At 43.6% G+C, this 248,583-nt stretch overlaps 3 protein-coding genes and 2 long non-coding RNA genes across 22 annotated transcripts; 4 read left to right on the top strand and 1 right to left on the bottom strand.

The window, feature by feature from the left end:
- Positions 1-24,088: 24,088 nt before the first annotated feature.
- Positions 24,089-151,633, top strand: TACC2 (transforming acidic coiled-coil containing protein 2). Of its 8 annotated transcripts, none has more exons than XM_062635267.1 (22): positions 24,089-24,166; positions 36,422-36,591; positions 46,185-51,752; positions 70,280-70,405; positions 77,292-77,423; positions 109,514-109,668; positions 115,655-116,975; positions 120,382-120,417; positions 121,887-121,947; positions 122,994-123,201; positions 127,045-127,106; positions 127,934-128,046; positions 128,832-129,003; positions 130,387-130,527; positions 131,396-131,476; positions 136,621-136,764; positions 137,648-137,724; positions 141,648-141,691; positions 147,717-147,877; positions 148,751-148,857; positions 150,173-150,293; positions 151,072-151,633. In XM_062635267.1, exons 1-22 carry the CDS (start codon positions 24,134-24,136, stop codon positions 151,135-151,137), a joined length of 9,099 nt encoding a protein of 3,032 aa, XP_062491251.1. In that variant the 5' UTR covers positions 24,089-24,133; the 3' UTR covers positions 151,138-151,633. The 8 variants fall into 8 exon arrangements, with proteins under 8 accessions (XP_062491251.1, XP_062491250.1, XP_062491254.1 ...); XM_062635266.1 differs by having other exon boundaries at positions 127,931-128,046; XM_062635270.1 differs by lacking the exon at positions 120,382-120,417 and having other exon boundaries at positions 121,899-121,947; positions 127,931-128,046.
- A 121-nt stretch (positions 151,634-151,754) lies between these two features.
- LOC134172269 (urokinase plasminogen activator surface receptor-like) lies at positions 151,755-155,486 on the top strand. The gene is made up of 3 exons (XM_062635300.1): positions 151,755-152,289; positions 153,080-153,196; positions 153,895-155,486. Exons 1-3 carry the CDS (start codon positions 152,235-152,237, stop codon positions 154,098-154,100), a joined length of 378 nt encoding a protein of 125 aa, XP_062491284.1. The 5' UTR covers positions 151,755-152,234; the 3' UTR covers positions 154,101-155,486.
- A 21,813-nt stretch (positions 155,487-177,299) lies between these two features.
- On the top strand, positions 177,300-182,320 carry LOC134172194 (uncharacterized). The gene is made up of 4 exons (XR_009967864.1): positions 177,300-177,435; positions 178,553-178,674; positions 179,492-179,583; positions 181,995-182,320. It is a non-coding gene; the product is annotated as an uncharacterized LOC134172194 (long non-coding RNA).
- A 13,849-nt stretch (positions 182,321-196,169) lies between these two features.
- LOC134172193 (uncharacterized) lies at positions 196,170-198,604 on the bottom strand. Its single transcript, XR_009967863.1, has 2 exons — positions 198,015-198,604; positions 196,170-196,910 (listed from the first exon to the last, which is right to left on the bottom strand). It is a non-coding gene; the product is annotated as an uncharacterized LOC134172193 (long non-coding RNA).
- Positions 198,605-200,480: 1,876 nt separating this feature from the next.
- PLEKHA1 (pleckstrin homology domain containing A1) lies at positions 200,481-240,045 on the top strand. 11 transcript variants are annotated; one of them, XM_062635260.1, is made up of 13 exons: positions 200,481-200,611; positions 217,202-217,362; positions 220,580-220,636; positions 222,096-222,141; positions 224,066-224,163; positions 226,720-226,851; positions 228,357-228,500; positions 229,573-229,641; positions 231,987-232,051; positions 232,891-232,954; positions 234,134-234,223; positions 235,370-235,410; positions 237,521-240,045. In XM_062635260.1, the coding sequence occupies exons 2-13, from the start codon at positions 217,222-217,224 to the stop codon at positions 237,744-237,746; spliced, it is 1,173 nt and encodes a 390-aa protein (XP_062491244.1). In that variant the 5' UTR covers positions 200,481-200,611; positions 217,202-217,221; the 3' UTR covers positions 237,747-240,045. The 11 variants fall into 11 exon arrangements, with proteins under 11 accessions (XP_062491244.1, XP_062491243.1, XP_062491236.1 ...); XM_062635259.1 differs by having other exon boundaries at positions 235,370-235,440; XM_062635252.1 differs by having other exon boundaries at positions 235,336-235,410.
- Positions 240,046-248,583: the final 8,538 nt, after the last annotated feature.

Here is a 248,583-nt window from a genome sequence, read left to right as displayed (position 1 = left end):
GGAAATTGTCTGGTATAGCAGCCAGAGAGACAAAAAGAAGCGGCTTCATCATCGTTTGGACCATCTAAGGCCAGTTTTGTACTGGTTCTAAAGCAAATTCTCTTACACAGGATTCACAGTTGCAAGACTCCTGCATCTTCCAGCTGACTCTCATTGTTAATGTATATTGACCTAACAAGTTAGACAAAGAAGGCATTCTAGGTATAGTGAACACTAGCATTTAGATTTTCAAACCTGGGAATCTTTCACGTTATTGATACAGGATGAAATGCATTTCATATTACAGAAAAGGCATTGGAATGAATATTCTGTAATTTCAACTGAAAAGCAAAGTCATTTTATTAAGAGGGCAACAAAACAACAAAAACTTACTGTTAGTTGCACTGATGAATCCCAGACGTTTTAAAAGAACACATACAGGAGCAGGGATTTCTATCCCACTGAACTCCCAAAACACAATCTTCTTTTCTTCGTAGTGCATGTCAGTCATCCCCTAAATTTCTTATAGATTAATAACTTAGTTGAGCATTAACCCAGAGGTGTGTTGGGTTCCCATGAGAATTTAACACACTTGTGAAACTTGAGGCAAAACCTGAAGCACGATTTACTGTGGCTCGATGCCATTAATGGGAAACTCTTTGCAAGTTCGCAAATGCTCTGATCCATGCAATGATACTGCCCATCAAAATGAATTCCTTGTGTGAATCCATTTACTCCAACAAAGCTATCCTAAAGGAGGATGTCGACCAAATACGTTGTTTCAAAGGCAATGGCTGACACTTAATATGATCAATATAACTTTTTATTATAATAGAAGATTAGAATAACACTATAGTACATGAAAAGCTGATTTCTAGGTACTTTCCTGATGACTTTAAAATTGCACCTTTTCAATCAGGAATTTATTTGCAGCTTTCTCAGCTTAATTTTCAAGTTTGTTCAAGGATTCAAAAGAATCCTACAAAATATAAATACACAGCATTAGCACTTCATTATGTGATTAATACTACTGTGTTGTTTTAATTACTGTGGTGTTTTATTAAAGTGTTTTCATCAGGTGTTCTAAAACATCTTCATAGGTCAAACTGATTCATTGTACAGTCATGGTTCTACGTTGTTTTCCCCAAACCAGTGCTTCTGCTGGACTACAGAGTGCAGCTATGCATAAACTGTCTTTCAGAATATGCTTAAAATACTTAATTTTTCAGTCCAAAGTTATTGAATTGGACTCTTGAACAATTTTCTATTCTCATACTCTGTGTGACTAATAGGGTGCTGTTGAATTTGCATTGCAAATTCATTATGAGTAATATGCTTTTGGACCCTAACACAGAAAGTCTTAAGAGAGGATCCAAACAAGACTGGGGCCCATTGTACAAACACGTGGTAAGGAATATTCCCTATTCCAAAGACTTTGGAATACAGTACAAAATGCAAAGTGGTGGAAGGTTCAATATGAGGTGAAAGGCTCAATACCTTGCTGAGGAAACCCTATTGTGTCCGGTCTCATGCAGACACTAATCTTGCATTTCTGAAGATGATTCTTGCTTTCTTGAAGTCTGTGTTTGACCTTTCCCAGTACTTAGACAAGAAAGGCCTTTCACTCATTAGGTACAAGAGCAAAATATCCCACAGATGCCTCTTTGTCTCAAATATACAATACACTAACAAAGTGTTCTTAGAGAGGCAAGCCACATTAACCAATAATTAAACACTAAAAAGCACAAGAGTGCAACAAATACCATGCAGCCTATAAATTCACTTTTAACAAGAATGTTGTGCACTATAAAAGGATTTTAACAGTTTCTGTCACATTTCTACTGTAGCTTGTATTGATATGTAAAATAAGACCACTCCACATAGATGAGTGGTGGTTAATCTGAATTCAGTTTTCAGTTTCACCACAAAGAACCTTTCACTGAAGCTGTGCATATCACTTGGAAGTGGGAGGAATGATAGGAAAAGCCTGCTGCTGCTCTTCACGTTGACCAGTCACACTGCACACCTTGCGGCTACGTGTGGGACAGATGGTGGAGGCTGTAAGAATTCCTAATTTCTGTTCTGTCTTCTTCTGTGTTCCAGAGGACAGACTGGCAGTATCAAACAGCATAACCAAGTATCATGTCATCTTGGGTCAGCTGAAGAAACTGAGTCTGGGAGGATAGAGTATAAAGCTATAACTGCATCTTTTTACAGGAGAACAGAGTTTCAGGAGTGGTGGTGTCAGTCAGCACAGCCCTTGGGTACTGTCTCACAACTGAAGGGTGATGCAGAGCCATTGTGCCAGCACAGATGATTCTGCATGTACATTCTGCAGGCCTGCCTTAGATCTACACAGATGTCTGGGCTCTTGACTCCTGTTGATTTTAGTAGGAAGAAGTACCTGCATTGTGCAGTAACTAGATCCTGTGCTTCTAGCTCTTGCTGCAACAGTTGTCCATGAGCTGTCTTATCAAGTGAATGATTTTTGACCTGTGCTGTAGCAGTGTTGTAGGCAGCAGCATCCTGATACAGGCAGAAAAAGCATGGAAGAGCAGAAGAGTGAGGGCTAAAACCAGTGTATCAGGCTACATAGGACGGGTTACCAGTCTCAGCTATAGGAAGGGCATATTGTGCATTATCTAAGAGGATTCAAAGCAGCATTCCCTTCCCATTCACAGTCATATGGCATCCCCCTGGCAATTATTTTCTTAGGAAAACAGGAGCAGTAGCTGATTTTCAAACATAGCTTAACAGCTGGAAACCAGAAGTGGCATAATGAAGCCAGCAGATTCTGCTTCCTATTCCACTGCCTCTGTTTTAAGCGTTACATTATTTATCTGAAAACTAATTTACAGCACATGCAATATCACCTCTCACGTCTCAGACCTTACCTGCCATAATAAAGCTGTTGTCTTCTGTAAACTCGCAACACCCAGAAACACATAGAAGCAGCTTCAGAGGAAGGGGAATTATAAGGGGATAGTATTAAGTAACTACCTTACCTGCCCTTAATGTGTGTGGACTTTCTCCTGCCTGTGAGTCCAGAAGTCAGGATGCAAATACAGGTCTAACAAATGGGAGTATATGGGAGTTACAATTTCTTAATATCATCTGACTATGCTTAATATGAGCTAAACATTTTGCAGTATTGCCAGACATTCCCCTGTAGCTTTTACTTTGAGTTCTGCTTGTCCAGATGATTAATCTCTAGTTTCCTGGATATTACTGTGCATATTTGCCAATTGGTCTTGTGAATGGTGAAAACAGGAACTTAAGAAGATGGTCTGTGTCCAGCTGATCGTGAGCTTTCAGATTGTTTTTACCCACCAAGACTATTTTTTTCATTCAGTTCTCATACATGCATCTATGCAAAATCATATTGAAATGAGAAGACTCACATAGAGGAATCTGAAGAGAAATATTTCAGATGTGTTAGCAGAGATTCACTGTGTGCAGATTTCACCATTCCCTCTTCTGCCTCCTCTCAAGAGTGCAGAAATGCACACTAAGTTTCTGGCATTTAGCAGAGGATCTCCAATTGAATTATAATTCTTAATGCTGCATACTTTCTATATACTTCGATATACAACAGCTCCTGTAGATACCGTATTTCAGCAACAGGCAACTCTATCGTCAGCAAATCCAAAACAAGAATGGGGTTTCTTTACAATGCTGAGAAGTGAATGTTGAGAAGTGGTGTTCACTGTACATCTCAGATGCCAATCTGATGTACATCTCATCTAGAGCCAATAAACCATGGATCTACCACCATTGATTCAGTATCAAATCTAATAATTTGTCCAGTTCTGAAATATTGGTCTTCTGATGTAAAGATCACTGATCTGTTAGCAGGTGTTCCTTGGCATTAGTGGAGAAAGGCACATTTTTAAATGGGACAGTTCAGTTACTGCCCAAGTGTGTTGCTTATGATTTTAAAGCGTAACCCTTCTGAATTTCCCTTGAATACACCAAAATAAATGCTACTATTCAGGATGAAGAGATAACTCATGTCCAAGAACGTGGCAACACAGGACCTGTTGCCCAGTGATGGCTGCTCCAGACATAAAGACAGCCCTCGTAATCTGAAATGGGGCTGAGACTAATGGGAAACATCAGAAACAAAACCTCTGAGATTCTTGCTGTTCAGCTGCCAGCTCTGCAGCAAACACAGATGAGGGCAATTTCTTCTAATGAGCATGGCTGTCTTAAACAAAAATGGTTTAGCAATGTAGAAGTTCGTACACTCAGTTCTTGCAGAAGCTTTTATTTCATCTTTACAGATAACCCTGTGGGAGATAAAAATCTGGCACCAGATACTCTTTCAGCAGAGTGGATTGGGTTACAGCCCATCAGATCCTGGTATATATTGTGCCTGTTTAAAACAGTCTTTTCAGAGGTATGTGAAAGAATAATTATTAATAGAACTCTGAAAAAAAATCCTGGGGCCCAATCTTGTGGGATGCCACAGAAAAAAAAAAGCCCTGGCAAGGTCAGACCCTCACTGGTACCAGGAACTCCTTAATGACTTGGAAGGTTTCATTTAGTGGACGTTTGACACAAGGTGGCTACAACAACATGTGGAAGTCATAGCTGGCGGAGACTGAAACGCTCAAAACCATCTATTTTGCCCCTAGAATCAAACAGCAGTTTAGTTTAGGAAAATAATGCAAGAAGAAGGAGGAAATATATACATACATCAGTGATGCCTCGGAGCAGAGAATAGCCAGACCACTGTTGCCTTGGTGGTCCATCTCTAATGGAGCAACAAAGGAATTAAAAGCAAATGCAGCGTGATGCCAGATTTTTTGCAGAAGGAAAAGCCAAGTTGTGCCCGTATTTTGCATAACTGAATGGCACTTCTTTAGATGTTGAAATATTAATGTGCCAATAACTTCTGTATTTCCAGAAAATTCAGAGGGATTCACTTTTCCTTATATCAATCTCTAGAAGTTATCCTCTCTTAGACGTTGCCAACACCATGCAAACAACTGACTTAAACCTAAGCACTTCTGTGACAGGCTTAATCCCACCACAGCAATCATTTCGTCACATCTTGTGCTGATGGGAATATGTATTTGTTACATGTGTTTAAAGGCCTGTAACTCACAACCTATTGGGAAAGAAATAATGTTTTCCTCTCTGAAATAATATATTCCAAGGGAGGATTTTCCAAAAGTACCATGTAACTGAAAACATGCTCTGCTTGAAAGTAAATTATGAGTGGTGTGGCTTTTCCTATTCCAGTGACATGTGCTTTAGGGGTTTGTAGTTAAGACAACTCTGTACTGAAGTGGCCTCATGGGTTTTGTCCCTTAAAGGCTCACAGATGTAATGCTCTAACTTCAACCACAACACTCAAATGAGTGGGCTAAAAGTTCCATCTTGTCCATCCAAAGAAGAACCAAGCTGCTTTCCCTCTTTTCTGAACATGGGGGCAAGAGAAGATTGAACAGAGGCAAAGGGATGAAGAATGGAATGGAGTCAGGAGATCTTTTTCCTTCTCTCCCTCCTGCCAGGTAATATACTAGCGTTCCCAGACTTTGGGTGCTTGTTCTGAACTCCAGGAAAGCATTCCTCATGAAAATTCCCAGGCACAGCTACAGGTTGGGCAGAGAAGAGATTCAGAGCAGCCCTCTGGAGAAGGACTTGGGGGTGTTGGTCGATGAGAAAATGAACATGAGCCAGCTTCAGTGTGTGCTTGCAGCCCAGAAAGCAACCGTATCCTGGGCTGCATCAAAAGGAGCGTGACCAGCAGGTTGAAGGAGGTGATCCTGCCCCTCTACTCTGCTCTTGTGAGACCTCACCTGGAGCATTGTGTGCAGTTCTGGTGTCCTCAACATAAAAAGGACATGGAACTGTTGGAACAAGTCCAGAGGAGGCCACGAGGATGCTCAGGGGACTGGAGCACCTTCTGTATGAAGACAGGCTGAGAAAGTTGGGGCTGTTCAGCCTGGAGAAGAGGAGGCTGCGTGGAGACCTCATAGCAGCCTTCCAGTATCTGAAGGGGGCCCATAGGGATGCTGGGGAGGGACTCTTCATTAGGGACTGTAGTGACAGGACAAGGGGTAATGGGTTAAAACTTAAACAGGGGAAGTTCAGATTGGAACTAAGGAGGAAATTCTTTCCTGTGAGGGTGGTGAGGCACTGGAATGGGTTGCCCAAGGAAGCTGTGAATGCTCCATCCCTGGCAGTGTTCAAAGCCAGGTTGAACAGAGCCTTGGGTGCCATGGTCTAGTGTGAGGTGTCCCTGCCCATGGCAGGGGGGTTGGAACTGGATGATCTTAAGGTCCTTTCCAACTCTAACCCAATCTATTCTATGATTCTATAAATAATGTGCAGCAGTGCCAACTTGCAACGGTTTTCTGTCACTTTTAGCCATGCTGTGGATATATATATTTGCCACGTGCTTAACTGATTCATTCTCTCAAACTTTGCTGACTAAGTTATTCAGGTGAGAGGGACAGCCTGATACTTAGGAGTTAGAGTGCTGGAGTGAAAACCCAGAGGATAAAATCCCAGTTACATTGGTGTACCACGGAACTTGCCTCACTTCCTTAAGCAAACAGTATGCTAACAACAACAACAGTCTGCACTCAGTGTACGAGACCTATCTCATGTTGTTCTCATCCAGCAATGAGAATTCCTGTGAAGAACTGATGTGTCATAGCCCTACAGCTCCCTGGCTCGGATTCCTTACACTTCATAGCTGTCCAGCATAGTGTTCTCAAGCATAAGCCAATTCACATTAATAGAACGCTTTCATGTGATCCAGGGAGAAAGGGGATCCATACACCAGCTAGGAGTGAAGGAGTGCAGAAGGTTATAAAATCAGGGACAAAGTGGTACATTTTCAGTTTTAGTCTAGAGGAAAACTGGGTAAGTAAGTTTTTATTAGTTCTTTACATTTAAAAATGCCTAGGCTCGAACCAGCTTACTAATCGCATTTAGACATTACAGAAAGGCAAAGGGAATGTCTTACAAGTAAAAGGGAACTTTTCTCCTTACCAGAAAAGAACAGTGGTTCCTTTGAGGTTCTATAGTTTACTGATCTCTTGTCTAGCTTGTTTTACAATCCACATAACCTATACAGCAGTCTACAGGTTGATGTCTACTTAGTCCGGATCTTTCTAAGACCAAGAGACTGATCCTTAAGTGTGCGTGTCCTAAAATAACTGTTTGAAAACATGTTACAACATTACAGACTGCAATAGCTATTTGGAAATGCTGGAGCTTTTTAAGACGTCTCTTTTCCACTGCTGTTCTTTTTGCAGAGATAGTTCTGAGGCTTTGTTTCAGAAAGGATTGCTTGTTGATTTCAAGTTGCCATGTAATGAGAAGAATGTGTGTTTCTCATGCAGAATTTCAGAGATAAAATTAGCTGGCTAGACACTAGAAAGCTTATGCAGATGGTTTGAGAACTGACTATAATGTTTTTGTCCTTTCATGCATAGTAAAGTTTGCTTTGGGCTGTAAAGCACAACACTGAACAGAACTTGGAGCCGCTTCCAGGACAAGAATTCTAGAGATGGATACTTTGCAAAGGCCTGTAGGGATAGGAAAAGGGGAATGGCTTTAACCTGCCAGAGGGGAGACTGAGATGAGCTCTTAGGCAGAAGCTCTTCCCTGGGAGGGTGCTGAGGTGCTGGCACAGGGTGCCCAGAGAAGCTGTGGCTGCCCCATCCCTGGCAGTGTTCAAGGCCAGGTTGGACACAGGGGCTTGGAGCAAGCTGCTCTAGTGGAAGGTGTCCCTGCCTGTGGCAGGGGTTGGAGCTGGATGAGCTTAAAGGTCCCTTCCAACCCAAACCAGTCTGGGATTCTATAAATATTGGCTCTGCTGACCCAAACCTTTTATAAATCTTCAGGTGGTTGAAGTCACTTCTTGCCTTTCCCACTTGATGAACTAACTGGATTAAAATAATGCTTCACTAGTTTGAGATTAAGAAGAATTTGATTATGTTATCTTGAGCATGAATGGCATTATATTGAAATGTGCTGTGAACATGCAAACCCATGGCCACTTCAATTAACATTTTTAATGAACAGGGCTTATGTTACCACAATGGTTTGGCATGTTTTGGAAACTATTTTTCAAATAATTGCCTTTAAAAAGATAGGTTTATCTAACAATCATATTGACAGACACAGGGTGACAATGGCAGACATGCTCCTCTTTTATAGAGTTGGTTTTCCTGACAAAATCTGATCGTATCCTAGAATAGAATGCTTATAGCTTAAATTTGTTTCTCATGATTCAGCTATTCAGCATCAAGCTGCTAATTACCTGGGAATGAACCTTTTTCCCATTACACAGCTGAAAAGATGTGTTAGGAACCTGCTGTACATGTAGGAGTTAAGAAAAAAGTTTCCATCCCTTTGTGTCAAAACCTTTTAATTATAGATTCAAAGATTAACTAGGTAGATGCTAATGCATATATCCATAAGTTTCATTTTAAAGGGATTTTGGAAAGGAGAAAAGTAGAAGGGCTGGTAGTTTTCCAGAAAAGTCTATTGGGCCTATGAATGGAAGGTCTAATCCTCACTGGCTTGGTTTTCAGTAAGCTGCCATCTACATCTATATCTGCCTCTGCCTCAGCATTTACATTCATGCTTCTTTCCATCTTTAAAGCAGTGAACTGACAATGTCAGGCTTGGATACCCTGGCTTAAGGAGCCCGGTAACCAGCTGGCACATGGTCCAGAAATATCTAGTTAGTGTTCTTCATCAAGCATTTTGACAATTCCAGGGCAAGCTTGGAAAGCAACCTAGCCTAGGAAAAAGCTGATCTAAGCTGATTTAAGTCATGCTATAGCTTGGTTATTTCATCAGTAAAGCGAGTTGTCAGTGACTGGATGTACTTGGATTGTCCCATGGGCGCTGCTCTGTGGGGCTCATCAGAAAGGACACCTGCTCAAAGCCAGTCAAAGAGCCTCTGGTTCCCATGTTATAAATCATACTCACGGGTATGTCTGCAGACTGTTTCCCCTTATACAAAATATAATTTACACTGCAGATGGCTTAATAGTTCTTTTGTGGGGCTTGATACAAACAAAGCAGGATAGAAATAGAAATGGAAGCAATGGTTTGGAGAGCTTGAAGAGTAGGCAGTGGAAGGGGGACGAGGGGGAACATCCCTGTGAAGGTTCAGGTTGTCAATCTCCTGCAGACTGTGATGGGGTCCCTGTCTCTATTGGCAACTTCCATTCAGCTGGATGGGAGGAAGATGTTTTTGAAGAATATTGAGGGTATTCCTACCACCTGAAGCTTCCTTTAAGATTCTTTTTTATCCATCATCTTTTATGGCAGTAGGAGAGAATGGCAGTATCAGAGAATGATTGACCTGTAACACTGGGCAGCTTTTAATGAGTGCTGTGCTGCTTCTTTCAGTGAGGGAAGTCAAACCAAGCTTTCATACCAATCACTGCCCTTTTCTCAGTGTGGTCAGTATGAAAGCTTGGTTTGGTGGACTTTCATTCTGGGGGAGGTGGGAGCCACTACGCAGGCTACAAAAAAACATTCAGATCATCTTTTATGTTTTTTGATGCCAGTGGAACAACATTTGTAGAAGCCCCTTAAGTCCGTAACAAGTCTGAGAAGAGTAAAATTTTACCCTCCATGTGTGATCTGGGCTTAAAGCTGAATAAAAAGCTTAAATTCAGTTAGTTGACTCTACATTCAGTTGCAGAAATTAATGGTTTATATACTGCTGACAGCCAGTATAAAAGTAGAGCCACCACAGATTATAGCTTTGGTTTTTCTTGACATAATCCTTTTTAAGTAGTGGCTTCTAAAAATCCCATGCTGAAACAAAGTTTGCTTTAATTTTTATATGCTTTCATTAGAAGCTCTTGAATGCAGCATACTATGAAAATGTATCAGTTGGTCAAGATGCATACACACACTACACAAGCCTGAGCAAGCCCCACAGCATACTGAACAATATAATCTTGCTGAATTAAATTTGTCATAAAATACTAGTTAGGACTTGACAGACTCATTTCCATCTCTGGTTTCACAGCAAGCATATGATCCAGTTAGAACTCTTGGTTCTTGGTCAGACCCAAGACTCACCCAGCTCTTGAGTCCTCGCAAATGGATTAGGGTATGTTCATTTGCTTCATGGGTAAACTGCTGTGTGCTGGGGAGGATTTTATGGGACTGTGCTAGGACCGCGCATAAATCAAAGGTAAGAATTATTTCTTTTGTTAGATGAAATTGCTTTTCTGAATCTAAGTAATCAGAAAAGATTTGCTAGTTCATGGCAACCTGATTGGGTGTGTAGTGTAAACACTCCTTGCTGTCAAACAGAATGTGATAGATGGCATGCTAATAGTGGTTTTGTATGCCAACAGTTGCCATATTTGTAACAGAAATATTTTAGAAGGGAACAGGACCAGTGTAATTGTAAGTAAAAAAGCAGGGCCACGAGATAATCTCCTTAGAGACAATGAAAGAAAACTGGAAACTTTATCAGTAAGCCAACACTCTAGCTGTTTCTGGAGGATAGATCTGACTGAGGAATTGATCAAGTCAGCCTAAATGGCATATATTTTCAAAGGCATTCTTTGGAAAATATGTTTTCAGAACATTTTCTACCATTCCCAAAACGTGCTTCCTCCAGCAGACCTATAAAAATGGAGTTAATCTGGGGAGGTACGCAGTAAAATAGAGGAGGAATATTCCCTAAACCCCTATTTTCTGTCATTCTATGAAGTGTTGGCCAAACAGCCCCATTTCCATGTGCTCAAGGTTCAGGGTCAGGTTTTCACTCACCTTCCAAATGACACAGAGAGTATGTGTCTAGATCTTCTGGAGCACAAACAACTTTTGATCTTAACAAACTGATGTTATGAGCAGCTACTGGTTGAAGCCAGAAACAGAAAGATTGCTGCAGTAAGGGAAAGGGGGGGGGGAAGTACAAAAAAGCAGTTCATCTGCTTTTACAGCACAGCTTAATAAAATCTGCAGGTTTGGACTGGACATGCCTAGGTTTTAATGTGCTCTATTTTGGTTTAGCGTGGTTAGACTGAATTATTCAACCCTTTGGGGGGATACATGTGTGATGTATTACACATAGCTGTCTTTCACTTCTGGTACTATTAGCCTCCTTTAATGTGAGCTGTTGCCCTATCTTTTATCCTCACAAGAAAGCTTGTGATTAGACTATAAAGATTTTGGTTTATATTTCTCTATATGTGTGTGTATTATGTACACAGCATATTGATACAATTGAAACAACAGTAATTATTACTAGCTATTGGAATAAGTTGCATGCCTACTTGTTGCATTGTCTATTACTCACAGTTTCCATGCCACTTCCAACTGTAAACTGAAAATTAGACTTAACCACTTTCTTTATGAGAAAGAGCTGATTTTACCCACAAATCTGGAGCATTGCACAGTTTTATTGGATCCATATGAAAATATCTGCATGATGCAATGGGGCAGGAGGTTTAAATTCATGGTCTACATAAAGTGTCAAGGGTGTTTATTCAGTTTTTCTCATGCAATCTTAAATCATCTTAATGCTCATATCACAAGGTGATGTGTGTCTGGAGCATGGAGCAGGGTGATATTCTTGCATTCTAATAAACAAGCCTTAACATTTCTTCATTGTCATACACGCAGTATTTAGTCCCTGCATGAAGATTTACCAACCCCAAACCAGTATTGGAATCATGCACTATTAAACCATTTCTAGTGGTAAAATGATGTCAAGAGTTTTGGAAATTGCAGTTAATAAGCCTTTTGCATCAACATATCCTAAAGTCTCATCATAACTTCCTATAGCAAGGTGTATTCTTACATCTGGAGCTTAAAGAGGTTTGAGTCAACCTATAGGCTACCATAATTTAGAGAAGAATTTTACTCCCTTCTAGCTGTGTAGGACTTCCCCATGTAAGAGTTTGCTCATACAGGAAAAAAGGATCACATCTAGATACAAAATGACAATCTTGATTCACTTTCAGCCCTTTCATAACAGAAGGCAGGACTGTATGTACTCCAGTCATATACTAAATCCAAACTAGACAGTTTGTGCTTATTCCACTGACTTGAAATATGGTTGGCATCCACTTTTTGGGAACTGATATTTAGATCCCTACATTCGGTCATGGTTTCATGTGAGCAGTAGGAGTTTTCTATTTTTCCATTTACTAATATGTCAAAGTGTTTTGTGATGAGTTAAAAACAATTGTGAGACAAAAGTTCCACCTGTGAACCTGCATATATCATTAGCCTAGGCATTATTTTGAGCATTAGCTCTTGCTCTAAGAAGAAAAGGCATTTTTGCCAGCAAGTCAAGGACGTGCAATCCAAAAAGGCACGTGGCTCTTTAATATCCAAAAGAAACAGTCTTAAGGCTTGCATAAACATGTAACAGTCATAAGCCTTGCATAAACACTTCATATTTCCATCTCAAAGATGAAATCCACACAAAAATCTGTCAAGCTAAAATACTCAAGTGTTGATTTCACATTGCTCTGGTCTCGGGCCATCATTTAAGATACCGGCGCTGATTCATGGGATTTTGTGCCCCAGTGAATTACCATTTTCACTTTTGAGTCCACATCCAAATATGAATCCAGTCACTGGATTACAGTGGTAGCACTGTGTGCTAAGGTTATAGGCGCAAGTGCAGCTGGAGAAGAATCAGGGCAATGGTGCTTGTTTCCATTCACTTTATTGCCTTTTGTTATTTTCTTAGGGGTGAAAAATACAGCTCAATGACAGTAGATAAATAGTAGAACAATAGAAATGAACTGCAAAATCAGATTTCATCTGTTCATCTGTCAAGTTCCATCTATTGCAATGAGCAAACCAAAATAACTAGAGTTGATACTCTATTATGAGTTAAAATGTTAAGATGGTAAAATCTTACTGAGATGAAAGGGGAAATTCCCATCTTTAAGAACCAGGCTGTTTGCAAACCCAGGAAACCAACATTCCAGCAATTTGTAGATGATTTCTGAAGATTTCCTTCCCAATTTTTCATTCAGTATCACAATCCTTGCCTAAAAATCTCAATATACTGTCTAGTTGTGCCTAGCAACATTCATTTTGGAAGATATATTTGTGAAAACCTGAAAACCTTCCCCAAATGAAAACTGAGATTGAGTTAAAGTACTGCAAAGCCTGTGACTAAAGTATTCCGTAATGGTGAAGAAATGCCAATGGAAAGCATCACCTGTAAATTAAGAGTGAGCTTCTGAAACTGGATATTGTTTATATTACTGGAAATGATAACACACTTATAAATAGTGTAGACCCAGCCAGACAAGGCACCATGCTACATGAGTTTAAATCTGTCATTAGGTGAAGATGATTGAGTTTATGGCTGTCAAAAGGATGAAGACTTGTGCCATCTGGAACAACAGTGAGCAGCTTATTTAACTGCATCTCCACCGCCCATGGACCACTTCCCACCAACACGGCATTAGATCATCTTTAAAAAAGCCACTAGCACAAACATCAAGAGCTACAATTTCAAGTAGGATAACGCAGTTTAGGCACCATTCATTGTCACCAGATCATCATAAAAACCTTAAGGACTGTCTTTAAGCGACTTCTCAACCTTGTTTTTCATTCCTGCTTAGTTGAATGAAAGGAGTCAAGGGGAAAATGGGTTTATAACTTACATTCTTCTTAAACATTCATTTATTACATTCAATTTAAACATTGGAATAATGGTAATCTCAGTAAAGAAGCATTCTTGTAATTATGCAACTGTTATCCTTTGAAAACAAACAAAAATGATTTTAGCATTTTCTTTCCTCCATTATGAAATCTTTAATGATACAGCTGTGATTTTACTAAGCACAAAATTGTTATTGGCTGGCCCTTCCAAATCAGCCTAAGGAAGTAGTTCTACAGTTCTGATTAGCCTTAAAATGTGATCAGGTCTTTTTTGTGGAGGGCTAAATCAGGGTAACTTCCTTGAGAAAAGTCCCTCATCCAGGACATATTCCATGTAACATATATTCTTTTAGAACAGCCATGCCACATTAAAGCAGTGACCATTTTCATTCTGTACTGATGTTCTGAGGGCTGAACACTAGCTCTAGGTTCCCGCTTAGTCCAGGATTGCTCAATATATCAATGGCATAATCACTCGATCCACCTGAGCCTCAATTCCTACTTCTGTAGGATGTCCGTGGTGTTATCCTGCTTTGTGAATCATCGAGGAACTTGCAGAAGTAATCCTATCTACCTGCTTACAGCACATAACGTAAGTGTTGTGCTTGCTTAATGTGATTTTCAAGGCGCAGAAATTGAAGAAACTGGGCAAGTTTCAGTTTAAGGTAAGTGTTTTCCTCAGCCAGCTTCAGCATGGGCTGCTGAAACAAGGATTCATGGCTTTATGAACACTATCTTCACTACAATATTATTTCAGAGGCCAGTGTCTCACTTCCCGGAGTTAGTCCTGCAAAGGTCCAGTCTATTTGCTTGGACTAGCGTTTAAACCCAACCCTGGTCTGACTACTAAGTTGTCTTGAGGTGCAAGTCTCCTGAGAGACTTATTTGCACAGCCTGCCCTCCGTACTGATGAAACACAGTGAATATTGCTCACTGCTAAATATTCTGTAGCTGAGTTTAGAACCTAATTTATTCTCACCTCGTGATCACAAAATATCACGGAATTATGAAAAACAGCTTCAGGCCAAGTGGTCTCAAGCTAAGGATGAGGGATATATGTATAGGATATATGCATTTCTATATCCAGAATATATATATGCGTGTGTATGTATGCATGTGTGTGTATACGTGATTATGTACATGTGTTGAGCCAGCGCAAAAGATCAATAAGCATCCTCCCCTCCACCCAGGGAACGTCCCTGAGTGTTGGAGCCTGTCCAGAAGCTCAGGAATGAGCCCTCCTCTCCTGTGACATTTGTGTGGGCACGAGGAGTGTGTTAGCACAGCACAGAAAGCAGCTGCAACCTGCCGACTCCGACATGTCAACACACACCTCGGGCCAGGCAACCGGGAGATTAAATACTGCTGCCAAGGCAATTAGGGAGAGACAGTTGCTGACAGCTGGTTCAGGCTCCACAGCTCCAGGAGAACAAGGAGGAAGGAGTCTGTTACCTTCTGGGCGGCTTTATGCCCTGCCTCTGCTCTGCTGTTCTCAGAAGACCAGACCTTATGGCAACTCTTCGCTCTCCCTTGTATTTCAACTGGGTTCCTTGTCCAAAGGGAGGAGAAAACCTTATGCCAGTCATGTGCTGGGCTGCACCCGCAGGGTGTGAGCAGAAGTTGAGGGGGGGATTCTCCCCCTCTGCTGCACTCTGGGGAGACCCCCCCTGCAGTCCTGATCCAGCTCTGGGGCAGCAGCACAAGAGGGACGTGGAGCTGTTGGAGCGAGTGCAGAGGAGGCCATGGAGATGCTGCAAGGGCTGGAGCAGCTCTGCTCTGGAGCCAGGCTGAGAGAGCTGGGCTGGGTCAGCCTGGAGAAGAGAAGGCTCCTGAAGGGGAGACCTGAGAGCAGCTCCAGTGCCTAAAGGGGCTGCAGGAAACCTGGAGAGGGGCTTTGGACAAGGGCCTGTAGGGACAGGCCAAGGGGAATGGCTTTAACCTGCCAGAGGGGAGACTGAGATGAGCTCTTAGGCAGAAGCTCTTCCCTGTGGGGGTGCTGAGGCTCTGGCACAGGGTGCCCAGAGAAGCTGTGGCTGCCCCATCCCTGGCAGTGTTCAAGGCCGGGTTGGACACAGGGGCTTGGAGCAAGCTGCTCTAGTGGAAGGTGTCCCTGCCGATGGCAGGGGTTGGAGCTGGAGGAGCTTTAAGGTCCCTTCCAACCCAGACCAGTCTGGAAATGTGTGGACAGAAGAAAGAGGTGAAGTGTACAAAGAGAAAAGCAAGAAAAACAGTTTGAAGGAGGGAGGACCTGAAAAGAGGCAAGAAATAATTCACTCCATGATGTATTCTTCCTGTGCTTTATATGCCTCTAGAGACGTGTTTAATCAGCTGGTCTCCACCTTGCTTCTGTTTCCTTTTCTGCCTCGACACAATGGATTTTTGTCTCTCTGAGTCATGTCCCACCATCCCCACTGCTGTGACTGGACACCACAGCAGGGAACAGATTGCTGGCAGGTTCTGAAATCCACCCTTCCCCTCAGCCCTCCCACCACTGCTTCCATCACTTTGCCCCAAGTCAGGAATGTTCTTCCTGCCTCTGCTTTGACTTCTAGGTACGGGGAGCCTTCACTTTGAGTGAATCACTGTGTGCATTCAGTGTCAAAACACACATGCACTCTGCCAAGTTGGCTCTGAACCTGAATTACAGAGTCATATATGTGTTGTAATGCGAGTAAGGGGGAGATAGGTTTATAAATCATAATCAGCTGCTTATAAAAGGCAGTCAGTAATATCAAGGAAACCATTTCCAGTCCTGCCCAATGCTAGGCACAGATTGATGGACATAGGTCAGCCTGTCCTACAGTTCCCGAGCCCTCTTAGCTGGTTGTGGTGTTAGGAACTGAATTTCCCACCCTTTATCCATATACTGCATGTGGGCAGAGAGTCAGTGCCACTGCACTGAGGTTTGTGTTCCACCTGGAGCAACAGCCTTCCCACTGACTTAAGCGCTGCATATGGATCTGGTGAAAAACTGCTGGTATCAGTGGGGTTTGGAAAGAGAAATGCTCCCAATAAGTGCATTTTATTTCTTGGATCATATATGTTTTATGAAATACTTTGGCATCACTTGTAAAGACTAGATCCTCTGCACTACTTTGACATCTGCAATCAGAGCAAACGAAAGGGAATATATATGTGCTCAAAACATTTAATGCTCAATACATGAGAAAAAGATCATTCAGATCCACAGAGGCACCGAGCACCGTTTTGCACACCCTGAGGTTGCCACAACATCCTAATGGGTCTGACAGATGAAACACAAGAGTGATCCGAGACCCATGTCTTCCCGGGAGGCAGCTCAGGGGTTAAGCAGGATACCCCAGAGTGTCCAGGGTGCCAATAGATGTCTCTTTCAGGTAACACAATCACACCTAAAACGTCCAGAATCACTCTTATTCCCTATAAGGTATTATGGAAGCTCTGTTAAAAGCTGAAATCACAGACTTCTTTTTTTTTCAGCTGGGAACATGTTCCTAGATAGAATGTGACATAAAATTAACTTGCACCCCCATGTTGCTTTAGGAAAGGCACCTGCTAATGGAAGTTTCAATGTCATAACTCAAATTCCAGCACAGGCTGGCAACTGGAGCGTGCTGAGGAAGCCAGTGCTGACATCCTAGTGCTGCCACTTGGTGGTTTGGGGTTTTTTACCTTGGGCAAATCAATTAAGCTCCAAGGAAATATGAATCTTCTTCTACACCTTTTGTGCCATGAATGGCTAAAAGAGCTGAAGGATGGAAGAAGAACTATGTACACAGACCAAAACAAGAGCTAAAGTCTTGCAGGCACTTCATGTCTGTCACTGCTTTCTAAAATCACTTCTAAGGGTACTATGTGTAAAAGGTTGATCACATCTTTCTAGTCCTGTGACCATTACCACATCCAAGTACTTCATTACCGTGAACATGAGCAAAACTTTTCCATATTCCTTAGCTATATGAGGAGGTTGAACCCGATCGAAAGACAAAATACTTCTGGATCACCATATTTAGGTGAGAGCAGAAAGGGCATGGAGCTGCTGGAGTGAGGCCAGAGGAGGCCATGGAGATGCTGCGAGGGCTGGAGCAGCTCTGCTCTGGAGCCAGGCTGAGAGAGCTGGGCTGGGTCAGCCTGGAGAAGAGAAGGCTCCTGAAGGGGAGACCTGAGAGCAGCTCCAGTGCCTAAAGGGGCTGCAGGAAACCTGGAGAGGGGCTTGGGACAAGGGCCTGTAGGGACAAGCCAAGGGGAATGGCTTTAACCTGACAGAGGGGAGACTGAGATGAGCTCTTAACGAAGCTGCTTCATTTTCTGTCTTTTAAATCCTCAGTGCTACTCTGTATTCAATGGTGCAACCCCAATAGGCAATTTTGGGTTATCCTGGGGGCAGGGCAGTGAAATACCATTCCACAGCTCTCACAAAAGGCCAGCTCAGCTTTTTGTTGCCAGGCAACATCACGATTTCACAGCAGATCCAGCTGCAGATGTTGCCAAGTGACATCTTTCCCATCGCGTTGTGCACTTTTAATTCATCACATCTTTACTAATTCTCATTATCGGTTTATGTTTTCCCTCCCAGGTCATGATATTTTTTCTTTTTTATCTGTGAGAAGACAAGGGCTGAAGGTCATAGGTCAGTCATTCTTGTTGATCTTTATGATACTGGCAATGGCTTTAAACTGAAACAGGGGAGATGACTGAGCTGAGCTCTTAGGCAGAAGCTCTTCCCTGTGAGGGTGCTGAGGCACTGGCACAGGGTGCCCAGAGAAGCTGTGGCTGCCCCATCCCTGGCAGTGTTCAAGGCCAGGTTGGACACAGGGGCTTGGAGCAAGCTGCTCTAGTGGAAGGTGTCCCTGCCCATGGCAGGGGCTGGAACTGGATGAGCTTTAAGGTCCCTTCCAACCCACCAGTCTGTGAGAATATGACACTGTTCTAATATGGAGAAACTAAGAATGATTTTGTGTTAGTTACATCAAGATCACAGAAGAGCAAAACTCTTAATGCCCCCCACCAGAATAGCTGGTATGTAATGGTGTGCTCAGTGCTCCAGCAGAGCTTTGCAACGCTTTATGTGCACTATCAGTCATGTGAAAGTAAGGAACATAAAAACATTTTGTCTTTTTTTGGCAGTCTTTATACCATAAAGTAAAAGGAGCTCAAACTAAACTGTCTCATATAAATACCTAAGGTAGCATGTATTCAGTGTGTGAGAAGCTAACGTGGCTGAGTAGTGTGTGATTGGTAAGTATAACAAATACTGTGTATACTAGGCTTAAACTTGTAACAGGTTATTTGGATCTTACTGGAATGCCTAACTCCTTAACATGCTACATAGCTTACCTTTGAGTCTGAGGTGGTTTTTTTTCCCCTGATTAGAGTCTCCCAGTCCTCCTGGTTTAGATGCTCCTTTGATCAAGAGAAGACTGTCTCTCCTGGATGAGCACGAAGAGTTTCTAAGGAGCCACAGGGAATTCCAGCAAATAACAGAAAGCAGCCCATGTGAGTACTCCTTCTCGCACCAGTCCTGTCATAAAATCAAAGAGAATTAATCAAGCCAAAGAGGATGAAGAATGCTCTCGCATTGGGTTACACAAACTGACTTAAGAGCATCCCCTGCATGGGTTGGAACAATCTGCAGTGCATAGATACTACTTGGGATACTTGGGACAGGACCTGAGTGTATCCTAACATACACAAGAGTGGGTCAGAAAACTGACCCGAAGGTACAGTGCCAGTGTTGTCAGACGGAGTTGTTATAGGTCCAGTGTGGTTCCTGCCTGCTAGCACATCTGTCGCGCCCCTCATTTCACATGACTTATGGTTCTGGCAGCAGTGAAGAAGTCTGCGTGTCTTTGCAAACCTTACACAGTTTTAGACAACCAGAGGGGTTCTCCTTTGCCCCTGTTGATAGCAATACACAATCAGAAATCCCGTACCAAAAGGTCATTTTCCCCAGTATTTGCTCCAGACAGTTGTTTTGTGAGGCAGCTTCTTTGCTTTCACTTTGAGGTGTGCTCTGCCCTTAGCTTTAGAAATGGAATAGCACCAAGTTCAGTTTCTATTTAGGAGGAAATAATGCGGCCAGCAGAAGTGTGCATATATTACCAGGTTTGTGTTTTCCTGAGCTCCCACAGGACCTGTGTTCTTAAACTCGTGGCAGAGAGCCTGCACAAAAACATTGCATAATATGTTGTCTATAGGCAACGAATTTTACAATGGCCCTATTCTGTTTTCTAAGGCAGAGGCACGCTAAAACTTTGATTTGATGAACTTCAGCTTTTCTGGATTCTGAAGGAGGCTGTGGAGAGCAAGAAAAGGGGACATGAGAACCACTTCCACGTCTGTCAGATTGTGAGCTTCACTGTAAATCCTGACTTTTCCACTTTCAATTCTTAGAGGTATAGCACAGATTTATTTCACATATTGTATTACCCACACGCCACCAAACCCACTCACATGCACTTTATAACCTGAAAAAGCTCAGGAAATACAGGTAGTTTACTTCTGATCTATGGAATTCTTTGATCAGTAACAATGGCTTAAGGTGGCATAATAGTGCTGGAGGCTTGGCTTGCTGGATCACCAACCACATGCTGGAAAGGGTCTCTTCATCAGGGACTGTAGCGATAGGACAGGGGGTGATGGGTTCAAACTGAAACAGGGGAAGTTTAGATTGGCTATAAGGAGGAAATTCTTTACTGTGAGGGTGGTGAAGCACTGGAATGGGTTGCCCAAAAATGTGGTAAATGCTCCATTCCTGGCAGTGTTGGACAGAGCCTTGGGTGACATGATCTAGAGGGAGGTGTCCCTTCCCATGGCAGGGGATTGAATTGGATGACCATAAGGTCCTTTCCAAACCAGGTCATTCTATGATTCTATGATCACCTCACCTTGGAACTGTTCATTCTAGCCCTTCACATGCTTCATGTTACTTGATCTTAAGGTCCTTTCCAACCCTAACTATTCTATGATTCTATGTTTTCAAGCCAGATGTTTGTAGACCAAGACTTGGTGGAAGAGAGAACAACCACAGGGAAAACAGCAGACAACATAGAGCTACCCAATGAAATCCTGCCTCTTATTCATGTTAGATAGGAATTTTCCATGCTGGAGCCAGTAATGCTGCCTAACAGCTCTTGAGGGTGTTGTGTGGCACCAACAAGGTGTTTACAGGAACTTGTTAATCGCTTGGAGCTGCCACTAATGATAAACACAGTCTTTTGTTATCAACAGTTTTGAGCACCCGTTGGTGGAAGCATTGCTGGAGCGGACAGTGAGTGTTAATAGTAACAATCAGCTCGCCCATAAACCAGTACTTCTTGCAACATCACATTTCAAAGGGTTTTTGTCACGGCTCCACCCTTTAGGATGATTAAGTGGGAAATGATTTCAGCATAACCTGAACAGGAACATCAACATCTGTTAGCTTGTCTTTCTGAGAGCTTTCAAGAGTAACAGGAGAAAACGAAAGAACTGAAACACATAAACTGGAACATAAAATGAATAGAGATTCCTCTCACTGCTAGTTTTCCCTTGAAAGCATGTGCATAAACCTCAAGGTATTGTTGGTCCTGTTTCACTGAACAACCTTTGCCGTGCAGGAAGGGCTGCTTCTACCAGAAGCCAAGAAACAGGAGAAGTGAAATATGTTTTAACCAAAATCCACATTGCTCTTGTGAAAAACATCAGCTCTCAGTTTCTGACATGCAGAGCCATAGGAGTCTCCCAGGAGCAGGGGGAGGCCCGGGTGGAGGAAGTATAACTTGTTTTCTTCTTTCGCCTGGGGTGGAGGCAAGTTGGTTGTTGAGCAGGTTATGAAGGTGGGTCCCTGACAGAAAGCCTACATTTCATGTCAGGCTGAGGAGCAGTAGGAGGAAAACCAGGTGAAAACCTGGGAGGTGAAGATGGAACGGTTTGAAGACGTGCTCTAAAAACACCAGTGAATCCATAGCTGCAGAGTAATCCTGGAATGTAAGTGTAAAGTTAAACGTTCTCTTGCTTGCCTTCAGGAAAGCAGTTGTTTTACTGTTTTATGGGCTTATCAGACCCTTGGGTGCTAGTGAGCAATTTTTGAGATATATAGCGTTGTAGTTTTAATAATGACATGTAAATTGTCACAGATAGTATAGAAGATGATAAAGATGTTATTTTGGTTAACCTATGTTCGTTTAATGAATGGATTTTTAACATGTTTTTGATTGTTATTTGAAATTCTATATGTATGGTAAAGCGCTTGTAGTCTGCAACCGAAGCGATACCTGTGCATTGAGCAAATGCCTTCGAAATCATGCCTGTAAAAAGGATTACAATAACATTGCAATCTGAAGAATTATCTCAGTTACTCTGCAGTGTAATTCATGTGTTCTTATTATCACTTGTCTCATTACTGGAGAATCTATAATGACTTTCTTCCCTATTTGTGCCATTTATCTTCATTACTAAGCAGATGGTAATGTGCAAATTGGGTGACAATTGTGAAATTTCATATTTTAGGGAAAGAAAAGAGAAAGTAGACAGCATGAGGTAATCTGTTAGTGGGTATTTGTGGTGGTTTTGTCATTTTTGCCTTTGATTCTTTACATTTTAATAAAAAACCTAAAGGAAGTATTTTCTCTTTCAACTGAATATTACAAATTTGCCCTCTATTAGCAGCTGCTGTTCTTAACAGGCTGTACATTGCTGAGTTGATGCAGAAGCATTGAAGGTATATGATGCACTAGAGTGAATTTACACTAAAATAAAGAGAGCAACATTATGTCATACACTGGCTAATCTATGTAAGAACTCCATAAGCAAAGTTTGCATTGGGCACAACTGATGCACAAGACATGCCTCGATTAACCAACGCCATGGGGGACTTGGAGAGTTTCATTTATTCCCCAGTTCACGTTATTCCTGCAAGTGCTTGTGAAGGGACGGTTTAGAGAGCTTCAAATTCCTGCTGTTTTCACATGATGTCTGTGGAATCAGGAAAAGAGCTGGGAAGAGAAAAGCTCCTTAGGTCAGGGTCACAGAAGTATATTCGCTCCTAAGGAGATGTGCTGGCTGCTGAGGGAAGCACATTGCTGTAGCAAAGTTACTACTGTGCATTCAAACCATGGTTAACTGCTCTAACAGTGTAAGAATACTCTTTTATATCAATAATACTTAAAATCGTAATCTATTGTCTTGGAATATTTCCCTGAGCTGGGCCTGAAAAGATTTGTGTGTGTGCACACACTCATGATGGAGTACTTCATACCTGGGGAATAGTGATTTTGAGAGTACTAAATACAGTCTTGAACTTAGCTCAGTGCTGTTTTAAAACAGGAGAGGATTTGGCAGTAACCTCAGCAGATAAACCCTGGTGTCGTTAATTAATCACTGCAAGTGCAGTGATTTCAACAGGAGCAAGTTCAAGCGCCAGCATATCCCCCGAAGACACTCAGGTTTAAACAGAGCATAGCTTGAAAGCACCCCACCAAACTTCGCCCTCTCTCCAGGCCTCCTGTGAAGAAAAATAACCTTTCAAGTTTAAGAAAGTGTGCTGTAATAATAAGTACTAACATTCCTTAAGAGCTTCTATGGTTTCCTTGGCTAACAAAGTGCAATCTTTCTTTCACAGCCTGACTTTCATGGAGTTTTTCTTGACATAAGCTGCAGACCAACCTCACATTCTTTGGGGAAGAAAAAAGAGAGTGAAAGAGAGTGTGTATTTTTCACCTATCCAGTAATAACGATAAATGCAGTGAATTTAAATGCCTGAGCCCAAAACCAAAATGTCTAGAAGAAGAAGTAAATGTAAAATAGAGTGAATCTCTATTATGTACTATTATGTACTCTATTATAGAGTATATCCTTTCCAAAAAACACAGAAATTAATGATTCCTGGGGAGACACTAATTCTAGAGCTGCTGGTTACAGTTCTAATGCTCAGAGTAGAGCAATAGTAAAACCAACAGTAATTAAGGTGGGCAGATCCTGTTATGTGTAAAGAAAATGTGTTTAAGTCATAACATTCTAAGCAGAATGATGCCTAAGAAAAGCAGGGAAAGACTCCAGTGACGAGGATAACGCAATCCATTTACCCTTTGTTAAGGGTACATAGAAATTGTTCCTGTTACAGGTTTAACATTGTGGTTCTGACAAGGTGAGCACACAGCTCAGTGCAGCATCTCCAAGAAATACAAGTGGTTTGAACACAGTTAAAACAATAAGGCTTTCATATGGGCTGTCCATCCAAAGTAAGTTCGGCAAGGAAAACGCCTTTCTGTTCAGGTGACATGAGCTAATCCAGAAACAGAGCAACAAAGCTGAGTTTCAAGGAGTGTCTTTCAGAGTAAGTGTAGGGAAAGACATTACAAAGTTAAAGCAGTAGGAGTTCTCTTTTGCTGAGTTATGACTTAAAATCATTGGAAGACTGAACATCAGGAGGGGCAGCTGCTGGGGTGACATTCCTCCAAAATTCCTATGGTTTGGGGTTTTTATGGAAGACTTAGAGCTTTTTCCTTTCTTCCAGTGATCTTCCTTTAACTGCTGTGTGAAACTGGACATCAGCATCAAAATGGGCAATGAGAACAGTAGTGCAGAAAACCAGGTGAGTGTAACAGTGTGACTGCATTTCCTTTCCCTACTAGCCTAGAGCAAACCCCACAAACATTGGTTTCACAGGCAGCTCACCCCACATTTATCTTCTGCTCCCAGTTACACTTACACTGAAGTGTCATTTACATTAATTCAGACATTCATTCAGTCATTAATGGTAACTGAAGGCAATTCTCTGTTTGTTATTTCTTTGGCAATGACACTGCTACATTAGGGCACTGTGCGGGTGGTTGCCCCCTGGGGAACAGGAGAGCCATGGAGGAGTCCCATGGGATGAGCTCATTCCTCCTCCCCTAGCTGGGGAGCAGCCAGGGAAACCCCCAGCCCTGGGCATCAGGAACATCCTTGAGGAGATGGACAGGGCAAGATAGAACCAAGATGTCAGTAAGCAGAGATCCAGGCAGGGTAGGGCTGTGGTGGAGCAGGAGACCAACACCCTACAGCATCAGTGGGGATGACATCCCTGGGGGAGCTAAAATAAGGTAATTGGTAGGGTGGGGATTGACCCTGAGAGCCAGGTGATACCTGCGGTGCCTTCAGAACCCTGACACACAGTAGCTCCTCCTTGTTTAGAAACAACCTAGCAAGATGTATGTGCTGATCCAGGAATTTAGGCCCGTTTTAGAAGAGTATGTTGTTACTGATGTTGGTGTTTGGTGATCTGTTTCTTAATTCTTGAAATGAAAACAACTCATGCTGTGGCTATGGGTGTACAGATACATTGGAAGTTACTACGCTGATAATACTTTGAAGAAAAGTTGTAATTGTTTAATTTCAACAGTCAAAATACAAGGGCATGTTTCATCCACTCTTTTTCCATATGTTATGGTAGATGCTAAAATGCCTTAGCGTTCATTTTGCTTCCATGTCAGATCTCAGCAGATCTGCTGTACATTGTGCATTGCAAAGTGGACTCTCTAAAGGGAACCAGCAGAGAGAATGGCTTTAACCTGCCAGAGGGGAGACTGAGATGAGCTCTTAGGCAGAAGCTCTTCCCTGGGAGGGTGCTGAGGCGCTGGCACAGGGTGCCCAGAGAAGCTGTGGCTGCCCCATCCCTGGCAGTGTTCAAGGGCAGGTTGGACACAGGGGCTTGGAGCAAGCTGCTCTAGTGGAAGGTGTCCCTGCCCGTGGCAGGGGTTGGAACTGGATGAGCTTTAAGCTCCTTTCCAACCCAAACCAGCCTGGGGTTCTGTGATTGTTAAGTTTAATAAAAAGGTCTTTTTTCCTTCTTTTTTTTTTTCTTATAAGGAAAGTAAGTTTCTGGTCTCCTTTTCAGACTGTAAAAAACCAAACCACCACCCCCCCCCCAACCCTTCCCCCCCAAAAAAGAAAACTCAAGAAAAAAGCCCAAAGCAAATAAAAATAAATGTTAAACATCCAACTTACTTTAAAAGACACTTTTAACTGTGAAATAACAAGAATCATAGAATAGTCAGGGTTGGAAAGGACCTTAAGATCATCCAGTTCCAACCCCCCTGCCATGGGCAGGGACACCTCACACTAAACCATGGCACCTAAGTCTCTGTCCAACCTGGCCTTGAACAATGCCAGATATGGAGCATGCACAGCTTCCCTGGGCAACCCATTCCAGTGCCTCACCACCCTCACAGGAAAGAACTTCCTCCTTAGATCCAATCTAAACTCCCCGTTTCAGTTTGAACCCATTACCCCTTGTCCTGTTACTACAGTCCCTAATGAAGAGTCCCTCCCCAGCATCCTTACCGTACCCCTTCAGATACTGAAAGGCTGTAGTAATAAAATCCTAAAAGCCTCTTAAGCTGCTGAACAGCCATTGGAAAAGTAGCACTTAATGAACAGTGAGGACTTGTACAGCCACTGATGTGTTTAAATGAGTTCATTTTCAGTCCGAAGTCCCCAATGCCAGTAAAGCCATCCCTCTACCACCAAGCCAAAGAGCACAGCAGGTAGTGGATGATGAAACTGGTTCGATGGTTTGTGTTTCGAAATGTTAGCATCAGGCTTGGCTCTTCTTTTCCTTGTGCATCTGCTTTGGCTTTTGGTTCTTTGACACTGGCTGCAGATTCTCAAGGCAGCTTCATTTCAGTTTTCAGCAAGTTGTAAAAAAAAATCTGTTTTCTTTTAACTCTTTTCCATGGGAGCAATCTCTGCTTTAGAGAAACAGCCTCTACTTGACCCCCTCTGCCTGCTGCCTTGCTTTCCAGCTCTAACACAATTAAAATAGCTCAGTGGGTGTTAAACTCAGAACCTATTGACATGAGTTGTTGTTTTTGTTTATGCATTTATCAAGGAACACCACTGCCCAGCTCCAGCTCTCTGCTGAGTCATTTGGAAGCTGTACACATGGTTTGTGTTAAAGGTGGGAGAGCCTGAGCTAAGTTTAGAACACATTTAGTAAGAAGGAAGATCTGTGGAATAGATGTGCTACTATGAAGAGTGTAGGAGACAGTTATAGAAAAAGTAAATACCCAAATCGTGTTGTAAAGACCGGCCTCTGAGGAAAACATAATCCAAATGTAGTAGAAATGAGCAAAGAGAATGCTTGGATAACACAAAGCTGGGGCCAGGGGAATATCTGGACCTGCATGAGCGAGTCCAGAGGAGGCCACGGAGCTGCTGCAAGGGCTGGAGCAGCTCTGCTCTGGAGCCAGGCTGAGAGAGCTGGGCTGGGTCAGCCTGGAGAAGAGAAGACTCCTGAAGGGGAGACCTGAGAGCAGCTCCAGTGCCTGAAGGGACTGCAGGAAACCTGGAGAGGGGCTTTGGACAAGGGTCTGTAGGGACAGGCCAAGGGGAATGGCTTTAACCTGCCAGAGGGGAGACTGAGATGAGCTCTTAGGCAGAAGCTCTTCCCTGGGAGGGTGCTGAGGCGCTGGCACAGGGTGCCCAGAGAAGCTGTGGCTGCCCCATCCCTGGCAGTGTTCAAGGCCAGGTTGGACACAGGGGCTTGGAGCAAGCTGCTCTAGTGGAAGGTGTCCTTGCCCGTGGCAGGGGTTGGAGCTGGATGAGCTTTAAGGTCCCTTCCAACCCAGACCAGTCTGGGATTCTGTGATTTAACAAAGTGATTTTATATCTGTACTAATCATGTTGGCTTGTAACAGTACACAAAGTCCAAACTGCCAAAAATTTTAAGTTTGTGCCTGCCTTATTGGAATGGCAAAATCCAGGTGCGCTGGGTAGGACAGAGGAAAGGCAAGCTCCATCCTCAGGCTTTTCCCTGGCATTTCTGGACAGCCAAATGCTCAAAAGTCATTTACATATCTGTAATAAAAATAAAGCTGCGTGGAGACCTCATAGCAGCCTTCCAGTATCTGAAGGGGGCCTATAGGGATGCTGGGGAGGGACTCTTCATTAGGGACTGTAGTGATAGGACAAGGGGTAACGGGTTAAAACTGAAACACGGGAAGTTTAGGTTGGATATAAGGAGGAAATTCTTTACTGTGAGGGTGGTGAGGCACTGGAATGGGTTGCCCAGGGAAGTTGTGAATGCTCCATCCCTGGTGGTGTTCAAGACCAGGTTGGACAGAGCCTTGGGTGCCATGGTTTAGTGTGAGGTGTCCCTGCCCATGGCAGGGGGGTTGGAACTGGGTGATCTTAAGGTCCTTTCTAACCCTAACTATTCTATGATATTTTCATGGAGAGGGATATACCTGTGCACTTCCTCAGCCCTAGATCTCTTGGTATTCTGGGCTCAGATTCCATCTAGTAAATCCACACTTGCAAACAAACCCAAACTGAGTAGGACCAACACATCTGCTATGTAAAATGTGTGAAGGAGGAGAGGGACATGGTCTGTGTGAAGAAGCATGAGCCCGGTGTATGAGCTCTGCAACCCAGCCTTGTCCATGCTGCTCCAGGGGCTTGTGCAGTTAACTCAGGGACCAGCTCCCAAAGTGAAGGGTTAGCACTGACTTCCATGTCTGGTTTTTGTCATGGCCACTCATCTACTAGAATTATGCTATCGCCAGGACATTTTTGCTTTCATTTAAAAGGGGTGGGTGGAGGATGTAAAAAACAGAGGTCTCTATCACTGGAAACACAAACACAACATTTTCTGAAGTTTGAATAAGCTGCATTTTCTAACATATAAGAATTCTCACTGAGGTGTTTAATTCTTGCCACTCTGAGCTGTCCCATTTCACTGCCTTTCTCACGGTTGCAAATAAGTCAAAGTTACCAAGTAATTGTAAAGCCCTTTAAAGGTGAACAACGCTGCTGACCTGTATTTCTAGCAGCGTGTGTTTTGCTCCATAGTTGAAGAGGGAATTTCAGTCAGTTCCACAGAAGTTATTTCTCTGTATTTCACTTTAGCCTTTCTTCTTTGTGTTCTGCATGAGTAAAGAGCCAAACAAATCTGGTTATTCCACATCTATGTTGTTGTCCGTTTCTCTTTAACCATGTATCTTAATGTGTGGTTATCATCTTGTTTGTTCTTGTTCTATGCTGTGCAATGGGTGAGACAGGCAACACATGCCAGAGGGGGCAGGACTTCTGAAGAGTCTATTTGTTTGTCTGAAGCGTCCTGCTGGGATTTTCCTCTCTGCATTATTACTTTTCCCAGACTTCAGCTTCCTTATGCCTGTGTGGAATGATGGATCTAGTTAGTTGGCATGGATCTTCTTTGAGATCTCAGTGTTACGGGGATCAACTGAGAATGCACTGGGCACATTACCAGCTTCCCAGCCTTCAGTCTCCGTTCCCACAGATGATAACTGGGCAAATTCCTCTGAGTTCTGGTGCTCATACTGTGTGTTTACATACTTTTGGAATAGCGCAATAACATCTGTGTGCATTCCATTGTTTATATTCCATTGGGAACAAAAATACATCCCCGATTTTCTGCATAATAATTCTGCCCCTAGAACTTCAGTGAGGAAATACAATCACCCTACACGGGCTTTGCTTTGAGTTTGCTGTATCCTCCCTGATTCACCACTTTCAGTCTTGAAGCTATTATTTGCTTTCATTTTTCCTTCCATTTCATCCATTGCGCATCAGAAGTGCACAGGGAACTGTTCCTTATCCTCCAACACAGAACTGTTCTTCATCCTTACAGTCTGCACTTGCCCACGATGGGGTGTTGATGGCTATGGGCCACCATGCCCATTACTGATGCTTACATCACTCTAGCACACCTCCAGTCACCATATTCATTAATGCTTACTTCCAAGGATGATTTCTACTGGTCCAATATTGTATGGTGAATAATTCTGAGTATTTGTTTGAGTTTACACAAAAAGGACATTTGAGTTTACACAAAAAAAAGACCATTCCACTTATGCAAATGCAGCAAATCCTGGGACACTTCTCACTGCAAAGAGTAATTATTTTACTTGTTCTCATCTTCCCTGTGAATGAAGGAGGAGGGATGAAAGAGGAATAAATATTCAAAGTTGTGACAGGGTTCTTCATTTGAAAGCGCAGTGAAAAGGAAGTTGGAAGACTTTTCCTTCTCTTCTGAATTAATGCTTAAAGCTTCCTTTGCATCTGTAAAGCCACCACCATTTCTAATGGGAAATGTACATTTATGGGTACAGATGAGAAGGAAAAATATATTATAAAGAACCTCTATAATTATTTACTGCATTTCTCCATTTAGAAACAGTGTGAAAATGTTAGACCTACATTTTCCACAGCTATGGGTAGTTAGAAATAACTAGGCAAGCAAATACTGTTGGCTGGGGAGTGCAGCAGAGCCTAGAGCTCAAATCAGAGATGATTCGTATTATCCAACAGCATCTTCTGTTTTAGAATAAAATAGAGTCATAGAATCAACTAGTTTGGAAAAGACCTTAAAGATCATCAAGTCCAACCATTTTATTGCTAGGCTGCTAAGAACCACTCATCTGAAAGCTGCTTTAGCTGAAGTGTTATTGACTGAAAATGGCAAGTTCTGTGATGAACATCCCCAAGATCACCAACATTATTCTCTCCTTCTATATCTCATATACCTGCCACCCTTAAGAAAATAATGTAGATACCTATTAGGCCTTCATCCGATTGTCAGGAAAGGGACAAAGGAAAATAAGGAGCTGCAGCAAGACTAGTGGAGTTACAAGGATAACAATGAATACCCCTTTGTCTGCTGAGGATAGGTCACATACACAGATGGGAAGACCAGGTTAAGAAGAACCCTGAAACCCCTCACATAGCTGTGCTTCATTCAGCCCACTGCAGACCCATGCTGTGTACATTCAGACTGAGCTTACCCATAGCAGCCAGTTGTTGAGAAGACACTTATGTTGACATGGCAAGGATCTGAAGGCAGTTTGGTGCCTTCAGTGGATTGGAAGGGTCATAAACACCAGGGATGAAGCCCGAAGGTTTGAATGGCTGTTGCTGTACCTGAGAGGAAGCTGTGTAATTCCATGAGGAATGCTAAACCAAGGGTAAGATGGTGTCTGTATATAAATGTACACACATCAGTGCTTATTTTCCCGTTCATAGCCAGAGTCATTTCAGGAGGGAAACAACCCTTTTTTGGCTAAGAAAAGGCCGTAGGTATATACTTACAATAGAATGCTGTAACCAGAATGTTTCAAATGCCGTTGTTACCGTATCACACTTTGCTTTGCTTCTTGTTATTTCTAAGCAATAGATTAAATGAGACTTCACCAAATGCCAGGTTTTGTGTTCCTGTCCCTCTGAGGATTTTGGTTAGAAAAGGCATGAACTTAAAATTCTACTCCTGCAAGAGACAAATAAATGAAGCCAGCAGCAATCACAACCTGCACCATTACTGATTAAAGAAAATGATCCACTGTAACTGCAAAATTCTATAGGGAATCTCCCTTAAGGAAAGAATCTGCTGCTCACACCTGATCATAACTAATTCCAGCTAATGGCTTTAACCTGCCAGAGGGGAGACTGAGATGAGCTCTTAGGCAGAAGCTCTTCCCTGTGAGGGTGCTGAGGCACTGGCACAGGGTGCCCAGAGAAGCTGTGGCTGCCCCATCCCTGGCAGTGTTCAAGGCCAGGTTGGACACAGGGGCTTGGAGCAAGCTGCTCTAGTGGAAGGTGTCCCTGCCTGTGGCAGGGGCTGGAGCTGGATGAGCTTTAAGGTCCCTTCCAACACAAACCATTATCTATTCTATGACAGAACACCAAGTTGTTCTGCTTGATGCTGCCCTGTGCAACCACACGTATGTGAGGTGTTTGGCTGAAGACTTGTGTGACATGCTGTCCCCGATGGGGACCAGGGATGATATGTCTGTCCCCCCTGCGCTCCTGTCCCTGTGCAGGAGGTGGTGGCTGAGAGCAACCAACCAGCACTTGTAGCAGGCTTGCTTTAAAACAAGCTATTGAAAACCCCACCTTGCAGTGGAAGACACAGATTAAAATAAAAGGTAAGTTCTGCTTTATTGACTGAGACTTGTAAAGGCTCCTTCCAGCTTCCCCCTCAATAACCAGAGGGAGTCAGTGGGAATGGAAACTTAATGTAACTCTTCAAAGATTACTTTCAGCTAGTCAGAGCTATGGCATGTTCCAGCAACTGCTATAAAAGGATGTGTGTTAAATGGAGGAATGTCACAGAGGGCAGATGGAAAAGGAAGCAGCTTTTGTGGGGGGAAAGGAGAAAGGGCAATCAAACCAAGTTCACTTGTGTGGAGGGTGTTGAGTGTGAACGCTGGGCTTAAAACCAGACCCACCTTTGTGCTTTGTGATCAGGAGTGTGTTGAGAAACACGAGGCTCCTGAAACAGCTATGGGATGAGGCCGTGGCAGTGCCTAATGCTGCTGCTATGGCTTTAAACCAGGCAGGGAGTGTCAGTGTTTTGGGAGCTAAGCTGAGAACAGGCTCCCATGTAGCACTAAAGGAATTTCTCTCTGGTATGGTAACTCCAGCCAGAGTACAGCAGCACACATAATCCTTTGGCTGCAGCCTTAATAGAGTCCTTTTGCTTTTTACTGTTTAACTTTTAAGCTCCTGTTCAAAGTCATCAGGGCAATAAAGCGATCCTGCAGATTTACTTGGTGTTCTTGCAGACTCCGACGCTTGTGGAAGGGTTTAATGCAAATAACATTGCATATTGTAGGAGAATCAGTTTGATTCATTTAAATAGCACGCTGGCTTCTGTACTCTGTGTGTCAGACTTGGGGTTTTTATGTTGTTGGGTATTTTTAATTATCTTGGGCTTAAAACTTCTGAGAACCTCTGTATTCTGACTATTAATAGCGTTATTTCTTTCAGTCTTTCAACTAAGGGACTTGTCTAATCTCAGAACCCTTTCAAAAAGGAGTATGCTGCATTTGAAAGGAATATAGAGCAAACTTAGCTGCAAGCCCCTGCGGTAAATCACTTCGCGTATGCGTTGAAAGCTCCAAAGCAATTTATTTAACAGCTTTCTGATGATGCTTGTGAACAAAACAGTCGTTAATTGTTTCCACAGATGTTAATTACAAATAAAACCCGTGCTCTGCAGAGCTGGCTCAGCACCTGATTTGTAAAACCAGCTTAAATTGAAAAGCTTGATGGAAAAATGGCGTGGCTGGCATCGATTCACAGAACATCACCAAAGATGTTCTTTTGTGATGACTGAATGAATGCATTCAATGCAGAAGACCAGTCGATAAAGCTTTCCTATACCTTGTAATATTCATAGCTCCTTTTACGTTTAAAACCTGGGATCTATGAATGTATGTTAAATCTGGTCATGCTCAGATATGGAAGAAGTGTCATATTCTTCTGTAGCCAATGACAAGTGCTTAAGGATAGCTGGGAGATGAACTGTAACTTCTCAACTGTTAGATCTCCGAAAGCACAAAACTATTTAAAACCAAAACAGTCAAACCCAACTACTCAACCAAAAACCCCCAATCAATCAGCCTATGGAAAATGTTAAAGGGATTCTTCTAAACAGTGCATAGACGGATCCTGTTTGGGTGTGATCCTTACCTTGTCAATCTGCCTCTCACAGTGTGTTTTTGTTTGGGCATGAAAACTGGGTGTAACAGCTGATAAAATCACTGGGACATGGGCCCTTCTCTGTGTCTAATATGGAAACATCCTAGTTTTGATGACATGAGGTGTTCAGGTATAGCAGGCACATAAACGTCTGTGTTATGTAGTTGTGAATTAGGCATATGAGTAGTAAAAGTAAAATCCAGCAGCTGTAATGCCCGAGTTAGGTCTCTTTGTTGGTGCTATTTGAGGTTTGATAGCAATGGGCTATTGGATTTATGATACGACAGGCTGATGAGCAGTGTTTCTTTCTAATGCCCTAACTGAGCCTGTTATTAGTAGTCATTATGTGTCTCGTTGGATTTGTGGCTCTGGATGCAATGCAAAAGGTACTGGTTCTCTGCACAGAAGGGAGTCTCACTTTAGAAGACATCCCTATTATGCTGTGGCTTCAAAAGTGGGATGACTATAGGTCACTAGAACAGAGGATTTAACCTAAAGGAGCCCTTTGAGTTAAGTGGCTGATGTTGTGAATGAGAGATTAATTATAAGCAGTGTGTGAGTACTAGGAGTGCAGTATGCAAATGCACTAAATTAATGACTTAATTCCTTGCTGTGCTCCCTTCTGCCGTGGAAGATGACAGAGGCTTTAGAAGGCGACAAAACATGCAGCTCTTCATCTTCTGAAGACACCTGTGGGGTATTCCTCCTGCCTAGCACCCAAATCAGCTGATGAAAATCTGAGATGGCAGCAGTAGAGAGGAGGAGTAATAATGAATTAATTCTCACTTCCTCCTTGCCAACTGCTGGAGGCATTTGGGCAAATTGGCCTAATTTCTTCAGGTTCTTCATGTGGTTCCCCCTCCATTCCCTGCCCTGCTGGGAAAGGGAAGGAGGTCATTTTTGTCTACAATTGGCTTGAAATCTGCCCTTCATGTGGCTGGTACTATGAGGCATTCGTGGCCCACCCCCCAGAGTGACCCAACCATAGCTCTCATATTAAGACGTGATGCATTGACTCAGTAAGAGTGCAGCACCATGGCTGCCTTATTGTGAGTTTACCGACTTGTTGCCATGCTCTTGTCCTCCTTCCCTGGTGGGTCAAGGCCAGTGCTTGCTCCAAGGACTGACTGTCTGTGGGTTGAGCTGATGTAGCTGAAGGAGTTCCTCTTCTGCCAAGATATAAATATGACCACTTCAGAGAATCCCAGGCAGGTTTGTGTTGAAGGGACCTTAAAGCTCATCCAGCTCCAACCCCTGCCACGGGCAGGGACACCTTCCACTAGAGCAGCTTGCTCCAAGCCCCTGTGTCCAACCTGGCCTTGAACACTGCCAGGGATGGGGCAGCCACAGCTTCTCTGGGCACCCTGTGCCAGCGCCTCAGCACCCTCACAGGGAAGAGCTTCTGCCTAAGAGCTCATCTCAGTCTCCCCTCTGGCAGCTTAAAGCCATTCCCCTTGGCCTGTCCCTACAGGCCCTTGTCCAGAGCCTCTCTCCAGGCTTCCTGTAGCTCCTTTAGGCACTGGGAGCTGCTCTAGGTTCTCCTTGGATCCTTCACCAGGCTCAACAACCCAACCTTGGCCTTCTGTTTTCTATATCTAACTGGCAAGTGGGGTAGGCTCTGGGGTGTAGTGGTGGTCTGTGCATGGCAGTTGGCCATGGATGTGCTCCAGCATCATCACACCAGCACCCCAGAATTCACTGTTTTGGTTGGCTGGTTTTATTTTCCCTAATAATCAATTTAATAATGCATTTTCTTCGTAGTTCTGTCTCTCTGCACACATGTACATATGCTGAAATCTACTCCATGCAGACTTTCTCACGCAAGCAAAACCAAGGCTGCCCAAGCCATAACACCAAAAGCAGAACAGAGCTCTGTAAGCTAAGCTCTATTTTTATATTTCTTTTTCTGGCTGGAGGAAACAAATTTCCCTATATGAATCTGGATGTTCTAGGCTTTTTCTGCCATATATTGTGGATTTGGGGCCAGCGTACATACTTAGATAAATATTCCAAATGCCAGATGTCAGCACATGCTGGGTAAGTCCTTAAAGATCATGAAACCAGGAGCCCTTGGTCGATCCCAGAGGAAAGCAGTATGATAAAGGAGACTTCTGCAAACAAAGCTGTAGTGAAGGGGTTCCTCCGGGGAAAGGCAGAGGATATGAGAGTTAATCAAAGCTGCCCTAAGTCTAAAGGAAGCCTTGTTTGTGCTTTCAGTGTGCCCTGACCTTTTCCTTTTCTCATTACATGGGCTTGCCTTGTCCACTGGGTGTCTCTCCCTCCTGGCTCTGATAGCAAGAACCCTTTGGTTGTGCGAGCGCGCACCGTGTTCACGCAAAGGAGTGTGAATCACTGCTATTTACTGGCTACTTCTGGAACAAAATAAACCTAAAACTGAGAGTAAAAGCACCCCGAGAGGTTAGTTGGAACTGTGCACTGTGCTTTCTGTCTATAACATTATTCAGAAGTGCTTCTGTCATCAGTCCATACACAGGTATCTTTATGCTGACTGTGCTTTAGGCTTCTTAAAGTTACAGCAATGACTTAAAACAACAGTGACTGTATGAGGAAGGTCACCTGATGAAGCAGTTTTCCTTGTATTTCACTACTTCTTGAGGAGTTAAAATGGAGCTCCTTCATTCAAACATGATTTTTGCTCTACACTTGTTTCCACTTCTTTTGTTGTACTTGAAAGAGCATCTTCAGCTACTATTCAAAGTAGCTCTTGCCAGATCTTCTTTGCCTTCTAAAGGTACTTCTGCCAAAAGAAGTTGTCACATTAGTGTTATAGCATTTTTATAACCTTTGCTGAAGAAACTGCAGCATTTCCTGTAGCTGTTATTATCAAAAGGCAGCATGATGAGGAACCAGGCCTTCCATTTCAGTTCAGAGGTATTCCGAGCTTTGTTGGAGTGGGAGGGGAACAATCTGGACTTGGATTCAAGTGCTGGGTCTTGACCGACATTGACTTTAACTTGACTCCAAAGATACTGCTGATATTATGAGTGACAAAGTTCATGAGCTGTTTCCAGCCTTTCTCATTTTAAACTTGCTTAGCAAGGAAGCATTTGCCAGGCTTGGAAAAAGAGAAGACGATACCCTCCTTGGGTCAGTAAAGGCGGTGGCTGCTTCAGAACAATTGTTGCATTCTTCTCTCCTTCTTCTTTTCCTAGTGCTTATTTTTGGCTCAACCACTTCCTTCTGTTTTTCTGTCATTCAGTAAAAAAACGGCTTGGCTTTGGAACCTGCAAGTTCCATCAAAGTAATGAAAACTTCCCCAGAGGTTGTCCGTCAATGGGCAAAACAAACACTTTTGTACTCTCCAAACCAGCAGTAGCTGTTTAAATTGTTCTTTTTCTCATCCTAGGGTGCTCCACAAGACTCAGAACTAGGCCAACCTCCTGGGAATGGACATGGTTTAAAAAGGAGCCCTCAGGAAAAGAGACCTGAAAGAGCTGGAGGTCAGGACACCTCAGATCTTCCAGCTGCTGTGCAGCTGGCTGAGAGCGTATCTCCATCAATTCCAAGGCCTACAAGGTAAGACAAGAAGTTTCACCCTGTGAATAGAATTGAAGCACTGCTGCTCTTGATGGCTGGGGGCTGTTTGTTCTGTTCTGTTCTTGTGTAGGTGATTTTCAAGCTCTATCATCCTGATGGATGGTGGCGTCACAGCCTTCAAAATAACCTGACAAAACAAGACTGCTTACTGGTTACTAAACCCACTTCCTTGCCTTAACTGTGTATCTATAAACAAGGCTTCAGCTGTTGTAGTAACCCTTGACCTAAGCTTTCTATGCCTTTGCTCACACTAATAAACTCTCCTCTGAGACAAACACTGGAGAGTCTTATGTAGTCATATATAATTGTGAAGTAAGGTGTAATTGTAACCGCTGTGAAATGCCATGCTCAGCTCTGTATAACCAACCTACCAAAAGGTACCAACCCAGCTAATGATTATTAGCATTGCACTCCTTAAAATGCCTTAAAATTCACCCGATTGAATACATGGGACTACTTTCAGAGTTAAGTTATTCTTCAGTGCTGTTAAGGACGGCAGAAGGTAACATGATCTGGATTGTGTTGAACATCCCAAAGGGAGTATTTTCTCTGAAGCATTAATACTTGAATGCTTGGATTTTTCCATGCTACCTGGGTTTCCATCTGCTGCAAGTGGATTGTCTAATTCTAGCATGATTTTAACAGAAGGGTGAACACGTTCCAGATAATGAGTGTTACCTGGGATTAAATAATAAACACAACTTAGAAGGAATAGCAGTAACTTGCTGATAAATATATAGGATTTTTAGGCTGTTTTCACAGGTTTCTGTCAGATTGGAGACTTCACTGCAGAAAGATTTGCTGAATCCTTTTCAAGTGGAGTATGTGTGATCTGGGCCTTTTCCTGTTTCCTGGGTACCATTTCTGGTTGCCACTGCCCCTGAAAGATGTAAACTTGATAACTGAACAACCAGAAAAATGGTAGCTAAGAAAAATACTTCAAATGCTTGTAAGTTAATGCTATCCCAGGCAATAAACTCTTCTACCACATTTTTTATAAGAAATTATGAAGATTAAGAATTTCTTTACCAAGAAGGTGGTTGACCACTGGAATAGGCTTCCTAGAGAGGTGGTCCATGCTCCAAGCCTGCCAGTATTTAAAGAGACATTTGAACAATGCCCTTAAAAGCATGGTTAGGCTTTTGGTAGCCTTGGCACGGTCAGGCAGTTGGATCATCGTGGGTCCCTTCTAGTATTGCCTTCCTTCCCTTAATTCAGTTGACAAATGCTACATGTATCCTCCAGTTTCTAGTTTCTCTCAGTGGTATTGGGCATAAACTATTGTATGGGTGTGTAATGGTGCATAACCATGCTGTCCTAGCTGAAGAAAACATACATTTCTTGTAAGCTACTTCAAATGTGATGCATTCTGATTTGTGACAGTAAAATAGTCATTTTCTGCTATTCTTCTCAGTATGCAGGTTATATGATGGGAAGGGGTAAAATAATGAGTATTATTAACTGCTGAATTGTATAGTGGGCCTATCATGAGTAACATTCCTGCAAATTAGAGTTGTTTGTGAAGCTACAAAATGACAGGTATTAAACTGTGTTCTTAGAACTGCAACACCCATACACCCTCTCACTGACAGCATTAGTTCCAGCATCTACCTAATGCAGTATTCATGCCATCTGTTGGGACCTGCCTCCTGTCCTGCCTCTATCCTGTGAATGAAACAGCAGAACTCACCTCTGGGGGCTGAAATTGTGTGTTTTCTCCCCATTTCTCAGGATATCTGCATATCTCAGCATCTCTGTACAGTTACTTGCTTGTCTGTATTTCAAGGAAGATCTGTACACAACTTTCTCCAATAGATGCCCATAAAGACCCTTCTAACTGCTACCAGAAGGCTGGTAGGGACACGATAGGCACTGTGTAGTAAGAGTAAGAGATGCTAAGATGTTGCCAGAAAGCAGCAAGATGCATGCAGAGACTTAAACCTTCTGATGTTCCTTCTCCACTCATCTGTGGAAACGTAAGGAACTCAAGTATACAAAACCAGCAGGGACCAGCCTCAGAGCCTGAGGAAATAGCTCTGCATCACTCCTATATTATTTGGTTCATTTCTAAAGTTCAAAACATATAACATCAAGGAGGGAAGTTTGGGAAGAGCAGTTTGGTTTACCCCAGTCAGCAACTGGTCACCCTTCCTCTACTGCCTCCAAGAAAGAAATAGGTGTCAAAATGGTATCAGGCAGCCAGGAATGAAGCTGTGTTCATCCATACAGCAGGACTCTGTTGCTCTCACCCAGCCATCGTGGTGAAAACAGTCCTTGATGAGATGTGTGTGCAGGCACAGCTAGGAAAGAAGAGGGATGAAACTGTTGGGTTTTCTGGTGGTGTGAAGGAGAAGGTGTCAGCTTCACGCTTCTCTAGTTACTCAGAGATGGGTAACCATTTAATGCAGCCCACAGACAGACCTGTATCACTGTCAGTACTAGAAGGAGATGGCAAACGTCTCAGAGCCTCATCACCCGAATATTTGACTTGAGACTTGTAGAACTGCTCATCTGCCTTGTGTCTTTGTATGGGTGGACCTTTGTATCTTCATCCTGTGGGCCAGCGAAAATGGCCACTGTGAGAAACAGAACTACAAGGTCTTGGCTGAAGACCACACGATGGCTCTTAACACAACAAGGAATAGCCTGTCCTCTGGTGGAGTCCCCTTTGAGAACACAGAAATCCTCTAAATGTGTACTAAACTTATAACATGTACTAAACTTACAAGCAAGATCCCTTCTTTTGTTTGTTTGGTGACTTTGGTGCAGCAGAATTTAACCCTCAAATTATTGATTCCATGATATTCTTTTTCAAAACCAGCTATTCCTCATAAAGGAATAGTGTGTAATTTAGCATAATGGAGGGCTCAGAACAACAGCTTTCCAAAACAGTTATTCCTTAATCTCCAAGTAGCAAGTATCTCTCTTCTTCCTGCTGTAGTGATGGTAGAGATAACTGGTTAATAGAGTCTGATCTGAAGCCAGATGCTGTCTGAGAAGGAACTGGGCCAGATAACTTTCTCTCTGGGGGTCTGGAGTTTAGTAGAGGCACAAGTCCAGGATCCAGCTATAAGCAGGTGTAGGAGCAGTAAGCACGAACAGAAAGATAACAGACGCTGGAGCTGAGGTGTGGGGTGTGATGGTTTCCATCAGCATCAGCAATACTTGCATGGGGCCTTTTGGAAGACTGTGTTGACTGAAGAAGTAGTTGCACATTGATGTGGTTTGAAACAATGGGACTGAGTGCATCTGTCACCCACCCAGCACATTACACTGCCCAGACGGATGTTAGAATGGGTCAGGGTAGTAACAGAGACTGTGGGGTGGGGTCTCTTATCTTGGGGTTTGAGTATCTGTGGTTTGGCTGCAGCAAGTGCAGTCTTGCTTTAGCATTTATGCATTCGTTACATTAGCACAGTCATTTTTAGACGTGGAGCTGTTGGAGTGAGGCCAGAGGAGGCCATGGAGATGCTGCAAGGGCTGGAGCAGCTCTGCTCTGGAGCCAGGCTGAGAGAGCTGGGCTGGGTCAGCCTGGAGAAGAGAAGGCTCCTGAAGGGGAGACCTGAGAGCAGCTCCAGTGCCTAAAGGGGCTGCAGGAAACGTGGAGAGGGGCTTGGGACAAGGGTCTGCAGGGACAGGACAAGGAGAATGGCTTTAAGCTGCCAGAGGGGAGACTGAGATGAGCTCTTGGGCAGAAGCTCTTCCCTGGGAGGGTGCTGAGGCGCTGGCACAGGGTGCCCAGAGAAGCTGTGGCTGCCCCATCCCTGGCAATGTTCAAGGCCGGGTTGGACACAGGGGCTTGGAGCAAGCTGCTCTAGTGGAAGGTGTCCCTGCCCATGGTAGGGGTTGGAGCTGGATGAGCTTTAAGGGCCCTTCCAACACAACCAGTCTGGGGTTCTGTGACACTATAATGTTCTATAACTAATTTGTCTTTTATTTTTAATGCATTGCTCAAAAATGGCATTTTTTTGTTCCTTTTCAAAGTGTGAGTACCGAGAACCTTTAGTCTCGTGTTGTAGCTGGCTAAAAGAGCTTTACACTTCCCCATGCAAAACCATGACTTGCGTGAGAGGAATGTTACATGGGTGAGTCAGCTCGAAGAGATCCATCAGATTCCTGTTCCAGGAAACATATTAGATGGACAGGAGCTCAGGCAATTACTCTTTATGTAGCCTTACTCCTGAAACTGCTGGCACACATCTGCTTTGGGTGGCTTCTATCTTATGTCCTGCCAAAATAGAAACAAAGACAATAAACGGAAAATCTTTGAAGTTTCCCATTCCAGGCTGTTTATTTTTAACTCCCTCCCTTATGCTGCTCTGAATTGTGCCTTTTCCACCCTGACGTGAACTCTTACAGTCTTAGGAGCCTATGACCCGTCATTAGGATGGACTATCTCTGTGTGGAAAACTACCATGATTGCTGTCTTCCGGTCTTCTGGGTGGCGTTTTTTCCACCCTCCACAGATTCCCAGCAATTGTTTCAGTCACTTTTAAGTTCTTATGATTTAGAATTTAAAATATCTGTCATTTTTATTTTAAAACACTCTGTTTCAGTCCATTTTTTTACCTGTTCTTACCTCATTAGTCCTTCAGGCTGATAAGCAACACCATCAACAGTTATCTATCTGGCAACTTCTCATATGAAACAAAGTGCTGAAGAAGTAGAATAGTCAGCAAGGCTCAGGCTTTGCATGGCATCTGCATGGGACGTCACCATCCCTTATCCTGGGGCACATAGAGGAAAACTGGGGAATCCATAGCTGGACAACTCCACCCCAGAGAGGCCTTTCCAGCAGGTTTAGGAAGAAGCAGGATAAAAGTAGTCCAGGGAATAAGCACTGTTCTTGGATGGATTTGGCTGCTCTCCCGTCCGGAATGCTGTGCTTAGATCCTGTGGGACCCACAGAACCACTGCATCCTGCAGGACCATCCATTGAGTGCCGTGCTTCCTGCTGACTGTCCGGATATCTTAGATGGAGACCAGGAGCCGGCTGTGGAACTGGAACTGAAGATTAGTGGCTGGGGGGGGTTGGAACTAGATGATGTTAAGGTCCTTTCCAACCCAGACCATTCTACGATCCTATGGTGGGCCCCCGTTTGCTCGCTGCAGCAGTAGTTCAGCTTGGCTTTCTTAGCGTTAGAATCATTCAGTTGGGTCATGCTTAAAATACTGCAGGCCCTGCATTTGGGATGGAACAAGGAGGTGAAAAGTGGCTGGGGGGGGTAGGGAGGGAAGGGAAGGGCAGTTCCCAGGGGGATCATAGGGATCATTATTCCTGCTTCACTTTTTCCTGAAAGCTTAGATGTACGGGGAGGGTGGGGGAAGCTGGCTGCTGTTAGCAGCCCTTTGGCCATGATGGATTTCTCATGTGGCTGTTTACACTGAAGAGTTCAAATAACGACTTGCTCTGCCTCTGAAACTCTTGACTTCTTCCTTATTATTATTAAAGGGAATGTGGAAGTGATTTCCATGCTCCTCATTAACTTGCAGTACCTCTTAGGGACGGATTGAAACGCAGGGTTCTTTAACTCAAGCCCTCTAGTACAGTGTGTAAACTCCAAATGTGGGCGCTGATCTCTCGTGTGTCGGGGGAAGCAGAGCAGGAACACTTGAGAAGCAGCTGTACATGTGCCATGGCTGCAGAGCTGCCTGTGCATTGGTGCCCTTTAGTGCTTTCTAAATTCATCCTCAGATTTCAGGCTCTTAACACTCCTGGGAATACAGGCGCTCAGGCTCTGAGTTACATCAGTGTGGATGGCAACCGTATGTGACCTCTGGGTTTCACAGGCTTCAGCACTTGGTGTTTTTCCCTCCCAAGTGTGACTGGCTTGAAAGGCTGCCTGTCCTTTCAACAACTGCTGCGTGGTTTAGAGGGGAGCAAAGGCATAAGAAAGGGAAAATCTAAATTATCTATGATTTTCTGTTGCTAGATCAACATTTCCCGTTGTTTATCAAATAGATGTAATGTATTTGAGCATCCCTACCCCTCCACAGCCCCCCTCCGATAGCAAATGCCAGACAGCTTTGCTGCCTTCTGCTGCTTTTGTCTTCTGTCCCCTTAGTTTTTGTTGCGGATTGCAAACCAGAGCAATGTGATTCCAAGTGTTACTGGCTGGTAGATTGGGTATTGCTCTTAATCAGTTAAGATCTATTTAAGTCATCGATTTCTTAACATCCTTTACAGCTGCACACCCTAAACACAAACCAGGCAGCGCTGTCCTAATAAACACCTTAGTGACTGGGCAGTACTCTTAAACTGCTGGAGGTTAATTCAGACTTGCCACAGTATGTTGTGAAGGTGGAAGAGGTTAACGACCGGCATTAAAAACTCATTATAACATTTGCAATGTGCTTCTGCAGGAGCAATTTCTCAGTAATTATTCATTCAAAGCAAATGTTTAGGCATATTAGGCTTTAACTATTGTTATTTGATGTTGTAAGTGGAAGGCTAGCATTCATATGGCTAGGGCCTTGAACCTGCAAATGCTTAATTGTGTGCTTAAGCTCTAAGACAAGGGAAAAGTTCCCTTTGATGACACTTGGGAGCAGTGGGACACCTGCATATCTCAGTTACACGTGCACATAGGTCTTTGTGTGTCTGCTTTTTCTTTTGTTTTAAACATATCATCACCTATGAGCAGTAATTATTCCTGGCAAAATGACTCTTTCTGCCCTCCTTCTGCACATGAGTTATGAGAAACTGATGTTCTTTCATGCTTTGCTGTTTGCATGGTTTGTTTTAAATAAGAATGAATTTTCCCCTCAATAATCTCAGACTTACTCAGATTGCAAACAAAAGGCATCAAGTAACCACAAAACAGAACACGTTTTATTGTCCCGTGTTTAGAGAAGCGGAACTTTTAGGGTCACAGCTTTATATTGCTTGTATTGAATGGGTTGTCTGAAAATATATGCTCCCTGCAGGTAACTATTGATTGCTGCTATATTTTCATGTAGATTGGGATTTCCTCAGGGGAATTATCTCCAGCATGTGGTGTCATTTCCCTGTAGTTTTATTCCCTTTAGAAAATAGTGGACGATAATGGGACTCAGTGTGACCTTGGGAGGTCATCTACTCCATCCTTCTGCCCTAAAGCAGGATCAATGTGCTTAAGCCATTCCCAACAGATGTTGGTCTAACCCCAGCAGTGTCTTGAGACAGAAAAGCAAGATTACAGAAAATGGAAAGGAAAATCAGGCTATGTCCTTTATGTAGTTTTCCTTGTTACCTACATCAGAAGGAGATATCCAAACAGGTCAGTCTGGACGTATCTTATTATGAATGAAAACTCAAATCTTTCAATTCTATACTCTGTCCTGAATAAAACATTGAAGCAAGCTCCAGTAGCGCGGATGATGAATATGTACTACTTCATTCTGAAAGTGATATCTTAAGCTGCTGTCACAGCACTGTCACTTTCATTCTATTCAGCATATATTCATTACAAAGTTGTCCCAATTCCTTCATCGACTCCTGAGTAAAATGAATCAGATTTCAGCATTATCCAGCTCCAGAAAAAAATACTCAGTCGATCCATAATGCTGAATAGTTCCTAGGATTGTCACCAGCACTTGAACCTGCTAAATCACAGGTTTACTACTATGACTCTTCACATTGTTGCTACCAGAATGGCATTAGATAGGGGACCTTAAAGCTCATCCAGCTCCAACCCCTGCCACGGGCAGGGACCCCTTCCACTAGAGCAGCTTGCTCCAAGCCCCTGTGTCCAACCTGGCCTTGAACACTGCCAGGGATGGGGCAGCCACAGCTTCTCTGGGCACCCTGTGCCAGCGCCTCAGCACCCTCACAGGGAAGAGCTTCTGCCTAAGAGCTCATCTCAGTCTCCCCTCGGGCAGGTTAAAGCCATTCCCCTTGGCCTGTCCCTACGGGCCCTTGTCCAAAGCCCCCCTTCAGGTTTCCTGCAGCCCCTTTAGGCACTGGAGCTGCTCTAAGGTCTCCCCTGAGATCAAATACTTACAATATGGAAAACTTACAATATGAATTGTATGATTTAGATATTTTACCTTAGATTTGAGGCTTATCCTTAACATAGGCAAATTTCAATAGCTCTTTAAAGATGAGTTTATTTTCCACTGCAGTGACTCTGCAGAAGGGTTTTAGGATCTAAGATAGATTCAAGGTCCATTTTACATTCATAAAGAAATTGTTCATTGCTTTGGGCAGTCCTCAATATAAAGAGGGGTTCTGACCCTCCTGGAAGTGTATTTTGTGTGCTGTAGCAGAGCGCCAGAGCAAGGGCCTCTGGTGCTGCCTCAACGGTCACTGAAGGGTTAAACACCGAACTGCAGGGACATGAGAGCCGGTCACTAACTCACTTCACCTCCAGCAAGTACTTTGTGTGTAAAACTTGCACAGAGAAAGGCTTCCCAGATTTCTGGAGATGACTTAAAACCCACTCTATGCTTCCAGAAGGGGTTTTAAGCATCTTTGATAGCTCCAGTTTGTAGCGTACTTTGTGTATCTGCAACACAGGCTGTTCCTGCTAAGCTGTGGCTAAGCTCTGATGATGATGATGATGATGAACCACCTCTCCCTGTGCAGCTATGGAGCTAGAGTGTGCTGCCATCCCACTGACCTCCAGGCATTTGGCAGTCTCTTGTCTGTGTGTCTTGCTTTGGTTGGTTGTTGGATGTATGTGGGAGAGATTTATTACCTCAAGTAAATGATGCTCCGTGCTCCTAGGTGCAATTCTACACCAGTTTTGAGTTGATATTTCACTCCATGTTCGCTAAGGTGGTGAAAACATGCCCAGGCTTCCCAGGGGAGGTGAGGCAGAGAACAAGGGTAACGCATTTCATCACCTCCAAACCTTGGTGTCCATACAGTGCACGTGGAAAACATTAACATAACTTCTCCTTCTTGCAGTTAGTGCACCCCCATCATCTCTGCTGCCGTTTTTTCCCTCTCTTATCTTTAATGGGGTGGGGAGGGAGATCATACAAATAGCTATATATGCTATAGCTTATATGCACTGCAATCAAACCCTGCAATAAAATGACCTCATAGGGTGTGTGTCATTGTATGGCAACGTCTTCAGTTGGCAGGGTGAGAACTTTGACCTCAACTGTGCTCATTAGTTGGAGAAAACATTCAGCAGATGGGCCCTAATCTGCTACACAATAAAAGTAGAGCCCAATTGCAGCAGTTACTGAGGGTTGTACGGCCTTCAGCTTTGCATAAGGCAGTTTCATAGAGGCAGAATATATAAACCTTTCGTTGAGGTACTGGTGTTTTTTCCAGCCTTTTTTCCATGTAGTCCCCTTACTCTGTTAGATGTGTGTCCCCTCTCCCTTCACTTAACTAAGAGTTTGGGATGGTTGACATGCATGCCATGAGCATCGTGGATTTGGGACATATTTTTCAGTGTATGAGCATTTAAATCACTGTAATGTGTGTCTGATGGTTTAGCTCCTGCAAGCAGATTTTCAGCTTCTCAGTGCATGTACTGCATGGCTTTGAAACATCAGTGGCACAGATTGTTCTTACTCTTTGCTTCATAGTCTTTGCTCCTTTATTCACATGAAACAAACATTTCCATTGTTGGCAGCATCAGCAACAAAGGCATCAGTAGCTGCAGTGCTGAAGACCTAACCCACCCAAATTCAAGCATGGTGTCTTCAGAGGTGACGGGAGAGAACACTGCCTCGCAAGAGCAAGGAGGACAAACAGACTCTCAGCGCTTAAAGCAGGCTGCAGGAGCAAGGGAGAGAAGTCTGTCTGTCTCAGTGCCTTCAGCAGGTGCTGAAGAACGTGCCACAACACATCTTACAAGCAGCAATACTTTACCAACCTCAACCTGCAATGAAGCCCTGCTGTCACCAGGTCAAGTCAATGACAAAGAAGAGGGGATAACAACTTCCAAATCCATGGACAGAGGCCCTAAATGTGACACTATTGCTGCCGCTTGTATGGAAAATAGTGAGAATGACCCCAGCAAGCCAAGCCTGGGGTCCAGCCCTCCTGCAGTAATCACAGCAATGCAAGGAGCCTCACAAATGAGTCTGAGTGAATTAAGAGGGCTCTGGCAGAGCGAGCATCTGGGTGGCAGGAGGGACCCACATGTCAGCACGTGCCCCCAGGGTACAGGAGCAGGGGATTATATCCCTGCTCAGGAGGCCAAGCAGGAGCGAGGAGGTTTGGAAGCAGGTCAGCAGCAGGCTGTGATGCAGCAAGGTAGACAGAACCCAGATGGTGGGGAGGGTCTGCTAATGAAAGAAGAAACCTTAATCCTAAATTATCCAGCAACAGGAGGCTCAGACAGTGAAAAATGTGGAGCAATTGTGAATGCTCAAGGCTTCACCGGCATCAGTGAAGTCTGTAATCTACAGATAGGGGTTGAAACCACAGCTAAGGAGAATGAGGCAAATCCAGCTCTGTCTGCAAGCAAAGGGGAGCAGTCAGAAGCCTGTGCTTTCATGGTGCCTCCTAACCCTGTCCTCCTGGTACCAAAGCCTGAAGAGCCTTCGAGGGAATATGTGCCTGGAAATGGCTCTCAAGACGCAGTGAGGAGCAAAGTGGTGAAAACAGCCTCTGACAAAAACAAACCCACTTGTCAAAGAGAGCTTCAAAAGGAGGACGAGCTTGTCAGTGCCGAGCGTTCCATTCTGCCTTTATCATTTCAGCGAGAGGGAGAACAAAACTCAGCCGTCACAACTGAAAGCCCAAAAGATGAAGCCAGCAGCAATGAAACTATAAAAGCTGAGGCTGTGTCTAGAGAAAGCAGTGCTCTTTCTGAACCAGAACTTGTTATCAATCCCGCTGCGGAGAATTCCCTGGTAGATAACAGGTTACTGCTGGCAGAATACGCATTAAGCGCTTCTTTGAGCAGATCCACAGAGCTGAATCAAAAGGAAAGCAAGGCGAGTGTAACAGGGGAGAGAGATGAAATCACAACAGACGTGACAGAGAGCAATGTATTACCTGAGGGGTCGAGTGGGGCACAAAGGCAACTGTTGAACCCTGTTAGTAGCCACCACCAGGACATGGAAAATACCCTGTTGGGACACAATCCTCAAGTACTGGGTCTTTGTGAGAAGACTTCAACAGGTGACCCAGGGGAAGAAGCTGTGGCAAAGCCTCTGACTTTAGGCTTTAAATCACCCAATGACAATTCACAGTCTCTTGGTTATGAACCTGAACAGCAAATGAGTAAAGGGAAAACAGATGCCACAGGCCGGGAGAAGAAGCCTGTGACTTCCCCACAGTTTCCAAGGCAGGAATGCCCACTGGGGTTTGATTGCTTTAACACTGAGGCAGAAGACAAAACTTCAGGCTGTAATGGGACTGACACAGTTTGTTTAGCCAGTGCATGCAGTTCACTGCCCCTCTGCTCTGAGAACAATCGTATTAAGCAGAGTAAGCAGGATGAGCCCTGGGAAAAGGCTCTTGCTGGAGAAACTGTGTTGGAATCTGACTCCAAATCCAAACCCGAGCTCCAGGGCTTAAATGAGTTGGCAGGGCCTGTGGACCGCATGGCTCTACAAGGCAAGGAGAGCTCATGGGTTTCAGACAGCAAAGAGCACCACAGTCCCATCACGGCAGTGCCTTGCAGTGATTCAGAGCAGGGACCTGCAGCTGCACAGCACGGTGCTGTGGGTGGTGATGAAAATGAGGGTATTCAACAAGAGAAGCACCAGGCTGTGGGGGAAGGCTTCGTGGAGGACAAAGATTTGGCACTGAAAGGGAAATGCAAATCGGATGTGCTGGTGCCAGCTCAGCTGGAGCAAGTGGCTTGTTCAGAAGCCACCCAAGCTGATGTTGGCACTTCAGGACTAACTCCTCACATGGAGGAAGGGGGTGACAGCCGTGTCAGTGATAACTACTGTCCCTCAGAGGGTGGCACATGTGGCTCTTTGGAGGCCTTGGAGTGCAGTGTTGGAGAACTGCAGGAAAACGCAGATGTTCCAAGCGCTCTTCCCCATGCAGACCAAATGGAGAGGTCAGTGCCTGCTGCTGAGGACAGGGGCTGGATTTCAAGCCCAGGACTCGAACAACAGCAGCACCAAAGCAGTCTGACAACTGTCACAAGAGCAGGTGATCAGGAACGCAAAGAAAGGGCAGCAAACCCTGAATTGCCATTAGAACTTAATAATCACAGCAGCACCCCAGAAACACCTCTAGATGTTTCAAACAACCTTAATAAAGAATCTCCTGTGCTAGATCCAGCGACTCCGGACACGGCGACAGACAAGGACAAGGGTAACAGCAGCGCTGCGGTGTCGGAGATGTGTGAACACGGGCAAAGTATTTCTGGTGTGGCCATGCTTAATTTGCAAGATTGCAATGAGCAAAGCAAAACTGATCTCAAGGCAGGAGAAAACTGCTGCAGTCAGCACAACTCCAACGAGCCCGAGCAGGGTAGTCATTCTTTGATCTCAGCTAGTCAGCATGAAGCAGCATGTCAGAGCGATACGTCTGCTAAAGGATCTGACAAGAGTGAACAGCCAGGCAGGATAGAGGATAATAGTGGTGAAAGCCACGCTGCTGCTGCTGCTATAAAGGCTCTTCCAGGGACAGGGAATTCAGCAAGTGCCACTAACACGTCACAGGCTTTGCCAAGTGGTATGGAACCAGCGCATACTTCTGATAATCCCGGGAAAAATGATCCTCAAATATCTCATACAGAAACTCAAGGGAAAATGCCATCAATGGCAAAGAACCTCAAAAAGACTCTTACTGGTGATGGGGGAGTCATCCAGAGTGATGGAAACATGGAGGAAAGTGCTGCTGCCACAGCAACAAGCAATGTGAAGGGTGATAAAAGACCAGGGGCACAGGGATGTCCTTCACCATTGCAGGCACACAGGGAAGCAATTCCCACTGATAAGTTGTATAAACCCAGCTGCCTTCAAAACACAGCAGAGGAGCCTGGTTCTTGTCAAGCAGATTTTATAGCCCTCTCTGCACTCGGCCATCCTGGCCAGCAACCTGGAAACCATACAGCCAGTGGTATCGGGGGGGAAGCACTGAATAATGAGCTGGAAGTTGTAGCATGCCAAAATGCCTTAGAAGGGAACTCTGATCTAGAGATTGATGCAGGTTCTCAGGTGTCTGTGCATGTAGGTCCCTCACCTAGTGTAGGCACAGCAAATCCAGACAGCTCTGAAGGGGGTAGATGTGTGAATGAAATAGACGTTCCAGAGCGAGGTTTTCAGGGCGATGGAGACAGGAGTTCAGCCCTGCCAGAGACTGTAAATGTGGGGCAGAGGACTGCAAACTTATCGCAGTTCAATTCTGAGAAGCTGAAGAAAGAAATCTCTGCAATTAAATCCCCCCAAACAAAAAGCGAGGTAAACTTCAAAGCACAGCAAAGTGACAGTTCAGCAGAGTCTCTGCGCGCACTCCCCGCTCTAGAAGGGAAGCTGCTGAGCCTTTCATCATCACAAGAAAGCCGTAATGAGGAAATTGCATCCAGTATGGGGGCAGATGACAAGCACGGTGAGATCTTAGAGAAACCTGGGAATTCAGAAGAAATGGAAGAGCTTTCAAAGGAGAATAACATAACTGGGGCAGAGCTCAGCGCTTGTGAGCAGGCTGCGGGGAGCTCTGGAAGGGAGCATGAGGCTCTGACTTGCAGCTCTCTGGACATCGGCTCCAGCTTCCCAGACTTTAGGCAGCACATCAGCCAGATATTTAAAAGCACCGTGCACAGCACGCTGAGTGCTGAGTTACCCCAACGGCTGCCTGAAAACCATGCAGGCTTCAAGCAGAGGCCAGTGGCCACGGATACAGGAGGAGTGTGCGGTGCTGAGAACCGTTCAGGATCAATCAAGGTGGGCGAACGAGCTCCCGAGGGCACCTCAGAAGCAGAGGGGCAAGAGCTGCCTTTAGCTCCTGAGGCTTCCTGCAGAGCTGGCAAAGGGAAATCTCTGCAACAAGGAAACGCAGCGGCAGAGCTGCCTACGGCAAGTCTCCAGGATGCTGAGGAAAACAAGCAGCCCCGTAGGTGTTTAGAAGTGGTCCCTGCGTTGGATGGCAGCACACCTGCTGAATGCCCTCTGCAACATCAGCGAAAGCCAGAGCGAGCCACTGAGCGTCCAGCGAGCGGCGAGATGGAAGGAGAGGAAGGCGAGTGTGCGAGTGGTGCTGATCCCGAATCGCTAATAAGCTTAGGGATAAAGAAGCAAGGACCAGCTTCATGTGGTAGGGCAGCAGCTGAGAACTTCCTTGCATGGTCTGACAGTAAGCAACAACCCGCTGGAGCTGCCACCTCGGCAGGCGATGCACAGAAGAGGGACTTAGAAGATGCTGCTACCGCAGAGGGAAATAACTTTATTACAGAGCATAACACAGAACCAGTTTCATCTGAAGAGGATGTAAATCTTCCTACTGAACAGTGCCAGGATCCTAAGGCAAACGAGCAGGAGCAAAGCGAGTACAGTGATGCGGATGTTGCCAAGAGCATCCCTGATATGGCAGCTTCAACACTTGTCCCGGGAGGCTCTTACAATCACGACAAATTGCCAGGCAATTTGAATGCATCACCTGGGGGAAATCAGGAGACCCACGTTCACAGCAGTTTCATGCATGATAGTAAGTCTCACAATGACGTGCAGGGGATACAGGATGATCCAGTGAATAGGAAATGCTTGGAAACGTTGGAAAATCCACAAGATGCACAGCAAGAAGAGAAAGGGACCGTGCATGGGTTAATAGATTACTTAAAAACCGAAGTAAGCCAGGATGATTGCTTGCAAACTGACTCTACAGTAGAACCTAGCGATATAACTGAGGGAGGTGTGAAAGAGAACAGTGACACGGTGCTAAGCACAACAAAGGCAGGTGACATAAAAACTGGAGACGTCCCTGAAACAGGTACTGCAAGGATGTTAGTCACTGGTGAAGGTGACTTGGCCATAAACACGAGCACTGAGGAGCAGGACACAGACCTGCACAAAAATCACTCCCCAGCCACTCCTGTGATGGAGCAGAGCGAGGGTTCTGCACGCACAGATCTCACTGATGCTGAAAATCAGCCGAGCAGGATGAATCCAGAGGATGAAAGCTCACTTCAGGATGGCACAAGAAAGCTATCCCCGCTTGCCTTGACTGAGCCTAAGAACCTTGACTTCACTGAACTGCAAGAAACCGCTGTGGCAGGATTACCTACTGAAAGGTATTTACTTTAAATTACTATGTGGAATGGTTGTCAGGACCCTGGGGCTTGAGGGGGATGCAGTTATCAAGGCAGATACCCACCATCTGGGTGGCAGAGGGGTCCTAAAAGCCAAGGAGCACAATCCTTACCTGTTCCATCTGCTGGTCCAGATTCCTGCCCTTACCTGTGTGGCTTTGCTTACGCTTCCCAGCGTTCACATCTCATAGCCTAAAGTTAGGCAAACAAATGGCACTGCCTAGCCTTAAGTCAGTGGGCTTTTGCCAAAGTTTTTGGTGACCCAGTTAAATGAGACCTGCAGCATTCACATGGTGGATGGCAGTATTTAAACTCAAGCCTGCAGTACAACCTAATTACTCACAGTTAGTTGTCTAGGCCGCCCTCTTATCCTCCCATATAATATAATTGTATTGGCAGTGCCTTTGATCCCTGTGTTATTCAGTGTTTCTAATGACATGGAGTTGTTTCAGATGTGAATTCTTCTGAGCAGGGATTTGTGGAGCCTATGAGTAATTGAGTGTTTATTTTTCAGACCTAGCAGTAACTGCTTTAATAAAGTTAAGGCACTTTTGGGGTGATTTTTCACTTGGCTGTCTCCATTCTCAGTTTGATACGGAGTTAATTCAAAGCATTCTGATGCCAGAGCAGGTGACTCCCCTTTATCTAATCACAGCACTGCTTCCTCTGTAACCTCAGCAGCCTTCTTGCAGGCTGTCCCTCTCCTCCTTTTAGGAGGAGGCAGCCACAGCTACTAAGAGACAACTGCAGAGAGAAAGGTGCAGTGAAACCTAAAGTGTTCCAGGCAGCCTCAATGAATGGTATGTGTAGATGGAATCTAAGTACTACCAAAAAACTGGATGATATTAGCTGAATAAGGAGGGGAAATATCTCAGTGCCACATTCCTCCAAGGTTCAAGTGATAAAACTGTTGTAAGTGAAAATACCTGAAGGGTTTCTGTTGTGAAAATGGGGGGGTTCTTCCTGTTCTATATCAGGGATGGAGACTGAATATGACCTAATTGCGTGAGCACAGTGTGTATTAGAAGACTATTAGAAGTGTTGGGAGTCTGAACAGCTCTCTGACTTTCTCTTTAAGGATCTACCTATGGACCAACAAGGAAATTAGACCCTATTACTTCTCTCTAGCTCCTTTCTGTTTCTCTTTCTATGATGGGAAGCTTCACAGTGGGCAGATTTGAAATTACCAACCAAATCACTGGCCAGGCCTGGTTCAGAAGCCTTCAGGGACTACAGGGCAGTACGTGCATGTGTCTACACATGTGTTTGCTATCAGGGTGGGTATCATCCTTTATATAAATACCCACGGCAAGCAGGGCAGGGCTCTTGAAACAGCTGCTGGCAATCCATGGAGTGGTTGCTTAATGCTTGCATATGCCTTAGGAATTCATTATCACCTGTTTTTGCAGCGTGAGGGTTTGTATCAACAGGCAGCTGCTCCTCTGGGTGTCACACACATAGCCAGTGTGCATACACACGTGGGAGGTGCTGCAGGCAGAGCCAAATGTGATTGCAGCACTGTAGACTTACACAGTGGGGACCCTCTGAGGTGCAGGGGAGTCTCTGCTTTTGATCAGGCTTGTTTCTTAAAGGAATAGGTATTCATAATACAAAAGAGCATCATTTATATTATATATATTATATTATATATATACTATAAAAAGCATTAGTTTGGCTGGCTGCTCTGTCCTCTTCAGTGGGTCCAACACACTGACCGGTCTGAGCTTAAAACTGGGTTTGTATAGTTGAATTTCAAGCTGTATTCCATACGCTGTGTACTCCAGTCACAACACTTGGTGCTGCAGAGTGGTTTCCAATTGTTTATTGCCCTCTCATCCTTGCAGACAATAAATTCCTATAGCCATGCAAAACAAGATGCGTGTTTCTGAGAGGCTGGGGGGATTTGTGCCTGATGGAAAGAATTCCAGGGAGAATGAATCCTCCCTAGCTCTCAAAATAAATAGCAGTAAGAAGTATGTGTTATTTAGAAGAAGGAAATTGCATGTTCTGCGTTATTTCAGCATTGTTTTCTACCCCTTCAATGCTTCTGTATAGTTTCATCTCTTATGAGATCTTTCACATTGGAACCCCATTGAACGGTGGGTGAGGGAATGAAGCTGTGCAACCTGACTCTAAATCCTTGTTAGGATTTCTTCTTGTAGAGGGAATAGGGGAATTTCTTCCCTTCGTGGCTATGCCACTGGGAGGACGGTGATCTTGTGATGAAGAGCAGATCCAAGAACTGTCTGTGGTAACTCCTGCCCCTACCTCCTTCACGAGTGGGACAGTGGTCATTAATAAGAAGAGCCTTTGTGTCTGCAGGCAATAGAACAGCACCAATAAATTCCCTTTTACCTTCAGTGCAAAGGACAATTATTTTTGGCAAGGAGGTTGTGCACTGAAAAGAAGTAAAAAATAACCCTTTCTTTGGTGGTCCTGACATTTCTCTTTACTGACTCTGTGCCTGAAAACCTGTGTTTGTGATGGCCACATATGGGCATCAAAATGTCATCCTTCCCACTTACTGTTGGGCATCCAGCTGCTCCCTTTCGCTTAGAAAGGAAGACAAGGACTTGATTTCTTTTCTCCTTTTGTAATGTCTACACCCATACATCTTCATTCTCTTACGGAGCGATAAAAGAGGTTAATGTATGTACAGGGAATCCTTACACTTCATGCCACTGAAATGCTCCTGTTTGCATCACGGCTATGGCAGGTATTGAACAGATCACGGAGCACAACTGGAAGTGATGGCAAATGTTCAGGGATGGCGTTGAGTTTCCTGATAACTTCCTGCAATTCATCCAGCTGGTACATGTGGAATGCCATTGTCTCTCGGGAAAAGTGCCGAGAGAGCTTTTTGAAGTGGAGACTGTGAAGAGATGCTCATAGAGGCGGCTTGGGCTGGGTGTGCTAGCGAGGGAAGAGCACAGGGAGCCGTAAGCAAGCTGCAAGCAGTGGCACTCACCCTGCAGTAAGGTGAGGTGCTTGCGACCCTCAGCAGAAGGTGCTGTGCTCACTGTGCTAAGCTATATGCTCTTCACATGCAAGAGGGCACTGCACACATTTGGCATTAGTAGAGTTTCTGGTGCTCCTGCAGAGCAAGCTGACCTGCTGGAGCTTATGCTGCACAAGCAATTCTTATTCCTGCCTGTCCGTGTAAATCAATACACACGATGCAGTGCTTTCATAGCTGTATTCATCCAGGTGCTCATTCTTGTTCTGTGGTGCTTGAACCTTATTCCCTGTGTGTACCTTGACCTGCTCCTCACTATTACAGTGACACATAAAGCTACTCTGTACAGGGAGAGGAGGATGTGGCACTGAGCTGCTTGGGGGACAAGGGTTTCCTAGCAGTTTTGGCACCACAAGAAACACCAGGAGGGTCCTTCCCCAGCTATAGCAGTGTATTGGAGGCACTCTGTTGAATCCTGGACTGGTTTGGGTTGGAAGGGACCTTAAAGCTCATCCAGCTCCAACCCCTGCCATGGGCAGGGACACCTTCCACTAGAGCAGCTTGCTCCAAGCCCCTGTGTCCAAGCTGGCCTTGAACACTGCCAGGGATGGGGCAGCCACAGCTTCTCTGGGCACCCTGTGCCAGCGCCTCAGCACCCTCACAGGGAAGAGCTTCTGCCTAATGCACTAATGCGCTGTGCATAGGTGAGACAAGATCTCTAACATGGGTCCACACGCACGCTTGGATTTGCTTCAAGCTTTGTTCTTGCCATCAAAAATTGGCCAGTTCAGTAAGTCAGAAAAGAATGTTCACTCCTTAGCAAATACGGACTCGGTCTTTTTGGTCTGCTTAACAAACACTGTATTAAATATTTTAACAGCCTTGCTGGATGGGGTATGGAATGTGGAACTGCTTTTCAGCTCAGTCAAGTGGGTTTTGAGCACTAAGGCTTTGTGTTGTTAACATCTGAAAACAAGAGTTTGGAGTTAAAAGGAAAGTTACCTAAACAGTGATTATACAGCTTTATTTCCCCCTTTTTTTTAACTTCCAAATTAACTCAGGTGTGCAGCATCTCAGGATCACAAAACAAAGGGGAAAACAGCTGAAGGTGATTCACACATTAATGGAATGCATAAAATTCATCAGGCTATTTGCCTCTCCTGCCCTTCTCCCTTTGCATCTGAATTCTGTCTCTTTATTTCTCTCCCATCTTACTTGTCCCTGCTGTCCTCAGTAGGTGCGAGTTAGTGCAGTTGTGCTTTTGGAGGCACAAGCAGCTCGGCCTGCAGCCCCTGACTACATTAACAGGATGGGGAGCTCCGAGTGTAAAGTCTGTGGTATTTTGTTGCTTTTCTGCTCATGGAAGAGTAAATTGAGGATAATTTCACTCTTACCCAGCAGACATCTCACATGGCTTTCTAAGAAGTTAAAGGGAGTTTTATCACCTACTCTAAGGGCTGCCATTAACTGAATTGATGCTGTTTTATGCAGTGTAAGCTATTAGTGTAAAGCAGCTATGGCTGCCCCATCCCTGGCAGTGTTCAAGGCCAGGTTGGACACAGGGGCTTGGAGCAAGCTGCTCTAGTGGAAGGTGTCCCTGCCCGTGGCAGGGGTTGGAACTGGGTGAGCTTTAAGGTCCCTTCCAACAGAAACCAGGCTGGGATTCGGTGATTCCATGATTTATGAAGTGCTGATTTGATAGTACACCCTGTTGTACTCAAAGCATATGCCATGGAAAACTAGGTCTGTGATACCATGCTGGTTACCTTCTAATTCTATTTGCATATGCCTCTGCTCTACAAAAGTACAGAATTAAATCATTTCTGGTCCTGCCAAATTGCTGACACTTCTTGCATTGAAAGCATTCTGTAACACTCATGAGAACCACAGCCACTTACTCGTGAGGGAGGCATTGACATGGGTGGATGATACACGAGCTGCTGTTTCAACACATCCTTCTGTGTTTCTCAAGAAATTAAAGTTATTCAATCAAATACAGGCATTTGCTAAAGGAATCCAGCATGGGGACTGTAACGCTTTGTCCAATATCTGGCCAGGCAGTTTAGCATCAATTTTTGTCTTCTTTCCTCCTTAAGTTAAAAATTACTTTCAGATTACTTCTTTTTCTCTGCTCAGCTTTCCCCAGATGCATTTTTCAACCTGGCTTCTTCCAAATAAGCTATTTTCTCAAAATGGCTTTTGCATACCCTACAGATCCCTGTATTTCTCTATTCCAACTGTAACTTCTGGCCTCTTTCAAAGTCGGATACCACGGACGTAGTTCCACTGTCCCTGTTTCTAATAGAATATGCAAAGCAGGATCAGCCCCAGCTTTGAACCCAGCGAGGGCAGCTCTGAGAACAGCAATTACAGACGCAGGCGTGTTCTCCATGACTTGGATGTGGCTTCCTTCCAGTTCCTCTGTGTCCTGGCATCTTGCATCACACCAGCGCTGCTCCACAACAGACTCCTCTGGAAACACGTCTGAGGAGCCAGAACTCTGGAGTGTTTGTCATTTGCGTTCTGTTTTCCTTCCTGCTGTCTTTTATGTTGGTGTCCTTAGAGCCGGACTTATCAGTATTGGTTCAGATCCATGGGAGACCACATGTGCATTGCCAATAACAAGTGGGGCTTATTTAGGTACCTCCATTCCAGTTGTTTTATGGATCTGTTCAGGCCTGTTCATCTCCATTCACCTTGACAGCTTAATTCTTATCGTAGGCTCCCTTTGGCAGATAAGAAGCTCTGCATTAAGAGCAGAAATGTTAGTTGCTCCAACAAAAGGCTCAATTGTTCTGAATTCCAAGGTCCCTGTGACATGCTGAGTGTCACCATGCTGTTGTCAAGAACCAGCCCCAGTATGTTACGTTAATGTTGTTCTTGCTGAAACGTCCTTAGGATCTCCTCCCAGACTAAGCATTTCCTGACCAACTCTTTGTTCACCCTTCCTCTTCCCTGTTTGGTACCTGCTCCATTTACCCGTGGTCCTCAGTAAAATCACCAGCTGCCCAAAAGTGCCCTAAGACAAAGTTGTCCTCCATTTGATTTCACTCATTTACTTCCTTCACCTCTTGGTACATTCCTTTCCAACAGCTGTGTGAGAGAAGGCTGCAGCCACAGCCTACCCTTAAAAGTAAATGCTGGGCTGAAATCTCTGCTCCAGAGCAGTGATATCAGCAAAGAACTTGGACCCGAGCCTCTAACACATCAGCTAGGGAGAATGCTGTGATCTTATTGCACCCAGACCATCCTAGAAGCACTGTGCTCCCGGTTATCCAGCTTTGCTTAAACAAGGAGGGGGTGTCTTCTTGTTTCACCTGATAAATCCAATTAGGAAAACAGGCTGCAGGTAGACAAGTAGGATTGAAATGATTCATTAGCCTGCACTACCTGGTGTTTTCCAAACCTGTACAGCTTGGCTTCTCTTTGTACAGGACGCTCTGGAAAACACTTGCTTCGTGAGACTGAACCTTATCAAGCTGCTTTTTATTCTTTTCCAGCCTGTTTTCCCTAGCTCCTTTGGCTAACGAAACACAAACAGTGTAATCAATAAAGCCTTCTTTTCTTATTTAAGGCACTCGAGAGCTTATGTAAAATCTTTGGTATTTGTTAGCATGATAACATTGTTATGCTCTCCTTGCTGATAGAAATATCAAAGCCAGCTAAGAATAACTCTGCAGCAGACAGAGATTTGTTTCCTGGAATGAATGCAAAAAAAAAGCATGTATGCATTGCATACAGGTTCTGACAACTAAGGGGAAAAATTACCCGTCATAGAAATAAATGGACACTTCAAACTCCGATCTCCCCTTCTCAACAATGGCATTTAATGAGTCAAAACACAGTGAGTTTTGCTGAACATTTAAATGGCTCCAGGCTTTTCAACATCTTCTCTCTTGTTCTTATTCTGAATGCTGTGATGGTGCATGAAACTTGGGTTGCACACAGCATTTTCCAATTGCTATTCTTCTGCTGGGAACGTCACGTAAACTTGGTTTGCTTGGGAAGGTACCACTGGAATTTGTGAGGCTTTAAGTCTAGCCTGGGGTTTCCTAAAAATCAATCCTCCTCATTAGGAGATGTGCAAAATGGCACTTTCCCATCCCTTTGGTCCTCCAAAACGGAATGGGTTAACATTAAACTCTCCCGTTTTCCAAAGCTGAAGGTAAAGTTCTGCTTGGGAAGTTACAGAGGCAGCCATCCCAAAACTTGGCAAGCCATCCCTTGCCAATAAAACTCACTGGGAAGCACGCAACCTTAATATCCAACCACCACAAATGATGGCTGTGGGCAATTTGTCTGTGGAAAGCAGTGGAAATCTGAAGTTCAGGTGTTTGTTACAGCAGCCAGGATACCCCAGCCAGGCTGCTCTGCAGCTAACCGGGTCTGTGGTTTTGCAGTGTCTGACTGGGAACCTCTGATTAGGAGATGCAAAAGAGAAACTCCTCTTTAATTGTAACCAGACTGAAGTCTATGTATACGGTTCTCCTTGTTTTCAATGGCCTGAAAATGGGCACTGAGTTTTCACAAAGAACAATTTAAAACACACACACACATATCTTAAAGATTAGGCACATGATGCAGCTTTATGGCTCAGAACAAGTATAGGCATTGCTGGTTTGCCTCCTTTCCTGCAAGTGTAGCACAAATACTGTAGCATTTGCTTATAGACTAGTCATGACCTCCGTTTAAGAGCTGGAGAAGAGGGAGCCTTGTTTTCACGCTTGCAAGGAAAAGCTTGGCAATGTGGTCCAAGTTCATCCTGTATTCTCAGAAAACAATACAAATTTGAATGAAAAACTGTGTGGGTTTTTGTTTTTCACATTTATTTCATATAACATTCTTTCCAAGCCAATTTCATGGGGTTTTCATAGGTTTGTTTGAGGGCAGAGTCATTTCCTCCCCTCCAGATGCTTTGGCTTGGCAAAAGTGACGTGGTTGATGGGGAAAACCCTCAGATTGAATTCCCAGGCGCTGGGCAGTACAGTGTCCATCGGAAGCTTTCACCCACAGTCTTAAAGCACCCAGACTGTGGAGCACAGCCTGAGTGATGGTGTCTGCGATGGCATCTGACAACTGTGAGGGTGCTGAGGCGCTGGCACAGGGTGCCCAGAGAAGCTGTGGCTGCCCCATCCCTGGCAGTGTTCAAGGCCAGGCTGGACACAGGGGCTTGGAGCAAGCTGCTCCAGTGGAAGGTGTCCCTGCCCGTGGCAGGGGTTGGAACTGGATGAGCTTTAAGGTCCCATCCAACCCAAACCATTATAGGATTCTATGAACATTTCTCAAGCCATTGTCCAGATTTCTGAAAACACCACCTCAAAGGATGTCCTGGGATCCAGCACTTCTGGACGCACTCTACCTAAGTACCTTTTGTCTCTCTTCAATTCAAATTCCCATTTTCCTGAGTGCAGGGTAGAAGTATTGCATGCCCGAGGAGAAGATCCATGTGTTGGTCTGCAGTTAGGAGCTGCCTCCCAGCAGCATGTGCCTATGTAACGTCAGGCACCTGCAGTGTCACTGCGGGAGCTTTGTTGTACCTGTGTCATGAACTACTTGGCATCGCCAAGGTAAAAAGATGATTACTTCTTGTAAGGTTTCCTCCACTTCTGAAATAGCAACCAAACTTCTCACGTATAGCTTGGTAAATGGACACGTGCATATACAGAAAAGGAAAAAGTGGGGATCTAGCAAAGAGAAAATCCTTCACTCAAATGCAAAATCCTGGTGTTCTTGACAACCATTTGGGATCCACATTGAAATAACCCAACAGTCCCCCCCTAGTATAAACCATCCTGCTGCCCTCTGGCCTTTCCTTGAGGCTAACTGTTCCCTGGGAGCTAGGGAAGGGTTGTACTCCAGCAGAGCCATCATCCAGGATGTCTCCTGCCTCCGAGTCCTCCTCATCATCACGCTCACCGCTCAGATCCAGCTCTGGAGAGCTCTTTTGCAATGCTTTCCTTTGGAGATCTTTGATCTGGGGCTCCCAGACCTAGCACTGCAGGCTGCAGCCTCAGCGTCAGCCCCTGCCCTGTAATTGTCTCCCCAGCCTTGCTGGGAGGCTGCTTATCTCTGCTTTTCCTGTTGCTTTTCAGCTTGTTTTCCCTCGCCACCCCCAAGCCTTCTCCTAATGTACATCAAGCACACCTCAGCACCGTGCTCTGGAGTTGCTGCCTATCAGTTTCCATGTATTTAAATAGCAGAGGACATTGGGAGGGAAGTGGGAATGGTTTTTGTGGCAAAGGTGGGTTGAGATTGCTTAGCAGTAGGCGAAAGGGGTTTGGAACAGCAAGAGGTGAATGGATAAACAGGGAGAAGCATATTATTTGAGCAAAATGACCATTCTACTCCAAAACTGCTCTATTTGCTGTTGTTAGCAGGAACGTGGCTCGTCTTATGTCCACAGCCTTGTGCCAGACTCAAGTGCTGCTTGCAAAGCAAATCAACATGTATTTTAACAAACGTTACTCTCTGTGGGTCTGCCTCCCCCCCCCCGGGCTCCTGTACCTGCAGAAGCAATTTGTGAAATGGTTTCCAGATGACAAAAGTGTTTTGAGTTCCCCCCAAAATGAGAGGGTGGCTGAATGCTCGTACCTGCATCAGAAATCACAGTCACTTTTTCCATGCCTGGTTTCCTGCTGCTTGGGAGGCAGGATATGAAGGGGCTGCTCTCCCCAGAAACTTTAACTCTCAGTTTGATCTTAATTCTTGCTGTCAGTGTGGATGGATGGATGTCAGTACTGGTTCCTGGTGGTGTGGTAAGATGAAGTCTCCCTGTACCATGCATGGTGTGCCCCTCGATAGGCTGTACCCCACAGCCCAGGTGATGCTGGTACTCTATGTGTTTTTCAGTATCTTCACCCATTACAGTGTGTGATTTGGTCTCCAAGGGCTATCTGGTGTATCCTTCTGTTGCCTGCACAGGTATCTGAATTGTTAAAGGCAGCAATGAGCACATCCAGGGGAAATCCCTGCCCCTGGCTTTCAGACCAGGTTGCTCCAAGCCCCTGTGTCCAACCTGGCCTTGAACACTGCCAGGGATGGAGCAGCCACAGCTTCTCTGGGCACGCTGTGCCAGCGCTTCAGCACCCTCACAGGGAAGAGCTTCTTCCTTATATCCAACCTCAATCTCCCTTCTTTTAGTTCTATCACCCAGGCAGGTGTAGCTGCCATCACAGTCGAGTGTCCAGAGCTTGGGCAGTGTGAACATGGGGTCAGCTGTGGGACTGACTCAGCTAAATTCAGCCTCTGTAGCCCCTGCATTTTATCTGAAGTATCTCATTTGGGTATTTGGTAGCAATGAATCTACCAAGTGTCTTGCTGTGGGTTAGATAGCATAGCCAGTTAGTGTATGACATGTTATAAACATGATAGTGATCTCCCTGTGTAGAGACTCAATGAATTCCTTGGGCGCTGGCAGCTTGTATATGCAGTTGGGTGTATATCTCAATGATTACCTGTGAAGCCACTCTTTTGTGCTGTGATAAACCCGTAGGAAACCAAAGAGATTAATAAGGGCAGACAGCTAATTAGAACCATTCCATTTTCTTATAGGTAAGGAAAACCTGTGTGACTTTAAGAGCTGGGATTTAACTGAAGAATTAGAATGGTTTGTGTTGGAAGGGACTTTAAAGCTCATCCAGTTCCAGCCCGCTGCCATGGGCAGGGACACCTTCCACTAGAGCAGCTTGCTCCAAGCCAGTAGAAATTAGACTAGGAAGGAAAGGGTTTGGGGTGGATTTATAGCTGTAAAGAAATAAAATTTCAGTGGAAGTTGTTAAGGAGTTTTAAAAGTTTCCTTTTAAAAGGTTACCTTGAAACTTGGGCCAAACACCTTCCTGAAACTTTACGAAGCAGCCAAACCCCCCCAATTACACTGCGATGTGTAAAACCTGAGCAGCTATCTGTGTACACCCGCAAGCATTTACTACTTAATCCGGCCGCATCCCCTACTCCCGCAGAGGATGAGAGCGCTGCAGTGATTGAAAAACTCCGGCTAGGAATTCCAGTAAGGGAAGAGAAAAAAAAAAGGGACAAAACCCACGTGGGAGCCTCAGATTCAGCTCCTTGTGGATGGGGGTTGTGTTTCCCTGCAGTCTTTTCGCTGCATGCCCAAGCTTCGGAGGCTCCCAGACGCTTCCCACGATGGGGTCGGATGCCTCCGGGGCGGCGAATCGCCGCCCCGGAGGCATCCGACCCCATCGTGGGATGCGTCGGGGCGCGGCAGAGCTCGGTGGTGGCTACGGCCTTTCCTCGGGGAGCCTCATGGGGAGGAGCCTCCTCTCAGCAGCTCCAGTTCTTTTCACTCCCCGGCCTTTCTCTAAGCTCCACTTCTCGTCCTAAAGCAGCCAGGATCGGCGCTTCCTTACCCCTCTTTACACACACACACACACCCTTAGGGATGGTGGAAGCGGAGGGAACGGGTGTTGCATCGGAAGCCTGTTGCGGGTTGTTGTGTTGGAATCGAGGATGACTGAGAAGAGGGAAGGTGGTGGTTGTTTCCTGGCTTTGGTAAGTAAGACACTTGGTGAAGGGGAAGGAGGTGTGTGTGTGTGAGGGGGGGGATAAAGTTAGGCGAGGAAATAACTAAAGCAATGTGCTGTTACAGCCTGCGTCGCCAATTAAAAGCTAGCTCTTGTTTAGCACCGCTTTTCTCCCTCTCAGAACTTTATTGCGCTTCTTCTCCCTTCCTCCTTTATTTTCCTCTTGGAGCAACTTCGGAAAGCTAACACAAAACGCTCACAAATCACTCTGCGAGGGGATTAACCCTCCTGACCTCCCCCGGATTGCTCGGGTGATGGGTTTGTGGCTTGTGGCTGGGTTTGTGCTCTGCCAGAGTGTCCGGGGGTGAGGAGATGTTTTTAGGGGGGGGGTTTGATCGCGCTGAGAAACTTCTGGTTCAGGTTTCCTAAACCGGGATTTGGAAACTTTAAATGCGGCAGCAATGACATCAGGATGTGACTGAGAGCCCTTCAGAGGCTCTAAAAGTGGGGACGGGATGGGCTTTTTATAATGGTTGACAGTTATTACAGCAAATATGCTTATTCATCCCGTGCAGGCGTGATTTATACTCCTCACACTTTCATGTGGCTTTCTGTTGTCCTGCTTTCCGTTTGCGAAGGAAGTAACGCTGGAACGCACGTTTCAGTCCCCTGAAGTCTTTTAATCTGTAATAATTGTATTTGTTTCATGTAATAACTCGCCATAGGTTTAGGTTTTAATGTGACCACAGCAACGTGAGGTGCTCAGAAAAAGAATCTAGTTTTTGTTCTATTTTATGGTTATGACTGATCCCATCGCTCGTCAGTCTGAATACACGTGCCCTGAGAATTAAGGGATTTCTAAGCAAGAAGGGCTGGGTGAGAGAGGAAGTACAGGCCCTCAGGTAACGAGTGACTAAACCCCATCCCCTGCCAAGATAACTGCTCTATCTTGTCAGGGTTTCCACAAGCACTGCCAGAAAACTATTGCTTCTGAGAATTCCTCACTGCCATCACACGTGCATGGAGTGCCTGACAGCATCCGTGCTCTCATCCTCTTTTGGCCAGGTAGTTTGGGGTTACCTGTAGGGATTGCCTGCTCCGTGCAGCTGAGATGCTCTTCCCAGGTGGGGTGTTGCCTTCAGGAAGGCTTTTGAAGGTGCTTTAGTTTCTCCTGAATGCACTTAGCTTGTTTTCTGTCTTTGCTCTATCACTATGGAAGTTTGCAGTCAGAAGGGACTCCTTTGCTGCTGGAAGCACAGCCTTGTGTCCGGTTCCTGTTGCTCAGCCAGGGTGGTGGCATTCCCTCCCTTGGGATACACAGGTGTGACTCAGGGGCTGCCTGAGCCACTATGGGCTGGGCTGGCTCTCCTTGGGTGCTCTGAGCACCATCACTCAGCGTCCAGACCTGTTCTGCTCTTCGCTCAGAGGAAGAGCATGTAAACCCCAGGCAGTGGAATACATCTCCCAGGAGCCAGTTCTGGTACTTGGTGGCAATGAGTGTTCAAGGCCACGTTGGACAGGGCTTGGAGCAACCTGCTGTAGTGGAAGGTGTCCCTGCCCTTGGCAGGGGTTGGCACTGAGTGAGCTTTAAGGTCCCTTCAACCCAAACCAGTCTGGGATTCTATTGATTCTCTGTCTTTTCTGCCTGAGTGCAGCAACGCCACCATGCACAGTGCTGTACATCTAACTCATGTTGCCTGTACAAGGGTGACTTTGTTTGTTTGATTAACACATGCCAGTTCATCTCTTGGATACCTTCATTACTGTGTTTGCACAGCACCCAGCTCCCTCCTTGTAAATACAAAGTGCTGATGTGAGGCACTTAAGGCATAGTTACTCCTTTAGAGTCCAGAAGGAATTTGGAAGATTTTTCCCAGATCACCTATTTAAATGCATAAGGAAGTCTTTGTTGGGTTTACAAAAGGCCAAACTCAAAGCTTTTGACTGTGTGTGTGTATTCAGCTGGGAAGAGTAAAGCTTTGGTTATATCTGTGCACAGTGACCAGCAAAAGGAACCAGTGATCCCCAGTCATCCCTGTGTCTGAGCTTGTAAATCTCTTGCTGGTGTATGGACTTGCCAGGTTGGGGACATTATTTGTTGGTATGGGTTCCTTTAGTTCACTGGGAAATAAAGCCAAATTTCCCATTTCAATCTCAGCATCTCATATTTTCCCTAAGATTCTGTTATAATTCAACGGATTTTAATTGCCCCATAAGAAGTAGCAGGGGGTGGGGAGGAAAGAGGGTTTTGTCTGTTTTTAATCCTCTGCTGGTACCTTATGCAGCACTTTCGAGTTGTTTCCTGAGCAAGATAGTTTTAGTTTACTGGTAATGTTGATGTCTAATCTGAATAACAGTTGCTTACCCCCTACTCCTGCTAAGTCCTATTGAGAGGAGCCCAAATAATCATGAAGATCATAGAATAGTTAGGGTTGGAAAGGACCTCAAGATGATCCAGTTCCACCCGCCTGCCATGGGCAGGGACACCTCACATTAAACCATGTCACCCAAGGCTCTGTCCAACCTGGCCTTGAACACTGCCAGGGATGGAGCATTCACAACCTCCCTGGGCAACCCATTCCAGTGCCTCACCACCCTCACAGGAAAGAATTTCCTCCTTATATCCAATCTCAACTTCCCCTGTTTAAGTTTGAACCCGTTACCCCTTGTCCTGTCACTACAGTCCTAGAATATCAAAGTTGGGTAGAGCTACCACAGCAGGTTATTGCTGGATTTTCAACACATGAAGTTTATTTCAATGAATGCATGAGATAAGCTGCAGATAAAGGATGAAAAGGTAAAAAGGAATATTCTGAGGGAATTACTTCATAGAGTGGATGAAACTCTGTGAGGTACAATGTGTTTGAATGGATGAATTTGAACTGGCGTAGATGCTGCTTGATCTCTTACCCTTACAAAGAATTGCAGTGTAAGAACATACCAGAAGTAGCTAATCCTCGCACTATTTTTTCTTACACATGTGTAAAGTGAGGCTCTGAAAATTTACTCTTTGGTCCAAGTTATTAGAAAGCCACGATGAAATCTAGAGGGTTTTGTCTTCGTAGAATCCCAGACTGGTTTGGGTTGGAAGGGACCTTAAAGCTCATCCAGTTCCAACGCCCTGCCACAGGCAGGGACACCTTCCGCTAGAGCAGGTTCCTCCAGGCCCCATCCAGCCTGATCTTGCTGTACCCAGTGAGCAACATCTTGCTTCTTGAAGACACAATGTCAGGTGGTGAGAGTTCTCAGTCTTCCCTTGACGTTGTTGGTGCCAGAGATTTCTGGAGTAAGAGCAGGATCTATAAATCTTCCTGTTATCTCATTATAAGCAACCACATGTTTGGGACTAGGAGATAGCAGGGCTTGAAATGCTTATTGGAGTAAACTTGGAGCTGTTGTTGACTGTTCAAAGGGAGCCACATCCAGCTCTCCTGATTGGAAAAACATGAGAGGGAGAAAATGCCAATCCCATAGCTGCCTTCTGTCTCTAGCACCAGTGTCAAAGCGTTACAAGTTCAGTATGAAATTTGCATCTCACTGATGTAAAAAGGACATGGAACTGTTGGAACAAGTCCAGAGGAGGCCACGAGGATGATCAGGGGGCTGGAGCACCTCCCGTTAAGAAAACAGGCTGAGGAAGTTGGGGCTGTTCAGCCTGGAGAAGAGAAGGCTGCGTGGAGACCTCATAGCAGCCTTCCAGTATCTAAAGGGGGCCTATAGGGATGCTGGGGAGGGACTCTTCATTAGGGACTGTAGTGACAGGACAAGGGGTAACGGGTTAAAACTTAAACAGGGGAAGTTTAGGTTGGATATAAGGAAGAAATTCTTTCCTGTGAGGGTGGTGAGGCACTGGAATGGGTTGCCCAAGGAAGCTGTGAATGCTCCATCCCTGGCAGTGTTCAAGGCCAGGTTGGATGAAGCCTTGGGTGACATGGTTTAGTGTGAGGTGTCCCTGCCCATGGCAGGGGGGTTGGAACTGAATGATCTTAAGGTCCTTTCCAACCCGATCTATTCTATGTTTCTATGTAACAGAGAACAGCAGATGGACCCAGCAGAGCACATAGCCCTCGTGGGATTGGCACTGAGCAGCGGGACCGTACTTAGTGCTGTGTCCACGTGTATAAACTGTGCTTTTAAGCGTATTTTACACATAGAGTCATAGAATAGCCTGGGTTGGAAGGGACCTGCAAAGCTCATCCAGCCCTAACCCCCTGCAATGAGCAGGGACATCTCCAACTAGATCAGGTTGCCCAGAACCACATCCAGCCTAGCCTTGGAATGTCTCCAGGGATGGCGTGTCCACCACCTCTCTGGCAATCTGTGCCAGTGCCTCACCACCTTCATTGTAAAGAATTTCTTCCTCACATCCAGCCTGAATCTCCCCTCTTTCAGTTTAAAACCATCACCCCTCATCCTATCACAAGAGGCTGGGCTAAAAAGTCTCTCCCCATCTTTCTTACCGGCCCTTTTTAATTACTGAAAGGCCACAAGGAGGTCTCCTGACTTGGTTTGAAAGCTTCCTGCATAGGTTTTCTGTGTTGAAACAGAAGAAATTATGTGGGTTTATGCAGTTATTTCTCATTCATTCACTGGTATTTAATGAGTACTGTGGGTCAGGCTTTGTCTGGAACTTGCTGTTTGTGTACCTGTCTAACAGTGACTTGGAAACTCTTTTTTCACAGGTAAGTAGAGGCCTCGAAAGTGAAATTATGGCACTCAGGAGCCTAAGGACACTTGATGGGCAGCCTCTTTCACTTGTGACACACTAATAACAGACTGAAGCCCTTGGTCTTTGGGCTGGATTTAGTGCTGCTTGCTGCAGCTGTTAGTAAGCAACTGCGTGTTAAACTGTGAGGTATTTTCCTTTGAGAGGAATTTCAGTCATGCCTGCCGTAAGCGGAATTTGGAAGTGATTTTAAGTAGATCCACCTCCACACTTGACCCAGGCAATGGAATGGAAAAAGCTCGTGGCCCTCTTACAGAACTTGATTCTAGAGACAAATTAGCTTAAAGGGCCTGGTTGCCGCAGATGACTTACAGCAAGGACCTGGTGGCTGATGCCTGGGAGGCGAAGGCACTTGTGATGCCCAGGAATGTCACTTGTGGAACTCGTCTGAGCAGCTTTTGGATGGCTTCATTGTTTGTGCTGCGCAGAACAGGGTGGCTTGGCAATGAGCAGCTTCCATCAACTCCCCAAGCCCGTGGTTCAAGTTACCTTGTCTATAGACTGTATGAAAATAGGTGTCTGGGAGTTCATAATGCGACAGACATTGAGCGGTGGTGGGCAAACACTTCCCTCCTCACCGAGTGCAACAGATTCAGTTGCAGGTTTGGCTTGGGCTGTACTTTCTATATGTTCACAGGAAAGACCCTTCGTGCTCTGTCAGTACCCAGAATGAGACCAGCCCATATGGAATCATGGAATAGTTGGGGTTGGAAAGGACCTTAAGATCATACATCCTCCTTATGTGTATAAGAAAGAAGCTTCAATGTCCTGTTGTCAAGATCTACTTTCTAAACCCTCATTGTAAGGCAGAGTAGAGGGGGGTAGCCCAGTTTGTGCTGTAAGTGTATACAACTCTTAGTGATGAGTCCTTTCGTGCTCCTAGGTTAGAGGACTTCAGGAGTTGTAAACATCTTAGCTCAAAGCTTCCCATAACAGGCTGAGCCCTCAGGTGTGGTTAAACCAGTGGATGGTTGATTGTGTAGTATTGTAATTAGGTAAAATACTACAACTTTAAAAAGTAGTTGAACGTTCTGGGCTGTCATCTGAGAACCTCACTTGATGCAATGGCTTAGCCCTGCTCTCTGTAGTGTTGGGGAGAATGGCTCTTGGCCTGCTAGGGACACCCCAGACAAACTGACTGCGCCGAGTGCAGAGTGATGCTGTGGGAGCTCTGGAAATGAAGAGCAGAAACCCTGGCTTGCAGAGGATCGCAGCGTGTAATTAATTAAAAGTGAAATTAAAAGATCAGAAAACAAGCTTGACACATCATTTCTCCATATGAACAGAATGCTTTAGATAAGTATGTGACATGTGAGTATATTCAGATGGTGGCCTGCAGTTGTTACCAGAATAACATCATCTGGGGAGACCTTAGAGCAGCTCCAGTGCCTAAAGGGGCTGCAGGAAACCTGCAGAGGGGCTTTGGACAAGGGCCTGTAGGGACAGGCCAAGGGGAATGGCTTTAACCTGCCAGAGGGGAGACTGAGATGAGCTCTTAGGCAGAAGCTCTTCCCTGTGAGGGTGCTGAGGCGCTGGCACAGGGTGCCCAGAGAAGCTGTGGCTGCCCCATCCCTGGCAGTGTTCAAGGCCAGGTTGGACACAGGGGCTTGGAGCAAGCTGCTCTAGTGGAAGGTGTCCCTGCCCGTGGCAGGGGTTGGAGCTGGGTGAGCTTTAAGGTCCCTTCCAACACAAACCAGGCTGGGATTCTATGAGTCAGTTTGAAGGAGGCAACAAAAACGTTGTTTTCAGGGGGTTCCATGGTTTGGTGTCTGTTAAACAAACAAAACCCACTTCATCAGCCAGGCTCCTTTCCTAATTGATTCAAGGGTGTGTTTCCAAGTTGTCTTCCTTTAGCCATATAGTGCTTGCACTGACTGCATCCTGCTTTCCCTGGGGATGGGACAAGCCTGGGTGTCTGCCTGGGTCACCCAGGACACCTTTGTGCTCCCACTGAGGAGTCCCACACAGCTCCATGGTAGGGGAAAGCCCGATTCTGCTCCCTATGTGTTGTTATGTTGTTCTGAGCTATAAGTCTTGCAATTTCTCTTGTTCAAGCAGCAGCTTGTTTGCTCTTTTGCTTTTTAAAATCGGGATCAAAATGGGGTTAATTTGCTGTTGGGTTGTACTATCTTGTCACTGCTGCAGCTGTAACGCTGTGGCTTTGGTCCAGTGGGAAGAGTAGAGCTGTTCATAAAAGCAGCTTACATAAAGAACCCCAACTTTCACTGCATTTCCTAACACAAAAGTAATCATATTTGTGCTAGAGGCCTTCAGACATGCAAGTGACAGTAGTTCTGCAATAACTCTGAGCTCTAAGGCTGTTTTTCCATGCCTTTTCTCTCCACAGCCGTCCTGGGCCAGGTGATGCTATACAGTTGGCCTCTCCCCTTGATCCTTCTGAGCAACCCCTACCTGTTACTGCAGCGTTTGGAGATGTTGAGCCCCTGGATGCTACTGAGCTGACTGCAGCAAGGTACGGTTATAGAGCCATGGGGAGCAGCTGCCCACCGCTCCCTGGTGTGGGTGGGTTGAGGACCACGGAGGTCAGCATGAGCGGGGATATTGCTGTCCCTCTTCTTGGCTGGATGTATGCCTGGTATGGCCAGCTGCTGATGGGCTGGCTCACTCTGTCTGTAGGCAGTGGAGCATCTGTCAGTGGAAATCTTGACTATCATTTAAATCTCCCTCTGTCAGACCCTTCAAAGGAAAATGCTGTTTGCCTCCCTCCAAGATTGAATCACTGCCATGTAGTCATGCCATGTGAAGGTGCAATATAGACCTTGTATTTTTTAGGTGCTTATAGTCTGGGTTTTTTAGTTATTATTTGAAGGTAATTGATCCTTTGGGCATTTTCTTTAAGTCTGAGAAGTTCTCCTGGTTATAAAGCTTTCAGGTATCTCACTGTTGGACATTGAGTTTATTGCCTGCTTTTACTGGTGCTGAGAAGGGACGCTGTTGCTTTATTCGTGCTGGTGGCAGTTGGGTCATCAGGTTCTTTGAACGCATGGATTTGTCTTGACTGCCAACAGCAGAGGAAGCCTTGTAGGGTGTGTTTGGCTTTCTGTCATTGTGAATTCAGTGGAGTGTAAACACATACACAATATATTTAAGCTAGCATTAAATCTGTTAGCTGAACTAGCAATAGTAGGCTATCAAAAAGAGCTGGTGTGGTTTGCTCAATCCACCTTAAAAGCTGGGTGACTTTGCTGGTTGGCCAGTACTGGTCTTCCACCAGTCCCCAAGCTGGTAATTCCCTAATGCTGGTGGAGTGACTGTGTGAGAAACACACTTTTTCCTACAGTCAGGGTAAGATGATCTAGAGATGCTTCCAGTGGGAAGCCAGCGATGTGGATTTCTTCCAGTTCTTGTAAGTTCTTGCTCAGAGTTGTATTTCATTGGTTTTACCAAATGTAACTGGGTTATGATGGGGGTTTGTGGATTCTGTGCTTTCTTACTAATGGATTGTTGCCCATAATAGCGAGGCTGTTAGAAAGGAGTGAGCAGGAACTGAGGTGGAGCTCTGAGCTGCTTCATGAATGCAAGGGAATGAAAAGAGACCAACCCCAGAACTGCCACGGAGATTTGCATATGGTCTCTGGACTACAGGCTGAAATAGGAGATTTGGTTGCCCTTGGGGTAAGAGTTTGCTGTTTGCAGGGAAAAAGGCACTCAAGCTGTCTAGGATTAAATGCCACTTTAGGAAACACTTAGGAAGAGCAGTCTTAGAGTGTTTTAATTTACTGCTTCTTGTAAACCTCATGAATTCACACTGTTAGCGTTCTGGAGCTGGAATTTCAAGTTAATTATATCTTTTCTTTTGACCTACTTCATAACTTCTGTCTTTTAAAATGCTTTTTCAGTGTCCAAAAGTTAATCTGGCCGTTCCTTGCTCCATCCCGGTTGCATAGGCTGGGAATGCTGGTGCTGAGCTGCAGTTACCCACACAGGGTGGCTGAGCCCAGTAGGGATGAGGGCACATGGACTGTGCTGCAACCACAGGATCTGGCTCTCATTTCTGTATCCTGACCTTAAGGAAGATGCAGGGATTTTCCCAAGGGTTCAGTGCTAAAAGGTTGCAAACTAGGGATATTCAGCATGGAAGGAGGTAGCTTTTCAGCTCCTGAAAGAAAGTGAGAGAGAAATACATTGGAGTGAATCTGGCTGGAAGCAGTTGTGTTTGTTGGGTTTAGTTTTTGTGTTTGTTATACAAAGCTGCACAAGTTAACTCTGGTCAGGATTGTTTGTTTTTCCTTCCCCCTTTGTTTTGCACCCTTGCTCAGCTTTAGACATAGGAGCCGAGCTGTTCTCCATGCACTTGTCTTTCCTGTTCAGGCTGGTGTTGCTTGCTAGCTGCTTTTCTCTCTAGAGGTGTTCCCTGGTGCCCCAGCAGCAGAGAAGTGGTAGTTTCCATTTATGCCCACCTGCAGATGCAGTTGGCTGGCAGAAAAGGGGTTAACATCAATGCAGCTGGACCCTGATTTAGCTTCTGTCTGAAACAGGCATGGTGCAACTCTCCTCCAGTATTAACAAACACTGCTGACTGCCCTGTGGTTTTTATCATAGAATCATGGAATGGGTTGGAAAGGACCTTAAAGCTCATCCAGCTCCAACCCCTGCCACGGGCAGGGACCCCTTCCACTAGAGCAGCTTGCTCCAAGCCCCTGTGTCCAACCCGGCCTTGAACACTGCCAGGGATGGGGCAGCCACAGCTTCTCTGGGCACCCTGTGCCAGCGCCTCAGCACCCTCCCAGGGAAGAGCTTCTGCCTAAGAGCTCAGCTCAGTCTCCCCTCTGTCAGGTTAAAGCCATTCCCCTTGGCCTGTCCCTGCATCCCTTGTCCCAAGCCCCTCTCCAGGTTTCCTGCAGCCCCTTTAGACACTGGAGCTGCTCTGAGGTCTCCCCTTCAGGAGCCTTCTCCTCTCCAGGCTGCCCCAGCCGAGCTCTCTCAGCCTGGCTCCAGAGCAGAGCTGCTCCAGCCCTCGCAGCATCTCCATGGCCTCCTCTGCACTCGCTCCAACAGCTCCACGTCCCTCTTGTGCTGCTGCCCCAGAGCAGGCGGCGTAGAGCTTCTGCTTTTTTGGTGTTTTATGTAGAAATGCTGCACCACAACTTTTCAGTGTGACTCCAGAAAAACATCTCATGCAATGTCTCTGTGTCAATGCTTGGTGATTGTACCTCTGCACTGTACTCTTTTACTAGGGCTACTCAATGGCACGATGCAGTCTGTCTAAAGTAAACTCCAGTTATCATTTTCCTCCTAATATATTTAGTTATTTACAGATAAGTACCTTTTGTTTCCGTGTATTTCCCTATCAGGAGTGTCACGTAGTGCAGATGGTGTGTGCTTTGACAGGGAAAAAATAATGGTGCGTATAAGGTAGGGGTCAGCTTGTGCTAAATGTCTTCCAGATGGCAGTGCATAATAAGAGATCAGGTTGTCCCTCCATCTGTCCAGTCAAGAAACTGTATCTTTGTTTTGCTCCTTGAGGATGACTGTCTGCCTTTCTTTTCCCCTGCTGATAACAGATTGATCAGTGACAGCACGGCATCATCTGCTCAGTGAGGAGATTTTCCTTAGTGTATCTATAGGGGAGTGCCCTGAAAAGGGTGAGGTAAGAAGTTCACTGCCTGCTCTGCCAAGCGTTCTTGTTTAGCAGTGAAACTGAAGGGCCAAGTTCGCTCTGATTTGCCTGTACATGTTGCGCCAGCAGATTTTGGCTAGACACATCTTTCTTTCCATGCTGCAGGTGCAGAGCCCTGCACGAGGACTTCTGTAGGAGAAGTGTTTGGATTGGAAAGGCAGAGCAGGCAGAGAAGTGGCTGTATGAGACCACAGCTTAGCTGGGCTCTATGGTAGAGGTGCTAAACGTGTCTGAGCAGTGTCTATCTGTTCCCCGTGACTTGCAGCCTGTCTTGTGGGCAGAAAAGCCCTCCAAATGCCCAGGAAAAGGTGGCAGCTTAGAAAGCACTTGCTGCTGCATGAGCTATTTTGAGGTAACTGGCAGGGAAACCCAATCTGATCATTTCCACAGCTAAGGAAAGCTTCTCCTCTTGCATTTAGCCTCCAGCCGAGGTTGTCGAGCTGCTGCTGCAGTACCGCGTTCAGTCCAGGCTAGGCAGAGCTGTCGCAGCTCTGTTGTGAATGAAAAGGTGGATGACGGCGTGTTCTAGACCTCAGCTGGCGCCGGCCTCCCTCCCAGCTCCTGTTTTGCAGAGGGGACATTAAGCTGTCCTAAGGGAATTTACGATAGGTGATGTCAGATGCACTAAAAGCTGCGTTGCTTCCTCTGCAAATGGACCTTTCCCAGTCCTGTGTTTGACAGCCTGGGGGCTGTGATGCTCTCGGTGTGCCCCTTGGTGCCAGCAGCGCAAGCAGGCAGGAATACCCAGGTTATCCATATACAAGATGATCAGCAAGAGGTGAAGCTTGAAGAGTAAAGCTCATCCAGTTCCAACCCCTTCCACGGGCAGGGACAACTTCCACTAGAGCAGCTTGCTCCAAGCCCCATCCAACCTTTAACAAAGTCTACTTGCACAAGTGAGGCAGCCAGCACTTGGCAGGAGGTGTTTGTATGGGAATCAAGTATTTGGCTGGTTTGATGAAGCTTGGAAAGATGAAGGGAAATAATTTGTGGATTCTACCACATACCTCTTAAATATAAGCCCGATGCTTTGTGCAGGCCAGGGAGCAGAGCTCTTCCAAAAACGCCTGTATTTTGAGAGCTAGTTTTGCTCTGCAGAATGTTAGGAATGACATTAGTGAAAGCATATCCCTGAAAATCGTCTCATTTTAAGTGGAAGGACTTAAAGGGGGTTGCTGAAGGGCTGTAGATGGGCAGTGGGGCCTGTGGGTGTGAGAGGGAAGCAGGTGCTACTGAAAGCAGTTAACAGGGAAGGGTTTATGTGTGCATAATATAAGGTCCATCATCCTATGTGCCTTCAGTATCCTTGCTTGGCTGGGCCCTCTTGTGAGTTGTTTGGGTTTTGCAATTCTCTGTATACTCTCCAACCTGATGTTCAGCATTTGCTTATTGTCAGCAGTTTCCTTTTTGCTTTAAAATCTTACTTTTTCCAGCCTCCCTGTGCCCCTGTAGAGGCGCATGGCCTTTGTATGTGTTTGATGCCATTACTGTATTAGAATAAAGACATTTGTAGCAAAGGGCCAAGTCCTCTGCATGTATTTATTTATTTAACCCCATGTGACTAAAAATTTAGGAAGTTTATGTCACTGTCAGAGCAGTTTGGACAAACTGGGAAGGAAGGGGAAGGAAAGAAAGAAATAAGGAAGGGATGCATAAAGGAGAGAGAATTTCTTATGAGAAAGAAGTGAGTGATTATCCCATATGGCACAAAGCAACTTCATGGATATGAGCTAACCACTCTCAGAATGAGCTTTTGTGATCTTATTAAGTTAATGGAGCCGCTCTTTGGAGAATAACTGTCCTTGTGCTGCTATGTACTGTACCTGAAGTTAGGGATGTGATTTATGTTTGTCCTCTGTTTGTGCCTTTCTTCAGAAACATGTATACAATCTGTCCCTGAACCTTGCTAACTCTTAGTCCCACAGTTTAATCTACCATCTGCAATTACAGTGTAATTACTGGGGGAAGGGGAGAGGAAATTTTGACAGGAACGGCAAAGATAACTGCTTATATTTAGTTCAGGAAACGTCAAACAAACTTCTCAGCCAAGGCCTGAGTCCGTGAATGCTTCCTTAAACCTTTGTGTCTGGATCTCTGGAAGCAGGAGCTGGCACAAGGAAAGGTTGTTGTGGGTGCTGTTACAACATCAGTGTCCTTCTAGCATGTCAGAGGTGTTCAGGAAAGGACAGTGTGGCGTGGCAAGACCCTACACCACTCCTGCATTTAAAACATGAAGTCATGGGTTATTTAGTTCCTTTTCTGTCATTAGTTTAATGACCGTGGCCAAGAGCAGGGGGAGCAGTGTGGTTACCGGTGTGCTTAAAAGGATGGAGGATGCAAGTGAGCTTCTCACTGGGTGATGTTTTGGATACATGGGCGATGTACCAGTGTGAAGAGCAGGCTCTTTAAGCCTGCACTTAAAGAGCATGAGTAGGCTCAGAAGTGTTTTCTTTGTGCTGCTTATTTTCCGCCTTGGGTTTTGCTTAAGGAAACCAAGTTAATGGAGCTCTAAGGGTGCATTATGTTCTGGTCTGCCTTGAGGAGAGGGAACGGCAAGGCACCCCTCCCCTACGTGCCCTGGATTTGGGCTGGTGCCTGTTTCCTCCTGTATCCTCGTTGGTGTCTATGTGCCAGAGCCCTTCTGCTGAGAACAAGAGCAGGAATGGCTGCTTATAGTGCCCCACGGGGCCTGGGAAGAAACTTGGTCTTTCCAGTCTGTATTTGCATGCTCTGGAAATCATGACAGGGCTGTTCTGCTTCTGAGGTTGGGGCCTGTGGGGCTGTGCTGAGCGGAGGGACTTGTAGGAATTAACGAACACAGCTGTATTACAGTCTTTAATGTTAACATTCATGTCATAGAATCATAGAAATATAGAGTAGTTAGGGTCAGAAAGGACCTTAAGATCATTCAGCTCCAACCCCCCTGCCATGGGCAGGGACACCTCACACTGAACCATATCACCCAAGACCTTGTCCAACCTGGTCTTGAACACTGCCAGGGATGGAGCATTCACAACCTCCCTGGGCAACCTATTCAGGGATTATTGTGCTTTTAACACAGGGAGAGCTTTTAAAATAAGAGAGTTTTTTAGTCCTACCTAGACTTTAGGGTTTTATTCCTAAGAGACAAGTCACTTAATCGAATGCTTGTGTTGTACAGCAAGTGAGAATGGCAGGGGCTTGGAACTAGATGATCTTAAGGTCCTTTTAAAGCCAAACCATTCTATGAACTGCAAAGTAGTTATTAGTGATTTATTTGTTTTACTAATTTCATCTGCAGTTCAGTTCCTCTGGCAGTTACTGTTGTGCTCTATAAGAGCTATCGGAACTTTGCAGTATTACTGGCTATGTGGTCATCTGAGCAATAAAGTGAAATTGGGTTTGTAGGAAGAAGTAATCTGTGGGAGGTGGGAGGGGATGAATCATAGAATCCCAGACTGGTTTGGGTTGGAAGGGACCTTAAAGCTCATCCAGCCCCAACCCCTGCCACGGGCAGGGACACCTTCCACTAGAGCAGCTTGCTCCAAGCCCTGTGTCCAACCTGGCCTTGAACACTGCCAGGGATGGGGCAGCCACAGCATCTCTGGGCAAGCTGCAATGATGCACTCCTTAGAGCTCAGGTTAGATCCAGTCAAAGTTCATCTTTTAAGGAGACTCCATTAAAGCTTCATGGGCACTTCTGATACTCATCAGCTTATTTTTAATAACCTTTTTGCAGTGCCTCCAAGCCTGATAACTGCAGAGAAGCTGATAACCTCGTGTCTGGGGATGTACCTTTGCCTGCGGCCCCTGGTGATGGTGTAGAGCTGCCTGCTGAGGAAACCAAAGGTTTCACCAGGGAAATAAAGAGGTATTGTGCAGTGTTATTTCATACATTACAATACACTTCCATGTCTGTGTATCCTTGTCTAAAGAAAACATAACCAGTGTGGGAGAGGCTGAATAACAGTTGTTTTGTCTAGGTTATATGAACACTTTGTTGCTATGATTTGAAACCAAATGGTAGGCTATCAATATCTGTGTGCCAGTATATTTACTGCAAAAGGCCAGAAGAGGGAGCTTGGACTACACTGGTTATTACTATGTTGATCTTTCCTATATTTAATATTTCTTTAGGTGTTTTTTTCTGACTATTTTCCTCTCCTAAAGTTCAAATTTTGGGAGGTTTTTTGTTGCTTGGTTTGGTTTGGCTTTGTTTTGTGTGTGCGTCATGGGTTTTGTTGTTGTTCTGGTGAAATTTTGCTAGTGGAGGTCATATTCAAGAGGACTGTTGGACTCATTCCCCTCCAGATGCTGCCAGCACCTTTCCCACCCCACACTACCTATTTGCATTGTAGCTATCAGTACTGAAGGAAGAAGTTCAGCTGAGTTTTGCTCTTGCTGAAGAAATGTTGAGTATCTTAATTTCAAAGTTAAATGTTTCCTTCAGATACGCATTGATCGGTGCTATAGTGTTTGATAGATGGCCTAGGGCACTTTGGCTTAGAAAACCCCCAAACTGAGTCCTCCCATCTCGGATACAGTCAAGACAAGACATGTGCTTGGATATTCATGTCAGAGCTTCACATGATGCCTGTCTCGTGTGTGATTAACCAGTCTCCTGTTGTGGCTTGGCAATAAAGGCATGCCCTTACTGTGACTCCTATTAATGGAAAAGGTCACAGCACAGCTGAGAATATCAAAGGGGCACTCCTTGGAGAATTGTGTTCTCCACCCCACAGATACAGAATGGCAGCTGGTGACAAACACATTCAAGGCAGGAGACTCCATGGGAAATAGAGTTACTGCACTGAAGCTCTGTTCGGAAATGCCACTGTGAGCAGGAGGATGCTCTGAATCGTGGATGAAAACATACACAATAGACATGTTCTGCTGTGGAACAGTGAATTAAGTGGCTGCCCCATCCCTGGCAGTGTTCAAGGGCAGGTTGGACACAGGGCTTGGAGCAAGCTGCTCTAGTGGAAGGTGTCCTTGCCATTGGCTTGGGGTTGGAACTGGATGAGCTTTAAGGTCCCTTCCAACCCAAACCAGTCTGGGATTCTATGAAAAATTAATCCATAGTATAATATCTATAACATATTGGTTAATTATAACCAATTTAATGAACTTAATTGGTTAATTATAGCATGTTGGTTAGTTATTTGTTCTAAAGTTCTGATTATTCTGATCAGAAAATGGTGTCCTCCCTATTAGTAGTGTATGTGCTTGTTGTAACACACTTGTGCCAAGTCTTCTGTGTAATGTTCCTCCATGGAACTGTACTGGACCCATACATTTTAACCTGTGCGTCGTTGGCGAGTAGCTGAAGTGCTCGAAGGTCTGTTTTGCACCACTGTGCAAGTTCGGTAATCCTCGGAGGTTTTTCTAAATGAAGATGAAATGCCACGGCCATTCTCTAAAAATGGAAAGAAATGGTCACAGGAGGTTGTAAATCAGAAAATACCCCAAGATGTTGGCTCTTTCCAGAGCATCATCCAAAATTGCTTGACGTTTATGGATACACTGCTCTGCATTTCACATTCTGTGTGTGCGTTAGCGTAGTCCCTGATGCCTGTTGTTTACAAATCCAAATAGAAACCACCAAAACACATGGTGATTTCTTTCCCCCTTTCACTGCAATTCAGCGTCAAAGAGAAGAGAAATAAGTTTAGAACTGAGCTGCTGGGCTCAGGCATTTAGATTAGCTTGTGCCTCTGTTTGGTTTTGATAATGATGTAGTGTGTTTAATAGCATGTCTCTGTGTGTGCATAAGAATCTCCCGGATGGGGTAAAGAATGATGCAATTAAGTGATGTTAGTAGAATTACTTAATGCAGAATCAAAATCCAGCCTCAGTAACTAAAATGTACGCTATCAACCGTCCCTGTGCCTTGAGAGCAGCAGTCTTGTCACCCACAGCCTTCTTTAAACCTGAACTTGGGTGCTTGATCTATTTGTTACATGAAAACAGACTTTGCCAGACCTTAATGGAAAGTAAGATGCATGCAGAGGTGAGAATTGGAGAGATCTGTGGGATAAAGCATAGTTCTTGCATCCTCTTGAAAAGCAAATATATTCCTGTCCAAACAGCTCTCTGCTGTTATAATCAGGCCCTTTTGTAAATACTACTTGGACTATCTCACGTTTTTATGGGATTTATGTGTATTAAGGCAAATCAGCCATGGGAAATAATAGCATGCAAATTGGGTGATGTTTCACTTGGTCACATTTATGGCAAGTGCCTGGACATCAGGGTTCTAAACTTCTGCAGATGCTGTGCCACTGCTCAGTGTTCTGCTGGATGGACCCTTGAGGCGTTTCCTCAGCCTCCTCTGTGATTATGATGGGCATGTTATGGACTGTGTCACAGATACTTCATAATGTGGGAGAAGTGCTGAAATATTGCTAGGGAGTGTAACTTATCCTTTATGGAAACTCTGCAGATAGAGATGGAAAGCCTCTGATCCATCCCTTTTAGTTGGGCTGTGAGGGAGAGAGAAGGGTGTAATCTGTTCTGCAGAGCAAAAAGCAAATGCTGTGTTTGTGCATGTCATAGAATCCCAGCCTGGTTTGTGTTGGAAGGGACCTTAAAGCTCATCCAGCTCCAACCCCTGCCACGGGCAGGGACACCTTCCACTAGAGCAGCTTGCTCCAAGCCCCTGTGTCCAACCTGGCCTTGAACACTGCCAGGGATGGGGCAGCCACAGCTTCTCTGGGCACCCTGTGCCAGCGCCTCAGCACCCTCACCAGTGTTCTCACCTATAGCCTCACTACCTGCCTTGAATGCTACCCATGTGATGCTACATGTGGCTGATGGGATTGGAGGGCTGGCTCCTCCTTGTTGTGGGATATGGGAGCAGTTTTCTTTCAAAAGCTAAACCACATTGGAGTCAGATCATTTTGAGAGAGTGCATGGATGGATGGAGGACTTCTGCTGATCTCTGAATCTCTGAAATTAAATTATAGAACCATAGAGTGGTTTGGGTTGGAAGAAGCCATCTCTGCCTTATTTAACTTTCCTGAAATAAGCCTGGAACCAGTTGGTGCCCAGCAACAGATCTTGCTATCCAAAAGCAGAAAGTCCCAACAGTCTTCAGGGAAAGCTGTGCTTTCTGCACCGTTGGCTGTTTTCATAATACTTCCCAGGGAGGAAGCTGAATGTTTGGTGTTGCATGGAAAAACAGGATAGGCTTTATGACTTCTGGGTTTTATCTGTGTGATCACGTGTTGAAAAGGAGTGTTCTCCTTTTGCCCACCTTTGGGGAGGTTTGGTGTAAAACAAAGTAAATCACAACCTATGGATTGCCTTCATTTGTGACCAGTACTGATAATCCTGAACTGAGTTGCTTTGAGTGATGTAATCAAACCCAGGAAGGGGTTACACAGGATTCAAAAACACAAGGCTTTTTTCCTTGAGTTAATTTAACCCTTTTGAAAGGGATGTGTTGTTATGGTAAGTTTACAAGCGCATTGAGCAAGGAATAGATGGGAAATACAAATGAGGGATACAGAGTCCCTTTTTGGGGGGGTTGGGTTGAGGTCTTGGGGTTTTTTACATGCATATAGTGAAGAGGATGGCGGCATACCTCTAATGTGTGTCTGGGCTCTAGTGCACATGTGAAGTGATGTTATTTTGTAATAGCAACAGAATGAAAGCATTGAAATGAAGTCACTTAGGTCTTGGAAACTAAATCCCGGGAGTTTCTCACGAGGCTTTGTGGCTGATAGCCCAAAAAGCATTCACTGTCTTATGCAACACAACATAAAAATAGATACCTTCCGTGTAATCAGCCCATCTGTAACAAATGGACAGGAATGAGCCACAGTCCTGCTCTTCATTCATTCCCTCTATTCCAGGGTTTCAAAAGAGATTCTTCCCTGGGAGGGTGCTGAGGCGCTGGCACAGGGTGCCCAGAGAAGCTGTGGCTGCCCCATCCCTGGCAGTGTTCAAGGCCAGGTTGGACACAGGGGCTTGGAGCAAGCTGCTCTAGTGGAAGGGGTCCCTGCCTGTGGCAGGGGTTGGAACTGGATGAGCTTTAAGGTCCCTTCCCACCCAAAACCAGTCTGGGATTGTGCCTCCTGAGGGACGTGTTCAGAACTGCTCAGCTCCAAGCAGGAGGATGCTTTGTGTTGCTCAGTATAGATTTTTTTTCAGCCTATTACTAAGTAATAGCACCAAATCCTGTGATGTCTGCTGTGTTTCAAGCCAAAATGCTGTGAACTAAGTGCATTTGCTTGTAGCTGCTTGTGGGACTGGTACAGTGAGGTTCCCAGTTGGGGACCAGGTCCTTCAGGCTTCTCCATGTGAACTCAAGGCTGGGGGGAGCCAGTCCTGTGTATGGTGGGCAGGGTGCCTGGAGACCCCCATGTTGTGTGCTGGCAGAGGACAGCTTCCATAAACCAGCAGCAATTCAACAAATTATAGCTTCCAGTAACTAAAAGGCAAAGCATAAACGGATGCTTGATGGAAGTGGGAAATGTCTCTGGGTTTCTAACCATGGCTTTGTTCAGGACTGGGGCTCTCTGGGGTGTGTTCTGCCTGCGTGTTCCTGCTCAAAGAGAGCAATTATTTGTGTGTGTTGTAAAGCTTCTCTGTATGTGGCAGTGGACAAAAGGGTGATGGTAGCCCTGTGTTTGCTTGTTATTACTGTGTATTTTACAGGTTCCCTCAGGCGATTTATGGTAATTTCCTTGCTGCTAGAACAGGTTCAGCAGCATGAAAATGAGGATGTCGTTACGCTAATTAATCCATCCACAAGGAATTTGAGAATGGTATTAATCATCTCGCATCTATCCTACAAAACTGTAGCAGTACAGACCCAGGATGGAGATTCAGGATGCAGCCTGGAGAAGAGAAGGCTCCTGAAGGGGAGACCTTAGAGCAGCTCCAGTGCCTAAAGGGGCTGCAGGAAACCTGGAGAGGGGCTTGGGACAAGGGCCTGTAGGGACAGGCCAAGGGGAATGGCTTTAACCTGCTAGAGGGGAGACTGAGATGAGCTCTTAGGCAGAAGCTCTTCCCTGTGAGGGTGCTGAGGCGCTGGCACAGGGTGCCCAGAGAAGCTGTGGCTGCCCCATCCCTGGCAGTGTTCAAGGCCAGGTTGGACACAGGGGCTTGGAGCAAGCTGCTCTAGTGGAAGGTGTCCCTGCCCGTGGCAGGGGTTGGAACTGGATGAGCTTTAAGGTCCATTCCCAACCCATTCTACAGCTCTGTAACACACCTGGCTTGGGTTGTTGTTCCTTGGCACTATGGTATGAAGGGTGACAGCTCTGTGGGCACCACAGGAGCCTGGCACTGCCAGGAGGGTGGCACTCTTGCATGGCATTATCCCATGCAACACATGGGCTAAAGCTGCTCAGTCAGGTGCATTTTGTATTTTTTCAGTAATCAATGTTATGCTTCCATTTAGTCTGTGCTTTTCATAGAATAGTTAGGGTTGGAAAGGACCTTAAGATCATCCAGTTCCAACCCCCCTGCCATGGGCAGGGACACCTCACATTAAACCATGGCACCCAAGGCTTCGTCCAACCTGGCCTTGAGCACCACCAGGGATGGAGCATTCACAACCTCCCTGGGCAACCCATTCCAGTGCCTCACCACCCTAACAGGAAAGAATTTTCTCCTTATATCCAATCTAAATTTCCCCTGTTTAAGTTTTAACCCATTACCCCTTGTCCTGTCACTACAGTCTCTAATGAAGAGTCCCTCCCCAGCATCCCTATAGGCCCCCTTCAGATACTGGAAGGCTGCTCTGAGGTCTCCACGCAGCCTTCTCTTCTCCAGGCTGAACAGCCCCAACTTCTTCAGCCTGTCTTCATACAGGAGGTGCTCCAGTCCCTGATCATCCTTGTGGCCTCCTCTGGACTTGGTTTTTGGGGCACTCTACCCCTAATGCTGAATATTCTATGAACAGAAGCAGAAAGAACCACTGGAAAATACCAGAAATGCCCCAAACCAGTTTTCTGTTACCTCTTTTGAAATCAAGTTGCCTGCAAGATAAATTCCTTCAGAAGTTACCCAAGCATCATTTGAGCACCCATCAGTTGCAGCTAAGACTCGAACCAGGCAGGAATCCTGTCCCTGTCCAGTGTCTTCATTCTGCATATTCAGAATTGAATTCCTTCACTAAGCCCCAGAGACCTTTGAATTCTGCCCCTTGAGATCTGCTGCAAGATGCCCCCATGGTGCATCATTCACACTGATCTTGTCAGATGAGTGCAGGTACATGAAAGCCCTTAAAAATGGCAGTCCCCTCCTGGCTTTAGGCACCTCCTTTCCTAACAAGCCTGGCTCCAGCTCTCTTGGGGATCTCGAGACGTTTAAAGGCTTAGGAAGAATTAGGCAAGCAAAAGATCCCCTAGTCTGTGGCATGGAAATGTTGGCAGAGCTTTGGGGTTTGGTTCATGGTTGTGGTCTGCAGAGGCACACTGGGCAGTGAAACAAATTCCCTCCTTTGGTGTGGCTATGCTTGTGGTGCCAGCCCAAAGGCTCAGCCAGAAATTAGGGAAATGGGCTTAAGGTTTTCTTTGTGACCCAGTGAATTCAGGCCTGGTTCATAAAGCAGCATGCTACAAATGGAATCCCGGATTAACGTATCTGTGCCTTGGCAGGAGGGGAAAGCAAAGGAGCAAATGACAGGCTAGAGGTTGCTTGAAATGATGTGGGATGAAGAGCTTTCCACAGGGGTTTGGCTGTGTTTGAGCCTTAAATTGTGTCTCCTCTGTAGATCTGTATGGAAGGCAGAGCCCCTTGCTCCTTTGGTGAAAAGCTGGGAGAGCTGGGCTGGGTCAGCCTGGAGAGGAGAAGGCTCCTGAAGGGGAGACCTGAGAGCAGCTCCAGTGCCTGAAGGGGCTGCAGGAAAGCTGGAGAGGGGCTTGGGACAAGGGCCTGTAGGGACAGGCCAAGGGGAATGGCTTTAACCTGCCAGAGGGGAGGCTGAGATGAGCTCTTAGGCAGAAGCTCTTCCCTGGGAGGGTGCTGAGGCGCTGGCACAGGGTGCCCAGAGAAGCTGTGGCTGCCCCATCCCTGGCAGTGTTCAAGGCCAGGTTGGACACAGGGGCTTGGAGCAAGCTGCTCTAGTGGAAGTTGTCCCTGCCTGTGGCAGGGGTTGGAGCTGGATGAGCTTTAAGGTCCCTCCAACACAAACGAGTCTTGGGTTCTGTGAAATCTCAGCACAGGCTCCATGGAGGCTCCCGCGCTTGAGGGTGCGCTCAGCCCTTGGAAACCTCATCTCCCTGTTTGTGTGGCTTCTTAATTTCATAGACCCCTTTTGTATGTGGAATCCTGTGGTGCGTTTAGTTCTCACGTTACTGATGGTAATTCACTGCCGACCTCTGAAAGCCTGTAACCCCCCCCCCCAGCATCCTGAATAGCACCGTGCAGGGGCCCCTTTTGTTATCTTTGCAGTGGGTTTCCCATGCAGGAGCTTTCAATAACTTAAGCAGGCATCTTGGTTATTCATAACTCAATGCCATTAATCTCACTTGCAATTTAGATTAAGCAGTGACCTTAGCAACCATCCAGTGATCAATGAGGCTGGAGGGCAATGTTATTTACTTTATTTAAATGATTTTTATTATCATTTTAATTTGTTTAGAAACCCATTCTAGCATTTGTTTCCTGTGATCTTCTGTTTATGCTGGTTGTATCATCACTTGTCACTCCATTTTTCTTTGACTTGGCTGCTGGAAATATTCTGTGTGCTCAGGCTTAATATCCCGAGACATTGTGTTTGTTCATGAACCGGATTTCAATGCAAAGAACTCGTACTGCATTGATCTAGATAAGTGGCAGAGCGGGCAATGTGTTTATCAAAGCATTTGATCTATAAGAACAAGTTAAATCTGTGAAGCTTTACACCTAGGATCTCCTTGTGTTGTTCTGTGGTGTGTTGTGTTGTATGCGGACAGGACTTAGAACAACCTGCTCTAGTGGAAGGTGTCTCTGCCCATAGCAGGGGGCTGGAACTGGATGAGCTTTAAAGTCCTTTCCAACCCAAACCATTTTGTGACTCTATGAAAATCGCCTTTCCAGGCTGCATTCAAGGCTTTGGGATCCAAAGGCAATATCACCTAAATATATACGGGGGGAGAGATTATGTTTAAACAATAATTATCCTTTTTTACGTTTTTCCATCTTTTTTTGTTTGTTGTGGTCAGTTCTGTTCCTCAGAGCTTTGGCAGCAGCCTTCAGGATACCAAAGAAACCACTTTCTGTTATCGGGATGTTTGGTTTTGCTCTGTCTATGCAGTTGGCTTTATATGGTGCTCATTTCTGCTCAGTACGTCAGTAACGCATTGCAGCTAGGAGGCACAGCTTACTATTCACCCTCTGCTTCCCAAGGGGGATGGATGTGTGAGGGAGGCTTTCTCTCAGTAGGTTCTTTGATGTTTCTTTTTGTGTGTGTTTATATCTAGTGTAAATGCCTCGCTCCATGGACAGTGAAGCCAAGAGTAAAAGCAGCAGAATATAAATCTCAGTATACCATAAACATTATCCCAGTCGTGTCCAGCTCTGTTTTCTGATGGAAGCCAAAAATTTCAAATTGGGTGTAAGTGACCCAAGTCTGAATTTACATATAAACATGAAACGTAGTAAGACCAAATATTTAGGAGCCTGTACAGTGTTTTAAATGGCTAACCAATAGACATCAGGTTTCAATAAAATATTAACGTGGTATAGGCCAAAATATGGCTCTTGCTCACGTGGATGAAACAGGCAGGAAGAGAAAATGGTAAATTTCAAGGGATGGGACTGAATACTTAAATAGTCCTTTTCAATTGTGGGATCACACTAAGTTGTTATGTGGCTGTTCATCCCAAGGCTGAAATGCCTGGGGCATCCTTAAGTTCTTTGAAGCCACAGTGGGATTTCTTTTTTAATGGTTCTTTTCCTTTTTGAACTACATCTGCTTCTTTTTCAGGTTCCAGAGAAGTTCTTACCAAAGGTACTTTAGTATCAACACAGTTCTTATATTTTTAAAAGCCAGCACTAAATTTAGTACTAAACTGATGCTCCTTGGCAGGCCCAGAGGATGGACTGGGGCCAGGCAGGGACGGGAGAGTTTCCTTCTCATCCTATTATTTTGTACTGATCAGGGTAAGCTGCAGGGAAAACCTTCCAGTGCTGCTGATCATACCATGTTTGTGTTCAACCCAAGGTCTTCTGGACTCTGCTTCTGCCCCATAGAGAAATCAAAGGTCAGAGCAGCTTTGCATGATGCTGTGGTTGCATGATGCTTCTTTACATGTCCCCTCTCTCTGAAGTGCAAGGAGTGAAATCAGTGATGTAATCCTCTCAGCATCTCAAGTAGTTTAAAGAATAGGTGGATTTAGGTGGATGTAGCAACAAGCAAAATGAGGGATCCTCTCCATGTCCCAGCCTAGGGCTGGTCCACAAACAGCTTTGTGGCCAAATCAGAATGGCCTCTTGCAGAGCGTTGGCCAGAGACTGCAGCCTGGTATTTGTGACACTTGCATCCCTTGGTCAACAAACACGTGCAAGTACAAGGCTTAGCTACAGCACATCTGGTTTTGAAAGACCATCACAGCCTGGAATTTTAAAGCTGTTAAACGTGATCCATCCCCACAAGGTAGCTGTACTCACTGTTAGAAATTTCCATGTAACAGCTGATTTGATTTTTTTGTATTCCTAATCTTAGTTTTCCTCATTGGATCCTGTTGATGTGGAACTGTTAAAGTGAGTCTGGAGAAGGGCCACAAAGGTACTTGAAGGGCTGGAGCAGCTCTGCTCTGGAGACGGGCTGAGGGAACTGGGCTGGTTCAGCCCAGTGATGACTGGACGAGGTGGCATCAGAACTTGGGGGTGAACCGTGGCTCAAGCACCCAATGGGCACCAGAAGTGCTGTAGCTCAGTCCCTGAGTGAGGTAGAACCACTGCTTCTCTGGGGGGTCTTGAGATGAGCATTGAGCACTGAGACACTAAAACTGAGGGTTTGGCTTTCACCAGAAGTGAAACAACCCCGATATTGTAACTTGCTTGGAAGTTTGTGGCTACACAAAGTGCTGGCTCACAAGCTCTTCCCCTTAGTTAAAAAAAAATAGAGAAAAAAGGCACATTTATTTTGGTGGTGTTCATAAAACAGACTTCATTTTAGGCAGTCTCTGTTTAGTGCTTCATGTTCACTAAGCAGCTTTGTTTCTTCTTATCCCAAGAACGACTTATTGTGGGTGCACCCAGAGAGACAGAGCCTTGCACATGTATGCAGCAGTCCTTGTTTCTGTAGGACAAGCAAATACTACTGGATTCCCCTTTTTGGAAATAGAGGAAGACCCCAAAAGCTGTTTTAAGGTGTGAGCCTAGTGAGGCCTCCACTAAAACATTAAAGCCATGCTGTGATGAGTGCTTGGAAGTCAGTATGTTCTAATATTTCCATTAGGTTTCTCTGATCATTTTGACCTCTCTGCCCTGTCACATACCCAGAATTGGTACATAACTTCAGGCTGTTTGTGTCCCTAGAGTTTAATTCCTAGTGTAGATGATAGTGCAACTGATGGGTTGGTTTTTTTGTTGTTTTTTTTTTGCTCCTTTAATGATGTGAATCATAACTTGTACGTGAAGCATCTGTTATTTCCTGAAGGCAGTGATGTGGAGAGGGATGGTGCCTAGCTCTTTCAGCTTGTTATGCATATGAATTCCCAGTCCCCTGATACCCCCCGCCGTGGCAGAAGGATAAGCTTAATTCATAGGCTTTGGGATGCTGTTTGCTTGACTCTGTGGGCTTACAGACCTGTATTAGATGATGAGCCTCCCCTGGTTCTCCACCTCATCGTCCAGCGAGGAGGTCCGTGGAGGCAGAAGCAAAGCAGTTAAGAGCAGGGATCTGTGGGATGGAGCAGCGCCGGGCAGGGTCCGCTCCCACATTGCCTTGTTTACCTTGGCTGCTCATGAGATTCTCCCTACGTTCCTCATGGAAGATTCCATTTTTTGTTGCAGAGGGATGAGCTCATTTGTTTGAAGGCTCCAAATGAAAGCAGCCGTTCCGGTTGTTAACGCTCCCTGCAGTCACCCCCATGTGCACAACGTGCCTGTTATTAGAGGGAAATATATGCGCGGCATCCAGTGCACACGTGCATTTGCATTTCAAATCGGCTGAGTCAACACAATATAATGGTCCTGCCTGTAGGTCCTTGGAGAGCCACGGTAGCTGACAATGTGTGCTTAAAGGGAGGGTCTGCTTTTCGTCTTTATTTATTTATTTTATGGGTTTGTTTTTGAAGCCGGTTTCAGTCGCCGCTAGTCCCGTGTCAGAGGCGCTCGCACGCCGTAGCGGCTTGGACCACTGATGTATAGCAGATGATCAGCCTGTCGCGGTGGCTGGGATTCTATTTTCTATTATAAATAGGGTTCATCTGGACAGAAAGGAGGGGAAGGAAAAAAAAAAGGCAGCAAAAGGCAAAACTGGCAACAGTTCAGAGAAGAGAAGCTGCTGCTGAAGTGTTTCTGCTTATACCGCCACTGATGCAAGCAGCTGTTTCCATCTGCACTGCAGTATTGCAGCCTCTACAGAGCCAGAGCTCCCGGGGCTCCTTGCTGGTGGAATTACGGAGGAAGCTGGCCTTGCTCGCCTCTAGCTCCAACCCAAGGGCACGCTGAGGATGGGAGGCTCGCAGTCTCTGCAGCAGGCACAGACAGGTAGCCTGCACCGGGAACCGTCAGAGGCCATGTAAGTGTGCAATCCCTTTGCTCCCTTCTTCCTCTGTACCACTGGGCCTGCAGCCCTTTCCGCACTTAACCTGTGCGTTAAGGAGCTGACTTTTGTGTACGAGGCCTTTGTTTAGTGCTGACTGCATTCAGCTGGAGACATAGTTAAGGGTTTGCTGCATATTACAGGTTGTATTTAATGATGCTTTCCCACTATGAAGGCACCTCGCTTGGGCTGACCGCCTCCGTTCATCGCTGTTGGGGTATAGATGTGTACCATATGTCTTGTCTTTTTATGTTTTGGGTGCATAATCAATCAAACACAATGACCATTTCCAGCAAACAAAAACCCAACCCCTTCCCGGCTCCCAAACCCCCCACCTCGGTGTTTTCTATTCACAATGCACAGCATGGAACTGCGTTTCACTGGGGTTTTCAGAGCTTCTTTCTGCTTTTCTCTATATAGATACTGTTTTTTCAGGTCACATCATTCTTGTCAGCATCCATCCTTGTCACGGTATTATATCCTCTGATGAATCATAAGCAAGGTGTCCTTATACCTCTTCTCACTAAAGGCCAACTCCGACAGATTTGCTAGGGGGGGGAAGAAAAAGCAGACAATCAGTGCTTGTTCAGAACAAGTTACCACTTTTTCAGATGGCTAAATCATATATGGAAGGGCATAAACATATATGTGCATGCAGAAATAGCAGAGTCATTTCCCACTTGTAAATAGGACTTTGTCATTTATTGGTTGAGGATTGGTCAGTTTACTTAGCAACAGTCTTTTACTCCTAACCCTCCACCCCAAACTCTTAAGCTGACATGCTAGAGCATGGACCTTGCTTCTGAATGGATTTTAGAAGAATTGCCTTGTCTCCTATTGTTATTTCAGTTACACAAATCACATTTGTCTACCATGTCTGAACACTGAGTTCATTTCTGATGATGGATTTTGGTCAGTTTGGGGTATTTATGCACTAGGAATAGTCTATAAACCAACTTCTTAAATATTTTTTAATGGAATGCCTGCTTGTTAAGGTAGATGTGATTATAGTTGAGACATCCTTTGTATGCTTGAGATAAGTGCTTCAGAGTCTTATGGAGGGAATGATAGAGCAGTAACTGATAGTTTTGCCTCTCTAATAGGCCTTACAAGGAGGTATATACTCCCCTTTGTCCTATTCCAGTATATGAGCAGATAGCTTTGCTTGATACAGTTGTCTTATATTTGTAAGAGACAGGCCTAACAGCATTTCTGCATCCTTTGTTCCTTTGATGTATAGCTTCCCCAATTAAGTTTTTTTCTGTATAGTTCTACCTCACACAGTACTGACATCCCTCTATACTGATCTACCTCTGTTTTAAGGGTATGATGGAAGAAAAAGGTGCCTCATTATCTTTCAAGTACTGTAAATTACATTTTCATCTGCACAGATTGGTGTTGGTTTTTAACAGTGAGCCAAGGACTGGGCAAGAAGAGCTGTAGCTACAGCAGGGTTCAGTGGCTTTTAGTCACAATTTCACAGCCTTTTAAGAATTCATTCTGTTGAAAAACATATTGATTGAATTTTATATATATATGCATACATGCATGTGTATCTGTTTGGGGGCACATGAGTAAATTATGTTGTCAGCTCTTTCAGTGACTCCTTTTATACATAAATATACTCATCTTTTGCAGTTAGTCATTCCTGTGGGCTTTCAGTATCATCTTTTAAGGCCCGACATAAATCAACAGATACGCTTTTAGCACAATCCTCATTCAGTAACTGTTGATGTCCTTGGGAAGAGTTTGTGAAAGATATTATTAATCTTGTATTAAATAAAGCACTAAAGAATGTGCTGGTTTCTTCACTCTAACTAAATACTCTAAAATGAGATAAGAATGGAGATGTTTCTTTATCCTTGAGAAAGTATGGGCCTGTTTTCCAAAAACAAGAGCATCCTCATAGATGTCGTGGTAATCAGCTCTAGTCTGAGGCTTTGACTTTGTACCCTCATCAATGTAACTTTTACCAGCACTTCTTTAATGAGGTTACATTTAAATCACTTTGCGTGGACAAGCAAATTCCTTAATGTCAGTCCAGATGCAAAAACATCTGGTTGTGACCCAGGCAAGTTGGGCGACTGCCTGTGCAGTTACAGCATCCCTGAAGTCATTGTTTTGGTTGTCAGCAGAGACTGACAGCCCAGTGTCCAGAGGAGGCCATGGGGATGCTGCGAGGGCTGCAGCAGCTCTGCTCTGGAGCCAGGCTGAGAGAGCTAGGCTGGGTCAGCCTGGAGAAGAGAAGGCTCCTGAAGGGGAGACCTGAGAGCAGCTCCAGTGCCTGAAGGGGCTGCAGGAAACCTGGAGAGGGGCTTGGGACAAGGGCCTGTAGGGACAGGCCAAGGGGAATGGCTTGAACCTGCCAGAGGGGAGACTGAGATGAGCTCTTAGGCAGAAGCTCCTCCCTGTGAGGGTGCTGAGGCGCTGGCACAGGGTGCCCAGAGAAGCTGTGGCTGCCCCATCCCTGGCAGTGTTCAAGGCCAGGTTGGACACAGGGGCTTGGAGCAAGCTGCTCTAGTGGAAGGGGTCCCTGTCTGTGGCAGGGGTTGGAACTGGGTGAGCTTTAAGGTCCCTTCCAACCCAAACCAGTCTGGGATTGTGTGATTCTATGATCATGGAGGAAGCCTCTTAACAGATTTGGATTTGGCTGCCTTGAGTTCATCAGTTTAGAGGAATGTAAATCAGAAATCATTACTGGAATAGATTTATGTTAGCATCAAGAAAAGGCAGAGACACAAGCAAGTTCCCTAAGTAGCTGCTGGTTTAGGACACTACAATGTCCTGTGATGAACTTCTTTGCTAAACACTAGGGAAGGACATAGGAAGAAATTGATGCTGAAAATGGACTAGGTTAAGATTTTAACATTTATTGGTGATTCAGTATGCTCTTTTTGCCAGTGTATGCCAAATTCCCAATTTTAATGTGATTTGTTTCAGCCGGGATAGAAGTATTTGTAATAAACCCAGTATCGATACAGCCTGGGGTGTTCTGTCGTTCATTGTGGGATGTCAATGACTCAGTCACCGGCAGTAGACAATTGTCCTTTTATTGAAAGGGTGAGGAAAAAAAAGAGTCGATTTTGAATGATGAAAAAGGGGAAAGCCCAAGGGAAGCCTGTGACAATAAAAGTTAACTGCAGATAAAAGTGGTGTGGGTTCAGACCTCACCATTGACATTCTGAGCACTGTCATGTGCTTTGCAATTTGCAGCGGGCACCCTGTGGTCATAGATTGAGCTAAATCAAGGGCACGTTTCAATCAGATCATAGGAATGGCTGAAATAAAAGTAGATGTCAGCATGATGAAGTTTAGCTTGTGTGAAGTGGTTCTGAGAGTCCACACTCGCATCGAGTGCACTTGTGACCGTACCCTCACGTGCACTCTTTGTGCTATGCCAACATACCAGTTTTGAGGATGTGAACACAATTCAGCTCGACAAGTGCTATCCATCTATACACCAATGGTTTTCTTTTTAGTAATAATGTATGTCTGTCTCTTGGGAATACTTTTTAAGTATTATAAAGCAGGAAATGTTGCTACGTTTGGAGCTCTTGCCCAGTTGTTACCTCCATGTCATTTTCTTTCCCTGATGGAAAGCGTTCCTTTTGACGGGCATGACCCACACCTTCCTTGTGTGGACCGTTGTGGTTGCTGTCCTCATGGCAGCTGGGCAGGGTTTACATTCAGTGCCCATTACTTGATCAGCCAAAGGGCTGATGATGTGTCATTTCCTGCCATCAGGAGCTCTCCATGCTGCATCACTAACATTTTCATCCCCTGCCAATCCAAGGGGAAAATGACTGAAGACTGAGCCAGCTCCCACTGAAGCTGATGGTGAAATGCCTGCTGACTTCAGTGGGAGCTGGACCAGGCTCCAAGAAAGAAATTAAACGTTACTGAGCATTGGTAGCAGGCCAAGATGTTGGTGCCCTTCTGGGTTGCTTGTCAGTGTTTCTTCTGCTCTGTGGCTTTTCCATTTGTGTGTTGGTTGCTGGAAAGACTCAGGAAAATGTAAACTGAATTGACTCAGCCTTGTGCATCAGGGATGTGAGCAGCAGTATGAAGGTGTGTATATGTGCGTGTATATATCAAGTTATATGTGCATATATACAGAAACACAGCCCTTGCTTGCTGCCACATTGGTCATTTTTTCTATCTAAACTTAAAAGAATCCACCAAATGGTTCTTAAAAGTATGAAAGAAATTATTCTGGTAAAATATTTGCACAGTTCTGAATGCTCACACATAGGAAAATCATCTTAATGAATATCATAGAATCATCAAACGGTTTGGGTTGGAAGGGACCTTAAAGCTCATCCGGTTCCAACCCCCTGCCATGGGCAGGGACACCTTCCACTGGACCAGGTTGCTCCAAGCCCCATCCAGTGGTGGGGTATATACATGTTGAAAGCACTGAAAAGAATTTGAGTCTTGTGAGGAGGGGAGGCTTCTGTTACTGAATTGGTGTTTAGTCAGGGTTAATCCCTTGACAGATGTTTCTGCCTGTTGTCAGCATTCTACGTAAATTTGTTCTCCCTGTTATTGACAGCCATCAGTAAGCATCCCCAAAATAAGTAGAGCATCCTCTGTCTACTAGATTTGTCTACTAAACTGGGTGAATTGCTGCAAGATGTAGGATCTCCCCTCTTTCAGCTTGAAGCCATTCCCCTTGGCCTGTCCCTACAGGCCCTTGTCCAAAGCCCCTCTCCAGGTTTCCTGCAGCCCCTTCAGGCACTGGAGCTGCTCTCAGGTCTCCCCTTCAGGAGCCTTCTCTTCTCCAGGCTGACCCAGCCCAGCTCTCTCAGCCTGGCTCCAGAGCAGAGCTGCTCCAGCCCTCGCAGCATCTCTGTGGCACTTGTCTGTTGCTCAAGAGAAAACAGACCAGAAGTAACAAGCAGATTCTTCTATCAAGCTCCCCCGCCTTTTATTCCAGCCTCCCTTATTTGATTCCAAAGGATCTCATCTCTGAAGTCAATGACAGCACTTCCTTTGATATGAGGGGTTATTACATCAGCTGCAGTATCTGCCACTGTAAGTAGGCAGGTTACGTTTAGACTTGAAAATGAAATAAGAAGACCCTAGAATCGCTTGCCCTTCTACCAGCAAGGCAAGCCACACATCTGGCAAATCCATGTATGCTGTAAGGCTCCCTCTACTCAACAGTGTGCCCTGCATAACAGAGCTGCTGCCATCTCTTACACGTTATGACATATGGGCAAATTGAAAAATACAGGCTGATGTGGGGTAGTGAAACCATGAATGAAGAGGCATTCCTGCACATGCATTGTGGCTGTCACTTCCAGTCAGAACTGTTTCACTGCCTGCTTCTGCTTTTGTCATGCTTGACCCAGCAGTCCAAGTAACTGCTTGTTAGATTGAAATCAAAGGTGCTCTTCAGTCCTGTGTGTTCCAAGAGGTAATAGTCTGGGTGCTTTTAATGTTTCTCTAACGTGATTATAGGACATAGGAAGTGGTTCTGTCTGTTATAAACTCATTTCCTTTGTGTTAAGACCTTACACCTGTAGAGTTTTTGTGTTTGCTGGTGTCTTAGATACTATTTCCTTACCCATCTCTGCTGCTTTGTAAGGATTTAGCTAGTTAGCAAACTTCGTATTCAGCCTGGGTAAACAGGCTTTTCAGTGGCAAAAGGCAGAGTTTTAATTATAGCTACAATTTCAATGCAGTTTGCATTTTCTTTGAGAAGATGGGTGTGTTTGCTGCAAGAAACAAAGAGATGTATTTTTTCCTATGGAAAAACTAAGAAAAAGGTGTAATTTCCCTTCAGATCATTAAACGTGCTGAAATGGCCACCTGGATTTAGTAGCAGACACTGGGTCTCATGTTTTGTACTTCCATTAGCACCAGAGAGCCAGCTTAATGGGGGAAAATTGAATTTGTTTCCTTTTCCCACCAGAGTCTGAGTTTCTTTTAGGGCATGTTTTGGCCTGAGAGCCTTCATTGATGGTGATACCAGACAAGATAGCAAGATCCCTCTGTAGCCGTAGAAACCAAAGTGGAGTTTGCAGCATAGTCTGTCTGAACACATAGCATGTGAACTGAATATGGGTTTAAACAACCGTAGATACCTCTGAGACAGAGCTCAGGGTCATTGTAGAGCTCTCTTGATTTTGTTTCTTGCTGCCACACAGTGGTGTTTGCTACAGCTCCTCTTCCTCTGCTGTGAGGACCTGGGAGATGAATGGGTGCTTGGGAAGACGCTTGCGTTCAGGAGGAAGAACTGGGGCTGTTGGCTCTGTTGGGATGAAAAGCAAACTTTGGGAAAATCTGGGGCTTTCCATTTTGAGTTTGAGTTTGATTAAGCAGAATAGTTAGAATCATGTTCAAATTTACGAGATAGGGTGTTTCCAAACAAAAGAAGCTTGTTTCTAGGGCTGAAAATGGACCAGATTGCATCTGAAACCTAGTGGTAGTTAGAATCACGGAAGCTCCTGCTTTTGAGTTTTGATTTCCATCAGCATAGAAACCTGCATTTATTGGTCTTGTTACTGACAGTTCATTGCTCTCATTAGAAATGAGTCCTGGGTTGTGCTAGGAAAAGGGTTGGGTTGCTAAAGGAGGGGGAGGATGAGCAAGGAGCTTGAATCCCTTCGTTTAACTTCCCAAGCGCATGACTGTCCCCTTCCAACGCAGGGGAGGAAAGGGAAAGGAAGGTTTAGCTCGTGGTTCCTCACCTAGCTGAGCTGTGGCAGTACAGCTGGGTGCCAGCTGGTGAGGTGCCACTGCACAGCAGGGATTGCTTTGTCCAAGACTCTCTTGTGCTGTGTCAGCACTTCCCGGGGCTGGGTGTTCACAAAGCACCTACCCAAGGGGATGCTTTGATTGCGCTGAGAGCTGGAGCAGCACCAAGTGCGCCCTTGGGAGAGGGGAAGCTGCAGCTCTGCTGAAGTCAAGGAGAAACCTCCCAGAGCTACAGCAGGAGGCTCATCCCCACCCCTCAGTCAGCAGATGAAATTGTCATAGCCCCGTAGGAGGTTTATGTTGTTATTGTTGTTAAGAGACTGAGATTTGTTTTGTCCTTTGCTCCTGTTGCTTCCTGGCCATGTTTCTATCCATGCAGCTGCTTCACGTGTTGAAGGAGAGGACTAAAGCTTAGTGAGGGTCTGTGAGAAGCTCTCCACAGCTTCACATGCAGGGTAAAATATGCAGAACGTGGGTCAGGCTGGGGACAGAGGGACTCTTTTCTCCATTCTTCCCCTTTTAGCAAAGGGACTCCCTGCCTCCCTTCTCCACCCTCCATGTAATCCATATCTCTTTCCTGAAAGGAAGGACCACAAGCATTACAAGAGCACATTCTGATTGCTACATCTCACTATATTCACAAATCTCTGTGACTCTCAAGCCTGTCTGTCAGGCATTACAGGTGTCATACTCATCTTTGCACATCATAGCTGCTGTTTTGTTCCCTGGTCTTGCTTTTGAGCAGTGTGACAGGGCAGAGATGTGGCTCTGGAAAGCCTTCTTGCATTTAAAATGTTGTTCTAACAAACAAAGCAATTTCAAACCTATGGCTCTGGCTTCCAATGAATTATTGATTGTTTCCCCTTGAAGCCATTGCAGGATGCTATAAAGCAGTGAGCACAGGCCTCTGAATGCTTTCTGAGGAGACAGTTAACAGGATTTTATTTCCTGGATTAAAACTTCAGAGCTTGGTACTAATGGTGGAGGAAAGGTATTTGCCATGGCTATTAAATACTACACATCGATGACTGATTCAAATCCCAATCCCTAATCTACTAGGATGAACAGTGTAGTACTGGCTGAGATTACTATGTATTAACTGGTTATAACTATATTTACCATAGAATCATAGAACCCCAGCCTGGTTTGTGTTGGAAGGGACCTTAAAGCTCATCCAGTTCCAATCTCCTGCCACGGACAGGGACACCTTCCACTAGAGCAGCTTGCTCCAAGCCCCTGGCCTTGAACCCTGCCAGGGATGGGGCAGCCACAGCTTCTCTGGGCACCCTGCTCCCATCTGTGGTCTTTTCTACCTTGGATATTGGGGTATCCTGCATCCTTATGTTCCTTTTCATTCCCTCAGAGATTTTGTGTTCAAATATTCAGCAGCCTCTGGTGACTTAGGGACACGTTAATATATTTGCTATTGTGGTTCCTGAAGATGAGTGCCTTTAATTAAGTGGTGTTTTCCTGTTGGTCCTCTGAGAACAAAGCATCTGCCTGGAAAGAGCAGAAGGGAATAAAAAGACCTTCAGTGCTGAGCCCTGTTTCTGTAACATCGATGTTGTCAGTATGGAGGCTGAAGCCAGTAAAAGGCAAGAGCAGGCAGGCCAGAAAGGATGGGGGTTCGTTTCATTATTCATTTTTATCAGTAGTGTTGAAAAACACACCCAGGAAAAGCACTAAAGAAGAAAAACTGAACATGATTTAAAGCAATGTGGGGGACTTCTTGCTAATCAGTTAAAAAAATGAATTGAGTAGTTTGAAGTGCTGCTGTAAGTATGGCATGTTATATCCCGCAGCCTCTTTTCCCTTCAGATGTGGTTTCCCACAGCTCGAGACATTTCTTTCTGGTTGCTGTGTGAAAGCAGGAAATGGCTTTTGTTGGGGGAGTGTGAATTTGGCTTCTGCACAAAATGCTTTCAAAATCGCTGAATAAACAAGCAGAAAAAGCAGGAAAAAATAATTCCTTCTTCCCGTATCAGTTATGGTAGGAAGGTTACTTGGAATACAATAGGCTGCAACCCAAAAATCAGCGGTAGTTGAAGATGATCAGGCTGTTTTAATTCTTCTCCACTTGCGGTTCTAATCCTGTTCTCTAAATATAACCATCCTGTGAGGAAAAATTGGCCTTTTCAGAGGAAGTGATTAATGTTTCAGGGATTCACAAGTTGCTTTTTGCAATCTCTTCTGGAAGACACATTTCTAAACAGATCCGTGTGGTTTGGATAACACGCGAGGTGGTATTTTCCACTGCTCAAGTCCCACATTACGATGGGAGAAGGGGAGCGAGAGTGTTTTATTTCTGTTGTATCACCTATGTAAAGAAGGATTCTTGTATCTCGGCTCAGACACCGAGTTGTCCATGGGCTTGACGTTGGAGGTTGATTGTTTTTGAAGAGCAGTGAACAGCAGTGCTCTGTAACTGAGCCATATTCCCCCAGTCACACCAAATTTACGCTGGTGTAAATCATCAACCCTTCAGCTGGACCGTCTCAGATGTGCTGGGGCAGCAGAGGATGGTGCACCCTTGGGCTCACAGCATGGAGGAGAAGCAGAAAGCTGCACAAAGCAGAACAGCTCTGGATGCTTCTGCACATGATGCAGAATGATCTTCCTCCCTTGTGTCCCTATGTTAAACATTGTGCCTGTCATGACACATCACTTGTGGACCAGGAAGTGTCACCTTCAGTGTGGCAGTGGTTATTTTCCCAGGGAGCCATGTTTTCCATGGGTCTTGTAGGACTATTTATGCTGAAATAATATTAAAATCCTCCTCTGGAGAGGAGTGCCTGCCCTGCTTTCTGCACACATCAGTGTCAATGCGAGTTCTTCTGTAATTGCATTGCACTAAAGTAGCTCTTTGTTGTTTCGGTGGAATGGGATTTATTTGATAAAAGCTTTATTCTTAAGCGAGAGCTGCAAAAGATGCTTCTCTGCTGCATTGTAGCTCAGGCCATCAAATGAACATGTGACATTTATCCTGCTCTTATCTTGGGAATGCCCCTGCTGAGGAACAAACTGTGGGTGAATTTGTGGAATGTTGCTTTTGCTGCAGAAACCCATGAATGGAAAACACAATTCCTGTTTAAACCTCCCATCTTTGATTGGATGTGTTCTTAAATTGCTATCTGTTTATTAGGGCTACCGTATTTATTAGGGCTTTAATGCACCAGAAAGATAGCAGGGTAAAGAATGAAGGTACCTGGGAAATTAACTTTGTCCCAGTTCGGGGATTTTTAGTCCATAAAATGGTTTTAAATCTCTGGGATTAAAGAAGCTGGAGTTGTATCTATTTTTTTCATTGAGCCATCTCCAGTTTTCAAGTAAAAATGGAGAAATCTATAGGCCAACAATAGTGAATGTTCTAAAGAAAGACTAAAATTATTCTCCATCGTTTCAGTTTAAACTGGAACAATCCTGTGATGAAATTGTGGGTTTGTTTTGATGATCAGACTTTCCAACTCAGAAGCCTATAATGCATGGCACTGGTGTTGCAATGCAGGTGAGTAGCACAAGGTGTAATCGCCTTTTCTGGTACGCACACATAGGATACATGTTCTGGTCATATGCTGTACCGACCACATAGCAGGCAAAAGTATTCCCCCATAAGGTGATGGACTTGCTTAGTACAGACTCAGCGCTACAAAGCTGTGAATTCCCACTGACTTTTGATGTAGTCTGGAGCATTTTGCATTTAACTGGACCAGACCTCAGAGACCAGTGCGCTCTGGTTACACCCTGGTAGTCACTCTGTGGCCACCTTGGGGCTCCCAAACATGATTTGATTCCGTTTACAAGGCTGGATCCTCATCTTGTGTGCGCAAATCAGTAGTGATGCTCCAGTGGCACAACTGGATTAGGATGTGGGCTGAAGACGGGGTTGGTGAGCTGACTGTTTCCATCTCTGCATCCTCTTCCTGTGACCTCTTCTGTGGTTTGTCTCCTTACAGCGCAGCAGTTTTGTGAGTTTATGTAATTACAGGGTAGGTGATCTTGTCACTCAACACACATACAACAGGGCCAGAGAAGTCCATTAATAGTTAATGGTCAGAAATACGTCCCTAAAGGAGCTGTCTTGTTAATGGAGTCTGGTGACATGTAAGTGACACGTTTGTACTTCCCCTGGCTCCTGACTCAATGTAAGCATCAGATCCAGCACTGAGAGCACTCCCTATGGGAGGACAGGTGTAAGGCAGATGGCTTTCAGTGGTCCTTGAGGAGTCATCGCCCTTGAGCTTTGGTAGGCTGGGGTGAGCTTACTGCTTTTGCTCTTTGATGGGCAGAATGTTTTCTGTACTGTTGGATTCTATGGAGAAGTTTTGTCGCTTCAGTGGTGTATTTTATTAGAGAGGGGCAGTACTGATTGTAAGGTTTATGCCTCTCACTGTATTTTTGTTGGTTTTTAATACCATATATTTAGCAGATGCTTGGATGCCGAGTGTGAGAGGTAGGCTAATTCAGACACCAAATATTAATACCCAAAATAACCAGATGACTCTACCATCACATCCCTGCTTTCTGTATGTCACTGTACAGGTTTAATATTAAGACTTTAAGTCTGTAAAATTGAATATAAAACATCTGTAGGGATGTTTTATATTCAAGCCATGTAGGTGAGCAATGACACAAGTAACAATCATGTTAAAAGAAGCTAATTACTGTGGGATGTCATGTTAGGTGGAAGTCACTGAGTAGGCAAATACTGTACAAAAATGATAGCATACAAAGCAGACACATCTTTGAAATGATCTTAATCTAGTGCTGGGATGAAAATATGACCTTTTCTTGTAGTTGTAGAATATCCGTGGTACTTGTGAGTAGGCCCTTGGGTCAGCTAATGGCTGCTGGCCTGAAGGGGTAATGTGATCGCCAGGAAAGGAATTACCATTCAGGCTGTCTTGGTGATTCTGAGTTATGATCCAGAGCTGTATTTGTAAGAGTTGGGAGAAATAAGGGGGAAAAGAAAGGAGGAAAGATTGGTTTTATCTCCGTATTACAGTATTGTGCATCTGCAACGTGAGTGATGCCACAAGGTGAGTTATGAGGTTGTCAGTTATTAAATTTTATATAAATGAAGGAGAAAACCCTCAAATGTAATATGTGCTGAGCAGTATTTTTCCCCTGCTCTGGAGTCTGCACACATCCATAGCAAGAGGCCATTCATGCCATTAAGACATCCCAGGCTGAGTGGGTAAGACAGACTCGGGGTTGATGCAGAATTGAACAGACCAAGAGTATGTATGTGCAGCAGTTCAGTGGCAGAGGTGAGAGCAGGATTGATCTTCACCAGGCGAGATGTATTGCTGAAACATCCTGCCTCAGTGTTCTTTTTGTTGTTGCTTATTTGGCTTGGGGTATTTTAAGAACTACACGGAAAAAATCAGTTTAACCATTGAAAACAGCACTAGGATATCTGAAAAGGTTGTGTCAGACTGTGTACAGTGAAAGAGCTTAGACTGAAATTAATGTGCATTTCTGAGTGCCTTGCTTCTCTGTCTTTAGAAACTGTAATGGTACCAAGTGTCTATTAAAATCTATCAGCCAGTGTGGCTCTTCCCAGGGCAGTTTATGTGCCTGCTTAAGTAACACGCAAACCAAATTGACCTCAGAAGTAATGGAAGGATGTCCTGTGTCCTTGGTTCTGATCTCATCAGTCAACGAGACCTGAATTATTCATGCAGGTTTTATGAGGATCAGCTCTGAAAAGGATCGATGGAGGTGAGACTACAGAACTTGTTCCTCCTTTTTGTTTCCACCACATCTCCCCATGGGATTTACAAGAATGAAAATCATAATTCATCTTCAGTACTAAATTGAACATTTTAAGAGGCTTGGATTTTTTCCGCCCTGATTTAGATTCAGTTCGCTGTGTATGATAACTTGTTCAGTACATACTCATATGAAATTTATACCTTACCTTTATGATACTACAGTTACAGATGCTTTGGAGGGCCAGGTGTGATGGAATCTGTGCGTCACCTTTAGGTATTGCCATAGGTGGTGCTTATGTACCAACAGAGCAGTGTTTGCTCATTTGGGTCCTTCCAAAGCATGGCTTTGGGATCCGTGTTTGCCTCAGAGCCCTGCTTATACCTCTGGTGCACTGAAATCTCATAATGGGAACTGAGCACTTTGCGATGGCCTCCTGGGAGCAGATGCCTCATGTGCCCTTATTTGTCATTTGATTCTTAAGGCCCAGGGAAACACATCTGCAGATAACTTGAGTGTGGTTTTATATGGCTATGATGATGGTGAGAGGTGATGGATGTGCTTGGGCAGTCCTTTTCCCTCGAACTGAAGATGAGGTGGAAAGGAAGACAAAATATCAGTTCAGTGGGTATTCTGTGGCTATAGGGCCATGGAGATGCTGCGAGGGCTGGAGCAGCTCTGCTCTGGAGCCAGGTTGAGAGAGCTGGGCTGGGTGAGCCTGGAGAAGAGAAGGCTCCTGAAGGGGAGACCTGAGAGCAGCTCCAGTGCCTAAAGGGGCTGCAGGAAAGCTGGAGAGGGGCTTGGGACAAGGGCCTGTAGGGACAGGCCAAGGGGAATGGCTTTAACCTGCCCGAGGGGAGACTGAGATGAGCTCTTAGGCAGAAGCTCTTCCCTGTGAGGGTGCTGAGGTGCTGGCACAGGGTGCCCAGAGAAGCTGTGGCTGCCCCATCCCTGGCAGTGTTCAAAGCCAGGTTGGACACAGGGGCTTGGAGCAAGCTGCTCTAGTGGAAGGTGTCCCTGCCTGTGGCAGGGGTTGGAGCTGGATGAGCTTTAAGGTCCCTTCCAACCCAAACCAGTCTGGGATTCTGTGAATCTAATTAGTGGATAGAGTTTCTTAGCACCATTGAGAAGGATGAGCTTATGGAGTGCTACCTGGGCATCAGTGGCAGGTGTGAGAGACCTCAATTACTCTGAGACGTACTCCACTTATAAGACAAATGTAACACACTTCTTTCAAAGTGCAAAGCTTGGAAGAATATATACAAATTTAAATACAGGTGGACAGTGGTGTTCACCTTAGCTCTGATGGAGCAAATTCCCCTTAAGCTGCTCTTTATGTCATTACTTGTGATTCTACAACCCCAGCGGGGGGAGAGCTGCTCTTTTGACTCCCTTGCCCATTCCCCACTCCCAGCACAGGAAGCTCTTCTCCATAATGCAGTTCCAGCTCCTGGCTCCAAAAATTCATAATACCACATACCCGTTCCTCTCCAGACTATCCATATTGCACACCAATAGGTCAGTGCTCCATGAAGTAGCTAGGCATGGGGTGTCCCTGCCCATGGCAGGGGGGCTGGAACTAGATGATCTTAAGGCCCTTTCCAGCCCTAACTATTCTATGTTCTGGGTGTTTTTCTGAAGCTATATCTAAATAAAAACTCTATAGACTTGACTCTGAGTGAAATAACTCCACAAAATCCTGTGGAGGTCCCTCGGCACATGCCACTTCCAGGTTTGTTCCCCTGTGTCCTTCCATAGGAAGCGATGCTGCTGAGCCTCAGCCCTTGTTTCAGAGCCCTGCTCTTACATTAATTTTATATATCAGACCTCCCTTTCATTCCTGTGAAGTAAAACCGGTGTGCACGCTCGCACTGGTTGTCCCGCTGTAGTGTGAATACCAGAAGAACCTGAGACAGATAGCAGCGTTGCTGATGCTGCTGACGGCCACAGCTCTGTTGGAAACTACTTCTTAATGAATCAGGTTTCCAAGTGACAACTGGAATGATGACCTCACTCCAGTGGCTAAAGAGGGCAAGCAGTGAGGATGTGCAATGAAGAAATCCCATTCTTGCTCACTGTGTGCTTCCAGCTGCAGTGACCAAAGGGCAATTTTTCACTCTGGAATCAGGGAGGACATAAAATTATAAGCATCTGGGGCTTACACAGAAGGGCTGTGTAACTTATGAGGCTTTACTTCTGCAAGGCCAGAGGTGAAGAAGAGAAGTCAACCCTAGTGACTCCCTTCTGTATTTCCTCTGGAGATTTATTGAACAGGCTGGGCAAGACCTCAAAGCGTCCAGCTGAGAGTGGGAGTGCTCCTGCTCCACAAGCGGATGCGATGGTGCCAGATTTGTATTGGTCTGGTATCAATCTTGGCTTCTCAGCTCTCCCCTGCTTCTCGACCCCATCTGTGTGGTTACATTTGCTGTTTACTGGCTATCTTTTGAGAAGGGAGGTGAAAGAGATGGATTGAAAGAACATTTTGTACTCTATTGCTACCAACTAATCATTTTGGAGCTTCTACAATCTGTAACTTTTGTGCCTGTTTACAAAGAACAAAGAATACGGATCCCAGAATCCTAGGATCCCAGGTTGGAAGGCACCGCAGGGATCATCTGGTCTAACCTTTTTAGGCAAAGCATGACCTAGACTGGGTGTCCCAGCACTCTGACCACCCAAATCTTCAAAATGTCCAGCTTTGGGGAGGCCACCACTTCCCTAGGGAGATGATTTCAATGGCTGATTGTTCTCATTGTGAGAAAGTTTCCTCCTGTGGCCAGTAGGGATCTCCCCAGGAGTAACTTGTGCCCATTGCCCCTTATGTTTTTCATGTGACTCCTTGGAAAAGGGAGTCTCCATCTTCTGTGTAGACACCCTTTAAATACTGGAACGCAGTGATAAGGTCTCCTCTGGGCTGCCTTTTCTCTAGGCTGAACAAACCCAGCTCTCTCAGCTTTTCCACATATTGCTTCCCAGTCCTTTGAACCTCTTTGTGGCCCTTCTTTGGCTCTTTCCAGCCTTTCTGCATCTTTTTTGTACAGCGGGGACTAAAACTGAGCACAGTATTCCAGCTGTGGCCTGACAAGCACCGAGTACATGGGATAATGACATCTTTGTCTCTGCTGGTGATGCCCTTGTTGATGTTCCCCAGCATCCTGTTGGCTTTCTTTGTCGCAGCTGCACACTGTTCACTCCTATGGAGCTTGTGTCCAACCAGGACTTCCAGGTCCCTTCCCACAGAGCTGCTCTCCCCAAGTAGATCCCATCTTGTGCTGCACTCCTGGATTGTGTTAACCCAGGTGTAAGACCTTGCACTTGTTGAACTTCATAAGGTTCTTGTTAGCCCACTCCTACATCCTATCCAGGTCATCCTGCAGGGTGGCTTTCCCTTCCAAAGTATCCACTCCCCCACTCGGCTTGGTATGATCCACAGACTTAATCAGGCTGCATTTGGTAGAATCACAGAATGGTTTAGGTTAGAAAGGACCGTAAGGTCGCCTACTTCCAACGCCCCTGCCATGGGCAGGGACACCTCACACTAGACCAGGTTGCTCAAAGCCCTGTCCAGCCTGGTCTTGAACACTGATAGGGATAAAGGGATCTGGATGATTTCATCATCTGGATGATTCCATCATCAGGATTGCTTGTGAAGGCATTGAACAGCTTTGGGCCCAATATCTATACCAGGGGCACAGAGAGGAGGAGAATAGAAAAGATACGCTGCCTTATGAAGGCAAGCTCCTGCTAATTTCCCAAGCTGGCTGAACAGATGCATAAACGTATGTTCCTTCCTGTAGCTTTTACTCCATCACTGGCCTGCAAACTGGTCCTATAGACTCCGCACTTGCATCCCCATCTCCACAACGTCACGAGCTGGGGCCATCGGATGAGTTCTCCATCTCTAAAACCTACCTTTCCCATCTCATCTTGCTGCATCCTTGGCTGGAACTTCAGAATAATATTCTAGATGATACAAGGGCTCTTCCTTCTGTGAGAGCCCTTGTTATCATCTGCCCACTGCTGGATCAATAGCTGGATCCATGGTGGCTGCTCCTTGCGCAGCTTTGAATTGGTGCCGATTCTCATGGCGTATCACAAGTTGGCAGTGTGGTTTAGCCCATGAACTTTACAACTTTCCTGTTCGGTGTATTCCCTGTACTTCTCAGAGAAAACACATTATGAATAGAACTGGCTCAAATATGTAATTTCCTTTTTACAGGACATCCTGTTGTTCTGGGAAAAACTTCTCTTGCAGTTTAAAGTAGTCTTAGAAGTAGTCTTCAGAAAATACCCTACGCAAGTGAGACCATCGGTGTTTTCACTAAGGAAATCAGAACACAGGATCTGATTTTTCCAGGATATATGTAACGTAAGCCTTGGAGCGTGGTCCTGGTACGTGCTTCCAGGCTTTATGCTCTCTCCCACATTCCAGGCTATGACAATGTTGGTCTGTTATTGAGCTTCCCTTCTTATTTCTCTGTTAAAGACCGTATTTTGCCAGCACAGTTGCTACACCTAACAAATTCAGCAGTGTTTGGGTTATGGTTAAGGCAGGTCTTACTTGATTACAGTGCTGCTTATAGAGGGGTGCTGCTGAAAATTAGGAGTGTTTAATCAGAGTCTTTTGGGAATTATTAAATATTAGCAAAACAAAGCCTTGTGCTGGGGCTCAGGCACCACAACTCTCTGGGCATGGACTCAGGAGGTTTTCCAGAGGGGAAGCTCATACAGTGAGCAGAAAAGAGCAGACGTTTCTCTTTGCTTCAAATGCTTATGCCCAACTCAACCAAAAAAAGAGAGCAAGCAAAGGTAGATTGTTTAAAAGGGAGATAAACGTGTGCAGAGTCTTTCCATCCTTTGAATAAAGGAGGACTGCTCTATCAAGGCGGTTTAACGAAGCAGTTACAAATAGGAATAGGACATGAAAACAGAGGTTTTTTCCCTTTCCCTTATATTTCATACATTTAGATATTTACTGTGACTAACCTCTGCTATATACAGGCAGGTTGGAACAAAGGAGTCTAAACATTATTGGTTTAGTATTACAGAGCAACACTCTGAGTTCAAAATGAAGAGAGTAAAACATTAACTAAGGATAGCACAATGAAGCCTTATGTGAAAGCCTGAGCGGTATGAATTACCTTTTGTTTTGTTGGTTTAGATGGTAACTTTCTAGGTTTATTTTTATGACACAAGAAACATTTCTCTACTGGGAAAATATCACACAACCCCAGTTCTCTTTGATTGTCCAACTTAGAGGTTTCCTGAACCAGCTCTGGAAAGAGGAGAAAGCATTATTTTGTTGAATACCTGCTGTGCAGCTTTATTTACAGAAGCTTTTTGTTTGCAGCTATTCTTAACTTAAAATATATAGAGCTTCAAACACAGTGCATCTTTGGAAGGATATAATGTAAAATGCTGCAGGCTGCTTCTTCCAATGTGACTGTTCTGGGGCCTGCTGAATGTTATGGTTGAAACAATGACACAAAGACGGTATTTTGAGGAGCTGCAGCAACAGATGTAATCGAAAGCTAGACATGCTATTTTTGAAGAGGTCCCACAGGTCCCCCAGTGACATAGAACCCCAGACTGGTTTGGGTTGGAAGGGATCTTAAAACTCATCCAGCTCCAACCCCTGCCACAGGCAGGGACACCTTCCACTAGAGCAGCTTGCTCCAAGCCCCTGTGTCCAACCTGGCCTTGAACACTGCCAGGGATGGGGCAGCCACAGCTTCTCTGGGCACCCTGTGCCAGTGCCTCAGCACCCTCACAGGGAAGAGCTTCTTCCTTATATCCAACCTAAATCCCCTCTGTTTCAGTTTGAACCCATCACCCCTTGTCCTATCGCTGCAGTCCCTGATGAAGAGTCCCTCTCCAGCATCCTTGTAGCCCCCCTCAGGGATTGAAGCTGCTCTGAGATCTCCACGCATCTTCTGTTCTCCAGGCTGAACAGCCCCAGCTTTTTCAGCCTCCCTTCATACAGGAGGTACTTTGACATAAGTTTGCTGAGAAGAAAAGCCCCCAGTTTCCCCAAGTAAAGCAAATATCCAAAGCTATTTGCTGGTAGGAATCCTTTTGCTTTGTACAGGAGCAGGGGTGATGAGACAGGGCTCAGTGCTGGGCTGCAGTGTGTGCCCTGATGGTGTGTGAAGAGGTGGGATCTCTCACTGGGATTTTGCAGAGGCAGCAGTGAGAATCACGTCCACTGTGCTCCTCAAGCTGTCAGGGATGACACCAGGGTCTTTTCTTCCCCAGCTCACCACATGCTTTGTGCTAAGGTCGATTTAGGCAAATGTAACCGAATGCAAAACCCTGTACTTGTGCTTCTGCTGCTTAAAATAACCATGAGCTTCAGGAAACCAGAGTCTGTCAGCTCAGAGTTATCTTTTAACTTGAACAGAAGGAGAGGAGTCCTTGACTCAGGATGGCTCAGGCAGCGCTGCTGGGGTATGAAATGGCTTTTCATTTCATGGCAGACTTTGTCCCCATTGTGCTGGGGCAGTGGAGACTTGCAGCCATGCACAGAATTGCTGGAAATAAGCAAATCGGTCCTGTCCTTTGGGAAACTGCCATATTCAATTCACACTTTTACTACACACCTGTAGTAAAAGTCTGCACCCAGTCGACAAGCTGATTGAATGTATACCCAATATATGTTCAGTTCGTATTGAATATGACACCATTGTTACTGCACTGCTTGCTCCCAAAAATAGGCTTCGAGAAGAAATGTTTAAAAGCTAAAATTTGGTCTCAGTTTCATTTAAGAACAAATAAGATCAATAGTTTTCTTCCCTGTGAGGGTGCTGAGGCGCTGGCACAGGGTGCCCAGAGAAGCTGTGGCTGCCCCATCCCTGGCAGTGTTCAAGGCCAGGTTGGACACAGGGGCTTGGAGCAAGCTGCTCTAGTGGAAGGGGTCCCTGCCCGTGGCAGGGGTTGGAACTGGATGAGCTTTAAGGTCCCTTCCAACCCAAACTGTTGTATGATTCTATGATTTTCAGATGTAAAAGTACATTTTCTAACGCTGATCTCCAGTAAGAGTAAATGCTTTGTGCTTGTATGGTTTAAATGTTCACTTAATGTTTAGGTTCCCCATCGTTCTGTATAGTTGCTTCCTCTCAACCTTGCATTTCATTTGAATGGCTCCATTTTCTGTGCTGCTGTTTCCTTGCTGGGTTTTCACCAACCTATTGTGGTCCCTATGGGGTTTGTGCCTTTGTGAGCACACAGTGCTACAAAAGGATTATTGATAATACCAGGACTCTGTGCATTTTACAGGTTGTCTCACCTTGTGTAACAAAGCCATACAATTACTGTTTGAAAAGGGCCAGGGTAGAATTCTGCTAAAAATAGAATGCAGTATTTCCATGGGGAAGAATGCACAAGGATTTGCTGCACCTCAGGTATCTCCGTGTTTGCTTTCTCACCTGTAGGAGCGCACGCAGAAATGCGATGCTATTTTGGATGAGGGTTTTGATGAACCTGTGAAATTCTCTTCTTTTTGTGCCAAGGGAAGTTGTAGACACTACCACAGGGCAGTCAGTGGTGGTGTCTGTGTGGTTGAGCCACCTTCACACTGGAAATCGGGCTTGCAGAACAGATTTATTTCCAAGTGGGTGTTCCCTTTTGTAACACAAAGTGACATAAATACTGGGATATGAGGAAGATGACAGCCGTGATACCCGGCTCTGGAAGCCATACTGCAATGTGAAATCTCCTTTGGGAAATGCAGAACTAGCCTTATAGCTGAGGTCTGTGCCATCCACTCGAAAGCCCTGCATTTGTAAGCGTGATGAACGTTCATCTTCACCCTGCTCACGAGTCTCTCCTTTGACTTTCCCCAGGAGCTCTGACTCTGAAGAAGCATTTGAGACCCCGGAGTCCACTACACCGGTAAAGGCACCACCGTCACCTCCACAGCCACCCCCTGAAGCAGCAGCAGTTGTAGCTGACATAGCAGAACAAGAACTCAAACCCCAGCTGCCCTTGGAAGACACAGGTAAAGAGCGTGTAGCGTATGGGACAGGTTACTGAGGTGGGTGAAGATGCAGGGAGGTGTTTGTGTGAGCGCAGGCAAAGGACTGATGCTGATAAAATATCTTCTAGAGGATTAGTTAGCGTATGCTGGGCATTATCCATGCTGTGAGGAACAACCCTGTCACCTCCTGGGATAAAGAATCTCTCCATTTGGCAAGTATTAAGGAAAAGGGGCACTTTGTAGAAACATGTTTCTTCCTTTTGAATCACATTTCAGTCCATAGGATCTTTACAGAGTCAGATGAGTAGAAAAAGGACGTATGAGCTACAGATGGAGGTATCTGGGTGAGCACTGTTAACTAGAACAGTTAGTAATATCATTTTCAAATGCATTGTCACCTGAAGCAGAAGATGAACAAAAAGCCCATTGGAATGATAGAAATATTGATATTAGATTTATAGGAGGAACATGGGAGTATGTGTGAATATGCATATAATATATGTACATAAAATGGGTCCACGCTGGGAAAATGACGTTTCAAACGTGAATATCATGTTTAAAAACCCGAAGAAATCCTTTCCCAAAAAAGTATTCTTTGTTCTCCAAATTGAGTAATGGAATATGAGGGAGTAGAAGGCACTCCCTTAGCCCAAAACAGCTTTGTTTGGGCTGTCAGATGACAGCTCAGCAGTTTAACATCGAGTTCCCCATTGTGCTGTCTTCTCTCCTATCCCAAAGTCAAGGATCACCTGGCTAAATCCTATAAAGGTAATTTTCCTCCCAGCAGACTGAAGCTTGCTTGTATTTCATTTGGGATGATGTACAGCACTCCCAGGTCGCGTTTTAATGCTTCCATTTCCACTCCAGAAGCAGCTTGTGCTTAGCAGAAGGCAGAGCAATGTCCAGGGCTGGTGTGTGTGTATTATAAAGGCTGTCCAGCTTTGATTGAAACCTTCAGGACAAACGAGTGTTGCAAGTGTCTCGAGCCACCTAAAGCATCTCTGGGAGTTATGCATTAAGGAATTCTCTTTAAGAGCATGATTTATGAGACAAGTTTATAAGAAGCTGGAAAGATCTTCAACAAGCTGGCTCCACAAAACAGGCATTAAATACTGGGGCATCCTGACACTTCCTTCTTGCTCCTACAGTTCCCTCTTCATTGCATCAGCATTTCTCATTCTCCATCTTCTTTCCCTTTCCTAATCTTTTGCAATCTAATGATCACAAAATAAGTGCTGAGAGAACAAAAGAGCACATATGCTAAACAGGACTGGAGTGTGGTTTTAATTACTGCAATAGATTATCCTTAAACCCTTGATTACACATGTGCTTCCCTGGCACACGTACTTCTTGTCTCGCTTCATCCCATATCTCCCCTCCTTTCTTTGACATATTTCTGGGCGAAGGTAGGGAACTGAATGTATCTGTTCTTAGCTGATGTGAGCTATACTGAAGGCCACTGCTTGGCAGAGATGAAAACATTTCACTTGCAAATAAGGTATGTCCATGGGAGGCCAATTGCCACAAACTGAGCTATGTTCAGCATTGCAAAATGCAGTTATACAACAGGGTGATTTGAAGGGAAGAATACGGAAGGAATTCAGCTGCGGGGGGCAACACAAAGCATTCATTTGGGAAATATTGGGAAGAAATGACTGATACTAAGACTACAGCTTAGGTGTTCGCATGCTTCCTCAAGGAAAGAATTAAGCAGTTTCTGCTTTATAAGCTGCTGGAGTGACAGTTATCTTGTAGTTTATTTACCTCATAGGTTATGCATGTGGCTGCACACAGAGAGAATAAGTCCCCTCCTTGGGGTTATGGGTAGTGGAAGTAAAGCTCCTCATTGATACCATACAGCTAAATAAATAGGGTTCAATAAAAGAGGAGTAAGGAATATGGGCAACTGGAGAGCCTGGCACACCCAGGGAGAGGCAGGGATGTCCAGCTGGGTTTCTGGTTCACCAGCTACATGGCTGTGTCTTCTGCATGAGGCTGGTGACAGAGAGTGTGTTTGGGTGGAAGGAGGGACCATAGGAAGTGTTTAAAGGGTTGTTTCATCTATATCTGATAATAATTACTCATGCAGACGGCTGCAGTTGTGCTGCGTGATATCATTAACGCAGCAGCTGGACCCCACTGCTGGAAAGCCAAGAGAAGAGTTTTTCATTAGGTTGCCTTCAACACAGGCTTAGTAAATCTGATGAAAGGGAAATACAGCTCAGCTCATCCTGGGCTTGTGCCAGCTCCTAGTGGGGTAAAACCTGCTGCATGGCTCCAGTCCAGCAGCGGCAGAGCAGGAGAGGGGACTTGGTCTGTAGGCAAGTCTGGAGGGGAAGATGAGTAACAGAGAATATATGGAAGCTGCCTCTGAACCCCAAAAAGTGTCACTAGTGCCTTCCATTCCTTCATAACTTGTTTGTTTGTTGTGGGGGATGTGGGTTATATTCTTGAGACAAATGATTTTGAGTTTTTTTTTAAGTATTATTAATATTTTGGTGGTATTTTAAACTATCATTGTTTATCAGGTTCTCATAGCGGTCTCTTCTGTCCCTTGTTCCAGCTATCTGAGCACCAGAAAGTGCCCCATGCCCTTCCTCCCAAATATTCCCTGTTTCTAGCCAGGAATTCCTGCCTAGGCAGGGGCATCTCTTCTGCCCCTTTGCCCCCAGCACCTTATCCAATTGATTAATGAATTCAGGTTGTATACACAGGGAAGATGTGAGAGCTGGAGTCCCCTCTATGCATTACAGCCTGCTAGTCAGGATATAGGGGACTATATTCAGTCCTTCTTGTGCCAGTGAAAATGAGGTCAGGCTTTCCAATAGAGAAAGATGATGATCCAGACATAAACAAAGTGATTTTTTGGTATGGAAAACTTTCTTCAGTGTTTATGTTCTTGAATCCTGACAGAGAAGAATTGAAAATAACCTTTATATGGCAGTTTTCTTTCAGAATAAATGACAAAAGTATTTTTAAAGGAGTGCTTTACAAAGCACTACTAAATGATTTTGTAAATTCAGAAGCTTCTCTTGACAGGCTGAGAGAGCTGGGCTGGTTCGGCCTGGAGAAGAGAAGGCTCCTTTAGGGGAGACCTCAGAGCAGCTTCCATTTTCAAGCCTCTTGGATTTCCCCTTGTCTTAGAGATACTTGAACAATATCTCGGCACTCCACCATTAAGGGAATTTATTTTAATTTAAAGACAAAAATGTTTTTAAATAGCTCAAAAACTGTGATGTAAAAGGACAAATGGCAGTGTTGTTAATGTCAGGGAAGAATGGACCACATATCTCCTTGTAGTAGTAAATCCGTGCCACTTTGCGGTTGTGAGTACCATTCATATCTTCCTCCCCAGCCTTTCTGCTCGTACCAGTACTGAGCCAGTTCTGCTTTAATGCCAGAAGAGTCTAACAGCAGCGTTTCCCTCCTACCAAAAGCCGTGTTTTCTGAGCCAGTTTCACATATTGTTTCATAAAGAAACAATAAAAACATCACTGTGGGGAGTGAAGCGATGCTCTGCAGCAGTGTGTACTCTTAAGTAAAGGATTTGATTAGGAGGAAGTTGTGAAATAAGCAGTTAAAGAAGATTAAAGCTCTGCACTATGTGGAACACACCAAATTTGAGTCCTGCTTTGCCTTGAGTAACTAGAAAGCCTTGTCCAGTCTCTTTGCTGCTGTGATGCATTCCCAACCTCAGCTTTGCCATGCCTGTTATTTACAGTCCGAGTCCTGCAGGGCACTGCTTTGGTTTATTTGATTTTACTTTGTTTAAATGCGTGTTTGTAGTGACTTTGAGCGAGGGGCCTCAATCCTGTTGAGGCCTTTGGTGCACGCTGGAATGAAACCAACGAGTAATTGCAGACAAGTTCTTGTTCAGATCCCCCTTTCATTTCATGCTGACCTGCTTTGTACTCCCGATGTGTTAGAGCTGCACCAGTGTTTATTGTCGTGTACTCCCGTCAAACACCTTCCATTCCCATTTCATTGTACAATGTAAGATTATCCTAATGCTGGAGTTTTATGACACTCTTTGGGCAGTCCCCTTAGTAGAAGACCTTTCAGTGTCAGAAAGTGATGTGTGTGGGAAGTGAGCACCAGCTCAGCTGGCAAATCAAGTCTAATTAATGGCCTCCCAGCCTGGGCTAAACCCAAGCCTGACCCAGTGGCAATTAAGGAGAAAAAGAAACTCTCATGAAGTCCTGCCACATTTCTGGCATTCATTTAGCAGAAAAAAACACATTAAAAGATCATTTTAATTGATGTGACTTAGTAAACTTCCACGGTCTTAAAAGAGAAATTGTGTAGCTGTCATCCTTTGACAGCCTCTGCAGATACATTCAGCCGCTTGAAGGTGTTGCTTTGGGAATTGTGTCCGATTTCCTGAAGTCCTCTCTGTCCTCTACATCCATAAATAATAATCCTTGCAATCTCTATGGAGGCATAATTTCTTCTGAAACAAAGGAAAAACGTGGTTTCTTTCCTGTTCTTAATCCATTCATAGCTTCTGACTAAAATCATTGTCTGTAAAGCTTTTATGAGCAATGTTGATGAAGATAGCTGGGCAAAATGGGAATTCTTCTGCAAAACATGTCAGAACTGGAAAGAAAAAGATGCATAGAAAATTCCCTGAAATCATTTAAGGATGAGCAAAGCATTCAGTTTTGTTTGACTGATTTTCTTTATAATTGCATAATTTATAAAAATGACAACATGAAGAATGCTGTGTTGCTTCAATAGGAAACAGGGGGGCATTTTGCTCCAGGGTGTATGAGTAAGAGCTCAGGGGAGCTGGCTTGAGCTCTCCAGCTGGAACTATGAGCTAGAGAGAGATTTCCCACCTCTCTTATACTCTGACTGGGTCACACACAAAGACAGAGATGACTCTATGACGTTCAGGTAGTAGCAGTGACAGCAGGAGGAAACCACATTCAGGGCCTATAAAACACTTGAGCAATCAACTTTAATGAGCTGGAAGGCAGCAAAGACCATCATCTTAATCCTTTCCTACCTGTATATTTTCTGTTACTTTTTTATATGCATAGTCTCTTTTTCTACTTTTTCCAATATACTCCAAGTCAGGAGTCTCCTATAAATAATTTTGTGCTTCCATTCAACAAGCAAACCTTTAATTACAATGAAAAGCTGCTTGGATTAACAGTTTCAGCATGTAATTCCCTCTATAAAAATTTCCTTTCGTCAGTGAGTTAGAACTACACTTGGAGAAATCTGTTATAAATATCTGGAGGGAGCTTCCTGTGGTCTTCTTAAAGGAAGATTTTAAATTGAGACTATTTCTACAGTACTAATTGACTAAAAAAAAAGTCTAATTGACTTTTTTTACCTTTACCATCATTTCTTTCATGTGAAGTTCTTAATGAGTCATGTCTCATTATGAGCTTGGAATGATGAGGGCTAAGTAGAGTGTATTGACTCCTTGGGAGCAGCATTGATGGATTGTGGAGAGGAAGCTATGTTCCTCTGGGAAAACGGGTAAAAATAGCACATGGGAAACAAACCTTAAGATCAACATGTAATTGCTGAAGCACCCATCGATTTACAGGGAGCGTACTGCATTAGAGCTCTGACACAGTTGTGAGAACTCTTTGTAATAGCAGAAAATGCGAGTAATAAATTGCTTGATATTAATTTTTTCTGGTATTTGGCATGTTTAGCATGTTATGGTAATCCCCATCTCTTTAACTAATCGATAATTAGTTTAGGAGGGATGCTGTAGAGGCTGTTGCAAATGCATATTTTGTGTTTCCATGAAACTTGCCTTGAATCCTTTTCTGGGGAGAACAGAACCATTTTTTCCCTTCATCTAGTTCATATGTTGGAAACGTCCCTTTAGTTTGTGTGTCCTTTAATCATTGCTTAGTCCATTTGTATGATTTTAACCCTTTTTTCCCCTTTTACTTGTAGGAATATTAAATTTGAGTAAAACTCACTAAGTTCCAGTTTAAAAAAAGTGTTTAAAAATCACTGAGTTTTCTGTTTGTTCCCACAGGATCATGTTCAGAAGCTGTACCTGTAACTGATGTGTCACACAGCGAACCACTTGAAGAAAGCCCTTTCCGGCCCCCTTCCCACTCTTTTTCCACCGTCTTCGACGAGGACAAGCCAATAGCCAGCAGTGGAACTTACAACTTGGACTTCGATAACATTGAGTTGGTTGATTCTCTCCATGCCTTAGGACCGAGCTCTCCAGAATCAAAGAATCGTGACCCCAAAGCAAATGTGCGAAGAAAATCCACTGATTCACTCCCAGTTTCCAAATCTACGTTGTCTCGATCTCTTAGCTTGCAAGCAAGTGATTTTGATGGAGCATCTTATCTTGGCAACAGTGAGACATTAGCACCGGCAGCGGATGTGTATGGTACTGGTTCAAGCAGTGCTTCTAGTACTCTTAAGAGAACAAAGAAATCCAGACCGGCTTCCTTAAAAAAGAAGCAGCCAGCCAAAAAACCTCTGGATGCTCCACTGGTGAAGGAAACTCCTCAAGAACCACCTGACCTTGGCCAAGCTGATTGCGACCCAGGTGAGGATAAAACAGCATCTGAAGCTAAGGCTGATTCAGTAAGGCCTGAATGTACTGAACCTTCTAAAATCTCTGCTGAGAAACAGGAGGCCCCGCCTGTGCCTGAAGGATCCCACCCTTTGGATCCAGACAGTTTGGAAGGGATTAGTGCATTTAGCACTGGAGGCAGCAAGGTACAAAACTCTCCCCCTGCCAATAAGAAACCACTACCTCTTACAACGGCACCGGAGGCTGAGGAGGTGACTCCACCAGACACTGGAGGACAAGAAGACCCTCCAGTCAAAGGTGTTGCGGTGAGGCTGGAGTTTGATTACTCTGAAGAGAAAGGGGTGAGTGAAGACCAGCAGGAGAGTACTCCTCCTCCCAAAAAAGCAGGTAAAAAGCCTGGTGCTAAAATGCCACTAAGGAGGCCAAAGACTAAAAAGTCAGTGGAAAAGCTTGACAATGCTCCTACCACACCAACTAAGTCACCCACTGATCCAAACGAAATCCCTATCACAAAAGGCTCTTACACTTTTGATATTGACAAGTGGGATGATCCCAATTTTAACCCTTTCTCATCTAGTACAAAAATGCAAGAATCACCCAAACTGCCTCAGCAAACGTACAGTTTTGAGCCAGACATGTGCGAGGACTCTATGGACCCTTTCAAGTCTTCTTCTAAGATAGCCAGCTCGCCCTCTAAATCTCCAGCTTCCTTTGAGATACCAGCCAGTGCCAATGAAACAAATGGAACAGAAGGAGACAACTTGAATAAACCTGCAAAAAAGAAGAAGACACCATTAAAAACGTAAGTTAAAGGGTGCTCTTATTTCTAGATTAGAAGAAGCGTATTCCTCCCCCATGGCAGGGGGATTGGAACTGGATGATAGAATCATAGAATCGTTAGGGTCAGAAAGGACCTTAAGATCATCCAGTTCCAAACCCCCTGCCATGGCCAGGGACACCTCACACTAAACCATGGCACCCAAGGCTCTGTCCAACCTGGCCTTGAACACTGCCAGGGATGGAGCATTCACAGCCTCTCTGGGCAACCCATTCCAGTGCCTCACCACCCTCACAGGAAAGAGCTTCTTCCTTATATCCAATCTAAACTTCCCCTGTTTCAGTTTTAACCCGTTACCCCTTGTCCCGACACTACAGTCCCTAATGAAGAGTCCCTCCCCAGCATTCCTATAGGCCCCCTTCAGATACTGGAAGGCTGCTCTGAGGTCTTAAGGTCCTTTCCAACCCTAACTATTCTGTGATTCTATGTAAAACATGACCTCCCTTACAGAGTGAGGTGAAGATTATTCAGTTGTTTCTGAGCAGCTTGCTGACCTCTAGGCTTCTAATTCACCTCTCTTGCCAGATTTGAGGAAGCTTGGGCCATTTTTAACTTTCTAGGGGCATTTCTGACTTAGGGGAAGTATAGACCACAGTATGGTTGAGTTGGTTTTTGTGGAAGAAGCTTGTTTTTTTGTGATTTTTTTTTTTTTTTTCTTCATTAGGTTGGATATAAGGAAGAAATTCTTTCCTGTTGGGGTGGTGAGGCACTGGAATGGGTTGCCCAAGGAAGTTGTGAATGCTCCATCCCTGGCAGTGTTCAAGGCTAGGTTGGACAAAGCCTTGGGTGCCGTGGTTTAGTGTGAGGTGTCCATGCCCATGGCAGGGGGGTTGGAACTGGATGATCTTAAGGTCCTTTACAACCCTGACTGTTCTATGATTATATGATTTTCAGGTATGCCTGAAATTTAGTGGACGTTAAGGCAGGAATTGAGACGCATTCTAGGCTGACATGTTTTTCAAGCCTCCACTCCAAGCTAGCTTGCTCCAAACCAAAAGGACTTCAAAGTCTGCCTGCAAGAAAGGAGCACTTTGAATCTGACTGAGCAAGAGCAGAGGGAGAGAGGGGAATTTTGGTATCACCAGGTCCTCAAGTCTGATACTTGCAGGCAGCCAAAGTCTCCTTGTGCCTTCCAGTAGTTGCAGCGGTGTTGATAGACCCTCAGTGTAAACTTCTTACGTCCCCCTATCATCTGTGAACATTAGAATGAATTCCAAGTTGTTAATTTTAGGGGAAACATGAGTTTTTACAAAAGGCTTGCTGAAACACATTTATCCTTGGGAGAGCTCTGTTCTACAGAGCTCACTGCTGGGCTTTATTGTGGTGGAAGAAGTGAAATCACCCTAGAGCAGGGCTCGCAAGGTCTTAGATCAGGGGGCTTGCAGGGATTCCCAGCCCTTCCGTGGGACTGCTTTCACTGCATCATGTTGTGTGTCTGCTCACTGCAGCCCCATAACCTACTTCTACAAGTGGTTTCTCAAAGGGAGAGAATCTGCATATTAATACACAGGGCAGCCTGCAGCCATAATATGTTCTAGAGGAAAATTACCCTAAAGCATGTTGGGGGATGCCAGGGGAAGCAGTGGCTTTTATTTGTCTTTGCCTCTCTCTGGTATCTCTTCTCCTTCAAAACGGGCCTCAGCATTTCTTCTCTGGGAGGGTCCAGTGCAGGATAACACCATGCCAGGCAAGGAGATGGGGTGTAAAACCCTTGGCAATGCTCCCATGGTGGGACAGGAGAGAGAAGCCACTGCAAACCACTTCAGATCCAGGGGGCAGAAAGGACGGTGTTTGAATTAGGAAATGGAACTGTGATACACCAGGACTCCTAAACCCTGATTAAGGGAATTTAAAACCTAATTTTGCAAAGCCAGGGGTTTTTATTAGTACCGTTGGGAGGTGCAGAAAGAAAACCCTGTGGACCAGTTTGAAAATCTGTGTCTCATATGGAAATCCAGCAATTTTTAGATTAGAGCTATAGGAGGCAAAGAAGCCAGGCATAAAAAATGAGAATAGCAACGCTAAGTTTGTACTATTTGGACTCTGCTAGGTCTTACCTGTGTTAAATCAAGACAAATAACCAGGTTTTATTCTTGAATGCAACCTGCAGCAGTCTAACCATTGACCTCCGTGTGAAAAGATGAGGTTTTTAGAAGAGAACAGCTCGACACAAATTACTCTGTAGCTGTATACCTAAGTGCTGAGCTGCTCTGAGACAGATCATGTTGCTCAGATGATTCTGAACAAAGAGCAGCTGATGCCTCCTGAGCGCCTGTTTATAGTGAAGGGTAAAAATAGTGACTTGTATAGACATTGCTCTCAAAGCTGCTGGATGACTGGAGGCTGTGTTTAGAAACACAAGGTGCCAACTTTCAAGAGCTTTGCACGTGAGAAGAACTGGACAGAAGCTGCCAAGCTTATAAGTAGAAGAAACCTTTTCTTTGCCTTAACTGTTTGACAAGGTTTGCTTCTGGTTTTGAGGCAATCCATTTGCTCTGTCACAACACACCGTTAGGATTGAGTGAGAGCTAAAATAGATGAGATTTAAAGAAAATTAAAGAAATTTTTATAAGAGCAAGTAGGGGCAGGCCAAGGGGAATGGCTTTAACCTGCCAGAGGGGAGGCTGAGATGAGCTCTTAGGCAGAAGCTCTTCCCTGGGAGGGTGCTGAGGCGCTGGCACAGGGTGCCCAGAGAAGCTGTGGCTGCCCCATCCCTGGCAGTGTTCAAGGCCAGGTTGGACACAGGGGCTTGGAGCAAGCTGCTCTAGTGGAAGGTGTCCCTGCCCGTGGCAGGGGTTGGAGCTGGAGGAGCTTTAAGGCCCCTTCCAACACAAACCAGGCTGGGATTCTGTGATTCTATGAAATGTCTTTTTCTTTCTTGAATCAGGTACATGATTTGAAGTGGTCAAGTAGCTTTCTCTGTACTGTCATAACAAATCAGCAAGCATGAAGAAACCCTTGCCTAACTTATGTTCTTTCCTTAAGCTTAGCTACCATTGAAAAATAGTTCTACATCCCTTATAACAAATACTGTGGTTTGAAATGAAAGCAGGTGGCTTCCATCAGGGAAGGCAGGGATGGTTAGTATGTTGAAAGGAACTTGGAGGCGACAGCATTGAGTAATGTGCTTTGTAAGATGAAAGCGGGTCAAAAGTGTAACATTGAATTTGGGAACAATGAAGGACTTGAATGTTGGTTTTTTTTTCTCCCCATGTATTTCACAATAAAAGTAGAGGTTAAGGTTGTACAGGTAGAAAATATGCATGATCAGATTGCCTTAACACATTAACATTAACCAAGTATTTGTAGGTTTATCTTTTTTGTCAGTTCCTTCTGTCTGTCTCTCTTTTCTTTGTCTTATTTGTCTTAGGATGGTAGAAGATGTGATGTCTGTATGTTCTCTGTTGTAAGTAATTCTAAGCTAACAATTCAAGTTTCCTCTTTGATTTATGGGCTTTTTAATTTTACTTATTTAATTTGCAGCATGATCGGTTGCTATTGAGCATGAAGCTTTTATGTTAACTATTCCTTTTCACTGGCACATGTGAAAGCTGTTTTCAGTAAGATGCCTGGCTGTGAATGATTTTGAGGAAGCTATTGCCTCTTTATCTGTTTGCCTATCAAGGAAGATCTTCTTTTAAGAACGGTATAGATTTTGTATCCTTAGCTAAAATATGATAGTTGTATTTCTACCATTGTACACCACCACTGTACAATTGGTCTCTTGTAAATACTGTATAAAGTGTTTCTCCTGATTAAAGGAATAATACTGAATAATTCTAGCATCAAAACTGGATAATGAGTAGCATTGAACACACCAATATTCCGCTGTCCAATTTATTTTCCCCTTTACATGTGGTATTGATTTACTCTCTGCTGATTGAAACCCACCATTATCATTTCTAGTGTTGATCTTGCTGTCATTGATCAGGCATGAGCTGGTGGGCAGAATTTTTTGCCACTGCATCTCAGTTCAAACATCAAGTCTTTATCAGTGAGTTTGCTGTGAGATTTTTCTCCCTTTTTCTAGTTAGTGACATAAACGTGTCTAAATAACTCTAGCAAAATGCATCAAAAGAAGAAGCAGATAACTGGTTTATTTCCTGGTTAGAAAATATTTTAAGCCAATTGTGAATGAGCATAAAGGCAAAACTCATAATTATACACCAGGACATAATGTATGTTCATTCCTTTTGCCTGATTGAAACCTGTGGGGTTTTGAAGGGCTCTGGTATCCGTGCTCCCCCTCTGCACGTTGAGCTGTCAAGGGAACTGGAAGCAAAATTGCCATATTTGTTGTTGTATTTGTTTTAAAAAGGGTCTGTTTGTGCACATTTGTAATGATAGAGCTTTGCTCTGATCAGAACAGCATCTCCCTCAGCTGGTTTCATGTAGTTCATCTAGAACATACCAATTTTTGTCTCGATGGTTTATGGGATCATTGGTACTTACTGCTCAACTTCATCACAGTTGTATTTCTTAGGTTAAGATGTGTTTTAGACCTAATTTTCAGATGGGAAACTGAAGCAGACAGAAGCTAAATAACTTGCTTAAGGGCGCTGAGGATGTCTGTGCTGGAGCAGGGATTTGAATTGCGATCGAGCAGCAACTCTGTTCTGTAAATGTGTCAGTGCTTAGCATGAAAAATATGGCAATCCTGCTTTTCTCAGCTTCTGGGGAATGGAGGCCTGTTCCAAATGCATGACAAGAATATGTACCTATGGCATGTTACTCTGTGCTGCTGCTGCCTAATGGATGAGATTTTAAAGCAGATGGGCTTATAGAGGTTGCATTGTCTGTGGCTCTCGTGCTGAGCGTGAAATGACCTGATTCTCGCTGGTGTTACCATATTAACGGTTTTAACTTCATTTTCAGTGATACATTTAGGGTGAAAAAATCGCCAAAAAGATCCCCACTTTCTGATCCTCCTTCTCAGGTAAAGCACTGCCTTATTCTGCTGCGTGTAATGAGTGTTCTTGTAGGGGAAATAAAGGGAAACTTGATTTATTTAATTGTAGAATTTTACATTTAATAATAGAAGAGGCTTTTGTAAAGAATATGAGCATTTTAGTGTCCAAGTATAGCACACTGGGCTATAATCATAAGGAATTAACATTTTAGTCTCTAGAAGTGTGTGTACGATGTATATTAGATCTAATATTTGCTCTGGGAATCCCAGTTAGAGTATTAGTAAATACACTTCAGAAGGCCCTATGTTTCGATAGAGTGATGATATGAATAAATATCTTCAGTTGTCTGAAAAACAGGCATAGCTATCTACCCTGGAATTTTTAGATCAGAAAGTAAGAAACTAAATGCATCAAATTGGCGGGCTGGATGGGAAACAGAGATAAACCAAGTGGGCTGATCCGCCAGGAACATGTGCTTGGATGGTTTTATTCCTTGTTGTAAACTACCTGCAGGTGGTTTTCTTGGAAGAGAAGTTAACAAAAGCTGTTCTGCCTTACAAAGGCCTCACTGCTTTGATGTGCCACAGCTCCTTCCATGCTGCTGTTCATCTTCCTGTTATCCATCTATCCTGTTATCCTTTTCTTTGTGCTGCTCAGCAGCACAGAAGTGAAGAAAGGGCTTGTGACCTCACAGACCTATGAAGGTTTGCCCCTGTGAGGGAAGCCTAAAAAGTCAGTTTTGGTAGTCAAAGACTTCAGTCATGGGTGATGTGTGCCACTTAAGTCAAGTGCCTAACAGCTTTAAACAGCTCTGGTTTCTCTTTCTTCCCTGTTCTCAAGGAGCCTTTGTAATGCAAGTGTGTATCATCAAAGAGTTTAGTTATGCTTGGAAAACTTGCTGCTAGTAGAGTTCCAAATGAAGTACTTGTGTATTTTCTGTTAAGTATTAGATATACAGAGCTGCAGCAAAGAGTATGGAATTAAAAAGATGATTGTGGTCAGGCAAAGGGATTCAGAGAGTTCAACATGTTAATGAAAGATAATAGAATTAATTAGCACTTGTTTTCTGCAGGATCCCACTCCACTGCCTACTCCAGAAACACCTCCCGTCATATCCACAGTGGTGCATGCGACAGATGAGGAGAAGCTGGCATCTTCAGTGACCAGCCAGAAGTGGACCTGCATGACCGTGGACCTGAACACGGATAAGCAGGATTATCCCCAGCCCTCTGATCTGTCTACGTTTGTGAATGAGACCAAGTTCAGCTCTCCTACAGAGGGTATGCTTTATAAAGGACTGTCTGCATCCAGCTGATGCTGTATTTAGTGAGAAGGTGGTTTGGGTTGCTCGAGGATGATGGCATGTACTTTGCTGAATAGAAACTGTATTATTTGGGAACCCTAAGAATTATGCTCTTTGGACCAATCCAGGGAATTTGTCAGTTATGGGGAGCTGAGTGTAAGACCCCAATAGTCTGATCTTGAATTTTCAAGGAAGAGCAGAGAGGAAGATCAAAGGAAAACGAAAGGGGTTTTCAGAGAAAGGCTTTCACTTCCTTTGTATGGTTAATTGTAGAATGCTCTGTTCTTCTGCACATGCTACTTGTCCTCTCTGTGCCTTCACAGGAGACTGTGCTCTGATACTGCTCTCAGTTAGTGCTCTTGGATCCAGAGTCACTGAACTACTGGTTTTGCTTGAGCCTGTTCCTCTAACCTGAACAGGAGATGGCCTCAGGAGACAGTCCCACCTTAAAACTCTGCTCAAAGCTTATGTATTGCTTTAAAGCCTTTCACATGCCATCTCTCCTCCAGGTTCCTAGGATCCAGGTATCTTTATGCACAAAAATGCCCAGGATATCCCCTGCATAAGGTAGTTATCATTGACATGCCAGATAAGATTTCCTTCTAAATCAGCTGATCCAGATTTCTCCTGTCGTACCTGCCTATGAGCAGTGGTGAGCTAAAGCTGGAGGTTCCTGTTACGAGAACTGTCATTGCAGGTCTGTGAAATGTGGAAAGAGAGAACTTAGAACTTAAACTTGTGTGTGGCCTTCCTTAGGGTCCCCGGAGGGAATACAGCTTTGCAACATCTGCTCTGCTCCAAGGGCAGCTTTTCAGCTTTGTGGGTGGGAAGAATGTATGACTTCAACTTGGCTGAAACGTTCTTCGTGATCACAATTTATTCCCTGCCCAACCTTTCAACCCATGTCCCAGTCTGCTATTGAAGCTACTTGATGCCATTTTACACTGGGCCTGAGGAGTTTTTGCCTAATGAAGAAGTGCTAACCTCCTAGGTCAAATGTGTTTGACGTTAAAAGGCAGGGATAATCACAGTGGTTTTAATGGGACCGCATGTGTTCGCCTGCACGAGCATGTGTGTTTGTGTAGCCCGGGCTTTGTGGAAATGTGTTACTTATCTGTGTACAGAGAAGTATTTCAGTCTGAATAAATCCATTTGGCTTTGCTGTCAAATCATGACTATTAGATTACAAATTCATTTAGCCTGTATCAAAACCAAAAACAAACAACAAATACTTTTGAGGAAAGTCACCCAGATCTGGGAAGAAAGGAAATGCTATGGAAGGAAATGGAACAAAAGACTAGTGAGAGATACTCTAAGGGAATCGTTTTAGCTATCAAAGCAGGTAGAAGAAAGTGAGCAAAGCTCCTAATTAAATGCTAATTGTCTTGTCTCCTGTGTGCTCCATGGTGCAGGCAAGTTTCAGATTACTGCCTAATTATAATCAACAACGCTTCAGCTTTTCCTGTCTCTTACAAATAATAATTCCAACCCCCCCCCCTTCACAGTCTTGCTCCTGAAGCACTGAGAAATCCTTGAGTAATTCCAGGGCTGTTCCTCCGTGCGGGTATTTTTACCCCTCCCAGACACCAGTATGAGTGTTATCCTGTAACCTAACACGGCGTTTACACGGATACAGCCCAACTACTGAGTCAGCCACTCCATCCAGCTCTCATCTGTTGCGTACGCTGCTTGTAACTGCTGCCATTTTCGTGTGGCACAGACCAGAAATAAGCAGTAACTATTAGCAGCAAACGCTGATGTAATCTTGCAGCTATTTGTAGGAGGAGTTGGAGGACATCACTTAGTAAGTCTGTTGTATGTATTTCTAAAAGGTAATTATCTTATTCATGGGGTATCCTGGGCATTTGTAATTATGAATGTATAGAGATAACCAGAGATCCTAAGATTTTGGAGGGGAGATAATGTCTTAGAGGAGAAACCTAGGAGAGGAGGTAGAGCCTAATTATGCTGGCAAGTTCTGAGAGCAGTGAGACGAAACAAACCGCGTTTAGCGAGCCGTGTTATTCCCTTTGTTTCTAGCTGAAGTATTTCCATCTGTGCCCTGCTGGGGACTTTTAAACCGGCAAAGTTAAATATGTGTTGTCCCAAAAAAGCAGCTTAGGTTGCAATTGCAAAGCTGCTACCAGCCCTGCAGGTGGTTGGAATGTCTGTGCCAGCAGAGGACAGTGCCGGTACATCTCCTGCCTAATGAGCATACCTGTACCTTCACTCGCCACTTGATCTCTGGGGTTGTAAAGCTGCCCCACATACATTCGTGATGCACCTCATTGGGTTTATGTGTAGGTAAATGAAATAGAGAAAGGCAGTTACTAAAGCCTGGATGCTCTTACCTGGTATTTCATGCTTTCTCCTGCAATTCTGCATTTAGTAGGTTGTTTAAATCTCATGGTTTCAGGTTTGGTTTGGCTTTTGCTAGGAAGGAGCTTGTATATGATGCCAGAAGGTTGTCTGTCTTTCGTGGCTCCCTGTTACCATCAAAAACATGTGGTGCTAGGAATTTAAACATGAGGAGCGTGCTATTCTTGCATTCTCTTCACTTGGATGTTTTACCTCCCACGTGTCAGGTAGTAAGAGTTTGTGGCTGTTCCTCTTCAGTGGTTGATTGACAAAATGCATAGACTTGTGGAATGTGCTGTAAAAAATATTGAGCGTTGTAACCTCACATTGTGCCCTTTTAAACTTTCTCCTTTTCTTAACAAAAACAGGTGAGAGATTGTCCCTAGGGTTGGTTTGTCTTTAGAAAGCAAACGTTTTAATGATGCCTTTCTGATACAAGCCCTACTTTTGAAAAGCTGCCCAAATCTAGCAGAATTTGAGCACTTTTGGCACAAAGTAAATGTTAGTGTGCCATTCACTGGAACTTCTCTGCAATGGAAATGAACGCATACAGTGGTTTATTAACTTAACTCATGGAAGCATTAAATAGAGCATTAGCACAAATCAGTTACGTCTTTAATTTTTAAATTAAGTTGTATTTGATCAAAGTCTTCGCATTTATTTGGGTGCAGGAAGGTCTGCTCTCTTTCCCATTTCTCTATGTTTTATCCATCTGCCTCTATATCAGCTACTGGGTGACAATGGCTTGGAAAGAAACACTGGTTATTCCCTCCAGTGGAATTAGGAGATTAGAAGTAGGGAAGCAATAAAGATTTGCATTCTTATTAGGGTTTAGATTTGGGGTTCTTTGTAAATCTTGCTGCCGTAGGCTTTTCCTTGGAATCTAAAATGTGGAAACAGCCCAGTAAAGCTGTGCTGTTGTCTCACCCCTTCAAGGAGCATGCAGGTATTTTATGTATCTTTGTATCTTAAGCGATACCACAGTAGTTCTTAATTAAGAAATGGGTGATGAGCGTTAAGAAATAGAAATGATTTAATTTCTCAACAGCTCTTTGAATCTTTCTGTGTACATCAAAGGAAACTGGTATCAGCATCACCAGTTCACTGAAAACTGTGGTTTCTGTGATGAGATAGCGTCATAGAAGAAAGTTATCCGTGCTAAATTATCTGTGCTCTGACAGCACGCTGCAACTTTCTTAGTATTCTGGCCCCTGGGGCAGAATCTTCAGCAAATTGATAAAGCTGAAATTTTCCAGGCAAATGAATTTGCCTAAAACATGTCCTAGGCTCATTGTTGAAAATCAGTGCCTCGTCTGCTTTTTCTCTGTATATTCTATTTTTAGTACCTCATGGCAGAGTATGGGGCGGGATGGAAGGGGTCCTTGTGAATGAGAGGAGATCTCATTTACTTCTGCAAAAGTAATTTCGTGTATTTAATGGCTCTTTTTTCTTTCTGTTGCAGACTTGGAATATGGCAACTCATATGAAATAGAATATATGGAGAAAATAGGCTCCTCTGTGCCTGTAAGTTCTCACTTCCATTTCCATTCATTTGCATTCCCGTGTCATAATACACTATCCTGATAGTGCCGTCAGCCTCACTCCCTCTTAAATTAATTATAATGTGCCTGCAGCAGATTTGCCAAACCAGTTCCCTTGAATTGGCATAACTGGGGTAAATTGCATGTGCTTTGTTGTCCTGTGTCCTGTAGAGCTTGTTCCATTTTGTTATTTAAGTCAGCATCATAGTAGTTCTTCCTGGAGATGAAAAACAGATCAGTATTTCCAGCAGTGTAGAGTGCAGAGCTGTCTACAGCAGCTATTGAGCTGTCTTAAGAAAATGAGAGCAAAGCTTGAAAGAAGAAGGAGAAAATACAGAATGAATGTGGACTGCGGAATGCCGTACTGTATGTTATCAGCTGTTTTGCCTTACCTCTATTTAAATCATGGGCTTGATAGCTTGACTAGGTCCAACGGGGCTATATCCACAGGGGAAGTTAGAAAGTCAAGCGTGCATGTCAGGTGCTTAAACTGATGAGAAGTTTCAATGAATATTTTAGTAACACTTCAGTCAGGGGATGCCTCCTGCCTGACAGGACCAGAAGTCTGATTAACCCCAAAGTGGGAGAAGAAAAGCTATTACGAAGAGTGAGGTGTTTAGGTTTTGTTCTTTAATGGTTTCTTCCTTAAAGGGATCACCTCAGTGTCAGTTAGCATAGACTATATTACACCCTTATGTTATTAGTTGTCTGTCAAGTCTTTTGGTCACCTAGGGCTTCACTGACTTGAATTAGCTTTAGTGGAGATTGGTTGAGTTGCTTAATGACTCTTTCTTTTCTTGTTGCCAGCAGGATGACAGCACCCCGAAGAAACAGTCTTTATACCTAATGTTTGATGCACAGCAGGAGAGCCCAGTCAAATCACCTCCCATCAGACTGTCTGAGTCCACAACACCGTGCTCAGGGTATGTCTCTGCAAGCAAATTGAGCGCTGGAAAAGGATGGAAGGGAAATGGGCTAACATCATAGCACATACACAGGCAATCCTGCCTCTCTCTGCCTCTGTGTTGCTGACTTGTTTGTTTAAAAATAGATTTCCATCTGTGTTCATATGTGACAGAGAATAGAGGGCAAAGGTACAGAAGTTTTGTAATGGGAAGGAATAAGGACATGTATTTCTACTTAATATTCTTATTAAATAGACTCACAGAGGCGACTGTTTCACTAGACAATGGCTTCCTACTCACAGCTTTATTTCAGATACTGAGGTCATTTCTGTATCAATCAAGAAATCTCCTAATTGCAACTTTTCCCTTGGCCTTTCCTAGATATGTTTTCTGAACAAGGAGCCTGGTTCATAAGAACAGGATGTGGGGGTTGTATTTGCTTTCAAAAACCTTGCTTGTTAAGGATGTCTGTTCTTGTTCGTGCAAGTTGTTTGTTGGGAGAGGGGTAGGGCACAGTGAGGAAAGAGTGAAAAGGCAAGTGAGAAATATGTAAGGAATGTGTGTAAATAAAGCCAGCTCCTTTCTGATGGAGCTGGCTTTATTTAGATGACTCTGGTGCAATGCTTTGAAAGGGTGTTGCAGAGTGTTATGAGATATGATATGAAGTTGAGTTGAAGCAGTGTGAGTATATGTATAGATATACACATGTAAGTCATGAAGAGGACTCGCTTGGTTGTTACCAGAGGTGGAATTGTAAGAACCTTGTGCTCCACCCTGAAAACACGTACACAATCATCTTCCAGGTCAAGTTTTGAAGACCCTGAAGCCCAGCAATCCTCTGGGATGAAAATACAACATCCAGCTTCCCGAGTCCTAGCTGCCAGCCAAGAAGCACACTTACAGTCACCTGACAAGTCAAAGCAGAAAGATCTAGAGCCTATGACCCTAGGGACGGCTCCAGAGGCTATTGAAATAGTAAGTAATTCATGATAAGGGTTTGGGAATCATTTTCCTACAGAAATTTCTCATGTCATATAAAGGCAGATCTTGAAAGTGGAGTGAAACTCAACGTGATACTTGAAGATTTTGGTAGCATAATGTGGTAGGGCTCAAATGAGTCCAGCTGATGGAACTGGAGGAATTCAAAACAACTTTCTGAATTCTTACAGTAAATCAACATTTTCTTGTGATAACCGATTGCAAGTTGATACTTTGAAGTGTTGGGGTTTTTTCTCACACAGGCCTTTCTACACTGTGTTTTAACCCAATATTTGAAGAAATATTTTGTGTATAAAATAAGGGGGTTGATTGATACGAACATAGGGACATGATTGTTGCATGTACTGTGAAATTGCAAGATTTTGTTGGTAAAGGACAGGTACCCTTTCACATTTTCCTATAAACTGTTAACTGTATTGTTGTCATCCGATAATGTAAAATTCACTTCTTTGATCATTAGGGCTCATTCCAGTTTCCAGTTAAATCACTTTTTTTTTTCAGTGGTTGAATTCACTTTTTTCTCTGGGTTGGACTTGAATTAGTGGTGAGCTCTTCCTTGCTTCCCACCTGTGCTGTGTCCAGGTTTCAGAGCATTGGTTCTCAAATCCAGGAAGGTTCCCTCCAGGCTTCCACTTTTGCAGGCAAACTCGTTTTACAAATGCCTACAGCACTAGGCATGACAAGCTACATGACAATATATTTACTGGGGAGTCAAAACAAGAAGAAGCTGACTTAAATACTGTGCTTAATTTGTATTAAGGATGCGGTTGATACCATCTCACAAAACAATTTTTATGAGCTTCGAATACTTTCCTCACTGCAGGGAGTTTTGGGTACTCAAATCCCAGTGCTCTCGTTTGTGTCATTCTAATTCCAGTCTCCTATTGTGTATTTATCCTGATCACATTATGATTGTGAACATAACTTAGTTTATCCCCAGTAAGCAGCAGAAGACTTTCTGAAGACTGCAATACCAGTCTTGCAGAGGATCCCCTCAGTTTTGGTGGTCTTCAAAGCTTTTGGACTGCTTTAGAGATGCCTGAGCTGAACATGAGCTGTTTTATGAACAAAACCTATGGTAACTTTGAAAACTTAAAGCATCAAGAGTGGGCTGTGGTCCATGATTTGAGAGCCATTGCTTTAGAGGTCCTGTTTCATGTTAGTCTTTGAAATTTTACTCAGTTTTTGAATTAGGAAGAATTGTTCTTGATGTTCATCTGTTACCTATGAATGATGTATTCAAAAGTAGTCTTCAGTGGGGCATGAAATTACTAGGAATCAAAACACCTATGTTGCTTGTGGCCTGAACTACTTGGACAAAGTCTCTGTTGCTTATTCTATATCCTCCTTACCCTTCAGGCATCTCCTGAAGACTCCTTTGTCTCTGCTGATGCCCTTCTCAATAGGATATCTAAGAAAACCTCAATATGTGAGCAGCCTGAGTATCTAGATCCTGACTTAGCAGAAAAGAACCCCCCAGTATTTGCTCAGAAACTTCAGGTTTGTAGCAGAAATATAAGTGTCACTTGTCTTTAAGTTTCTCTATACACTGCTATAGAAAGGGGTGGGGGGAGGCTTGGAAGGGAGGTGGGATAGAAGCAGAATAGTGGCTTGATTCTTCCCAAAGTAACTTTGGCCTTTCAGGAATGTAAGGAGCAGAGATATTTGATTTCATTCATATAATACATAATCCTAAATTTCATCCACACTTTCAGCTATACCATTGATGTGTCTATTTTGCAGAAGTCTTTATAAAGCACATCTTTTAAGCTTGAACACAGGACTCGGTGTGTGGAGAGTTGTCTTGCAAGCTGGCCTTAGTGGGTCTGTATGCAGAGATTCATTTGCAGAGATTTAGGCCCTAATTCTGCTGAAGTGAAAATTAGGCTTTATTTTCCTAGTAATCTAATACAGAATTTGGCATGACTTCTTTTAGGAAAAGCAAATTGATCTGCAGACCTGTATGTCAGGGTGTATTTTCTAGCGTATATATAGTGAAATTTTAAGACAGCAAAGGTTGAATTGAGAGCAGCAGCTGGTATAAATCCACATAAAATGAAAATGAAAGGTGAGGAGTCTGTGAAAAACAGCTCTACCTTTGGAAAACATTTATTTTACCCGAAGTTTTGTTCATCCTTACCCTAATAAATGCTGTTTTGTCTATTCAGCTACCTCAAAATTAACCAGAAACTGGAGTTTTGTATCAATGTTCCAGTCATGAAAGAAATATGGGGTATGTTTGTCACCCAGGAATTGTCAGAATTTTGCATTAAAATGTAACGTTCCATTTTCAGATGTGTTAAAACATTTTTGCTATGTTCTTAATACTTTTTCTTCTACGGATTGCTCACAACCAAACACTTGACAGGAGGAGTTAGAGTTTGCTGCAATGAGGATAGAAGCATTGAAACTAGCCAGGCAGATTGCCCTGTCTTCTTTCTGCTCCAAGGTATCTGGTTTGTGCCTGCCATGTGTGTATGAGTGTGCACAGACTAAGAAACCGAGTGCTGCTTTGTCTTTAACAAGGTAACTCAGGCTCTCAGAGTGCAGTGCTAAGCTGTGCGCACCCCAGTGTGACACCAAAGAGCATGCTGAAAGCAGTGCTGCACACAGAAATGCTGTCACCTGCTCCTCTCACACAGTACTGCTACCTCCAGGGTAACAAAAAGCAAATCTGAAGGCAAGAAGCAGGCCCAGACCTTTTGCAAGAGACAAACCTTTTGCAGTCCAGGTGGCTGTTTGTCATTTGTCTACAGCAAGATCTGTCCTAAGATGTTTGATGGCAAAGCAATACCAAACCTGCTTCTCATAGAGCTGATACAGATTTTGCCCGTAGGGACATTTTGCCTTTTGTTGGTATTTTCAGCTTGAAATCAGACCCTTTGACCCCTCAGAGTCTAGAAGGGAGAAACTCAATCATCTCTGCCTTCAGGCATCTGAAGAAAGGGACACTACAGTAGGTTTTAAAGGGCTATAGAACTCCCAAGGGAATAAAAAGGCCTCCCAACACAATGTGTCTGTGTTCATGAATCACAGAATCAGAGAATGGTTTGTGTTGGAAGGGACCTTAAGAACATCCAGTTCCAACCCCAGGGACACCTTCCACTAGAGCAGCTTGCTCCAAGCCCCATCCAACCTGGCCTTGAACACTGCCAGGGATGGGGCAGCCAATTCCTTGCAGATTGATGGGTGTTTTAAAGTATGTGGCTAGAATCTTTTATTTCATCAAGAAAAAAAAAGTGCCATTGTCTCCATTAGAAACCAAACTTCATTAATTAGGAACAGAAAAAACAAAGGAGTAAAAGCTAAATACCGTTTTCCTGTGTGAGGACTAGCAGCTCTATGACTGCATCCCCTTGCTCCATCACCCTGGGTGTCAGAAGAGGGTGAGGGAGGATCCTCTCTACCTCCCTATTCTCTCTTTACCTCTTTGTCCTCCCTGAACTGTGCTGCAGCAGCACCTCCAGCACCAGGAAACACTCAAGATGAGACACACAATAATACCTAGATGCTCTTTAAAGGTTATACGCTATACATCTGCATTTTTGCTACTGGCCAGCAGTTTAGAAACTCACAAATTGTACAATTTTAGACTGAAAAGAGGAGGTCTGGGTGTTTGTGAATCAGGGAAGATTCTGAGCTGCAAAACTGTTACAATGTGTATTTGATTTTGTGCAGTTATAGTTTAAAGATGCTTTTTAACATCATTAAAGCATTTTCTTTTATCTAGAACAAGCTTATGAACTGCATATAGCTTAGAAACAGGGACTGGATTGTATGTTTTAGAAAGTGCATTAAAATGTGTAACAAAGATAGCAGAAATGATAAGCAGAGATGAAGAGAGAATGAGCAAAAACTTCATCCTCTGACGGGGAATCAGACACATCTGAATGTTCATGAAGCCCCATGTTGGTCCAGTCATAGGAATGCTTTTAGCTGGATGCTGTGGGTGTCATGCTGGGCTGGGAAGGACTCCTGTCCTTGTATGACTTTACTATTTCAGTGGGAGGTTGCTAATGTTAAATTAACCTATGATGACAGCCCTTGTGACCTACAGCGGCCAATGGCCTGGATTAAGGTTAGCAGAACCCACCAGATGATTGCAGTGACTTAAACTCGGATGCTAACTGGCAGAGTTCCCTTCGGTTGGCTGCCCTCAGTTCTTTCCTTAACGTTGTATAATTACATTTAACATTTGCTAAACCATTACAGGATGGGTAACAAGAATAGGATGCTAAATAAAGGCACAAGCACTTGTTTATGGAAAGTTAGGTCAATGCAAAACGCAAGCATTTTCTGCTAGGACTAGGGCTGAGAATAAGGATGTGCAGTTTGCTGTTCTGAGGCAGAGGGAAGTTATTTGGCCTCTCGACAGATTTCTCTCTTCCAGCGCTGAGACTAATTGACACTTCTATATTAAACACTCACCATTAGGACATCCCATGGCCGATTTTAATCATAGCATCACAGAATCCCAGACTGGTTTGTGTTGGAAGGACCTTAAAACTCATCCAGCTCCAACCTCTGCCATGAGAGGGACACCTTCCACTAGAGCAGCTTGCTCCAAGCCCCATCCAGCCTGGCCTTGAACACTTCCAGGGATGGGAAAGGGAAGAAAACAGAACAGAAAGCTGATAGTGTTTGTGTCCACCACCCTACAAGTGCTGAGGTGATGTAGGGTTGGGTGGTGAAATGAGATCCAAGGAAAGGAGAGAAACTGAAGGGAAAGGGATTGATGCAAATGTAATTAGTGCATCACAGCTTGGAGGGGGCTCTTGTGGTAGTGAAGGAGGAATATTTCCTTCAAAGAGGGATATCATTCTTCATAGGAAAACTTCGCAGGCAGGGAATTTTATGCTTGTACTTTGCTTGCTCCTCAACATATTTGCAAGCACAAATAGGTCTTATGTTGCCTCCCTTGACCTGTCCGCACACAAATCAATTAGTTAAAAGAGTAGATCACTTGATATGCACCCAGCACTATTTGAGTACTTGTAAACGGCAAGCCAGTTTTCATCAGGGCTAAATACATATTCCTCTGAACAGTATGATAAAAATGAGTTTTCATTTTCATTCCAGTGCCTTTCCCTTTTTTCTTTCCATTTGACCTTCTGGACTTGAGGTAACGCAGCTGGTTCATCAATGTGCATTTATTCCCTTTCTGGCCAGATATCTGGTTTCTGTGAAAGATGCTGGGAAGAGAAGCAGCATCGTGTTGGGCTCTCATATATTTACACTAAGATTGCAGTGACCTACATTTAGTAGCAATTCCCCTGCAGAATTTAGTCTTTCTGTGTGAGGTTCAGTGACTTATAAATCCCTATTCTCATTATTACACCACTTAACTGCTTACCTTCTCAGCAATTAAGTGTTCAGCTTGAAGCATTGACATTTATTTTGGGTAATAACATCACCCTGTTGATCAGGTTACTTTATTTTCTCAGCATAAGATTATTTGGAGGCAGCAAACAACAGCCCCTGGATCGTCCATCGGTTTGGAGCTGTGTAAAACTGGGTTTAGAAGTGAAACCATGAGGTCTTTTACTGGTTCCTCCTTGTGCGAAGCGCTTCCAGCATTAGGACAACACTGGTTGGGTCACCGCCACAAGCGTTTCTGCTCAGTGGTTAAATTCCAAGAGTTTTTGCAGTCATCTGTGTCAATTTTGAGTAGTTTTGCATGTCATTATTGCTATTATTTTGTGCAATTCACTCAAATGCAAGAGGGAATTAAAGAAATATTAGAGGTGCTTTGAGCACCGTATAAATATGTATTCAGTGCTTTAAATATTCTGTTTTCTTTAAAATATTCATCATCCTGGCAATACTTTGACACATTTTAACATGAGCTTGCGGAAACTTGTGTTTCTTTTGCCGCAATTAATGTTTCCCAGCAACCTCTTTATGAGGTCCAGCAAATGGAGCTGCAGGAGGCTTTTGAAATAGGATACATCCAGTCCAACAGATTGATTTTCAGGATGGCCTTTCTTTTAAGGACAGCTTTGATGATCTAATGGCTCTTTTTTTATCTCTCAGTTATTCTTGCCTTATGTTTGACAAGGAAACAAAGTACATTTCTTGAAAGCTGGGGTACTGAGTTGAACCATCAGTAGTCTTATTTATTGACCCTTTCACCTTTACTCGGATCTGTGGACAGCACCATGTGTCTTTGTATTTATGCATTTACACAGATGTCTGAGCTTGTGTCCCAGCTGTGTTTTTTCCTGTACAGTTGTATACTGGGAGACACTTTCAAGTATACAGGCTATTATTGTACAGTTATCTATTATAACTTTGATAGATCTTGTGTAGGAAAATCCACTGGATTTGAGTTTGTACCTCCTAATTACACTCGATTCGATCCTTATATTGTGTGTTCATGGCTAAATGTAGCAATAAAAGGGATGGCCTGCTCCATAAAGAGGAGAAGTAATAGTCAATTCCCTCCCAGGTTTAAAAATGAACAAAAAATACAAAGCAAATTAGTGAAAGCCTCTTATGTAGACACAGCGTGATGAGGTTAAAGTACTGTTTAGCTTATTCTTGCTCCCATTAACTTTGCGTGCCTAGTCTTTTAATGTTGCTCATGTGGTTTCTCCATGTTGTCCGCAGATGTGGTATCTGAAACATCTACTCCTATGTTTATCTCAAGTGAGCATTGTATGTAGTTTTTAATACAGCTTCCAGTGGCAATACGCAGCCAAGCACCTGGGTTAGCTGGTTGATGGTGAGATGCAAAGCATAGGCAGGTGAGACAGGGACATACAGCTGTGGTGGGGCACTTGCTGCAGAGGGGTTTGCTATGGATGGTGTCTAAAATGTGGTGATTTTATTGTTTAGTATCTTCCTAAGTGTCTTTTATAGTCTCCTTGAATTGAATGTGCTGTAACTCGGATTGGTTGTATCTAGAGTTGTTGGCAAGACATCTCTTGCATCTCAGCGACACATACCTCTTTTCTGCTCTCTTCTTCCTTTCACATGCTGCTCTCTTAGTGCATTAATCTGGACATGAGCAAAATTAGCAGCTGCAAATAAAACCTCCTTTAACTTACTAATCGCATGGTAAATACCGGTGGTGCAGCAATGTCACTTGTATATTCACACTTTTAATGTAATGCTGTTTATGGTAGATACAGTATATCGGCAGGTCAGACGTAAGAGAGCTCTCCTCTTGCTTCTGGTTTCTTACTCTACTTATACGGATGCAGAATTCCTCTTAACAAGCTCTCTGCCTCCAGTTCTAACTCCCTCTGCTGTCATGCATTTCTTGTGGAAGCTTCGATGAAATTTCCACATCAGAAAGTAGTAAGTTTTCTAATATAGGACTTTAAAATATCGGTGGCAAGGTGCTGCCTTTATTTCCTCTCTATAAGGGTAATATGGCTCTCTTGATGCTTACCATGCCTCTTAAATGTGTTTTATGATTGCTACATTCAAAGCTCCTTGTCAGTTTTGTTGCTGATAAAACTTAGTAGTGCGCAGGTTTCTAGTGCTAAGCCCAGGACCCTGCTACCTGGCACAACAGCCAGAGAACATATGAGCTAAACACGTATTTAATGGTTCATTTCTTTGTATTTAAAAAAACCAAACACACAGAGAGAACCTGCTATCCCAGCAGATGTTTCCATCTCTAAGAGCGCTCTGTACTCCCGGATCGGCGCCGCGGATGCAGAAAGCACCACGGGTCTCCTCTACCCCCAGCAAGACTTAGACTCTGCACTACGACTCGCCAGAGCAGAGGTAATTTTCTTCCCAATTTGGAAAGAGAAAGGAAATATGTGCCCCTTGTGGTTTTCTTCTTTCCTGTGTTCTCCCAGTCTGTTCGTATTATGGACACTTGTTCTATTCTTGAAGCCATTCTCCACAGTGCTAAAGCCACGCTAGAGGCAAAAGGCACTGTGCTGTAAGTTTTACTTTATGGGACGTTAGTGGAAAGCAGACATTATATGAACATAAATCTGTATTGGGCTTAACCTCAAGTGTACTCTGCGCATCTTGACATTGCTGTGTAAGTATATGAAAATAGTCAGGTGCTAGAAATAGGTGTAAGATAGTATATTTTACAAAGCTACATATGAGATTAGTCTGACTAATAGTAGCAGTTTAAAAATGGGTGCAGTCTAATGTTAGAGTATTCCAAATTTTATGATAGTGTGAAAGGAGCATAAAGAAACACAGACCTTTGGGTGTAAAATGTCATGGGCTATCAGCCCTAAATGCACACACAGAAGCAGTAGAGCCCTCTTGGAGGACAAACCAGGGGAGATGTTCCAAGCCCCTGTACAGAAATGGTTAAGGTTTAGCACCAGGTCAAGTCAGACACAGTGTAGTGTGGTATAGTATTTCTTGACACGTGTCCTTGTTATAATCAGGAATGAAATATGAAACAAGAACACTGAGTTAGCTTTTCAAAACTTGAGTGTGATTTCACATCCAAACTTTTTTAATTGCACCGCTAAAAGAGCAAAAAATCATTGGGATGCTTATATTTGAACTTGGAAACTGTACCCGTGTTAATGAGGATTTGATACTGAATTGAGTATTGTACAGCTATTTAATTTCCCCTTTAATGGATCACTTGATTTTACTGGGTTTTTCTTCCCCTTTGCTTTCTTTGTTTCAGATTGTGTCCAAGGAAAGGGAAGTATCTGAGTGGAAAGAGAAATACGAAGAAAGCAGAAGGGAAGTGATGGAAATGAGGTGGGTTATTAACTTGTCACTGATCACACACTGACACTGAGTCTCCTTTCAGCCTGCGGACAGCGCGCCAAGTACCATGATTATACAACTGTTTGGGTTAGCTGAATTTGTTCAGTTATTTTTAACTGCAGGCTTTGGGATGATCCTAAACTGATACTTTATCTTTGCTCTGCATGGTTGGCACCCATTATGTGGCATGGTGGGCTCCATTGTTTAGGGTTGTCATTGCAAACTTCTGTGTTGCTAATCTCGTTTGCATCATCAAAATACTGAGATAGGAGAGGTCTTAATCTAATGATAGCAAAGAATTGCCTCCAGTTTGTGCTGCGAATTCTCTCATGGATTGCATGGGGATGTTTCTGTTGCCTGTGTGGATGAATCCACCTACAGAACTGGCAGAGTTCTAAACATGCTAATTTAAAATCCACTCTCCACAAATAGTTTTGCCAACAGAGAAAGACTGTGAAGGTCTGCAGATAGGTATGAGTAGTACAGGATATTATTGGAAGTAGTTTCTTTAACAGTAAAAGACAAGAACCCAGTTGCCTGTAGAAAACCATTTCTTGCAAAGGAACCGCACTGGCATCCGAGTCTTGACTTTCAAGGAGATTCTGCACCCTTTTCTTTGAACTGAGTTCATTTTTCAGTTCCTGCACATACAAAGCTTGATTTTAGTTAAGCAATAGTTACCTTGGATTTTGCTCATTTTACCAATGAGCTTGACCTGCTCATCAATGGGAATCAGAGAAAATTATCACTTGCAAAAGAGAATGTATAAAGGTATTTCACGGGGTCTTTAAAGCCTATTATTTCCTACTTTTAGACAAACAGAAAAGCCATCCCCTCCTTAATTCATAAATAAAAGGAAACTATCACAGTATTTTAGCATCCTTCTTTTCAGTAATAATGTCTGCAATTGCTTCCGAGACAGAATTTTCTTCAACATCACTTCTAGCACCTAAAATTTAATATCTTGGAGGTTTAAAGCTAAAGCAAATGAGCCGTGCCAAGTGATGACCTGCATATGTAATTCCTGCTTATATCCAGGAAAACTGCCCTCTGGGAGTAAGGGTAAAAGGGAGCTGTGGTGCAGAACTCAGCGAACGCCAGCATGGATGCCAAGAGTGGCACATGGCAGGTTTGAATAGTGCAGCACAGGGCTTGGAGCCAGAACTTAAGAGAAGCATCTGCAGAAGGCAAGGGCTTTAGTTCTTTCAGAAAGCATCTCAGCACCCTGCTGAGCTCTCTCCTGTCTTGTGCTCTGGTTTGGGCAAGGAAACAAAACCCTGGCATTGCCCTCAAATGCATAATGAGGCAAAGCGGAAAGGAGCTGCTGCAAGCACTCAAACCAAGGAAGCAAAACAAGGAATGAACAACATTAGGAGCTGTGTAAGAAATGTCTCAGCGCTCACTACACACTCGAGTGCAGTATTTGGTCTGTTCTCTGGGTGCACGCGTCTCCTGGCTGTCAGTGGGCACTGACAGAGGTTGCTTATTCCTTAGCGAAAGGAGAGCAGGGGCTGACACGAGTGGCTGGCACAATGTAGATGTGTACCTTCCTCTTCCTCATAGCAATTTGCTTGCGTGTCTACACCATCCATAACATTTGATTTGGAAAAAAAAAACAGATTATCTAAGCCAAATTTCCCACAGGTGCATCCCTGGAACACATGGGTGAAAAAAACCCTGACTAATATTGTCGCAAAATGCTAAAATATGCATGTGTGCATAAAGAAAGATTTCTCTTGGAAGATTAAATGTTGAAACTGTCCACATGTGGGCAATTAGAGATGTAGCCATTAGGTATCACAGAATGATAAGCAAGGAGTGAAGGGATTTATCTGGACTTGTGCAAAGCGTTCAACATTGTCCTGCATGACATCCTTGTCTCTAAATTGGAAAATATGAAGTTGATAGATGGTCTACCTGGTGGATAAAGAATTGCCTGGATGGTGGTGCTCCAAGAGTTGTGGTCAGTGGCTCACCGTCCAAGTGGAGACCAGTAACGAGTGCTGTCCCTCAGGGGCTGGTGTTGAATTAAGTGCACACTCAGCAAGTTTGCCAACACCACCAAGCTGTGTGGTTGCTGTCGACACGCAGGAGGGAAGCAATACCATCCAGAGGGACCCGGACAGGCTGGAGGGGTGGGCCTGTGTGGGTGTCATGAAGATCAACAAGACCAAGTGCAACATCCTGCCCTGAGTTGGGGCAATTCCAAGCACAAATACAGGCTGAGGGAGACTAGATGCAGCAGTCCTGGGGAGAAGGACTTGGGCTATGAGAAGCTAGAAAGAGATAATGTTATTTCACTTTGATGCTGACTGCCATAGTGCAGTCTAGGCTGGGAAGTGCTGTAGTCATGAAAGTGTTTAATGTCATGTTCATTGCCCTGAGTCCTTGGCTTCATTTTCTAAGATGATAAAGCATCCTAAAAGTGTCTGGTGTTACAAGGATATGACACGGCTTTAAAAACCTTGTTGCTTACAGCAGGCTTTCAAGGTAATCCTCTTTGGACATGAAACCAATCCCTACCTTTTAGGGGAAGACCCTTGCAGCTATCTTTGCTCTCAAAAGTATCATTTATGGTAAAAAATAAAAAAAAAAAAAAAAAGCAAGTTACAACAACAGGACCAACAGCAGGGAAAAGAGCATCCAAGCAGATCCCAGTGGAGGCAATAGCTGTAGCTGTGCGGAGATGGGTTCTTGCCCCAGGACCAGAAATGGTTTCTACCTGAAGCCTGAGCAAGGTCAGGGGATGTGCAGGTGTAAAGCCCTTGCTCTGCTGAGTGTTCTACAGAAGCAGGGCAAGTAATACCCTACTGACCTTTGGGTCAAGTGCCCTTCTCAGGGGGTTTCTTGACTCTTGATTGTGGTTCATATTCGTGCAGTGCTGGAGTTACTGCCTTAGTTATCCTGGAGCTCCACAGGTTTCTCCTTTCCTTACTGACTTTTGTCTCAGCATTTTCCCACATCCTTTCTGTAACCTCACCAAGTTCTCTAAAATGGAGCAAGTGAAAGCAAGCTTAGGCTTCAAAAGAGACGTATTCAAATACCAGTGAGCTAGTTTGAATATCCACTTCTGATGAAGTGTGGGGTAATTTTGTTTTTCATAGACAGTCCTGTGTGGCTCATGAATCAAAGCACAGATCAAGCTAGTCCCATTTCATTAGCTTTATTTGGCTCTGGGAAGGGATGGATCATCTTTCTAAATCACATTTAATCTGCTTAGTTTGGCTAACCTCTTTTCAAGAAGGGAATTCAAAGCCTACCGTGAGTAGTGAAATAAAATAGTCTTAAAAGTTACATTTTGCCACTTCTGTTTCAAAAACACATTTGGGAACTAGGACACGATGGATTTTGTGCTACATAATTGGGTATTTTGGTCTTGTTCTTTGAAGTGCTAATGGATCGTGTAGTTACTTTTGGAGAGTGGAAGATTAGATATATTTTGGATGAGGTCCAGTTATATTTCTGTTGGGTTTACTTGCTACAGATTATAACTTTGGTTAACATTTACTTCTGAAATAAGCAAACACAAGCATGGGGAAGTGGGGAGAGAGTGATGGAAAACTCAGACTCTGCAACTCTTGGATTAGACCAGTGTGCTTATGTTTATATCAAAGCCATGATTGGTAACGGGCATGCTTCAAGTAACGCAGTTTGTTTCAAAGCAATCGCTTATTCTGCCCCGAGCTGTATTGATTTACATGGAGAATTAAAAATCAGGTGCAATGTTTGAACTGTCAGTTTCATTTGTTATTCAGGTATAAAAGTTGGACTTTAATATGCTCCTCTTAAAATGCTGTAGTTCAGTTCCTGAGTAGCATTATTTTCTAAGTAAACATTAGCAATTATGGTGTTCTGTGATGTTTATGAATTCTGTGATGTTTGCCAAAAGCTTTTTGGTTTTTTCCCTCTTACAGGAAAATAGTTTCAGAATACGAGAAGACGATTGCTCAGATGATAGGTAGGTGTTTCTGCTCTGATTTTCTGCTGTCCTCCACTCTGATTTTCTGAAGAGAGCCTAGAGATGTGGTTCAAGTCTGTGGGCTTCATTCTGATGCTGGCTACATCTGCCGATGCTGCTGGGACTTGGGAATGCATCTGAGGACACCAGTGTGTGCTGCCAGGCTGTGATGGAAAGCCAGGGCTTTGTTTTACAGAAAGTAGGCCCCGAGGCAGTCCAGGTAATACAGAAAGGTCAGGGCTTTCTCTTCTGCATCAAAGCAAACAGTCCCATAGGAAACATTACAAATGCTTTACCCGGAATTCATGGGTATCTCAGGGAGAGACTGTCAATGACCTAAAAACACTTTAGTCATCCTGGCTGGATGATATCTTGGGAGATACCAAACTTAGCTCTTTACAACAACCAGGATTATCTGTGCTAAGTGCATTGGTCAAACCAAAACCTAGATTAACTCAAATCCCAGTTGAGAGATTATGAAAGGCCAATCCACCTCCTTACTTACTTACTGACGTAGAGATCTCCTTTAAGGTCTATTTTATGACATATTTGGCCTCACAATAATTAGAAAACACCTTTGTTAACAGCATACCCCACCAATAAAACACTACATGAAGCAGCATTTCAAAATCAGCTGTTGCAGGACTCGTGCTTCCTTGGCACAGGAAGTCTGGCCACTGGGATGTGATTTTAAAGCTGCCTCATAAGATTTCCAAAGCTCTTTTCCTTAGCCTGGCTATGGAAAGCACCAGTGGCTTGTGCTGCCCTGTGCTGCTTCAGCTTGAGCTGTCTCCCAGCTGAGTGGGGTCATGGGTTCTCTATGGCCAAAATTGATGGGGAAAGCAGGAAAAGAAGCAGTGGCCGAGGAGAAAGCAGGACTGAGCTCATCTGGGCAAGCTCGAGTAAGGCAGCAAAGAGCTGTGAAATAGTAAAAGCCATTGGGAGGGTCCTCGGAGTTAAACCTGAGCTGTGAGATGCAGGAGAAAAGCGAAGTACATCCATGGGCAGGGAGCGTGAGGAATGCAGCCTGTTTGCACTGTGTTTATTGGGAAACAGAAGGAAATTATTCCTCCTATTCCCCCTGAGAGAGCTGTCACCGAGGGTACAATATGCCAGGAGCACAACGGGCATACCTGCATCTGCTGAAAGCTTTTGAACAGGAAGGATCTTTATTACAGCTGTCAGTGTATCCTATTGGTTTGCCCCTTTTAGATTTGGCGGGCCCCTCATCTGCAGTCAGTACAATGTGACCCCCAAATTTCTTGTTTCTTTTAAATTGTTTTTTTTTTCTTTAGCTAATACTTGAGTTGTATTTATGTTTGTAGCACATTTGCTTATATTTATATAAAGAAAGGGGGGAAAGTAGTTTAATATCTGGTGCTTTTGTTGCCTTCCTGCATCTCTCGGATGATGGTAGACATCCCAGTCTCCTTTTAAGTGAAGGGGAAAATGGGTCTATAAATAAATGAATAAAACAATTTAATAATGATAATAGCAGCAATACCAATAATCATAGTAATGTATGGTGTATAATGATAACATGCCTGGCTTCATTCTTTATGGTGTTATGCCTCTGCTGCTTTCTGTATGTACAACTGAGCCAACTTGCCTGCCTTCTGACGTAGTGTCTGTCGTTCTCATCATGCAAGTGTTAAAGTAGGAGTGTCCAGAGTATGCAAAGAACTTAACTCGTTTTGGTTTACACTCAATGTGTGCTGCTATGGCTTCATCCCTGAGGCTGGCCATTCATATGGGCAAACATAGGAGCTGTCCTTTTTTCCCAAGCATATGCATATAGCAGCAGAAGGGGTTCTGATAATAATTCGAAATCTGGGTTTGAGAAACAGATTAAAAAGAAAATAATCAGGTTGTAAGGACGCAGTGTCACAAGAAGGTGTAGATTAGGGGTCCTAAGGCCAAGGCATACATAGTAAATTCGACCGTTACCGTTTCCTCTTGGTGCAAAGAAATCAAAGATAATTAAAACATTAGGGCATTGATCAATAAGGCAATAGAAAAATCTTTAAACTTCAAATTCAGACTATCAGTCAGAGCCTTTCAAATGAGCTAGGGCAAGGTTTTAGGAGCTATGGCTATAAATAATGTGATTTGCTGCCCATTTGCAAAGGAACTGAAGCAACACCGGTGACACAGAAAGCATGTGTTAATTAGAGCCATATGCAAATTCTACATTAAATGTGAGGCCTCTTCTCCCTGCATTTAATGTAAACTTTTGATCCAGTTGTCCCACTTTCTCCTCTCATTTGTTGTAAATTACTGTCCCTTCTGCTAAAGGGATTTGTTCATCCAAATGCCAGTTGCAGAGGACAGTGATTGTCTGTGTGCTATTTGCATATATTATTCACTGAACTATTATCACAATAATGCCTTCCTGCTAAAGCAAATATGCATTTTAACAAAAGAAATGCTTGTGCTGTTTATTTATATGTTTGTTTAACCTTCCTGAGCTGTTTCTACAGCCCTGTTAGGAGGGCATTACAGAGTGAACCCATTTCACAGAGCCCTTTAATGAATATTCAGGGTGGTTGATACGTTGCCATGGGTATATGTAATGGCTATTAAAAATATTCCATATTAACAATATATAGAATCCCAGACTGGTTTGTGTTGGAAGGGACCTTAAAGCTCATCCAGCTCCAACCCCTGCCACGGGCAGGGACACCTTCCACTGGAGCAGCTTGCTCCAAGCCCCTGTGTCCAACCTGGCCTTGAACACTGCCAGGGATGGGGCAGCCACAGCTTCTCTGGGCACCCTGTGCCAGCGCCTCAGCACCCTCCCAGGGAAGAGCTTCTGCCTAAGAGCTCATCTCAGTCTCCCCTCTGGCAGGTTAAAGCCATTCCCCTTGGCCTGTCCCTACAGGCCCTTGTCCAAAGCCCCTCTCCAGGTTTCCTGCAGCCCCTTTAGGTATTAGAAGCCTGCTAAAAGGTAATTATTGTGATACCATTGTGTATGTTTGCCTAAAAAGGCACTGAAAGTATGCATTGCAAACCATTTCCCTTTGATTTCAAGGGCCGTGGAAGTTCTAGTATTTGCTGTCATATACCTATAGAACCTCGTATTACCCGATTTAGCCTATGCAATTAGTTTGGTGCCACTCTCTCTACAGCCAGCACTTGCAAGCTGTCGGTGTATACACCCCTGTTAGTGGCTCTTTGCAGAGTTTTGTACTGGTGTTTTCACTGTTTTTCCTTTTTTTCTTACACTGCCTCAACCCCCAACATGTTCTTGTGTCTACTCATGATTGGGGATTAAAAAGACCAGGCTTTCCAGGCTGCTGCTGCTTGTGCTACTGCTTTGCTGACTGTTGCCCAAGTTTTGCCCTCACTGCTGCGTGGCACTCACAGCCCCATGGAGCAGAGCCTGTGGAACCCCAATGTTCACTGCACCCCATGCTACTACACACACCAGTCACAGTTCTCTTCCAAAATCCCTTTCCTTGATGGATTTGTAATGTTGGGGTGTTTTTTTTTTCCTGTTAAAAATGTGTCCTTCTCCTTGTACATTGAAATATATAATTAAATTGTCATTATGAAAACCAAACGGATGTTATGCTTTGTGCATTACAAATTGTTGCATTACCTTCTGCTTTCCTAACAATTCCTGATTTTCTGTTTTGCTTCCGTTTTTGTTGCTTCTTGCTATTTGCTTGCAAAAAAACAAAACAGGCAAGCCTGGTAAGTAAAGCTTTTCACCAACTTTCACACCTGCATTTGGCATTTTTCATTTCTTTTGCTTTTGTTCTCTGTTTGCTTCATTCCCATTAAGTAATGTAAGTAATTCTGAGCTGAGCCTGAAAGCGGATCTGCTGCGGCGGTGCTCTGATTCTGTCAGTTTGGATAGTGTTAGTCCTGAGCATCCTGTTGTTATTGCTGGTGAGCCGTGGACAGTGTGTGTTGCAGATGTCGAAGCTACTGAATTGAACTATTTTAATCGCATAACCTCATGAATATCTTTATAAAGAAGTATCTGTAACTGCTTAACCAAGATTTGACTGGCAGAATCTAATCTGCGCCGCTCCACTAAGCAGTGTTCTCATTAAAGCTAAACTATAGCTTAGAAAATATCACATAGATTTTCCTGTCCCCATCCAGCCAGATGTTTTCTGTAGTATTTAACCACTTTGGGTTTAAATGTTTCTTAACTGCGATTATCAGATGCCCCTTCCCTGAGGCTCACTGGAAACTTCCAATTTATATGAAAGTTTCCTTCTTTTCAATTTATATGTCCCCAGTATAAATTCCAGTTTTCTCCTTAAGGTTTAATAAGGGCCTCAGCTCTCTCCATGGACACCTTTAGGATGTAGTGAAAGGGAGAGGAGAAAGGGAGCGTTGGATGCTACCCACCCCTAATTCCCATGTGGAAGTGGGGCTGGGATGAGTATTTGAGGAGTGAGAAGGATGTACTGGGAGGGACAGGAAGAGCTTGGTAGTTCTGAGGGAGTCATGGACGTGTGGAAACAAAAAAGACGGAAGCTGCTAAAATACCACAGACAGCAGAAAAAGGGAAGCTGTGACGTTAAAAGCGTTTAAGTACATTACGTGATCATGCAAACGGATCCCTCCTGCACGGAGCTGTGACAGCAGAGGTTTTGCCAGAGGGCAGGATCCTGCCGGGAAGTGTTTGGGAATTGAGCTAGAGTGTGTGATTAACCACATCGTGTGCTGGAGCACACAAGGGGACGACTTCTCAGGTTTAGAATGAAAGGATGACAAATGGTTTTCTCATTTTTCCTTGAGAATACTTTAATTTTGACATTACAGTTGCTCACAGGGTGCCTTGAAGAAAGCAACATGGAAAAGAATGTTAATTTACTATGAAATGTTGAATGTTATCCAAGTGATGCAGTATTAGAGGGCTCTGGGTTTGTCTGTTCAAGGTGTTTGTTCACCAGTAAAATAAAGGTGATTTCCAGTGCTGCAGACTCAGCGCACCCTGAGAGCTCCTATAGTCCTTTTGGTCTCCTATGCCACAGAGAGCAAAATAACCTCAGGTCAGGCTCTAGCCAAGCAAGATGCTGTGGAGAGTGTGCAGAGGAGCACAGAACATGGCCAACATGAGCATTGCCACTGCTCTGGGATCGGTTAGGCTAGGAAAAAGGTGTAGAAAAGGGGTAAATATGCAAAAGGAAGAGATTAATCTCAGTTTGGGAATTGACATTATCAACTCTGAGATTTCAGAGCTGAGCAGCACTGTGAAATACTTAACTCAGATTAAGATTTCTATTCAAATAAGAACATAAACTCTTGTTTAGTTCTTTATATTCCAACCTGTAAAGGCCTGAATGAACAGTTGTAGCCTCTGAAATGCCCTGTGATTTTTACATGGGAGAACTTATTTTAGTTTCCATCACAAAGGAAAATGGTAATATACTGTCCCTGCCTCAAATTTAACCATACACAGGAGAGGCTTGGAAGATGCTTTCTGCAGACCAGAACTTGGGAATTCTGTCTAGTGTTAGATTTCCTTCCTGCCACTTGCTCTCATTACAGAATGAGAGTTTGCAAAACACTGTTTTTCCAAGGGAAGAATTGGAGTTGAATTCCATTAAACAAAGTGCCTTGTTTGTGAAGATTAGGAGAGATGCCAGGAGATGACAAGCACCTATCAGCAACGGCCCATAATTTATTACCAGTGCTAGTAATATGCATAAATGTCTCTTCCTTCAGCTAGTGCATCTTCAGGCCAGTGAGGGAAATCCAGCATCAGCCTTTTTCATGGGAGCAGCAGAGTTCAGAGTGCAGTAAATCAACAGTACAGACTTACAGTCACATTTTTCCCCACCATCAAAATATTTAGCTATAATGTATTTAGCAGCCTTTTTCCAAAACGGGATCGTGTGGTTTTTATAAAAGTGACTTTTATTTGAATCCTCCAAACTTACTAATCCACAACATAGAGCACGGTAGAGTTGAAACTATAGATGATAGTGAAATCAGTGTTCTTTTACTACTATTACCCTTCTGAAGATGACTGTTTTCTCTCCCCCTCTCTTCTTTCTAACAGAGGATGAACAGAGAGAGAAATCTGTCTCCCATCACACCGTCCAGCAGCTGATAGTGGAGAAGGAACAAGCGTTGGCAGATCTGAACTCAGTGGAGAAATCACTGGCAGATCTTTTCAGGAGATACGAGAAAATGAAAGAAGTATTGGAGGGGTTTCGGAAGGTGAGTCCTGTTAAAGTCCCCTCCTTCAATGAGCAACATGGAGCAGGGTCCTGCGTGTACCAGTTCTGCTTAACAGAAGGCAGGGCTTTGTTTCCGGTTGAATCTGATGCACGTTAGAAGGCATTGTGCTGCGGAAGGGAGAACGTGACTGCTCATTTGTGTTTTCCCTTTGGATCAGCTTTAAAAATAGAGATTTTCCACAGGAGCAACTTGCTTCCATCTGTGACATTGTGATTGCAGTAGGTGATGCATAATCTGGAGAGGGGCTTTTGACAAGGGTACATAGGGACAGGCCAAGGGGAATGGCTTTAACCTGCCAGAGGGGAGACTGAGATGAGCTCTTAGGCAGAAGCTCTTCCCTGGGAGGTTGCTGAGGCACTGGCACAGGGTGCCCAGAGAAGCTGTGGCTGCCCCATCCCTGGCAGTGTTCAAGGGCAGGTTGGACACAGGGGCTTGGAGCAAGCTGCTCTAGTGGAAGGTGTCCCTGCCCGTGGCAGGGGTTGGAGCTGGATGAGCTTTAAGGTCCTTTCCAACCCAAACCAGGCTGGGATTCTATGACTCGAGCCCATGTCAGGGCTGGCTTCTGGTCTGAGCATTCTGTTCAAACCTCAGATGTGAATTCCTCAGGCAGAGGTTATGTCTAAAGTGTGTGATATAACATTATCCTCCGATGAAGGATTGCAGCCATGTATCAATGCAGAGTTGTAAAGCTTTTTGGCTGTGTAATAGTGCATCAGAGAGATGTTCCGTGGGGGGTGTCAGTGTTAGACTGCAGCCCTTAAAATATCTGAGCGTAACTCCCGCAGGTAGGTGCCTGCACTCCACTTCAGCCTCTTGTCTTACGTTACATTGAATGTAATCTTCTCATTTTAGAATGAAGAAGTGTTAAAGAAATGTGCGCAGGAGTATTTGTCACGAGTAAAGAAGGAAGAGCAGAGGTATCAAGCACTCAAAATTCACGCAGAGGAAAAACTGGACAGGTAAGGAACTGTACACATCTCTCTTCTGGAGTTCATGCTGCAGGAGTATTCTTGCGGCTAGACCTTGCATCCCAAACCTGCTCCTTCAGTACACAGAGCATAGGCTGCTATGGGATGAAGGGTGGAATGAAACGCCATAATGAGGATTCCTGTCATGTGCTGGTGTTTCTAGAAGCTCCTCATCATACAGAGCACCTTAAATTTCTATCTTTATCAAATGTCTTCATGTTTCTTTAACTTATTTATATAGGGACTGTAGTGATAGGACAGGGGTAATAGGTTCAAACTTAAACAGGGGAAGTTTAGATTGGATATAAGGAAGAAGTTCTTTACTGTTAGGGTGGTGAGGCACTGGAATGGGTTGCCCAGGGAAGTTGTGAATGCTCCATCTCTGGCAGTGTTCAAGGCCAGGTTGGACAGAGCCTTGGGTGCCATGGTTTAGTGTGAGGTGTGCCTGCCCATGGCAGGGGGGTTGGAACTGGATGATCTTAAGGTTCTTTCCAACCCTAACTATTCTGTGATTCCATTTTCCAGGGATGATGGAGAAGGAACCCATTAGCTAGGTTTGTGCAGCTGTGGAGGGCTGTGCTCAGATGCTCGCACCTGCAGCCCGTATTCCTGCCCCCAGAGATTTGCTATTGCCCCTGTGCTGTATTAGTGCCCCTGCATCAATCAGCAGAACAGAACATGTAAGTGCACCTCAGCCCTTTCAGTGCAGAATTAGTCTCTACCCAGTAACATCAGTTATCTGAGCTGGATCAGCCTGACTTGGGCAGAGGGTGATGAGGAATAATCACGCAGAGAGAGAGAATAGTGCCAGAAAGAGGCAGCTCTGGTTGATCTATATCTATAGGCTTCCATGTAATGGCCAGTTAAGCATTTATAGGAATTCCATACAGTCCCCTAGACCCAAAAGATGCTTCCAAAATGTCACTAGGATCGATCAGTGCCTAAAACAAAGTAAAACTTGGTTTTGCTTTCCAGCTGTTGTCCCAGTCTAGTCTAGCAGGTCTAGTCCAGTCTAGACTATTCTAGAATTAGACTAGCGAGTCTAGCTCTAGTAAGAACTAAAGATCATGTTTAGAAGGTGCATAAAATACTTCTACTTAAGTGATATTTGTCACCTGAACACAGACATCTGAAATAAGGCTGAAGGGAATGACACACACATTAAGAAAAGCCATGAAAAGCCTCTAGGGACAAGTCTCTCAATACTTTCAAAGACATGCATCTGTTAAGACGTGGTCCATCCTTTGGTACCCCCTGTCCTTCCTTGTAGAGAACCTGACATGACACAAACCTCTGTTTTTTCTAGAGCCAATGCTGAAATTGCACAAGTGAGAGGCAAGGCTCAGCAAGAGCAGGCAGCGTACCAGGCCAGCCTTCGTAAAGAGCAGCTCAAAGTGGACGCATTGGAAAGAACACTGGAACAAAAGGTAAGCAGCCATTCAGCTCTTTAATATGGAAGTCAATGGGATGTAATTAAGTGTAATTCACTTAATTTTGTGATTAAGTAAACACTGTAATTTCAGTGCTGACTTATGTGCCTCCACTGTTAACACAGACAAAATGGTCAGATACATAGATCTGTACAGCCTAAGGCAAAAAAGGGTATAGGAAATCCCTGTTTATATCTCCTGTTCTCTGGCACAGCAAAGGAGCTTGCTTTCAGTACAGTACAGCTTGTACTAGCTTAGAGCCCTTGGAAAACAGGGTGAAAGTAATGCTGTAGAAGTGCAACCTAGAGACACATTTACACTATGTATTATTATCATGAGCTAGGAGTGACTTCTATAAAGCTGTCTGCTCTAGAGCTATGTTGTTATTGAAGTCAGAGGAGCTGTATGTGGAAATAAGGTGATAACAGTATTTAAATGAAGTATAGGCATCTGTACTACATATGCATATATATCTCTCTATATGTATAGATCTATACATACGTATGCTTATATGCATAGATATTCTGTACTGAATATCTATAAGATAATCAATACAGAATATCTATACATGTAGGGAAGCATATATATATATATATATATGCACACATAATGTGTTTATATGTGCATGTGTATACACACACATATGTAGAGATATTCAGTACTGGAGAAAACTTCATTGTCCCAACTTTTCCCAAAGTTTGGATAATTAAAACAAAACCTAATCTTAATGCAACGATATTTTTCATAACACTTACTAATGCCTTTTGTTTTCCAGAATAAAGAGATAGAAGAATTAACAAAGATTTGTGATGAACTGATTGCCAAAATGGGGAAAAGCTAACTTCTAACCAAATTTCTGGACTTCAATATTGAGTGCAATATGACCATTGGCACACTGATGTCCATACGTTTATGTGGACAGGTTATATTTTCACTTTTTCGTATGCACTACTGTATTTTCTTTCTAAATAAAGTTGATTTAATTGTATGCAGTACTCAGATGACTATCAGAATTTCTTGCTATTGTTTGCATTTTCATAGTATAATTCATAGCAAGTTGATCTCAAAGTTCCTGTATCAGGGAGATTGTCAAGTTCTCTAATTACAAATTGCTGATCCTAGCCTTCCCTTTGTACATGAGTTCCCATGTTGGATGTCTTTTGGATTTAATATAAACATGTATTACTTGCATGGGGACTCTTGCCTTAAGGAGCATAAACTTTATCTGCATTTGCTGATTTGTAAAATAAAATGAAAAATGGAAGAAAAAAAAAGGAAATGCATGTCACTGAAATGAAATTCTCTATTGTAAATAAATTTTTTCGTTGAAAGTTGAAGATGAGAATGGTTCTGGTTTATGGACTTCAATCGGTTACTTCTTGTGCAGCTCTTACTAATGAATTCCTTTGCAGAAAGCACCTTGGGGGTCTCTCGCTACTTGGAGCACTCCGTGGGGCATGAGGATATGCCACTTATGTGCACATATCTGTGCCTATATCTTGCTGGCTCTATAAATATATATATGTATGCACTAGATTTGGACCACTCAGGTCTCAAGCACAGGCTTAATCCTCCAAAATGTTTAATGCTCTGACCTTGATCCAACAAATCCCATAGGGAGATGTGACGAGGCTCTTTGCACAAGTCAAAGGCAGTGACGCGTGGTGGTGGAACAGTGGTTTTTAAGCACATCAGTCACTGAAAGGTGGATGCATTTTCTTCTTCCTGCCCCTGGAAGCACTTGCCTGCCGGGTTTGTGGAGATGAAGTACGTGTGCTTAGCAGTACAACCAGAATAAGCTCGATAAGTAGCATTCTTGGGCACCTCTTTATCCTGTAAGTTATCCTCTGCAGAGGATTAGGTATGTAAGAGAAGCATTAAGGCTTTAATAGCAAACAAACTGCTTTCTTTGCTTAATGGTGCATCTCTTGCATTTCCATGATGTGGACAGTCTTCAGCCTGGGTCTTGTCATCTCCCTTTTTGTACTCAAAAGTAAGTCAACTCCCTTTTCTTTCCTTCCTTAGTTCTTTTTCATTTCCTACTTCAGGCATGGCTGAGCCTCTTTGCTGTTCTGGGCTTTCTCTCCTGGCTTTGTTTGGTTTGAGATTAGTTTGTGGATGTGGTTAGCAGCTCAGAATATCACCTCTGCTGTGAATTACAAACATCAGTATCTATGTCAACAATAGCAAGTGTGCCTTCTGCTCTGCAAGTTGCAAGTATGGTATTTGAAAGGGATTTCAAGTTCATGCTTGTCTTTGAAACAACCGTGTAGTTGGAACCAAGGAAAGAAAGAGGTTTGTGTTATGGTTGTAATGTTTAAGCAAAAGCAAAACTTAAAAGTGCAGTGTGCCTTCCAGCTGAACTCATACTTTAGGAGGAAATCAAATCTGGATCATAGTTATATTTTTTGTGTTTAAAATGTCCTATTTTATGGTACTGTGGACCAAAGATCATGAAGGAGGGAGGAAAAACATGATGCTCCAACTTGTTACAGTGGCCTCTGCTCTAAAGATGTTACAAGAAGGTGTGGATGGTTATTTGAATTGTAACAACTAAGTAATATATGGTTAATTTTATTTTAATATTTAAAATCAGTATCTAGACCACTTATCAAAAAGAAATATTAATAGAATTTGCAATTCTTTATATTTTTTAAACCTTTTTGCAACTTTTTCCATATTATTCATACAAAATAGGAAGACTGTATAGCTTATAATTTAAAATACATTCTGCAAACTGTAAACCCTACTGTTAAAAGTGGTCTTTTTCTCCTTAATGCCAGGTGAAGCACTGCAGTGTTACACCTGTGTAGGTTCTAGTGATGAAGAGTGTAACAGACAAGGAACTCAGCAATGTCCAGGGCATTCAGATGCGTGCGCGGTCATTAGAGGACAAGCAAGTAAGTCGGTTCAGACTCATTACATATTTCATAGTAGAAATAAGCAATCAAGTGTTGGAAAGGGAAGAGTTTATAGTGATCTAAGGAGAAAAAACACAGAGAAATGTTTCTCTTAACTAAACAACCTGCTCTAGTGGAATGTGTCCCTGCCGGTATCAGGGAATTGGAACTGGATGAGCTTTAAGGTCCCTTCCAACTCAAACCATTCTAGGCTTCTATGAAACCCTATTAATAAATCTGAATCCATAATTTTATTGGTTTAGCAGAAATCTGATGCAAAATCCCACTGAGTATGATGTGCCACGATGAGCTGTAGCCACACTACGTGAAAGCTGTAAAAAAGCAGTTTAAGTATTACTCACTTCTTACTTAAATCTGTTGTTTATAAGGACTTTATAAGTTAAAGGACTTGCCTGGAAATCAGGAAGGAAAAGAAACTAATGAGGCACTGCACTTGAGCACATTCAAGTATATTTAAGCTGCAGCAGTTGCATCTAAGATAACTTACAGTTATTTAACTTAAGTGAGAGCTGTTAGTGTGCTGTAAACTGATGCAACGGTATTAATTTACTTCTAAGGAATGGCCAAACCTAATATTGTTGCTCGGTGTTGGATGATCAGGTCCCTGCTGAGGGGGTGCAGAGAGTGGGTGACCATGACCATGAAGGTCCTTTTGGTTCACTGTGTCTCTGTTCTAGGTGGCATTATGAAGTCCTGTTCGTTCAGATCCTTCTGCGAACGGGCAAAGAGGGATGGATCCAAAGCACCTGGAGTGAGCGTTCAGTGCTGCTACTCGAACAACTGTAATGCAAGGAGCCTGGCTTCAAGGGTCACCACCTCCATGGGCTACTTCCCTCTCCTCATCTTCACATTGCTGTGGCACCCATTGTTGAAGCTGACATGAGGTGGGGGGAAAGAGTATCCTGAAGCAACAAGTCTGCCTTCTTAGAAAGGAATGATTATATTTCCGAATTGCTTACTCCATGTATTCCATGTTACTCCATGTCCGTTTCTCAGTAGGCAAAAAGCAGTAGGCAGACCTGACAGATGTCCAGATAAAAGTTGCTCCATCTGCTAAATGTCTTCTATATGTAAGAAACACTGCCCTCTTCTTGTTGAAAGTAAGGGGTTGATTCTGTGAATATCTCACATTTTCCTACTCTTTAGGGAAGGAGAAATCTTAGCTACAAGTAGCCTTGTAGTAGGGCAAAAATCTCCCAAATGCTGTTTACTGTTGGCAGACATTCAAAACAAGCTAAAATCTTCCAGCACAAAGTGCATCACTAGCTAGTAGGCAGGTGGTCCTCTGAAGTAATGTTGAAAAGGCAAAACTAGAAGTGACATGCCACACAATGTGATAGCACTTAGCAGGGGCTTGGCTCTGTGATGCTGGAGGGCAGAGTGGTACCTCCTTTCATTCAAAACTCAGGGAGACAGACAAGCAGATGAATGAAATTTGTAGTTTTTAATGTCAAAAAGTAATGATCTGGTCTTACCTCTGACACCAAACATGCATAGGACTGGCTAACGTCCAGCCGGTGTAATTGAAGTAGAGGTGGTCTTTCGAGTTCTAGTTTTAGGTGTCCATTTGGGGAAATATTTAGTTGTCAAGTTTAAGGAACTCCCAAAATCCGTGGCTAAGTAGGTTTTTTTCCTAGTTTTTGTGTTGTGACTTTTTGGGGGGTACAATTCTTTGAAAATTCAGTGTGTCATAGAATCCTGCGCGTTCACAGAGGTGTTATGAAGGCTGCAAACTCTAGAGAACTTCTTCAGGTGAAATCGGTGAAACCTCCTTGTAGAGCGTAACTCCAGCCTGCCTTAGCTGTTGCCTGTCACCTGGACCAAACTGTCCTTGCTTCACTGTACTTGTTCCTCTTCGGGGAACCTTCCAACATCCCACGTAGATCGTGGCTTCAGACTGGGACTGTTATTCTGGGGTTTGTTTGGTGGGCTCTCAGACGAGGCAGTTCTGGTCTCTCTGTAGTACTTAGGCACAAGTCTGATAAATCTGTTGAATACAAAAATTGCAATAATGCAGCAGATCTTGGCTCAGAATGTTAATTTAGGCTTAAGTATCTGCATAAAACCCACTTAAGTTGATTTGAGTGTTTTTCATTTCGTTTCATCTCGGCTTGAACCAGTTCCTTCAATCTGTTCTGCTGCAGGATTATGTCTTTATTTTCTGACTGCTCTGTAACGATAAACCCATATTGAATGTCATCCCTGTATATGCTCAGTGCCCTTCCTTAAGGAGAAAATAAAATACATGCAACGGCTGACAATGTCTCTTGATAGACAAAACTGCATCTTCTATTTGGGGTTTCCCACTGCATCCCATTTTCCAGCGGGAATTCCAGCTTCTTTTTCTGTGGGATGTATTTCTTAAATCTGTTTGATAAACTAGTGAAGGTTGATGGTTTTCTTACTGTGATATTTCCCTGATGAAACACGAAGGTGAGGCTCTATCCTCTTGACAAACACCATCTGTCGCTCCTGACTGCAGCCAGGACTCGGATCTTCAGCCTCCCACTGCCTCGGGTTGATTCTGCCACCCAGCCTAATGTAATGTTTGCCTTCACAGGGCTGACATTCTTCCTGCCTAATGATGAACTTGACGTGTGCATGTGTAGACCTAGAAATAATAAATGGTACTTATGGATGGATGATATCAGAGGGCTTCCACAATGGTTCTTGGCATAAACGTAACAGGAAGAGAAGCTCAGAAGAAAATGGGACAAAAAAGAAGGAATATTTTTTAAATTCTACTATAAATATGAAGTTTCCATTGCCATGTCTGTGCAGAGCGACTCCCAGTCATATGTGAAGTAGAAAGTGATTGCATTTAGTTTGATTGTTCTGAAATCTAATTATTCCTGCAGCAGTGGCACAGTCTGTCTTCCTTAATACAAACAGACAGTTGGGACAAAAGGAGCAGAAACCGATAATGAAATGCCTTCTGCTGCAACAGAAAATGACAGGACTTCTTTATCATGAGTTGAATCACTGTAGTGCATCGGTTGGGTAAGTACTGGGTTTGAGTTTAACGTTACTCTGTCGCCTTCGGGAAAGGATCTGCAAAGCAAGAGATTTGTAATTTCTGATTTATAAGCAAGAAAATCATAGAATCATCACAGAATCCCAGACTGGTTTGGGTTGGAAAGGACCTTAAAGCTCATCCAGCTCCAACCCCTGCCACGGGCAGGGACACCTTCCACTAGAGCAGCTTGCTCCAAGCCCCTGTGTCCAACCTGGCCTTGAACACTGCCAGGGATGGGGCAGCCACAGCTTCTCTGGGCACCCTGTGCCAGCGCCTCAGCACCCTCACAGGGAAGAGTTTCTGCCTAAGAGCCCATCTCAGTCTCCCCTCTCAGTTTAAAGCTGCTCCCCCTTATCCCTGTTATAACTCGTAGGACTTACAGGCAGCCCCCAATCATATTTTCCATGGTTTCTCATTATATCCTCTTGGTTTTGGCAGTGCAGACAGCATTCCCTTACTCTCCTAATCTTCTCAGAGACAGTAATAGCCTGTGGGACCTACCAGGAGGGCAGATCTGACAAAGCGCCCCTGCTCTTTCTCCAAGAGCATACACGCAAGTGTATCATGTAATTTGTGTCAGTATTCATCCAGGCCTGCCTTTCCCACAGGGAGAGCAAAGTTTCAAGTTGTTTCTTGTTCTTGTTAAGGAATAAGCAATTCTGGAAGCTTATGAGCTTTAAAATCTACATCGGAGAAGATTTACCTCAATGCTGGCTGTGCTATTTAGTGAAAGAAGTGTTATATTTTGGGTTCACAGACCACAGTTTCTTTTTAACCTTTCTTTTCACGTGAAGATATAGTCGTGTGGCTCTGTTCTGCAGGGATTAAACCAAAGAACACCCTTGTACCTCGTGTCCTCATGTGTTAGTCAAAGCCCAGCCATGACAGGTTTCACTGTCAGCATTACCCCAAAGGCTCTCACCCTTTCTGGACCCTGTAGATGTATAGGATGTTGCCTGGGGCTGTTGGCTGTGGATGGTGACTGCCCTTGGAGGTAGTTTTATGCTTTTGAAATCAGAAGTCCTGACTGCCGTTTATGGTGCTTGAGGTTATCACCCACATATAAACACATTCATCATCAGGAGCCAGCAGCACGCAGGGCATTTTTAATTGGTGATTTTACGGTGTGCTTCCGTGTAGGATATTTACTCACAACAGAGTGAAAGCAATGATAACCGTTAATACAAGTAGCAGTGTGTATGAAGAGCTTAGCTAGAACTTCATCATGCTGGGGGAGCAGGTACAAGTAAACTTCATCAGCATCCGAACAAAGCAAGGGAAAAGCCACTCAGGGATCCAGCTCGGCACGAACCCCAGGAGCAGCCTGCGGTGCTTGGCACAGAGCTTTATGGAAAGTAGGTCTTGTTAAAAACATCTCATTTGAGGTTGTGGATTTTTGCTGAGGAAGGCAAATACACAGATTTTGCAACACATCTCAGACAGAACTGCAGTCGTGATACACAGGCTGAGAGTTCAGGGGCTGGAAGAGCTAAAAATTGCAGCCTGCAAAACCAAGTTCTTGGACACAGTTGGTCTCACATCATCTCTCTGACAACCTCAGGGTGTTATCAGAAGTGTCACAAAAAGAAGGGGCTGTCAAAGTGCTGGCATGTCTGCACCAAGATAGTCCCATGCGTTGCCATAGGGACAGGTTTCCATGGGAGACTCATAATTCACTTTTCTGGAGCAAAAGTAAAGCACAGGAATGAGAGTGGGAGGATGGGGCTGAGCATTTCCATAAAATCACAGAATCTCAGACTGGTTTGGGTTGGAAGGGACCTTAAAGCTCACCCAGTTCCAACCCCTGCCACGGGCAGGGACACCTTCCACTAGAGCAGCTTGCTCCAAGCCCCTGTGTCCAACCTGCCCTTGAACACTGCCAGGGATGGGCCAGCCACAGCTTCTCTGGGCAGCTCTGCTCCATAGTTAGCACTGTGAAGGAGCTCTCTATTGCTGAAATTGCTTGCACCTCCTCTTGCAACCTTACCTAGCCCAGCAGGCACCATTTCATTCAAAAACCTACCCTGCTAGCTGCTAGCTCAGAAGACTCATAAGCATGAGATGATGTTTAAAGGTGAAGCGGAATTTCTCACTTGAAGTCATTTCCCTTTTCTGAAGACTTCCTGCCCTTTATCCTCACCAAAATGGTTTCCATCTTTTGCTTAAAACACTCAAGGGAGGGAGGCGTTTTAACACTGGCAGAGACTTGGCCAAAGATCAAGTGCTCAAATGCAGTCGCTGATTCCCATTGCTTTCATTTGACACGTCTGTCATCTTATTTTAGGCAATGCCACTCACCCTCAGTTTCTGACTTTCAGTGCAAACAGGTCCATGTCTACAGAACTGGCTTTGAGATTTGTTCTTTTGATCCTGAGGATGTTCACCTCCCTTTAGCAGCTTGGTTTTAACCCCTTTTGCAGGTCTTCATCAAACAAAAAGGTCTCCAAAAGCATGTATTTATTAGTTTCAAGTTCTCACATATGTGTCTCTGAAATGACATTTCTAATTGCACAATAATCTCTAAATTGCCTCTCTGTGATGATTACTAGTTTCAGCCTTTATCAGCAAGGCATATTTTACTTTATGCTGAGCAGATGAAGACTTAATGGCTAATGCCTGTATCAGTAGAAAAGCTCCCACCCCACCTCCAGACGTGCCAGAAGCTCTGTTTAAAGCAGGATGCATTTAGATCACAGTCAGCTGTGAGAGCCTCGCCTCGCTGGGGCTGCAGGGGCAAGGTTAAGACACCCTGATAAAGCAACGCGCTGTCACAGAAGAGCCATGAGCACCTTTGCAGTATGAAATGGCCTTGGTGCTTCGAGTGATCTCATCTCTAATTCACTGCATCTGTGAAAGCTGCCACCACCAGCTGTACATACGCAGGTAAGAGCAGCTAGTGACAACCTCTGCCTTCATCTCTCCCCTCATTTAGTCCTTCTAAGGGTTAAGCTTTACTTTTGAGAGCTGTCTTTCTGGACACTTCTTTTGCACTGTACCATTAACGCTGCTTATGAGGATTTGGCAGTGTCCATCCCTGAAGTTTCCACATTCTCCCAGCCAGCTATGACTCCTCGTATTGGATAAACATGTCTGGTTCTGTTACATATTCAGCTTCATTGAATATGACTTTGGAAAGAGCACCCCAGTTAGCAGGATGAAGCAAATCCCTGAGTGGGGCAGTTAACTGAGCCAGGAAAAATGCACATTGGGAAGTCATCTGAGCAGGGCCGTGCCCATGGGGCACTGGCAGAGGGTTTATTAGCATTCCTGTCATTCAGTATAAGAGAAGCTCATGGGAAGGAGAGCTCTACCAGGCTGCTTCGTATTTGAGCAGCAGATGAAACCCAATGGTTTGTCCCATTGGTCTTGTTATAGCTCTCCCCCAGGTTTAGGACAGGGAGGAGCTTCTGCTAAAGAATCTTCCCGATGCAGCTCTACATTTAGTAGATCTTCCTTTGAATCCCTGCACGGCCACAGGGTCAAAACCCAAGATGGGTATGTGTGTGAAAAATATCCATGTGTGTTCCGGGTGCAGAGCTCTTGAGATGAGGGTGGTTTTGCAGTCAAAGCAGTTTTCTCCAATTGCTGGTGATTTCAGCTGTGATACTTGAGGTGCTGTGCAAGCCAAGAAGGCTTTTAGAGCTGGCCTCGATGAGGCTCTTCTGGGGATGGTGACAGGTAGGGGATGGAAAGCAAACTTTGGTTTGACACCTCCTGTTAACACTGGAGAGAAGCAGTCCCTGAAAAAGCTATTTTCTGTCCCCTCAAAAGTCAGGGTCCCTTGTGGAAACTGGAAATGATCCCTTGCTCATGAAGGATCAGCAGTGCAGTGATCTCATCTGACCTTCACTTTAACACGGCTTATCCGAAGCTTTTTACGCTTATCCAAACCTTGGCTCCAGACTGCACAACAAACCCGAGCTATCTGGGGCAAATCCTCGCTTTCAGCTTGGAGGATGAAGAGAGGATTATGAGCCCATGGACGGGCTGTCTTGAGCCAGCAAATGGAACAGTCCTCCCCAACCCGGAGCTGGTTTCTAAGTCATGGGGTGCTCGAGGATCTTTCTGTGCCCAGACTCAGAGCCCAGTTTACTAGGAGACAGATGGCCTGCGGGCTGCTCTGCTCTCCAGCAATGCAGAGTCAGCCACAGAGCTTAAAATAGCTCTTAAAATAGTTCTCTCTTTTTTTCCCTTAAACAGTTTTGCTCTAGTTTTGCCCAGCAACTACAGAAGCGTTTTCATTCATGCTGTTTTCATAACTGGGAAACTGAGGTCAAGGTGGCCACAAGCCCCAGCCAGGCAGAGGAAACGGGATTGGAACCGGTGGCTGGAATTAGGTCGAGGTTTAGCGATGCTGGTGCCATTGGAAGCTTGCCCTGGTTGAAGCCAGGTGCCTGCAGACAGACACTGACCCTCAGGCGTCTCAGCCCTGTGTCTGCTCCAGGTCCCCTCTCAGAGCTGGCCGTCTGGATGTCAGTTTTGTCCTGCTTCCCTGCCGGATGCTGCTGGGAATCTGGATTCATTTTAGATCAGATTAGACTCTGCTAGTTCTGCATGAGAAGTCTGAAGACATTGCAGTGCCAAATCAGGGGCTCATTGAGGGAGTTGTTGAGCATCAGCGCGCCCACTCTTTATTCTTCCCGTGTAAGATCACCTTCATTGCATTGCTGCATAATTCACAAGAGAAACTCCTCAGGGTGTCACCTAACCAATAGACTTCCACTTAGTCAACAGAAAACTCATCTCCAGCCCTTTAGGTTAGGCACAGTGGTGTCTCCAGGCAGTATGGTGGGGCTGGCACACACAGGATGAGCTCTTCAGTTGCAGGTACCACTGTGGCCTCCACGCTGGCCAGGTAACACAAATACACCTTACAGTTCTGCTGCTTGTGGAAAAATAGAAGAATTGCATATTGAAACAATAGAAACTTACAATGGAAAAGAAATGGTACAACTATGTTTAGCTTTGGATAATGCTCTTAAAGCAGTGACAGAATAAAGGCAGAGGTGAGGCAAGGTTTGGGGTTTGGGGTTCAGTGTGAGTCTTTACTGATGCCACCTAAGAAAACTGGAAAAGGAAACTGGCACATAAGTCCTTCTGCAGATCTGAAAGCTCTTCATATTTACGTTTTCCTCCTCTCTTTTGATTCTGTAGGGTTATGTACCCAGAAACCCCATCCAACGGAACTCTTCTTTACCTACACGCACACCACAGAAGATGCTGATCCAAGTCAGAAACAGTGACCTGAGAGAAGATGCTCCTTGGAAATTGCACTTTATTTCCCCTGATCCAAGTAGCAGAACTTTAATGCATTTTTTCCTTTTATCATAGAACCGGTTGTTAGGGAAGTCCCATTCAAGCATGAGTTTGGTGGACGTTTGGCTGTGGTGGGTTGTGATCCATCTTACTCCGGAATATTGGCTGCAAGTCATGTGAAAGACTGGCTGTTGCTCATTGTACTGCATTATCTTCAAGTGAATGGGGCTTGGAGCAAGCTTCTCTAGTGGAAGGTGACCCTGCCTGTGGTAGGGGGTTGGAACTGGATGAGCTTTAAGGTCCCTTTAACCTGAACCCCTCTGCGATTCTATGATTCTATGAAACGGGAGCAGCCCAGCTTCTCACACCTGCAGAAGGACAGGATACATTAAGAGACCTCCAGAGGTGTTAGCTGCGTGCTTGATCTGCTAATCCTCAGCACTGGGCTGTGACAAAAACCAGGAGAAACAGGGCTGAGAAGGAGGAGGATGGGTACAGAAGCTGGAGCCTTTACAGAATATAATCCGGGCTTCCAGCCAGGACAAAATGAAAAGAGCTTTCAGCCACTGAATTGGGGTGGTTCTCAGGAAGAGCTATTTGCCTTGTAGTATTTTTTGACTGTAAAATATCATTTAAATAATACACTTACTTGAACTGGAATTGAGTATCTCCGTGGAATCAAAACTGCTGCAGCTAGCTGAAGGTACCACCTTGGTTAGCAGAGGCTCACGGGAGCATGCTGTGCGTTACCGCTCAGCTTTTTAATTGCTTTTAAACACAGCAGCATGCACAAAGCAATGTGTTAACCCATGCAAAGCCCAATGATCTCACTAATGGCAAGGGAACTGCACACAGCAAAACCGACCACAATGACACAGGGGGACATTTATGGCAGCAATAACCAGTTTTCACTTACCCATCACTGCAGCGGGGCTGGCAGGCAGCAGGAGCTGTGCTAGCCAGTCATTTGCTGCTCAGCATCCGTGAAACGCTTTTAGCTGGACCAGTTCCCTAGCAATACCTCCAATCCTGCAGCCAAGCTGTTCTCTTAAGATAGCCGAGGCATATAATTTCATATATGCAATGATATAGTATAGCTCTGTTATGGTTTAAAGCTAGCCCAGGAATGAAAGCAGGCTACAAATCTACATCCTGGGCAGGAAAAGGAATCCCTGCCTTTCTCTCAGCATCTTATGTCCTGACTAAAAGGGATGCAACGTCTTGTTTCTGAAAGCTGGGGATATTTTGAATTAAAAAATGGTTGAATTAGAAGAATCAGCAGCAGCAGAAAGAAAATCTGCATGTTGTGAAACAATCATCTTGATCTGCAGTAATTACGTCATGAGGAAGGAACGATCTGATTTATAGTGTGAAGTTATCAATGGAAGCACTTTAAATCCAGACATCAAACTCAGATAAACCTTCAGCTTATTCTAATGACTGAATTAGTGTGAGCATGAGCCTATTTTTTGCATAGGTTATCATTAGAGAATCTGCAAAACCTCTTGCTGGGCTGAAGAGCAGTTAGGCTGTTTTACAGCTCCACTGTGGAGGATGAAGGTGTCTATCACATATGTGTGGGCATCCTTCTAGGGAGCACTCTTCCACATGACCATGCTAAACCCAAGTGAGTATGAACAGCATCTATATAACATTTGAGCCTACATGGTTCTTCCACCTGGTAGATTTGGTCAACATCATACACATGGTACTTTATAGATGTTGCTATCCCTGAGATACACATTAGGCTGCTCCTACTTCTCTTGTGCTAACACCTCTGTACTACTGTCGTGACCTTGATAACTGAATGGCATTTTGACCCACAGTCCAGATCCTACTTTACTTTCCTGTTCAGGGGGTTATTTTCTGGGTCTCTCTGCAGGACAGCCTCACCCACAGCATCTCCAGAGTGAGAGAACTGCAAAAAATGATTGTCTCTATTGCCTTGCTGCAGCACAACAAAACAACTATTGATGACAGGCATGAAGCAAGTCCTCTTGGCTTGATATTTCATAGGGTCATAGAATCACAGAATGGTTTGTGTTGGAAGGGACCTTAAAGCTCATCCAGCTCCAACCCCTGCCACGGGCAGGGACACCTTCCACTAGAGCAGCTTGCTCCAAGCCCCTGTGTCCAACCTGGCCTTGAACACTGCCAGGGATGGGGCAGCCACAGCTTCTCTGGGCACCCTGTGCCAGCGCCTCAGCACCCTCACAGGGAAGAGCTTCTGCCTAAGAGCTCATCTCAGTCTCCCCTCTGGCAGGTTAAAGCCATTCCCCTTGGCCTGTCCCTACAGGCCCTTGTCCAAAGCCTCTCTCCAGGTTTCCAACATTTAACCTAGAAGTACCACATAAATATTTCAAGTTTTAATGTTTTTCTTGAATTATCAGGGTACAAAAACCTCTTGGCAAGCAGCAACCAGGCTGGCTTCTTTTTACAGACAGTGATTATCAGTGTCTCTCGTATATCTGCTTTTGCCTTATTTGCTTTATTCAGCTGTCTGGTTTGGAAGCCTCATTTTGCACATCCAATTAATGGCATCAATGACAAGGATTGACAGGAGGTTTGAAAATTAAGAATCAAAGGCACCACAATCCCATCTGCAGTCCCATTCTGTTCAGATTTAAGCGTCCTTAAATCACACTTAATTTGCACGTTCGTGATTTGTTCCTTTGACGGAGCAAGATACCAAACAGCAATAGAGAACTGAGTGATTAGGTTCATCAGCAATCACTTCTTTTCGGTTCATTACATTACCCCACAGCTGCCTGATGCTTCCCAGACAGGAGGGGTATTAGAGGAACTTTCAGGGTCAAGTCAAGTAGAAAGAGATCAATTCTTATGGAAAATCATATATAAACAGAAGGAATATATGGACAAATCATAGAACAGTTAGGGTTGGAAAGGACCTTAAGATCATCCAGTTCCAACCCCCCTGCCATGGGTAGGGACACCTCACACTAAACCATGTCACCAAAGGTACCCACTGACACCTCCCAAGAGGCTGAAGAACTGGAGGATTTGTGTTCCCTTTTCATACTGATGACATTTAAATTGAGGAAATAAATACTGATGATATCAGAAAATGGGACAGACTTTTTATACGGGGTCATGTGTTTGGTCCTGGGAATGGAATATTGTGTTTTAGAAACAAGGTTAAAGCACCTTTCATCTGAGGATTTGGAAACTCCTCAGGCAAACACCTCGCTTCCAGCTCAGACCATCTCACACAATCTTTCTTCCCTCTTTCTCTGTTTTCCCTAGATCTGCTGAGGGCACTTGTTCTGGAGAACATCTCTTCCCTCTCCTCAGCCCCTCTCTTGTTACTCTCAGTCTCTTTGGTATCTTCAGTATCATTAAAACGTTCCCCCCTCCCTGATTTTCCCCACCATATACTAAAATAATCAGGGCACCACTCATTTATATTCCTGTCACCCCAACTCCTCTTCAAATTCCTTATGAAAACGCCTTTTTCTCAGGAATTCCTTCTTTCTTCCAACTGGCAACAGTGCTTGGTCACTGCTCAACTGTTCCTCAGCTGCTGCCAGGGCTTGGCCTGGCATCTGGCTCCCACGCAGGGTATCAAGCTTCCCATGCTTTGCTTACAATAATAGGAAACCTAACACCCATTCTGGAGGCTGGTAATGGGAAAAGATCTTTTGAGGTTTCCTCAAAATGGTTTTCCAAATGCCAGGGAATGTTTTATTGGCAAACAGCTGTTAGTAACCAGAGTCCTCCCCCCATTCCAATTTAACCATTACTATTACCTTCTAAATGCATGATTTCTGGTTACAAAATAGAAGCATTCCTTTTTATATGCTTTAAAAGTATTGCTTTTTCCTCTGCATCACAGGTGTCAGCCCATGATGAAGAAGTGAGGAGTTTGCTCAGCTGCATCTGTAGCTGCTGGATAGACGAGATATAGAGATGCTGCTGTGGTCTGTGAGCACTCTTTGGAGTGGGGGGTGCCAAGGTGACAAAACCAGGGACCAGCTTGGGATCATTTCACTTGGGATCATTTGATGCTTTGACCAGCATCAAACTGCTGTTAGATGCCTCGAAGCTCTTCGGGAAATCCTTTTACATGCATTGACTTGCATATAACACCACTTCGAGTGACTTATGTTACTTGACAAAACTCAAGCTTGAAATCTGTTAGCGACGGCATCTCCCCCGATTTAAGAGGCTGAATATTTCGCCCATCGGTTGGTGTCTATCCGGGGTGAGATCTTTTCAGTAGACGAATTTCTTTTCTATGGAGTTTGAATTTCATGAGCATCACCGATGTGATGAAATCAACTCGAGAGTAAATGATGCTTCTTGCGATGGGGCAGAGGCAGCGCTCCCATCACCCGCCAGCAGATGGTACCCGGGATTTGCAAATAAACCTCTTCCCAGGGGCCTGGGCTCTGTTAGTTATTCATCCACCTCAAAAGGCTGCTTAACATGAACCCTGCTCCTCAGCAACCCTGGAAACCAGACTAAGGAACCTGCCCTAGTATTTAGTGCCCTGCGTGCTGCATCCCCCAGCCTAGACTGGCTTGTAGGTCCCTCTTCTTCAGGGGGACATTATTTTACTGTGCTCAGAAGCAATGCTTCATGATAAACACATTGTGCACTGGCCATTTCTACTGCATCCCGTGAAAGCAGTCATCTGCTGAACACACATCACCCTCACAGTAGCCATCACCAGCCTAAGCCAAGCCAGGCACAGCCAAGCCTTGATGTGCTTAGTGCTGTGCAAGTGTAAGGGATGGGGCTGTCTCCAATATGAACCTGGATTGAATTCAGGAGCTAGTTCCCCACATAAAATCAAGGAATTACAGAACCTTTTATGTTGGAACAGACCTTTACAATCCAGTCATCAACCCATCACTGCCAAGTCACCGCTAAACTATGTCCCTAAGTGCCACATCTGCACTTCTGTTAAATACCTCCAGGGATGGTGACTCCACCAATGTTCCAATGCTTGACAACCCTTTCAGGGAAGAAATGTTCCCTGATATCCAGTCTAAACCTCCCCTGGTGCAGCTTGAGGCCATGAGTTGCATTTCTACCCAAAAATCCTAAACCACGTTTGCAGGTGTTCAGGGCTCTTTAGGAGGGTGACAATGATGGGCTACACCACAAATCGACCCATTACTTTCTGTCCTTGCCTGACCTTGCAAGCACCCCCTGAAAAGTTAAATCAGAAGACCTGTTTCCTAAACCAGGTGCCTGCATTTATTACCTGTTCCTTGCCAATGTGTGCAAATATGATATCTGGTAGACATTCAGCTCTAGGACAGACAGGATGGCATTTCCCTGGGGATGCAAACATACACCAGCCTTTCTTCATGGGGTGAGGACTGGTTTGTTGCTTCATCCTTCTCTTTTTTAGAGCTTATGCTTTCAGCAGAGATGCCAGGCTGGTGTCTGGACCAGTTATGCTGTGGTTTTTCACTTACACAGAATGGCTCTGTCTTTATGCCAGTGCAATAAAGTAGAACCGGGCAAATACACTGTTGAATGGCCAAAATAAAACATCAATACGTAAGACAGGTGTAATGGATTGTGCTCGAAGTCATAACCCTTACACTGCACTGATTGTAATATCTTACCTCAAAAAATACATATTTGAAACCTTTCTGTTCAGCTGTTTTACCCAGCAGTATTTCAATCTCCTACAACTATTCCGTGTGCTATTGGCATCACTAAGAGTTTACTTGTTACGAAAGCTTTGATGTTCGTGGTCATGTCTTCCAGCTAACAGGGGCCACCATAAAATAACAGTTCCAGATCTCCCCTGTAAACATGACCGCAGTGACCGGGAGCAGAGGGGCCGAGGCTCTGAACGGAACATCATCTTTGACACCCAGGTACAGAAATAGCTTATTTATAAAAGATAGCTAAATCTTTCCCCATGGGTTTATAAACATTCCTCCATGTCTGGAAAGGCTGTGTTGTAACAGAGCATACCATGGCCACCAGTGGAGCCTTTTAAAACAAACAAACAGCAAAGAAATGACGATGGGCACGGAAACATGAAAGCAAAATCTTCTGGGAGGTTTGTTGTTGCTGCCCTTTTAAAAGGAACCAGTTTGTAGAAGGTTCAAAATATTGACAGTCAGACTCCTCAGCTGTTGTTTCTAAGCTCTTCCACCTGCAGCTGCAGTGTTTTGATGTTAAGGGTTGTTTCTAATGAAATCCCATCTGGTTAATTCTGCTCTAATAGGAAAGAAACTCACATTTAATGAAAGTTAGCGGTGATTACAGAGTGCTATAGCCTGCTCATCACAAACACTGAGTTAAGGTACGTGTTACCTCCATCTCCATCACAAGATACATATCATAAAGGGCTTTTTTCCCTTCAGGTTCCTCCTTTTAATATGTAATGAGGATCTGAAAGTCAGTAAAATGAGAATGGTCTTGATAGATAAACACAGCCCAAGTCCTGGTAAACAAGAGCCACCCCCTAATCCATGTAATATTCACATGCATGTTAACAAACTTGAAATGAAAGGGTAGGCAGTCAAACTTTATCAAAAGTGCAATGCAGCATCCTCATTGATCTCAGTGATACCCAAGTGAAGACTGATGCTAAAGTCCACCTATGTCATTTACCAGCCCCTCTGTTCCTTCACTGTAATGAGGGCTGTGGGTCTCTTGCCATTCCATGATCCACTCAAGGCAGCAAGCGTGGGTTACTGCAGTCACAGGCAAATACAGTTCCAATGTTTAATTCAAAGGGACCCAACGCCTATATGTTGTCTATAGATGCTGTGCATCCCCCTTTACCTCCTTTTGAAGAGGTTACCATTTCTTTCAGACTCTTAAGGTGACAGTTACCAGTTATATCGATTGTCTTCTCCTCCCCAACCCAAATGCTCCAATTTTACCACCAAGTGTTAAGCAAACCCATAAACACGCGGCTGTTCCTGTCAGGTTCCTCCACTACAAAGTCTGCTTTTCCCAACTTCTGATGTAACTCATCCTGACGTCGCCTTTTCCACTGGAAAAATCAGTTCTTCTTCCTTGACGCCAGCTGTCATCACAAACACCCGCAGCCACTGGAGTCCTCCACACACACGCTCACCTTTGGAGCAGTCTCCTTGGCACGTAGGGTTTCTCTGGCAAGGCTTGGTTTCCCTGTGCTCATCCGGGGATATTTTCTGTCTTCTGGCTTGAGACTGCTCACACTGAGAATCCGCTTGCTCCAGATCGGATGAGTTCCCTGGTTTCTGCCTCTTGAGTTAGGGCTGGATATGGACTACAGAGCTCCTAGCACTTCATCACCTGCAGCCTGAGCTTGTGTCAGAACCTCTCTTCTGCAGTTCCCAGTATCCTTCTGATGCCAAAATGCATCACCCATAGTCCGCACTCTTCCTTCCTGGCTAATCTGGAATCCTCTCGCCCTCGGCAACTCATGGTGTAAGTCTCACTATTCCAGCTGCTTTCCTTTGCCTTCTAATGCGTAAATCATCTATCACTTTTCTCCTCCCTATTAATCAGGCTGCCATATATAAACCAGAAATTATTTCTTATACTGAAGGAAAACACAATTTAATAAGCAAGCAAGGACAATATGTCTCTAGTATCTATGAAGTCACAGTAGAAATCTGATGCATTAATCATTTTGATCAGGACACCTGATTAAATTGTGGCTGTCCCATCCCTGGCAGTGTTCAAGGCCAGGTTGGACAGGGCTTAGAACAACCTGTTCTAGTGGAAGGCGTCCCTGCCCATGGCAGGGGGTTGGAACTTTAAGGTCCCTTCTAATCCAAACTATTCTGTGTGTCTATGAAATAGCCTTCTGGACTCAATAAGCTTGAAGGTTGGTGGGTGGTCAATGAGTTTCTAGTGCTGCCATGGGCACCAAGGGGGTGGTATGAGTGCTGCTGCTCCAATTCTGTCTGAAACTAAAGGTTTGTTACCCTTGCTCTTTCAGTGTCTTCTAGATGGCATTGTCACCCCTGCAGCCAAGTCAAAACAAGGCAACCCAGAACCAGGATGTCTCACCTGTGGTCTGTGAGAAGCTACTCGGTGTTGGAGAGTTTGGTGTCCAACAGTAAGTGTATTTTAGATGGAACCTTCAATAAGCAGACGTGTGGCGAGACATCAGTCCTTTGATCCATATTACACCTCCCAGGGCAAGAGTCACTGTGGACATACAGTCTTAGGATTTCCCAAATATCCAGCCTATGACTCCCCTCCTACCATTTCTGAATGTATCATGGTTGGAAATGGTGGCTTATGGCTTATCTCTCCCTGCATGGTAATATGGAATAGATCATTTATGCCAATCTTTTATTAACAAATCTTTTCTTCCCACAGGTTATTTACTCCGTGAATTACACCTACGGAAAACAACTCTCTGGTGGGATCTTCCTAGGGATAAATCCAACTGCCCAGATAATTCCAGCTTATGAAACACTTCTACTGTATTTTAGCAGGTAAGAAAGTGAATTTGAGCGGAAAGAAATTAATTCAATTCCAATTCAAGCTGCTTTTAAACCACAGATTTCAATTTTGCAATATGCTTTCCTACATCCTCAACAACTACCTCTTAAATAAGTGCTCAAAAGTGCACGTTTTTATTTCATCTTTCAAGTATTCACAGAGAACCAGAGAAAACAGGTTTATTTCTTATAGCAACCACAGCATAGAAATGCCCATTGCAGGAGCATCCCTACGAAGGAAAGGTGCTCAACAGGAAATTAGCCTCAGGCCCCAAATTATATCTTGCTGGAACCTGAATTGCATTTTTTTGAGAGCTCCTACGACGCGTGGGAGACGGGAACGATCTGCACTGAGATAATACAAAGCATTTTCTTAGTCTTCATAGGCTGAAATTAATTGGTCCTGAGCACAGCTTTAACTACGTGACATTAAAGAAGCATGTAGTTACCCTACAGGAACAAGCTACCCTACATTTTAACATTGCATCACTGTCTCGTTTTGCATTCCTGGCCACGTGATACTGACTCTGGAACAGGAGGCAAGATGTTTTAATTACTCATAAATAATTATGCAAATGTACACGGCAGTACTTGTTGGAGTTAATCATCCATTAGCAGTCTGGGAACAAAAAATAAATGGAAAAGGGATGGCAATCAGGTGAGATATTGCTGCTGAAAGCTGAGTTGATTCTGTTTCATTTCACAATCAGTTCATGAAATAGGCTGGATGAATATCGATCAACCCCGCTGAATAAATCTGCCTGAGTTAGGAGATACATCCCAGAGGGGGCAAGGTATATTTGTAATAATTAAAGGCCCATCAAGAGATCACAAGGCAACTATGGAGGAGGATAAAAATGCTCTCATTCACATTTGTGAGTAAGGAAAGAGTAATGCAAAAGAGACACTTAAGGTTACTAAAAAGGTATTGGATGTTAAAGACCCCAAAAGAATAGATGCTATCTGCTGGCCCTGCACCCCACCATGGACCACTGCCACATAAGTTGTGAATGCTCCATCCCTGGCATTGTTCAAGGCCAGGTTGGGCAGAGCCTTGGGTGCCATGGTTTAGTGTGAGGTGCCCCTGCCCATGGCAGGGGGGCTGGAACTGGATGATCTTAAGGTCCTTTCCAAACCATGATTCTATGATTCTATAACTCATGGGGTCAGCTCCCAGGGTTTCACACCATGGACAACCTATGGACATGCACTGAAAACAAAACATCTCTTCCTGGTGCCTTGTAAATGAATCCATAAGTCTGATTCTGGGCTTCTTTAACCAGCTGAGGAGCTTGGGCTGACCCTGAGGTATCCCATGGGGCCACACACCTTTCCTCCTTGGGCTGTTGCCCCTTCTGATAGTGGGGAGCAACTAGGGAAGGGTGACTACATTTCAGGGCATAGGAACTGGAGGACGCCGTGAAGACCACAGAAGCAATGCAAAAACAGCTGAGAGGGCCCTCTCTGACCTTTTGCCCTTTACTTGATGCTTGTTCCTTTAAAGCAAGTTTACTTATGGGTTTTTATTCTTACTATTTGGTTCTTTCTCCTGCTATCCCCATGAGGCGTTCTTTCCTATGAGTCACGCACACCATAAAGAAATTACTGTTTGGCTCCAAGCTCTGCTCCCATGCCTGGAATCAACATTTTTGCAGCGAGAGATAGGAAATGAGCTGAATTTGTGGGTGATTCATTATTTACTATTTTGACCCGAGATGTGTTTTTACCACTAGTTTTAAAAGAAGAGGAAATCATACAGTGAAATCCCTAAAACATAAGACCAAAGCTACAATGTGATTCAAGACACTAAACATGCTCTTTCGTGGCTTCTTTACATTATATACAGTAACAATCCCTTTTGACACTGATTTACATTTTATCAGCATTATTAATGCGTTTAATTTTACTCTAGATGATACCTTAATTATTTAAAATACTCTTCAGGAGTGTATTTTCTCATATGACTCAGAAACATGGTATTGTCTGTGAATTTATGTTCTTTAATGCGTGTACAATACAACATAATAGGGCACTTTTTAAATACCTATATAGCCTCGATGTGGAAAACATACGGATATACATGAACAAAGCAGTCCTGGGCACCAAAGCCCACCTAAGCTCAGAAACCCAAATTTGGAATAAACCAATTCCAGGTGATAAAAGAGCAAATCAGACCAAAACCTGGAAACCAAAATCTGATCCAATGGCCAGGGGCAGAGCCCCGGGAGCCACTTCCATCAGGGACAGCTGGAAGAGCCCCAGCAAAAAGGTTAAGGAGGATCTTGTGGAGGTCTTCTCGTTAGTGGCATTTTAAAGGACATTAACTGCAGGTGAGGAGGGCCATGAAGATGCTGCGAGGGCTGGAGCAGCTCTGCTCTGGAGCCAGGCTGAGAGAGCTGGGCTGGGTCAGCCTGGAGAAGAGAAGGCTCCTGAAGGGGAGACCTGAGAGCAGCTCCAGTGCCTAAAGGGGCTGCAGAAAACCTGGAGAGGGGCTTGGGACAAGGGCCTGTAGGGACAGGCCAAGGGGAATGGCTTTAACCTGCCAGAGGGGAGACTGAGATGAGCTCTTAGGCACAAGCTCTTCCCTGTGAGGGTGCTGAGGCGCTGGCACAGGGTGCCCAGAGAAGCTGTGGCTGCCCCATCCCTGGCAGCGTTCAAGGCCAGGTTGGACACAGGGGCTTGGAGCAAGCTGCTCTAGTGGAAGGTGTCCCTGCCTGTGGCAGGGGTTGGAACTGGATGTGCTTTAAGGTCCCTTCCAACACAAACCATTCTTTATTCTATGTAAGTGTTTGCAGTTGCCAGACAATTACAGCAGTGCCATTTGCCTAAACTCCAGCCTAATGGATGGACCCTGAAAGCAGCCCAGCAAAATCCACCAAAATCCTCCTGGAAGCCAAAGAGCTGAAACCTAACCACTGCTACCTGTACAATGTACCTGGAAAGGTCAGTTCTGGGATCAAAAGCAATAACAGGCTGCTTGGAGACAGGATTTCCTGAGCTATGCAACTGCTGAAGGTTTGCCCTTTTTTCTTCAATGCTTTCAGGTGAGCTATTGAAATGTATTCTCTCTTCCTACAGCCTTGCCTCCCACCATGTTAAATGATTTGTGGCTTTGAAGGGTTGATCCTCCTCCATCTCTATCACAAGCAGCTTCTCTAAACATGTGGGGGTCTTGCCCCATGCATGACTGTGTATGGGTCTCAGCTCTGCTTGGGTTAGGACTCCGCTGTGGGTCCGTACATTAACAGAATACAAAGACTACATGAATGCCATGAATCAGCTTTTCACTTAAAGGAGTGAAAATAAAAGCGGGACCAAGCTCTGAAAGCCTTGCTTGAACCCTTTGCAAGTCGCATTCTTAAATTAGATTTAGACATTTAGGTCATAATAAAGCTGATGCTGCCACCGAGTTTGTTTGGATGTAACTCACTGCAGCGCTTCTGCCAGTAGAAACAAATTAGAAAATGCTGGCTAGCTCATCAAATCCTAATGATTTATTCATTTGGAACTAAAGCAGTTGCAGAAAGTTCCTAAGTAAAGCAGTGCATCTCCATCCTTGGCAGAGACGTATGAAAAGGGCAATGACTTTAATTTTTACTGCAGGAAATGGACCACATCTGGGATCAAGAAGGTCTCTTTTATGGTGGCCATCACTTCTGGTGGGAGGGGAGGAAGAGAAGATTAGATTAATCTCCCAGAGGAGGCCACAATATAGTTAGAAATCTATAAAATATTGCTCAGAATAGTTTCTCTTTGTTGAAGTGAACATTATCTGTTTGTGCTTCCAGGAGGGCTTCTGCATTTGAAGATGGGTTTCTACTTTGCAGGTGGCATTTCTGATGTGACTAATGCTCTTGTAACCATAAGACTGGGTGCAATGAAATTGCCTTTCTATGCTGGATGCAAGCGGATGGAGGGAAGTAGAAGCTATCAATGGCATCCCATAAAAGCCACCCAATATCTGTGCTTTGTTGCCACGTTGCAATTTCTTCGCAAGTTCTATGATTTCTAGTTGGGAGGAAGAATGGGTTTTAAAGCCTCGCTCCCTGGAAGCAACAAGATCACCATGTACCATCCTAAAATACCTCGAATCACAGGAAGCCAGAGTTAAACCAGCAGAGCCCCTAGATTATAATTTACAAACAACATCTTAAGCCATCCCACCATTTTTGGAGTCTGATTAATGATCCTGAAGGCAGTGTGTACAACCAGCAGGCAAACAGCATCTAACATTTTCCTATGTCTGCTTGGCTGAGACTACTTTAAACAGTTTCTTCAGAAGGGTTTGATGTCCAACTGGGCATACGCTGCACTGCTTGAGGCAAGGAGACCAGGGGCCTGTTGACCATCATTGGACACATCAGGGATGAATTACCAGGCACACTGAGGCTGTTCTAGCTGCAGAGGTGTCCTGAGGTCTCTCCTACTCACCATCAAGAGTAGTAAGATCTCTGCTCCCCATTCAAAGGGACTGTTCTCAGCTCAATCTGCTTGAGCTGTTAGGGCTCTTTCTAATTAAAAGCAAGCCCATTTTTAGTATTCTTGCTCCTGACTGAGTGATTTTGGGAGGATGTATAAGACCATACAAATCACAACAGTACTCAAGGCCAGGTTGGAGGGGGTTTGGAGCAAGCTGCTCTAGTGGAAGGTGTCCCTGCCCATGCCAGGGGTTGGAACTGGATGAGGTCCCTTCCAATCCAAACCATTCTATGATTCAAACCCACGTAGCACTGCAGCAACAGAAGCTCGCACAAGCCCCTGCACAGGAAATGAGATCTCAATGGCATTTCTGTCATTTCTGAAGCAGCCCAGCCCCGTTCCTCTTCCTTTTCAGAACGTGAACAATGCGTAGAACAGCGTATATATTGCTACCTGCGAGCTGGGGTTTTGTTCATTGTTACTGCAGTGAGAAATACAGACTTTTCACACAGTTTTCTTTGTAAAGCCAACAGTTGGCTCCAATCAAACGCTCTGTGAGTACAGGATGCACATTACAGGGAAGAATTTACTCGACTGGCAAAGTCAGGTCCACAAAAACAATGAAATGACAGGGTTAAAACTTCCTAAGCAATCTTAAATCAGGCATAAACATTATAATAAAGCCTTATAATAAGTAATTGAAGAACCATTTTGTCATTACACCCCTGTGGCAGAGCTGAAAAGAGCTCAAAAAGGAGGTGTTCGCACATTCTGTCTCCTGGTTGCCTACTGCCTCTTGCAATATGCTGTTAAGCACTTTTTTGAGATCATGATACTTACTGTCACCATCAGGTTTATGATACTTCTCATCTCAGTCTTGCCCAGTGAACATCGCAGATGTCTATCAATAACGTACTTTCACACCAATCTGAGGTGTGAAGATTCAGCTCCTCAGGGTAACAAGGACAGAAATGAATCAGAAGTGTCCACCTCCTCTGCTTAGATGCTGCCTCGGACCTGGGGCTCTGTCAGAGGATTTAGAGGTATGGAGAGTTTTGTTTGTTTGACAACTGCAGCTAATCCTAGGTAGAACAAGTTAATGACAGCTCTGGAGCTCTGAATCAGAGGTCTCCATGAAGGTGACCATTAATAACTGGTGAATCTGTGGGGAATTGGTTAACTCAAACTATGTAAGGCACCAATCGTTACAGGTAATCCTAAACAAGATTAAGCAAGGTCCATGCCCAGACAAGATCCATCCATTGCAGGGAAACAGGCAGGTGTCACATAGGACAAAGGAAAAGTAGTATCATGGAATTGCACTTTATTGGGCTGATTGATGTGAGGCTGATCTAAGGCTGAACAAGTGCCCTTTTGGAGTATTCTTAACCCATTTCCATATTTTAATGTGCCTTTGTGCGTACCTTCCCTTACGTCCAGTTGTGATAACCACACGAGGAGAGGCGATGCTATCCAGAGGGACCAGGCCATCATCAGCACATGTACTGTTACTGTCTGAGATGTGAGGGTCTGAGGTTCTGGGTGGAAAAGAGTAAATAATGGCAGAAACTCATCAAAATCACAGCTTTTGTATAGAATTCCGTGCTAAGGCGACAGAACAGATCTGCGTTTAGACCTGGAGTGCTATTTAGCAGTATGGTTTGGAGGAGCTGGCTCAGAACAAAAGAGAAAAAGAGGATCTGGGGCTTTTCCAGTGACACTTTTGCTGTTGCAAGATTTTCAAAGGTCACAGTGAAAAACCCAGTTGCTGGATGCTCGTCTGGGTTTCCACAGCTCACTGGATGGGCAAGCCCACATAACGCAATTAAGCTGTGCTTTGGGATCCACGTCTGCTCAGGAGGCTGAATTTCAGAGCGTTTCAGTGCGGTCCTTGTTTTCCTTCGGCTGAGATTTTCCAGCGTGGCCGCATCTTCCAGGTGTGGCACTTGATTTGTGTGAGACCTGAGGTGGGAGTCAATAAAAACCAGCCAAGCCACAGCGCACCTCAAAGAGAAAAGGCGCTTGGAAGCATTAATGCTTACTTACCCAGGAAAGGAGCAATTCAAACAACATGTTTTCCTCCAGCGTTAAGATGAACTTGTTGTTTAACTCCTTTGTTACCAAAGGCTGCTGAGTTCCCAGGCAGTAGCACGGCTGAGACAAATCACTGTTTCCTCTTCAGAAAATGGAAGTGGTGCACTATTGTTCTTTTTTCTTCTTTTGGTGGGAAAAATAACTTCTGAGTTCCTTCACCACTTTCTGAGCCGAGCTGCAAGGGGGCCCAGCCAACGGTGACCTTTCAGAACACAGGGGAGGAGGAGATACGATGGAACTACAGCTTGTTCCTTATTTGTAATAAGCCCTTTGCAAAATACTACCTGTGTTTCCAGGACCCACGGATGCAGAGCCACGTGGACAACAAAATGATCAGTCTTTCATTTCCTTGAGCAGCTGTGGCAGTGGCAGTGTTCAGCCGACCCATAAATACATATATAGATAAGCATTCTTTGTAATCAGAGCATTAAAATCACCTTAAAATGCACCAGCAAAAGGCACCATATGGAAAACTCTGATTGAAAACATATGGGAAGTTGCATCAGAAACAGTCGGTTTTGCTTTGTGCGGATGTTGATTTGCTCCTCTCACAGCTACTTGGGGAAATAGCAGAGAAAATACATTTCCTTTTTTGCTGAGTGCCATCTAAGCACCATGGGTTGATAACTTCAGTGTCACTGTGATCTCTAGCACTTTCTGCCAGCTGAGAGACTTCTTTATCTCACATCGCGTGTTTCCTATTAATAACTCCTAGACAAAAGTTTAGTTATGTACTATAGCTTTTCTTTTAAGTCATTGACACCACCTGCGCTTAACTCCAAACCCAGTCCTGAATCAACTGCCACAGATCTCTGCCAGATTGTTTCCTACTAGTAACAAGCTGCTGCTCCTTGTCCTGCCTATAATTGTGTTTCTTTGTTAATGACAGAGAGAGAAAGAGAAGCGACTGCTCTAAGAGTGGAAACAATCTTAAACCATCTTTAGTCCTGGCTTGCATCTGACACAGTCCCATTCATCTAACAGAGGCTATACGGGTACGGAAATCAGACAGGGCCTTGCAATCTCATATCAATAAAAAGAGCAAAGTAAAGCAACTAAGGACTTAGGAAAGAGTGTTAATGATTACAGAAGGCAAAATTGCTGGCATTATGTGTAGTACAGCTTTCCTTTCATTTACAGCCCAGACAATTCATCCCTGGTAGTGCTCAAGGCCAGGTTGGATGCTGCTTGGAGCAACCTAGTCTAGTGAAAGGTCTCCCTGCCTGTGGCAGGGGATTGGAACTGGGTGAGCTTTAAGGATCTAGGGTTCTATGAATAGCAAAATCTTAAATGTACCTTGCATTTCATGAAGAAAATACAGGTCAAATTTAACAAGGGTGGTTTATGCAATTTAATTTTTGATTCTATTGTTTTCTACCTACAAATAAGAAAAAAAGAACAAGAAAAAATATTTCTCTGACAACAGTGGGATACTCAGTATCACAGTGCATGTGCCTGTGCCAAGTGCTGCTCATAGAACCCCAGACTGGTTTGTGTTGGAAGGGACATCAAAGTCCATCCAGTCCCAGCCCCCTGCCATGGGCAGGGACACCTTCCACTAGAGCAGCTTGCTCCAAGCCCCTGTGTCCAACCTGGCCTTGAACACTGCCAGGGATGGGGCAGCCACAGCTTCTCTGGGCACCCTGTGCCAGTGCCTCACAGTGCTCCTTCCAGCACAACAGGAAAAGACATCTGTGCCACTCAGTTTATTTGCTATTTCATTTCAGGCATTCAGATTCTGGTTTGTAGCAAAACAGGGACCTTGGATGCTGGGCTGGAAAGCTGGAAAACCAAGCAGCAGCAGAAACAACCTGTGCAGCAGCGCTGAGCCTGTGAACCTGTGCCATGGGGGATGTGGCAGGGCAGCCCAAAGGGTGTTTGTCGGGGATGTGATGCAGGAACGTGCCTGAAATGACCCTTTCTAGCCAGGCTGTGGATGCATTTCTCGTTCCATTTCAATCACTTTACTTGGACAGGGTCAAAGACAGAGTTTGTCCTAACATTAACTTCAAGCAGTACTTTAATAAAGGCATTACCTTTTACTTGTGATTTATTTCTATTTTCTAATTCACATGCTTAAAAATAGTTTCGTGTCTTCTCTTCTTCCTCCAGTGTCACTGAACTGAGGTGAGCAGCAGCACTACCTAGTCATCATTCCAGTGACAGTTTGGTAACCTGGTACCTCGTTACCCTGGAAAGACTCACACCACGAAGGCAATGTGATCCTCAGTCAGGTATGAGAAGCACTTTGCTGTGATCTCCATCTTCTCCATACCCTTACATCCAGAAGGACCTCTTGCTCTCAATTTGAGTTTCTAAATGTACTTGTTACTGTTTTATCCTCCTTCCAGAATTGATAAACCTTGAGCTTCCAGCAATACAAATAACTTCTGCCCTTAAAATTGAAGGTTCTAGAAAGACAGCAACAGATGGAATGAATCAAGCTTTAAACACTTTCCAAACCATTTGTCAGATCACTTCTTTTCCTGCAGCGGGAGGCTGGCAGCAGTGACCTGTGCTGGGAAATGCTCACTGCACCAGCGTGGCCTTGGTATTTGTAGGCTAATTTTTGTTTTGAGTATAACTCTTGACTCACGGAAAAATAACCCAAGTGTTTTGGGCTGGTCCCGGACTTGATCTTCCTTGAATTAATGACTGTCTGTGTCAAAATAAGCGTGGAGAAGCTTTTGTGATAACGTTTTTACCCTCTTGCCTCCTTGTTGAGAGATAGGAGCCACTGGAAGGCAGTTCCCAGCAGCTGTTTGCTATGTGGGTGGTTGGGCTTTTCCAGTGAGCGCAATTCCAGCCATCAGCTCCGCTGTCTCCAGACACACGGTGACATTTCGTGTTAGAAATTAATGCTAAGACGTGAAATTCAACCAGCCGGCTTTAACCAGGGTGCTGTAACAGTTGCTTTAGGCAAACATCCCTCAGAGTGGGTACATTGGGAGGCACACACACCAAACAAGACCTAAACAGCTAAATTTAGGCCGGATAGGAAATTAGCTTGAGGTTAAGTAAAGTTTTTCTGCTACTTTGTTTTGTTTTTAGATTACCCAAGAGATGTTCCTTCCTGGAAAGGGAAATAGGACAGAGATACAGAGCTGTTTTTCAATCCCTTCGTTTACATGGACTCATTTCAAGTACGTTTTATTGTGTGTTTGTGATTTAAACCTTACCAGCTCCTATTTTCAGATGGAAAGATTTGAAGTCCCAGTTCCAGTTCTGTGTGCAGCACAGCTCCTGCTGGGCAGGGGGGCACTTTCCATCTAAACTCTTACCTGCTCTGGACACAGGTGGACAGTGTAAAAGTGTATTTTCAAAGATCCCTTTGCACCTTGTAGTTAGAACCAGTATTCATGGCAAAGTTGCATTCCAGAACAGAGGAAAAGTCACAAGCTCTGCTGTGTAATGTCTAAACCAGAGGAGACAGAGCTCCTCGATCCAGCAGCTCCAGCCAAATCTCTGTGAAATCTAACCCACAGACTTTCTGGGTTCATATTTTATCATCTACATTCTTACTTGGACATCATTTTGCTTAAAGAGATGCTTCTAAACCTAAATCTTGGAGCTAAGCATGGGTCCATCCAGCCAGATCTGTAATTTCTGATCTTTCCCATTAAAGACACGAGCTTTCTTTGTGCTCATGTGATTTTTCCCTACTTGTTTTATGTTGCAATAATCATGGTAGAAGTAACTATAGGAAAGCGCACAGTTACAGGTTTATTTACTGACCCAGGATATAAATCTAGTTGCTTAAGCAAGCAAAAACTGCTGAAACAATTGTTAAAGCAAACATGAAGGATGAGGTTCACTGGAAAGGATTCCAAAAATGCTCTGAAAGTTGGGGCTTGGTGGTTTTTCTTTGTTTAAAGGCTACAGACCATCATACCATCACTCCCTGTAACTGCCATGGAGGTGATGGGAGAGGAAGAGGAGCCTCAGCACTTGCATAAAGAGGTTCTTGTGTTGGTAAACCTGTTACCTGTGCTGCTGGGGTGGCCTCACAGGCTCCTGCAGCCCAGGGGTGGCAAAAATAGCATTTACAGAGGGAAACCAGCCCTAGATGGGGCTCCCTTGTCCCCTTCACTGAAAGCACAGCTGGGTAGGGATCTGTAGGGAAAAACTGGTGAGAAACTGCTTTGTTGGCACTGAGTGTTCAGGGACTTCCAGAGCTGCAGCAAGTCAGGTTAAACAGCTCGGCAGTGAAATCTCCCTTTGAAGGCTGCTATTTACTTACACCAAAGTTATTCTTCTGCAAGAAGCGATAGGAATGTATAGCTTCAGAGCAAGGAAATGCCACTGTCTTAATAATACGTAGTAACACAGGATGTTAGGGTGGCATCGATCTAGACAGTGAGATGGGAGAATCATTTGCAGAACAGAAATAGAAAACGTTGGAGGTTATTCCTTGAAACACAAATATGATCAAAGGGCTGGAGCAGCTCTGCTCTGGAGCCAGGCTGAGAGAGCTGGGCTGGGTCAGCCTGGAGAAGAGAAGGTTCCTGAAGGGGAGACCTGAGAGCAGCTCCAGTGCCTAAAGGGGCTGCAGGAAACCTGGAGAGGGGCTTGGGACAAGGGCCTGTAGGGACAGGCCAAGAATGGCTTTAACCTGCCAGAGGGGAGACTGAGATGAGCTCTTAGGCAGAAGCTCTTCCCTGTGAGGGTGCTGAGGCGCTGGCACAGGGTGCCCAGAGAAGCTGTGGCTGCCCCATCCCTGGCAGTGTTCAAGGGCAGGTTGGACACAGGGGCTTGGAGCAAGCTGCTCTAGTGGAAGGTGTCCCTGCCCATGGCAGGAGTTGGAACTGGATGAGCTTTAAGGTCCCTTCAACACAAACCAGTCTGGGGTTCTGTGATTACTGCTTTTTGCACCGCATCCTTACAAAGTGCCTTGAAGTGCTGGTGAGATTTGGGCCAGAAGAAGCTTCTAAACAACCTCTGAACTGCAAAGCTTTTACTTCCCTGTTGCATGTATAAAATAGCTCTGGTGGTACACCTTATGGTACAAGGTATCCTGCAAATGATGCTAAAAAGTAGAGGACAGACAGCAAGCAATTTTTAGCTTAGTGGATAGACTACTGCTGTCCTTACATGCACTTCATAAATAATTTTGAAGGTTCTGAAGAATGCATTATTCAAAGCATCCGGCTCTTTCTTCTGAGACTGAGTGTGTCCACTGGCAGCTTATGAAACACTCACTGTATTTAATTATTAACTCTTTTTTACAGCATTTGTGAGGTTTTTTTCACTCCGTACAACATGTGCAAGTTCTCATCCCAAAATGACAAGAACAAAGATGGAGCCAAGGGTCATCTTGGCCATGAGACCTCTCCATTGCTGTTCTTACCAGCCTTCCTCAGGGTCACAACATACAGGTTTTACCAGTGTTTTATCTCATGGCCTCTGGTGAGGTGAGCTCAGGGTGCTTTTAAATAGATAAATGGAAACAAAACCAAGCAAGAACAAAGTTATTACTGAAATTCAGCACTGAATCAGAATTACTTTATGAACTTCTTTTCCATGTTCTGGCTTAGCAAAAAGGTCTGTCCTACAGCTCCTGACACTCCATCAGCTTGGACCTTCCGTGCCACTGGAAAATGCCATCACAAAATGGCACCATTTTCAGCCCTTTTCTTCGTGAGGTGCAACCACATTCCTTTCAGCCCAAGAACGGCGATGGGATGAGAGAGCGCAAAGACTTTTTCCTTGTGATCTGGGAGGTTTGGTGTGTGTTTGAACAGGTATGTAAAGCCGAGAAACAGAAACAATACGGTCCAAGTTTCAAGATTTAGCGTGGTTTTCAGGAGGTGCCAATATGCTACATGTGTAATGTGCATATTTCTGGAAAATTATGAATCACTTACTTTTTTTTCCTGTAAAAATGACAGCTGTTTTCTAGGATGTCAAATCTGTAATTCCTTCCAAAGAGCAAAACAAATTAAGTAAGAGTAACTAAAGTGGTAGGGACAATATTTTGAAGAATGGGAAGTAGAGCAGATTGCATCCCATTTTGCTGCATGTCCATGGTGGGGAAGGGAAGAGGGCTCCATACAAGTATCGTGCGGATAACATGGCCCATGCATGGTAGCAGAAATGATTTCTCTTACGAGACACCAGTTCATCCTGGACCAAATACGTGGGCTTCTTTCATATGCAATGCAATTAATACATCTTCCTGCTGACTTCCTTCCCGTGGGTGTTGGATTACGGCTGCAGTAGACTGTGTACCGCAAACCAGGTGAGACGCCAGCTCCAAATCAGGAAGGACTGTCTGTCCCCCTGAGCATGAAGGAGCCAAACACCAGCAATCCCAAAGAGGACGTGTTGTACAGACAGGAACAAACTTGTATCTGCTTGGAAATGCCTTCGTGGCCTTTGCAGCGCTACGAATACATGTGGTGTGTAAGTTTCTGTGTGCTATTTTGAAGAGGGACTTTTAAAAGGTCATTTAATGATCAGACAAGGGCCAATGGCTGTAAACTTCAAGAGGGTAGATTGAGATGAGCTCTTAGGCAGAAGCTCTTCCCTGTGAGGGTGCTGAGGCGCTGGCACAGGGTGCCCAGAGAAGCTGTGGCTGCCCCATCCCTGGCAGTGTTCAAGGCCAGGTTGGACACAGGGGCTTGGAGCAAGCTGCTCTAGTGGAAGGTGTCCCTGCCCGTGGCAGGGGCTGGAACTGGAGGAGCTTTAAGGTCCCTTCCAACACAAACCACCACTCCAGGATTGTATGATTCTATGGTATTTGCCCTTTACTGAAATTATCTGGTACCAGTGTTTTATTTCTTTAACCATCTTTTAGGAGCCAAAAAAAGCCCACAAAGGAATAATTCCCATTCATGAGGTCTTCTTTCAGGTAGAATCAGTTAAACATGAAGCTTCATCACGCAGCTTTTATGCTGAAGTAAGAATTCCCATAGCAAAAAAAAACCAGCATTTCCGCCTGTTTGTGAAATTACTTTCATTTAAAGTAGTAATTTGATGTTGAGAAGAAAGGCAAACAATTACAGCAGTCGCTCTCTGTGGTGCAAGTACATTCATGCTTTTTCTGCCTTCTGACTGCAAAGGCAATATTTACATAAGCATACAAATCATATCATGTATTGAACTAGTTCTAGAACTGCAAATATTAAAACTGCAATGATATTTTGTTGATGCTTTAAACGCTTGATGGTCAGGAAATGCCGAAGCATTGATGAAACAGCTGGATGCCAGGTGTTTTCCAGGGCCCAGCTTTGGGAAGTTGTTTTCTGAACATCTGCAGGCATTAAGTGTCTTCTTAACAAAGCCCCATACCACCCAACAGGGCATGACAGAAGAGATCTGTTCTGGTACTCAATGTATTTTCTAAGTCTTTTCTTCCTGAAGAGCAGGTAACACTATGGAAATGTAAAGATCAGCAGGAAAAGCCCTTCTGCCTTCGGTAGTAAGTGGCATGTTGAGATGCCGATGGAGAAGATTATCCTAGCACACATGTTGCTGCCATTTAATTATTCCCTTTCCTGTAAAGAGCCTGGCTTTAATTAGATGGCAAAACCAAGTGAGAACTTTTCTCCAAGCCGTTTTCAAGTGCTCGCTTCCTCCTCTGTGTTCTGTGGTTTATTAGATTTGAATGAGTAATGGGGTGGTTTCATTTGTTTAGTAAAATTAAAGTGGTCAGTAACAATTTCCTGTCTGAGCAAACGTGGGCTGATTAATAATATTGGTGATGGTGGTGAATAGGTTTCCTTTGCAGCACATGGGTTGAGCTGCCAGCCTGCTGCTGCTCGGGGGTTTCCAGATGTCTTGGTACTTAGGCTCAGTGTCAATGCTCACCAAGAGCAGCTCTGTGCTTACAGGGCTGGGCTGGCACAGGAGTAGTTCAAAAGGTGGTTGAACACCAAAGCAGCATGGAGGAGATACGTTTTGAACCAAAACTGATCTTCCTTCTTACCCAAACATCTGATAATTTGCATTTGAAGAGCCAAGTCTAGGTGTGGTACGAGCCCTGGAAACACCAGTGAGGTGTCCAGATTTGGAATGTGCATCTCTCATTCGGAGAAACACAGAGAAAGTGTTTGCCTGGTCCTCACCAATGTGTTTTCCAGCATTGCTGGCAGGGATGGAAATCCCTATCAGAGACTCTTTTTACTTTTCACAGAAACACAATCTACTTTACCCTGCACACAACAATCTTGCAGAATGCCATGATCCTGGGTCAAAACTCTACAGCATCCCATTAATTTGAACTAGCAGCAAAAATAGTAGGGAAATCAAATGCATTTTGCAAACCTTGGCATGGGACTCAGTATTTTCACTCCCACTGAAAACACCATGGTGAACTTTATCTCTGTTTATACTTGAAAAAAGCCACGTGTAACCAGGGGATACAATCTCCCTACCTAAATTGCAGTTACCAGTTCACACAATATTTGGGAGTCAATTTTCTCATATGCATTACAGATTTTTGCCTGAATTTTATTCGTTGCCTCTTCAGAGAGTCAGCTACACAGATGGGTACTGATCAGCTCACCCAAAATCCAGTGAGACAGCCCTCTTGCAAAAGGCATTTGGAAAAGGATGAACTCTACCACAGTTATTCTTGCTGTATCTAAACACTGATGGAATTTGTGGCAAGTAAATGCTTATTGCATGTAAAATTGCTTGGGCTGTGATAGGACATAAAAACTGTCATAGTCCATGAGTTTTAAAATGCGATGGCAGACATGGAGTACCAGAGAAACATCAGCCTTGGTGCAACACTTATTGAGTCCATGACAAAAATGCTGTCTCCAATTATTGCTGTTCAGTTGATGACAAATACAATGCTTTTGCTATTAGTAGGCAAACACCAGGGCCTGTCAGCATGTAAGACTTCAAAACCCTATATCAACATCCAGAAGTTTGTTTTACAGAGCTGATTCAACAGACCGCTGACATGTTTCTTTGCTAAACTTAGTTCTTCAGTCATTGTCCATTGATCCTCACGTCTGCAGATGACCATTAAATGAACTTGGTTCTTTCTAGAAGCTGCAGAGTGTTCCAATGGTCACGGTTAGCTAGACTGATAGGTTGGTAAGCACAGATTCTGTAAATAAAACACTTCGTACATCAACACCAGTGCTTTCTACAAGAGATGCCAGCGCATAGACATCTTCCTCAAGAATCATTCCACCCAAGGTGCAATTTGGAGTATTTGAGTTCCCTTAATTTTTACTGCCATTGATGTCAAAATGAGATGCTTTGCACTTCAGAGAAGATATTGGTGGCACATGGACTCCAGCCCTCATGGAAAATGCTGATTGATTGTCTCAGGAAGGTAACTCACTGAAAAAAGGGTTTCAGCCTAGCCTAAAGTAAAATGACTTCTGTGAAAGGGAAAGCACACGATAAGCAGATATATCCTCAAAAAAGACTTTAAAAAGAGGCATACTTCTTTCCTTAATCGTACTTCCTAACGCAGATAACAGCAAGCCTTTGCACAGAGAGGAAGTCAGAGAAATGACGCCGTTCCACATGAACAAGCAGGTTGTGTGGGTGTAACCGAATCAGAAATTACACTAATAAATGATGTCTCTCCTCTGACAACCCAAAGCACTCTGCAAATGTTATTTCAGCTGGGCAACAGAGATGGGCAAATATGTTATAGGTTTAGAGCTGAAGGGTCAGAGAAATGTAACGATGTAAGTGTCTTGCTTGAGGTGAGACACGAGGCTAACGAAGAGTGGGGCTGGTACGCCTGTGTTATGACTTGTAGACCTGTGGTCTAACCACCAGGCAAGCAAAGGCTTATAAAAATTAACAGTATTACAAAAAATTATGCTCCCCAGCAAAATACCAAGTTCCTGTGAAGACCTGTGAATTGCTTGCGTAGCTTTTGCAAAGGGCTCTCTCAGAGACACTGTCTGTGGTTCCTCTGTGTGTGTGTCTGCGTCAGGACTTTTGAACAGTTACACAGAAGTCAAACGTGTTTCTTTTCACCTTGTCTGCAAAACTCAGATGTCAGGTACAGATTAGACCCTGTCTGCTTCATGGCAGGAAAACAAAGCGCCTAGAGCTGTCCCATCCTCATTTAAGAAAACCCAAACCCGTCTTTTTGCTTAAAGTTCAAAGCAGTGAGATTACAGCTGTTTTGCCAAAGCAAATGCGTAGCCAGAAGTCATCTGAGAATTTTAAATTACTAATAAATTAGATAAATTCCTCTAATACAGATCCTGGTTTGGGTGCAGCCAGCGAAGAGTGGCTCCCGTCCATCCATTCCAAGCCATGCAACGCATGCTCACCTTCTTCCATCTCCTTGAGTCTGTCCTAATATTTCCTCTTTTGAATGAGAACTGATTTTAGCACCTGGTGGGCTCAGTAAGGTGGGAGTGATCAGTTTGTCACAGAGTGAAAATAAGCAACTGCAGCTTATCCTTGTGTCACACTCATTTGAAAGGTCAATTCGATCACCGGTCCATTTCCATTACCTGTAGGTTCTTGCTGAAAATTGGCAATTTCCTCTGTATTAAGTCCTGGGCTTGGATGACAAAACCTGGCTCTAGAAGAGAAAGTTTGGGGGTGTTTTTCATGACTCAGCTCTAGCACAGTGCCGCAAGTTTGCTAATTTCTTTTTGACTGAGGATCTTGCAAGTGGGCTCTAACTTGACAAAACCCATGAATGAGCCTAATGTAGATCATTTGTGCAACTGTTCTTGTAAATCCTTATGAGTTTGCATGCTAATCTTTACCCTTTCTGACCCTCCAGCCTATGCCCCTTCTTCCTACCCCCCTCCTACACTTTGAACTTCAGTGCACAACTCTTGGCAGTCTCTGGTCCTTGCAGGTCTGACTTCTGCAGCCACCCATGCAACCCTTCTGCCTCCAGAAGGGACAAAACACAGCCTGTTTCAGAGCAAGGGATCTTGTTTAATGCCATTAGATCCGCACTTTTGGTATAGGTTGTTCTTTGTGGGGTAACTGTATTCCAAAGGGTCAGTGTTACAGCTGAAATACTGTGCAACACATGATATACATAGGGGCAGGCTCAGCCAGAACTGATGCAGCAGTGCCATCCTGTACTGGGTTATGATTGATTCTGCCTTTTAGTGCATGAAACATCAGCTATCAATCTCGCTCCCTTCTTCTTTTACTTTAGAAACAGCAGAGACATTACCTGAGATATATTATGGTGCCATAAAGGATGCCACTTTTTTATTTAGAATAAATTAAATGGGGTTTAGTGGAGCATGTGTTGGGCTCCAAGCCAGTGGACAGATTCTGGTGTTCTGGGCTTCAGTGCAGATGCTCTGTAATCAGAGTTTTCAAATGAAAACCCATGTGAATTCATGGGCACTTTAAAAGCTCATCTTGGCTCTATCCCAGCTGCTTGAACTGCAGCCCTTTGCCTGACTCTCCCATCGCTTGAGATGGGAGAAAACTGGGCTCCAGCTCTAGATGAGCCCTGCTGGACTCCAGACACAGGGCTCTCAACATTTCATTTCCAGGCCTTGCCCATGGGAGCCAGAGATGCCTTCTGGGAAAGTGTTTCCCACACACAAGGAGCAGGCACCATGGAGGCATTGATAGAAACATCAGAACAATGTTTGACATTGCTCAAAATCAGGGCACTGCAGCCATCATCCCTATGCTGGCCATCACAAGGGTTCCTGGGGCAGGTTTTGCTCAGCACTGGGCACCCCTCCCCTAAATATGGATTGGGGTGTCTTAAGGGATTTAAGCTTAAATGTCAACTTCCTGCGTCCCTCCAAGTACTCACTGTGCTCTCCAGCAATTCCAGCATGAAGGCGATGGTGCAATGGTCAGAGATGACAAGGAGCATGTATCCAAATGAAGCCAGGCTACTGGGGAATAAAGTCACGTAGCTATGGGAAAAACATGTGTCTGTGAAGACTTCCCTTGACTCTAGCACACACATTCTGCCCGTTGTAAACTGTCTTTTTATATAACTTGACCTAACAACATCTGCAAAATTCTTGCCTTTTTGAAGCTGCTATGAATAGGTCACTGTTTATTTCTGATTAAGCCTGATTCATTTATCATTCTGGTCAGGCTTTCATTCCTCTAAATACATTTAGTCTCCAGATTCTTAGTATTGAAAATACATGTTTCATAGTAATTCTGAGCTCAGAAAAACAGTCAGCCCAAGAGCATGTGCACATTTCTACAGCTTAAAGCTTATTTTTTGCTTGCTAAAGAAAATATAATAGCATTGTGCTTGCACTAAATTGCAATTTTGAAAGGAAATTTAAGGCAGTCGTTTCTGTGGAGGCTTTAGCAGTTGGCTGAGTATTTACGTGTAAACTGTGCCTAGAGACAGTTCAATAAACCCCCTGTTCAATTTGTCACACAGTTATAACATTGACATGTTGTAGGAAATGTAAACCATTTAGGGATAGCAGTAGGTATTTGGGTAGGCAGTAAGCTCCCAAGCTCACACACGATTTTTCATGTGTTCTTAACACAGAAGCCAATTTTAAAGCAGAATTAAGGCTAAAATACCTTTTACCGGAACCTGCTGGCTAATTAAGATCAAATTTGCAAGAGCCCAAGACATCCCAAAGATAATGACATCCCTGCCTATAGTATAAAAGTTATCAGGGGATGGCGAGAAGAGATGTGTGTTGGGATGCTGGTGGTGAGGACATGTGGTCCTTGGCTGCCCACCCCAAGGGACAGGCAGGAGGACATGGGAACCCCGCAGTGGGTGGGGGTAAGGGTCAGACAGAAATATGTAAGCTGGATTACTTGGCATGTAGAGAACAACTTGTTTCTTTGCAAAGTTCCCACTCAAGGCTTTGACCTGGTGGTTTCTGTGTATTTCCCAAGTTAATTTTCCTTCCTGCTGCGGCACCAGGTAACCCCAAGGGATGCCCCAGGAGGGGAGCTGCAGGTTGACCCTGCTGTGGGATGCACACAGGGACGAGCTAGGAGGTGCTCCAAGGGCTCAAGGGACTCAATACCCAACCCCAGCCTGTGGCCATTTCACAGGTTTCTGCTCTAGCTGGTGTAGAGCCAAGTGAGCACATCACTTCTCCAACTGGTGTTGGACTAATTTTGGCCTGACGATGGAGGTGAAAACAGAGCTTCCTCTTCTCTGCACAGCTGCGCTCTGATCTGGTTATGATTTCATCTGTATTTCTAGAAATCCAGACGTTTCCAGAAATATCTGACTATGTCATAATCTAACGAATAACTAATCTCTTCATGGCTTTTCAGCATCCCCACCAGCTCCTACCACTCAACCTGTTTGTTAAAATTAGCAAAACATTACATAAAGGCTAAGGCAGTTTTCACCCCTTGCAGTTCTGTCATGCTGGTGTTGTGTTGAGTTCAGCTGAAGGGTGTTTTAATGAACACAAACGAAGCTAACCTTCCAAGAAAGGTCTGTGGGCAAGGGTGGGAAGTTGCAAGAACCATGAGGTAGCTGCTAGGAGAATGCAGACAGATGTCGGAGACAGTTCTCTATTTGTAAACAAACAAACAGCCTGACACTCAAACCGGGCCAGTCTGGTGGAAAATATCAAAGTCATGACCTCCATCCGATGACAGAAAACAGATTACACTCACTGGTACTCACCGTTTTCCGTATCTTTGGGTACATAGTTCTGGTTTTATGAGGCTCTCCAGGGGAGATGAACTGAAGTGACCATGCTGGGCTCCAGTGAAGTTTTGCTGTTTCACCATCGCCATCTGAAAGGGGACAACCGAGTCTCCATTTGGTTTTGTTTTCTTCCTGGTAAGCTCCTGGCTTTATGTCTGCTCTGTAAGTTCCTTTCCTTATTTTTTTTCATTTCTCCCTGCCCTTTTCCTTTTCTCTCCTATTTTACCTTTTCATAGAATCCCAGACTGGTTTGTGTTGGAAGGGACCTTAAAGCTCATCCAGTTCCAACCCCTGCCACAGGCAGGGACACCTTCCACTGGAGCAGCTTGCTCCAAGCCCCTGTGTCCAACCTGGCCTTGAACACTGCCAGGGATGGGGCAGCCGCAGCTTCTCTCAAGAGGAAATGGCCTCAAGCTGCACCAGGGCAGGTTTAGATGGAGCTGAGGAACAATTCCTTCCCCAGAGGGTGCTCAGGCATTGGAACAGGCTGCCCAGGGCAGGGCTGGAGTCACCGTCCCTGCAAGTGTTCACACACTGTGTACACAAGGCGCTCAGTTCCATAGGTTAGTGGTGGGCTTGGCAGTGCTGGGGTAAGGGTTGGACTGGATGATCTTAAAGATCTTTTCCAACCTGGTTGGTTTTATGATTCTATGATTCTATGTTCAGCTCTCTAAATCCCTTAAAGCTGTACATTTTCACTCCTTAAAACTAAGTCCTTAATCCAGCGCTGTTATTTGCACATGCATTTGTTTAAGCAGTTGAGCCTAATATACCACTTCTCATTAACTGAATCATATTCCCCAGCTGCAAATAGGCCCATAGCCTATTACAAACATGAAAAATATTATATATGTTTTAATATAGCCTTCCATGTGGTTGAATTAGCTTATTATACATAACTCAACCAGGTGCAATTGCCTAGTCTTGCCTTTAGTTCTGCTGAGGAATAGTCTCATTGTGCTACAGCCCCATCCTGGTCAGTGCCACATGGATTTGGCCACAAAGAAATAAACATTTATGATAACATTCTTCTCATTTTGATTTCAGATGCCTTGTTCCGTTCCAAGTGGTAGTGTTCAGAGGTGAGATTTGGAAGTGGGATATATAGAGAGAGATTTTGCAAACAGAAATCCTTTTTGCACATCTGATTTTTCATGTCACCATTTTTATCGTGGTGATTTAACAAAGCTGGTGTATTTGTGAACAAGTGTGCATCCAGGACACCTCCGTTTCCCTACTCTATATGCCTAAAAGTGGTGACTTGGAATCATATCCTAGCTCTTTCACAGTCTCATCATGACTCCAGACTTCCCTGGGTACCTGCCTGCCGCTTTGCTGCTCAGATGACAGTGGAGATGCTCCAGTGGGGAAGTCTGCATTGTCACCACCGGGGACTTTCATTCCCATTTCTCCAGCTGCCCCAGTCACCTTCCTCTGGGATAACACCACCTCAGAGCCTTCCCTGCCAGTAATCCATCCCCTACCCTCCTTGCAGTGACTCACTGGTGTCCACAGGAAGAAACTGAATCACAATCTCAGCAACTTCTGCTGACCCCATTTACAGCCCACAACACAAACACGGGCGGCAGACCAAAGCGGAGGTGGAAAGCCGAGCTTTTCGTTAAGCAAGCACATTGTGGGACCCTGGAAAGAAAGATCTGTTTGCGTGCTGCTCCCTCTGGCAAGCCTGTGCATGCAGGAGCTGCATTCCCGAGGGAAGCTGGGTTCCTGCGGGGACAGGAGCCAGAGCCTGGACGGGAGCCGCGTGGGAAGCCGGCTGCTCCGTTCCTTTCTTTGATAAAGTGGTGGTTTGAGTCCACCTATGAGAGAACCCATTCTGCGGGCTTTGCTTTGGCAAGGCTGCTCTGTAAAAGTAAATTCGGCTCCTTGCTTTGTAATCTGGGGTGATTTAAAATCTCGTTGTGCTTTTTGAAGTTGGAATAATTAAAGTAGTGCTGGCAAACAGGAGAGACGGTATGTGTAGCAAAAGCCAAATTTCAGACTAGAGGCAATCTGCATGTGCCTGGGATCAGCCTGATGAATAAAATGAAGCTAAAGGAGGACAGGCTAGTGGGGTTACAACAGGTAAGGAGGTGTAAACTCAAGTGATTGCTTTGTATGAAGAAAAAAGAGGTACCATTTTGCCTCTTTGGGCTAGAACCCATGCAGATGAGGTAGAGCCCCTTGCTCTGCAGAGGGACAGAGCTTTTGATACCCTGCTGCATCTATAGGGATGGTATAGGAACTATATGCACAGAGTGCTTGCAACCCCAGGCTGAAGCCAGCTTGGCCCATTACAGACACCCCCATTATACAGACCCCCGTTACAGGTACCCCAAGTACAGACACCCCCATTACAGACACCCGCAGTACAGACATCCCTATTGCAGAGGGGAGCTCAACAAAGGATGCGACTGCACTCATCCCTCAAGTTCAGACCTTGCTACAAAGACAAAGCCTTGGGGGAATTCAGAGGGTACTTCTTTTGTTGTTTACTTAGCTTGTGGGAGTTTAATGTTTAATCGCTGCAGAGGAGTGAGTGGGTTAGTCATGTAATTGTTAGCCATGATTTCTGCCTTTTTTCCTTCTGTCCTTTGTTCTTCCTTATCGCGGCTCTTGCATTTTGTGGACTAAACCGGCTTCCTATCACAGCCCGCTAGTCCTTGATTTCTTAGTAAACAGCATTTTTATGGCATTAACAGGAGTGTCTTCATTTAAAAAGCTTAAATGAAGGGCACAGGAGTCCTTAACCTCAAAGGCTCCCTAACCTCAAAGGAGGCGGATGCTTCCCCAGCAGACAGGCATGGGTCCAGGCTGTGAGTACCATTGCTCCTGCAGATCAAAGAGCCATGACATGATCCCAGGCTTCTCCCAGGAGAAGCAATGTTGAAACTCCCCTGTCTCCATTGCTAATTTCTCAAATGAAAGAGGTGCAAAATGATAAATGACTGTATAACTCCAAACAAGGGATCCATTTGCTGAGTGAATGAAACACTTTTTTATCCACTACCCTCAAAGTGTAAAACAAGTTCCAGGCTTGGAAGTTGGTAGATAAGCGTGCCACTACTTGCAACTACATAAGGCAACCCCGCAGGGCTGTTCCCTACAGGGCAGGTTTGTGTCCCAGTGTGGCTTGCGGCTGCTCCCTAGGTTCACCTCTGCTCTCTCCCAACATGTGCCATGAGAAACATAGACTCATGGAATCCCAGAGTGGTTTGTGTTGGAAAGGACCTTAAAGCTCATCCAGTTCCAACCCCCTGCCATGAGCAGGGACACCTTTCACTAGACCAAGTGTCCTCAGTTGCTCAAAATGCCACAGAGCAGTCCAATGCACCTTGTGGAATTGTCAGGAGGTACTGGGAAAAACTAAACTCCAATCCACTTACCATGGAAACAGGGTCTCTAGCTTTGAAATATGAAGCTACCTAGCTAACTTAGATAAATTATGGCTGGATGAGCACGGTAGTTTGACAGCAAAGGTAGCATTAGGCATGAGAACATCTGTCAGCATCTGTCTGCTTTAGGATGACAGATTGCAGGGAGCAGAGATGCTGGCGTTGCCACTGGCTGAGCAGAGCTGCAGATGACCTGGCAATGCTGCTGTTTACACAACCCCTTGAAGCTATTGCCACAACCTGTGGAGCTGGTTTTAGCAAGAGTGGAAAATCAGTGGAGAGAAAGGCAATGCTGAAAAGCCAGACAAGCTAGAGCAGTATCTGGAGCAGTGCAGAGTGCATTGTCAGTTAAATCATTTTTAGCAGTGGTCCAAATTCATCCATGTTCAGCTCTGAGTGTATGTTGATGGTTACAGGGCTTGGAAGAAGGGCTCCAGAGGAAAACTATCTCCTAAAACACCCTTGGTGGCCAAGAAGAGGCCACTGTTGCCCCTGTGCCCTGTGGTAGGTACTCACTCTGCCAGGTGCACAGGGGCTAATATCTCAATGCAAAACCCCATTCCCCACCTTGGAACTGGCACTGGCTCCGGGTCCCCCACATCGCCAGTTCAGGGTGGCTTCTGGATAGGTACTGTTGGCAACGGGATCTTATGGATAGTGTCATAACTGCAATGTTACCATGAGGCCATAATAAAAAAGCTTTATTCTTGCACTGACTTCAATGAAAGTGTAACTGCTAGAGAGAATGGAATAAAGATACAAGTAGTTTAAATTGCTAAGACTCCAGCTGAGCAGTTTTTGATGACAAAATATTCGCAATCACTTCACATCAGGAACTCATTGCATGCAATGTGCAAAGACTTTGCCTTCCTATATTCAAAATTAGAGCAGTTTAAAGTTAAATGCACTTAGATTCAGTTGAGTTCAGGACCAAATTTCTGGTTGCTTTAATCGCAAAGGTCAATTTTAATCTTTCCTCCAATGTAAATAAAAAGCGGCATTACTGAGGCAGCAGAGATTGCAGGAGGGCACAACAGGAGGTATAAAAAGCAAATCATGCTGGGCAATCCTGGGAGCTCCTCAGAAGCAATGAGGTGGGAAAACTGGGATTGTTCTAGAAGGATGACAGGCATCACCCAAGTAAGTTAGAGGAGTGATTAGGGGTGAAATGATCTCAGTTCTTCTGCTCAGAAACCAACCTAAGACGTTACAAAATGTTTTTGCTGGAGATGTAAAACAGCGCTCAGGGAACAACCTGGGAAGGAGACACCAATGGGCTAAAAAGCCAGAATTTGGGAATGTCACCAGATCCTCATGATTTCACACATTTTCTAAATCTGAATATCGAAAGATTTTTGCATTCTTTCCAGATACTCTGAAATGGCAACCAAAGTTTCTATTTTCCTTTTGAAATGTAGGCACAGAGTTGTTATGTTCGTTATCTGTGGTTGTATAATGTAATACAGTGGATTTTACAGAGATATCCTTATCTTTTAACACTACTTTAATAATTGCCTTTTCATTTTGTTTTATAAGCTTGAAAGTTACAATGTTAGCTGTTAACCAAGGGTCTCCATACACTTCAATTCTTGTCCATTTTTTAACAGCCACCAGTATCAGTTACTTACCAGCCCTGCAAATTGCTCCCGGACTACAGAAAAGAAGAAAGCTCTTCACTTTTCAAAGTAAAAGATGTTTCAAGCATATATCCTTAAGGCTTACAAAACTGGCACATCAATCTTGAACCAGAAAAAGCTGTGTCCTCCATGCTGAAGGCAATGCTGAGTTTTGCTCCCAAAGGAGAACAGCTCCTGCAGTGCCTCAGCATGTCCCTGCTCTAGTGGAAGGTGTCCCTGCCCGTGGCAGGGGGTTGGAACTGGATGAGTTTTCAGGTCCTTTCCAACCCAAATCATTCCAGGATTCTATGATTATTGGTTTTCAGATTGTTGCTGCTTGGATCTCCACCCGCAGATCCTTGGTCTAAGACTCTGCCATTTATGTGGGCATCCTGGTAGGGACTGCTCCATGCTGAAGGAGCACATCCATAAGTGGATACTGACAAGAGGGGCACAAACAGTGGGACTTTCACTGCCTGGCACATTGCCTCAACCTGCCACCGGGCACGGCCAGATGAAACCCAGAGTGCCATCACCAAGGAATTCCCCAGCATGGGAAGTATTAGCCACAGTTAAGTCAGAAGGGTGTGCCAAGGGCAGGGCATTGCAATGCACTTTGGGATCTTGCTATAACTGAATGAAATCTTTCTTACTTCCACCCATCCTGGACTGCGACTGTCACTCCAAGACTCAGAGCTGGTACACTGGAGTATAATGTTATGGCTCCAGGTAAAAGTAGAACCATCTGCTTTGCTCTGCACTATACTATATAATATAAATGTAAATTATCTCTGTAATATAATGCACAGTGGAGAATTCATTTAATAGTGTATCTGATTACCTCTGTCTCACATTCAGCATGCTTCAATAGGGTATCACTTCTAATAATAATAAATCATGTTTACGCTGTTGTATATCTTCATGTGCACACCTCAAATCCTTCACAAGAGGTGTACATTGCTAAACCCAGCCACAGACAGAAGCAAAGCACCATCCTGAGCTGAGTAAGTGGCTGCAACCACTATGCAAGCTGAAAGCCCTCAAGGCAGTTCGCATATATTTCAGGGGAGAATACGCCCTTTCCTGAAGAAGATTAAGCTCTCCTCTTTTTAAGCTTTGGAATGAAAGAGATAGTCCCCAACTGAAGAAAACATTTCACACTTTTTATTGCAAAGACACTGTGTTTTAAAGACAATTCACATTTTTTTTTTACTGTGGAATGTCTTTGGGCCAAAACAGAATAAGAGGGGAAAGGGCTTTTTGTTTTTCAGTAATAAACTTTATATCTAAAGCTGATGGAAGGAAAATAAAAATTCACTGTTTGATGGAAAATAACGAATCATCATATGTATTTTAGCATAATGCTATGCACATAGGAATGAGGAAAACAACTGCAACATAAGAATATTAAACTCCTACTGCTAATGAACTCGAAGTGTTTAAATATGACTTTCATGGCAGTGGAGTACTTAAAAGGCTGAGAAATTACTTCATCATTGTGTATCAGCACTTAAACACAGCAATTACATCAGGGTGCTTTTCTACCTCAGTATCACATTAATGACAAGATCCAGTGACTGACAGCTGAAGCTGAATGAATTCACCCTCCATGTGAGATTAAATTTCCAGGCTCTGTCAACATAGTTACAGCAGAAGAAATGAAGTTTTGGCTCTCACTTAGAGGCTGCATATTGCAAATATTCTTTTGAATTAAACTCTGTGCTTATATATGCAGGGATTTTAATGCTTCTGCTCCTCTCCTCCCTCTGGGAGGTATGAAGAGGTTTGTCTGTGTTGCCCTCAAGATGCCCATCACACACACGGTTTCACTGTAAGGCAATGGCTGTAGGGAAACCTCCTTCTTCAGCTCTGTAGTTAATCACCTGCAGGGATGGAGAGGATGGAGTTTACCCATTAGCTACTGATGGCTCAGCGGTCAGTGTTACCTTCTTAAGCTTCAGAAACTGTCTGCAACTGAAGGGTGTACTCCTGAGGTGGAGAAGACAGCCTCATTTCTTAGAGTCTACCCTATCGTCTACCTAGAGTCTATCTAGAGTCATGTGTTTGAAGTCACAGCAATCAGCAACCCTGGGGTATGAAGGGAGGCTCTTCCCCAGGCCCTGTTGACAGGAACCTCGAAGAACTTTTGTCTACCTCCACATTATGGCAAATAATTTAATTAATTAATATTACCTAATCAATCACTGCAGAAAACTCAGACATTCATCCTCTGGGATAAAGTTTAATGACTGAATAGCTTTCCTTGGTTGCTAACGTTGAAGGTGTCAGCAGAGTGATGACCTTGCCTGCTCATAGCCTTTAAGAAAAGCAGTCCCATTGAGTCAGTAACACCCCTCTTAAAATAGTGCACAAGAGGCATACTGCATGTGGATGGAATTTGCAATATTGAAACCATAAAAAAGAGAATATAGTGAAAGCATTTTGCTCTACACTTAGTAATTCACTGGCCAGGCTTTTTCCTGTTTTCCACTGTAACATAACTATTAGTTTTAACAAAACCGTTTTGTCTAAGGCAGAATTAATTTCTTTAGAGCAATGAAGTGAGGTTTTGTTCACAGCTCTTTATTTCTGCCTATGTATAAAGTTGCTGAACTTCCTCTGCGGGGTAAAATTATCCCATCATGAAAATACAACGAGAAAAGTTAAGAACTGGAATATTTTGGAATTGTTGAGTATTTCTGCTTCGTTGCTATGACACGCAAGATGTGATATTATATATGGGGTATATATGTGATATACGTGTTTACATCTGTGTATTTGCATATACACATAGAGAGATACATATTACTCCTTTGGGTATTACTTTTACACACATATGTTCCACTGGGAGTTTCCATACCTCGTGAAATAAACACTTGCTCTTAAATGTGTGTATTGCCGCAGGTCACCCACCAAATGTTATTTATTATAGCCTATATTTTGAGTAACTGGAATCCCAGCAGGAATCAATGTCCAAACTCACTTACCCGTTTCAGCGATGAGAATCACAAGTAGCTCCTGAGTAAAGGATGGGTACAGAAGGGGCCTGCCAATATTTTTTTGCCAGGCATGAAGACTGGTGTGAGAATACCTGCCAGCTTTTGGGAACTACGAATAGAGGCAACTGGAGAGGAAATGAGTTCCTGTCTCAGAATTCTGCTGCAATACCCCGGGCTCCGAGCCAACCTCTAAATTGCAGGCAGCGGCACTGCATGGGGCAGCAGTGCAGACTTTCTGCCTGAAAGCTTTGAGAGGTTGCAGGGTAGGTAAAAAAAATAGATTCTGTCCTTTGCAATCTTTGCACACCTACTTCGTACTGCAGAAGAACGGGAAAGCAGCTGCGTGATCTCATCCCTTCAGAGCTGAAGTGTACCTGTTTGTCTTTCAACTGCTACATTTGCACACTCCACAGAAAGGAATACTAAGAAACATAGAATTGCTTCAAAGTCAGTGAGCTCAGCTGAGCTTTAAGTAGCCTGGGTACCAGTACAATAGCGTAACATTAGAACTACTAGCATCTTCCTACTGAAAGTAAGTTTTGCTTTAAATCAAGGCATTAGGCATGATTATATTTATATTTATAGTTATATTTATGTTTCTATGAGCAAAGATTGATACCTAAAGGGTTTAAGGCTGAGGTGTACCCTGTTGGGCTCACCCACACTCTCTGTGTAACTCATAGGGGAAAATCCATGTTGGTGGTGGCAGCTGACTTCTCCATCTCACATTGGTTTATGGTTGAGCTCTTCATCTTTTGGCTCACCACGTGCATAGTTCATGAGTATACTTTTGCCAACAGTGCAACTTAGAGAATCTGGCTATTTTCAAAAGTTTGCATGTCATCTTAAGCAAACATAGTCCATTCTACACAGAATTGACTCCTTGCTGAATTGCAAACACAGGAAGCATTAGGCCACGCCAAAAGGAAGGTCGTACTGGTCTTCCGTGATGGAAACTATGGTAAACTACAATATGTCTGCTACCTGATTCCAATGAAATAGGTCTAGAGAGAGGTGTCCCTGCCCATGGCAGGAGGTTGGAACTAGATGATGTTAAGGTCCTTTCCAACCCAAACCATTCTATGATTCTATGGATATATTCCCCCTTTTAGATGTAATAATCTCTTTTTTTTCCTCCTTTCCTGAGCCCTATTATCACAACTCATGGTTATTCAGACCTTGTCTGGGAGGCTGGAGAAAGTCAAGGCATAGCAAACCATAGACTGATGTGGTTTTCATGTGCCACCTTCTGCACATGCATCAGGAAAAGGCTTTTGATTGCACAGCTTTTTGACTGCAAAAGGGACACCTTCTTTCTGCAAGGGGCCCTTCCTTATGCAGTGCAAGGGCAGGCCACATCCTGCAGGTGCTCAGTGAGTTGGTTCTGTCAGAAATGTCAGCTTGGGACGTAAGCGGGGGAAGGATGCGGTGCGGGCTACTGTTAATTGTGTTACATTAACTCCAGTACAACACTGTTAAGTGAAAATCATCATAGAAATGTGTGAATAACTGTGAATGGAGAGCAGGCTGAAAAGCTTCAGGCTCACGCAGCTGTGGAGTGTGTGACCTCGCCAGGGTTTGATAGGGAAAAGTTGCCATGGGAATGGTGAGGCATTGTTTGCGGCTGACTTTGGCTTTTATTGTTGTGCCCTGATTACGGCTTTTGTTTCGTTGTGAAGTACGGTTGTGAAATGCCAGCTTGAAACAAAGATGTATTGACAGGCAACGGCTGAGTTCAAACGGCTTTTATATTTAGGGATATCATAGAATCGAGGAATGGTTTGTGTTGGAAGGGACCTTAAAGCTCATCCAGCTCCAACCCCTGCCACAGGCAGGGACACCTTCCACTAGAGCAGCTTGCTCCAAGCCCCTGTGTCCAACCTGGCCTTGAACACTGCCAGGGATGGGGCAGCCACAGCCTCTCTGGGCACCCTGTGCCAGCGCCTCAGCATCCATATCACTGCTTTAAACTAAGAAAAAAACCCTCTATTTCAGAAAGTAGTAAGTATAAACTTAGTATACGCTTAGGAGAGAAGTCAGCTTCCCGTTAAAACCGGTTAAATGTCATTACTGGAAATTGCTGTTTGCCACCAGGACCACAGTGACTGACAGCACAAAGCTCTGAGGCAGCACTAGCCAAGCCTTCTGTGAGGGGAGAAGTGTAGGGGAAGAGCCTCCACTAATCCCAGCTGCTAATTCCTTTCCTGCTGGTCCCTCTCCGTTAAATTAAATATGAAAATCAAAGTAATTGCTTCGCAAGCTGCGAGAGGGAGCGGGAGAGACCACAGGACTACAACTCCCACCAGGCATTGCGCCTCCCGCACTACATTTCCCAGAAGGCACCGCGGCGCCGCACCGCCCGGGGGCGGGGCCTCAGCGCATGCGCATGCGCACGCTGGGGTGAGGCGGGGCGGGGGCTTCGGCCGTGTCGCCGCGGTCAGTGGCGGCGGCGAAGTTTGTTCAGAGGGAGAAGGGGCGGGCGGAGAAAGGGCCGGGCCGAACCGAACCGAACCGGGCTGGGAGCGCGGCAGGAGGCGGCGGGTCCGGCTCTCCTCACGGGGACTCCCGGACTGCCCTGGACTCCAGTAAGTGCCTGGGCCCGGGGCGGCAGCGGCGGAGACGCTGAGGCGGGGCCGGGGGGCTGAGGCGGCGTCCCGGGGGCTGGGGCGTCCCGGCCAGGCCCTGTGGGTTGATGCGCTTCCTTCCGCGGCTGCCTGGTGTTTGACCGGGCAGGGCACTGTCCCGTTCCCTCGACGCCTCTGCCTTTGTGTAACTCGTCGGCCGTAACCGCTTCGGGCTTTTCCCTTCCCTCCTCCCGCTCCTTTTTCTTCCTTTTCGTTTTCCCTCGACGTCGCCTTGGCGTGGGGGCTTCACCTCGGGGCAGTGTATAGGAGGCCGTGGCATAATTGCCCTGGTAATGCAGTCCGGGCTCTGTCACATCCCCAGAGGTAAGAGGATGATCTCATTACCCCTAATAAATACATATAGTATTTTCTTCTCCTCTCTTCTTCTCAACTTCGGTCTTTGAGCATGATGGGAAGGAGCGATCTTATCTGGGCAGAGCCCTGCAGTGATGGTGCCTGGGAGGGTGTGGGCTCCCCGAGCACCCTGCTTGCTAGTCCGGGCCTCTCTCGGTTGTGCTCCCGTTTGGTGTTGAAATCTCAACCTGCCGCTTCAGGGAGAGCTGAGTGTGATTGGGACAGCTGAGCGTTGCTACTGTGTTTTTACCTCTCAGAGGCGCTGGTTCTGAAGAGGGCTGCTTTGGAAAGCTGTTGCCTGTGCTGTCGATGCAAGCCTGTGCCTCAGAGTTGTGTTCTAGCTTAGTTGTAACGTGTGCTGGTTGTCTGCTGAAACAAAGTGTCTTTAAATGGATAACTTGACTATAAATGAATGTTAAACTGTAACTGATGTTGTTATGTTAGCAGTTTTTAGCACGTGTGAAATTCCAGATAGGTAGTTAACATGCTATTAACCTAATACAGATTTATATGCTGTATGTATTGTGCAGTTCCCTTAGGTGTAACTAATGCATAACCTTCATAAAAGGCATTGTTTTACTGCATAAAGTGTTTGCAAAATAACATCAAGAGGGCAGCAGTTTCTCTTGGAGGAGTAGGCTCCTCTTTTGAGGCCTTTCTTAAATAAAGGTCTGTTTTTCACTAATCAGTGTACTATTTCAGTTTATAAACAAGCAAATAGAACAGTTTGTCTTTAAGTGGGGAAACAGTTATTAATTTGCTAGGCTGAGCATGATGAATTAGGCATGAGTAGAATAGCGCTGCTTATCTGAGTAAAGCTGAGAGAGAAAATGACTTTTTATTTTAGATCCTTAAAAGCTAGATCTCTCCATGTTTCACCTTCTTATAACAGCACAGTGCTTTTACAGAGACAGCCCTGTATACAGTAAGCTGAATGGCATCAGCTCTTTCGTTGCCTTCTGGCAAATTGCTTACTTTACTAAAAGAGGCCGTAATGTCTGTAAAGATACATTTTCTGTTCTCTTCCTATTCCCCAATTCCATATATGAGGTTGGCAGGCAGCAATGGCTGTTCACACAGCTTGGGCCTAGGAGGTGCCACGACTAGCTTTTCACTGTTGAATCCAGCAGAGTTTGGGTTTTTACTTTGATTTGTCCCCTTCCTTCTTATATTTGGGCTGTGTTCATTATGATGCAGCACAAACACAGTCCTTACTGAAATGGAACTGTGCATGGCAGCGTTGGCTGGTTGCTCTGTCATGACTTATGCTCTCTTAATGGATTTACTATACTGTGTTTTTAAGGATGCAGTTTTTAAATACTTTAGTATTTTAAATGGTTTTGGTTTGAAAGTACTTACATGAAGTATGCTGAAGTCTTGTATCAGTTTATTTCACAACTGGGTTACAGGTGCAACTTACAAGCAAATTCAGTCCTTGAGAAGGTCCAATTCCAGTTATGCATAGGAAGACTTCTTTTAAGTGTTATCACTGGTTCTTATGAGGCTCTACGTTGGATACATTTACAGGACACTTGCTGTGTTCTAGTAAGTCATAACAGTGGGTTTGGAACAATTGACTTGCCTTTTAGGTCCCTCAGTCTCGTCTCCTATTTCTTGTTGTTTTTACTAGAGAGAGTCACACAAGTAACAATACATAAAAACTGTTGGGTATGTAAAGCAGAGAAGTGTAGCAGAGCTATTTTCCTGTTTGTCACATGAGTAAGTGTTAAAAAGTGGGCTGAAATCTCTCATGGTAGAGAGAGATTCTCAGCCTGGTTGATATTTGGAGGAGAGCCTTTTCATTCAGGAATGAATTTAAGCGCTGATGCAGCAGAAAGTGATAACTGAAGAGATAATACATGGGGATTTGTGTATCAAAGATTTCACTGAATACAAAACTGGGAGACAGCAGTAAAGCAGAACTTTGCATGACCCTCTTGTGTTGTTTTTGCAGTTATTAAATATTGGTGATTTTATTTTGTTAGTATAGAAAATCTAATTTTGAGTTAGTAAATTATTTTCCTAAGCTATTTCTGTATCTTATAACTATGATTGACTTTATGTTCCACTGTTTAGCTGTGCATTTCAAGGGCAGAAATAAAGATGTACAGTAGGTCACTGATATGTATGTTGCACTGTTTAAATGTTTCAGAGGAGCAGAGGTTTTCATATAAAGTAGAAAGCAGACAAATAACAACCACTGAATGAAGCATCTTAATGCTTTGCTCATACTCTCCCTGTGTTTATTCTTCCTCAGGAGTAGTAGCTGAGTGACAGGAGACAGACAGACGTGTGGGAAATAAGGAAGGCCACGTACATGAGGGAAAGATCTGAATGGAGGAAAAGGCCTTGGTTTTTCCAGGTAGCTGTGGCTGATTTCAGATGACAAGGGAGCTGTAACAGCAGAAATAATAACGGTTGACTGGATGTCAGAGAGTCAGTGTAGAAGAGAGGAAATGCAAAAGTCAGTTTTTATTGACTGTAAGAGATTAGAAAGAACTTGAGGACATTACTGAATTGTGAACAGATCTCCACTTGTAATGCAGCCTCCACTGTGGTGTTGGACTTGGCCCACACTGCCAGGCCTGCAAAATTCTAAATCTATTTTAGTCGATTTAGATTTCTATCAATGTCTTTATTACTAAATGTTTCTGGTTATTTAAGCTGACAGTTATCATAGTAAATGTAGTTCCTTCAGAATGCAGCAAGCCAGCAGAATTGGGAAGTGTGTATATTAAAGTGAGAAGTTTCCTTCCGTGCTGTGGTGTGTGCTTTCTCCTATCCAGCTGTACGTCAGTGTTTGTCTGAACAGTGGGATACACGAGCACGTATCATTCTTGCAAGGTTTTTTCCCCCCGTGATAATTATGAACAATAGAAACATTCTTAGAAAATACTTAATGGTATTTGGAGCCAAATGAACCTTTGTGCAGTTGCAGTGCATAATTGTGTGAAAATACAGGATAACCTCAGTGCCAAAACTTGGGAAGTAACTGGCTTTAGCATAAAACACTTAAGAAGTGGAGCAAGTGCTGTATATGTTGTCAGGAAACAAACAATACAAGAAATACAACAGGCAGTATATGTATCCTTTTGGTTTTGAGCCTAAATGCAACAAGACATGGCTGGAAGCATTGCTTTCAATGCTATAGAACGTTACATAAGAAACATCAATATAAAAATTCTAGAGTGCTTCTGTGCTACACAGAAATAATGTAGCTGCTTTAAAATAAGTTGCCTGCTGAAGAGGTCAGGATATGGCTCAAGTTCAGGTTTTGAAGTTGCACTTTAATGCAGAGGGTGACTGAAATGGAATGGGAGATACATTTGAGCTGTGTCAAAATATGTTTTACACTGATCTCTCAAATTAGGACTTCGAAAATGTATATGTCTAAGGTCATCTTGATCCATGCTGTAGCCTAACTTTGAGAAACACTGATATGATTTCATATATGGCTCAATTCTATAAATAACACTTTCCTCAGCACTAGGTAGAGCAGCAGGGTTTTGTTGCTGTTGAGGAAGGAAGCTTGGTTCATTGTCTCTGCACTAAGCAGCATTTTCTCCCTCCAGGGACTTGCAGAAGCATCTAGAATGTGTAGGTGTTTCTTTAATCTTGGAGAAGGAACTTATTAAGCTTTCTGGTGCAGAACTGTATGAGCCACTTACTTTTAACAGATGTTATCTGCAGTGGTAGGGAGTTGCAGGGCTGGTAGACATTTGTGGCATTCAACAGTTTAAACAGTTTTCAGGTTTGAACATATGCCTTTGCCTTGAAAATCTGAATAGTTTCAAGTATTTTATGTAGAAGAAAGGTGGTTCATTGGTGAGGTTGCTGCTCTGGGACTTGGGAAACAGGTTCAGCTCACTGTGTTGCCAAAAGCTTCCTGTGTGGCCTGGGACAAGCTGCTTCTCTGTCCCTCTGTTCTCATACTGAAACTGCAGAGCAGTAGCAGCTCTCTGCATCGAACAAGTGTGACAAGGAATGTCAGTCAGGTTTTGATGTGTTCAAGTGCTGTAGTAACATGGGGCATGCAGCTCCATTGTGGAAGAAGGGAGAGGCTGTTAAAGACTGCCCAAGGGAAAAGCCAGGGGAAACTCCATAGAGGAAGAGTAGTATCAGAAAAACAGGGAGGGGAAAAAAGTTTTGACTTGGAAATTTCATGGATCACTTAAAATCAGAGATAGCAAATCCTTAAAACTTTTTGGTGCACTGCATTGCTGTGTTTGTTTAACAGAGGATAAAACCAGGGTTTAAATACCTGAATGAGCCAGGCAGATCTTTTCTATTATGATTCTGCCACAGGAAACAATAGCAAAGCTGTCTCTGTTCCTCTTTTGAGTGTTCTCTTTAGAAAGTGCTTTTAATTCCATTAAAAGCTAATTCCATACTAGCTAACCATTACATCAGTTTTGTTCATTTGTTCTTCTGGCCTGATAGGCAGAATCTCTTTAATTCAGTCTGATTTGTTGACTTTTCATGTGAAAGAGGTTGAGAAAAGGTATCATCTCTACCTCACCGCTCCCCAAAAGGGAAAAAGAATTTGCAGCCACCTCTAAAGCATGGTGTCTTTAGTAACTTGATAGAGTTAAAAGTATTTTGGGTTTAAAAATCCTTCTGTTGGAAATATTAAATGGTATTGTCATTGTTATAAACTGAAAACTAAAACTGAGAGTAGACAGCTATTATCAAGCTTTGCAAATGTGTTTTCATTGTTGAGAGTCAACACTCCGGGAACAGTCTCTGTCTACTGACAGATAGGTGATAAATTCATTAGTTTGGTATGAAATTGTTTTGATGTGTGTGCTGTCCATGGGTGCTTTGGTACCCACCAGATTTACATCCCATGTCCAAGAAAATGTGTTTGAGCTTGTTCAGACTAGTGACTTAATTAAGTGTTCTGCTGTTAAGCATTGAAACAGTTACATGGCAGGTTTGTTCTAGGAGCGAGCAGCCCTCTTAAACTGCACTTCAAAAGATGTTGTTAAATATATTGGTTAACTCCTTAGGGAGGTGTATAACAACAGATGGGAACTTAGGCTATACTAATAATTCATCTGGTGAATTATTTCTACAGCTAGTATTTCTACTGCCTGTCTGCGGTAGTGCTGCAATGTGAGGGAGCAGTGCTGCATGGAGACCTCAGAGCAGCTTCCAGTATCTGAAGGGGCCTATAAGGATGCTGGAGAGGGACTGTGGTGATAGGACAAGGGGTGATGGGTTCAAACTGAAGCAGGGCAAGTTCTGGTTAGATATAAGGAAGAAGCTGTTTACTGTGAAGGTGCTGAGGCACTGGCACAGGGTGCCCAAAGAAGTAAATTCTTCATTCCTGGTAGTGTTCAAGGCCAGGTTGGACAGAGCCTTGGGCGACATGATCTAGTTTGGGGTGTCCCTGCCCGTGGCTGGGGAGTTGGAACTGGATGATCTTAAGGTCCTTTCCAACCCAAACCATTTTGTGGTTCTGCGTTCTTGCTTCAGAAGTGTTCCTCCTTATTCAGGACTTCAGGATTTGGTCATGTTTATTTTTCCTCATTAACCTTTTTTCCTCCTTAAATTCACTTACACTGCCTTGCCCTGATGTTCAGGTGGAGGAGCAGCCTTTTTTAGGGGGTTCCATTTGTTCCTTTCTTGGGAGAAGGCTGCAATACAGTATGTTGAAAGCCACTCTGTTGCATACTCCTGGTGAGTTCAGGATTTCCAGGCATGTTGTTACACATACACAGGACCTGTGATTCTTGTGGAGTATTTCCGCCTTGCTGTGTCTAGGTCAGGCAGCAGTCCTGCTGAGCGCCGGGAGCCTGATGACTTCCTGCTAGTATTGGGATTACTCTGTAGGTGGAGCATTGTTATTCTCCATAGTCATTGTAATTTATGTTGTGAGAAACGCCAGTGCCCATGTAGGACAACAGCTGTGCTGTAAACTGGTATTTGTGTCATTGAGCAAGTAAGAAGAAAGGTAAAGAAGAAGGTCAGCAACTAGATATGGGCTGTACCTGATGAGAGGACAATTCCCTGTGCTCACAGCTTGCTTCCAAGGAGGAAGGCTGCTGGAAGTTAATTGCATGAGAAGTTATAGTGAAGTATGTGCTTCAAGTGTGTGCTGGCACGATGTTTCAAAACCTATCACTGCAGATAAGCTTTTATGTTATGGAGTTTTTCTCTGTGTCAGGTGAGACTTTTATTAAAAATACCAGAGTGGGATTTAATTTTCTTAATTTAAGGAATATAAAAAAGCAGAGGGGGAAGGTAATGACCTGAAATCCTTGCCATTTGATGTGAGCTCAATTTTATTCTCCCACCACGGTAAGCAGGAGCTGGCATGTGTTTTGTAAATGAGTGTTGGTTCACTTACATGAGTCAGACAAAGACTTCTTCCTAAAGAACTTTCATTAAACTTGTGCATACTGACGAGCTCTGAGATTGGTTCTAATCACTGTGAATTCTGGTATGGTTGATAAATAAGCTCTGTTCTAGAGGAGGTATCTAGTCTTTGGTGTATTGGGCATTCTGGCTAGCATAGTGGCATATGCAATGAACTGAGCATCGTCTGTGTTGTAAAAGCCCACGGTGTTAAAATCACAGGTGAAATCTTCATAGCAATAATTTTTCCTTCCCAAAGTGTTAATGTAAATGAATCATTGAATTGGTTTTTTCTACATTGAATTTGCTAAATTAGACCTGTAAAATCAAATTTGATAGTTACTTTGCATGCTTTGGTTTCATGAAATCCTTATACATTCTTTAAAAACGTCAAACCACGTATTCATCTGATAGTGTTCTTTTCATTATTTGATGCTTTGAATGAACTGAAAAAAAATCAGTTATTTACAGGCTTTGTTAGACTCCACAGTTTGGTTAGGAGGGTTTAAAATACCTGCTTGCTTGCTTGCTTTGTTCTGAGCTCACTGCAGACCAAGTTGTTAAATGTGTTCAGGTGCCCTCTAATATGCTGTGCTACTAGTAGACATGTGTGACATGAAATCACCCTTCACAGGTATTCAGCTATTCAGAGCTGGATTTAGAGTGTCTTAAATATGTACAGCTCAATGGAATTAGTCTGAATATGATAGTTGTAGAATCACAGAACAGTCTGGGTTGGAAGGGACCTTAAGAACATCCGGTTCCAACCCCCTGCCATGGACAGGGACACCTTCCACTAGAGCAGCTTGCTCCAAGCCTCTGTGTCCAACCTGGCCTTGAGCACTGCCAGGGATGGGGCAGCCACAGCTTCTCTGTGCCAGCGCCTCAGCACCCTCACAGGGAAGAACTTCTTCCTTATATTCTGACATTTAAATTTGGAACTTGCCTTTGGGTCTGTATGTAAAAGGTGATCTGTTACTCAGAAGTTTCCCTCTGTTTGGCTTCTATCCAATGCTTTCAGCAGAATGTTTTGGTGCTACTGAGGCAGATGATTTTTATTTTCTAAGTAGTGCTTTCAGTATGAATAGAACACACTCTTATGCACATGCTGCTATTTCTTTAACAATATAAGAGTACGCTGTGAAAACTGAAGAAGATATTTCCAGCCTGTGAATTTCCTAACCAGCTGGCCTCTTCATTTTTTTGCATACTTCACAGGAAGAAGGTCTGTGTTTGTTTGTGCTGGTGAGTCTGTAGCCAGGATTTGGAGTGCGAATCAGCAACACTGCCTCAAAAAACAGCAAACTTATTCTTTAACCAGCCTCGCCTTCTTTTTGTTTTGAACTTTCTCAAGTCAAACAAGCTTCATTGGGAGTTGTAGATTTATGGAGGTAGTTTTTGGGCTTCAAATTCATTGCAGTGATTTTGAGATTCTTGGCCTTTCACGTTTGAAGACAAGTTTGGGTTGAATTTGAAATAGCTGGCACTGTGTGGAATCTGAGTTCTCAGAGTGGTTGGTCCAGATGAAGCAGTTACCAGCAACTGAAATAAAACAGGTTTTTTTACTAATGAGTAACTAGTAATAATACTAAGTAATCCTAGTAAGTAATGTGCTTATTCCCTGCTTAATTTTTAATATGCTTTAGTTGTAATGAGTGGAATAATTTCTATAGACTAATGCATGTAAGCATTTTCAAGAACAAGGATCTAATTTGTCATATTTGGAGTTTCACAGACAGCACGTCTTTAAAAGGCTCATAATAACATTAGAAATAATTGTAACTAACAATCAACTCTGAATCTGCTTTTTTATTAAGCATTAAGTCCGTAACTGAAATTAAAAAGCTTTAAAAATTGGGTTTGAGGATTGTATGAGATAAGTCCAAGTGGATGAGCATAACTGCATTTTGTTTTCCTCATCTCTGGTCGTATCTCATTTTGAGTAACTTTGGATTACCTAAATTCAGTATGAAGTGGTGAAAACTGTACTTCTGACTGTTGTAAGAGCTTTGCCTTATTGAACATACTTTTTCATTGTGTTTTAACTTTGTTATTTTACTTTATTGCTTTCTAGGCTAGAGTCATCACTCATAAGTTATTAATAGATATATTTTCAAGAGTGTCTTTTATAATGGCCTCAGTGCACAGGAGGCTTCTTTTGATTTGTATTAGCTCAGTGCATTTACAGGGACAGCTACAATACTTGGTTTATCTAGGCAAGAAAACATTAATAGATAAGGTTTTTGTCATGGCTGTCTTAAGAGATCAGTGATAGAGAGGAAATTTGCATCCTGTGCAGTGTATTTCCTCGTTTCACCATATCCCAGAGTGTTTGGCTGCTATTGCAAATACCGAAAAATGGAGGGAAAGGGTTAAATTAAGAGCATGAAACATCACTTACAGAAATTCCTGCAGATGTTTTTGAGGAAGTACCAGTCTGCTCCATTGTGAAGCCTACGGATCACTATTTGAAATGGGCCAGTAGATGATGGATTTGGGCAACTTCAGAATGTTTTCCTTTCAATTCCAGTTTCCCCTAAAACATACTGATATTTTTACCTGGACAAAGGTAACTTTAATGAAGTTTAGTCTAAGGATGAAGGGGTTGTGCATGGATAAAAGTTGGTTAAATATGCATGGTGAAAGCAGCTGGGATTAATGCTGTGGAATTTAGGTAGTAGATAATATGTAATATGGCTGCCCCATCCCTGGCAGTGTTCAAGGCCAGGCTGGATGGGGCTTGGAGCAGCCTGCTCAAGATGAAGGTGTCCCTGCCTGTGACGGGGTGGAACTGGATGAGCCTTAAGGTCCCTTCCAACCCCAACCATTTAGTGATTCTACGAATAAAATTACAGTCTTTTGACTTGAAGAAGTACACTTTAAAAAGAGGAAATAGTTGGCTTACCCTGATTTAGCAAGTCTTTCAGAAAAACGGCAGATAAGATGCATTTTGAGGACAAGATGACATCTTACTCAGACTTAAGTGCAAGATAAAGGCTGCTAGTTTGTTAGATGATTCATCAATGCAAATGATGATTCTTCTAGGTTGTGGCCTGTCTGGAGGTTGTGTCAGGTACTGGAATAGGGATGCATTGTTTGATATGCCCCATAGTTTGATCAGGGATAGGAGAGGTCAGTGCTACTGGTACTTATTTCATGTTGTTTAATATTGAAGGTTAACTTCTTATGCTTTGGAATTCTCTTCCAGGTGAATACTGGCCTTTTGCAGCTGCTTTTTTTTTTCTTCTTGACCACTTTGGAATCTAAATTTGGAGACTTCCAGTTCTCATTTATAGATGTAGTTAAAACATTGCTAATAGTTTCATACGCTTCTAGCAAATCGAAGTCATGTCTTCTCTGCTTAACAGAAGCACACAGTGCCTGTTGTGCCCTCCAGAATAAAAACGATTTAGTAAAGGATCTTTGGGTACTTTTTAAACAGTCAGGCCTAATGGGTCGAAGCAATCCCAGGAACAGGTACAGGTTGGGCAGAGAAGAGATTCAGAGCAGCCCTGAGGAGAAGGACTTGGGGGTGTTGGTTGATGAGAAAATGAACATGAGCTGGCTTCAGTGTGCGCTTGCAGCCCAGAAAGCAACCGTATCCTGGGCTGCATCAAAAGGAGTGTGACCAGCAGGTCGAAGGAGGTGATCCTGCCCCTCTACTCTGCTCTCGGGAGACCTCACCTGGAGTATTGTGTGCAGTTCTGGTGTCCTCAACATGAAAAGGACATGGAACTGTTGGAACAAGTCCAGAGGAGGCCACGAGGATGATCAGGGACTGGAGCACCTCCTGTATGAAGACAGGCTGAGAAAGTTGGGGCTGTTCAGCCTGGAGAAGAGAAGGCTGCGTGGAGACCTCATAGCAGCCTTCCAGTATCTGAAGGGGGCCTATAGGGATGCTGGGGAGGGACTCTTCATTAGGGACTGTAGTGATAGGACAAGGGGTAACGGGTTAAAACTTAAACAGGGGAAGTTTAGATTGGATATAAGGAAGAAATTCTTTACTGTAAGGGTGGTGAGGCACTGGAATGGGTTGCCCAGGGAGGTTGTGAATGCTCCATCCCTGGCAGTGTTCAAGGCCAGGTTGGACAGAGCCTTGGGTGAGATGGTTTAGTGTGAGGTGTCCCTGCCCATGGCAGGGGGGTTGGAACTTGGTGATCTTAAGGTCCTTTCCAACCCTAACTATTCTATGATTCTAAATTATTTTTGGTTGTCATCAGAAATACCCCCAAACCATCTCTCCAGCTCCTGCATTAGTGTTTTTCTGTCATGTTTTGAGTATTTAGCAGATTGTGTCTTTAAGGGGTTTGTGAAAGATGAGCAGAGACATTGTCTCTCAGTTTAAATTATCTGTGCAGTGTTCTGCCTCTCCTCGAAGGGTTTCAGGGGCTGAAAATGAAGGTGTTTGAACAACTGTCCTGGAAGATTTATATGACTTGTTTTCTGAGGCTGTTCTGAGCTGCTTATCTCAGGGTTGGATTTTTTCCCTTCCTTCTTTGTTGTCCTGAATGCATGCAAGACGAAAGCTTTCATTGCATTTCATTCTTCAGGGTATCAGCAGGACAGTCTGAACTCATCCCTTACCCTTGGGAGTCAGTAAATGGAGTAAATGGCCAGTAAATGAGATGACCAACTAGAGAGTAGCTGATTTACAGCAGGAAGCTGATAGTAATTGCTTAGGCAAAAGCAAAGAACACTCAATAATGAAGCTGTCCCTGGAAGTGCAGGAAGGCCTGGGGATTGCTGGGATACTGCTTGCCTTCCATTTGGGGCCATGAAGCTAGTGTCAATAGCAGAGCTTAAAAAGGGGGTGGGGAGGAGGGATGGGCATGATTCATGGCATCATTTCATGTTTATCAAGTCATAGTTTTATGAATGCTGTTCATCATTTCAAAGAGATGACTAAGTAGGTAATGTATGTTTCTTAATCTTCTTAGCTCATAGAAAAGGAACCCCAAAGTCACCTCCTGTGGTAGGTTAAATCCAAAGTTCAGAATGCCCATACACTAATAAAGCAGGAAGTAGAAATGTTACTCTAAAGAAAAAATAATGATGATAAAATTATACAGAAAGCTTGGGGAATGCAAGTGTAAAATAAAGCTAAAAGGTATTAAGAAGCAGTGCTCATCTTGCTTTATTGCTCAAGCTTTCAGGTGGGTAGCGCAAACCCTATTGCATGGTCTTTTATTTGTATGAAGTTCCAGTTTCTTTAGCAAGCTGGTGGTCCATGGGTTATGCTTACTTGTAGGAATTCATAGAATCATAGGATAGTTAGGGTTGGCAAGGACCTTAAGATCATCCAGTTCCAACCTCCAGCTGTGGGCAGGGACACCATGTTGCTCAAGCCCCTGTGTCCAGCCTGGCCTTGAACACTGCCAGGGATGGAGCGTTTACCACTTCTCTGGGCAATCTGTGCCAGCACCTCACCACCCTCACGGGGAAGAACTTCTTCCTTTTATCCAACCTAAATCGCCCTTGTTTCAGTTTGAACCCATCACCCCTTGTCCTGTCACTACAGTCCCTGATGAAGAGTCCCTCTCCAGCATCCTTGTAAACCCCAGTTGAACCTTAGCTGTCAAAGGAGAGATTGGGCTGTAGAAATATTACCTTGCATGCCACTTAATAGCCTTGCATAGACTTTGTACTTGGAGATACAGAGGCTGCAGGCAGCCTGTGAAGGAGGTGAACTCAAGAACAGGTGCTGGTGTGAAACTAAAAATAGAAGTTAAGCTGAAGCAATGTGTTATAAATGGTGAAAGAGAGATCCTTGTGTGCCTCTGCAGGTTCTGCTTGTGCAGTCATGCATTCACAGCGAGAGACAGGGAGAAGGTGAGCTGTGGCTTTTATTTAGAGTGGTGCCCAGGAGGCTGGGCAGCCTTCAGTTTGTGATAGAAATGTTGAGAAATCTTTTCTCAGACGAAAAGAAGGGGGAAATCGGAGAGAAGCTGGGCTGGTGAGGTATGTACCTACTTATATTAATACATTGCTGCTGGAAAGAGGGAAGTAAGGCTTCAGAAATGAGTGAGACCTGTTTGGATTAGAGCACAGCCCTCCAAGAAGGGGTTTTAAGGAGCTGAGAGTTTTCTGCATTCTTACATAGCAGCGTCAATATACACAGTATTTTAGCTTCTGGTGGATTATGGTAAGAACCAAGAAGGAATGAGCCACAGGGATACTTTATGTGAAGTAGCACTAAGTCATTGACCCACACCTCCTCCCTCCCCTGCACCCTGGGGAGGGAAGGCAAAATGAAATTGTATGTGATGTGTTACAGGTTCGATGCCTGCAGCTTTTCTTTCTAAGAAATCATGATATTTTTATAATATTGGATTTAAAAGGGGGCAGAAGATTTACTGCACTGTTCTATGCTGCAGAAAATAACTACTTGTGCATGTGGTAAGAGCTGTAAAACATCCACAGACCTGGAGATTTCAGCTTTATAATCACCTGAAATAATAATTCATTAGAAAGAAATCTCTGTGTAAGACAGGATCTTTATCCTGAAGACCCTTTCAAGTGTGTTGTTAGGTTGATGCTGTTCCAGCCACATTTCCACCCCTGAGGAATTAACGTTGGAGTTCTGCTATTCCTTTTGTGAATCTTTAGAAGTAATGTGGTAATTCCATCATTGCTGCTTTTTTGGTCTCTCTGGAGTTGCCAGGAAGGGCATTTATTGTAGTGGTGGTTTTGTCATGGGTGTTCAGTTGCTTTAGGAACTGGAAGAAAGGCACAAATTGATTTGTTTTATATGTGCACTACAGCTTGTGGTTGGTTAATGAATGCTGAATGGAATTGGTATTAATTTACAGTGGAATCCTGCCAAGGTGTGATGTGGTGGAAGCAGACTTTTAAAACTGGAAAACAATTGCAGGATTTTGTTTGATTTCAATTTCATAATAAAGCTAGAGGATTTTTTCTTATTTCTTATTCTTCAAGAGCATCAGTCCAGTAGAGGTCAGTAATCCCATGGGGAATTTCAGACTGATCTGAGGAAAACAGTATTACACAACTGAAATTTTGCAGTTCATGATAGTTTATCTGTATTTTCATTAGAGGACAGAGGAACTGCAAATAGCGTCATTTTGTAGGCTAGAAATGGTTTCTATTGAAATAGAAAACCTGTATGAATTTAGGGGTGTTTTTCCTAAGAAAATTGATTTATTGACCAAGAAGAGAAAGCATCTTGAATTTTGTGTTTTGTCCTGTTAACTATTGGAGTAGTTTAGCTAAGTGTATGCTTAAAATGGAGCATTATGAGTATCCTCCTTTCATTTTCTTAAAAGGTTTTTTGAAACATAGAGTCTCCTCTAGGGGAAAAGTGCTTTGAAAATTCAGTTTCTTTTCTCCAAGAACTCTTAAATCAGTTTGTGTCTTGTTTCAAACCCAAGTTTTCATTATTTCATTTTCTTCACATCCGCAGACAGCACAGCTTGAGCCTGCTCAAACAGGAAACCAGCCACGAATACTGGCTTTTTTTAGGCACGGCGCTTTTCTGGGCTTCAGAAGCTGTTGATATTAGGCTGAAATGGTGTCCTGGCAGGGCTGTATATCTGGTTGAGGGACCACCAGACACAGCTTAGGACAATACTGGTAGGTGACAATTTATATAGTCATTTAAATGGAAACAGTGTGGAATGCCAAGTTCTGCCAGCTTAGAGGTCTCATTTAGAGCACATCTACCCTTAAGCTTGCCCCTAGCTACAGATGTGCTTTTGGTGAGATGTTGTTTCAGTGTGAAGTGATCCCAAGAGCCAGCATGTGAATGTTCATTATAATTAATGCTGTTTTCTTAAGAGTGCTCAAGTGTTTTGGTTTGCTGTTCCTTACAACTTGGTTACAGAGCTTAGCTTAGATCTGCAATGTTTCAATTGTGAGGAACATAGCAGTAAAATTTAGATTAGCTTAGAAGATTTTGTTACTTTACTGAACAGCCCTATGCCTTTGAAGATTTAAACCTAAATGCAGACCTTAAGTATGGAGATAAACCTTATGGACACAGAAAGAAAAAGCAGTGTGGCACTTAATGGAGTGGTTATACACAACTAATGTCCTTGTAGCTATATAGAGAATGTCTTGCGTCTCAGTACAAAGTGTGTTAACTTTGTTATACACAAGAATGCATTTAACTTCAGAATTTAAGAGCTTATATTAAAAACCACTCAAACCACTATTGTTTCTAATAGTCTGTCATCACCACGATAGTATAATCTCTTCAACTACTGAATTGAGATTGGTAGATCTGATCCCCAATGCCAAACTCGATACTCTGATGCACCAGAGGATTAGTTTGGTGTTGGGTACAAAAAGGCTTAGTTAGTTTACAGGTTGAGTTAAATGACTTAAAATTGTGCAGTATGGTATTAAATTCATAATAATACATTTAAAGAAAAATGTCTCTCAAAGTAATTGAAGCAAAATTTGACTGGTATTCTACTTAGTCATATAAAATGACAGCTGTAAAAACAAGCATGTATCTATATGTTTGTGTATCTGATCCCCCCCCAAAATAAATGTATGCTTATCTGCATACCTGATTCCCCCAACCACTTTAGAAACCATATATCATGTTTTACTGTGGTATATCAATAGCTACAGATAGTTATCAGGTGCCTGCCTCGTGTGTGTGTGTATATAACTATGTTTAAATTGAATAACTTTAAGGAAATAAAGGTAGACAATTTTAAGGAAATTCCATCTTACACAGTGAAAGCTGGAAGCTGTTATGAAAAGTGTGAAGTGCTTAAACCTTCTATGGCTCATGTTTAATATTTTTTGACCTGTAGTATTTCTGAGTTATGTACTATATTTCTGGGGTTTGTAACAAAATGGAAAGAAGACTGAATTGTTTCCTCCCTGCCCTGAGAAAGATTGGCACCGGCCTGATTTTTATCATACTTAAATGTTGAGTTATTGCCATTTTTAGCTGAGTATGCAAATTTCCCTTTGGTCTTACATGGCTCTGAAGATAAAATAACTGTCCTGTAAAATAAAAGGAAGCAAGAAACCGTGATGCAATAGCCTGCAGCAAGACAGAGCCATAAAAGGTGAAGCAGGCAAAATGAGAAAAGGTGGTCAGCAGGATAGATTTATAGCTCTTATTTGTTTAAAGCAAAACAACTAAAAAGGCAAGCCTCCCTCCACCAAACCCCAAAATAAAATCAAACCCAAGCCTACAACCCTCAACCTTAGTGTACCACATGGATATGGAGGAGTTCAGTTTTGACCTAGCAAGTGACTTCACATCTTTGCTGCTGCATTTACAACTTCATTTTGATTATTATTTAATGTGTGAGGATGAAAACTTGGCTGTTCTTAGACCTCATTAGCCATGAAGTTCTCTTTGTAGGAGAGGAGAAAAATGTGAGCAATGTTTCTAAAAGCCTTTTTGTTGAATTTGCCTAAGCAAAATAAGAGAAATCAACACTGGCAGTAGAGCTGCTGACAAAAATCTTTTCTTGACCATGAAAGGCAGTGTGGAAGAAGGAAGTGTAAACCAAGCATTAGCTCAACTTTGTGCAAGTTGGGGGGGAGAATGTTTGATTACTCTGTAGTGATCTTGTAGAAGCTAGTCTTGATGCCTATCAACTACTTACCACTTTTGTCTTTGAACTTAGGGTATTAGATATCCTAAGTATATGCTTCAGAGAAGTAGGAGAGACCTATCTAAAAACCCAGTGGTGATAGCAGGGGGGAAACAGCTACGCTTCACTTAATGTTCTTTAGAAACTTCTTTAAGGTACGAATTGAAACTGCTTAAAATGTCGTGGGTAGGCATAGAACAGGCTTAAAATTAGTAAGGAGGAACTTTGCTTGACTTCTCTGCTTTTTGTTCTGCAGTGTGATGTCCAGGGTCAGAAATGCCTTATGTGGATCGTCAGAATCGCATCTGTGGATTCTTGGATATTGAAGAAAATGAGAATAGTGGGAAGTTTCTGCGGCGGTACTTCATTCTGGACACACGAGAAGACAGTCTGGTGTGGTACATGGATAACCCACAGGTGAGGTGTTCTTGGCAGGAATTTCTTGGCTCTCTCCCCATTTCCATGTTTTCAGATGAACAAATTTACTTAAGAAAAATGGGGTTTAGTATTGTCCTATGGACCTGGAAGCAAGGGGGGAAAATGTAACATAAATGAAATAGTTGTAAATCGGTGTTTCTTGTATGTGCAATCTTTTAAAGAAAAAATATAGTTCATATCTCTATGTAAAACATTACCAATTGCACTTAATAGTGAAACATTAACAGAAATTTGTGCATCAGTGAATTGCCTCCTGTATGAAGACAGGCTGAGAAAATTGGGGCTGTTCAGCCTGGAGAAGAGAAGGCTGCGTGGAGACCTCATAGCAGCCTTCCAGTTTCTGGAAGTGGGGCTACAAGGATGCTGGGGAGGGACTCTTCATCAGGGACTGTAGCAATAGGACAAGGGGTGACGGGTTCAAACTTAAACAGGGGAAGTTCAGGTTAGATATAAAGAAGTTTTTTCCTGTGAGGATAGTGAGGCACTGGAATGGGTTGCCCAAGGAAGTTGTGAATGCTCCGTCCCTGGCAGTGTTCAGAGCCAGGTTTGACATTGCGTTGGGCAACATGGTCTAGTCTAAGGCTTCCCTGCCCATGGCAGGGGTTGGAACTGGTGATCTTAAGGGCCTTTCCAACTCAAACAATTCTATGATTCTATGAACATCAGTGAATTCTCAATATGTGGAATCTAAATATTGACAGGAGATTTAGGGATAAGACAGGAATCTGAATTTGATCACATGTTGAAATCGGTCATTAGTTTTGAATCATGATGTACTGTATATTAAGTGCCTTGACCATTACAGGTTCTCTCAGGCACTAGTTAGTGCTGTATGATACATACTTGTTTCACTACACATATCTTGTAATTCACCTGTAACCTTTTGTGGAACTGTGCAGTTTTCCTTACATGGGTCAGTTACGTGTTTCACATTACTTTACCTCAAGAAAACCAGTCATTGAAAAGCAATTTCTAATGTTGTTCCAGTTTCAGTACAGCATGAATGATAGATGAATGAGGAAAGCTTGTATCCATCATGATGAAGAGCATCCTTTATGTAAAAGCTAATTTTACAGTGTAAATGCATCAGTGTGTTTTCTAGCACAGAGGAGAACAGATAATAGCTTAAGGTTTGGGTACAGAGACAGTGAAAGCACAGGATCTGGGTCACTCTGCCAGTAGAATACTCGTGTACCATTCTGCCAGGAAGACCAGAGTTAAAACGCAGTAGAAATCTACTGTTCAAAGGAACCAAACAGCAAAAAAAGACGTTTAAACAGTGAGCAGCCCCATGAATGTGACTTGTGACTGAAGCATTCAGCAGTTCTCACTGAGGAGAAAGAAGAAAGAATTTCTGGAAAGAAGAGATCAAACACTGAGATCAAATGTTTGATCTCAGTGAATGAGACAAAGCAGTTCTTTTCTTCCATTCTCCTGTGTTCTAAGCAGGGCATGTGGGCAAAAACTTGAAATGCTGTAGAAATTGAAATTCTTCAGGGTTTTAACACTAATATTTGCATTGCACAGCTCATAGAGGTTTTAATTTAGGCTTTCTTATGTATTTTATAATGTTAGCATCCACATACAAATGAAAGGGTGCCTTGCAAGAGGCATGCTGAAGCTGCTTGATGTTCTTCCACTGTTCTAGTTTTGAAGAGCAGCGGGGTTTTTATAGAGCAACTATGTTGGAGACAACTCTAAATCCTTGAAGTGCTGAAACTCTTCATGTAAGATGAGTCTACAGTGTGTGCAGAACTTCACTGGGCTCCTTGTTGCTGATAGAAGTGCTCTATTTGTAGCTGTGAAAATAATGGTTTTAAGCCCACCAATAACCACACTACTGTCCTAATATAAAACTGGTATATGCTGGGGTGTAAATATGTTGGATAAAGTAAAAGTTTAATTTATTTGGAGAGAATGAAAGGAATTATTTTTTATAAATTTCAGTGGTACCAGTCTATGGTAAGCCTATAGTGAGAACCTACTTGTTACTGTTGAAATATGCATGTAGTATAAACCAGTATGCATCTGTCTTTCTGCCTGTAGGTAGCATTAAAGCTCCTCTTTGGGATGTACGTTGGGCGCTATGGAATAGGGAAGAGCACTTCAGCTGGGGAAAGGATCAGTGAGCAGATGCAGTATCATTCTTAGGGCTTCCAGGGAGGCCTGTAGTGGGAAGAATGATATTGCAGCATAAAGGACCATGACAGGAAAAGGGGCATGGCTTTAATCTCCCAGAGGGGAGACTGAGATGAGCTCTTAGGCAGCTCTTCTGTGTGAGGGTGCTGAGGCACTGGCACAGGGTGCCCAGAGAAGCTGTGGCTGCCCCATCCCTGGCAGTGTTCAAGGCCAGGTTGGACAGGGCTTGGAGCAAGCTGCTCTAGTGGAAGGTGTCCCTGCCCATGGCAGGACTTTGGACCTGGATGAGCTTTAAGGTCCCTTCCAACCCAAACCATTCTAGGATTCAATGAAAAAAGTAAATGGAAAACAACACTCTATTTAAAGGAATGAGGAAGACTTTTCCATCAGAATGAATGAAAATGTTAACCATGTTTTGTGTTGCTTAGTTCTTTAACTCTTGTATTTCTAAGCTACTAGCTGATTGTGAACACTAATGTGAAGACTAATGGTATGTTAAGCGAGGATGTGAAAACAACAGAGAGCTCCATTTTTGGATATATATACTGAGGCTTACCTGCAGCTTTGGGAAGTGGCGTGGTCTTTCCCTGCGATGACTTTAGCATTAAATGAAAAGATGTGATTTTTCAATCCATTTGGAAAATATGTGAGACAGCCTTTGAAGTATCTAACATAATAGATGAATGTCACTTCTTGTCCCTTCCGTCTGCCCTGGTCAAAATACATAAAACTCCACCATCTGTTAAGGAAAAAGTATCCTTTCCGGATTTCCTGGATGCAGACCTGCAAGAATCCTTCTTCCTCCAGTAAAATACATAAACCTCTGAAACAATTACTATTTGTATTGTTTCTAGCAGTCTTTCTGTTTTTAGTTGATTAACAGATGTGTGTACAATAAACAAGTAGTTTAGATCCTGTTCCAAGCATACATTGTGTATTGTCTATAAAAACACATAGGATTTTCTTTTTGTTTGGGCAATTACTTGCTTTTTATGCATAAACACTGACTGTGAGATGAGTATAAACTAGTTTCACTTTGTAACATGATTTGTTGCAGAATCTTCCCTCTGGATCTCCACCTGTGGGAGTCATTAAACTTACCTATATTTCAAAGGTAAGCTAATACATAAGACACTTGGTGCTAAATTATTAGTGAGAACTACTGAAGTCCTCAACTTTAGACAGCTTCAAATGCCTTTTACATAGCACATGGGAAAGCCTTTTGCTTGTCTGCTGCTCCTGAATTCTAGAGAAGTGTTACAGACTCTTCAATGGCACCAGGTTAAAATAAGAGCAGACTAATTACCCTGTTGTCTGTGTCTGTTTTGTGGTTCCAAATGGCAGCTCTTTGTGCTGCACGGTATTAATATTTCTGAACCATATGTTTCAGTTCTTTTATGAGTATTTGAATTCCAATTAGTCCTCGAGAAAAGACAGGCTCTTTATGAAGTGGAAGATTAAGTCTTTGGGTGTGATAATTTGCAAGTAATAATGTTCTTTAATAGAACAGCAAGGTTTCTGATTTTTACTTAGTTCATTACACTTTATGTACACTCGCATGCAAATATGTCTGAAAGAAAACTAAGAAAGTCTCCATTATTAAATTTGTAGTGGAAACTGTATTAACAAATAAGTGGAGAAAAATAATTGACCTCCTCTTGGTTTTCTGCTCATTTCTCATCTTTCCTTTGCTTTTCATGCTGTCGTACTGAATCTTCCCACATTCCATTTTATTTCTTATTCTTGTAAAAGATATTATTCATGCTGCTTATATCATAAGTACAGAAATGTCTGTGGAGACCTCTTTATGTCCTTCCTGGTTTCCTTCTTCTGGGCTTTCTTTGCCCCAGACCTCACTGTTGTCCCCTTCAGAAATCTGTACCCTTGTGTCTCACTTTTAATGGGAGCAGGGGTGGTCGCCTGTGCCTGTGTGCACCTTTGCCACAGCTCAAATGTGCCTCCTGGGTGGATGCTCTAACTTCCCATAGTTCTTGTAGTTATGTCGTATGTGTTTTTTCCTGTTCCTGGCCCAAAAAAGGGGTTTGATGTGAGAGGCTGCTTTGCCTTTTCCCTCACCCTTGATAGAAGTGCTCTATAATGTAAAAATATCAATGCCTCTCTCAAAACAAGACTCTTGCTTCTCTTCTACCCCAACACTGCAACATTTTAGAGACTCCTGAAGTGGCTGCTATTCTTTCCATGTTAATGAACCAAAATACCACTGGTGTCCTTGATAGTATGAAATGTCCTTGAATCTTCAGTTCAGCTGAGATGTAAAACTTCAAAATACAGGTGGTAAAAGTAGAAGTGCTATGTTTCCAGATTTCAACATTTGGTAATGAATCCTTCAACTTAAGGAACAGGAACATATGGTTTAAGCTGTCTCTTACCATAGGTTGCACATCTTGAACTGAATTTTATGCAGTATATTTTGTTATGCCTGTGTATCTTTATATCTTGCAAACTTGCTATGCTGCTCATCTTCAAAAGTAGCCACTTGAAAGAGAAAAATGTGATATCTGATGTACAATTTGTGTGCACAGTGGTATTTATAATCTGAATTTCCTTACTAGGTGAGCGATGCAACTAAGCTAAGGCCAAAGGCAGAGTTCTGTTTTGGTAAGTTCTTGCACACAGCATGTGCATCAAGTACTTTCTTCAAAACCAAATACAATGTTCTGTAATTCACTAGGTATAGCTGGTAGTGTATAGTTTTAAAATTACTTATATTCACTGTTTCTTCTTTAGCATGAGGGAGATGTTGGCTTCTTCATAAGGTGTTTTTGTGGCTTTTCATGTTGCAGTTCAATGAGGAGTAGGTGAGGGCTGGTTTTCAGATGCTTGACATTTTTGAGGCATTAATAAGCGAATAGAAAATGCTGGGTGCTTTCAGAAGCATGGCATGCCTGTCAGCTCTGAAGACAAGTAATTTAGCTATTTCAATCTGTATTACTCATAAAAGAGTTAATTCATCTAAAAATCCAGTCAGCCAGTGCTCTTAAGTTAAAATTTCAGCCTCTGTTGCTGCACTGAAGAAGAAGAATTTGCTTTTGGGGTACCTGCTAGGTTTCTTGATACTTGTTTAAACTTGAGTAAAGTTTTAGAGAATCCTAAAAACCCCTTATATGTAATTTGTACAAAATTTAATATAATTCCATGGGTTTTGACAAGCAATTGGCAGTCACAAAAGTTTATGTAGAGACTGGAATCGGCCTCTGCTCTGTTTCTGAATGCGGCTGCATTCATGGAAGACTTCTAGCTGAGATGTAGGTACTAAAAATGCCTGAAGGTTTAAGACAGTTACTTAAGGTGTCCTTTACCATGTGGAGTGTTGTACAGGCTGAGAGAAGGCAACTCCACCAGACTTAGGCAGTCTCTGCGTTGAAGCCCATGAAACACTAATCACGCCTGATTCTAGACTAGTGCCTAGTGTGTTAGTTCAGTGCCATCTACAGATGCCTCCGCACATGCATGCGGAGAGGTGTTTGTCTTCATCAGGTGTAAAGTTGCTCTTGTCAGTGGGCCAGCTCTAAAAAGCCTTAATGATGCAAGATGCTAGCTGGAAGGTTTGAATAAATCTGATTTATTAAAGTGGTTTCAATGCTTTTTAGGGGAAAAAAAATACATTTATTGTCATTTTATTTAAATATTGGGAATTGTTTCAGTTAATTCATTATATAGTTCTGTGTTTTAAGTTTATGTTTGCATCTAATAATGTTTGGTTCATCCACTTGGGGGAGAAAGGTGATAGAAGAGTAAAAAGCATGTTTCTGCTATGTGTTTGCTGTTAACGATGACCTGAAGAACTGTTATGTTATAGGTAGAGCAGACTGTAAAGTTCTGGGAAGGTTTTAGTCACTTTTCACCCTAAAACTAATTTCAACAGAATTCCTTAGAATTTGTGAGAAAACTAACCGTGATGTTTTTACTGGTACACAGAAATATGTTTATCCTTTTTGGATAAAGGTATGCTAGGTGTTGCCAGGTAGATAAATCAACTTACTAAGAGTACACTTTCTCTGGCAAGTTACTCGAGTAAAATAAACTTCTATGTTCTGGCTATTTTAAAGTTGTTTGGTCCTGAGCATCATATACTTAGTAATCAATACTGGTTTTTCCACACATTTAGAGAAAAAATAATAGTCGGTTATCATCGTAACATTGAGTTTGTTGCAAAGGAGAACAGATACTGGTCAGAGGATTAACAGGAGAAATGGTAGAAGTCCCCAAGTATAAAACTTCGTTGCTTACAGAAATTGAGAAAAGGGAAGTGGAGCTGTGGAAAGCTCTGATAAAATTCAAGGCTGTTTTTATGTAATAAAAAGACTTGAACAAATTCTGTATGATGCTTAGAAAATAGAAAAGAAAAATAGGGGTTCTTTCAGAAGAAAAGAAACCTGTCAAATGGATGGATGTATCTTAAAATGACTTTTTAGAAAGAAATACAACTGGATCTTTCATCTGAAATCAAATCTTTTATGAAGTTCTTAAATTTGCTCTTAAATCTCAGTGGTTGTTAACTTTTCACAATGGCTTTCAACAGTTATGAATGCAGGGATGAGAAAATACTTTCTTCAAGCCAATGATCAGCAGGACCTAGTTGAATGGGTGAATGTTCTGAACAAAGCTACCAAAATCACAGTAAGTGCTTTATCAGTGCTTTCAAATGGTTACTGTTTCAAGATGCTTAAATGTGCTTTGCCTCCATTTTTTTTGTGCTACAGTAGTTTTTATGTCTACAAACAAGTCTTGGCTTGGCTTTCCAAGGCTTGAAAGACTGTGCACAACTCCCCCAAACTTGAGTTTATTTTACTTTTTGCTTTGGAAATTGGACAAAAACGTGATTATTGTTTTCATTACAGCATATGGTTTTAATCATTTAAAGTTAACTACACATTTAATATTAATTGAAATATCCAGCAGACACTTGCAGGCAGGGATAAGATACACATGCATTTGCCTGCTGTCAAAAATGCTTCTTAAGGTATCACTAAAATACTGAGCAAACACATTATGCCACATTCCAGAGGCTCTTTCCTTATTTCAAGTAACATCCAGTCAAAGAAACATTAATGCATTCTTCTGATAAGCATTAAATTACTTTCCTGGTTTGCATCAGGACAGCTAGTTATCACATGATAGAAAACCCCACGTATTACCTGAGTCTTTGCAGGAGGCAGAAGAAATGGTTTTGTTTCTGTCCAGTTTTGGGAAGCGATGACAACTGTTTTGAGAGCATTCCCCTACAAAGAAGGGATTCTGGGCGTGGATGCACACATTCATGTTTGTTGTCATCAACTTTCTCATTTTTAGTTATCTAAGGATGTTTCCGTGAGTTGTTTGCATTGTTTTAATGCAGCCCTTTCTTTTGAGGTATAAAAATGTTACTGCTATTAATAAATAAAAAGAACAGAATCTCAGAGCCTTCTCACTTGGGTTTTTCATAAGGAGGACACACCACGACCAGGCTTGAGCTGTTGCCAGCTCAAGAAACAGGGTGAAATAAAGAATTAATGGCATCACATTAGAATTTAGTGGGCAACATAGTTGTCATATGTTTAACTTGCATTCGAAATGGCTGGTGAAGTCATTAGTATTTTTTGTCTTTGAAGGACCAAGATCATTCAGTGTTGAATTTTCACAAGAGCAGTAGTTGCTGTAGCTTGCAATCCTACAAGATTTCTTGCATTTTTCAGTATTCTGAGTGCTGATAATTTCCAAACAACTATGAGCCTCTGCAGTCTAGCACATTGTGTACCTGTTTGAGTGCTGTTTGAAAACGCATTCCTGTCGGAAGGTGGTTGTGGGGTTGGTCTGTAACATTTTAAGTAAGAGTTTGTGACAACTGAAGCACTTAACCCATAAAGCTGCAGCTACAACCACCTTCTCTTGAAAGGCTGAGGCCCATGATCTGTGTGCAGGAGTAGAAAATCTTCTCTTTCAGCACCAAACTTGGCTGTGAATGAGGCCCTCTTTTACCTGTGCTGGCAAAGCTGGGTGTTGTGCAAGTCTATGGGGAGCGTGGAAGTGAGAATGAGCCCAATGCCACAGCTGAGCAAGCTGCTGAGTGCCACCTTCACTTAGCCAGGGGGAAGCTGTCCCAGGCTGACATTGGTGCTCTCAGGACTATTTGTACTTCTTTGCAGGTTGTTTTTCTGTAAAATAAGCAGTCCTGGGCGTAGGAACTAGAATCACAGCAGACTATAAAGTAGCTTTGTTTTTGTTTAGATCAGTTCAGTTTCAAGTTTTGAATGTGCCACACTCCTGGATGGTAATTCACTGTGTAAAGACGATTTGCATGTCCCTTCTTTCTGAAGGAATCTGATGTCCTGTGTAAATATCCAGCAGGTTGCTGGCTAGGGTATTTTGGTGTGAGACTCTTGATCTCTTCTTGTTGAAGTCATTTTGTTTGTTGAAGTCAAATTTACTATATTAACATTAGGGGTGAAAGGAGATGATAAATAAAAATGTCTTAGGTGGCCAGTCAGTGCATTTCTGGATTGCAGATATTTACTTCTTGCATAAACTCAGAAATTTCAGTAAACATTTTAGATCAAAACACTTATTGGGAAATTAAATTCCTGTGGTGTTTTGATTGCTTTAGTTCCATGTTTGAGAGAATTAAAGCTAGTTAGGCTCATTTTGGACAGAATTTAGCAATATATGCAGGACTCATGGAGGTACACACAGTCTTCATGCCAAGTCTTGGAAGTACCATGTGTATATGTCACACATATGCATGTACATATGCCAAGTGCATATGTCACACTGGTGAGGCATCCTATTTGACACAAGTCTCAATGCTGTAACTCCGTATTTATGGCCTTACCATGCTGGCTCTGCCGGCACTGGGGCATCCCCACTCTAAAGCAACTGCTACTAAAACTGAAAGGAAGTGAAAAATAAAGAACTAGCTCTTCTGCGTATTAGCAGTGCTTCTTGAAGATCAGCTATAGCACTTATGGCAAAGCTGGGAATAGATTTTTAGTTGTCAAGGCATCTGGTGAAATGTCCTTATTGCCACCAGATCTTCCAAGAACTAAAGCCATTGCAACAAGCGTTCATGTAAGCTGTTCCTAGTCTTTTACAATTAGAGGACATTTGTTAGATCCTCCTTAAATGAAACATTCTTGAGTAATGATTAGAGCTTTTTTAAGTCTTCATAAAACTTATGTTAATTGTCTTTTCTACTTTCAGGTACCAAAGCAGTCTGATCCTCTGTGTCAGATGGATAATGCAAATCGTCAAGCTGAAAGCCCAGGTGGAAAGAAGCAAGTCTCATACAGGACAGAAATTGTTGGTGGTGTTCCTATCATTACACCTACCCAGGTAATACCCTTAAAGCAAGTGGGCTGTTATTTGATAGGGGAAGCTTTGTTGTTTGACAAGCAAATAGGTTATGTATCACGATATAGCTTGCTCTGAGCACTTAAATTTTGATGTGCATCTCTTACTGATACTCACTGGGGGGGGGGGTGTTGAGGATTTTATTCCCTTTACAGAAGGTTTTATTCCCTTTATACAAGAATTATACAAATAATTGCTTGAGTATTGGGGTGGTTTTTGCTCAGATATTGGTTAGTATGCTGAAAATATCTTGTGTATGTAAAATGAGCTGTTGGTGGTAACAATACCAAAGTTCTGTCTTCGTTTAACTGCCAGGAAAAGTGGGCAAAAAAGGAGGTGATTATGTCAATGGATTATGTCAGCTGCTTATATGTACACAATATTATTAGATTTAATAAGAATGCCAGCAAATTAAACTGTTGCAGAAGGGCCTTATGAGATGGCCTGCATGGGCAAATAAGATAGGAAGTGAGATTCAGTGAAAATAAATATGATGTAATGGATTTTGGGAAAAACAATCCTAGTTGTTATAGAAAATACTGGATTGTGAAATAACCGTTTCCACTTGAGAGGTAAGATCTACAGTCACACTCTGAAAACATCATCTTAATGTTCAGTAACAGTGGAGGAAAAGCCCCACAAATACTAGGAGTTGCTAGAAAAAGAATAAGGAGCAAAACAGCAAATGTTTTTATTGCTGTATAAATCCCATCCTTGACCAGTTTTGTTTTCACCTTAAAAACAAGAACTGGAAAGGTTCAGAGTAAAATTTGAAGGATAACTGGTCCATGTGTAACTGTTCCAGTATAAGAGCTACGGGCTTTTAAACTAAAGCTAATGGTGTAACCAGGTGAAACAAAGGAAAGACATTCTTCTTTCAATGAGTAATAAAACATAAGGTACTCCTTGCCAAAAATGGGACACGAGTATGAGAGTGGACAAGCTTGTGGAAGAAGAATGTATGCAGTGTTAAAGATACAGACCTAGATCTGTTTCTGGAAGTTCCCTGAGCTGAAAAGTTAGGTTGGATCAATATCATGTAAATTACACGTATACACCTGAACTGATTTTAAGTTGGTGAATTCTGATGTGTCTTATGGTCCTAGAAATAGCTTTTTCTCTGATGTAGCCACCTCTAGTGTTTTGCCCTTAGTCATGTTGTGTGTTTGCACTAAGTACACGGATGTATCTTGGGTTTAGGTCTGTAATGTTCTTCATTGAGTGTCTGTCAATATTGTTTGAGGATACCCAGCACTATCTTGGTTTAGTTTCTAAATGGAGCTTGCCAAGTCTTTGGCAAGAGCTTTTGGAGAGTCTCATTACTTGTCTTTAGGTATCAGTTGAGGTATTTTGGCCTTTCAGACAAATTAGAAATGGGATTTGTGAGCATGGGCTGATGCAATTCTTCCCTATTACAACTAGTACAGTTATTCTTTGACCTTTAGAAAAAAAACCTGAGTGTTCTGAACTTTCCTGCTTTTTTCTAGAAAGAAGAAACCAGTGAGTGCAGTGAAGGGGGTGATAGTAATTACTTGAAACGGTCGCAAAGTCACCTTCCTTATTTTTCTGCTAAGCATCCCCCAGATAATGCTATTATCAAAGCTGGTTACTGTGTAAAACAAGGAGCAGTGGTAAGTATTTGAGATCAGTGTGTTTCATTAATTGAGAACAAAAGTCCTAAGGTGGTAGTTTTACCTACCGAATAGATGATTTAAACAAAAAAGACATAATTGCTGGTAACTTCAGCACAACCAACACTATTAAGAGAGAACTCATCCTCCAGTAGCATGTAATTCACTACTGTGTTACTTCTTTTCATAACATTCTTCAGTGTTATGTTGTTGGAGATGTTTGGAGAGGAAAAGTGTGTGCACAGAGGCTTTTTCATATCATGGTTAGTGCACGCAGCTAGGAATTACTCTGTCCTGCAGTTATATAGAGATCCATATTAGAATATCTAAATTAAGGCAGAAGTGCAATGCCTGCATGCTTTTTAAATCACTAAAATGCTTCAAAAAAAGCTAATGTTGCAGCTCAGAGGAAGAATTATACAACCTGCCAGACTGACTAACACAAGTGGAACTATTCACGTGATGCCTTGCTAATAGAAGGAACAGATAGTTCAGATTAAGCAAGATGCTTCGTGACTTTTCAGGCTAATTTTATCTTGGATTATGAAGCTTCTTCTATAACATTCCTTATTTTTAAATTTAAAAAAATAAACTAAAAACCTTTAATGTCTTTTAACATTCCCAGTGGGTATTTGTGCCACTGAGTTGCTACAGTTTCAAAGGAGATTGCTGAACAATTCTTACCACAGAAATAGCTTCCAGAATCTTTAATTTTAGCAGTCTAAATAGGGCAGAATCTTGCAGAATTATTTCGGGGACACTATATTAGTAAGCATCACACCTGCAAATAAACTGGACAGGGCTTGGAGCAAGCTGCTCTAGTAGAAGGTGTCCCTGCCTGTGGCAGGGGATTGGAACTGGATGAGCTTTCAGGTCCTTTCCAACCCAAACCAGTCTGTGATATGTTAAAAATAAACATTATAGATTAATACTTAAATATATAGGAATTATGCGCTACCATATATTAGAAATATAAACTAGAAGTTGAAATATAAATTGATGCATAATATATAAAATACAACTATATTTACCTGTCATAAAATACATACATGTTTATTCTTTCCTTTAACAGATGAAGAACTGGAAGAGAAGATACTTTCAGTTAGACGAAAACACAATAGGGTATTTTAAGTCTGAACTGGTAAGTTTTTCAATGGGTGTTATTTTCCAGTGAATATCAAGCAAGAATATCAAAAGAAATACATTTGTATTTGAAAAATGTGCTGTGCTGCTCCTGCAGCTCTGGACTCGAATAAGTTTCTGTGATTGGGAAGAGGAAAATAATTAATAGGGTGGCTGTTAACTTGGACTTCAGTCTTCTGTTTGGGGAATCTTTTTGAAGGGCACTAATGAACAGGAATCGGCTGTATTCTACAATCACCCTGATTTTTGTATTAGTATTTTATGTCACTTTGTACTCGCTGTGTTCCTGAAATAGCTGATCATTATGCAGAGAGACAAAACTATCATCTTGCAGTTATGAATTTCAAGTTAGAATGATGGGGTAGTTTATCATACAAATGATGGGATCTTTTCCCTTCACTCATGTCACCATGGCAGCTAAAACAGCCAAAAAACTCTGCTGTTCAGCAGCAACACTTAGAGAGTTTGCTTTGGTTTCATGATCTTTCTTCCCCACTCATCACTCTTCAACCTTTTGACCAGTTTTGATCAAATCTTAAGTGCCTTCAGGCTTCATTTAAACATTAAGTGGCTGATGCTGGAAGCAGTCTGTTTTCCCTGAAATGGAATCCCACACTTACTAAACATGGGAAAATCTGCAGCTAAGGAATGAATTCCTGAGTTGTAGAGTATTGTGAATTATGGAAGTTTGAGTTTAGAGGCCAACTGCAAGATGCAGAATGTCAAGAACCCAAATTTTAGGCTGTTTCTGAAGAGAACTTTTGCTTTAATTTGACAAGAGAGTAAACAGTAGCAGAAGTTTGTTTGGTCTTGCATCATTATCTTTGTGTCAGCATAACTGACTCATGTGCCTATAATAAACCTTCTATTTTTATTTACAAAAATATATATCTGAGCACAGATTGCTCACAAGCAAACAGAACCTTCAGTGAAGAATTGTACTGTGTGAGAATATACTAGAAAGATGGTAGCAATACACACACTTAGTGTTTCATAGAATCACAGATTGATTAGGGTTGAAAGGGACCTTAAAGCTCATCCGGTTCCAACCCCTGCCACGGGCAGGGACACCTTCCACTAGAGCAGCTTGCTCCAAGCCCCTGTGTCCAAGCTGGCCTTGAACACTGCCAGGGATGGGGCAGCCACAGCTTTTCTGGGCACCCTGTGCCAGTGCCTCACCACCTTCACAGGGAAGAACCCAACCTGTCTAATGATTCTATTAAGACAGGAAAAACAGGTGCTCCCTGCATCAGGTGTCTGTATTCCAGGGATGATCCTGCAGTTCACAATTGATTTATTATTTTAAAGACTCTGTTGTAATGGATGAGTGAACCTAGGAAGGAGCAGGGAGGGGAGAGAGGGAAAGAGGGGCAAAATAACTGAAAATACTGAGTTTTAAGCTCCGTACATTTGATCTGCTGTAGAGACAAGTGATCTAATGAAAACTGGTGTTTGAGGATGGTTATTTTTAGGTGACATTCACTGTTTGCTATTAACAACATAAGTCTCTTAAACATATGTAATAGATACTGTAAAGAAAGTCGTCTCTTAAACATATGTAATAGATTTTGTAGAGAAAGTCATTCAGAGCTGACAGCTTTTGTTTTGTCCGTAAGCTGAAGCCAACTGAAGTTGTTCATTGTAACATTGCTTAAAGAAAACCCAGTAGGAGGTAAAATAAGTTGGGTTTGTTTGTGTTTGACTGCGACAACCACAGGAAAATACAATAGTATGTGTGACATCATGTTGTCATGGCAAAAGTGAAAGTATTTCTGTTAGAGTGTTCTCACTTCTTTCCCTCTTTGACAGAATTGTAGCACTTATTTTTGCTGCAGTAACAGAATTTTCATATGCTTTAAGAATTCTTGCTCTGTTACAGGGTTTGGTATCACTGATTTCTGTGTATTATTTCTAATTATGTTGAGTATAGTATACAGTTAATCTTATTTAAAGCCATGTATGTACAATTAACAAAGTATCTTGTATTGTAGCATTTCATAGCAAATATATTTAATGACTGTTGTACTGAAATGAGCTGCTTGAGGCCAGATTCAGTTTTACGATCTGCTTAGGGGTGATTGTCTCCCTTACAGTAAGGTGAACGAATGATTTGGGTTTTTTTTACTTCTTAATTTGGCTTCCTCTTCATTGCAAGTGCCATTGTTAGTTTCATACTAACAAAAGCAACTTCAATTTAGGTCGACACCACCTTTTGCATAAAATACTGCCTTGTAAGTCTCATTTATCTAACTCTGCTGCTGTCAGCTGTCCTGACCTCTGGTTTTCTGACTGTCTTGTAGTTGTTAGATTTACTCTACTAAAATATCTTTGCCTTATTTTCAGGAAAAGGAACCTCTCAGGGTTATACCACTTAAGGAGGTCCATAAAGTTCAGGAATGCAAACAAAGGTGAGGAGAGAAGCACTGATGCCATTATATGGGATGTAGTATGCTGCTTTGTCATGGCCAGACTGCTAGTTGGAAGCAACAGAGAACTTTGATTCCTTCAGCTGTTGTATGCATGTGTGATACTTTATTTCTAGGACAGCAGGCAGTTTTGTGCATCGGACTGGTTTTGATGGTTCTCTATTAATGTATGTTTCAAATTGTAACATTCAATCGAGTGTAGATGCATTGGACAAGGGTGAAACAAAGGAATTTCATACAGTCAGGAGTTGGAGATGCATAGGTGCTGTCTGATTTGGGGCAGCAATTTTAGGAGTCTCTGTTCTGCTTATGTCATCTCTAAACCTTTAGAGGCCATTAACTCATCTAAATTTAGATGAGAACACTCTTTCTCCTGCTGTTTCCCTCCCACCAAATGGTAATATACAAAGGAATTAGTTGCCTTTGTAGTAGTTATGATGGATAGGGGCTTTGTTTTTTTTTTACCAGGCTACTGTTTAGGACTGATACTTTGTGAAAACATAAAATATATGTGGAACTTACAGAAATTTGAGCAATAACTATTTTTCAACATAACATGTTATGGTTTTAGAATGTTCCAAGAGAAAATGGATATAGTGTCACACATGCCACTGTAAATTAGAGAGTCTTAGGAATAAAGTGAGTAAGGGATGCTGGTTTGCTTTTTTCTTCTTAGTATTTACCAAAGAAATAACAGTAGAGGGATAAGGAAATGCAAAGATCTTCAGACAACAAGCGCTCTCTGCACATCCTAGAGTCTCTGTGAAATAAAGTGGGAAAGTTGAACTTGCTGTTGAACTATTTTTGTGCTTTGTTTGCAGTGATATAATGATGAGAGACAATCTCTTTGAAATTGTAACAACTTCTCGAACCTTTTATGTACAGGTAATGTCTGGGTTTTATACTTTGGGCAAAACAAAGACTACCGTAGTCAAAGCAGAGAGATGCTGCTGTTTTGCTTTTAAAAGTGTGCTTGGGTATGCTGTGATTTTCAGAAGGAATGCGATTTCTGTTACGTTTCAGAAAGATGCATATAAGAAATCTTCCACATAACAGCAAGTGTTGTGTTGTTAGCGTATGAAAATACTGAACAATAAATCCTAATGTGATTTTATTGGCATTTGTATCTTCAGACTCTGTAGGATCAACTCAGTGTAGTAAATCTTTTATTTTGAAGTACTGAATTTTTAGGTCTACTAATAGGTTTCTTAGATTCAAATTAGTTTCCACTTTAAAATACCTATTAAAGCACAGCGACCTTTAGATATCCATCCCTATTTAGTAATATGGATCCATGTGTACTTTATCCATTGCATCCTTTCCATGTCATCTAAAAATCACAAAGACTTGCTTTTCCTAGCTACGTGGGAATGTGATGCTCATAGTACTGGAGCTTCCCTTGTAGGATCAGAAAGGTCTGTATAGCCTAATACAGGCAGTGGTGCCAGATGCTGAGTTACGAGCTGAATATAACTGACATGTTGCAGATGTTTAATGCTGGGTGGATGTGATAGTTTAATGAAGCAGAAACCTAATTAGGAGATAGCTTTAGGTTTTGATCTGCCTTTATCCCAGATATGTGCACCCTTGGTATTCAGTGTTCATCTATGTTGGATTGTTATTCTGAGTAAATGCACAGCTGACCCCCAAAAGAGACTGGTTTTTATTTGACTGCAGCTCTTCAGTAAATACCTCACAGAAGTAAAGTGCAGCAGTGACTGAGGAGTACAGGTTATGCTGTTGGCCAAAAACTGCTTAAGAGGAGTCAAATCTGTAACAATTTGTGTGGGTGCTTTAACTTTTTTGTTTGCTGGAAGTAAAGATTTGAGTCGAGTACGCAGATAGTATAAAAATACTTCTTGCTTAATATTGTATATAACTATATGCATATAGTAAATTCAGGGTAAGATTTTAAGAAATCATGGTTAAAGCCACAGGGACTTCCATTTCTTAAATCACGGACTACTGAAGTAGGGTAGGGCTGTCATTTTAATGCAGATGGTCAGGACACTGGGACATTTGCAAGCTGATCACATTAAATACAATGCATGTTGTTTGATCCAGGCGGACAGTCCAGAAGACATGCACAGTTGGATAAAAGCAATTTCTGGGGCCATTGTAGCACAGCGGGGACCTGGAAGATCAGCGGCTTCCGTATGTTACTCTGAACCTCAGAGAAAATGTGATTAACTGATGTTCCCTTGTGCACATGAAGTTCTAATTGGTTTTTTGTTCCCTCTCACCTGTTCTCTGTCCTGTCCTGTAGTAACGTGGCATCTTTGCATGAACTTTCATACAGACTGGCATAGAATATGTTGTGTTTTTTAATTGGGCACTTATCTAAGTCTTACCTATATATATAACTATGTGCATTGTATTGTCTTGAACGTGTAGATAATGCAACTGCTAACCTAGAAGAAGTCTTCTGAGTTCAGTAGGATTTTTGTCACTACTACTAGTTTGGAAGTAAAACTGAAACGTTCTAATTCCTGCGAGGTGTTTCTGCTGATTGTTGAGTTTTGCAATCAACTGGCAAAATCCTAATTTGTTTTTAACAACTCTCACTACTAAATTGTTGTTTTCTGTTGTTGATAGTCTATTGTATATGCAGATACAGAGTCAAATTTAAAGTGACTCCTCTAGAGATCTCTGCTCGCATGAATTAGTTTCTTCTACGGTTTGAAACGTAGCGTGAACACCACCGAGCTTTACTGAACTGAGAAACTGTGACAAAGCTTAATATTTGTGAAGCCATGTGGATGCCAGCACTTCATGCATTTAAACTGCATGAGATGTTCAGTACAAAGTACATGAGCTTGTGATAAGCAGCAAAGGTTTCTGTGGTGTCACAGTGTCTCCAAGTATATGCAGATTTAACACATCGAGTACTTTACAGTTCAGATGTTGCAAGCTGTGGTTTTCACTTTCTGGCTATGGGATGTTTTGTAGTAAACTGAATATATCATTACCCCCATCATCTGAAATCTGAGAATGTAAATCTGGCTTTTGATTACACATTTGCATTGATTCAGTGTTTCATTTAACTCTAAGCTCTCAATTAGTTTTTGCAGCCAGGAGCTGCTTCACGCTTTGAAATACAACTCCCCATCATTAAGTTCTGTTTCTTTTGGGGGGAATGAAGATATGCAGATAACTGTTCTTTGTGTATGCTTATTTTTTTTGTGGGGCTAACTGAGCAATCTAGCTATTACTGTCTGCATCACTTCTTTCTTTTTCCCTCTCTTCTCTTCTTTCCCCAAGTATAGGTTACTCTAATCTTAGCTTTGCACTGTGTTCCAGATGCGGCAGGCCAGAAGGCTGTCGAATCCTTGTATACAGAGGTATACATCAAGAACTGGTGAATGCAGCACGTATGTGGGCTCTCATGTAAACTTGCCTTCTTAACAGAGGGCTAGAGACTAATTTGCACTATAAAAAAACTAAAAGTATGGCTACCTGTTGTCATTCCCATTACTTAAAGCTAACTAATAAATTATATCATTCACTTACAGGTTCTCACTGTTTTTTCTTGCTTTTAAAATAATTGGGAATTAAAACTGGCAAAACCATGTCATGATACTTCAAACCATGCTGTCTATTTAAACATAAGTTATGTGATGTCATTGTAACAGGAAAGTATTAAATCTAATTTGCATGAGAGTTCATATTTCCATTTTACTTTCCATTTGTTTTATGAAACTGCGCAAAAGCAAAATGAGATTTAAGCTACCCACAAACTAATGCAGATGCGTGCACAGAAAAACATGCACGTTGTAACTCTAGCAATTGGAAGGATAATATTGTAGCCTGATTTGCATGGCTTCTAAGTCTCTGCATGAAATGATGCATTCCAGCGTAGAAGCATTGCAATGTGTAATTGGTACACTGTTCAAAGCAGTCCGTTTTAGGAGTAATCCAGCAGCATAGTCTCTTAACTGTGAAATTACAGTCAGTGTGGGTAGTAAAATCTGAGTATCCAAATCAGCTCAATTTATAGACATCTTGTTCTCACATGCCTTACTTTTATGCTATTTGTTGAACTCAAGTTATTGAAAATAAGAATAGTAGGTAAATCACTGAATGATGTTTTTCGTGAATTGGAGTATCAAGTCAGGTGTGAAATAAGGCAGTGTAAATCATGTGAAAGACTTCAATGAAACTCAGCACAAAACTGAAGTCCAAAACAAGTTGCACAGCTCCTTCACCCAGTGGTGAACTGTTGTTCACTATAGTGAACCCAATAGTGAACTATTAGTTAATGGATTCTGCCAAGGACTACTGTATTTCTTTTTATGAAATATGACTAAATTCATGACCTTATGTCATAGCATTCTAAAACTTGGGAAACTGCTGTGAAAGAATAAGTATTTCATTTAGGATGTGTTATTTGCATCTTGGATATACATCTATGATGGGTTTTTTTGCTAATATATGTGCTTGGAAAGTGACTTCCATCCACACATGGGGCTGCAACCCTAAGGCTGGTGATGGCAGAAGTGGCAGCAGCTGCAGCCCCTGTGGCATGCAGAGTGAAGTATTCACTGCATCATCACACATAGCACTTATTCACATCACTTAAAACTGTATCCAGCACTGCTTTAGATATCCCTAGGTATCTGGGACATCCTGACAGAACTGATAGATGTGATGCAGAACCTAAGGAATGTTTTGTTCTGGAGCTGTAGATCAGGCAAGGTATCCTAAGATATGTAAAATGGCACTCTGTGCCTATGCTGTAGGCATCGAAATGTTTCCTAGGTAGTCTGGGAATTTGTTTCTATCAGTAAGTAAATGGTGGATGATTTTTTTCCACAGTATCAATCTAACAGTTATGTAAAGGCCAACAGAATGGCAGTTAATACTATTAAACACAAGAAAATAACTCGGCAATCAGAAGGAATAGCTTCAAAATCAGTTTCTTGCTCCATTAACTTTGGAAATTGTTACACAGTCTTGATAGCACAAAGTAGTTACTATTTTTGTTTGGTCCCTTGGGAGACTGGAACCCCATAAGGAGGGATCAGTAAAATGTGCATCACTTCAGGATTTAGCATGGGAGCACCTGATGTATATAGGTATGTTTGAATACATTTTTCTCTTGGAAAGGTGCCACTTTCAAATGTGTATCTTCAGAAGGTTACTTAACATAGTAAAATGAGAAGCCTCAATTTGCTGGACTCTGTTATACAGTCTAAAGAGCTGCTGAACTTGATTTAAGAAATGTAATGTCTTCAAATGAAGAACCTGACATTGTGTCACGTACTGCTGTAAGCTCACATTTAATAACACACCGCCTTGAGAAAGCACCTGCCTCCCGCTGCTGTGGCTGATGCTTCGCTTTGTGTATTTTCTGTCTTGGTTTTATTGTTTTCTCTGAGAGCAAACTCTGAAACTGCATCTTTCCAGTGTGCTCTCGATGGCTTCATCTGACACCTGCTCTTCTTTTTCCAGGAGCATCCCGAGTCTTCTTCCGAACCCAACCATGCTCTCCGTTCTGCCATCCCAGCCCCAGCCTCCTCACATTCCACAGCCGCTCACGGCAGCCCTCTGGTCCCAAACCCTCACACCAAATACCCTGCCTTGGAGAAGCGAGGATTTCACGAGTCTTTTACCAAGGCCAGGCCAGGGAGCTACAAGATCCAGGTTGTCACTCCAAGAGAATCAGCTTCCAAAGTGACTGAACGGGGCTTCTCGGAACCCCAAAGTAAAAATGGCACTCAGGAACAGGATCCTGGCCTTGTGGATCTGGATGATGCAAGCCTTCCAGTTAGTGATGTGTAATGATGGAAGTGTTTGGAGAATGATCCATTTGTTTGGTCCTCTTAATTTCCTTGCTCGGACTTTGAACCAAAGAAAATTATAGGAAATGAGAACAAAAAAACCGGAACACTGATTTTTATATATATGGATGTGTGTGTGTTTGTGTGCACACATGTGTATATATAAGGTGTTAGTATATTGCCTTTCAGCTGAGGGTCAGAAATGGACCTTAGGTGTTTTCTCAAAGCCTGATAGTAAATCACTTACTAGGGAGGGGACACTGCACAGTTTAGGAGGAAAACTAAAGCAAAAGACAAAACCAAAATGTACTTGTGCGAGTAAGCAAGGTACCAGCAACTCTTCATTCCTAATCTGGCACACTTAACAAATTCACAACTAATGCTACATTGTGGAGAACTTATTGCCAACAAATGCGATTATTTAATATCATTTTGAACTGCAGTGAGGCTTTAGGCATAGATGAGGATTGTTTCTCTCCGTGACTTTCAGATAGGAAATGCACAGAAAGTTTCTTCTGTTCTTTAGGATCAACAGTGTCAACGGATTTGTTATCAGACCCAGAATTCTGAATTGTGGAATTCTCATTATGGTGCTGTGAAATGTCCACTAAAATAATATTTTGAATAGTCAGCCTATTTTTGATGCACTCCTGAAGGTGGGTTATAGCCTTTTGCACATTGGGTTTTCAATGGACTGCATGTCACGGTGGGTGTTCTGGAGGTGGGGAGAAGAGAAATTGGACTTTGGAATTCGGACACTTTTTAGGTCTTTTGAACTAAGTAGGGTTTCTATTGTGTTACATTAGGCTTTGCAGCAATTAATTTCTCTTAAATGTCTAAATGTGTCGTTTGATAACTGTTTTGAGAATGGTTTTCTTACCAGTGCTTTGTGAGCAGTTCTCGTCTCTGTATTGATCAGTGGAAGACCTCCTGAGTTAGTTTTGTCATTGTTGGTACCGAGCTGTTCATAGTCATGCAATTGTGGCCTATAACTTTCGGTGCACTAAGAATCTTAAGTGCCTGTGTTTTTTCTCACGTTGTTGAAACACTTTGGGATTAGTTATGTACACCAACCATTCCTAATGGTTTTGAACACTGGCTGGGAGTTGGTCTGAGTAGCATAGTCTGAAACAGCTATTTAAAACAGGAAACTTCCACTAGGGATACCAGTGTTCTGGTATTGCACCTGCTAGCTGTGCAATATATGGTTTGTTTAAAAGGAGAGTATTTGTTCTCTGTGTACACTGTGTTACGGGGCTTCAGTGATGCAAATGGGAAGAACCTTTACATTTCAAGTATTGGATTAGATGGGGTGTGTCCTGTTCATCATTTTTGACAAAGAAATGTTTGCTTTAATCCCAACCCCACAAATATCTCATGCTGCTGCTTAGTGTGATTCAGATTGTCCAGCTTGGTGATACTTTGGGTTTTTTGGTCTCCTGGAACCTAAGATGCATATCATACAAGTCCATCTTCTCTCCAGCTTCCAAACTGACTTCCTGCTTGAGAGATATGGATGGCTTTGCCATGATAATTTGTTGATCCAAGGATAGACTAATTGGTGTCATAGAAGAATGAAATATATCTAACTTCAAAACCTTAAATTCTATCAGCACCTTCATCTTTTTGTTTATCCATAAGCTAACTAACCACTGTCTTAAGGCAGTGGTCTTTGTAAATGACTGGTTTTGTTTGACTCTTTAGATATATGTGAAAACTAGCACAGAATTGGAAGTTCCTGTAAATGTCTGTACTAGTATTGTAGGTTTTAACTTCTATACAGATAATAGCTCTTTAAAAGCTTATTTTTTCACAAGTACATTCTGTGTGGAAGACACTTTGCATTGAAATATTTTTTACTGTAGTCTAACATCTGAAATCACCCGCTCTGGTACAGCTTTCACACTGCATGTTCATTCTATTATATTTTGGTATTGGCAATTTTCCACATTGGGTGGAGGTAAAGCAGCTCCATTATGGGACTTACAAAAAGAGGGGGGCAAAAAAAAAAAGAAGAGGAAAAAAGAACTACTGTTGTAGTTCAGTAGCATAGGGAAATATTTGTGGTTGGTAATTGTCAGGGTCTCCTATTTATCAGTACTTTTATAAATCTATGAAAATTGTTAAATTATTTTAGAAACAGTGCTGTAAATATGTCACATTGAAATTGTCAATAAATCAGTTTGGGTAACTTAATATCTGGCTCCGTTTCCTTGTTAAATATCAGAACAATGTATTTCTTTGGAGCATATAAAAGCTCAAATTATCCTTTATCCAGCTATAATGTCTTAATTCCTCAAATCTGACCAGGTTGTGTAGCCTAAGAAAGAAACTGAACAGAATGTGCTGTTTTTCTTACACTGTTCTTGGTCTCTTCTGTGGAAGTTTTACATGTTATGCAAGGGAAATCAATCAGGTGTCTTTTGCATCAGTGGAAGGGAAGAGATGAGGCAAGGTAATGTCAAGTTAACCATTCGGAAACTATCAGGCACCATCTGAAAGGGGGGAAAAACCAGGATGCCCCAGGAGAACAAAATGTAACGTGTTTTCCTGGCTTTATAGTGTTGTATGAGAAAGGTTCTCTCTCCAAAATGTATTCCTGAAATAACACCACCTGGATATCATCTGGAAGCACCTCACTGTATGGTAGACAGTGTGATACTATCATACTTGAGTGACTGCACTTCCCAAGTCCTTTTCCCTGTTGTAAAGCAGCACACTCAATCTGTCCCAACAGTACACAAGCTTCAGCTAAAGAGCAGGAACTGAGGTAAGATACAGGCTGAACGCACAAATTCCAGCTCCACTGCGACATCTTCTGACCGTGAATTACTCCAGGTACGTGCCCATCTGCAGCTGCACTAGTATCAATGTGCATGCTCTTGCCCCCAACATTTTGCTCCCTGACACGCATCTTCTAGAGGAGCTGCTGCCCTGAGTGCCTTGAAGCTCCCATTTTCACCAGTCGCACAGGCCAGAGCTGGTGTGGAATGTGGATTTAATTGTACCTTCAGTAGCCCATCTCCATTTAAATTAGGTGTTTTCAGCGTAACATCACCAAGTTCCAAAAGCAGCTTGACTGCAGTGGTGTAGAGCCGATGTTCCAGTAAGATCCTTGGTACACCAAGTTAGCTACTAACCCACGTACAGCAATACAATTAATAGTTCCCAGTATTAAATAACCAGAATAAAATAACAATCAGTGGCTGCAACTCAAATGCAGTTAAACAGGCTGAAAACACCGGTTCTAGTTCACTATCTTACCACATGCATCTCTGCTGCTTAGCTTTCAGCTTTTTTGGTCCTCATTATTTTCATCAAAACCTTTGTTACTTCTCACAGCCTGTTGAGACCCGAGCTGTGGTCACTGGAACGACTTGGATGCTCTGTCTTACTACGTGCCGTCTCGCATGTCTGTGTTCGCTGTGTACTTCTCGCCCCTTTACTGAAGGGGGAATTGAGTTATTCTTCCTGGTCATAGATTTAAACCCACTGTGTTGCAATAAGAAATTCAGAGAAACTGTGACTGCTAAATCTACAATCCACATGCCTGAAGGTAACTGCCAAAAGGCAATGGTCCAGAATATAGTTTTATTATGCTGGAATATGCCGTAACCTCATGGAATAACAGGATGTCAGCACCACCTAGAGGTCATGCTCTAGCCTTAAACCTCAAGTCGGGCATTTAATTCTGAAGTGTATCCCTTGAGTCTTAGAAATCCATCTTGAAACTCCAGTTAAGTCATTGGACCACTCCAAGTTGTTTTGTTGTGGGTTTCATGGTGGTTTTCTTCTAAACTCTTGCTCCTTGCAAGCTTTGAATAGCAATGGCAGCAAATTGAAGACATCAAAATATCCCTTTCTCCTGCTGTTTTTTACACCAGTTTATTCCTGAGGAAGCTGTGATGTTACAGTGAGAAAGTGAATAATCTGTTAACTTGTCCAGTGAATAATGAAAGTCAGGGGTTTCTCGTGATGCTACTGACTGGAAAACAACTGCAGACAATGAGAGGATGCTAAAAAATAGTTGGAACAGAAGAAATTTAAGAACTGCCCCTACATAGAATGGTTTGGGTTGGAAGGGACCTCAAAGCTCATCCAGTTCCAACCCCTGCCACGGGCAGGGACACCTTCCACTAGAGCAGCTTGCTCCAAGCCCCTGTGTCCAACCTGGCCTTGAACACTGCCAGGGATGGGGCAGCCACAGCTTCTCTGGGCACCCTGTGCCAGCGCCTCAGCACCCTCACAGGGAAGAGCTTCTGCCTAAGAGCTCATCTCAGTCTCCCCTCGGGCAGGTTAAAGCCATTCCCCTTGGCCTGTCCCTACAGGCCCTTGTCCCAAGCCCCTCTCCAGGTTTCCTGCAGCCCCTTCAGGCACTGGAGCTGCTCTCAGGTCTCCCCTTCAGGAGCCTTCTCTTCTCCTGGCTGCCCCAGCCCAGCTCTCTCAGCCTGGCTCCAGAGCAGAGCTGCTCCAGCCCTCGCAGCATCTCCACGGCCTCCTCTGGCCTCGCTCCAACAGCTCCAGGTCCCTCTTGTGCTGCTGCCCCAGAGCTGGATCAGGACTGCAGGGGGGGTCTCCCCAGAGCACAGCAGAGGGGCAGGATCCCCTCCCTGAGGTGCTGCTCACACTCCAGAGGTGCAGCCCAGCACACTGGGGGGTTCTGGGCTCAAGCACCCACTGAAGCCGGGTCATGGGGAGCTTCTCATCACCCAGCACCCAGAAGTCCTTCTCCTCAGGGCCGCTCCATCCAGGTTCTGCCCAGTCTGTGTGCTTGGGATTGCCCTGACCCAGATGCAGGACCTTGTAGGTGGCCTTGTTGACTGGGGGGGGGGGTGTGTTGGCCAAGTTCTTGAGCCTATCTATGTTCCTCTAGATGACATCCCATGTTTCCCTGCAGTAAACCAGTACAAGAGAAGCCTCGTGCAAACAGCTGGGTAGTAATTCAGTCTTATGCGAATAGCCTTTTCTGAATGAGAAGCAGGTATCCATCTGGTAGATGATTGTACCAAATGTGCAGGCTCAAAACATTCATTATGGCTCGGAAGAGACGCGTAATGCAGTAACTTGCTGCACTACGAGGCCTTGAGCTGAGCTTGTTGACTTTCAATCACTGCAGTTTAAAGTTTCCGGGATGTACCTGGGAAAGTGGTTATCTGGAGTGATGCAGCTGGGCAGAAGCACCTTTACACTGTCTCAGGTGAGCACAGCCTCTTCAACTACCAGACTGGGAAGGAAGCATCTCTAGTAGGCAAAGTAATGCAACGCGAAGATGATAGAAACTTGGAGCTAAACCAGAGCAATCAGAGCTCCAGGCTGAAGGACAGGACATAACCAGTTTGAAACTTCATTCTTTACTAACTCAGCTGCCATTTTAATCATCTTACTTTTTGACTTTGAGGTTTTGCAATTGTTTATATAGGTTAAGACATTGCAGTCCTATACAGACCTAAGTTAAAAGTGCATACAGCAACGCAGTGTGTACCTCCTATCACAAAAAAAGGCTCTGTTAGTAGAAAATATTGCAGTCTAAAGACCAATTTGTTTTAGGCTCTATAGGAAATCTGTATCACAACAGATGGAGAAATCAGTGAGCACACCAAAAGTGTGCACTCTGAAGGTGTGCAACAGAACTGGTTTTATAAAGATTCCGTATTAATTTGAGGTGGGAAAAAGGGAAGAAATTAAAGAGGAGTTTAAAGTTTAAAAGTTAAATGAAATAAAACCCATTTGAAGCCCTCTGTGCTATTTATAGTTTTAACCTTTCATCAGTTTCATTTAATGTCTTAATACTTTTAGAGCACAGCTTCTGTAACTATTTGATGCTCCAAGCCAGTAAGCTGCTGAAGAGCTCCTGAGATGATGCTTCCATGGAAGCAATGAAGGCTGCTGGCAGGAGCAGTGAAGTGTGAATCCTGCTCCACAGCTGAATCGTGTCCATCAGTGCTGTGGGGCTTCGCTGCAGCCTCTCCAAGAGCCAGGACCTGGTACTCGTTTGTTACGGCTATGTGTAATGGGGTAGCAGTGTGGAATATCGCTCCTCAAAGTGCCACCTTTGGCACTGTAATTAGGGATTTGCATTTAAAATGACTGTCAGCACTGTAATTTTCCATATAGATCTGCAGAGTGAACGCAGCTTTTAGGAATTTCAACCACTCTGCTGCACGCCATTCCTGTTGTCCCCATTCTCCTAATGATAACTGAGCAGGACACCAGAGAAACGCCTGTTCTCAATAGGCGGGTGTCAGCTGCAGGTTACCATCGCAGTGCACTTGTTTCCTGTAAATTAACATTAGGTTCATTATGAAGCCTCCACGCTTGCTTTACAGTCCCTGCCCATAGTGCAATGCTCCTGGTTGTAGGGCTGCCCTCGGACACCAAGGGAAATCCAAATCCATATTTAACTGTTTCAGACCATCATCAGTGTCTCAGGCCAGGTTGCTTGGTTTCCTGTGAGGATCCACAAAAGACACTTCTGATCTTTGCTCTATTCCGTACACTATGCCAACAGCTGCACTTGTCGAGCTCCGGGGCTGAATTCACATCTGGAAAAGAGTGTGCTGTTTAAATCCCCTGGTTTGCTGCCATTCTCCTTCCAAGTAACAGCATTTCTTTGGTAATGAAATGAAACCGGCACTGGGATTTAAGAAGTAAGGTTGGGGGTTGTGTTGTTTGATGGGTTGTGCTTGGTTGGTATTTAACAAGACAGAGAAGTCTACAAAGTAGAGAAGTCCTGGGTTTTGGAGGGTGGGGGTAGGATGTTAAATCCTGGCCAGAAACTGGGAGAAAGCCATCAGCAAATGAAGCTAGATGATAACACAGGCGTAATAAACCTAGACAAGCTTTCTGCAAAGTCCAAGCTGCTTGCTTTGCTCAGAACATTGGCCCTCTGGCCATCCCAAACTTCTCCCATCCTCTCTTTTCTGGCCAACATCCTTCTGGTCCCAGACTACAATGTTAACCCCTTTCTCTCCTGCCAAATGCCATCTTTTATCATCATTTCCTTGCTTCTTCCTTCCCACCCTTTCCAGGTGTGCCCAGACGCTCCCTCCAAAGCCGTTTCCTTGTCCACCATGTACAGTAGCAATGCAAGGATCCTGTGCCAAGTGCTGCCGGCTTCTCTCACCCCCTCTTTTGCCTAGGAAGCTACTGGAGGTAGCAGCTCCTACCAAGAGGCATTCTGCTGCTGGCCTAAACCCAGATCCCAAGGGCTGCACACGATACGTTTCAGGTAATGTGGCACCCAGGAAAGCTTGCTTCTGTAGCACACCATCATACTGCAGGAGGGATGGACCTGCTCAGGATTGTCCAGAGGAGGCCTTGGAGATGCTGCAAGGGCTGGAGCAGCTCTGCTCTGGAGCCAGGCTGAGAGAGCTGGGCTGGGGCAGCCTGGAGAAGAGAAGGCTCCTGAAGGGGAGACCTGAGAGCAGCTCCAGTGCCTAAAGGGGCTGCAGGAAACCTGGAGAGGGGCTTGGGATAAGGGCCTGTAGGGACAGGCCAAGGGGAATGGCTTTAACCTGCCAGAGGGGAGACTGAGATGAGCTCTTAGGCAGAAGCTCTTCCCTGGGAGGGTGCTGAGGCGCTGGCACAGGGTGCCCAGAGAAGCTGTGGCTGCCCCATCCCTGGCAGTGTTCAAGGCCAGGTTGGACACAGGGGCTTGGAGCAAGCTGCTCTAGTGGAAGGGGTCCCTGCCCGTGGCAGGGTCTGGAACTGGATGAGCTTTAAGGTCCCTCCAACCCAAACCAGTCTGGACATTAGGGCAAATTCCAGAGCCTTGGCAGCACCATCCAAATGCTCCTACCTTTAGGAGTATCGGTGATCTGTAGATGGAGCCTCCTGTCATCCAGTTCTGTTTGAAAAGTAGGAGGTGAGGTATTTCATGAGCAAGTCTCTCAAGTGCAAGTATTTTTCAGTGCACATTTTTGGCCTCTCTGACTATTGATAAATGCCCATGGGCTTGGATAGCTCTTCTGTGAGAAAACATTGCGATGGGAGAGATAGAATATCTTGTGTGTTAATAGTGCCTTTCAGGTGTAAGGCATTTCTGCACAGATAACGCTTTGGGATGTCTTTTATTCCCTTTGCAGTGTTTAACTATCAACAAATGTACATCCCTTTTCTGTGCTATTTAAGAAGAAATATTGGCTCATGCATTATAGGTCTTCAGTAGCCTGTAAAGGAGCTTGAAGCAGGGTGAATTATATAGGAAAAAGAATCCTCCATCATGGAAAAGACACATAAATACAACGGGTGTTTCAAACTTTCTGTGAGAGCACTCCACATTTGAAGTAGTCCTTGAAGTAGTTCAATATTTAGCATAAGATGGGTAGACTTTATAAGCCGAACAGCTGAGTTCAGTGTAAGTTAACACCTTATGCTTCCCTTTCTCTAGGCAAGGAGGCATTCACCTGACTCAGGTTTTGAACCAGGGCATTGACTTACTGAGTTACAGCTGCTCCAAGTGGTTTCCCTCAACAGGGCTTTTGTTAATGGGGTTTGAGCTTCATTCATGCCTTGCCTTTGCTCCCAGGAGTGACCCATACCAAAGGATGCCAAGCTAAAAAAGACACAGCCATCCATGGAGAGAGGATGACGGAACAAGGAGCTTTCCCACCACATGGAATTTGTTCCTACCTATGAGGATAAGGCTCCAGGCACCTCAAACAGCAAGTTCCCTGCCAAAGGTAACACGGTAGAAAAGCCGAGAGCCTTTCTGGGGGGGTAGGACCAAACCCCACAACAATTCATCAGTCTCCGGATATTTTGCTCCTGCTTCCAAATAGGACTTTATAAGATCTACAAACCTGTGATTATTTATTTTTACTGAAAACTTTCCTTAAAGACTTGTCTTTATTTAAAAGTAAAGGAGGGGGAAAAACCAAAAGAGCCCAAATGAACCCTGAAGCTTATTAATAACAGCAAATAAGTAATGCATAAACAGTAATTTGGAACTGCTTTACCACAATATCCATCCATATTATATATGTATATTTAGATATATTGTTATGCATCCATATTTTTTATATATATATTAAGATATATACAGTTACAAATCCATACTATATAGATGTTTATATATACAGTTATCTATTGTTATTTTATATATATATGTTCAGATATATATTCTATACGGTTATGAATCCATATTATATCTATTTTTATCTATATATAGATTTATATACTGTTTATAGAAACATGTATATAATATGGATACATATCAGTATAGAATATATATCTAAATATGTATAATATATAAACATATGGATACCTAATATAAAATATATAAGTTGATATGTATACTGGTATTTATCCATATTATAGATGTAAGTTTAGATATATACTGTTATAGATCTATGTTATATAGGGACATATTATCATATTATATAGGGACTGTTGTGGTGGGATAAGGGGTAATGGGTTAAGACTTAAACAGGGGAAGTTTAGATTGGATAGAAGGAGGAAATTCTTTCCTGTGAGGGTGGTGAGGCACTGGAATGGGTTGCCCAGGGAAGCTGTGAATGCTCCATCCCTGGTGGTGTTCAAGGCCAGGTTGGACAGAGCCTTGGGTGAGATGGTTTAGTGTGAGGTGTCCCTGCCCATGGCAGAGGGGTTGGAACTTGATCCTAAAGTTCTTTCCAACCTGAACTATTCTATGATTCTATGTTTTTAGATATATCTATCCATATATATAAATTTTTATATATGTATCCACATTAAAAATATTTAAACTTGAAAACATTTTAAACCTTTTCTGACTTTTTAACATTCATGATTTTAACACTAAGGCACGTTTACTGTAAATTGTTCCTGATTACTACTTTGGTCACTTCTGAAATCAAGCAATTCTCCTGACATCTCCTTCTTGTGCAGCACTGAAGTTATCGGAAAACAGCAGATGTGAGGGATTCATTGTGGAGCTTTCATTGAGAATATTGGTATCTACGTGGTTTTCCCACCTTCAGGTCCAAACCAAGCAGTTAAGTCAGTTTTGCACATTAATGATTTTGTGGTCCCAGTTTGATTTTATAATATTCCCTGGAAGAATTAGGTTTAAATTCTGACACATGGGGAGCTGCTTCCGCTTGCTCACGTGGCTCCTTATTCAAGGTTATTCCACTTTTTGTAGCAGAAAAGACTTTGTATTCGCCTGTGTTACTGTGGTTGTCAGCATCCTCCATTTCTTAGTGGCAGCTCATAGAATCCCAGCCTGGTTTGTGTTGGAAGGGAGCTTAAAGCTCCTCCAGTCCCAACCCCTGCTATGGGCAGGGACACCTTCCACTAGAGCAGCTTGCTCCAAGCCCTGTTCAACCTGGCCTTGAGCACTGCCAGGGATGGGGCAACCTAACAGTTAATAGCCTTTCATCTCACCTAATGGTATCTAAGTTCATCAAGCCCCTGGTTATCAGGTGCCTGGTAAAGATTCACTTAAATAATCACACATTTCTGGTTGGTTCACGAGTTAAATCGGCTTGTAATTAAAACACTGGCTGTGCTAGATTTCCACTATTAGCTCTTGTTGCATTTTCCCCTGTTAGCTTTGGAAATAATGTTTTTTTTTTTTCCCTTGGAAAGTATTTGCGTGTAATTAAACCGCTTTTCAAACCACCCTGTATGTGCTGGATGAGCACAGGGCACAGAGGCCTCTGTCCGGCTCTGGCAGTTGCGCAGACAAATCGGCTCAGCTACCCCGGGCCATGGCTGAAGGCTGTTTTCTCTTCTCCTTTCGGTTGATTAACC

Source organism: Pezoporus occidentalis, unplaced genomic scaffold (assembly GCF_034315485.1).
Source record: "Pezoporus occidentalis ecotype Australia unplaced genomic scaffold, CSIRO_AGI_Poc_V1 ctg45, whole genome shotgun sequence".
NCBI classification, from domain to species: domain Eukaryota; kingdom Metazoa; phylum Chordata; class Aves; order Psittaciformes; family Psittacidae; genus Pezoporus; species Pezoporus occidentalis.
Note: the sequence above shows the minus strand (reverse complement) of the source record. Positions and strands in the feature narration are given on the sequence as shown.

Bases quoted from the DNA above. Each gene is read 5' to 3' on its own strand.
- TACC2 (XM_062635266.1), top strand. From the start codon at position 24,134: ATGGGCAATGAGAACAGTAGTGCAGAAAACCAG. The intron at 131,477-136,620 runs GTATCTGGTTTG...CCAAACACACAG, and splicing joins TGTCTTCTTTCTGCTCCAAG to AGAGAACCTGCTATCCCAGC. The intron at 136,765-137,647 runs GTAATTTTCTTC...TCTTTGTTTCAG, and splicing joins TACGACTCGCCAGAGCAGAG to ATTGTGTCCAAGGAAAGGGA.
- LOC134172269 (XM_062635300.1), top strand. From the start codon at position 152,235: ATGATGTGGACAGTCTTCAGCCTGGGTCTTGTCATCTCCCTTTTTGTA. The intron at 152,290-153,079 runs GTAAGTCAACTC...CCTTAATGCCAG, and splicing joins CTCCCTTTTTGTACTCAAAA to GTGAAGCACTGCAGTGTTAC. The intron at 153,197-153,894 runs GTAAGTCGGTTC...TCTCTGTTCTAG, and splicing joins GGTCATTAGAGGACAAGCAA to GTGGCATTATGAAGTCCTGT.
- PLEKHA1 (XM_062635252.1), top strand. From the start codon at position 217,222: ATGCCTTATGTGGATCGTCAGAATCGCATCTGTGGATTCTTGGATATT. The intron at 222,142-224,065 runs GTAAGTTCTTGC...GGCTTTCAACAG, and splicing joins AAAGGCAGAGTTCTGTTTTG to TTATGAATGCAGGGATGAGA. The intron at 232,955-234,133 runs GTAATGTCTGGG...TGTTTGATCCAG, and splicing joins CTCGAACCTTTTATGTACAG to GCGGACAGTCCAGAAGACAT.